General features: G+C 36.0%; 13 protein-coding genes, 5 long non-coding RNA genes and 1 pseudogene across 37 annotated transcripts; 8 read left to right on the top strand and 11 right to left on the bottom strand.

Moving 5' to 3' along the window:
- Positions 1 to 14,669: 14,669 nt before the first annotated feature.
- LOC117221847 (cytochrome P450 6B2-like) lies at positions 14,670 to 23,313 on the bottom strand (annotated as a pseudogene). The gene is made up of 5 exons (XR_013035242.1): positions 21,688 to 23,313; positions 19,819 to 20,166; positions 17,473 to 17,995; positions 17,255 to 17,267; positions 14,670 to 16,271 (listed from the first exon to the last, which is right to left on the bottom strand). The product of XR_013035242.1 is annotated as a cytochrome P450 6B2-like (transcript).
- Positions 23,314 to 33,666: 10,353 nt separating this feature from the next.
- On the bottom strand, positions 33,667 to 48,823 carry LOC143260941 (cytochrome P450 6A1-like). Its single transcript, XM_076527555.1, has 5 exons — positions 45,128 to 48,823; positions 41,008 to 41,533; positions 36,502 to 36,723; positions 34,158 to 34,409; positions 33,667 to 33,918 (listed from the first exon to the last, which is right to left on the bottom strand). The coding sequence occupies exons 1-5, from the start codon at positions 45,461 to 45,463 to the stop codon at positions 33,737 to 33,739; spliced, it is 1,518 nt and encodes a 505-aa protein (XP_076383670.1). The 5' UTR covers positions 45,464 to 48,823; the 3' UTR covers positions 33,667 to 33,736.
- Positions 48,824 to 57,996: 9,173 nt separating this feature from the next.
- LOC117221838 (uncharacterized) lies at positions 57,997 to 61,160 on the top strand. 2 transcript variants are annotated; one of them, XM_076527530.1, is made up of 3 exons: positions 57,997 to 58,219; positions 58,304 to 60,112; positions 60,200 to 61,160. In XM_076527530.1, exons 1-2 carry the CDS (start codon positions 58,145 to 58,147, stop codon positions 59,603 to 59,605), a joined length of 1,377 nt encoding a protein of 458 aa, XP_076383645.1. In that variant the 5' UTR covers positions 57,997 to 58,144; the 3' UTR covers positions 59,606 to 60,112; positions 60,200 to 61,160. The 2 variants fall into 2 exon arrangements, with proteins under 2 accessions (XP_076383645.1, XP_076383644.1); XM_076527529.1 differs by having other exon boundaries at positions 57,998 to 60,112.
- An 18,220-nt stretch (positions 61,161 to 79,380) lies between these two features.
- On the bottom strand, positions 79,381 to 79,787 carry LOC143260944 (uncharacterized). Its single transcript, XR_013035219.1, has 2 exons — positions 79,648 to 79,787; positions 79,381 to 79,570 (listed from the first exon to the last, which is right to left on the bottom strand). It is a non-coding gene; the product is annotated as an uncharacterized LOC143260944 (long non-coding RNA).
- A 31,414-nt stretch (positions 79,788 to 111,201) lies between these two features.
- LOC117218862 (uncharacterized) lies at positions 111,202 to 114,206 on the top strand. Of its 3 annotated transcripts, none has more exons than XM_076527519.1 (3): positions 111,202 to 113,244; positions 113,349 to 113,503; positions 113,563 to 114,206. In XM_076527519.1, exon 1 carries the CDS (start codon positions 111,349 to 111,351, stop codon positions 112,807 to 112,809), a length of 1,461 nt encoding a protein of 486 aa, XP_076383634.1. In that variant the 5' UTR covers positions 111,202 to 111,348; the 3' UTR covers positions 112,810 to 113,244; positions 113,349 to 113,503; positions 113,563 to 114,206. The 3 variants fall into 3 exon arrangements, with proteins under 3 accessions (XP_076383634.1, XP_076383633.1, XP_076383635.1); XM_076527518.1 differs by having other exon boundaries at positions 111,202 to 113,250; XM_076527520.1 differs by having other exon boundaries at positions 111,202 to 113,250; positions 113,320 to 113,503.
- A 16,831-nt stretch (positions 114,207 to 131,037) lies between these two features.
- Positions 131,038 to 153,085, bottom strand: LOC143260938 (uncharacterized). Of its 4 annotated transcripts, none has more exons than XR_013035213.1 (9): positions 152,890 to 153,085; positions 146,412 to 146,531; positions 146,173 to 146,290; positions 143,229 to 143,475; positions 141,327 to 141,425; positions 141,108 to 141,198; positions 140,849 to 140,994; positions 131,242 to 131,343; positions 131,038 to 131,172 (listed from the first exon to the last, which is right to left on the bottom strand). XR_013035213.1 is itself a non-coding variant. In XM_076527550.1 (9 exons), exons 1-9 carry the CDS (start codon positions 153,028 to 153,030, stop codon positions 131,119 to 131,121), a joined length of 1,149 nt encoding a protein of 382 aa, XP_076383665.1. In that variant the 5' UTR covers positions 153,031 to 153,084; the 3' UTR covers positions 131,038 to 131,118. The 4 variants fall into 4 exon arrangements, 2 of the variants coding, with proteins under 2 accessions (XP_076383665.1, XP_076383666.1); XM_076527550.1 differs by having other exon boundaries at positions 131,242 to 131,374; positions 152,890 to 153,084; XR_013035214.1 differs by lacking the exon at positions 140,849 to 140,994 and having other exon boundaries at positions 131,242 to 131,374; positions 141,170 to 141,198.
- Positions 153,086 to 153,352: 267 nt separating this feature from the next.
- On the top strand, positions 153,353 to 168,641 carry LOC143260931 (uncharacterized). 4 transcript variants are annotated; one of them, XR_013035206.1, is made up of 6 exons: positions 153,353 to 154,026; positions 154,128 to 154,315; positions 158,712 to 158,842; positions 159,052 to 159,316; positions 159,394 to 161,913; positions 161,981 to 162,119. It is a non-coding gene; the product is annotated as an uncharacterized LOC143260931 (long non-coding RNA). The 4 variants fall into 4 exon arrangements; XR_013035208.1 differs by lacking the exons at positions 159,394 to 161,913; positions 161,981 to 162,119 and adding an exon at positions 167,161 to 168,641; XR_013035207.1 differs by having other exon boundaries at positions 158,647 to 158,842; positions 159,394 to 162,459.
- Positions 158,853 to 166,961, bottom strand: LOC143260932 (uncharacterized). The gene is made up of 2 exons (XR_013035209.1): positions 165,668 to 166,961; positions 158,853 to 164,695 (listed from the first exon to the last, which is right to left on the bottom strand). It is a non-coding gene; the product is annotated as an uncharacterized LOC143260932 (long non-coding RNA).
- Positions 168,642 to 172,088: 3,447 nt separating the features above from the next.
- Positions 172,089 to 189,324, bottom strand: LOC117217624 (uncharacterized). Of its 3 annotated transcripts, none has more exons than XM_076527573.1 (10): positions 188,926 to 189,324; positions 184,496 to 184,615; positions 184,257 to 184,374; positions 182,036 to 182,282; positions 178,919 to 179,017; positions 178,661 to 178,751; positions 178,397 to 178,542; positions 172,869 to 173,001; positions 172,628 to 172,799; positions 172,089 to 172,506 (listed from the first exon to the last, which is right to left on the bottom strand). In XM_076527573.1, the coding sequence occupies exons 1-9, from the start codon at positions 189,133 to 189,135 to the stop codon at positions 172,746 to 172,748; spliced, it is 1,218 nt and encodes a 405-aa protein (XP_076383688.1). In that variant the 5' UTR covers positions 189,136 to 189,324; the 3' UTR covers positions 172,089 to 172,506; positions 172,628 to 172,745. The 3 variants fall into 3 exon arrangements, with proteins under 3 accessions (XP_076383688.1, XP_076383689.1, XP_076383690.1); XM_076527574.1 differs by having other exon boundaries at positions 178,727 to 178,751; XM_076527575.1 differs by lacking the exons at positions 172,089 to 172,506; positions 172,628 to 172,799 and having other exon boundaries at positions 178,645 to 178,751.
- Positions 188,943 to 189,610, top strand: LOC117217625 (uncharacterized). The gene is made up of 2 exons (XR_004489601.2): positions 188,943 to 189,200; positions 189,316 to 189,610. It is a non-coding gene; the product is annotated as an uncharacterized LOC117217625 (long non-coding RNA).
- A 12,229-nt stretch (positions 189,611 to 201,839) lies between these two features.
- On the top strand, positions 201,840 to 202,301 carry LOC143260969 (uncharacterized). The gene has a single exon (XM_076527606.1). It carries the CDS (start codon positions 201,840 to 201,842, stop codon positions 202,299 to 202,301), a length of 462 nt encoding a protein of 153 aa, XP_076383721.1.
- A 2,531-nt stretch (positions 202,302 to 204,832) lies between these two features.
- On the bottom strand, positions 204,833 to 210,390 carry LOC117217633 (condensin complex subunit 2). Its single transcript, XM_076527605.1, is given in 5 exon segments — positions 204,833 to 205,296; positions 205,299 to 205,461; positions 205,776 to 206,285; positions 206,425 to 206,943; positions 207,049 to 210,390. Coding segments are annotated over 4 exon segments (1,476 nt in total). The 5' UTR covers positions 206,852 to 206,943; positions 207,049 to 210,390; the 3' UTR covers positions 204,833 to 204,920.
- A 542-nt stretch (positions 210,391 to 210,932) lies between these two features.
- LOC117217632 (PI-PLC X domain-containing protein 2) lies at positions 210,933 to 218,506 on the top strand. 3 transcript variants are annotated; one of them, XM_076527577.1, is made up of 3 exons: positions 210,940 to 211,177; positions 211,383 to 211,646; positions 215,209 to 218,506. In XM_076527577.1, exons 2-3 carry the CDS (start codon positions 211,547 to 211,549, stop codon positions 216,057 to 216,059), a joined length of 951 nt encoding a protein of 316 aa, XP_076383692.1. In that variant the 5' UTR covers positions 210,940 to 211,177; positions 211,383 to 211,546; the 3' UTR covers positions 216,060 to 218,506. The 3 variants fall into 3 exon arrangements, with proteins under 3 accessions (XP_076383693.1, XP_076383692.1, XP_076383691.1); XM_076527576.1 differs by having other exon boundaries at positions 210,940 to 211,316; XM_076527578.1 differs by lacking the exon at positions 211,383 to 211,646 and having other exon boundaries at positions 210,933 to 211,177.
- A 529-nt stretch (positions 218,507 to 219,035) lies between these two features.
- On the bottom strand, positions 219,036 to 221,481 carry LOC117217630 (PAT complex subunit CCDC47). The gene is made up of 4 exons (XM_033465374.2): positions 221,323 to 221,481; positions 220,054 to 221,047; positions 219,802 to 219,973; positions 219,036 to 219,730 (listed from the first exon to the last, which is right to left on the bottom strand). Exons 2-4 carry the CDS (start codon positions 221,040 to 221,042, stop codon positions 219,491 to 219,493), a joined length of 1,401 nt encoding a protein of 466 aa, XP_033321265.1. The 5' UTR covers positions 221,043 to 221,047; positions 221,323 to 221,481; the 3' UTR covers positions 219,036 to 219,490.
- A 93-nt stretch (positions 221,482 to 221,574) lies between these two features.
- Positions 221,575 to 225,905, top strand: Klp68D (kinesin-like protein 68D). Its single transcript, XM_033465372.2, has 4 exons — positions 221,575 to 222,074; positions 222,169 to 222,479; positions 222,554 to 222,669; positions 223,489 to 225,905. Exon 4 carries the CDS (start codon positions 223,511 to 223,513, stop codon positions 225,686 to 225,688), a length of 2,178 nt encoding a protein of 725 aa, XP_033321263.1. The 5' UTR covers positions 221,575 to 222,074; positions 222,169 to 222,479; positions 222,554 to 222,669; positions 223,489 to 223,510; the 3' UTR covers positions 225,689 to 225,905.
- A 615-nt stretch (positions 225,906 to 226,520) lies between these two features.
- LOC117217628 (uncharacterized protein CG7065-like) lies at positions 226,521 to 233,464 on the bottom strand. Of its 3 annotated transcripts, none has more exons than XM_076527572.1 (7): positions 233,318 to 233,464; positions 231,826 to 231,935; positions 230,728 to 231,449; positions 230,444 to 230,547; positions 230,250 to 230,358; positions 228,497 to 230,088; positions 226,521 to 228,316 (listed from the first exon to the last, which is right to left on the bottom strand). In XM_076527572.1, exons 2-7 carry the CDS (start codon positions 231,895 to 231,897, stop codon positions 227,358 to 227,360), a joined length of 3,558 nt encoding a protein of 1,185 aa, XP_076383687.1. In that variant the 5' UTR covers positions 231,898 to 231,935; positions 233,318 to 233,464; the 3' UTR covers positions 226,521 to 227,357. The 3 variants fall into 3 exon arrangements, with proteins under 3 accessions (XP_076383687.1, XP_076383686.1, XP_076383685.1); XM_076527571.1 differs by adding an exon at positions 232,723 to 232,740 and having other exon boundaries at positions 226,521 to 230,088; positions 233,318 to 233,452; XM_076527570.1 differs by having other exon boundaries at positions 226,521 to 230,088.
- Positions 233,465 to 236,569: 3,105 nt separating this feature from the next.
- LOC117223221 (uncharacterized protein CG7065) lies at positions 236,570 to 251,624 on the top strand. 4 transcript variants are annotated; one of them, XR_013035239.1, is made up of 7 exons: positions 236,570 to 237,338; positions 238,108 to 238,215; positions 238,582 to 239,303; positions 239,484 to 239,587; positions 239,673 to 239,781; positions 239,943 to 245,251; positions 245,571 to 251,624. XR_013035239.1 is itself a non-coding variant. In XM_076527598.1 (7 exons), the coding sequence occupies exons 2-7, from the start codon at positions 238,144 to 238,146 to the stop codon at positions 242,560 to 242,562; spliced, it is 3,447 nt and encodes a 1,148-aa protein (XP_076383713.1). In that variant the 5' UTR covers positions 236,571 to 237,338; positions 238,108 to 238,143; the 3' UTR covers positions 242,563 to 251,624. The 4 variants fall into 4 exon arrangements, 3 of the variants coding, with proteins under 3 accessions (XP_076383712.1, XP_033331297.2, XP_076383713.1); XM_076527598.1 differs by having other exon boundaries at positions 236,571 to 237,338; positions 239,943 to 241,534; positions 241,715 to 251,624; XM_076527597.1 differs by having other exon boundaries at positions 236,570 to 236,772; positions 239,943 to 251,624.
- Positions 238,290 to 245,415, bottom strand: LOC117223222 (uncharacterized). The gene is made up of 3 exons (XR_013035240.1): positions 245,287 to 245,415; positions 238,973 to 239,069; positions 238,290 to 238,900 (listed from the first exon to the last, which is right to left on the bottom strand). It is a non-coding gene; the product is annotated as an uncharacterized LOC117223222 (long non-coding RNA).
- On the bottom strand, positions 248,488 to 250,383 carry LOC143260968 (uncharacterized). The gene is made up of 3 exons (XM_076527604.1): positions 249,754 to 250,383; positions 248,669 to 249,535; positions 248,488 to 248,559 (listed from the first exon to the last, which is right to left on the bottom strand). Exons 1-3 carry the CDS (start codon positions 250,381 to 250,383, stop codon positions 248,488 to 248,490), a joined length of 1,569 nt encoding a protein of 522 aa, XP_076383719.1.
- Positions 251,625 to 256,346: the final 4,722 nt, after the last annotated feature.

The following is a 256,346-nucleotide window of genomic DNA, read 5'->3' as shown; positions in this document are numbered from 1 at the left end:
ATTCCAATAACATATCGAATAAATTATTCCAATAAAATTTTATTTGATAAATGAATAAATTACTCGATAAAATTTAATTTGAATAACATCTCGAATAAAATTTAATTCGAATAACATCTCGAATAAATTATTCGAATAACATGTCGAAATAATTGTTCGAATAATCTTTGAAGAAGAAGTATTAGTGAAATATATTTGAAGGAAGAAAATTACCAATGTTACGGAAAATATAACAAAATTTTCTCGTGTTTATAAGGTAAATGATATAATTACATTTTTTATAGGCACCTCTTACGAATCTAACATAAAATTTAAATTCTGCTATGTAGAAACATATTATGCATATAGCTGTGGTCTCATTGAAATAACTTAAAGCAAATGGAAAGAAGGTTCTTCTTATCATTCTGGTTTATTTAATAAATTTGCTTTTAATACAACTTTTGGTTCGAACATTTTGTCCGATAATCTATTTGCTTTAGGTCAGTTGATTACAGTAGCAACTGAAAATGAATAAAATTCTTTCCTTCGAAAAATTATACTTTGGCCAGCTTTTGGGCGTTTTTGCACACCAGCGTTCTATTGGGTTTGGCAACTAAGTAATTGCCGATTTGTTCAATGAAATAAAAAATTTTCTTTACTTGGAATGAAGTTTAATCTGTAATGTATTTTCCATTTTGTTCTATGGCCTTTTGCCATCTCTCTGACAACTTTTTCGGCCAAAAACTGAGTTAAGTGAGATTTTACAGCGTCATCATCATTAAAAGTTTTACCACGAAGGGAGTTGTCTGGGATCGAAATAAGTGGTAATCCGATGGCGCGATATCAGAGCTATATGGTGGGTGTAATATCAATTCCCAACCAATATCCATCAATTTTTGCCGAGTGGACAAAGACGTGTGCGGCCTAGCATTGTCCTGGTGGAAAATGACACCTTTACGATTGACCAATTCTGGTCGCTTTTCCTTGACCGCTGCATTCAATTTGTCCAGTTGCCAACATTCACGGATAATAAAAAATAACATAATAATAATAATAATAATAATAATAATAATAATAATAATAATAATAATAATTTTATAATATAACATTTACGGATATCATAAAAATGGGAGTGAGAGACACCTATAACTGAAATCGGCAATTACTTAGTTGCCAACCCAATGCATATGTAAGCGAAACAATGCATACATAAGCGAAACAACGCCAGAGCGGATACATAGGATTAGTAACGACTGGATAGGCATCGCGCAATGTCTCTTAGTGACGTCTGTATATATTGCTTTCAATGTACAGCATTCAAAGGTCGCTCGCGGAAGTACATTTGAATCTCGTATGAGATAAGCGCTATCGGAGTTGAGCAATATCCGAGTAATTTAATCGTTTATTCTCGAGTATTATTCGAATAATCTTTAAAGAGGAAATTAGAAGAAGAGAAATATATATATATTTGTGAAGGAAGAAAATAACCAAAGTTGCGGAAAATGTAACAAAATTTTCACGTGTTACCGTAAATTGTTCCTAGAATGCCAAATTCGGGTTGCTGTGGATTTCCCTGTGCTAGTCATACACCTACGTGATTTATTACTACGTCGATGCTAAGGTTCGATGGAATCGGACAAGCACGTGTTGCGGCATGCGATGTGGTCCGTTTAACTCGAATTCCTAATAGATACAAAATGGTTTGTTTCGGCGTGAGTCAGATAAGTAAATCTGCGGAGCTACAAGGTACTTGACCAATCGCAACGACCGTTGATCCCTCACGCGTAGGCTCGTCCCACCGAATCTCCGTCGAATCGAGGCATGTGACTTCCGAATTTCCGTCGAATCGAGGCATGTGGCCTCAGAATTTCTTTTAAACGTAGGCCCCAATATCATAACTCCAATAATATATTCTTTGGAACGACATACATACCATCTTTGACGCTACCATTAATATTTTTCCAATGCTTTGTTTGTTATAATTACAATTTGTGCAATGAAATAAAATAAGTTACTTGCTACGTGTAATGAATAAACGTGGTCCAAAGCATGTCGTGTTTGACCTCATTTTAATTGGAAGAGTCTGACGAATATATTGAAAAAATTTTCATGTATAAAAAAATAGAAATATAAAAGTTGAGTAATCGTTTTTATTATAGCTTTACAATGTATTCATAGTAATGTACACCGGCATGCTGGCCGCTGTCTTTTGCTCAACTGCCGCAATGTGGACGATCCAACGAGCGGTCGAAGTCCAGTTCCGCATATTAGATCGGCCGCCTCGTGTCAGTAGATCTTGCCACTCATTTGGTCACTCATTATTTCGGCTAACTTTGGTTGTGATGCGGCGTTCCACAGATCTATACATTTATTAATTTCTTTTATGTAAGTATTGTATTTAAATTTTCTATTGTTTTTATGATCTTCGTTACATCAAAGTTATGCACACTGATAAAGAAAAGCTATTTCGTATTAAAAGTGTCTCATATCAACAGTCAGTAGTTTTCAGTTTTGTGTCTTATGTTGTCGGTCTCCTATCTGTCTTATCGCTCCTGTCTTCTCTGCCTTTTTTTTATTTCAGCCTAATTTAGCTTTATCCCTTCTTATCATTCTAACTTTTTTCGTGTACTGTATGTGGTAATGATTATCTGTTTTCGACGGCACATATTTTTCTATCGTTTCCGCGAAAACGAGTGAAAAATATATTGTTGCTGTTTGTATTAAGTGCAAACCGAAGCATGTGGAAGTAAAAGAAGAAATTAACCAAACTTCGAATTTTCGTTCACATGTAAAGAACTGTCATAGTTGTGCCATATTAGAGGAATATATACAGTATATAAATTTTAAAAAATGAGTTCTGGAAAGAATATCGCAAGAAGGTTTTGATACTCACATTACTAGCTATATTCTTCATTCAATGACACCATTGCGAACCGTTGAAGACCTACACTTTCAACAAATATTTGATTACCATAAAATTGCAGGTACGTTTGCTACCGTAAAGATTACTTTCAAATTTTTTTTATTCAATGATTTTTAATTTACCTGACGACTACTTTCCGAGATATTAACAAGAAAAGTTCCGGTACTGTTACATTGAATTCAGCCTAGATGTGTGTGTCCGTGGTAGCGTATACGTCATTATACAACCGCCACTTATTCATTATTTCATTGTTTCTTTATTTTGTATTTTTTTCGTTTTATTTTTGTGGGTGGGCTGAGCACAGAGATGGGCATTATTCGAATAAAAATAAAAATAAATAAAAATTGTATTCGAATAATGCCTAATTCTTTCACCCCTTATTTCGTTTAATTGGCAATAAATCTTTAATTTGTTTCTGATTGTAAAAACGGAATCGGTCGGTTTGAGCTCGCTCTGTTATTATAGATGAAACTTTTTATAGAAATAGAGAATATGCGACGGTTGCGTAATAATGCATACGTTGCCATAGACACACATGTATAGGCTGAATTCACTGGAATATTACTGGTAACTTTTTCTGATATCACGGAAAACTGAGGTTGACTGTTGACCATATATTTATATGTAAAGGAGAAAGTTGCTAAAAACACATAACAAAGAAGTAAAATCAAAATTATTTCATTTGTTGATCTCCCGTTCTAGAATAAGTCAGTGACAAAACCATCTTTTTGACAAATTTATCTAGATTACTTTAAAATAAGGTAAATAATATATACACAGAGTGTTACAATAATTGGAATAATTTATTCGTTCATCGCATAAAATTTTATTTGAATAATTTATTCGTTTATCGAATAAAATTTTATTCAAATAATTTATTCGTTATGTTATTGGAATAAAATTTTATTCGAATAATTTATTCGAGATGTTATTCAAATAATTTATTCGAGATGTTATTCGAATAATTTATTCGAAATGTTATTCGAGATGTTATTCGAATAATTTGTTACAGATGTTATCCGAATAATTTGTTGCATATGTTATTTTAATAAAATTTTATTCGCAGAATTTATTTCAGATGTTATTTTATTAAATCTTATTTGATCTTATTTGAATCTCGTATGAGATAAGCGCTATGAAAATTGGGCAATATCCGTATAAAATTTTATTTTATAACATCTAAAATAAATTCTGCGAATGAAAATTTATTGAATAACATCTGGATAAAATCTATAAACTATTGGATAACATTAACTAATAAATAATATGAATAATATAAACTAATAAATAATAAAAACTATTGGATAAAATTTTATTAAATTTTAGTCGCAGAATTTATTTCAGACGTTATCCAATAAAATTTTATTCGCATAATTTATTTTAGATGTTATCAAATAAAATTTTATACGGATATTGCCCAATTTTCATAGCGCTTATCTCACACGAGATTCAAATGTACTTCCGCGAGCGACCTTTGAATGCTATATATCGAAAGCAACATATTCTCACGTTCCTAACATATTGTATGACGCCAATCCAATCGTCATTAATAATCTATAGATCACTGGCGTGCAAAAACGCCCAAAAGCTGGCCAAACTACAATTTTTGGAAGTAATGAATTTTGTTCATCTGAGTTGTAGAATCATTAAGTTATAGTTCAAACTATTAGGAACAGTAAAATTTACCTTCAAAAATTAATTTGGTGGAGTTGTCAAAAGTTTGTACTACCTCCGATTTCAATGGCCTTGAAATGTGTTACAAAGAGCGATATTCTGAACAAACCACAACGATAAGAAGAATCTTTTTCCTTTTTGTCCACAGTTATATATATAATATGTTTTTACATAGCAGAATTTTTGGTTTTGAGAGATCTCTAAGAGCTGCTTAAACAAATGAAATTACAATATTTAACTTCCAGAAACGAGAAAATTTTGTAACATTTTGTGTAACTTTGGTTATTTTCTTCTTTCAAAAATATGATATTAATATTCTCTCTGCAAAGATTGCTCGAATAATTTTTTCGACATGGTATTCGAATAATTTATTCCAATTAAATTTTATTCGGATAACATATCGAATAAACAAATAAATCATTCGATACAATTTTATTCGTATAACATCTCGAATAAATTATTCCAATAACATCACAAATAAATTATTCCAATAACATTTCGAATAAATTATTCGAATAAAATTTTATTGGAATAATATCTCGAATAAACGATTAAATTACTCTATCAAATTTTATTCGGATAACATCTTGAATAAACTATTCGAATAACATCTCGAATAAAGTATTCAAACAAAATTTTATTTGAACAATTTATTTGTTTATTCGGGATGTTACTCGAATAATTTATTCGAGATTTTATTCGAGTAATTTATACGAGATGATATTCGAATAAAATTTTATGTGAATAATTTATTCGAAATGTTATTCTAGTAGTTTATTGGAGATATTATTCGAATAATTTTTTCGACATGTTATTCGAATAATTTATTCGATATGATATTCGAATTAAATTTTATTCGAGATGTTATTCGTATAAAATTTTATCGAGTAACTTTTTCGTTTATCGAATAAAATTTTATTCGAATAATTTATTCGAGATGTTATTCAAATAGTTTATTCGAGATGTTATTCAAATAGTTTATTCGAGATGTTATTCAAATAGTTTATTCGAGATATTACTCGAATAGTTTATTCGAGATGTTATTCGAATAATTAGTTCCAGATTTTATTCGAATAAAATTTTAATCGCGGAATTTATTTTAGGTGTTATTCGAATAGATTCGGATATTGCCGAACTCTGATAGCGCTTATCTCGTACGAGATTCAAATGTACTTCCGTGAGCGACCTTTGAATGCTATAATAATCTGTATAATAATCTGCCGTGGCGTTGTTTCACCTACATCTGTAGATCGCTGGCGTAGAAAAACGCCCAAAAGTTGGCCATACTACAATTTTTACACTACGAAGCAGAGAATTTTCTTCATCTGAGTTGTAGAATCATTCAGTTATAGTTCAAGCCATAAGGAACAATAAAGGTTGGCTTCAAAAATTAATTTGGCGAAGTTGTCGAAAGTCTACACCACCTCCGATTTCAATGGCCTTGAAATATATTGTAAACGGCGATATGTTGTTCAGACAACTTTTTTCTTTCCCATTTTTGGCCGCTCGGCCTTATTAAGAAAAAAGTGTTGCTATTACTACATTGAATTCTGTATATTTCCATTGTTTGCTGTGCTTGGCAGGGTTAGCCCCCCTCCCCCACCTAACACGGATCTAATCCAAACCTCAGTCTGACATAGCGTTGTTAGACTAACAACCTCCTCGTGGTGCACATTGATTAATGTCAACGTTGATGATATTTTACATTCTGGAGGTGCGTTTTTTGCATAGTTATATACCAGAACTAAATTATTCACCTATTATTATACTCCTTGTTGGTGCGTCATCGTTTTTGAAAGATAGCGGAGGAGCGGTGCCTAACGGCTTACTCACACCGTGCTGCATTATGCATGCATAGCCAGAATTCAATGTGGTACTAGCAACAGTTAATATCTCGAAAATTAAGGCCGAGCAGCTCTAAGTGAAAAAAGGAAAGGGTTGTTCAGAATATCGTCCTTTATAACATATTTCAAGGCCATTTAAATGGGAGGATCACTTCATCCAGAACATATGTTTGTATGTTCTTGTTTCACATGGAAAGTATTTGTGAATATGTCTAAAAGAATATTCCGAAAGTATATCTTGCCTATGTTCGTTCAAAAAAAATAAATTAATGTCTTAAGTGCACGACAACAGGATACCAATATTGTGATAGCAGTTAAGTACTTGGCATTGTTATTATGTATTGACGATTATAACATTATCTTATCATGTACGCGCGTGTTAACATTTAGTGAGTATTATATATGGATGTGTGTGCGTTTGTACGAAGTATGAAAGAGTCGAAATTTATTGAGAGAATATGAACGAGTATGAAAAAAGATCGAGAGTGTGCGAGTGCCATACGACGAAGGTGTGATCTGAATTTGTTATTAGCTCTACATAATTCACTATCGTTTACTCTAATCTATAATTCTCTATCGGGTTATCTCTTTAACGGCCAAATTCATACTGTTTACACCTATATCGCACAGTGTTCCCACTGTTTTTTGCCGCGAACACTAGTGTTAACGCGCGGAACTCTCGTGCCCTTTCTGGGGTTGTAAGGTCCGGATTGAGCCGTTCGAGGACGCGTCGACTCCGGTGCCGCTGATATATTGCCCGCCAAATTAATATTGGGCAATCGGATTCTACTGGTAGAGCGGTGGTTGCGCGTACAATGTACTGGCTCGACTGTTGGAGCTGGAGGTGGTCTCGACTTGCGATGGTCGTCGAAAATAAGAAAATGTATGGTTCGACCGTTGAAACCAGAGTATTATGTCGACTTGCGATAGTCGTCGAATAATACGGGATGATCGTGGGTGCGAGTCGGAAGCGAGAGTGAAAACGAATGAGACCCCAACCAGTGGTGAGAAAAAACAAACAGGCCTGACTCGCGGTGTGCAGGCTCTTTTATCGAGGAGGTTTCCGTGTTCATGACGAATAAGTGCACTGATTGGTCTTGCTGGTCGTTGCATTTGCCCAATCAGTGACTTCTTAATCCTTCGCCAACACCCTCTCGTTTCGCCCTGAGCGTGTCTTGTCTCAGAGAGGGTATGAGGATTTATTGCCGTCATCGACGAAGCGACGGAAATTCCTCCAGATCAACTCCCGGATTTATGATACTTATGGTTATTGAGGAAGACGGCGATGAGGTTCGAACGCCACATGGCTGGCAGATGTAAAAAGTCTTGTTCTAAAAAATAACCTTTTTTCACGTCCGTGTCATAAATCCCGTCGACGGAAACTCCTCGAGGTTTGTTCCTTCGGGACGGAATACCCACTAACAGTTATTAACAAATATATTTTCTCTTTGTTCCTTTCGAAAAATACCACACATTCATACCTTTATTCCTTATTCCTACAATACAATTGTGTACTTGCGGTCGAATCTAACTAAAAACTATATTGTGCAAATAATATTACTCTTGGAGCCTAACTTCTATATATTTAACAATACCTAATAGTGTGGTTAATTAATTTTTAAATAAAAATTGACAAATCGATATCGACATATTAATATTTTTAAATTGAGGAATTATTATTTTAAAATTGTTATGTTGCAATCGAAAAGGCTTCCTTAACCTAATAAAGGAGGGAATTTACGCAATTTTATATGAATTTATTATGTTTTAAATAAAACAGGTGTTTAATTCAGTGCATCCTATATGAGGATTCTTACAGTTGCTGATCACGAATTTTAAATAAATCAAGTTGTTATTGAATTGTAACATACGGAGAATCTTCCCACGAATTTTTTACATTCCTTTCTGAAGGCATACGCCAGGCTGGCGTCAGCCAGCGAGTCAAATACCGCGAGTCTTTATATATATCGCGAGTCAAATACCTCCAAGGGCTACGACGACGAACGTTTCTGGAATCGGACCACATAGGAACACCCCCACTACCATTTTTCCAGAGAAAATCTGGCTATATAAAGGGCCCAAACGCGACCGGGAATCGGGCTAGTTTCGAGTCATTCGTCGACGCGGAAACTCTAGTGAGATCGAGTCTTAATTCTCCTTCGAACAATCTAGTAGGTAGTAGATATCAAATCAGAAGCCCCCGCCGATTCAGTGCGAAAAGCTGAGAGCGCGATAGAATCCGCGAACACCTACATACATTTGTAAAAACCCAAAACGCGCAATAAATTAGCTTTTACCAGTTTTCTTGGTTACAAGTTCAATTATTTCCATTTCCTATTTCGAAGCAGTAGCTGGTATAACGCACAAAGATGTATCTTTACCGCTCGAGATATATCTTTATTTCTCTTTCTTACAAAGTTACGAGGCAGCCCAATACCAATTTCTCCAAATACTATCCTAACCTTAAAGGTAGCCACCCATGCCGAAATAAGCAACGGCTGGTCTACGCACCCTATCCTAACCTTAAAGGTAGCCGCCCGTGCCGAAATAAGCATCGGCTGGTCTACGAACCCCTATCAAAAATCCCAATTGCATGCAACCTCCGGCCACCCAACGTGCCTGGCCCTCGGCTCGTAACAGAATGTTGAATCGTTCGAAAGTATTTATTAGTTCTTTTAACATTTTTATATTTATTTTGTACACTTTACTATTATAAAAGTTTGAATGTTTTTTATGTATGAACATTTCTTTGAAACATCGATGCATCAATTTGATAATTGAACAAATGTTCATAGATAAAAAAAACGTTTATATTCTTATATATACTTACGAACAGAAGTTAAGAAATGTATTACACAGATTCATATTCTTGGTTGTAGCAAACCTTCTTAACATAGGATAAAGATTTGTATTGTGTCAACGAAAATATTAATTTTATCTTCCAATCATTTTAAAATTTTTAATTTTTTTAATGTAAAAAAGACTTTTAATTTTTAACATTGTGACGATAACTCGGGAGGATAGTGCCGGTGTTCTGAAATAGAATATAAACTGAACATTCATATTCAGTTTATGCCGGTGTTTATTGGATAAGAATCGACCCACGTTTGGTGTCAGTCATTTTTCTAAACTATTTATTTTGAAAGTGGCTTAAGTCACTTTACCGTAATGAAAAGTGGTGTTTTTTTAATGTTTATACGAAATTATTTATACTGAGAAAAATATCAGTATCCTGTGATAACAAATACAAGTAAATTTTCTCGAAAGTTAGCATCCATATTTTTAAACGTGTTAAAACGCAAACCCTTAAATATATCGACTTAAAAACAAAGTGACTTATGCCACTTTCAAAATAAACGGCTCATATGTCACTATCGAGATAAAGACCTCGCGGTACACGGCCGAGAGCGTTCCGAAACTGAGCCCCCACCCGCGCCTCGCGAGCTTGCCAAGTTTCGCGAATAGCGACCCGACCTTGTCGCTTATATATTGGCAATGGGATCGGAACCCATGCCCCTATCTAAATGGACGCCTAGGTACCTAACTGTGGGTTTGAATTTAATTGGCCTCGCTTCGATCCGAATGACCGGCGGTCTCTTCTGGAAATCTACTTTCGATACGCGGACTGCTTTTCTTTTTCTATCGGGACGCGATCCTCCCCGTCGGCCTATTTTTTCCCTGTCTACGTACCCATTCTGGAGTACGATCGCTTCTGATTTCGAGTCGGATATCTCTAACTTAGCTGTCCTGCACCAACCTAGGATCTGGTCGACAACGCGTTAACCCTCGATCTCTAGGTCTCTGCAGCTGTTTCCCCCCACGAGGACGATGAGGTCGTCCGCGTATGCTACAAACCTATTCTCAACTGAGGTTTCGAGTAACCTCAGGAGACCGTCATACATCAGGTTCCAGCACGCGGGGCCGAGGACGGAACCTTGCGGGCATCCTCTTGTCGCGCGCTTGGAGATCCTTTCTGTTCCTACCGTGAGACTGACCTTGCGGTCCTCGAAGTAATTGGAGATTACCTCGAAGACGTTGCGCGGACAGTCTCGATTACTAAGACTACCTAACACTAGGGGCCACCAGACGTTGTCGAAGGCTCCGGAAATGTCGAAGAGTAGTGCGATCACATGTCGATGTTCGATCTCATCAACCATGCGGCGCAACTCGACAATTGCATCTTCAGTCGACTTTCCGCGCGTAAACCCGTACTGTCTGCTGGAGATGCGTCCCGTTGCCATCGCCGTCTGCTCTAATCTGCTCTTAAGGAGCTTCTCGAAAGTTTTCCCGATCACGGAGAGGAGACATATTGGTCGGTAGGATTTTGGGTCCTTCTCGTCCTTTCCTTCGCCTTTCAGGAGGATTCTCAGAGAGCCCACCTTCCAGGCGGAGGGGAAGACGCCCCATCGAAGGCACCCATTGAATAATCGCGAGAGTTCCCCGAGGATCGTTTTCGCGGAGGCCTTCAGGACCTGTACCTCGATGAGGTCCGGTCCTGGCACCTTTTTATTTTCGAAGGAACGAATTGCTCCGGCCACCTCCACCAAGGAAAAGGGCGAGGCGTTGGCGGTATTCGGGGCGATTCGCGCCTCTTCCCGGAGAACCCTTTGTGTCGGCGAATCGAGTTCAGGTCGGTCGTCAGGGACGTGGGCTTCCAGAAGCTCGCTGGCGGTTTCCAAAGCACCGGTTGTACTTTTATTGTTGCGCCGGAGTGTGCTTATCACTTTCTCTACACGGAGTTTATTTGCCTGGAGCTTGTATACGATGCCCCAGGGCTCCGTGTTCCCGTTCGATGTCACGAAGTTTTGCCAGCTTTCCCGTTTCGTCCTCTTCACCTTCCTACTGTAGTTCCGCAACGAAGTACGGTATTCCTACAGTTTTTGGAGGCGGGAGGGTCCGTCTATCGTCTTCTGGAAGGCACGCCTCTGCCTGTACACGGCCTTTTTGAGCTTTGTTAGCTCTTTGGTCCACCACGGGTTGGACTTTCTAAATTTTCTCTTCTTAGGCATTGACGCGGTGCAGGCGTCAGTGATGACGGCTGTGAGCGTCTCTGCCATCCTATTTACATCTTCCACCGACTCCAAACTCAGGACTTCGAGCCTCGACCGTGAGTGGTCGGACAGGGCCTCCGAGAACCGCTCCCAATCCGCTCGACGAGTGTCGAACCGAGAGTTCGTTGCTCCCTGATTTCCCGTCGCGGCCCTAGGTACCCGCAGCCGGATGTCGATGGCGTTATGATCGCTAGTCGCCCATTCGCTTCTTATCCTCCATTCCTTAATATAGGGCGTCATGGAGGGGGATGCCAAGGTAACGTCGATGTATGACGATCCTTTTGGCGTCCAGAAGGTGGGTGGTTGACTAGCGTCGTTAGCTACAGTTAGTCTAAACGCGGAAACTAATCTTTCTAACTGCGCTCCCTTCTCGTCTGTGCTATTTGGGCTCCAGAGCGAGGATTGCGCGTTCGCGTCGACAGAAATTATAACTCTCTTCCCCCTCAATGCCAGGAGAACCGTTTCCAAGTGCTTGAGGTGCTTCTCTATCTCGTCTTGGTATTGAAAATAATGAGATACCGCGTAGAAGGAGAAGCCGGGGGTCAGCACTTCCGCGCATGCGCAGTGCGGGTTACTGAGTTGAGAGATGAACGTGACCTCAAAGTGAGGGTTGGGGATGGCGACAGCGGCCCACGGGGAGTGGGTTTTCACCGCCGCCACCCTCACTTCGGTCCCTAATCCGCTTACCCTATAACCTGCGCCTTGCTTACTGGCGTGTGGCTCCTGCAAGAGCAGGACGTCCAGTCGCTTTTGCGCTATTAACTCCCTAACTTCGCCCGTTACTACAGCCGAATGTCGCATGTTCAGCTGTAGTATCCTGATTCCCGTGGCTACATTCGCGGTCGCGGGGTCGCGGTTTCGCGTTGGGGTTGGGGGGACGCGGGGGTTGTTTTTCCTATTTTTCCCTAAATTCGTAGCGTCGCACCTTACGAGGTGGACGCGGACGGCGCGAAGACCGATCCCGTCCAAACGTATACCCGAGTCTAGTCCTTTTGTATTGCCTAGGTCGTTGCCAATGTCCCTCCTGTCCATAGCGGTTAATTCCGCCACAGGGACCCCAGGGACGGGAGTCCCTGTGTCCGAGGCTCTAGCTTTATGTTGTCTTTTAGGCATTATTGATTTGAAAATTTACTGCCCGCCTTCGTCCTTTCCCGTTCGTTCCGTTCTCATGTCCGTTTGAGTAGCCATAGTCATAGTTATAGTCCTAGTTATAGTCCTAGTCATAGTCATACGGGTAGCCAACCCCGTAGGGCTTGCCACATATGGGCCATTCGGTCAAAGACACCGACTCGTGGCCACGCTGTGTGGAGAGGGACTTCCAACAGCACCACCGGTCTTGGTCCTTGACAACCGTATCTATATCCACACCCAACCATTTCCAGCAACGAGAACGCGCTCAAGAACCGCGGCCACCTGGCGGTCACAGCGTGAAGCATAACTCACCGTTAATCTCTACCGAGAAGCACGGTGCTCTAGCGACTGTGGCGCCATTCTACGGTCGGTCTGCAAGTCTGGTTGACAATTTCGGTAATGGGTTTGTGCCAAAAAATAGGGGTGTTTCACGTCAGGAACTTATTCATTACGACATTGTTCTTATCCATCGTATGCACTACATAAAACAATATTGCAGTGTAAATATGTTAAATATAAGCATATGTTATATGCTTCGTTATAATATGCACTTTCAATTCAATAAAACGTATATTTGTTAAAATATCAAATTTTACTCACACAAATTTTAACAATATATAAAGTTTCTTAATATTTTTCCGTAACTGTATACAAGGTGTCACAGTTTTTTCCGACATAACTTTGCCAGCATGTTCTACAAACAATAGCAAGGGGAAAAATGTTATATGAACATATTATCTTAAATGTTTTATTGAGAAGTTATAACTAATTAACAAAATGATAATGAACTGTCGCTTCATGGACACTGCTTTATGACAGTATTATGAATATGTATTTCTGTTTAATTTCTGCTGAACTAATAATGTGAATACGCTGATATGCATTTCATTTATGGTTTTTGTAATGTAAATGCTCCAGCTATTGTATATCACATCGGTCAGTGTTCGTAAGAATTCGTCTAAAACTATGCGACACTGATTCAGTTTATGGTATAAGTCAAGAAAATCAATTTTATAAATTAGTAGCATGTACAGGGTTATCCAAAATAGACTATAGGAAGATGTTTTTAAATAAAAAACAAACTATTTTGAATTTTATTTCTTTTTTATTTAATTATCAAATATCATCTATGACAATTATGTGTAAAAGATATCTGTGAAATGACCACCACGATCATGTTTACAGACATCAATTCGAATATCAAAATTTTTGATGACATTATAGCATATTTACTCGTTTACTTCATCAATTTTCATTTCCCCATATGCGACAATTGTGCTTATTAACGTGGCCATCCAATGTAAAATGAGCATCATCGCTGAAGATGATGTTGCATGAAAACAATGCATGAATCAATTGAACGATGTTCTAACTACTAATCAGCGAAATTTCTGTGTTGCAAATGGTCACGTTCTTTTAATTCTTATATAAATTGAATGTTATAAGCATGCAAATGCAAATCTTTATGCAAAATTCGCCAAAAAATTGCCATAAGAAATGTTCAGTTCTTGAGAACGACGTGGAATTGATGTTGATGGTTCATTAGGAACACTTTCACGAACGGCAGCAAAATTTTCATTCCAACAAGCTTTTTTTGGTCTGTCAGACTTTGATTTACCATGAACAGATCCAGTTTTACCAAAAATTTTTAACCAAATTTCGAATTGTTTACTCAGATGGACGATTATGCATGCCGAAAAAATCAGGTAATTTACGATGGGTATTTTTTATTGAACACTGATTATTAAAATAATTTTGAATAACTTCTTCATCATCATTTTGAATAAACTCTTCAATCGAATACAACTCCATCGTTAAAATTGTCTATCACTGTAGGTTAGAAAAAGAAGTGACAAGAGACTACTAGAAGTTCAAGGTTATCGTATTCAAGGTCATCTAAAAGTCATAATAATAAACATGGATGAATTTATTATTTTACGATGAATTTATTATTTTATTTATTTATTTTTTACAAATAAACGGACAATGAAGAAAATTTCATTTTCATTACTTTGTATTCTTTTATAATTATAGCATCAAAGGATTGCTTAGATTCTTCTGATTAAAATGAATTTTATATTAGATCATATTATATGAGTTATAAATCAGATTAATTTAAATTATTCTCGGATTAATTAACTAACAATTTATAATAATCGGAAGAATCTCAGCTATAGCTTGGTGCTACAATTTCAAAACTAAGGCGAAGACTATTGAAAATAAGATTTTTCTTCCTTGCAAATTTACTGTATCAGTCATGCCAGCCTAATGATATACGTCTGTTTTCTTCCTTTTCACTGCAGTAAATCTATAATTTTAAATAATATAATTTTTGTCTACTGAGATAGCAGGCTTGTGAGAAGAGAGGAGAAGGGTCTTGTACATTTTACCGCGCGCGCGCGCGCGTGCACCGCTATAATAATAGATTGCCTGTTTGTAATTATTATATTAAAGTGTTGCATTATTGCTCTTGTATTTTGTTCCGTCACGTAGAACTTCCCGCAGACCTCTCTCGTAAAGGGTTTATGGCACGGACAAGCGTGGGTCATCTGAGGAGACGGAGACCTTTTTTGGCAGCTGCCGAACATCCGGGCAGTGTCTCCGTCTTTTCTAATGATCGCGACGTGTCGTAAATCCAAAAGGCCCGAAAAAACTCCCGCAATAACACTTGAGATTTTTGAACGCGTCTTGGGAAAGTTAGTCCCAACCGTCGCGGGGATGACATCTCAAGGCCCAGAGGACCTCCCCAACCACGCAATTACGTGTCGCACCCCTCTTCAAGACAAGGCCCGTGCAGGATGGTACGAGAGGGTGGTGACGAAACGTTCGGAGGACGCTGATTGGGAAATCGTAATTTTCGAGAAAACCAATCAGTGCATCCCGGCATGGAGGTGGAGGTTCCTTCAAGAATCTCAAGTGGGGAAAAAGGTATAAAAAACGCGAGCAGTCAGTTGAGTTATTAGTATTATTATTCTTACAGTCGCCTTCAAAAACATATATTCTCGATCCGGAGTCTCACTCGTGCGTCAAACAGTCTCAATCGTTCGGAGACTCACTCGTCGCAACCGGAGACTCATTCGACTCGGGAACTCAATCGCTCATTCATTCAAAATCGATAACCATTAAAAACCGACGCGTCTTCAAACAAGTGAAGCCCGGGCCTTACAACCCCGGTAGGGTTGACGTTCGATCCCCGCGCGTCAAAAAGGCGTCGTAAAAGCACGGCGCTACATATTTTTTACTAATATACCCCCACGAATCGCAGTTGCCGTTAAATTAATTCAATCCAAACTTTTGAATCAACATGGAGTTAGAGATAATGATCAATTTATCAGTAACTAAGAAAATGTAATCGCAATGTTCTAGTAGTTTATCCAAAAATACAACCAAAATTATGTAACAATCTAATATTTACATTATCATGTAATGTATGATCAGTATACGTACCTTTAAAAACTTTGTCCAAATATTTCATTTGTTTTACGTCATCATACTTGAAGGAACCATTGTTTTTTGCACTAAACTCTTTAATTTCTGCACGTAATTTATCTTGCAACTGCGGATTCAGATCCATTTCATAAAGAGCGTGACAGATATTAGTCGACGATGTTTCGAAGCCAGCTGCAAAGAAGAGCATCGCTTGCGTAGTCAGCAAGTTGTCCGTCAATTCTGAAATAGATCATCGGCTATTTAATTGAATTCGAATGAAACTATTCAATCATTTATTATTTATTACTTGGATAAACTTCCGAAGGGGCTCTGCTGTCGTTAAATAAAAATATTTAGAGGGAATGTAGAGATGTGGAAGAGGATACAAAATATAAAATTTTAGATTCAGGAATTTTGTAGCTTCCAAGATTTTAATGAAAACTTTTACTATTACTAGAATGAATCCTATGTGTACCACGCATTCGGGGTGGGATGTATGTCAGCATGACCTCCCTCAATTTTCTAGGCAGCCACTATAATAGGTATACTTGTGAGAAAAGTATTTTTTGCATGAAAAGTAGGGAGCTTAAAATTTTCGAGATATTTAATTTCGTCGATATGAAAATATAAAAATACCAATTTAACTTCTTTATTAGTGCTTGAAATTAATTTTTTTTTCATTTTATAGTGCTTGAAATTAAAACTTTGTAAAGTAATAAGAAATGTATACTCTTATAGGATATCTCTAAAAAAGATGCGAGGAAATGGTAATAGAAAATAATACGAATATGAACGAATGTGTATGGAATAATAATAATTTCCATATTTATAAAATAATGTTTTGATGAGAGTAAATATAGATACAATATAAAAGAATGCTATCAAATGAAGAAATAAAATTTGAATTTTGGTCTAAATTATCAGACGTAATTATCAGATCTTTGTCTTGAAGATTTGTGGAGCTGAAAAGTTTTGTGCTGGATAGCCATGAAATTGCTAGGTTTCTCCTATCGCTATCCCCCCCCCCACGTTAAAGAACGAAATCGTAGATCTTTTATACTGTCGACATCGGTCCAAATATGGCGGCGGAGATGTGCGTATGTAGTCCAGATATCTAGTTCCCGGAATTGTTGCATTCTGTACACGGAATGTGTACTCACACGTAACTCGTCGAAACGTTAAGGGTCACGATAGGGATATTAGAAAAGTCTTCGTAAACATACGCAGCTCTTCGTACTTTAAAAATAATATAAAGCCCGTATCATTTACTTGTAAATCTCATGTTAATTCACATGTAAATCATTCATTTTGTATATTCCTAAACTTTGTGGATTATCTTAAACCTTTTAACATATGATAATCTCACATGGATAATTTTCCTTGCCACTCAAGACATAACCGAGTTTTTTTAAAAGAATATGGCCTATAAATATAGTTCCACGCAAGCACAAATACATAGATGTAACAGTTCTAATGAAAATAAAAATTTACCAATATCCTGTAACTTTTCTGGGTGATTCTTTAACTCTATCAGCATGTTCACGAAATCTGGTCTAATCACATTATTTTCTTGTCTGTACTTGATAGTGTCCAATACTACTTGAATGAAAAATGATGTAAGTTTCGGATGCGGTTGTAGAGACATAACAAAGAAGTATAATTTCGGCAGACTTTCTCGGAATGTAGTCTTTAAGATAGTCCAGAGTGAAGTTGAGGAAACCATCTTTCCCATTTGCCGAAATTCAATATCTTCATCGGATAATGCGTTCATGTTGATCCCACTCTATCGGCTCCCCTTTTTCTTCTAGTTTCTCTAAATATTTCTCTAATTGTTCCGAGCATTCCATTATCAAGTGAAACATTTCCTTGAGTTTTCCAGATGTAAAAACTGGTGAGAGCCTTGTTCGCAGTGGCCGCCATCTCTTTGCTTTTAAACTGAAGATGTTTGGGGATAATGGTTCCACCTATAGCAATGATAATATTGAGATTCTTCACTTTTAATATATGTTGCAAGTACAGTCCTCACGGGACATAAATACATATTTCTGTTTACATTCCTCCTCTTGCCAGCTGCCCCACTGTCGCAGGTGTCGGTAGCTATCGGTAGCTGCGGCAGTTGGGCAGCTAGTAAGAGGGGGAATATAAATACAGAGCTGCTTTCTTGTTGCGTGATGACTACATCTACAGTGTACATGGTTCCTCAAATCCCCTGGAATGGTCAATTACTTCTGGAAGAAAGCATTTTGTAAATAGATGTTCTAGACAATGATGTGGATGTATTAAATTGCATTCTATTTAATGATCAAAGTCACATCAAAGTCAACATGATCCTTTTAAATGGTTGTGAATGAAAATTGTCTGAGTTACGACCTTTGAAAATTGGGTCCCTACAAGTCTCGGAACAGCCGATTATCTCAGAGAAAAAGTACTTTCAAAATCAATGTTTTAGACAAAAATGTTTGAATAGTTTTATCAAATGGTCAACAAAAATTTGGTTAGTTTTATTCAGTAGTCAAGTCCATTTGGCCTTAAATGGGCGAATCGAAGTCGCGACCAGCTTAGTTATATCTTTCTAAAATCGTTGTAAACAATTTCCATCGAAAAATGGTCGTGAACTAAAATTTTTGAAAGGATTTGATGTCAACTATAATAACATAATAAAAATTTAAGCATTTCAAGATTCTTCTGTTTAATAAACATCTCTTCTTAAATAAAAATGTTCAAATGAATTTGAGATATTAATCGAAATAAGATATAAGTTTGTGTGTTAATTGCTGTGTACTGATCATGCAAACCGAATGAGTTACTGTGTCTTACTTATTGTGTCCCATATGTCATTACTGTACTCCAAATACTGTAGACTATATCGAATAATGTGGACCAGATATCTAATAATTTTTGTACGATGTGTTATTCAAATAAATCGTAAATCCTGGGGAACATGCAGTACCGTAGCCTGTTCTTGGATACTATGCATTTTTATCGAGATATAATGGTCACCTGTCCGTATTGGCGAAATTCAATGTAGTAGTAGCTATAGGTTTTTGAAAATAACTCGAAAACTAAGTACGAGCTGCGGTAACAATACATAGGGGAAACTTGTCATCTTGGCAACATATTCAACAATCGTCGAAAATCTGTGAGGAGTAACTTTTCATGCACAATTACTATATAGTCTATATGCAATTACTGTATAGTTTACGTCTACAAGCCATTCTCGCCAACCTTCGGACTCTAATCCGTGCACTGCTTCAGGATTGATAAAGTCGAAAATTGTTAAGTATACCCGTGTCTTTATGACATTGATAAATTTGTTCTTTATTTTATTCCTGGTTTTAGTGAAATTATATTGCGAAAATACCATGTTATATAAAGAATACTTGCACATCTTCCAAACGGCAATGTGACTTATGGGCCAGCTTTAAGAGATTACGAAGGATTTAACAAAGATAACATCAGAGTGACAATTTTTACATAGGAACTCGACATCCAACAATTTCAGATGTGTATTATTTTCATTGTTAACATTTAAATAACTAAGAATCGCTCTCAAAGTTGCAGGTAATTTACCCAGCAATGAAATATCTTGACAACTGACAATATCGTACCAAATGCAATTTCCTTCCGTTTGATATCCAGAAGAAAGTTTCCGAACTATTTAATCTGCCCTTCTAAATTTTCAAGTAAAAAGATAAATTTTTCTAATAGCCCTGTTCTTAATGTCAAATAATTCCAGTGTAATCTTCCATCGAAGGAAATTATTCGTAAATTCATTTATTATGCCTACCTTCTCATTAATAACGATTCCACGGTCATCGAAAACAGAAAAATCTTTGATAAGAACATCCTTAATGAGATCCATGTCACGCACGATAACATTAGGATTTCCTCTTATAAAGATTCCAATAAGGGGCTCATTTTTGTATTTTTCATACAACTGCCTTATATAGACGCCAAGATGTTTTTTTCTGAAGAAAACATCTTTAGTATTCCCAAATACAGGTATCGGATCAGGTCCAGGTACACCTCTACTTTTCCAAAAATCGAAGGATGATGTTAAGTAATAATAGACAGCAACGAACACCAACGCAATGGCGCTGAGTATTTGGAAATAGTCAGCCATGATAGTAGTTTCCTGAAAATAATATTTAAACTTACTAAAACTTATGAAAAATTACTTATAGCATTTACGAATGCTTCCAGGAATAAATAAACATTTCATCATATTTCTACTTAATTTCTACTTAGTTTCTTGACGTTTTATTTGATCAACAATTCACGCTTAAGTTAATGACACATATCTCTATTTTAATGTTTTATTTATTTACATGTAAATATTAATTTGTTACAATTTTAGAAACATTTCCGATTCTCATCCTTATATCTGTTAAATGAACTAATTTATACTCATCTTTATGGGTAAAACTTGTAGAATTTAAAGGATAAAGTGCACAAGAATAAACAAACCAGAAACTATTAACAATTATCATTTAGAAATTTGTTTACAATTGTTTTTAATCTTTAGAAGGTGTAGGCTACAGTTGGTTAAGGGAGCTCAAACTGTGTTTTATCCGATTTGATAAGACGGTTAACGGTTCGTGAACAATTTTAATCTCAATCTTGTCCATGAGAGATCTGGTCATATTTTGTTTGAATTGAAAATAATAAATGAATATTTGAAATAATTAATTTTGGATTGATTTTTTAGTGCTGCTATTTAGAATTGAGGATTCCATTTTAAATAATAGCAATTTCAAATAATTCATTATTTCGTTATATTTTTATTTCAAATGTGTCGATTTAAATAATCCTTCTAAATAATCCAAAAATATTATTTTTTCAAAAATCACTACATCAATTTGCTTTCAGCAATACTCCTCTCGCTACGCCGACGCTAAGATTTATCGAAGTCGGTGAACACATGTGCTGCAGTACATGCCACGGCTCCTTCGATTCGAATTCCCGAAAGACAACTCATAATACAATGACATAGCTTTTTTTAATTTTAACATTTTTTAACTGATTTTTTCTTAACGTACTGCTGATGGTTTCCTGATTAAAATTAGGCCCAACATGATATAGATTGGTCAAATATTTTTAAATAATTATAAACGATTAGCATTTAGCGTTATGGTAAAATAACCGAAGTTTTCCCAGGTGTTCAGGCAAGCATCGCGTCGGCGGACCGCGGATGACCAGGTACGATTTTTTGCCTGATTCTTCGAGACAAATTGACTTTTACTTGTGTAATTGTTTCATTGCTTTATGAATATTGCCGTTGTTACGCCGTAAAAACAATTCGGACAAGAGTGACGAGTCGACTCTTGTCCGCACAGGAAAATGTGAAATCGACGCTGGCTCCCCAGAATCGCAGTTTAATTGTTGCTGGCTCCCCGGAATCACAGTTGAATCGAGGCCCGAATAGCGTCATACATATCTCCTTTCACATTACCTTTCATATCTTTCTATTGTTTTTTTTTATAATTACAATTTGTGTAATGAAATAAAATAAGTTACTTACTATGTATAATGTCTAAACCATGTCGTGTTTCGTATCATTTTAATTGGAAAAATCTGACCAATATATTAAAAAAATTTTCATGTACAAAAAATAAGAAATAAAAAAGATGAGTCATCGTTTTTATTCTAGCCTTACAATGTATTCATAGTAGCGTACACTGGCATGCTGGCCGCTGTCATTCCAGATAGCTTTGTTCGACCTGAGTCTCTCTCTCTCTCTCTCTCTCTCTCTCTCTCTGTCTGTCTTTCTGTCCGCCTCTCCCTCTCCGACTCGAACGCCCGGCTCACACACACTCTCTCACTCACTCTCTCTCTCTCTCCATCTATCCAGTCAATGCCATGACCAGAAGCGCAGTATGTGTATGTACATAGTTGTTATTTTATTGTTATTCGTGCAATAACACATCAACATAACGTCATGAAACTATTATCTAATGATATAAAGAATAGTTTCATTATCCTATTAAGATTTGGTTTATCAATACGAGTAATAGCTAGAAAATTTGCTGTTAGTCAAGGAGTTGTACATAAAATACGAAAAAAATTATTATCTTGTCAAGAGAAGATAGACAAGATACATTACTTCAGAAATTGCAACTACGGTATCAATGACTGTAAAGCTATTAGGAATTTTACAGCAATTGAGAAGAAAAAAACCTGCTCTATCAAAAAAGAATGTCAAGTCTTATCTGAGTTTTACAAGAAAATATTTAAGCTGGAAAACAACCTCTGGCAAAAAGTTTCCGATCATATATACTCTAATATAAAATTTACAAACAATATTCGCATTTTGCAGTTAAAAAATGTTCTTATATGCAGGTAAGAGAAATGGGGGACAGAGATGGGGTCTAAATAAAGTAAATAAGAGAACAACATAATACAATCTTTCATTTATTATCAAAAAAAAACCACAGGAAAAACAAAATGTTATGTGGGAAAAAGTTTGCGATCATTGAGTTACTAATATTTTGTTAGATTATAAAATTAAATATAAATATTATAGTCATTGTCTAGGAAACTAGCCCCTCAGTGACCTAAAAATATTCAGTATTAGTTTTAGGAATTTAAGAGTTTTCATGATATTAATAGAGAACTTCCACTATTGCCACAAAGAATCCTGCGAATACGTTACAGACTTACGATCCTATAGGATCATGTGGGTTTTTCTGTGTCAGATTTGGGGGGTTCAAAGACGACCTTACCATTTCAGTATATCATGCTCAGCATTACCGATAGTTCATACATTTAGGCACGTTAGAAAGAATCGAATATTCTATATATTTCATTTCTACTACGAATGCTGAATATATTATATGGATGTAATAATTGTACGTATTTGGCACGAAGATTTAATAAATGGTGGAAATAGTATTTTTAAAACAGGTACTACAGAAATACGATATAAACTCTTTTTATGAACAATTGAGCTATTACTTCTAATAATTATACAGGGTATTCCATAATTATGATAATAGTCGGAAATGAAAGGTACCTGGAGAGATTTGAAGTGACATTTTCCTTAGTGTAAATAGAATCGGCGGCTTTGTTTACGAGTTACTAACGAAAAACAGTGACTAATGAGAGGCGAGCGCGAGAATTTTGAAAGCGAGCTGCACCTAGCCTTGGCGGAAGGACGCAAATTCAGGCCGCATTCGAGTAGTAGAACAAGTAATGAACAAGTCACATAGTGCGAACTTTCCGAATTTTTTTTACTACGTGACAATGAAATTTTTAATACTGTTCACCCTTATTTTAGAATATTTGAAGAATATTAATTAATTTTTCGGAGCCAAAATAGTACGAGTTTAACGGTGACAGCCGCTTCAATTATTAATTGAGCCGATTAGAGTGAAGATCAAGAATAAGAAATCCCGTCAAAGTCACGTAAAAGTTATTTTCGTTTCAACAATTCCGTATCCAAACAGAATTCAACGAACGATTCGCAAAGCTAATTTAATAATAAATCGCTTTAAAAGACATGAAGGATATATTTGTTTAAGAATTGTGCAGAATATCATTAATAGTAAACTTACCCATTCAGGCGAGGATACATTTGCTGCTTGAAAATGTGACTCATGATACACGATGTCGATGCACTGACTTCACACAATATTCAGTTGATCCCAGTTCGATGACCATACCGAGGAAGGAAGGAACCTCAGGTAGGAACGATATGGTAAACACGGAGTTCTCTCTCTCTCTCTCTCTCTCTCTCTCTCTCTCTCATTTTCGGAACACTGTCGCCAAAGACTGGCCACTTAATAATCCTCTGCTTGATTCATGTTGGTCGAAAGAGTTCACACAGTTCACTTTCACATCACGTTATTCGAACAGAATCCTAAACGCGATTGTTGAAATAAATTATTCGTAAAAACAAAGAACATTATTGCCTGTAGAGAGTGATGTTTTTAATTCGAACATCGAAATGATTGCTGCTATTATTAAAGTTTGTTACATTAATCGACGAATGGAAAAACAATTGAGGGAATTATTGAACAATAAACAATAGATAAACGGTACGAAATATTGGATGTTGTTTTGTTTATACATATATCAGAACCTACATGCACGACTGATACGTTGTTGCATGCGTTCTTATCAATGCAGCATTTAGGACTGTGCTTTTCAATACTGACCAGCCGCTCATAAACAAAGTTGTTCGACTACGTTGCGTTAACAGTCACGTTGATTAATGGTCTTTCCTAATAAACGTAATTTACTTTCGTTAATATCTCATTAACTATGAATCTTAGACTCCATTTGCTGTAATACTTTTTTATTTAGAATTCAACGCTTTATCTGAATTCAGGAAGAAATATTAAGTATTCCACTTAAAAAATTGAAGGCGATCTTTATATCTTGATATAAAACATCATTGATAATATTATATTGATACATAACATAAAACTGATTACAATGATATATGTCCTCCTGGAAGCCATGCAACTTCTATCAGAAACATTTTTTCATACAACAAATATTTTACGAGCTATTTGAGGACGTCACGTTACGAGATTCACCCTGTATAATTATTATATAATAATTATAAAGATAGATGTTCATTTTATCGAATCGAATACTTTTTGCCAATGATGACATCAATCCTACGACAATTGCAATCTCATTTCATTGTATGCTTAATTGCAAGTTTCTTTAAAATTAAGTACAACTCAATAGAATTATGGGGAAATTATATGTCCAATCGTAACCGCTCCTGATTGGTCGAGTCACTCTTGCGGAACGGTCACCGAAGCGTGAAGCGTGACCACGAATATATAAACCAGAAATTTTGTCAAATGGTTCATTCGACGCCTTGTATCTACAATAGCAACATGGAGAACTTCAGGACTTTCCTTGATGTGATCGGAGTGCTCGACCCTACCAAGGCGGATTTTATTTCTGAACTTCCGCCGGAGGTGTCGCAGTTAATCCTACGCATGTTGGATCCTCGGTCTCTGCTTTGCGCTGCTAGAGTGTCAGGTAAGTGGCTGAATGTCTGCAAGGATGATCCTATCCTGAGACGAACCGCGAGATACTATAAACAGCGCATAATGCAGAGACGAAGGGAACGTTTTCCTGCGGCAGCTGTTAAACCAAGGACGACGGTACGGAGGGCAGTTCCAGTTCCTGCACAGGTGAGAGTAGTTGCACCTCATGTACAAGCTCGGCCAGGTTCGAGAAATTCGACGCGTGGTAAATCCATTAGAATGTAATCTTTTGTATTAATAAATTATTTAACCTGACGTGCTTCTTCCAGAAAATAATTATTATTACGTTTTAGTTAAGTAAGTGTAATATAATTCTTAATTTTTTGTTGTATTATGACCAGCTTCTTTAATAGTAGCAATTTTTTCTTAGTTTTAACGTAGTAGAACTTATAATTTGTATCTTGACCAGTTTCTTTAATAGTAACAAGTTTTTCTCTACTTAGTTTTAATATGATGTAACTAAGAATAAAAAATTTAATAAAATAATACATTATATTTGACGATCTCTGCAGCCAATGCGAATAAAGTGCAACTACAGCAGAATTGACAAAACGAAAGTTTATTTATCCGCATTTCATACGTACAGACAGGGTGCCCATGAAAAGTATGTACAAACGGGCACCAGCCAAGATGGCACAAAGATGTTTTTAAGACATTTCAAAGACGTCTGGTGTAGAACATTCGGGAAATCTTATTCTAATTGTTCTGTTGCGACAATCAGAACAATCGGAACTTTTGAAACTTTCGCAATACTCGGAACATTCGGATAACTTTGAAAACATCATACCCTTTCTAGAACTGGACTAAATGACTTGAATTTTGTTTTGATGATAAAGTCAACTGCATAGTCCAATTTATGAAGTGCAATTGCTACTACGCGCTACGAGGATCTAATAGAGAACTTCGGAAGATTTGAATTCTCTTAATCAGTGGTCCATGTGCAGCTGTAACGGCAACATGAATCCTATCCGTGTATTACATCAACCCGTCGCGAGTAATCCACCTAAAAACAAGACAGCACAATTTATATCTCTTCGTATATCTGGTATTTTTACGGGGACGTGTAATCGGCATGCATAACGGCGGACAGGCGATTTACGCTGTGTTTCGCGTTATACAAGGTGTTTGTACATGACGTACGATTTCGAACGCTTCACACGCATACACTACAGACTTTTATGTAAAATAAAAATCTTTTACAAAATGCCTTTTTACAAAATATATTTGTAGATAATTTTATCTTCAATAAATATCATGAAACTAGCAATCACACAGAATTTCGCTAGCAAGGAAAGGTCCCCAGGAATGACGCTCACCTTTTGATGAGATTTGGTACAGCGATAGAGCTAGTAAAGCTGAATCCAATGATACACGGTTTTTGGAACAGACGGCTATCGTATACAGCTCAAGGGATGCGAGGTACTGTGCGGCAAGAGGTGGATGCGCAACGAACATCGCGTTCTGGCATGCCAGATCGAGCCTCCTACATTTTTCTTCTCCACAATAATTTTCGTAGTGTGCTGGTACCGGCAGAAATATGCAGAAAGGTGGGAGGCTCGATCCAATAGAAAATGTTTCGGCAATTCATGAACTTCAAGCTTAGAGCAAAGGAGCTCAACACTATAAAGCAGCTGGTTCGTCAAATTCGATTGATGTGGTGGTCCTCATCTCAAAATTATGCAATTAAATTAGTGGAAAGTATGCCTCGAAGATAAAATGTCATATAAAATTTGTGTGTTTTTCCCTAACTCAATGTCCTAAATACTTTTCGAGATTTCTATTGTACACGCTCTTGTCAAACAGACAAGTGCACATTTTCGCTAACGGCATCGGCCTGTGTCAAGATGTGTTACCAGGTAAAATTTGTAAAATTCTTTAACAGGGTTGCGAACTAGCAGCTACAACAATTTCTAGTTCCTCTGTAAATTTCTCCATTTTAAGATCGCGAGTAAAAACAATTTTTTGGGTGTTCGTGGAGTACGCTGAAAATGCTGGTGAGACAGTCGTAGGTTGTGGGAGGAATGTTCACAAGTGTGAACACCGTCGAATTACTACGTTAGATAAATGTCACAAAATTTTTATTCGCGAGAAATTGTGATCTGCAATGTTAGCGGAGCCGGTCGGCCGTATTCCGCACTGTCTTTGCATTTCCAAATTACTATTACACAGATTAAAATTGATTCGAAGCGATTCATATGTGATCACTACTTGTGAGTTATTCTCAATTCCTAATAGTAATAGTGCCAGTAGTTATTGATGAATATCTCGAAAATTATTCATTTCCGCCAGATATGACAATTACATTTTTGTATTTGTATTTATTTGTATTTATCATGTCAAAACGAATAGAGTGACATATGATATGACCCGAATGCTTGTATAAGTACAAATCTTTGATCACGCAGGCCCATAACATTACAAATTGCATTAAAACATTGGTTGGGTCATTGCCGAAAATATTGGCAGGGGTAATTAAACGTAGAGGTTATCCTACAAAATATTAAAAATCGACTTTATAATTAATAATGTTATTATCTATTAGTTATCACGTTTTAAAAGGTATACGAACACTTTTATGGGACACTGCATATGTATTCGTACCTGATAATTAAGAGATAATTCAAGAAATATTTGTTCTACAAACGATCTACAACGCAAATCAGTATAAGAACCGAAGACTTTGCTGTTGATGTATATTGTTATCAAAATCACTATCTTGCAGTCTCCTGCTCATATTGTAGTTGCAATGCATTTACTATGTGCCGTCAATATTCTCCGAACTACACACAAGCTTCGCATGATCTGTATTATGTATAATGACAGAAAGTATTATTTTTTCGGCTAGCGTTGAAACATGAATCACTGTCAAGTTTATTGACGATTGCAATTAGTAAAATTCTCGTCGATATAAAGTCACTAGTCGACGTAATATCGCTTTAGGAATTTATGTATGCGTATATATATGTACACGTTGTTTGCTTTGCTTTAAACTTCAACTGGTAAGGAATTTGCTTAGAATATACCGTTGAAACAATGTGTTTGGTGCAAACTTGAGCACATTTAAAATAACGTTACTGGAAATGCTATTTTTTAAATATTATTTTTAGTATATTATTTTAACTTACAATTATTTGAAATAATCAATTGAGATAATTGCGAAATTCTCTAAATCTGGTTTATACTGATACACTCATAAGATGATTGCACGACAATAAGAAACAATTTTCTGAAGACTAACTCTCCTCTTCCATCTTCTACGTCATGATTATTAAAATCGTCATGATTATTAAAATGATGTACTTGCGGAAAGAGTTTTCCCCAGAGCAAATAGTTGTACAGATTTTTTAATATAAAATCTTTTTGTCGCATATTATTTCGAGAATTATATCTTTATAAAGAGAGTTTTGCTTAAAACAAATTGATGTAAAAATTTTTATAAATCAGTTCTTTTCGTTGTATATTATTTCTTTAGTCATATTTGAAATAAAGCAATGTCAAAATAATTCATTCTTTGAAATTGTTATTATTTCAAATGGATCGACATGATATTTATTTTTAACTAACATCATTGGAAGTAACGGTAGTTGTTCAGTAGAATGAAGGGCAGAGAGAGAGAGAGAGAGATATCCGACAAATAAAATATTTGATTTCGATTATTCAGAACTATAAAGCATGAAACAAATATTTCATTTTGATAATGTGAAACGTAGAATAAAATAGTCATTTATACATAGATCTTGGTATCTGAGGCTACATCATGAAATTAAATATTTTTTATTTTGATAATCTAAAATCTAAAATAAAATAGTTTTTATTTTAATAACATAAAACATAAGATAGAATACTGGAAATGATTTGTGAAGATAATTAACGTAACGTAAAACGAGAGAACATAAGAAATCATGTTCACAAATGAAATTTATTGTCATCTTTGCAAAGTGCATATTTTATCTGCGTTGATAATGCAGAGGAAAAGTACTTCGTTCGTTTTAGAATAGCAAAGTAATTATATTTTACACTATGATTTAGTAAAATAAAATTATTTTATTTGGTTATAATAAAGTAAATAAATCAAATATTCCGAAGTATATCACAAATATTTTCAGTGTTTATCAAATAACATTTTATTTGAAATATTATCTTATGAATTTGTTACAAGGAATAAAATACTTTATTTTGAAAAGTACAATCTTCTGAGCAAATGAAATATTTTATTTCCAAAAATGCATGCGTGATATAAAATGAAATGAAAAAATAAAATTTTACCCAGCTCTGGTTATAGACTAGTCTTCGTTGCGTTCCAGTTTATAAACGGTATGATGACGAGATTAGTAGTAAAAAACACTTCAAACAGAAATTATTGCTTGAATTCGATATTTAAAAACGGAAAATACCCTTGGAAACGTACACAGAAATCTAATATGCAGGGTACCGTCATGTAGGCAAAGAAATGGAAAACATTTCCAACAATTTTCGAATTAATATTTGATCAAAAAGTAGTATCATTTCAATGTTTATCCCTTAATATTAGGTCTACCGGAAAGTTTGTCCGTTTGAGAAATGAAGGGAAATAATAGATTTTTCATAAATTTAGTAATATTTATATATTGTACAATATAATTTCCGTCGTTACTTATGACCTCTTGCCAGCGTGATGGCAATATGTGAGCAACATTTTTCAAAAATATATGTCTCAAATGAATATGTGGATATCTATTGAAATTTGCAATGACATTATCAGACAGAACTTTTCGGTAGACCTAATATTTTCAGACGTAGGCGTAAGTGAGATGGTATGGAAGCATGCATGATTCTACGAACATCTAACATCAGACATCGCTCAACATTTATTCAAAAAAGAAGATTCGTACGAAAAAATGTTACTCCATATTTTCGATTTACTTTTTCATGTAGATCCACTTCTCTTCCACTTGTATCACCAGTTCGATAACACTCTGTATAACAATACAAATTTTACGTTAATACACGAATAATTTCAAACAGAACTGTGTTAGCTATTTTGATTGCACCATAATCACTGTGAAACCATAGCGTAAAACACTTAACTTGAACACGTGATACGGAAGAAATGAGAAATACTGTAACTAGAGAAGAAAATTACACGTGAAAGCGCGGTGATTGAAGTATTTAGGAGAATCGTAGTTTCCTTGTGGCATCTCTTTTTATTATAGCACCGAAATCAGATAACACCAATCATTGAAATTTGCCGATCATTCTACGTTTCTTTTAAATGTGTAAATTCATCTTCTATCTATTCTTATCTGCTACACGAAAAAAGATACAGTATCAGCTATGCAGTAATGATTACAATTGCTTGTTTTGAGACAATACGCACGATAATCCCTGTTTAAATATTGGATGCGAAAAGGCAGCAATAACCGCTTACAAAGATTACAAAGTTTACAATTGCTTGATTATAGCGCTCAGAGTTGGGCATTTTTTTCAAATAAATTCTTCGAATAAATTATTGGAGTAATCTTTGAAGAGGAAGTATTAATAAGATATATTTGAAGGAAGGAAATAATCAATGTTACGGAAAATATAACAAAATTTTCTCGCGTGTATAAGTTAAATATTGTAATTTCATTTTTAAGCAGTTGTTAGAGATCTCTCAAACATTTAAAATTCCTCTATGTAGAAACATATTATGCATATAACTGTGGTTTTATTGAAATCATTTACAGCGAAAGGGGTGACGGCTCTTCTTATCGTTGTGGTTTATTCAATTAACGTGCTTTAAATACAACTTTTGTTCGAACATTTTATCCGATAATCTATTTACTTTAGGTGAGTTTATTACACTGGCAAATAATAATAAACGTTCTATAGGAACAGAGGAAAGTATCAGAGTGGTTATAAAAATATGTTTCTCATTGATACGTTTTGAAAATCATAATCATTGTTGGTATTAAAATCATAATTATTGCTATTATTTGCATGAAAATGTTCAATTGATGTGGAGGAACGCGAGCCGAAATCGAAAAAAGGATTCAAATGTGTATATTCGCTACTGGCTGATACTGGCGTATCTGAATATTGCCGTTGTTGCGCCGTAAAAATGATTCGAACAAGAGTGACAAGTTGACTCTGGTCCTCACTGGAAAGCGTGGCTTCGATTCCAGCCCTTGTCCTCCGTCGCCATATCTGCAACAGATCCGTTGTGCTATCGGAGCTGAGTTTCGAGGGCCTCAGTGTAAGATCCTAAACAATGTCGTTCTGTCTTCTCTCCGCACGTAGGCTTGTCCTCAGATTGTAGTCGAAACGGCATCTAACTCAGCCGTGGACTCTTCCTACCGTCGTCTAACGTAGGCTCTAATAGCATAACTTCACTGATATTTTCTTTCAAACGACATATTTTTTCTATACTTCTTTAACGTTGCCTTTAATATTTCATATGTTAAGAATCGATTTCTCTAACGAGTTTTTCGCAAATAATAGTATCATTTTAATTGGAAAAATCTGACCAATATATTGAAAACCAGAACGTTCCAGCCGATTATCGCCAGGAAGATCCCTGAAACACCTTTGAAATTTTCTGGCAAGCGCACCAAGGATACAAGGAAACCACGAAAGAAGAAGCAGAGTCGCTATCTCCTTTCACCACAGTAGCAGAATTAATTACTCCTAGGTCAACGATTAGTGTTACGCAGACACAACACGACAGCACGGTGCACACACCGCAATAGGTTACATATATTCAATTTCTATTAAATTTTGGTAATCCTTTGATCGTGCACATGACTCTGAAAAGGATGGATGCATCGTTTACGCGATATTCCATTTAAGGCGGGATTATTAAATTAGCTTAGCGAATCATTCGTTGAATTCTATTCGGACATAGAATTATTTAAATTAAAATATTATTTACATACATTGTTAATCTTCACTGTACACCTTGCATAAAAATTTCATATGGTACACATGAGGTATCATGCAAATCAGAAAATTAAAACAGCTGTCATGGTTAAATTGTTAAATATCACGCTCCACGGTCGAAGCACGTTACACTCGATCGATCGAGCACGTTACACTCGATCGATCGAGCACGTTGTAATTCGTGCCCTCGCCTCTCATTGGTCAGTGTTTTTCGTTAATAACTCATAAACAAAGCCGTGGATTGCATTTTCGCGAAGGAAAAAGTTACTTCAAATGACCTCAGCTACTTCCCATTTTCGGCTGTTAAAGTAATTGTAGAACACCCTGTATACAGATAAAACGGCAATGTTGCCCTCGTCCTGGCAACTCAAAAAGACAAATAAATAGAAAAAAAAGACAAATACAAATCCATCTCTCAAACATAATCAATTACTAGCATAATAATTATGCTAGCTTGAAATTAATGAAAATTAGCTGAAAATTATTTTTCCACAAGGAACGTAATACTTAACCTGACAAAATTAAAATTAACAATTATGAAATTCTATAGTCTGATACAGTTTATCTAGGTATTATTCTATAAACTCAATTGGACCCCAGCTATAGAAGTCAGAATCCAAAAAACTATCCCAGACACTAGATTATTGTACCCACTAATAAACACCAGAAGTTCTACAAAAACAAAAATTAAAAGAACACTATACCTAGTATGTACCAGAACAATTCTCACATACTGATATTAAATCTGGGTCACAGTCTCCAAAACAAAGAAATAAATAAAATAAATCCTTAGAATCATTCTAAACAAAGAGAGGCACATTTGTATCAAAATCTCACAAACAAATCTCCCACAAAAATCTCACAAAGACTTCAATCATACAAAAATCCATACAAAAAATTTTACTACCGACAACATGAAAATCAACTAACACTACTCAATCTAATCAAGTCTCTCCCCTTACCAAGCATATAGGATTTTGAATGTTTTATCTTATAAAATACACAAGATAATAAATTAAATATAAACAAACAACACACATAGAAGTCAATAATTCTCTACCCATCCAAGTTAGATACAGGCTGGAAATTATAAAAACCCAGGTACTGTAACACACAAAACCCAAAAAAAAAATAAAAAAAAGGCTCGGGAGGATTTCGCTGGGAGTCTCCGATTCGTTAGGATCTTGCAACTTAGAATCCCGAGGACACTAGTGCCACCGTTCTCTTCCGAGGATTAGAACAAGGTGTGCGATAGGGCAAAGTGTGCAATCACGGTTGACACACAAAGGATATCTCTCTACCCTTGGTCAAGTCCAGAAGGAGGTCCCCAACGACTGTCTTGGATAAGGCCTTGAATAAGGCCTTGGCTCCTTGTCGGGTTCCGGTGAGCTGAAGGTCCCCGAGTCCCGCGCGGTATATTTGCTGCTAGGAACCGCAAAGACGACGACGATTCAACTATTTTTAATAAAGGAATAACCCAATCCTTCTCGTTCTACTCCTCCGAATTGCCAGCAAACTCGAAGGAGATTAACGTTGACACACGCTGGAACATTTTGATGATAGATTCCGAGTCCGACGCCGGGGACCCATTCTCAACATCGGCAGCATAGGTAAACCTCAACTACTGGCCCAGGAGTCGTTTGTTAAATCATTACTATGAAGCATACTCTCCAAAGACACACGGGTCGCGCGTGGCCTCCGAGAGGAGGTTAGAATAAGAAACGAAAAAAAATCCTTTAATATTTATTTCTTTTAAATGTTTCAATGGCCTTAACATTTTGAACCTTGTTTTAATGTCTTCTATGTCTCAGCACACTGTTTTACTTTACTTATTTTTAAGTATATTCCCCTTTTTGGGCTATATATTATGGAACGTGGATCACATTCATACGGAATCATTGTCCTCTCACAAACGCTGAAGTTGAAATTTTCCAGTGTCTTTATCAAGCCTACTTTCGTTTGATAAGTTCCAAAACGTGCGGCTGCAAGAAATATTACAAATTAAATTGAAATAAACGTGATACAACATTTGTCGAATATTATGCATTGACCACCGATCGAAGTTACAGAAATATACAGGCTGTTGAAAACTTTAATGGCTTATAGTACTCAAGGAGAGTGGTAAAACATTTTCAACACCTTGTATACCTACGGTCTTACAAGAGTGAATATACCCACAAAGCGAATTGAAAGTTTAATCAAATTTTCTTTGTTAAAATACCAATGCAATTTCGTGGTCCATCTCCAAAAGGTAAGAAGCTCATTGGATGTCTCGCTGCAACTGCATCATCGTTAAATCTTTCTGGGTCAAAGACTTCTGGATTTGGATAAATGCTGGGATCGTGATGAAGAGCGTATACCGGAATAGATATTCCTGTACCTTTTGGAATTGTTACTTTCGTATTTCTGAAAGTGTACTCCCTGTTGCATTTTCTCATCAATACAGTTCCTGGTGGATACTTTCGCAGTGTTTCTGTCGATAAGAAGAATATGTTACTTAAAATATTAGATCTATTAAAAACGGGTAAAGTTGTCGAAGGTATAAACCACCACTGATTTCAATGGCATTGAAATATGTTATAAAATACGATATTCTAAACAACTTTTTTCTGTTTCCCTTTGGCGTCGGTCAGCCCTAGTTTGTCTAGAGTGCATAAAGCGGCACTGCATGCGTAAGCCGGCAGCTACCGTCCATCAAAAGAAATATAAAATACGGTCAGCTTTTGTATTAACCAATGTGCACAACGAGGCGATTGTTCGTCGAATTTTGTACATTGTATGTGTGTGTGTACGTGTGTTAAATTTGACTGTATGCTTGTGTGTTGTATTTAATGTGTAATGTATGTCATGTTTCCGGAGTATATTTATAATGATCCACTGGAAGCTTCAGCGATGTTAGCGTAAAAATTGATCTCCAAATTTGGCAATTTCCCCGGAATCCCTGATTAGAGCCACGCAACGCACGGGTGAACCGATTTAATCCGTTCAAGGTGCGCGTAACCCCGAGGAGCAGGCAAACCAGTGACTACGGAGAAGTTGACTTGAGCGCCGTTTTCTCTTCGAGATAAGGTAAAAAAGATGGATCGATTAGCGATCCTTGCGCGTACACTATCTCGCCAGGCAAAACTCTATAAACTCTTCTAGAGGTAGAGGAACCGCGATCTACTTCTATAAGGAGTCTCAAAATTATGTTAGTTCCGAGAAATGAGGGGTTCCAGAGGTCATTTGAAGTAACGCTTTCCTCTGCAAAATTTGTCTCCGCGGCATCGTTAACGAGTACCGTACTCGCCCCTCATTGGTCAGTGTTTTTCGTGAATAACTCGCAAAAAAAGCTGCGGATTGTATTTGCGAAAAGGAAAAAATTACTTCAAATGACCTCAGGAACCGCTCATTTCCATTTTAGGACACCTGTAGAGATCTGTGTATGTTCGTATACGGACGTAACTTACAAGGAGAGGTTTCCAAGCATGACGCTGTTTTTTAATGAGATTTCATACAGTGGTAGAGCTTACAAAACTGAATCTATTGATACCCGGTTTTGGGTGTAGACGGCTTATAGTTCTTGAAATATTTAGTGTTAAAGTTTAATGTTAGAAACAAAACCAGAGAGATAAGCTGGATTCCAGGCCGTGGCACCACGCGGCGTATGGCCTTTCCTTCCACGAACTAGCTCGAACATGGCTAGACAATGTAAGACAATAGATATGACGAATCATAGCGAGATAAATGTATTATGTTGAGCAGTAACGGTCAAGGTTCGATATTTTAAAAGACGCCGCGACTAGCAACAAATTAATGTATAATGAAGAAAATTTCATTTTCAATTATTTGTTGCGTTACTTTTATAATTGTAGCATTAACGGATAAGTCAGATTCTTCTGATTAAAATAAGTCCAAAGACGTTGTAAATCAGTCAACTTAAACTTTGCTCGGAATAATTAATAAGCAATCTGTAATAAATGTGATTCAATTCACATCATGTATGGACTCGTTTAAATCAGACAAATCTTAACTATAACCTGAATGCGCTAGAATTATAAAAGTAAGACGAAGACTACAGAAAATAAAATTTTTCTTTCCTGCACCTTTACTGTGACAGACACAAGGGCGCCTATTTATATACGTTTGTCTCCTTTATTTTCACTATGATCAATCTTCCTCCTTGTCTACTGAGATGCGATGTTTTGTAAAGCTGAAGGTAACTATGGTGGGAGATGAGTGATGGTCGATCTTGTAAATTTAGCCGTACGAATTTCATACTAATTTAACCGTGCACCATTGTAATAAAGATCGCTTGTATATAATCATTATGTTAAATCACTGCATAATTGCTGTCGTATTTTTTACTAATAATTCCTTACATTTCACAGTTGCCGTTAAACTAATGCAAGCAGATGTTAAGGGATTAGGCGGTGAATAATTGTTGCCGGCAATGATCAATATATCATTAATTAAATAAATATATTTGTCAAATTACAGATGGTCGAAATTTTATTCGGAAGTACTGCCGAGATTATCGCACAACTTAATGTTTATATTCTCAATGAATGTATGTGCATACGTACCTTTAAAAACTTTGTCTAAATATTTCATTTCTTTTAAATCATCATGCTGGAAGGAACCATTGTTTTTCTTACTAAGCGCTTTAATTTCTGCACGCAATTTATCTTGCATCTGCGGATTCAGAGCCATTTCATAAAGAGCGTGGCAGATAGTAATCGACGATGTTTCGAAGCCACCTAGGAAGAAGCCGAACGCTTGCGCAGTCAGCAAGTTGTCCGTAATTTCTAAAAACGATCATCGCGTTAGATATTATAGCGGGTATTTAAATGAATTCGAATGAACTCAATTGATCTTTTCTTATTGACTATTCGAATAAACTTCCGAAAGGGCTATGCTGTCGATCACGACGACCCTAGATACACTAAAGTTTTAGTTTCAGGAATTTAGTAGCTTCCAAGATTTTAATAAAAAGATCATACTTATATTCCAATGAATTCCGTGAGAAAGGAATTTTCTTCATAGAAAATGAAGAGCTTGAGATTTTTGAAAACTTCAACATTGTTGGTTGTGAGAAAATATTGTGTCCAAATAGTTCGCTCGAAAAATAAACTAGCTCAACCGGCATCAAATAATTGAAATTTGGGAAGCGTCAATATTGTTTATTCGCTTAACTTGCTCGAAGAATAATAAGCCAAATCAATACCTGTAATTTAATTCTACATACTCTATACTGTAGTCGGGTCCGGTGTACATATTCAGGAAAAGTAACTACGCAAGGAGTGGGGGACAGGCGACACATGCAACGTTATAGACCTAAATTACAGTCGCTGCGCGACATGAGCCTCTGTGGAATCGTAGTTCAGAATTATAAATAAACGCGCCGCGCCACTGTGTGGGACTCCTGGCGCGGCGCATGCGATGCCATTCCACTTCTAGCGTAGTGACTCTTCCTGAATACACTGGTCGGGCCTCTCCAACCTTTTTAATTTATTGTGACTTGGGCTGATTTTGAAATGACGACGGACGCTGCGACAGATGCTTAACATCTGGATAGGTGTCATTCAAAGCGTTAACAACGTCTTTATACTCGGCTTTCAATGTGAAGTATTAAAAAGTTTTAATAAACATCTTGAAAACTACTAAATTCCTAAAAATAAAATTTAATATTTCTGGACCCCATCCCATTCACTACACCCCCGTCTTTCGCTTCGATCGGTTGATGATTCCTTTCGAAAATGCTGCCAACTATTCGAATACTTTTACAATATTGCGGAAATATCAATTGATGTTTATTTTACAGTTCTGTCTGTTTCAAACACTTCATATCTTCACTCAACTTCATGAAATGCTTTTATAAATTGGATGGTATAATTTCGTATATAATTCTGTTCACGTTTTGACTAGTGGAGAACATTACCATTAAGTATCAAGCATCCTGTTTTTTATAATGTTGTTAAGACTGTCAATTAAGGTGCAGAAAAATGCCGTCATTCCACATCTGCGATTCGATGAATACTAAAGTCGAGTGTCTGACTTGAACATTTGGTGTCACAAATAAAATGGCTGCTTGAATTTTTTAATTATTTCGCGAGAAAATAAGTCAGTTGTGTGAATCATAGTTCCTTTTGCAGAATTGATTTTCGTGATGTGTAAAATGTGATGCAAGCAAATCAAGAAAAAACAAACTATTGGGTTGGGAAGAAAGTAATTTCGGTTAGCATCAATAGATAAGATTATGTTTGCATTGTCATTCTTTTGTTATGGTTATAATTTTTTTGTCTTCAGCTTTGGTAAATGACGCTTTTAAGCTACTATAGAAACAAATTCCGTGTAGTTTTGCTCACAACTGATAATTTGCAGTCAATTTTAACGTGAAGTGCAAAAATGGACATTTTCCACACATTTTACATCGTTATTTTCATAAAGGCAATAAAGCGGCCGAGGATTACAAAGACATATGTGAAGTTTATGGCGTCGATTGCTTAACAAAACGCACATATCAGAATTGGTACTGTTGAAATTTTAGCCTCGAACAAAAATTAATCTATAGTTTACTTAGTACTAAGATACTAAGATATCGGTTTACATTTTCGTCGGTTCCGTCAGCGGGCAACGACGGTGATGTAAACTGTATATAATAGATACCGCGATACATCATCACCGGTACCATTAGATATACATCGTGCCCTGACTGTTTGGGCATCCCAGCGTCACGTATACAATGTGAAACGCGACAAATAAACGTCTCTGATTGGTGGATAAGACGAACCCAAAAAGGGTATAAAAGAAGCGTTTTTTCTTACCGGACTCTCAGTAGAGTTTGGTCGCTCGATCGTTTTCGCCCATATACCTTCTCTCAATAAAAGAATAAAATAAAGTCTTTTTAAGAAAAGAATTAGAATCATATTCATTTTTTCATTCCATAATCCCAACAGGTTCAAACGATTTCGTTTTGAAGATTTTTCACTTAAAGATGACCAATGTTCTGGTCGACCTTCTGAAGTTGATGATGAGAAAATCAAAGCCATAATTGAATCGAATCGTCATATAACTGTTCGAGAGATTGCAAGAAAGTAAAATGTATCACGCACAACAATTGAATATCACATAAGATGTTTTGGACTTGTTAAGAAGCTCGATGTATGGATTCCGCATGAATTAAAAGAAATTCACTTAACTCAACGAATTAGTATTTGCGATACGCATTTTAAACGTAATGCAATCGACCCTTTTTTGAAACGAGTTATCATTGCTGGTGAAAAGTGGATCGTTTACAATAACATTAATCGAAAAAAGTCATGATCCAACCAAACGATTAACTTAGATATTTACTGCCAACAACTTATGAAATTGAAGGAAGCAATCTAAGTGAAAAGGTCAGAATTGAAAAATCGCAAAGTAATCGTGTTCCACCATGATAGTGCGAAGCCTCATACATCTTTAGGAACACGTACAAAATTATTGGAGCTTGTTTGAGAAGTGATGTCGCTTCCTCTATATAGCCCCGACCTTGCACCAACGGATTACCATTTATTTCGATATCTACACAACTTTTTAAACATTAAAAATTTCAATAATAGCGATAGCCTCAAATCGCACTTGATTGAGTTTGTTTATTGATAAGGACCAGAAGTTTTATGAGCGCGGAATCATGAAGTTATCAGAAAGATGGCAAAAGTTCATCGAACAGAATGGAAAATACTTAACTGATTAAAGTTCATTTCTTGTACAGCAAAAATTGAGTTTTATTTCATATTGAAATACCGAAATTACTTTCTCGCCAACCTAATATTTTCATATTTTATTTTAAATTTTGAGTGCAGAATCTCGTGACGCTGATTGAAAAGGTTCCGAAAAAGGTTTCGAAATGGTTATGGAGTACTGAAAAAGTTTCATAATAGTTATGGGTTATATGAGTTCTGACTCATATCGGTTTCGGTTTCGATTTCGGTTCTTGAAAGCCGATATTATATCGGTTGTATAATTATTATTTTTTTGTTCTGAATTTCGGTTATACTTGCACGTATTGGCAAAATTCAATATAACGTAAGAGATTGAACATCCTATTTCTGTGTGCTAAACAAAACAGTGCATTGGCCGTAGTCTCATCTTGTCTATAATACAATGTATTTCAAAATCCATACTTTTAATTCTAAAAGATAATACAATGTATTTGTCACGTGAAATAGAATTAGAAACGAAATCCATAACCGAAATTCAGAACCAAAAAATAGCAGTTATAGAACCGATACAATAACGGTTCTGCAGAACTGAACCGAAACTCATATAAGCCAGAACCGATACTTCTTATCACAGTTATGATAACATTTCAGTTTTCCATAACTGTTTCAAGAACCGAAATCGATATCACAACTGTTTTCAACCCCTGTTTTGTACAGATCATTAATACTATGTAATGTAATTTAATTATCCGATGATAACATCTTTTTGTTTGAATTTTCTTTTGAATAATTAAACATTGAATCCTTCATGATACAATAAACCAAGTATATACAGAAATATATACTTACATGGTATGAAATAAAAAATCACGATGTTTCACAGTTCAACTATTAATGCAGTATTATTAAATAACCCTATATATGTCAAAATAACCCTAAGCGTTATCTATTACAACGAAAACAAATATAAATCGAAACAAAGTTTTAGAAATATATTTAAATAATTAGTAAAATTATTACTTATTAAAAATAAGTAGCAGTCCTTTAAAGTAACTTTCAAATGAAACATTTAAAACAGTTGATAGCTGCTGTCAATAAAATTGAACAAAAATTCGGACTGCAAAGGATTAAGAAGTTGATCAATACATGGGACGCATTGCTTGACAGCAATCAATTTAAGTCCAAAATGCGTTCCTTATACAACAACAACTGTTTACATTATATTATTAAATCACTCAACCTTTTGACACGGTAGACTCACATAGATCACTTCCTTTCCTCGTCATGACGTAAACTGAGTTTCTTAAAAAAATTTGGCTTATCCACATAGTTTCACGCAAGCATAGAAGCATATATATAATAGTTATAATGAAAATAAAAACTTACCAACATCTTGTAACTTCTCCGGGTGGTTCTTTAACTCTATCAACATGTTCACGAAATCTGGCCTAATCACGTTATTTTCTTCTCTATACTTGATAGTGTCCGATACAACTCGAATGAAAAATGAAGTAATATACGGATACGGTCGTAAAGACATCATAAAGAAGTATAATTTCGGCAGACTTTCTCGGAATGGAAGCTTTAAGAAATTCTTCAAAGAAGTTGAGAAAGCCATCTTTCCCATTCGCCGAAATTCACTTTCTTCATTCGATAATGCGTTCATGTTAATACCAAAAGCACAGCTACCGATGACGTCAGTCGTGAATCTTGCTGCTACCTCGCGACACTCTATCGGCTCCCCTTTTTCTTCTAGTTTCTCTAAATATTTTTCTAATTGCTCCGAGCATTCCATTATCAAGTGAAACAGTTGCTTAACTTCCCCAAATGTGAAAACTGGCGAGAGTCTTGTTCGCAATGGACGCCATCTCTCTGCTTCTAAATTAAACATATGCTGGGCTAATGGTTCCACCTATAACCGTGGTAATATTAAGATTTTTCATTTTTAAGGTATGCTGCGAGTACTGACAGCAGAGCTGTTCAACAACTTGTCCGTTCGGGCAGCGATTTTCAGCCCAGGACAAATACCGATCGACGGGCTCATGTCCCACTTCTGGGGACCTAGAGGGACCTAGAGGGTTACCGGGGTAACGGTATCCCTTTCTTAGCTCCTCGCGGAACTCCCCACTAGCAACGACACGTTAATTGGCTGAAGACGATGACAGAGATTGACTGTAGGTTACGTCAAGATTGAGGGAAGTAGAGTAAGCATCGGACGATCGGTATGTACCAACAATGCGTGAGGGTGAGAGAGAGACATTTCGCTCTTTCTTTTCCTAAGTCCCCATTCAGCTAACAAGGAGAGGTCCCAAAGGGTGACGCTCACTTTTTGATGATGTTTGGTATAGCGATAGAGCTTGCAAAGCTGAATCCGATGATATCCGGTTTTTGAGGGAGACAGCTTATAGTTTTTGAGATATTTAATGTTAAAGTTGTTAATAAAAGACTAGAAAAATGCTCTGAATTACGACACAAGACACCGTGCGGCAGGAGGTAGGGGTACGCCACACCGTCGCGTCCCATGTAGGTAGGACAGGTCGCGCCTCCCACCTTTCCTCATTCTCTAATATTTCTGTATTGGTACCAGTACCAGCGCACTGGAAGGATTATTATGGAGAGGGTAAAGCTGAGAGCCAGAACGTGCAGCGCGCACCCACCTCTTACCGCACGGTGCCTCGCAAAGTCTTTTTTTTTATTAAGAACTTTAACATTAAATATCTGAAGAACTATAAGCCGTCTGCCCTAAAACCGGGTATTATTGGATTCAGCTTTACAAGCTCTACCACTGTACCAAATTTCATCAAAAAGTTAGCGACACTCCTGAGGATCTCTCCTTGTAAGACACTTGCACATAGCTTTGCCCCGTAGCTTTGGCCTTAGCCCGTATCTTTGACCTTGGCCGCCGCGGAGCCTGTTGAACAACTCTGACTTACAGTAGATAATGCTCCGCAAAAGTTTCGGATCAGTCAATTTCATAACGAAGCATTTTGGAAATAAATATTTTAGACAAACGTGCGGCGACATTAAACATTTTATTTAATGATCTAGGTCGCTACAGAAAAAGTTACTTCAAATGACCGCAGGAACCTCCCTTTTCCCACTTATACAATAATTTTAGGACACCATGTATAAAACAGGTTATATGCCCAGTACAAGGGGTCGACGTACCGTGAAGGGAAGACTACAACGGGAAGTTCGAGAAAGTTTGACAGGAGTGCGTGGCAAAGTGAAAGAAAACTATAAAGCATGAAGCAATGAAAACACTGGAAATTGCCAAAATAAGCTCAGACAAACTGCGACAAATAAAAAAATCAAGTTGTCGATAATGACAGAAGATATAAAGCCAGAAGAAAAATCATGTAGTACATACAAAAAACGCAAATGCGAAGAAAATAATAACGAATCCATATACTTAAAGAGTTGGATACACTTTGAAGCCTAATAACCTTGAAATAACTTTGACTAATTACTGTAATTATATATACAATATATTGTAAACATTAATCAACCGTAAATCTTGACATAACCATTGTTTCAGATAAGTAACATTATCTTTCACACACAATCGAATAAATTACAATGAATTTTTTAAACGTATTGATTAGAGTCACCGAAAGAAGAGAAATTTGTATCAGTGTTTACAATTTATTGTAAACGTGTTTACATAAGTCACTAGTCGAGATTATGTCAAGGTTATATGAATTTTATGAATTTTTGTACTCAAGGTCATGTGAATGTCATAATATTACAGGTCATCGGATCCGTCTTGACCTTGGCGGCGCGCGTGCGCTATCATAGCCATAATAAAAATATATCATTCCATTTAACAAAAAACTTGAATGACCTTGATATCTCAAAAAATATAACCTTGAACAAATTTTTCATCTGTCGCGATATTTGTCCCTGTGAATCAACTAATGTTTTCCTCTAACAATTTTTCCTATCGTAAATAACAAGCGAGATATTTTAGACGCTCGAGTTAGGTGAGACAGCCTGTATACAGGGTTTATTTACGAGTTATTAAGGCAAAACACTGACCAATAAGAGGCGAGCTGCGTTAGCACAAGGCAGCCGAGCCAACGAGCAGTCGGAGCCCAATTCTGCTCATTGGCTCGGCCGTCTCGCGCCAGCTGATCACGCCTCTCATTGGTCACTGTTTTCCGTTAATAACTCTCAAAACAAAGCGGCGGATTGCGTTTGCGCTGAGGAAACGGTTACTTCAAATGACCTCAGGATCGCCTCATTTACCAGTTGCGAGTGACTTTTAAGATACCATGTATACCGTCCTTAACCGTCCTTCCGATATCTCCGTGTCTAAGACAAGGCCTGCTAGATAGCAGTGACCAGAACGAAATGCTCCCTTTCTTTTCCTTCACTCCTCCATTTTTTTAGCACTTCCCACAGTTTAATGATGTGATTTATAGCACAAGAAATGTAATTAGAAATAAGCTGGATGCACGAAAGGAACCACAATCAGTTAAAATGTAACCTACTGCAAGAGTTCTTTAACTACCAATATGACAAAGGTATAGATATAGCAATATTAATAAGTTAGAAAATATGTTGTAAAGATTAAAAAAGTCTAGATAGAGTAATAGATGACGATATGCTAATTGCGAAGATACTGAGATATTCTATCACAAGAATACAAACTCTTCAGAAGTGCATGGGTGTCAACAACTAAAACGGGATAAACAATATATAGAAGAGGAAAGACTAACAGAGAAAGAGTAATAAAAGAAAAATAGAATGTAGAGTACAAGAAAGGAAATACAACAGAAATACCCTAAAAAGAAACATACTATAAAACAAAATAAGTATAGAAAAAACGATGAAAATAACAAAATAAGATGCTTTAGGAACAGAGATGAGCATTCATCTGCTGGTACAAATACAGGAAGCAAATCTGCATATTTAGCGGGAGGAGTAGAAAGGCCAATTTTGAAATGGAAATAGTGGGCTCTGACACAACATTGCGCTTGACAAATAAAACAAAGAACATATACGTACAACATAAAGAAAATAGACTCTACAATGAGAGTGAGCAAAGGCCAGTGAAAGCCATTGTGTATCTGGAGCAACAGTAACACTTAGCCTAGGATCTCGACACCCAACAATTTTAGTCGCATATTCTTTACCTGGTTAACAATGAAAAAAGTAAAAACAACCAACTGAATGTAGAAAGATGCAAGTAATTTACCCAATCGATCAAACATCTTGGCAACTATTACACATCAAATGCAATTGTCTCCTGTGAAATTGATCATGTTTCTTCAAACTTAGAACGCGTCTGATATTCGCAAAAAACTTTGCGAACTATTTTTAACTTGCTCTTCTAAAGTTTCTAGTGAAAAATTAAATTTATCTAATAGTCCCGTAATTAATACTAAATAATTGTAGTATAATCTTGCATCGAAAGAGAATATCCGTAAACGATGAGTAGAAAAGCGGGATATTTGTTTGTAATAATAGTAAAATATAGTATTAATATAATTTTTGTGCCTACCTTCTCATTAAAAACGATTCCACGATCATCGAAAACAGAAAAATCTTTGATTAGGACATCCTTAATGAGATCCATGTCACATACGACAACATTAGGACTTCTTCTTATAAAGATTCCAATAAGGGGCTCATTTTTGTATTTTTCATACAGCCGCCTTAAGAAGACGCCAACTTGTAATCTTCCGAAAAGAATATCTTTAGTATTGCCAAATACAGATATCGGATCAGGCCCAGGTACACCTCTACATATCCAAAAATCGAAAGATGATATTAAGTAATAATAGACAGCAACGAACACCAAAGCAATGCCGCAAAAAAGTTGGAGATAATCAGCCATGATAGATCACTATTTGTAGTTTCCTGGAAATAATATTTCAATTTACTAAAACTCATGAAAAATTACTAATAGCATTTACAAATGCTTGCAGGAATAAACATTTCATTATATTTCTATCTAATTTGTACTTTCTTGACGTTTTTTTTACAAATAATTCACGCTTAGGTTAACGGTATATTTCCTTGTTTCAGTATATGTTTTAAATTTATTTGCATGTAAATGTTAATTCGTTGCAATTTTAGATGCATTATCGATTTGCATCTTTATATATCTGTTAAATGAACTAATTTATATTTGTCTTTATGGATAAAACTTGTAGAATTTAAAGAGTAAACTGTATAACTCGTGACGTTGCAAAATTGCGACGAAACGTCGATTCGCGCGTTTCGCAATTTATCGTCTCGCGACGATTCTTTATGGATTACTATACAACCTATTGTCACAACGATCAAATTCTAATTCAGGCGCGCGCTTGATGCGCTTCGAGCATTTAGGCGACCACTGCGAGCGAGTCGCACGACCGGAGTCAGGAGGCGTAGCCATTGCGTTCTGCATATGGCGTACCGATAATTCCAAGCCTTGTCTTAGACCATATACAGGATATCCCAAATCTATGGTATTTCCAGGAAACGAGGGGTTCCTAAGGTCGTTTGAACTATCTTTTTTCTCAGCGAAAATGCATTTTGCGACTTTGTTTACGAGTTATTAACAAGGAGAAGCGCTACGCACAAGCTTCGAACCGCGTTCGAAACAATGAACAAGTCACGGAGTGCGAACTTTCCGAATTGTTTTTACTATGCAACAGTGATCATTTTAAGAAAAAAGCTATTCATTCTTGTTTTAGAATATCTAAAGAATATTTATTAATTTTTCGGTCCCGAAATAGTAAGTAATTTAACTGTGACAGCCATTTTAATTATTAATTGAATCTTTTACGGTGAAAAGGAACAAAAATCGTGATAAAACTGCGACTTCGCGATCTTTAATTTGTTGTAACTCAGTAACAACGTGAACCGATTTCGATAAAATTTTCAACACGCATATAAATGAACGAGATCTACGAGAGGCATTTTTTAAATTTTCGTTATAGGCTCAGATAAAAGAATTAAAAAACGAGAGATTTTTATTTTTTTACGAATCCAAGTAATAGCAAGATTTAAAAAAAAAAGCATTTCAGTCATCGTCTAATAGACTAGTTCCTCTGTCATTTATAAAAAAATGCGAACCATTTAGTTTAGTTCTCAAAAAGTTATTGCGTTTTAAAAGGTGAGCGAATAATTTTGTGGCCCACTGTATGTACGCATATCTAGGCCCTAATAGTCGTTCTCGCACAATGAATTTCGCTGGACCGTACAGTCTGCTTGACGAAAGTGTATACGACAAAATTCTTCCCGCGATCCATTAAATAGGAAATTCCACCTCAAGTAGGTTGACTGTTTCCCTAAGATGCTTTGTATAAAACTCCTCTTATAAATCAAAAGTGGTTTATAAGAAATAACAAATATTGGCTACTGCAAGATGATAATGAACCAAAACGTCGAAGCTCACATCGTACTGCGTGGAAAGAGGAAAATGTACTTCGTTGTACTCGGCCTTCACAGTCACCGGATGGAAATCCAATAGAAAATGATCGGGCAATCATGAAGTTCAAGCTTACAGGAAAGGAACTCAACACCATGAAGCAGCTGGTTCGTCAAATTTGAATGATATGGAGGTCCTTGTCTCGAGATTATGCGATTGCCTCGAAGATGTCAATTAATTATTGATAACGGCATATCACTAATAAAGCATTTTAGTATACATCATCAAGAATTTGTGTATTTTCTTGCAACCTAACATCCTAAATATTTTTCGAGTTCTATTGTGCATGCTCTTGTATTATTTTTGCTAAATTGCCCATGGCAAGATGTGTCACGAAGTAAAATTTGTAAAATTCTTTAACAGGGTTTTTAGGGGCATGGTTGTGAACTAGCAGCTACAACGATTTTTAGTTCCTTTGCGAATTTTTCCATGTTAAGGTCGCAAGTAGAAATTGTCGGGTGATTTTTGTACGTGCAGCTATGCACTCATCTCAGAAGTGTGTGTGTGTGTGTGTGTGTGTGTGTGTGTGTGTGTGTGTGTGTGTGTGTGTGTGTGTGTAAACACCGTCAAAATACTACATTAGGTAAATGTTACAAAATGTTTATTCACGAGAAATTGTGATCTGCAATGATAGCGGAGCCGGTCAGCCGCATTCCATGCTGTCTTTGCAGTTCGAAGACACAGTTATCGAGGCAGTAGACGAGCAAAATACCTCAACGCATATTTTCACAATTAAGTATTGTCAATAATTGATTAAGTGGTCAGTTTTTGATGACAGTGCTGTGAAAGAGAACTCCGTATTGACCAATACCATTCATACCTGAGGTCGCTCCGATCGTGTCCCTTGCTCGATATTACCAGCAACGCGGGATCAGCTGTACATTGCACGCGGTCTGCGCACCGACATCGTGAATCGTGATCCACATTTTCGAGCAGTAAACACATCCTTAACTAAATGGGTGAGTTTACTATAAATGATATCCTTCACAATTCTTAAACAAATATATCCTTCATGTTCTTTAATACGATTATTTATTATTAAGCTAGCATTGTGAATCGTTCGTTAATTCTGTTTGGATATGGCATTGTCGAAATGAAAATAATTACGAAAAAGGAAAAGTAATAATTTTAAAAGTAATAATTCTTTCTTAAAAGGTTCTTTTTAAAATTTACATTCCTTATTGTCATTTTGAAGTGTGCAGCATAATTATTAAGGAAATTTATTCCAAAAATAAAAACTGATGTATTAATCAAGTACTTTGGTATTAAAATTTTGTAAAATTCAAAAAATGGAGTTAATCACTTTGGCATGTAAACAGTCCATCTACATGTATGAGTAGGAAAAAGATACTCAAAATCCTGTTCCCTATAATGTATTTAAAAATCATCAAAATAAGTAAAAATGGAAAACTAAATAATTATTAAACATTCATTATGCATTATACGTAATTATAAAATACAAAAACGAATAACATGAAGAAAATATATTAATGATAACTACATCTTTCCAAACATTCTTTCATGCTATATGTTAATGAAATTGCGTGAAGAAAAGCAATAAAAATGTATCATATAAGTATGTAAGACATTTAATATTTATTTATTAAGCTTTCAAACCTTATCCAAATTCTGAAGAACCGTAAAACTTTCAAGATCACCAAAATTTTCAAAACTTCGAGGACGATTAAGTCTTTCAAGAATTTTAAGGTTTTGAATCAGATTCGAAGTAATTCGACTCATGTGCCATTTTACAGATTAAAATTGATTCGAAGCGCTTCATATGCGATCACTATTTGTGAGATATTCTCAACTCCTAATAGTAGTAGTACCAGTAGTTATTAAACAATATCACACACACACGAAAATTATTCATTTACGCTAGATATGACAATTACATTTTTGTATTTGTATTCATTTATATTTATCATGTCAAAACGAATATAGTAATATCTGATATGAACCGAAAGCTTGGGGAGTAAGCAAGGAACCTACACATTTCCTTGTCAACGTCAAATCTTCCAAATCTTTGGTCACGCAGGCCGGTAACACTACAAATTGCATTAAATCATTGATTGGGTCATTGCCGAAAATATTGGTAGGGGTAATTAAACAGAGAGTTTATTCTACAAAATATTAAAAATCGACTTTATAAGTAATAATGTTATTATCTATTAGTTATCACGTTTTCAAAGGTGTATGAACACTTTTATGGGACACTGAATATGTATTCGTACCTGATAATTCGGAGATAATTCAAGAAATATTTGTGTGTTCTACAAACGAACTACAATGCAACTCAGTATAGAAATCGAAGACTTTGTTGTTGATGCATATTATTATCAGAATCACTATCTTGCAGTCTTGTAGCATATTGCAGTTGCAATGCATTTACTATCTCCCGTCAATATTCTCTAAACTGCGGTACACACAAGTTTTCGCATGATCCGTATTATGTATAATAACAGAAAGTATTATTTTTTCGGACAGAGTTGATACATGAATCACTGTCAAATTTATTGACAATAGCAATTAGTAAAATTCTCGTCGATATGAAGTTATTAGTCGTCGAAATATCGCGACCATAATGCTTTAGGAATTTATGTATGCGTACATATATGTACATGTTGTTTGCTTTGCCTTAATTGGTAAGGAATTTGCTTATATAATAATATACCGTTGAAATAATGTGTTCGGTACAAACTTGGGCACATTTAAAATAAAGTTACTGAAAATTCTATTTTTTAAATATTATTTTAAATATGTTATTTTAATTTACAATTATTTGAAATAATCAATTGAGATAATTGCGAAATTCTCTGAATCTGGTTTTTATTGATATCCTCATTGACATTCCTGCAAGATAAAAGTACCGGTTTAACTATATAAAATGATTGCTCGATATTAAGAAACAATTTTCTGAAGACTAACACTCCTCTTCTATCTCCCACGTCAGTGGAATGATTATTTTCTTTCCCAACAATATTAGATGAACATAGACAAAAATCTTTTAAAAATTAACTACTTGCGGAAAGAATTTTCCTAAGAGCAAATAGTTGTACAGATTTTTTAATATAAAAAATCTTATTTGGTTTATATCTTTAGAAGAAGATTTTTGCTTAAAGCAATTTTTTAAATCGGATCTTTTCATTGTACATTATTTAAAGGATTATTTCTTTTGTCAAAGAATTAATTATTTTAAATTGTTATTATTTCTAATAGATCGACATTATTTTTATTTTTAACTAACAGCATTGGAAATAATGATAGTTATTCATTAGACTAAAGGCAGCAAGAGAGATATCCGACAAAACGTCAGTCAATATAGTCAAATATACAATATTATAGTTTCTCCCTGATTATTAAAGCTTCTGCTACTTTTTCACAACATCTCGAAATTTTCAAGTTTGTACTAGATAGCGTTAGATGAATAACTCGAAACAACAAAAACAAAATTTTATCATATTTAAATAACAATTTATTTAAAAATGACGTGGTTATTGTTGCACGATAAAGCGTGCAATCATTTTGCATCCGTTCACTGTTAGAATACCGTTGCTTGTATTAGATTGTATTTGTTACTGTAACGAGAAATGTAATTTAAAAAAAATTAATACTCTGTTTATTGTGGATATGAAACCGAACTTACTCAGAATCTTTATGACACACCAATTGCGAATCTTCAGGTGCTGCCACTATTGACTGTCTGCATCAGAACTTGTCATTCAATACACGTATGGTGTTAAGAAAAATAAGTTGCAAAATGAATGTACATGTGTATCAAAATCGACTTTCACAACAATAAAATATTATATATTATTGCAAGCCGAAATGTAAGTTTTCATTAGAAATTCTGTTATACAATGACAACAGAAATTTTACGTTAATTCAAACAAATTTACATCTGAAGGCTTGCAGCGTGAAACACTTGAGCACGTGACACAGAAGAAACAGAAAATATTATAATTGCAGAAGAATATTACAGGCGCAATACTTAAGATCTAGTTTCGTGGGATACAGTAAAGGATGAACGAGAGTAATAGATACCTTATGGCATCCCCATTTATAACACCTGCATTATATATCACCAACTACAGAAAGTTACCAATCATTCTACGTTATTTTTAATTGTGTATATTTATTTTTCTTCTAATCTTATCTCCAACGTGTAAAGAAGAACACAGTACCAGCTAAATATTAAAGATTACAATTGTTTGGCTATAGCGCTTATCCTCGTACAAGATTAAATACGGTGACTCGCATTAATATTCGGACACGATATTGTTAGAAGAATTATTGCGATAAACAAGATTGTGACAAAATTTAACGTCGCAAAGATATTCGGACAGTGAAATATTTTTACAAAGACAACTGGTGGTGGAATGATGTAATATTTTTGGATGAAAGCAAATTTAATCTTTACGGATCCGACAGTCAAAAAATGGTGTGGCGTAAAGTAAATACAGAATTGAACATTTCAAATTGAAGACCGACAGTGAAACACGGTGGTAGGAGTGTAATAGTGTGGGGTCATATCTCTCGTCTGTAGGTATAGGTGAACTAGTTTTTATCGATTGTATTATGAACAAAATGAAGTATTTGGACATTTAAAAAGAAATTTAATTACAAATGCTATAAATATGGGTATACGTACAGTTTTAAGTTTTATCAGGGCAATGAGCCCAAACACAAAGCAAAAATTGTACAGGGATATTTGTTATAGAATTGTCCAAAAGTACTGCATCCTCCTCCTCAACTGTCTGATTTAAATCTTATTGAAAATTTATGGGATCAATTGGACAATTGTTAAATATTATGATAACATGATTAAAAAGATTTTCATTTTATATAAAATTAATGTAATTAATTCACTGTCCGAATATTTTTGCGACATTAAATTTTGTCACAATCTTGTTTATCGCTTATTATACAAAAGAACATGTGCAATAAATAAACAAAATTGATGGTTCTACTTACTTTAAGAAGTACTTTATTATATGAGAAAACAATTGATTCAATAATACTATCATAAACAATAAAAAGGAGCAATCATTCTTCTAACAATATCGTGTCTGAATATTAATGCGAGGCACTGTATGTAGAAATTTAGGTTATACAGCGATTTCTGTTCAACTGTCGCCGGACCCGAATTGTAAAGAATCAGTCCCAAAATCGAAGTTGTGGTACTTCGAGCTTAACAGCTCCCCTTTATATTTGCCAAAACCTCATGAGAGAGAGAGAGAGGGGGAGAGAGAGAGAGAGAGAGAGAGAGAGAAAGAGAGAACGAGAGAAAGAAACTCGGGTCGAACGAAACTACTTGGAAAGGCAGACTATACATTACTATGAATACATCGTAATGCTAGAATAAAAACGATGGCTTAACTTTTTTATTTCTAATTTTTTATACATGAGAATTGTTTAAATATATTGGTCAGATTTTTCCAATTAAAATGATACCAAACACGACATGCATTAGACCATACATACCTATTCATTATATGTAGCAAGTACAGATGCCCACAAAAGTGTTCGTACACCAGAACAAAATTTGTTCAATTCAATTTTATTTAACGTTCTTTTGGAATATGTTTACGTTAAATATGTTTACACTTAAAGAACATTTCTTTACAAAACAGTTTCTTCACAACAGTCTTCAAAACTGTATATAGGAATAAATAAAAACGAACCTTTTCTCTTTAAGCAAATACAGTATATTTATTATATGGTACAAATATCGGGCCACAAAAGTCTTCGTACACTTAATAATAATACGAATTTAAAGACTATTAATACTTCGTAGGATTACCTTTCGCTTGAATTACAGCTTGCAATCGTCGCTGCATTGATTGCACGAAGTTGGGAATTGCTTATACAGTCGATTTATAGTTTTTGAGATACTTAATGTGAAACTTGCTAATAAAAGGCCAGAAAGACGCTCTGGATTACACAGCGGGTCACCGCTCGCAGTCACTGTATTACCATTAATGTACGAACAACTTTTAAAATGCAATAACTTTTTTAGGATTAGACTAAACGACTCGAATTTTTTCGGATGATAGAGAGACTAGTCTGCTAGACCATAACTAGAATGCTTTTTTCTTATTTTTGTTTTTGCTTAGAATGCTTAAAAAATTGCTTAAAAAATAGAAAACTCATGTTTAAATATTCAAACTCGATTTTCTCAGAAACTAAGTTCCAAACAAAAAAAGATATTGTATATATTTTTCATGTTTTTTCATAAGAAATCACCGGGTGGCCGCTTTCAGGTTTCCTTTCAGGGACACCCTATATATTTCTCTATAATTTACGTGAAGCATGAACGAGTCATTTCGACTGCGAGCTACAAGCTCCACTACTGTTACTCCATGCACATCACTACACACGCATGAGCAGCCCCGTGTGGAGCACAGAAGAAACAATGTCATATCGTTTCTCGCGAGTGTGTTTCTCGCGTGAGTGTGAGGGACGTTGAAGATACGTAGTCGGGACGAGCCACGGAGAGCCGCAAAAGTGGGAAAGAGCCAGATTTGTCTCATGGGTAGTACGTAATCGGTCCGATACTGTTACCGTTGATGATATTCAATCAATTCGATACCAAAGTACTCAATAGGAAGTATCGATACTTGTTTGATACCTTACAAAAGTATCGATATCCGTTTGAGACTTCTATGAGAATTTCAGAAAAAAAAATATCCGTTTCACATCTTTCAAGATGTTTCAATTTCTATTTGATATTTCATTAAAACATCAATATTTATTTGATATTAAAAGTTATTAAAACAATAACTTATTGATAGTTAAGCAATTCTAATTCGATACAAATTGTAATCTGAATTATTTGTATAGTTTAAAGATGAAAATGAGAACTTTAGTTTAATATTATTGCTATCATTATTTTAATAATTTTTAATATCTGAGAAATATAAATGTTTCAGTGAATTTTCAAATGGATATTGGACATTTCGAAAGATATGAAACAGATATTGAAATTCTCATAAATTGTCTCGAACGAATATCAGTACCGTTGTAAAGTATCGAACAGGTATCAATACTTTTGTAAAGTATCAAACAGATATCGATACTTTTGATATCTACGTCTTTGATACTATTCGATTCGGTATCAGAATTTGCGGGTATTGGATCGATTTGATATCAATCCCGGGGGGAGGGGGGGGGCTGATGGCTGATTTGTGATATACTTACTTGCAGTTGAACGCAACAATAAATTCACTTTTTTGACATGTACCGATCTTTTCTGTTGTTTGTTTTATTCTCACCTTAATTTTCGCGGTGTCATTGTTTTACAAAAGTTTCCGACCTTATGATTATAATTACTGTCCGGTATATGGTGCTGTCAGGTAATAGGCGAATTCCTCCTACTATTAAAAATTGTTTAGTATATAAAGAATTGTCCAGATTAGTGCAACTTGACTAGATTGTTGTAAATACTAATGTTCACATATATTGCCCCCTAGCCTGACACGCTGTACAATTGCTGTCGTGTGGCACTTTGGGGGCAAAGCAAACCACAAAACTCCTTACACGGACGCGGAGTTAAGACTGGGTCTTCCGTACCCGGCCTAATGACCGATAAGAGAAGGCGTTGGTTTACCCACGTTCGGACCCCTCGTAGGTGTTCCGTCGGGGGGTGGGTACTAAATTTCTTGTGTATGCCAGATCTGGCGAGGAAACATATCTGCGCCACTTTCGCGGTGGCCAGATTTGCAATAAATGTTCACATATATGTTACTAAATTCAACGCCACGATACTAAATTGCTGGCCGTGACTAAATTGTTTCCAAACAATTATCCGTTACGTTTTTAGTGTTTACTAAACAAATGTCATAATTATTTCATGTGTTTTCGTATTATACTAAATAAATTTGACGATAGCATGTGTTTTATCTCTACTCTATTACATAAAATACAATTTGATATTTACTGTTAATTTCATATCATTGCGTGTGGTTGGAAAATTGTTACCAGGAGTAGCATCATAATGTTGATACAAAAAACCCAAGTGGGACATAATATCAGGGATCCTAACCCGAACACGGTACCGCTCTCAGATTTCTAGAGTAATCTACGTAACCGAGTTAACCAATGCGTAGAAGTTTCGTTAACCCGGTTAATTCGCTCTTATAACGGGTTAATGCATCCTAAGAGAATATATATATATATATATATATATATATAAAATTTTATCAGAATATTATTCATTAGAGAATTTGTTCATATCTGTTTATAATCGCATCCATTTTTTAAAATTACTTTAGTTCAAACAATTTATTGTTTGATGTTTACGATATTATAATTGTAAGCAACCTATTATATTAATTTATTTAATGCAACATTCTTTGCGGCAAAGAATAAAACAAGCTATTTTTCACAGCAAGGAATGAAACATGTTATTTTTCACAGCTAATAATGATCCGGGCCAGTTTACGCGGCAAACATGTACCAGTTTTCGCATCGAAAAGCACAATGTTAGACTTCGTCGCTACATACAAAAAAATGCTACCATTCGATGCAAAAATTGAAATGTACTACTGTTCTTATGTATAAAGTCTAATTCGCAATCTTCATAAAAAAACTGAAACGTGTTACTTTTTGTAACGCACGTCGATTTGATAGAATGATGGCTTGAACTTTACAAATTAAAAATAACTTTCTGTTAATCTTATCAGATTTATCTTCATTCATATTAAATGAGAAGTAATGACGAACAGGATATTCCACTGTACATAATATTATATAACAAAACAAAAAAGATTGTAAAATGAAATTATTAATCGTATCAACTAGTTACACAATCTGGCGACTGAAGAATATAAAGCGTGCTTCTTCTGCAACTGAACAAGACAAGACTGTCGACAGCAATAAAACACAAGAAAATTTCCTTCTAAAACAGTTGCAATTTAGAATATAACACGTTTCAACACGTCGATGGACGGCACATTTGTAGAATATTTCAATACAATTCGATGGCAACATTTATCTAATCAAAGTAAAAAAGATTAGTAAACTCAACAATTCTTCTCGTAGTTTTATTCCATAACTGCAACCGATTTCAAGAACGGATTAATCGGGTTACTAACTGTCGCTCTTACAGATTACACAGAACCGAACCCGGTTTATTTTGAAAGTGGCATAAGTCACTTTACCGTAATGAAAAGTGGTGATTTTTTAATGTTTATACGAAATTATTTATACTGAGAAAAATATCAGTATCCTGAGATAACAAATACAAGTAAATCTTCTCGAAAGTTAGCATCCATATTTTTAAACGTGTTAAAACGCAAACCCTTAAATATATCAACTTAAAAACAAAGTGACTTATGCCACTTTCAAAATAAACGGCTCTTATATTTGCCTAATAATACTAATCTACCTGTAGTAGCCGGGTTATTGATTGGATTATGTTACCCGCTCTCTGGACGACTTGGAAGCCACTATCCCGCGGATTACTGTGGGTTACTGTAACCCGCCTTGGTTAACCGGGTTATTCTTAGGGTTGAGTGGCGGTTAAGATCCCTGGATAAGATTGCATCGTTCGGAAAACGATAAATTCAAAATTGCTGAATCTGAATGATGCGTTAAAATAAACTTTTATTCAATTTACGTTTTGACTAAAATTGTATATTACAAGAATCAAATCCGTTGTAATTGATATTTAAGTTGAATCTGTAGTTATCTAAGTGTTACTGCTCGTTAGCCGAACTCGCGGAATCTGCGATGTTAATTTGATTCAAACGGATTAGTCGGCCCGATCTCACTGAATGTGATCATTTCCAAAATGTGACTGAGAATAACGTTGTTTACTAACCGTTCGTACTTTTCGTACTGTCCGAATATGGTTTGAATTCAATGATTAGTATACTAAGATAAATGAGTGGGGATGCTCTCGAAATGTCTACTTATGGCAATCTTATGAAATTTGTCTCTTACTGAATCATGCTTTGTTGCAAATGCATTCAACTACAGCATACTCTCTCCTTCCTACTTTCGCTAATATCTCAGTAACTATGTATCTTAGATACCAGTTTATGTAATACTTTTTTATGTAGAATTCGACGCTTTAGCCGACTTTGAAAAGAAATATTAACAGTTCACCTTCACCCAGAAGGTCATCTACAAAAAATTGAAGGTGACCTTCATATCTTGATAAAAAAGCAAAATAACATAAAACTGATCACAACACTATATAATATCCCCCTGATCATATGCCATACAACTTCTACCTGAAACATTTTTTTGTACAACAAATATTATCTGATGTCGTCATGTTATGAAACTCACCCTGCATAGTATATAGTAATCTTGTAATTAGAGGTCTCAGAAAAGATCGAACGGTTCGGAAAAATTCGAATAGCTCGAAAAAAATCGAACGATTCGGAAGAAATCGAATAGTTCGAAAGAAACCGAATTATGCTGTGAGTTACGGTATTCGTACAAACTAGCATTCTAACGATCACATTAGAATCGCTCATCATAAGGTAAGTATAGGTATTACTGCGGTCGCCCCAAATACTCTCTCTCTCTCTCTCTGCGGTATTTTATAAAAGTAATAAAATCTAACATTTTATAATGTGTAATCTTCTAAAAATGGATCTCATAATTTTTTATATGTTTAATATTGATAATTTATGACATGCAAGTAACAGCAATCGCAGTTTTAATTCATTTATTGACTTTTGATATTCGGAAGCTTATGAAAACGTCAAATCTTATGAAATACTCGTAATGACAGCTGTGAATGCTGATTCGAAAAGCATTTATATTTTGATAATTAATAATAAACTACTCATTTTAGCGTTATTTTTAGATAAAGTAATCATTACTTTGATAAAAAATCGATACGCACTGTCATTATCATCTATCCTTAATTATTTACTAACAAAGTATTTGGCGCTAGTTTTTTGTACGTGTGTACATTACTGCGGTGCTTTACTGAACTGTGTACCTTAACCTGTACGCTGCAGTTCTCGATGGGCCGATGCGAACACGCTTGATTGTAGAGTACTTATACCTAATTTGTAAAGTGCTATAGTGAGAATATCTTGATCTTGGGAACTGTAGCTGTGTGCGTATATTTAAAAGAAAATGGGAAAAGTACAAAGGAAGAAGACAAAGGGAAGAGAACAAAAAATATCAAACGAAATAAAGAAAAGGAAAAATGTAAGGTTATGCTACCCTAAGGAAAACGTGGCGCTAGCCTTGCAAGAAATTCATGGAGGAAGCTCTATTGCACAAATATCTCAGAAATATAATATTCCAGAGTCGACCTTAAGGGCGAAGAAATTAGGACTTTATGCCGACAAAAAACCTGGACCTGCAACTGTTCTGAATACAAAAGAAGAAAAAGATCTCGTCGATTGGATCCTGGAATGTTCTAAAAGAGGTTTTCCAGTAATAAGATCTCAATTAATTGACAGTGTGCAAATGATATGCCAAAACATGAAAAAGAAAAATCAGTTTAGGGATAATAAACCTGGAAGAAGTTGGTACGACTCATTTTTAAAGAGGCATGAGGAAATCGCAGTAATAATGACAGAAAATGTTTCCTTAAATAGAGCTAAGGTATCCGAGCACAGTTTACGAAACTGGTTTCAAAATGTTTCAAACTATTTGAGAGAACAAAATCTATTATCAATAGAAGCTAACAGAATCTTCAGTAGTGATGAAATAGGTCTGGCTTTAAGTCCTAAACCTCCTATTTTGAATGCACCGAAAGAATGCAAAAATGTTTACAACATTGTCAATAATAATGAGAAAGAAAACATCACTGTTTTGGTTACAAGTAATGCTGCTGGTGATCTTGCTCCAACCTTTGTTCTCTTTAATGAAAAATCTTTGCCAAATAATGCTGCAGAAATGACTCCCTCCAATTTTGCATTTGGATTTTCAGACAGTGGCTGCATACATGCTAAAAACTTTTATGAATTCATTACAAATGTTTTTGAACCTTGGTTGACTGAAAAAAGAATAAAGCGTCCAATAATTTTATACATTAATAGTAATTTGTCTCATATGACATTACATTTGAGCAAATTTTGTTCAGAGAATGAAATTGTACTTATTGCATTACATCCAAATACTACAAATCTATTGCAACCTCTAAAAATAGATTTGTCTAAAATATTAAAAGCACAGTGGCAAAAAACGTATAAATTACATTGCAAAGATTCTTTAAGCATTGGTATACGTAAATATCTATTTGCTCCACTGTTAAACAAGACTCTCAATTGCATTAATATTAAAACCATTATGCAAAATGGATTTAAAAAATGTGGACTATACCCTTTTGACGTTGAAGCCATAGATTTTAGTAAGCTTTTTACTCGGATGGAAATAAATTGTTCATCTCATACGCCAGAAAATGGATCTGAAAGTGTGCACAATAATATAAATTCTTTAAAAGTGTTAGAAAGCCTATTAACTATACACCAGTTGCAATCATTTAGATTAAATACCAGTACTATTTGGAAGGGGATGCCAAGAGATGAAAGCCTTTTTGAAATCTGGTACAAATTATCACATCCAGATAAAAATAAAAGTGGTTGATACTGATTCACAGTTGGTTAATGAGCTGATAGAGTTTGATGATGCAACTGTTTCTGAAAATGTAAATATTAACAATAAAAGTGTACTTTAAAGACAACTTCGAAAATACCAGTATGCCTATCAAAAATTATACTAAAATTTTTTAAATCAGTCTGGTATTATATTTTTAGTAGTTGGATACTGCATACTAATTTATTCTTTGATAATTGCAATTGCAATTTTAACATAAAAGAAGATCACTAGTTTAGATGACTTTGGTATCAAAGTATATAGATAATGCAATTGGACGTGAATAATCAATTATTATGAAATTAGATATTAATGAGAATATTCTAAGTGAAGATGTAATAAGCTGTAACAGTTTGTTATCCACACATCATCAATTTAATGGTAAAGATTCAGATTAAGCACTTATTAGTAACAACCACTGAAGAACCTCTGAAAGATGTTACTAGAAACGAAGATAATAATACTGTAGCTATAGATGAATCTTGCAATATAGACGATGTAAGTATTGATTACAAAACTATTTTAATTAGTATTAGCCTAATAGCATAAAAATTAGGATGCAATTAATTTTTCAATCATGTGCAGGTTACAGAAGACTTTAATGCAATACTCCTAGAAGAAAAGTCTAACAGTTCTATGTCTAAAAGTCTAAAAGCATAAAAAAAATAAGTCTTGATAATGAATCGGATGTAATGATAATGAATCAGAATACATAAGTCAGTGCTCGGAACGCAACATTGGGCTCCGCCTCCTAACTACTATCGCAGCGCTTCGTTCCCCGCGTTGCTTCCATGGGCTGCGCGTCTGTGAAAGCAACGCGGGGAGCGAGGCGCTGTGACGGTAGTTAGGAGGTGGAAGCATTCCGAGTACTGACATCTTAATGACCAGTTATAAAAAATAAATTTTTCAGAATATTGCAAATACTTCTGAAATATCAGTAAAATCTGTAAAAGATTTTTTATTTTGGCTTAATAACAACCTTTTAAAAACATAAAACATACAAAGTCTAAAATAAAACCCCCTCTCATTATATCTGGAGGCCAGCGAATCTGGAGCCCAACGAATAATTCAAATAAAAGAGGTAGAAAAAAATAGGAAAGTCAAAGAGATAGCATTGAAAAAACAAAGAAAAATTAAAAATTCAGAAGCAGGAATAACTTCTGAAACGGATAGAACAGCGAGTTATAAGGGAGCAAACAAGAATAAGATATAAGAAAGCAAAATTTTTGAGAACAGATGAAGATCGTCAAGGAGATTGAAAGACTTCAAAAGAAAAAATTGTAGAATTGGATAAAAAAAATAAAATTATAGCAAATGTGATATTAAAATAAAGGAGCAAGAAGAAATAAATACAGAAATTGTATATTTTCAGAACAGGCAAGCAGCATTGTAAGAAACAATTAATTAAAATAATTTTATTTAAATTATTAAAAGATAACTGTTGCCAAATATATATTTTTATGTAAAAAATGATAAGAAGTACCTATTGTATATAATAATATATGAATGAAAATAAATATAAATATATTTTTGTATTGTTATATAATGTATTTTTACGTATTATACCTACCTGATATATTTTTACTGAGTAATACGGGAGGTAGATTAAATTATTGTATTATTCACTTGCACTATTCTACATGCAATAATATTTAGTCTACAGTATTTGACATGCAGTAATCGGAACGTCCACAGTATTTGACACGCAGTAATTGGAGTGTCCGCAGTATTTGGCTCGCAGTAATAGATACATAACAGCAGTAATATATGCATTACATTACGCTTTTTAATGAAATTTGTGTGCTTTTAGAGATTCAATATCTTAAGAAAAATAAATATTCAAGATAAAGAATAATAGGTACAGTTCAAGTTCTCAATTTATTGGCGTAAAAGGTCTTATTTTCTCTGCCAAAGTTCGTCTTCATTGAAAAATCGCATACTTATCCTAATAAATGCGTTTTTTGACGAACTCGAAGCATTTGTTTTTGTAAAATATGACTGTGAGTTAAATATATATAAAGATGAACATACGACAAAGCTAGTACATATTATATTATGCTTCACGATGGATACAATGGACGAGTTATACTCTTTAGGTAATCCGTATTTAAAAATTTTACTTTCATGTCATTTAGTAAGTAAGAAAAGAAGGAAGCAAGTAAATAAAATATTTGCTGCCAGATCAATATTTGACCAATTGCTCGCTTGATAGCTGTCTAAAATCAAATCGATCAATATTAAATCGCCAGTACTGGTATCACCTGGGTTGGTGTATAAGAACTCTAGCTTAGAATTAGCTCTAGCTAGTTTAGTATACTGTGACGAACGTTCGGGGCACTGCTTAGTACTTCCAGTATTCAAAAATCTCACTCCTCTTCCTTTCGTACCCGATGGCCCACAACGATATATGTAGCTAAAAAATCTTCAGAGAAGTCAGAAATTATATAATAAAGTGGTATCAGTTTCTGGTAACTGGGACATGCTACAGTCTTGAAATAAATTCAAGTATTTAATCCTCTCCAATTTATTCAAATCACTAATTGCGCTGTGTCGACAATTATAAACTCTACAGTTTTACAGCCCCTGGAAGATTTTACGATTTTGCTAAAGTTTTGTAAATTGTGGTACGTGGATGTACCTGCCCTTTACAATGTAGGAATTTATAATCTACTTACTCCGATCATTGAAGACACTCTTTCGAACCGTTCGATTCTTTTCAAACCATTTGGTTTCTTTCGAACTGTTCGATTTCCTTCGAACTATAGTAAATTCTCTCTAATAGTCCCTCAGCTTGTAAACAAAAATGGACAATTTTGGAAGAGGAGATACGATTATTCAAGCGTCACGGCAAATATTTATGACAAGCTGAGGAACAATTGGACAGAATTTACTGTTTTCGGTTTCTTCGGAGCTCCTCGGTTATTCGAGTTCTCGGATCAGTTCGGAAAGCGAGTCTCGGTTCGGTTCGAATTTTGAACTACTCGAATATCCGAAATTTCCATCACTTCTAGTTGTAGTGTATTAAAAATAACGTCTGTATAACTTATGATTATTAATAAATGATTTTGTCACAAAGAAGTGGTATTCACTTCATTATTCCTTACGTTACTGTTTGTTTACTAGTGAAAAGGATATTGATTTTATTTAAAGTTATAATGGCATAATTACTATTCTTTCGCTTTATCTTGTTACAATAATGTTACATTTTGTATTTAATTTTTTGATCGACATCACACGAAAGTCCAAGTTTTACAATTGTAAAAAGAGGAACTTGACTCACTTGTCAACTCACTTGTTTACGTAAAGACAAAGAAGACAAAGTAAAAAATGAATAGTGCAAGTAAGATGTGGAAATATAGAGAGATGGAATAATTGTGCAACAAGAACTTTGATTTACACTAACCGGTGGGTGATCCTTGTAGAGTTTGTTATCAAAAAGATGAATCCAAAAGAAAAAATGTTCAGTTTTCGAAAAACGTGAATTTCGGTGTAATAGCACTATTTTCAGAAAAAAAGTGGCATTGCGTAAAAACTAAGTATATTAGAAAGTTCGAACTTATATTGCGTGTGTGTGAAAGGTAGAAGAGAATTTTTCGAACATACTAGTATATTTAGTCTTTAATGTATCCTCTTTCAAGTGGTTCTAAACATCCATCAAAGTCCAAAACGAGTCGTAGCGTACATTTTTTACCCTATAGTTTACGAAAAATTCTTCGTCTAGCATGATTTTATTATACAGCATCGGATTTTATGGACATACGGGTGTTAAAAAAAAACCATTCAATATTTATATTTATAACCATTCAATATTATATTTATATGGATTGTACTGAGTAAAAAAGCTTTAGTAAACATAGGTCGAAAGGTCAACCGTTTCTGAGATATAAACATTTTTGTTTGCTAGCATCATGATTGACTTACTTATGGAGATATTTAAAAAAAAGTCTAGTGTACCCCTCGCCGATAAATGACTTAGAAGAATTACGTAACCGAATCCACCATGCTTGTCAAACAATTCAACAGAAATGTGGAATTTTCGAGAGAGTTCGCGATTCTGTAACAAGAAGATGCAAAGCGTGTGTAGAAGTGGAAGGTGGACACGTGGAAAATCTTCTTTAAACATCGAAAATTCAGTAGTAAGTCAATCATGATATTAGCAAACAAAAATGTTTATATCTCAGAAATGTTTACTAAGGCTTTTTTACTCAGTACAATATATCCTATATACAAATAAATATTGAATGGTCTTTTTTAACACCCTATATATGAAGAGAAAATCGTCTAACTGTCGCATCGAAACAATATTTGATTCAGACAAATCAAGAAAATATCAACTGACGACATATGTACGATGTTTTGTCGCCACGCACCATCCTTCGGTTAGCTTAACCAATTTTTGTATGCATGGTGTTTCATTTTTTCATAGATTTTTCCATAAAGCACCTTTCTCGTCATCACGCTCATTGCTACTTTTGAACAATTTCAATATTTATTGCTCGAACACGAATTTCTTGTCCCTACAAAGATTTTTAAAAGATTTATTTATTTATTTATTTGATCGAATATACAAAACTAGAATTACGAACGTCTCATTGAAGTACTTGTTCACAATAAAATGTTAACTTACTTAAATTAAATTACGTTGATGATCTTGGGAGCCGATTGCCTTCATTTATTGGTAGAGCCAGAAAATAGATCAAGGTAAGATCAGTCTTATAAGTCTCGACTCTGAATAACAAACAGCTACGTATTGGACGTGGGTTAATATTAAATTTTTAAGGCCCAATATAGGAGGACAATCAATGATAGCACGATACACAAAACAATGATATTGTTCATAATTTTGAAAAGAAGTAATATGTCTGGCACAGTTCATCTATTCTTCATAATTGTCATTTTAAGAGTGGTTAGTACAGGTGTATATTGTATATTGAATATTTATAATATTTGTATTTTGTAACTATAACATTTTATTAACTGTTTCGCATTAATAAGAGCATATACATATATTCAGATATGAAACCTAAGGATTAATTTTCAATTGCTTGCTAATTTGTTGTCAAATTGTTGTTAAGTACTTCTTAATTAGTTATTATTTAATTTGCATCAATTGTAAATGAATTATAATTGGTGATAACTTGATTTTTAAACATCGTTATTTAGTTATTGTATTCAGTAGTTAGATTTTCATTAATTTTCTTTATATATATATATATATATATATATATATATATATATATATATATATATATATATATATATATATATATATATAGTACAGGCGATAGAAAAATCGCGCGCGGATTATCTGCATATCGCTACGCCATCGCGATATGAGGTTGAAAATACAGTAGAGACTCCCGTATCCGTACCCCCATTATCCGAATACTTTAACATACGGACGTTCTGTTATCCGCACAACGTTTCATAGTGATGTTTGCATCGCCTTACTGCACTACTTTGAGCGAATGCTAGCGGATGTGTGTGTGTGTGTGTGTGTGTGTGTGCGCGTGTGTGTGTGTGTGCGCGTGTGTGTGTCATCAACTTTCAGTTCAGATTATTGAAAAAAAGTAAACATCCACGTTATTTTAAACATGTCAATATGTTTACCAGGAGGACGAATTTACAAAGATTTATGTTTTCGCCACCTAATGTAACTTCATATTTAAATATTATTTAAATATTATACAGAAAAGATTTGCTTAAAAAACTTCTGTTTACATTTGGCATGAGTGAAGAGGGTGTGATAGAGTAATATAAAAAAATTAATTTAAAAGACTGCTTTTACATGATAGCGAATGCGTGGACCAGCATTAAAAATACAACATTGTAAAGAGCATGGAGAAAACTTTTATTGTATGAAATTGAAGAAATTAACAAACAATACAAAATTTGTGTGACTTAACGGCTAAAGAGATATGGGACCCTTAAATATTGAAAGAAACTATAAATTTTGTTAATTTCTACTTGAATAAATGAAGTTTAATGCAAAAGATGATGATTATTCTATTATCCGAAACTTCTACTATCTGGTCACTTTTGTCTCCCTATTAGTTCGGATACGGGAGTCTCTACTGTATTATAAAAAGGTTTTATTCCATCGACGTGCCCCGCAGAATCGGGAACGAAGTAGGGAGGCCACGATCCCGAAGAACCATGGTAATAGAAGATTTTTATGATTTTATCGGCCCTTTTCAGGGTTACTCCATTTTAACGCTGAATCAAACAATTCGACAACCTCACCTCCCTCCATAGGATACCTCTACGATTTTGGATTATCAATGTTTCGGATTATCAGTGATTAATTAACTGGACTGAGTTTGGTGACAGTGCAGTGAAAGTGAACTTTGTGTTAGCCATATCTGAGGTCACTCTGACACTATTCCTTGAACGCTGCGGTCGTCGGCCTGGAATCAGCTGTACATTGTACGAGGTCAGTGGCACAGATATCGTGACCCACAATTTTGAACAACAAATGCGTCCTCAACTGAATGGGTGAGTTTACTGTTAATGATTCTTTACAATTCTTAGACAAACATATCCTGCATGTTCCTCAACGCGATTATTTATTATTGAATTAGCTTCGCAAATCGACACATGAAGTATTATGCGCATAAGAAAATTTAAACGGCTGGCACGGTTAAAATGCTTATTATTTCGGGTCCGAAAAATTACTAAATATTCTTCAGATATTCTGAAATAAGGATAAACAGGATATTTTTCGTAAAATTATCACTGTCACGTGGTTAAAAAAAATCGGAAAGTTCACGCTCCGTGACTTGTTCATTCACTTCTGTCAAGGTCTGCGGTCGGAGCACGTTGCGCTCAAGTGATCAACCACGCTATAGTTCGAGTGCTCGCCTCTCATTGTTCAGTTTTTCGTTAATAACTCGTAAACAAAGCCGCAGATTGAATTTTCGTTAAGGAAAAAATTACTTTAAATGACCTCAGCTACTCCACATTTCCGTATTGCGAAACATTTTTGGGACACCCTGTGCATACTCGCCTGTATCGTAAACTTTAGGAGTTTTCAAAGTTCTAGCTTTTAAATAATTAAACGACTTTATCTCCGTAAAGTTTAAAACTTTCAGAGAATATTCTCGAAATGTAAGAACCGAAGGGAAATTTGCCTGCAGGGCAAGGAGGGAGGTCCGTGCGTTAGTCTTTGGTGCGCGGCACGGGGAAGAGGGGAGTCGCTGGCGCTCAGTCTTTGTGGTTTTACATCCGGAAGAATCGACGGTGTTACCGGATGTCGTCCTTATCGGCACTTGCGATTTTCTTCGTGAAGTCGTCTTATCGTCCTTGCCGTGATTTCTACACTTGTTTTAATATAATATTATAGAAATTCATGCAACGTGATCTTCAGAGAGAGAGAGAGAGAGAGAGAGAGAGAGAGAGAGAGAGAGAGAGAGAGAGAGAGAGAGAGAGAGAGAGAGAGAGAGAGAGAGAGTTAGAGAGAGAGAGAGAGAGAGAGAGAGAGAGATTTATCGGGCGAAATTTTACATTGTGAATTCTACGACGATGCGAATTATTATATTGTCATGCCACCATTACAATTGTGTACGGGCGAGATTGTTTTGTCTCCATCTGTGAACGTATCATCGTTGCAGACGATTGCAGCGTCGAAGATATTTGAACTCGGTGTTTGTAAATTATCTAGCTCGAGATCAAGAGATTTTAAGTCGACATTGTCGCATTCTTTCTTGCGATGTGCACTGTGCATTTCACAAAATATGTCAGTGCGTTGGTGTACTGTACATTTCGCAAAGATGATGCAAGTTTGTAAAAACGTGCCAAAGTGCTTGATGCATATGTCAGCGTCGATTAGAAATCGTACATCGAGTATTTACAGTGGTGTACGAAATATATAAATACTGTGAAGAACGAATTGTCCGTGAGTGTAAAATCAAGTTTAGTGTTGATTACACTGTCTTGCAAAATCAAACTTTTTTTCTGATTTCTTATAGCCACTATGAAATTCTTGTAAAGTTTCACTCCCCAAACAAGAATCCAAAAACCGAATTGCTCCATCACCCACAGTTTTCGAAAAAAACGAACTTTTGTAAAAACCCACAATTTTCGACGAAAATGAGGTATTGCATGAAAAGTAAAAACGTTAGATAGTTCTAATCGGTCTCGAAAGATAGAGGAGAGTTTCCCGAATATAATGGCATGCAATTTGTTAATTGTTTTTGGTTCTAAATAACTATAAATTAATGTCAAGTTTTAAAAAAGTGTCGACGTGCGCAGTTTCTGCGCAATATTTTTGTACTTTTACGAAAAGTTGTTTGTTCTGCACAAAAGCTCTATCCAGAATCGGATTCTGTAGACATTTTTGAAAAAGAAACGGCTCTGTAAAAGTGTCGGAACGATATACATTTCGAGCAGGCCGAGAAAATATTCATCGGTAACGCGTGCACGACGTTTTTCCGCCATGTGCTGTGCTCCTCGCTTCAACTGAAGCTATACGTAATCAACACCGATGGAGGGATCCAATGGAGCATCCACTTTGTGTAAATAATATTTGAATATTTTATTACTAGTTTCATACCTCTATTGTTTAAAAACATGTTTCAAGAAGTATAACATTTTTTAAATTATTATTTATTTACATATTCTATATTCATATATTTCTGTGGATACTAATAACCAAACTCTGATGTATTTCGCGACGAAAAGTCATACCAGAGTATTTGCAGTGGGTAACGAAAGGGATCAACAATGCATTCTAATTGTACTAATTTCTTCAGATGCATTAACAAATTAATATAAATTATATTTATACATCCCCATAAAGTGGATTCGGTCATACAAGTTGCAATAAAAAAATATATACTATAAACAAATCATAAAATCGTGTAAAATAGAGATATAAAATGGCATTGATCATAAATCATCACGATGCTGGACCGTGGTCGTCTCAAAAGAAGTTGATAACGACGCTTCGCGATAAGGAACGATACGATCTCCATTATCGATATCTTCAGCAATGTTTGAAAAACAATTTGAAATTGAAAAAAAATCCAGCGTATTCTAGAGTTTGAGCAATCACGCTGTGTGTGTGTGGCTGTGCGACTACATCGATGTAAATACAAGATTACGCGTCAACGTGACAATGATTTCTCGAAGAATCCGTTCAAACGCGGTTTTCGGAAAGATAGCGGAGAACGTAATATTGCTTTCGCGATGGAGCGGTCGACATGGTGTAGAGCGTCTAATAGCTCAACCAAATTTTCACAACTGTATCGTATTCTCCGAGGATTTTGTCGCGATTCAATTGAAACATTTTTCAATTAAATATTATAAGCCGATACGATACTGGCAATTATGACGAAAACAACGTGTACGGTGTTCCGATCGCCAACAACAAAGTACTAGAATTGATAAAGGACAAAAAAGGCGGTAAAATTATGACATGAGAAAATTATGACAATTATGATAGAGTTCGTGAATCTCCGCGCGAAAATATACGGGGCACTCGGACATAGGGCAAAGTCGAGATTAAAAAGATAACAGAAATTAGAATGAACGTTATAGCTAGATGCATAAGTTTCGACGACTACTTGAGATGTCTTTACGATCATGTGGAAAAGTCGGTTGGCAATAAATTAATAACGTCTGTACATCATTTGGTATATTCGGTATCGCAGATGAAACTAGAATCGAGTCCGTAGGACCATAAACGTTACATTTTCAGTAATTTGGTCGTCACCCTTTCTTGAGGACATTACGATATCGCGGAGGAAATGTAATTACGTATGCAGTCTCGCCAATTTAATCAGACGATGCAGAAGTAAATAATCATGGGAAATCATTTATGCCGATGTAATCTTCTTCATCGTCAACTTTACGCACAACTTCAGAATCATCAACTGCGCCCCTATACACACATTAAATTTTTTTTTCTTCGTTTGTTCGTCTGATTGATACTGTTGAGTTTACATCGATTCTACTGTTTTTTATTTCAGATCACGCACATGTACGTATGTTAGAATTTGCGGAAACGGAAGTGAATGCGAGTGAAGATGCAACTTTCACATCTGCCAAAAGGTTCAGTCATCTTTGAGTTATCAACGGTGTTGGTGATTCGCTGACGGGATATATTTCTGCAGCATATGAGAAAAATTATACTGTTACTCGCGTTTGCTATCTTTTTCACAAATTCTGACATAGGCAGATATGCATGATTTCAATGAAAAAAAAAATAGTTCGATGACTATAGAAAAAAAAGAGTATAATCGATGTAAACTCGAGAGTATTAATCGCACGATCAACAAAAAAAAGAGGAATTTAATGTGTTTGTATAGGGACGCAGTTGATGGTTCTGAAGTTGTGCATGATGCTGATGATTACATTAGCAATAAATGATCTTCCCATGATTATTTACTTCCACGATATTGTAATACATCCAAGGAAGAGTGTGTGTACCATTAATGGGAATATATGTCAAAAAGATTACGTTTACATGCATGTATTTTTTTTCGATGTATCCAATCCCAACAATTTTACATACATTTTACTTCCTTTTCAACGCAATACCTTTTCCACTAAATAATATGTAAATGTAATTGTATGTGCGCGATGTTTCCAAATGGAATTAAGTTTAATGAAGTCGCTGGTTGCCTTTACGTACACTTTAATAATATTACAGCTATGGTCTTAGCGATGCGTTATCTGCGTTCTTAGAGTTTTATACGTTCTAGGAGTTCTGGTGGTTCTAACGATTCTGTGTAACGTTCTAGATGCCTTTTCGCTTGTCGCCTCGGTTTTTTTGTTGATTGGTGTATGGTGGGTTTTGGTGGAGGAAATGAAGCGTTTTTGATTGGAGATGGGTGTGTCGGAAGGAACTTGAGGAGTGGGAAACTGTTCGAAAGTTCGGGTTGTAAATTTTCCGTTTTGGGAAATATGGAATTTATGAGTTGTGTCGTCGGGTCGAAGGGCACCTTCGCTTGGGTGCATTTTCTAGTGTCGCAGGTATATCGCTTAATTGCTCAAGGGATGGCCAGGGACGCTTGACCTTCGGTGTTGTCGCCGCAACAGTAATGTAATGTAATGTAATGTAATATTTAATGTAAATGTAATGTAATGTAATATTTAATGTAAATGTAATGTAATGTAATATTTAATGTAAATGTAATGTAATGTAATGTAATATTTAATGTAAATGTAATGTAATGTAATGTAATATTTAATGTAAATGTAATGTAATGTAATGTAAAGGTTATGTCAAGGTTATGTATATATATATATATATATATATATATATATATATATATATATACATTATATTTATAATAATAATAATATTAAAATATAATATTTAGGTTGACCAATTCGGTGTGAATTTAGCAGGAGCAGCGATCTTGACGTTGTTGTACACGGTAGATAAGAATGATTACACGAAAAAAATGGTACGATGTTTTCGATTATTGCAGTCCTCATTGATCTAACGATATCTTCTGCTCAACGAGAAGAATTTCCAATTGTTGTTCTTCAGCGTACGGTTTAATCGTTCGACTATAGTCGCTTTCATAGCGCTGAACGTGGAATAGTGGTTGATGTTGCGTTTCCTCAGATATTCCTGAAAATTTTTATTGTCAAATTCTTTCCTCATATCGGTTTACACATTGTTCGGAATTCGGCCATCCTTTTTTAACGCATACATCGTTGGCACTTTTACTTTTCAGAGGAAGTGCCCAGGCATATGTATTTACTAAATGCTTCGGTTATCGTAAGAATATATCCTCGATTATCTCTTGCGTATGGTTGAACTTCGATGATATCGGCTTGCCGCTTCTCACCGGTCATGATTATGATTAGTAATTAGCACGCCCAACTGGTCTCGACTTATCAGTTTACGGTCGTTCGAGACGATGATACACTGATTACTACTTGTCGTCTTCTCTCTCTCTCTCTCTCTCTCTTTTCAGCTGCGGTCACTAGCGCACATATTTCTCTCGCCTTATCAGTTTGTGATTGCTTCTTCGTTTAACTGCTTGTCTTTTCTTCTGCTGTTCTTCTCTTCAACTGCTACTGCTACGGTCACCAAGTCCCTGAAGCGAAGTTTCATACGATGATAAAGTTCTTCGAAAGCAGTGCGCACGCTTTCTTGTTGCTGTTTCTCGATACGTTTTATTTACGTATACACTTTGGTGAATTTCTCTAATAAAATGTTATCAAGTTGTTCGAATTTCGCAACTATGTTTCCTTCTCCAGTCAATTCGAGTAATTTCTGGTCTATACTGTTTTTAAGCCCTTCGAATCTCTCATCCAATTTCTTTCCTGTCTCATAACCACCTGTTGCAAACATATTCTGTATATCGTCCACGATTTTTTCAAGGCATGCCAACTTTCCTCGATTCAATTTATCAGTGTTCACGGTTTCCTTCAAATCGTCGATTTGATTAAATGCGCGGTCTTCAAGATTTTGAAACTTTCTCGGCAAACTACTGCCAACATTGTGCTCCACAGTTGCAAGTTCGTGTTCAATTTGTCCAACGAATTTCACAATAGCGTTCAATTTTTCCCGATACACGGTGCCTACAGTTTTTATTATTTCGATCAATCTTTCCTCAAACTCGACAAATCTCCGAAGCAGATTTTCATCGGCACTTTTGTTATTTTGTTCAATGCGCGTTTCAAAATGTTCCTTCAGATTCTCGTGATTCGGTTCACCGTTCGTCACGAATCCTTATTGATGATCAATGAATCGATCGCATCGTCAATGTAACGTTTTGTCGTCGAATCGCTGGCGTAAACCGGATTTGCCAAATATCGAATAATTCGGGATTTTGCGTCGAAAAATGTATCGTTAATCGTAATTATCGCCTTGTCCTTGATAAGATTATTCACATACTTCTTCGTTGCAATGTCGTTGGTGTCAATACGAATTTTTAAATTTTCCATAGGTAGACCCCATGCATTCAACTCGTCATTCTTACCCGATACGCGTAAACTGTACTTCCTCTTATCATATTTACTAGATCAAACATTAATCCCTTGAAGTGCTTCGCGCCAGAGTTGTCCTTTTGACCCGAAATTTGATGTTTCGCATCGATATTCGAGGCAATCTCTCGAATAACTCGCTTTATCAGGTTGCTGCTGTCCGTTTCATTAGGTAGAATGGTTTCCCACAGCAATTACCAACAAAATGATGCAATTCATGCAAAAGCACGAAATTTATTTGAAAAATTGCAACGCTCTAGCGTGACCATTTCTTCGTACATTCCTCGGCAACTTCTTCATTTTGCTTTGAAAGTTTCCCTCGAAGTTTTTTAGTCGACTACCGATAGTGCTGTTGAAGTCATCTCTCATTTTCTGTTTTAAGATATCAACCTTTTACGTTAATATCGAAAATAAGACGTCAATTTTCGCATTAATTTCATCGTTATCCGAATCAATTGATTTAATCTTCTAATCATTCTTGTTTCGAGTATTGTACAAGGTGTCCCAAAATTATAATATTTCCGAGAAATGAGGGATTCCTGAAGTTATTTGAAGCAACTTTTTTCTCAGCAAAAATGCAATCCGTAGCTTCATTTATAAGTTATTAGCTAAAAACACTGACCAATGAGAAGCGAGCTCGCCTAGCGCTAGGCAGCCGAGCCAATCAGCGGAACTGAGTTCCGGCCGCTCGTTGGCTCTGCCGCTTCGGTCTAGCCGAGCTCGCATCTCATTGGTCACTCTTTTTAATAACTCGTTAACGACGCCCCGGAGAAAAATTTTGTAAAGGAAAAAGTTACTTCAAATGAACTCAGGAGCCCCTCATTTCCCGGAAGCACCATAGTTTTGGAACACCCTGTATATTGTTACGGCGACTTGTCCAAATCAAGTCGCTGTAATGTGAAACTGCCCTGTTGTGAACAACTCCTTAAAGAATAATAGAAGATAGAGGTTGCCACGGAGGAGTGTTACCAACGGACAATCGAAGAGTCGAGATCGGACCGTCGAACGATCAACATCCCATTTCTGAAAGATCTGAATTGTATTTGTATCGAATTGTGTTATAGTTAATATTCTTTATTGTAAATAAAATGCCGCGAAGCAAGAGAAATGGTGTAATTCGCAACAATATTATATTTTAGCCAGGGCTTTATTCCTCCACGTTTCACTAGACTGTTCCACATCTTTCGCCAACTTTTCGTTAGCCGTTATTTTAGCCACGAGTTCAAACTTCCACTTTGCACTGGTCTCTCCGGCATCTTTCGCTAGCTTCTCGTTAGCCGTTATTTTTCTATGAAGTTCATCGTAGCCTCTCTTTGAAATGCCGTCAACGTACGTTTTTGTGACAGCATCGTCTTTATCCTCAAGTTTCTCGACACGTCGGACCAGTTGTTTTCGCGCATTAAAGTAATTATAGTCCTGACAAATCGCCGTACGCCGCAAAGTATTATCGATGTTCGATCTAATGGCTGCACCGACCTTTTCCATCGGATACAACTCCGTTGAGAAGCAAATCACGTAGTCCCACATGCATGCATAAAGCGACAACGTTACAGTATCGTGGCCTTTCATCGAAATATGATCGACGTACAATTAATTTGGTGGCTGCGTCATCATTTGCCGTAGGATTCGCGACATGACCGATCTAATCTGCTCGCGCATCATACAATTTACCGATCAAGCATATCGCATTGTATCGAGCAAAGCTTTCGTCTCGAACTTGTTCGATTGATGCGATGTGCCAAATTTATTCGTAGACTTTTTTCTCGTTTCTCGACCTAATTTTTTTTACTTTTTTATCAACGACTCGAGTCGCTCTTGTTGTTCTTCGATCTGCTGTATTTGCCGATATATGTCGTCGAGTCTCAAATCGATATTTTGAAATCTCGCGACCCAATTTTCCTCTGCGTATATCGTTTGATTGGTTCCGCAGCAATTCCAACGAATACTTATTTTATCGAACCATCTGTGGCAAACCATTGAACATCTCATTCGTTACTAATGTAACGAGTGTACTCGTGCAATTTAATTTACGATCAATTAATAATTAATCCAGCTTCGCGAAGAGAGAGAGAGAGAGAGAGAGAGAGAGAGAGAGAGAGAGAGAGTTCTTCGATTACACTTTCCGACACGATTTTTGGGTTTCTATAGCCACTATGAAATTCTTGTAGAGCTTCACTCCCTGAACAAGAATCCGAAAACCGAATTGCTCCATCACCCTCAGTTTTTTAAATAAACGAACTTTTGTACAAACCCAAAATTTTCGACAAAAATGAGGTATTGCATGAAAAGTACAAACGCTAGAAAGTTCTAATCTGTCTGAAAAGATAGAGGAGAGTTTCCCGAATATAGTGGCATGCAATTGATTAATTGTTTTTGGTCCTAAATAGCAATAAATTGACGTCAAAGTTTAAAAAAGTGTCGACGTGTGCAGTTTCTCCGCAATATTTTTGTATTTTTACGAAAAGTTCTTTGTTCGGCACGAAAACTCTACCCAGGATCGGATTCTGTAGACATTTCTGAAGAAGATACGGCCTGATAGAAGTGTCAGAACAATGTACATTTTGAGTAGGTCGAGAAAATGTTCGTCGGCAACATGTACACGACGTTTTGCCGCCATGTGCTTCGCTACTCGCTTCTCTCTATCCGACAGGGCCGAAGCTACGCGTAATCAACACCGATGGCGGGATCCAATGGGGTACCCACTTTTCGTAAATAATATTTGAATTTTTATTAGTACTTCAATGTTCTGCTTTTTTTTACATATTTCTGTGGATAATAATCACCAAACTGTGATATATTTCACGAAAAAAACCACACCAGAGTATTTGGAGTTGGTAACGAAAGTATATTCTAACACTAGTATAATTTTGACTTCTACGCCATATAATTAAATAAATATTTAAATATATATTTAACGATATGTTTCAAGAAGTTTAACGTTTTGAAAATGATTATTTATTCATGATCGTATTATCGTTATAATTGAAATGATAACTGTGTACATGATATACTTGTAATTCGGACAAATTCAGAATAAAATGAATAGTTTTTGTTCATTATTTTTCTTTTATTATTTCTCCATTTTTAATTTATGATTCACAGTTTGGCGATTATTATCCATAAAAATATGTAAAAGAAGAAGTAATAAAATAATTAATTGAAGTAATAAAAAAAATTGCATGCCCCACACGCTAAGTGGGTGCCTCATTGGATCCCTCCATCGGTGTTGATTACCCATAGCCTCGGCCCTGTCAGACAGAGAGAAGCGAGCAGCGATGCACATGGCGGCAAAACATCGTGTACATGTTGCCGACGAACATTTTCTCGACCTACTCAAAATGTACATCGTTCCGACACTTCTATCGGGCCGTCTCTTCTTCAGAAATGTCTACAGAATCCGATCCTGGGTAGAGTTTTCGTGCTGAACAAAGAACTTTTCGTAAAAACACAAAAATATTGCGGAAAAACTGCGCACTTCGACACTTTTTTAAACTTTGACATCAATTTGTTGCTATTTCGGACCAAAAACAATTAATAAATTGCATGTGACTATATTCGGGAAACTCTCCTCTATCTTTTGAGACTGATTAGAACTTTCTAGCGTTTGTACTTTTCATGCAATACCTCATTTTTGTCGAAAATTTTGGGTTTTTACAAAAGTTCGTTTATTTAAAAAACTGAGGGTGATGGAGCAATTCGATTTTCGGATTCTTGTTCAGAGAGTGAGGCTCTACAAGAATTTCATAGTGGCTATAGGAACCCAGAAAAAAAGTTTGATTTTTTCGGACAGTGTTATCGACGTTATTTCGTTGTCGTGGCCGGTGTGTCCAGCACAGATGAATGTCGAAGCCGGTCAAGCATCTGCCCGAGAGATTACGTCCACGTTGGTCAAATAGACGAAGTAACTCACATCCTCCCTCACGGATGAGAATAGTTTACTCAAATATATTCGTATTTCTGCTGACGTAGCGACTTCAAGTACACATACACATTTGCGAATCGCAGTTCATTCGATAAGTTCATTCATTTCCAGTAAGCTGACCATAACGTTCGTTTTACCACATCATGATGGACCGCTTATCACGTATCGTACGGTGCCGCGTAGCAATGACTCGTATTTCCGAATCATTTCGTCGTGGTCATCGAACGTGCGGCCCGTCGGAATCCGGATATTCGTGGATTGCCGTACAAAACATATGCTCCCTCTGCTTTGTTATGCTAAAATTTCTTCTCAACCGTTGAACTGTGAAACCAACTCTCAACTGTGAACCGTTACAGACAAGTAAAAAGTAGGTTTGCTTACAGATGAACCGCATTATCAGATAAATTACCATGTAGCAGTTTATCGACCTTGTTATGCGATCCCGTAACTTATGCGTACAAAATGTTTACCACATGCTGGTAAAGGGTTCTTAAAACAGCTCTGTAAACACGTTGTCAATCGAATTACATACAGTCGGTGTGGGAAGTATTCGTACAGCAGTACAAAGTGAAACTTTATATATATATATATGTATGTAATAATATATAATATATAAGTAATATATATATATAATATTATATATAAAATTATATATAATATATAATTCCACAATTATTTTAACAGCCGAAAATGAGGGGTAGCTGAAGTCATTTGAAGTAACTTTTTTCCTTTGCGAAAATGTAATCTGCGACTTTGTTTACGAGTGATTAACGAAAAACACTGACCAATAAGAGGTGACGGCGCGAAGTTCGAGAGCCCGCAGCACGAGGCTTTGACAGAAAGTCGGGACGGACTCGAACCGCGTTCGAAGTATGTACAGCTGATCTTTCACTGCACTGTCATCAAACACTGATCACGTAATTAATCACTGATAATCCGAAACTCTTGTGAATATTACGAAAGATGATGACTGAGACGCGTTCACGGATAATAATATGCAGAGACGTAAACTACGGCCGACCCGCCTGTCACCGACGGTACCCTGCGCTCTTAGAACGTAATTTAAAAAAAAAATTTAAAAAAAATTCAATCAGTGTTTGGTGACAGTGCAGTGAAAGATCAACTGTGCATTGTACGAGGTCAGTGCCCTTCGACATCGTGAGCCACAATTCCAGCCAGCAAATGCATCCTCAATTAAATGGGTGAGATACTTATTGATAATATTTTTCATATTTCTCTTGTGGCGGCTACCTCCAGACCTGCCAGCAGAGGGGGCTCCTCCTCCCGCTAGTAGCCGATCCACCTCGATCCCTATATATACGGAGACTTCGTCCTTTCCTACCCCCACGTCTAAGGCAAGGGCCCGCTAGGATAGTGTGGCGGTTTGCTTGGTATTATGTTCTCTTAAATTGGATTCTCTGAGAACTGGGAACGATGGCTTCTCGGTAATAAAGGAAACAGTTAATTTGGTTTAACTTGTAACGTGATTTATTCAACTTTATGCGTACGTCCTTAGACTGCTTGTACGTCTTGCTATTAGACTGTGCGTCTACTCTCTTGGGAGGTAGCTATTAGACTGATGGGGAGCCCAGTGGTTCGCCTAGCAACAGCTAGTTACAAAGTTGCAGGTGGCGCTGTGTGCCGCTTGCAGGTGCGCACGCCACAATAGCCTTACTCTAGAGTCCTCTAGCGGGCCCCGGACGAAACGTCTCCCCACTCCACTCACGACACACACACACACACACTCGAACAGCCGCCAAACTCTAATAAACAGCTTTGCAAATCATTCGTTGAATTCTGTACACCTTGCACAAAAATTTCATACGGTACACATGAGGTGTCATGCACACCAGAAAATTAAAACGGCTGTCACGGTTAAACTACATACTATTTCGGGTCCGAAAAATTAGTAAATATTCTTCAGACGTTCTAAAGTGAAGGTGAACAGCGTTTTTCTTAAAAATATCACTGTTACGTAGTAAAAAAAATCCGGAAAGTTCACGCTTCGTGACTTGTTCAATACTTCGAACGCGGCTCGAGTCCCCATCCCGACCTTCTGTCAAAGCCTCGTGCTGCGGGCTCTCGAACTTCGCGCCGTCACCTCTTATTGGTCAGTGTTTTTCGTTAATAACTCGTAAACAAAGTCGCAGATTGCATTTTAGCAAAGGAAAAAAGTTACTACTTCAAATGACCTCAGCTACCCCTCATTTTCGGCTGTTAAAATAATTGTGGAACACCTTGTATGCGTGTGAAGCGTTTTCCTAGTTTTTTCTGGGATATATTTAAATTGTACATCATGTATAAACACCTTGCATAATGCGAAACACAGTATAAATCGTCTGTCCGCTGTAATGCATGCAAATTACACGTCCCCGTAAAAATACAAGATATGTGGAGAGATACAAATTAATATCAACTCGTGTTGAAAGTTCCGAATGTTCCGAATGTTCCAAAAGTTTCAAGATTGTCGCAACGGAAAAATCAGAATAAGACTTCCCGAATGTTTTACACCAGACGTCTTTGAGACCTCTTAAAGATATCTTTGTGCCATCTTGGTTGGTGTCCGCTCGTACATACTTTTCAAGGACACCCTGTCTGTAGGTATGAAATGCGGATAAATATAGAAATCTGCTGTAGTTGTACTTTACTCACATTGGTTGCAAAGATCGTCAAATATAATGTATTATTCTATTAAGTGTTATTTTTAGTTACATCATATTAAAACTAATTAGAGAAAAACTTGTTACTATTAAAGAAACTGGTCAAGATACAAATTATTAGTTCTACTACGTTGAAACTAAGAAAAAATTGCTACTATTAAAGAAGCTGGTCAAAATACATAAAGAAATGAAAATACTTAACTAAAACATAATAATAATTATTTGCTGGAAGAAGCACGTCAGGTTAAATAATTTATTAATACAAATACATTACATTCTAATGGATTTGCCACGCCGCGAATTTCTTGAACCTGGCCGAGCTTGTACATGAGGTGCAACTACTCTCACCTGTGCAGGAACTGGAACTGCCCTCCGTACCGTCGTCCTTGGTTCTTCAACAGCTGCCGCAGGAAAACGTTCTCGTCGTCTCTGCATTATGCGCTGTTTATAGTGTCTCGCGGTTCGTCTCAGGATAGGATCATCCTTGCAGACATTCAGCCACTTACCTGACACTCTAGCAGCGCAAAGCAGAGACCGAGGATCCAACATGCGTAGGATTAACTGCGACACCTCCGGCGGAAGTGCAGAAATAAAATCCGCTTTGGTAGGGTCGAGCACTCCGATCGCATCAAGGAAAGTCCTGAAGTTCTCCATGTTGCTATTGTAGATACAAGGCGTCGAATGAACCATTTGACAAAATTTGTGGTTTATATATTCGTGGTCACGCTTCACGCTTCGGTGACCGTTCCGCAAGAGTGACTCGACCAATCAGGAGCGGTTACGATTGAACATATAATTTCCTCATAATTCTATTGAGTTGTACTTAATGTTCCGTCCCGAAGGAACAAACCTCGAGGAGTTTCCGTCGACGGGATTTATGACACGGACGTGACAAAGGTTATTTTTGAGAACAAGACTTTTTACATCTGCCAGCCATGTGGCGTTCGAACCTCATCGCCGTCTTCCTCAATAACCATAAGTGTCATAAATCCGGGATTTTCGAAGGGTCATCTCGAGTGCCTACCGCTGTACCCGAGGCCACCGTGAGTTGACCTGGAGGAATTTCCGTCGCTTCGTCGATGACGGCAATAAATCCTCATACCCTCTCTGGGATAAGACACGCTCAGGGCGTAACGAGAGGGTGTTGGTGAAGGATTAAGAAGTCACTGATTGGGCAAATGCAACGACCAGCAAGACCAATCAGTGCACTTATTCGTCATGAACACGGAAACCTCCTCGATAAAAGAGCCTGCACATCACGAGTCAGGCCTGTTTTTTCTCACCACCGGTTGGGGTCTTATTCGTTTTCACTCTCGCTTCCGACTCGCACCCAGGATCATCCCGTATTACTCGACGACCATCGCAAGACCACCTCCAGCTCCAACAGTCGAGCCAGTACATTGTACGCGCAACCACCGTTCTACCAGTGGAATCCGATTGCTTGGGCAATTAATATTGGTATTAATTTGGCGGGCAATGTATCAGCGGCACCGGAGTCAACGCGTCCTCGAACGGCTTAATCCGGGCCTTACAACCCCAGAAAGGGCACGAGAGTTCCGCGCGTTAACATCAGTGTTCGCGGCAAAAAAACACTTAATTTAAAAGAAACTTGCATTCAGGCATAGTGTGAAATAAGAATGCAATTGTCGTAGGGTTGATGTCACCATTGGCAAAAAGTATTCGATTCGATAGAACGGACGTTTATCTTTATAATTATTATAATTATACTGTGCTTAATAACTATATATACAAATACAATGTTAATATAAAATTTAGTTTTAATGGTTTTTGATGTATGAATAAAACATTCAATATTTCGTACCGTTTGCTTTATTCTTCAATAATTCTCTCAATTCTGTTCTAGATTCGGATCCAACCTACAGGCATTCAACCATTTTGCTATGATACTCCTGCCGGGAGTTCGAAAATTAAATCTACCTTTGCGAGCTGTAGCAAGTCCAATCATGCGAAGGGAAGGCCTGAGAGACATCCCATGTTGCCGCTGTTGTTTCAGGATTTCGAATGATTTGCTGTTAATTCTTGAATTCGAGTCTGGACAAGTTGTCGTCGTACTTGGACAAGAGCGACTTGCGTATCATGAGGAGCCAATTCAATCGTCTTTCGAACGATGATTTTCATCTTCTAACCAGGAAAGGTGTTTTCCCATACGACTATGTAACGACCTATGACAAATTAAGCGACACTTGTTTACCACCGCGCGAAGCATTTTATAATCAGTTATGCGACAGCGAGATATCCGACGTCGACTATTGTCACGCGAACGAAGTTTGGTCACGTTTCGGTATACAAACGTTAGGACAGTACAGCGACTTGCACTTGAAATTGGATGTGTTGTTGTTGGCCGACGTGTTTGAAAATTTTCGCGAAAAGTCGCTCGAGAATTATAAACTCGATCCAGCGCACTATTATACGTTGCCCGGTTTCGCGTGGGACGCGATGCTAAAATTGACGAAGATCGAGTTGGAATTGTTCACCGACGTTGACATGCTTTTGTTCGTGGAGCGGGGAATACGAGGTGGGTTGAGTCAATGTTCGCATCGTTACGCGCGCGCGAATAACAAGTATATGTCGACGTACGATTCGACCGAACCGTCCAGCTATCTGATGTATTTCGATGTTAATAATTTGTATGGCTGGGCCATGTCGCAGCCTTTGCCGCACAGGGGTTTTCAATGGGTTGATGATACGAGTACATTTCATCAGTCCCGTCGGGTACATTTTAGAGGTCGACTTAGAGTATCCTCAGGAAATTCATGATGCTCACGCGGATCTTCCATTTTGCCCGATTCACGAGGTTGGGGCGTTGCAAAAGAAACTGTTTGACAACGCTTAGCGATAAGAATCGTTACGTTCTCCATTATCGATACCTCCAGCAATGTTTGAGGTATAATTTAAAATTCAAGAAAATTCACATCGGATACTGAAGTTTGAACAATCATGTTGGTTACGCCGTTACATAGATTTAAATACGAGGTTGCGCGCCAATGCAAACAATGACTTCTCGAAGAATCTGTTCAAACTGATGAACAATGCAGTGTTTGGAAAAACGATGGAGAACGTTCGAAATCACGTGAACGTAAAGTTGCTCTCGCGATGGAGAGGTCGACACGGTGCAGAACGTTTAATAGCTCGACCAAATTTTCATAGCTGTACCGTATTCTCCGAGGATTTTGTTGCGATTCAAATGAAACAGCTTTCCATTAAATTATATAAACCTATTTACGTAGGCATGTCAGTGTTGGACATATCAAAATTACATTTGTATGATTTTCATTATGGCTACATGCTTCCAAATTTTCAAGAAAGATGCAGGATTTTGTACACGGACACGGACACGGACAGTTTAATTTATCAGATTATTTGCGACGACGCGTACGAGATGATAAAAGTATTAGGATTAATGAAGGACGAGAACGGGGGCAAAATCATGACAGAGTTTGTGGATCTTCGCTCGAAAATGTATGCTATTCGGGTACAGGACAAAGACGATGTAAAAAAGATTAAAGGAATTATTAAGACTAACGTGACGATTAAAAATATAAATTTCGACGACTATTTAGCATGCCCTTACGATCATCTAGAAAAATCAGTTCGCGTTAAATCGATAATGTCTATACAACATCAAGTGTATTGTGTGATAAGCGATACATTTTAAACAATTCGATCGAAACCCTTCCTTGGGGGCATTATAAAATCGCGAAAGGGGGGGGGGAGTGAGAAAAAAATAAAAGCGGTTATATAATTTCATCGATGTTTCGAATCCCATGTTGCGCGCGTGTTCACTTTTATTTGTAAGCGGAAAAGGGGCGTATACGCTCCTTGAATTGTTATCTTACGTGTAAGAAGGGGGAAAAATGGTAGAAGGAATTGTATATAATTGCTTTGACATTGCGTACAGCGAGTAGCGCGTTCTACAGATTACTTTATTGCACAGAGTTGTCCTTCAGTATTATAATATTCGCAATGTCAAATCCAACCAATAATTTTCTACATAAAAATGGATCTCACAACGATAGCAAAAATTACGGGTAAGTAAAGAAAGTTTGAAGAGAATAAAAAGTTCCTTTTATGAAAGAAGAAGAAAATACTGTATGTTATTGCTTTCTATAGATACTCCACTTCGATGAAACGGACGTTTTAGCAGTCGCAACCCCAGTCGCAGCAGAAGCAGTTGCAATGTACGAATCTTGGGTAGAAGATACTCCATAGCCGGCAATTATTTCAAGTTCCTTGAAATTTGTGTACGCGTGGATGAAAATTTGCGCGTCGAGTTCGTCTTGGGGGACAATCGTGGAACAGAGATTTCCTTTTCAATGACTACGTGGAAACTGCTGGTGAAAACTAGAGATTATATTCACAGTTACCTCGACGCGGACAAGAAGGAAAAACAAATTGATGAGACTTTATCGTTACAAATTGTTAATTTTAATGGAATGAGTCTAATCAAGTTGTTTGATTCTCAAGCATCGATTTATGTTACGAAAGAGACGATGGATAATTTGTAGAAATTAGAGTTATGTATGGATCATATGTATTCATGGTTATTAGAAAATATTCCAGAAATTCAGGATAGATTCGCGAAGCTCGTTGACATTGTAAAATACGCCAATAACGAGCAGAATTATGCGACCGCAATTTTTACAAACGAATTGTTCGAACGAAATTGCCTGATCGATTGCGAATTGTTAGCTTTACGGTTAGATCTAATCGTATCGAAAGCGAATCGTTGAAATTGTATACGTGCGAAATTGTATACGGGAATTAATTAGTATTAATGTAAAAAACATTTATGTATTTTTTCATGTTTATTGGAGAAAAAAATAAAACATTACATTATATAATTAAAGTACAGATGATTTCTTTATCCAAGAGTTATGTGACTAATCCAGCCCCAACCATTTTACATATATTTCATTTCCTTTTCGGCGCAATACTTTTTCTACCAAATACACGTCGGTATATTTGGTAGCGCGTATCTCGTATTCGTAAAATCCTCCGGCGATAGGTTTGTTCTACATATCAACCAAAAGGTATGTGACGGGGTTCGTTCGTTTCACTGTCGCGATCTTAAATACTTCCGTTGACCAGTTCGGCGTATATCCTTTGTCGAATACGGTTTTGAACTTGCTGATGCACATATAGTCGCCAACTTTGAATTTCGCAGGACCGGCGATCTTGACGTTACTGTACACGGTAGATAAAAGATGCTTCTCATTTTTATGATTCACGTTTGCAGGTCGTATACGAATGGTGCGATGTTTTTCATTATTGTAGTCCTTGATCAACGTGGGAAGCTCGTCGATCCAACGATATTTTCCGCTCAATAAGAAAAATTTCCACATGTTGTTCTTCAATGTACGATCGAATCGTTCGACTATGGACGCTTTCATAGTGCTGAATGTGGAATAGTGGTTGATGTTACGTTTTCTCAGATATTCTTGAAAATCTTTATTGTAGAATTCTTTCCCCATATCGGTTTGCAAATTGTTCGGTATTCGACCATCTTTTTTCAACACCGACGCGAAAGTTTTGCACACATCGTCAGCATTTTGCTTTTCAAAGGAACCGCCCAGGCATACTTGCTGAATGTATCGATTATCGTAAGAATATATCGATGTCCTCGATTCTCTCTTGCGTACGGTTGAACTTCAACGATATCAGCTTGCCAGAGATCGTCGAGTCCTCGCGTAATCACTCGCCTCCGCCAGGAGGAAACGTCTCGCCGGAGCATGCAGTTCATTCACCAAGTTCACTTTGTCGCCGCTCATGATTTCACCTTATCAGTCTGCGGTCGCTTGAAATTAAGATCTATAAGCTAATTTAATTATCCTTGCGTTCTCGGAGTCTTTTCGACCGCTGTCGCGTCCTCTTTTGCGTTATCTATGGGCTTTTTCAGCTATTGACGCTTTTTCCGTTGTCGGAATCTCTTCTGTGGTTGCTGCTACCGCTAGAGTCAACAAGTCTCTGAAACGAAGTTTCATACGAGAATCCAATTCCTCGAAAGCGATGCGCACACTTTGTTGCTGCTGTTCTTCGATACGTCGCATTTTTGTCCGTATATTTCGGTAAATTTCTCTAATAAAGATTTATGTAACTGTTCGAATTTCGCGACTATGTTTCCCTCTCCAGCCAGCTCGAGTAATCTCTCGTGCATAGCAGTATTAAGCCTTTCGAACCTCTCATCCAATTCCTTGCCAGTTTCAAAACCGCCTACTGTAAATTTATTTTGCAGTTCGTCTACGAGTAATTCAAGTTGCGCCAACTTTCCCTGATTCGCTTTGCCAGTGCTCGTAATTTCCTCCAAGATGTGGATTTTATTTAATATGTGATTTTCAAGGTTATCAATCTTTTTCGGCCAGTTGCTGTTAACTTTGTGTTCCACACTTGCAAGTTTGTGCTCGATGTTGCCAGCAAATTTCACAACGGCATTCAATTTTTCTCGATCCACGATACCCTCAGCTTTCATTGTTTCGAACAACTTATCCTCGAGCTCGACGAATCTTTGACGTAGCTTTTCATTGATACTTTTATTATTCTGCTCGATGCACGTCTCAACATATTTCTTCAGATTCTCGTGATTGGATTCGTCGTTTGTTACGAATTTTTGGAGAGTTTCGACCGCGCGTTTCATCGAGTGAACATCGTCGATAGTTTCATACAGGTCGTACGTAAATGTTTTTTTTCAACGAATCGATCGCGTCGTCAACGTAACTTTTTGTTGCCGAGTCGCTGGCGAAAACCGGAGTTGCCAAATATCGAATAATTCGAGATTTTGCATCGAACAATTCGTTGTCACTGTTCAAAATTACCGCCCTCTCGTTGATAACGTTGTCGACATACTTCCTTGTTGCAGTGTCGTTGGTGTTAATAGGAACTTTTATACTTTCTATAGGTAGGTCCAATATGCATCGAACTCGTCATTCTCGACCGATACGTGTAGAACGTATTTTCTTATCGTATTTATCAGATCGAACATAAATCTACTGAAATACTTCGTGTTGATTGAATTGTCCTTGTGATGTTCGTGTTTCGTGTCTATATTCGCGACGATGTCTTGAATAGCCTGCTTTAGCGACTCACGAGACGATGATTTTTTGCTGCTGCTGTTACGCATCAAAAGTTGTTGCTGCTGCTCCAATTTCTCTCGACAATCGATGTTATACCACCGTAATCACCAGCAAAAATGATGCAATCGTCGCAAAAGCATGTTATTTATAGAACTTTGAGGTATTCCTCGGCAACTAATTTCTTCATTTTACCACGAAAACTTTCCTCAAAGATTTTTAGTTGGTTACCGATAGAGCTGTCCATTTCATCTTTCATATTCTGTTTTAACGCTTCAACCTTTTGCTCCAATACCGAAAATAGATTATCAATTTTCACATTAATTTCATCGTTATCTGAATCAATTGATTTAATTTTCTGATCACTGCCGTATTGAAAATTATATATTTTAGCCAGCACTTTACTCCTCCATTTTTCATTAGTCTGCTCCATATCTTTCGTTAGTTTCTCGTTAGCCGTTATTTTATCCACGAGTTCGGACTTGCATTTCTCGCTAGCCTGTTTGGCGTCCTTCGCCAACTTTTCGTTAGCCGTTATTTTACCCACGAGTTCGGACTTGCATTTCTCGCTAGCCTGTTTGGCATCCTTCGCCAACTTTTCGTTAGCTGTTATTTTATCCATGAATTCGGACTTGTATTTTACACCAGCCTGTTCGACATACTTCGTCATTTTTTCGTTAGCTGTTATTTTTCTACGAAGCTCGTCGTAGCCTCTTTTCGATACATCGTCAACGTACGATCTAGTGGTCGCATCATCGTTTTGAAGCGGTTCCGCCAAATGTTTGATCCTCTTGTTTCGAGCCGTGTACGATTCCGTTGAGAAGCACATCACATTATTCTGCATGTACTCGTGAAGCGATGACGTTACAGTATCATCACCTATCTTTAAAACGCGATCGACGTACAGTTTGGTGGCCGTGTCATCGTTCGTCGTAGGATTTGCGACACGAGCGATCTTAGCGCCTCGCGCATCGTACAAATTGCCGATCGAGCATATGGCATTGTTGTGTACATAATTTTTACATATCGAATAAAAAGTTGAAATATCTGCCAATATTTTCGACTCGGACGTACTCTGTTTATACAACGTACCAAATTTATTAATAGACATTTTTTTCGTTTCTCGGTTCAGTTGTTTTCTTCTCCTTCTCCTTCTTCTTCTTCTTCTTTAACACCAACAACTCGAGTAGATCTTGCTGTTGCTTGATCTGTTGTATTTGTCGGCAAACGTCGTCGAGTCTGAACTCAATATTTTTAAATCTGTCCTCCCAATTTTCGTCTACGGACAACGTTTGGTTGGTTTCGCAACAATTCCAACGGATACTCATTTTATCGAACCATTTGATAAATTTACCGACGGGCATTTCATTCGTCGCTAACGTAATAAATATTCGAGCAATTTAATTTATAATCAATCCAGCTTCGCAAAGTTCTTCGATTATGGATGTTATTTCATTGTCGTGATTGGTATGGCCAGCATTTTTCGATGCCATCAGCAATTTCAAACAATCTACCAGCTCATTTGGGTCATCCAAATGCACATAATCGACCGGATTGTTGGTTACACTCATCATCGTCGTTGGAATATTTATACCCTTTCCACGTAACGCCGAGAACATTGGTTTATTTCCCATTACACTGGCCGACACGATTTTTGGGTTTCTATAGCCACTATGAAATTCTTGTAGAGCTTCACTCTCTGAACAAGAATCCGAAAACCGAATTGCTCCATCACCCTCAGTTTTTTAAATAAACGAACTTTTGTACAAACCCAAAATTTTCGACAAAAATGAGGTATTGCATGAAAAGTACAAACGCTAGAAAGTTCTAATCTGTCTGAAAAGATAGAGGAGAGTTTCCCGAATATAGTGGCATGCAATTGATTAATTGTTTTTGGTCCTAAATAGCAATAAATTGATGTCAAAGTTTAAAAAAGTGTCGACGTGAGCAGTTTCTGCGCAATGTTTTTGTATTTGTACGAAAAGTTTTTTGTTCTGCACGAAAACTCTACCCAGGATCGGTTCTGTAGACATTTTTGAAGAAGGAATGGCCCGGTAAAAGTGTCGGAACGATGTACATTTCGAGTGGATCGACAAAATGTTCGTCGGCAACATGTGCACGACGTTTTGCCGCCATGTCCTTCGCTGCTCGCTTCTCTCTGTCCGGCAGGGCCGAAGCTATGCGTAATCAACACCGATGGAGGGATCCAATGGGGCACCCACTTCTCGTAAATAATATTTGAATTTTTTTTAGTATTTCAATGTTCTGTGAATAATAATCACCAAACTGTGAAAAACCTTTCGCGAAAAAAATCACACCAGAGTATTTGCAGTGGGTAACGAAAGTATTCGAACACTAGTATAATTTTGACTTCTACCATGTTTTTACACTGTACACGAACACTATTGACACTATAAATTAATTAATAAACAATTTACACTACACACTGACACTATAAATTATGTATTACACGAATATACGAATGAAGTGAGCATGTACTGGTTTATTAATTTGTATATACACGGCGTGCAGAGATATGACTTGCTAACAATTCGGAAGAAGTCAGGAGATTTTCTAATTTAGTCGCGTATTTATACGTCTCCGAAAAAGGCGTTGCCTTTTCCGAAGATTCGTAGGAGGATACTTTTCCATAAATCTCCGCCCTGTTTCACCGGGGAAAAAGGACACATCTTGCAATTTTTCCTTAATGCTAATTTTTGGGGATTTTCCGAGGCCGCGCTAACGCCAAGTAGTCCCGTAGCAGTAAGCGGCTGGCGACGTTTTCATTAACGAAATTTGCCGTACACGTGAAAGTAGTAAAGAAATAAAGTCATTTCCGGCCTTGCAAACATCGGGGAAGATTTTTCTCGCTTGACCCTTAAAATGGTTATTACGGTCAACGACCGTGAGCCGCTACAACCGGCATATTAGAATGCAAAAGAGAATCATAAATTAAAAGGTACGAAAAACATGATAGAAGTCAAAATTATACTAGTATTCGAATATACTTTCGTTACCCACTGCAAATACTCTGGTGTGATTTTTTTCGCGGAAGGTTCTTCACAGTTTGGTGATTATTATGCACAGAAATATGTAAAAAAAAAACAGAACATTGAAATACTAAAAAAAATTCAAATATTATTTACGAAAAGTGGGTGCCCCATGGGATCCCTCCATCGGTGTTGATTACGCATAGCTTCGGCCCTGCCGGACAGAGAGAAGCGAGCAGCGAAGGACATGGCGGCAAAACGTCGTGCACATGTTGCCGACGAACATTTTCTCGATCCACTCGAAATGTACATCGTTCCGACACTTTTACCGTGCCGTTCCTTCTTCAGGAATGTCTACAGAATCCGATCCTGGGTAGAGTTTTTGTGCTGAACAAAAAACTTTTCGTAAAAATACAAAAATATTGCGCAGAAACTGCTCACGTCGACACCTTTTTAAACTTTGACATTAATTTATTGCTATTTAGGATCAAAAACAATTAATAAATTGCATGCCACTACATTCGGGAAACTCTCCTCTATCTTTTAACACCAATTAGAACCTTCTAACGTTAATACTTTTCATGCAGTACCTCATTTTTGTCGAAAATTTTGAGTTTTTACAAAAGTTCGTTTATTTAAAAAACTGATGGTGATGGAGTGTAGCGGCCAGTCGGCGCGCATAAGAAAAGATTTGTTTCTTGTGCAAACGACTAGCATATTTATGACTCTCCTTCGAAAAGGCTATCTTTGAGTAAGCTGTTTCCTGTCCGGATGGCAATAAGCCAGTAGAGTTTCCTTTTTATCTGATTCTCGATAGTCAACGAGACCGTCATAAATAAGCGGGAATTCCGAAGGGCACGAAAAACGGACCCGAAGTCCGAGCGCAACAGCCCTGAGGAAAACCCAGGCCGTTACATCATAAAAAAACGCACCCACTCCGATCACCACGCGGTCCCAAAACAGGACGCGCTCAGGGCGTAAGGGACAACGCGGTGAGAAGGAGATGGACAACGCTGATTGGGAAAACCCATTCGCGGGTCAACCAATCAGGGGGTGTCCAGAGCCCTTGCCGGAGGCAAACAGGATAATATAAAAAGAGCAGCAGTGAGACGCTCGCCCTCATACCTCTCATACCTCTTATACCTCTCATACCTCTCATACCTCTCATACCTCTCATACCTCTGATACATCTCATACCTCTCATACCTCTAATACTCCTCATACCTCTCTTGCTACGACGTCACACTACCCGAAAGTGATTCTACGCAACTTATCAAATAAAGTTAGTAATTACACCGCACGCACCAGTTATTTACAAGAACAGAACTCATAACTAAAGGAGCAATTCGGTTTTCGGATTCTTGTTCAGGAAGTGAAGCTCTACAAGAATTTCATAGTGGCTATAGAAACCCAGAAAAAAAGTTTGATTTTGTCGGACAGTGTTATCTGATTACCACGTCGGTACGCATGCGTAGCGATGAGAATGTTTCTATAAATTTCTTTATCGTTCTCGGTGTACAGGTTCTCGTTGGGTATTCTTTTAAATATCAATTCGTAGAGACCTGGAGTTCCTCTGTACCTAATTTTATTAATAACAATATCATCGTTGCTTTCCACATCGAACGCAACATTTCCAAGCATCAGTTTGTTATTATGAAAATACACTCCGTACACATTGTCCTGACTTTTCGGCGACCCGCTAAAGAAATTTCTCAAGTATTCGCTCGCTAAAGGTCCAAGATTACTGAACAAATGCTCGTATTCGTCGCGATGCTTTTCAGGACTTCTCAAAATATTTCGCACCGATGATTCCAACGATGTTGCAGCCGTTGGAAATGATTCGAAAGCTACCTCCTTCTCCTGATGCATTGAAGGTGTTGGTTCGAGCACCATATTGCTGTCCGCATCGTCGTCGTCGTCGACGTTGTTGTCGTCAACGTCAACATAGTCGACGTCATCGCTGACACCGATGGGGGAATATACTTTATTCTTCTTCTTTTTCAAATGCATCCTTGGAGTTAATGCCGCTTCATCGTGTTTCCTCTTTTTCTTAATAAATTCTCTCCCCACTTTCTTCCTCACAGAGAACAGCGGCTGCTGCTGTGTTTGCAAATCCAACGGTCGATCAGCACTTGATGTATTATCTTTCGCTTCCGTAGTTGTATTTTGAACCAGCTGTTTCAACGGTTCCACGATCGGACGTAAATTCGTCTCAATGTTGGACTGTACATCCATTTTCCCAACTTTCAAGGCTAAACTCTTGTTACGTATGACGTCACTGGTCTTAGCTATTTCCTTAGCGATGGCAGCTCGCAGGTTTTTCTTTGACGGACGCATATCGAGTGGGAGCACGATGTGACACCGACACCTCTTACCGTCCAAATGAGTCGGATCACAGCACGACGAATTCGTTAAATCCGCGTCTGTAACGTCCTCGGTTCACAGGGCTGTCTTTGTCGATTACAAGGAATTCATACTTGTTTCGCCAACACCTTGAACAAATTCCGTTGAAACTTTCGAACGACATATCGGTATTCACATGATCCTGATGAACGTGTCGCAGATTCATAGCATCTTGATTGAATAGAATCAATAGATTGGCATTGTCGCGAATCAAATGTTTGGGTATTCTCGCATACGATTGCGACAGATAGATAGATAAACAATCGACGTGCGAATGTCTGCCGATCGCGAAATATTCTCTCATAACGTCCTGTTCGTCGCAGGCAACGTCGTCGAAGATAAATATCGAGTTCGGTCCAGCATCCGCCGGAGGGATCTCGTCCGCGTTGTCCGAATAGGTAAAATAACCTACGTCCTTGCTCACGTACGAGAACAAGTTGTTCAAGTATTGATATTTTGGCTGACGTAACGATTTCGAATACACGTACACATTTGCGAATCGCAGTCCATTCGGACTTTCCAACAGGCTAATCATGACGTTCGTTTTACCACATCCTGACGGACCGCTTATCACGCATCGTATAGTACTCGGTAGCAATGACCCATGCTTCCGAATTATCTCATCATGGTTGTCGAACGTGCGGCAGGTCGGAACCTGGATATTCAAGGACTGCCGTACGAAACGCATGCTCTCTCTCGACTGTTTTTGTTATGCTAAATTTTCTTCTCGAACGATAACGTATTTATACGAGAACTCAAGCATCATAGATATCAGTCTTCTCGTATTCTAATGATAGAGCACATCTCCATGTAACTAACGCACGTACATTTTTTGTTCATCATCGATCAAAAACCTTTAACATAACAGCTTCATATACTGTGTTACAGACTGGTATAAACAACCTCATATACCGCTACAGACTGGTATAAACAGTTCTGTATACCGCTACAGACTGGTAAGAAACAGCTTTGTATACTGCTACAAAACTGGTATAAACAACTCTATATACAGCTACGAACTGGTATAAACAGCTTTGTATACCGCTACAAACTGTTATAAACAACTCTGTATACTGCTACAAACTGGTATAAATAGCTTTGTATACCGCTACAAACTGGTATAAACAACTCTGTATACTGCTACAAACTGGTATAAATAGCTTTTGTATACCGCTAAAGACTGGTATAAACAGCTCTGTATACCGCTACAGACCGGTAAAGAGACATTCCCTGACAAGATTAGGTATGGGTCAGATAAGGACCCACTCTTCCGTGTAAAAGCTTCCTATACGTGGAGGGAAGACTCAGTCTACCGGGAGGATCGGCCAACGACACGGTAGCTCTAGACAACAATGCGGTGACGTTTATGTTCGACGAGATACGTTACGAACTGAACGGAGTGGAAATCGATCAGTCCAGAAATCCCGGTACAACGACGACCTTGAAGAATTACATCAGTCTGAACATTACGAAGAACAACGCGCTGTCCAACGCAGGCTGGATGTACAGAAACGATGATCAACAGAGGGAAAATGTCATCGCAACGCCTACGAATTTGCTAAATTTCAACTTTTGCGTGCCTATGAACACATTGCTAGGCTGCTGCGAAGATTACAAACGCGTTGTAATAAATGCTCGGCACGAATTGATTTTGATTCGCGCGCGCAACGACTCTAACGCGCTACGAAGCTGGTCCGACAATGCGAAACCTGTCCTGAATTTGCATAAAATTCAATAGAGAATGCCGCACGTCGCTTTGGACGAAATACACAAGTTGTCGATGCTGCATATTCTTGAGAGCGAAAGATCGATCAGCATGAGTTTCCGTTCGTGGGAACTGTACGAATATCCGATGTTGCAAACAACTACGAAGCATACGTGGGCGATAAAAACGGCTCCGCAAATGGAAAAACCGCGATACGTGATATTACAAACCGAAAGGAAAAACGATTTAAAGAAAAACGCTACCCAATTCGATTCCTGCTTCTTATCCAATATTCGACTTTACTTGAACTCGGAAATGTATCCCTACGACGATTTGAACATCGATTTCGAAAAGGATAAATACACGTTGCTCTACGATATGTATGCGAAATTTCAAGAGTCCTATTATGGAAACGACGGCGATGTGTTGCTGAATACAATCGACTTTCTAATGTATGGACCGTTCGTCGTCATCGATTGCTCGCGATAAAACGAAGCGCTGAAAAATGCAACCATCGACGTGCGAATTGAATTCGAATGTCGAAAGGATGTCCTACCTTCGACGGCTGCATACTGCTTGATTATACACGACTGCATCGTGGAGTACAACCCGTTGACGAGCATTGTTAGAAAAATTATATAGATATGAAAAAAATACTATTGTAAACTAATATAATTTTGAAAAATATATATGTCCTATCATAAAAAATGCTCTCTCTCTCTTTCACTCCCCCCCTGAACAAACCGCTAACCGAGTAGCTAATTAAATCAATATAAAATAACTATAATTTTTAAAGAAGGTTTGGAAAGGATTGTGGGTATTTAAAAAAAAATGTATATTAATACATGTTTCCTAAATACTTTTTATTAAAATTTTAATATATGGCCAGCATCAATGTTTTTATACAAAAAAATATGAAAAACTTTTTTATAAAAGTAATCTTCTTCTTCTTCCTCTTCTTTCGCCGACGCGTCGTTGATGGCAATCGCAAGCCTCCTCCTCCTCCTCCTCCTCCTCCTCCTCCTCCTCCTCCTCCTCCTCCTCCTCTTCAGGATGACGCTCTTAAAAAAATAATCATTATTAAAAATAAATTTTAATTTTTTAAATAACAATTATTATACACACCTCTTCTCATCCATCGTATCAGCACCGATCGACACGCTGTTATAATTTTTTCCCCGAGGACATAACCTCGACCAAAAAAAGATTCGCACAGGCTTACGTTTTCTCTCTCTCTCTCTCTTTCTGCAAAAAGGCACCATAGAAATGAAAAATAATTGTAAAAAATAAAAAATAAAAAAATTACCTTGCAGGTACCATTTGCGAAAGATTCGCACCTCGCTGAGGAGTGCACACAGGCTTACGTTTTTCGCTCTCTTTCTGCAAAAAAGGCACCATAGAAATGAAAAGTAATTGTAAAAAATAAAAAATAAAAGAATAAAAAATAAAAAATAAAAAATAAAAAATAAAAAATAAAAGATAAAAAATAAAAAATTAAAAATTAAAAAATTACCTTGCAGGTACCATTTGCGAAAGATTCGCACCTCGCTGAGGAGTGCACGCAAGCTTACGTTTTCTCTCTCTCTTTCTGCAAAAAAGGCACCATAGAAATTAAAAATAATTGTAAAAAATAAAAAATAAGAAATAAAAAAAATTACCTTGCAGGTATCATTTGCGAAAGATTCGCACCTCGCTGAGGAGTGCACACAGGCTTACGTTTTTCGCTCTCTTTCTGCAAAAAAGCCACCATAGAAATGAAAAATAATTGTAAAAAATGAAAAATAAAAAATAAAAAAATAAAAAATTACCTTGCAGGTACCATTTGCGAAAGATTCGCACTTCACTGAGGGCACAGTGGTATTGTGGTGCCTTCCGCTTCGATGTTGAATTAAACGTCCAACAATGAAGCTTGCATGGTGGGTCTATTGGCCCATTCTTCGGGTCCGCGATTAAAGATTCGAATTTAGGGCAACCAAAAGATTCTAAATTTACATGCCGTACGCCAATTTCGCGCAATAAATCCCTCTCAATATGACCCCCCTTATACGCGATTACGGGATCCTTGAAACCGCGAATAAAAAGTTTAACTAACATTCCAATATGTTTTTGTTTATAATTATCTTGTCCGGAAAAATTTTTGAATAGAATCCCGTGTATAAAACTCGAGACATACCATGCAGATTTCCTGTCAGCATCGCTCAAATCGCTGTATTGGACGTCTAATTCAAACTCGTAGCGGGCAGCGTAGCCTGTGTGCACGTTCACGATTGCCATTTCTTTACAAACAAAATTTGTATGGATATTAAATCCATCCATATCGATGATGAAATCAACTTTTGACATGTTTAAAATATTTTCAGTAGAAGGTGCGTGCTCACTTTTCACAACAACGATTTGATTTGCTCCGCATTATGCTTCGTCTATTTATTAACATGCACACATGCACTTCTCTCACATCGTTATAATACATCTCCCTCTCCAAAAAACGATAAAGCAGAAAAAATACATCTCTCTCCATCCATATCGTTGCAAGAGAGAGAAACTGCTGCAAAAGAGAATGCGGTGCAAGAGAAAAAAACTGCTACAACGCATACCTCTCTCTCGCTCTCTACAATATTATACCGAGATAAGAAACCTTACTTTAATAAATCTTAATGAGACCAAAATTCTACGGATAAAACATCCGCGAGTTTCTCCGGATACAAAACCACAAACTTCTATAAATGCGTCGCACCTAACACTTCCTCAACGCGCGAAAAAATCCACATCGTTTGCAAGAGAGAGAACAACCGCTGCATCCCCTCTCTCGCTCTCTGCAATATTATACCGAGATAAAAACATTACTTTAACAAATCTTAATGAGACCAAAATTCCCCGGGTAAAGCATCCGCGAGCCTCTCCGGATACAAAACTACAAACTTCTATAAATGCGTCGCGCCTAGCACTTCCCCAACGCGCGAAAAAGTCCACATCGTTTGCAAGAGAGAGAGAGAGAACAACCACTGCAATGCATCCATCTCTCTCGCTCTCTACAATATTATTTCAAAATCCCCGATATCGCTTCGCAAGATAAGCAACTTCCGGGTAAGGCATCCGAGAGCCTCACCGGATGCAAAACCGCAAAACTCCTTATCGGTGACTTCCCCCCCTCCACACGACGAGTGCCGCTCACGATGACGCTTCCTTCTCTTTACCCCTCCCCCCGTCTCAGCCTTCCCCTCGCCCTTGATTGCAGAAACATACTTATATATCTACTAGCATCGTGTATATGAAATATAATAATTTTAAGAAATGTGTTTGTTCTCAAAATGTCCAAATCGTCAGCACCTGAAATTTCATTATTCAAAAAGCTTCCAAGCGCCTGGCCCACAGTTAATAAATCTAATTATCGACCATGTATAAAGGATGTTTATGTTTATGAAAAGCTTCAGGATATAAAATTAATATTGGATTTCTGTTTACGTACGGTCAATCCTTGGTGGAAAATTAACAAAAGGAAATTCCTTCCATATCCCTGGAGTTTTTTACCATACCAAATTGATGGGCAAAGCGATTTATGTGTCAAAAATATATTTATTTCGGGAAGAATTTTTGTTACGTAATGTAGAAATTGTAGGAACTAAGGATACGTGCTTATTTATAGCTAACGTACAGGGCGTCCAAAAATTATCGTATTTCCGAGAAATGAGGGGTTCCTGAGGTAATTTTTTCCTTAGCGAAAATGCAATCCGCGATTTTGTTTACGAGTTATTAACAAAAATACAGTGACCCCGGTGAGCGCGGGAACTGGAAGAGCGAGCTGCACGCGGCTTTGGCAGAAGGGTACGACGGATTCGGGCCGCGTTCGAAGTAATGAACAAGTCACGGAGCGTGAAATTTCCGAATTGTTTTTACTGCGCAGCAGTGATATTTTTAAGAATAACGCTGTTCACCTTTATTTTAGAACGTCTAAAGAATATTTACTAATTTTTCGAAGTCGAAATAGTAAGTAGTTTAATCGTGACAGCCGTTTTAATTATTAATTGAGCCGATTATAATGAAGATTAACAATAAGAAATTCCATCAAACTCACGCAAAATATCTTTTTGTTTCAATAATTCCGTATCTAAACAGAATTCAATGAATGTTTCACAAAGCTTATTTCCTTACAGTACCGGCGCGGCGGTTAGGCTTTCACGCGAAGCTTCATGTTTGGGTCCTTATGTATACAAACATTTTGAACTAAAATTTTGTTGTTATTATCATCATTATTATTATTACTATTATTATTACTGTAACGCGATGTGTTCGGGGTACAACGGAAGGACACAGGGTGGAATTGCACTAGATTTTATTCGGAGATGTATATAAAATGACGCGCGGTGCGGATGGATACGAGATGGAGCGCGGCGGAATAGTTAAACGTGTAGAGGCTCGGCGCAATGCTCAGACGAGAAGGATTTTCAGTTTCTTGCCGCTGTTATTTATATTATGTCCCCCAAAAAGGCCACGCCTTTTTGGGAGACTCGCTGTCTTCTTTTCCCCCGCTTAGTTTGGCGGGGGAGGCAGCCATCGTCGAACCCTCACTGTAGGGGCGCGCTGGCCGTTCGGCCGGGTAGCGGTACGCGGCCGGCGACTTTCTCCGCGACTAGGCCTGCAGTGCATGTGGCAGTGATAAAAAAAAAAGAGACAAAAGAATTTCCGGGTCTTGCAAACGTCAAGGACGTTTCCTCTCTGTCGAACCCTTGACATCTGCAAGCGGACAGTTTTATGGTTATTACGGTCGCCGACCGTGTGCCGCTACATTACTATTATCTTACTGTACTTTTTTTAAATAAACGGCTGACAACATCAAGTGTCAAACGGTCAAATCCGACATCGAGCTCTGGGTCCGAAAAAACCCGGATGTGGTACGGCAACCGTTAAACAAAAAAGGTGTGTCGAAAATAAGAGGTGATACAAAGGAGTGAAGTGTAATGTCTCAAGAAATTGGTCCATGAAAATAACTTGTATGTTAGGCTTGTGCCTTTGTCACATTTTTGGTTGAGTAATGTTGAAAAGGAAACTTTAGCCTCGGACACAAAAATTAATCTATAGTTTACTTAGGACTAAGATTCGAAAATATCATTACATTTCCGACGGTTCCGTCAGCGCGCACCGATGGTGATGTAAACTGTATATTATAGATACCGCGATATATCATCGCCGGTGTCATTAGAGCACATCGTGCTCTGGCTGTTAGTAATCCCAGTATCGCGTATACAATATAAAACGCGATGAATGACCGTCTTGGCTTGGTAGAGAAGACCACACCAAAAAGGGTATATAAGCAGACGATTTTCAGTCGCCGGTCTCTTAGTTGAATTTAGTCGCTCAATCATTTCGTACATATATACCTTCTCTCAAATAAAAGTAAAAATAAAACTTTTAAGAAAAAGAATTAATATCATATTCATTTGAGAAATAATCCAAGCCATAATCCCAAGAAGTAATCATTCGCAATATTAAATCGATTTTATGTAGTTTAAGTTAATAAGTGAAACAAGAGTCCAATGTAAAATTGTAACAAGGATAATAACTAGTTACTTTCGGTTTGCAAATGTGTGTAATAAGTAAATAATAAAATCTCTCTGTTCAATGGAATAGATACAATTCATTGTGGTACTGTATGCCACCGAAGTCGCAAAAAATAATATTATCTATATTAATATAATAATTAATTTGGCTGGTTTATACACGCCGTGTTACGAAGGTTTCTCTATGGTAATTCCTAATGTTTATACTTTGTTAACGATAATTTTTAATTGCAGATTTAAGAAGTTTCTGTTTCAGATGTTAACTTCATCTTTTTCATATTTTACTGTTCTTTATTCGATCATCCAGTAAAGTATTTCAAAATGCTGGTTGTAAACGTAGTCATAATGAATGACAGAATCTGTAAGATATAGTAAACACGTGATCTTAGAAATGACACGTCGTTATTTTAATTTATGAAACCACTGGCATGTAACCTGAAATTTTGTTCATAAATACATTTTTGAAATCTCTTCATCAAATGCTCATTAATCATCCTTCTTTTTTACATTTTCTTACAATTTATTTTATTGTGAAATGTGATCTTCCAACCATATTTGCAATTTCGCTTAACGATTTTTGTTTCTTAAATAAATTAATAATCATTTCCTGCTTTTCAATAGTTGTTTCTCTTTGTTTTTAATTACGACTGATATTTCCAAACTACTAAGGCATTCTACGGTTAGTATTCAGTATTCAGATGTTTCAGTTTGCCATTTGTTCCAATAATAGAGCATTTACGTAACTTATCCCGTGTAACGTACGGAGGATCTTTTCACGAATTTTTTATATTCCTTTCTGAAGGCATACGCCAGGCTGGCGCCAGCCAGCCGGAGGTTCATTTATTGTATATCGCGAGTCGAGTACCTCCAAGGGGGTACGACGACGAACGTTTCTGGAATCGGACCACATAGGAACACCCCCACTACCATTTTTCCAGAGAAAACATGGCTATATAAAGGGCCCAAACGCAACCAGAAAGTGGGCTAGTTTCGAGTCAATCGTCGACGTGGAAACTCTAGCGAGATCGAGTCTTAATTCTCTTTCGAGCAAACAATCGAGTAGGTAGTAGATACTAGATTAGAAGCCCCCGTCGATTCAGTGCGATAAACTGAGAGCGCGATAGAGTCCACGAACACTTATTCAGATACATTTGTAGGAAAACCAAAACTTGTAATAAACTAGCTTTTACCAGTTACTTTGGTTACAAAATTCAATTATTTCCACTTCCTACTTCGAAGCAGTAGTTGGTACAACCCACAGAGATATATCTTTACTGCTCGAGGTATATCCTCAACTTTTTTTTGCAAAAAGTTACGAGGCAGTGTAACTCCAATTTCCCCAAACCCTATCCTGATCTTAAGGTAGCCACCCGTGCCGAAATAAGCATTGGCTGGTCTACGCACCCTATCCTTACCTTTAAGATAGCCACCCGTGCCGAAATAAGCATCGGCTGGTCTACGCACCCTATCCTAACTTTAACGGTAGCCACCCATGCCGAAATAAGCATTGGCTGGTCTACGAATCTCCCTTAATAAAATCCCAATTGCATCCAACCTCCGGCCACGCAAAGCTATCTGGCCCTCGGCTCGTAACACACCAATTAGAACTGATGATCTCTCAACAGATGCTTTATTAGTTAATCGTGGTAGCAGTTTCCTATCCTAGTGAATAGTTATATTTTTCGATGAAACTTCATGGAATGCTTCACGTAATTTTGTTGTTCTTTCATCTTGCAATGTTCTTTCATCTAAATTAATTCGATTAATCTAATTCGATGCGAACTGCATCTCGATCACTTATCTTAGTTTTGTCTACTTGTTGAGTCGCTCTTGACTTTTTCGTTTGACTAGGTCGCGCTTCATACAAACAATCAAGCTCACCTACGATCTTCGAGTATGAAGTGTGTAATTTTTCTGTATCACTTCTCACTCAAACGTTTGCTGTTACTAAAAATGATCAAGTATGACATCCTTTATGATAGTAAAATGACTTTTCCGGGAGTAAAGGGGAGGGGTGCCTGTCAAGATTTCTAAAACAATGCGTTCATACCTCAGGTAGTCGACACAGGTAACAGTATGGATCAGACGCTGCAGTACAGAGAGAGAGCTTAATGATAAGCAAATTTTAAAAATATGCTGTACATGTGGGAAGCAATACATCGATGATCTTAACACATACTCATCCGGTAATTTTTTGCACCGCTATTCTCAAAATGCCGGCATTTTTTGACACTATCTGGAGAAATGATATGGTCTGTATAAAAACAACGTAACTTGTTAAAAATTATATATTTTTCAGTGAAATTTTGGAAAATGATATAAAACAAATTTGTCTTTATATATAAATTTTTAATTTTTTTTTCGCTCTCTGAAGTTAAAAAAAAATTAAATCCACAAAAAAGTTGAAATGAATTACTGAAAACACAAAGTTATTATTCTTTTTTTAAATATTTCTTCAGCGTTATGCGACGCAACCGAAGCTAAAATCAGTCCTTTATTGGAATTATCTCGTGTTTGGTAAAAATTAGAATTTAATTTATTTAGAATTAAAAGAACAAGAATCCATTATTTTCTGTAATATAGAAATGACGAATCTCTGCTCTGCTGGCCGAAGGTTAAGACGTCAATGCTATGAGAGGTAAGCGAACAATAATTTACAATTATATATTTTGGAGCTATTTACCGGTCCTAATCCTCAAAATTCCCTAAAAAACACGCACCCCTAATAAAACAATTCTCCACACATCTGGACACCTCGACCCGCACGGGACTTTCCCAACTTTCTCCCTTCCTACGAAAGTCCATCTATTCCTTTCTTCTCTTCCAGTATAAAAGAGACAAACGCGCAACTCCAAAAGCTCAGTCTGTTCTAAGTTCCTAGTCCTACGACGTCACGCTAGTCGCGCCCGCGCTCATCGATAGCAATTCAATAAACTGCATTAATAATAGCCTTAGTCACGCGCTCCGATTCGCTAACCTTTCCTTTAGTGCTAAACACTCCTTATCTCTCCTAAACACAGAGCTAAAATTATAATGAAATATTTTCAAAAAAATAATATTTACTTGCTACAGTGGCCATAAAGCCCAGACCTGAATCCGATAGAATATCTGTGGGATCATTTGAAAGAAATGTGCCAAAAAGTGAAAGAAAAAAGAAATATATTTTTATAAACGCGTAGAAATCGGAATGGGAAAATAGAAGCGCAGACATCATTAAAAAATTAATTTGCAGTATGCCAAATCGCTTTAATTCGCAATGCTATGACAGTATACAAAATATGCATTTTTCATATATTTTTGTTTAACTAAGAAAATAAAGATCAATTACTGTTTTGTTTATTTTTTAAGAGAATAAAAAAATACGTATCTGAATTATTTATCATCATTGTTGAATATATCTTACTATTCTACCTCCATACACTGATCGTTAACTTACTTTTCAAGGCAACCGTATATAACAATAAATCGTGCAAAAAGAAACAATTCCTGCTGTATAATGTGACATAATTGCATTAGAACCTCACTAGTCGCAGTTTCGATACCGGTACGTGATAACTGTCGAAGGCAGTTCTTAATTACAGGAAACACGTGGGACAAGGTACATACTATGTTGTTTTACATAGTATCATCAGTAGCATATAATGGAGATGAGTGATTCCGTACAGTTGATTGATCGCCTCGATAATTCCAGGAATTTGGACACTTGCAGCTTTCATGTGCTTTCGTGTAACTATCGAGGTTCTACCACGCAACAAATGAAATTCCTTCGAAACAGAAATCCCAATAATGTTCAATTTATGAAATGATTAGTTTACTCTCCTGACGACACAAAAATAAATTAATTATTTTTAAATTACAGATCTTCACGCAAAATAAAAATTGTTCATATCAATTGCATGAAAAACAGATCAGATGGTTCCGTTTTCTAATAAATCTAATAAGATAAAACTAATACATTGACATTCATAAATACTTTTAATTTGCCTGCTGCTTTAAATTTGCTGCTACACATTTTGCCATATTTTTTTGGCATTAAAATTCGCGCAGTAGTTATTACTTAGTTTTTACACACAGATATACCAAAAAAATGCCAGAGATTTTAACAGCAAATCATTCGAAATCCTGAATCAACAGCGGCAACATGGGATGTCTCTCAGGCCTTCCCTTCGCATGATTGGACTTGCTACAGCAGAACGTTTCGTTGGAGAAGGTATTGAGGAGCTGAGAGTGACTGTTCGAAGGAATCTACCTAATCGCACGCGGATGCAAAAAATTGCGGCTCACGCTAGGATCAATGCCGAGGTGATATTTCGACGAATTCCTGGAAGTCTTTCAAATCATACTGACAATAGGAATGGGGTGAAGAAGACTTGCAAGCAGACGCAGCAAATCTATTATAATGGAGTGCAATAGAAAATTATGTTTTGATAAGCTTGAGATAGCAAGCTTATTATTTAGTTCTAATAAGTAGGCTGCAAATCTTTATGTAAACTTTCATGAATTTTTATATAAAAATCGAAAGTGTGTGAGGCAAAATTTCTGATGTCAACTACAAAATGCTTTCTGGTCAACGTAAGACAATATAATACAAAAATATTATGAATTAATCTTTGAATTATTACAGAAAGATAATGAATCAATTTTTGTTATGCACGTTTACTTGCATTTTATAAACGTGCATATACCATAAATGCGTGAAGATCAGTCCAGTAGTAGTAGAAAATCGGAATTTGCTACTCCGTAATGTGGAGTGGTACTTTAACCAATTTTATTTTGATTTGCTGGAGACAGCTTCAATTTATTCAATTTATTGTATAAAAGGAAGAATATTTCAAGTTTATTGTAGAATCTTGTATAAAATTAGGACACGCATTCCAAAATACCAATTATACTTTAGAAAATAATGTTACGGAAAAGTTTAATTTGTCGAGCTTGCAGCAACAAGCTTTTGTATTACTTTTCATATTATTGTTATAGAAGTTTGTATAAAATGCAAAACCTTCATTCTGTAATACGCTACGAAGCATTTACTTTATATTAACAATCTACTTAACCAAAAATGGCTTTTCAAGCTTGAAGAAATAATTTCGTGTCAGTTCTATATGTATATCCTACAGTGTTGAAATAATTTCTATAGTTATACACCCAAATATAATAATAAATTTGTATAGCTACATATCACAGTCCCAGTACACGTCTCCCGTTCGTATATAACCGTGATATAAAAACTTCCGAAACTCCATTCGTAGAACATAACTTACGGAGAGTAGTTATCACTGTTCGGAGTGTAGTGGAAAATGTTGAATTTCGCGCAGGTGTGAAAAATTGTACTACATATGAGATTCGAAGCCAAGGCAGTGTCTCCGACAATTCCTAGAAATCTGTCAAAACGGATTTAGGATAGCATAAGCCCCTTAATAGTAATACGTAGAAAATGCATCAGAATGTTGGACTACTCTTCGGAGAAAATATTCAAGCAGAATCCTAAACGCGATTATTGGAATAAATTATTATTAAAAACGAAGAACAGGGTAATATTTTCAATGCGAACATAGAAATTATTACTGTCATTATAAAAGTTTGTTACATTGATCGACGAATGGGAACAGAATTGAGAGAGTTATTGAAGAATAAAGCAAACGGTACGAAATATTGAATGTTTTATTCATACAACAAAAACCATTAAAACTAAATTTTATATTAACATTGTATTTGCATATATAGTTATTAAGCACAGTATAATTATAATAATTATAAAGATAAACGTCCGTTCTATCGAATCGAATACTTTTTGCCAATGGTGACATCAACCCTACGACAATTGCATTCTTATTTCACAGTATGCCTGAATGCAAGTTTCTTTTAAATTAAGTGTTTTTTTGCCGCGAACACTGATGTTAACGCGCGGAACTCTCGTGCCCTTTCTGGGGTTGTAAGGCCCGGATTAAGCCGTTCGAGGACGCGTTGACTCCGGTGCCGCTGATACATTGCCCGCCAAATTAATACCAATATTAATTGCCCAAGCAATCGGATTCCACTGGTAGAACGGTGGTTGCGCGTACAATGTACTGGCTCGACTGTTGGAGCTGGAGGTGGTCTTGCGATGGTCGTCGAGTAATACGGGATGATCGTGGGTGCGAGTCGGAAGCGAGAGTGAAAACGAATAAGACCCCAACCGGTGGTGAGAAAAAACAGGCCTGACTCGTGATGTGCAGGCTCTTTTATCGAGGAGGTTTTCGTGTTCATGACGAATAAGTGCACTGATTGGTCTTGCTGGTCGTTGCATTTGCACAATCAGTGACTTCTTAATCCTTCACCAACACCCTCTCGTTACGCCCTGAGCGTGTCTTATCCCAGAGAGGGTATGAGGATTTATTGCCGTCATCGACGAAGCGACGGAAATTCCTCCAGGTCAACTCACGGTGGCCTCGGGTACAGCGGTAGGCACTCGAGATGACCCTTCGAAAATCCCGGATTTATGACACTTATGGTTATTGAGGAAGACGGCGATGAGGTTCGAACGCCACATGGCTGGCAGATGTAAAAAGTCTTGTTCTCAAAAATAACCTTTGTCACGTCCGTGTCATAAATCCCGTCGACGGAAACTCCTCGAGGTTTGTTCCTTCGGGACGGAACATTAAGTACAACTCAATAGAATTATGAGGAAATTATACGTTCAATCGTAACCGCTCCTGATTGGTCGAGTCACTCTTGCGGAACGGTCACCGAAGCGTGAAGCGTGACCACGAATATATAAACCACAAATTTTGTCAAATGGTTCATTCGACGCCTTGTATCTACAATAGCAACATGGAGAACTTCAGGACTTTCCTTGATGTGATCGGAGTGCTCGACCCTACCAAGGCAGATTTTATTTCTGCACTTCCACCGGAGGTGTCGCAGTTAATCCTACGCATGTTGGATCCTCGGTCTCTGCTTTGCGCTGCTAGAGTGTCAAGTAAGTGGCTGAATGTCTGCAAGGATGATCCTATCCTGAGACGAACCGCGAGACACTATAAACAGCGCATAATGCAGAGACGACGAGAACGTTTTCCTGCGGCAGCTGTTGAAGAACCAAGGACGACGGTACGGAGGGCAGTTCCAGTTCCTGCACAGGTGAGAGTAGTTGCACCTCATGCACAAGCTCGGCCAGGTTCAAGAAATTCGCGGCGTGGCAAATCCATTAGAATGTAATGTATTTGTATTAATAAATTATTTAACCTGACGTGCTTCTTCCAGCAAATAATTATTATTATGTTTTAGTTAAGTATTTTCATTTCTTTATGTATTTTGACCAGCTTCTTTAATAGTAGCAATTTTTTCTTAGTTTCAACGTAGTAGAACTAATAATTTGTATCTTGACCAGTTTCTTTAATAGTAACAAGTTTTTCTCTAATTAGTTTTAATATGATGTAACTAAAAATAACACTTAATAGAATAATACATTATATTTGACGATCCTTGCAGCCGATGCGAGCAAAGTACAACTATAACAGATTTCTATATTTATCCGCATTTCATACCTACAGACAGGGTGTCCATAGAAAGTATGTACGAGCGGACACCAACCAAGATGGCACAAAGGTGTCTTTAAGAGGTCTCAAAGATGTCTGGTGTAAAACATTCGGGAAGTCTTATTTTGATTTTTCCGTTGCGACAATCTTGAAGCTTTTGGAACATTCGGAACTTTCGGAACTTTCAACACGAGTTGATATTAATTTGTATCTCTCCACATATCTTGTATTTTTACGGGGACGTGTAATTTGCATGCATTACAGCGGACAGACGATTTATACTGTGTTTCGCATTATGCAAGGTGTTTATACATGATGTACAATTTAAATATATCCCAGAAAAAACTAGGAAAACGCTTCACACGCATACAAGGTGTTCCACAATTATTTTAACAGCCGAAAATGAGGGGTAGCTGAGGTCATTTGAAGTAGTAACTTTTTTCCTTTGCTAAAATGCAATCTGCGACTTTGTTTACGAGTTATTAACGAAAAACACTGACCAATAAGAGGTGACGGCGCGAAGTTCGAGAGCCCGCAGCACGAGGCTTTGACAGAAGGACTCGAGCCGCGTTCGAAGTATTGAACAAGTCACGAAGCGTGAACTTTCCGGATTTTTTTTACTACGTAACAGTGATATTTTTAAGAAAAACGCTGTTCACCTTTACTTTAGAACGTCTGAAGAATATTTACTAATTTTTCGGACCCGAAATAGTATGTAGTTTAACCGTGACAGCCGTTTAAATTTTCTGGTGTGCATGACACCTCATGTGTACCGTATGAAATTTTTGTGCAAGGTGTACAGAATTCAACGAATGATTTGCAAAGCTGTTTATTAGAGAAATATGAAAAATATTATCAATAAGTAACTCACCCATTTAATTGAGGATGCATTTGCTGGCTGGAATTGTGACTCACGATGTCGAACGGCACTGCCCTCGTACAATGTACAGCTGATCTTTCACTGCACTGTCACCAAACAATGATTGAATTTTTAAAAAATTTTTTTTTTAAATTTCGTTCTAAGAGCGCAGAGTACCGTCGGTGACAGGCGGGTCGGCCGTAGTTTACGTCTCTGCATATTATTATCCGTGAACGCGTCTCAGTCATCTTTCGTAATATTCACAAGAGTTTCGGATTATCAGTGATTAATTACGTGATCAGTGTTTGATGACAGTGCAGTGAAAGATCAGCTGTACATACTTCCAACGCGGTTCGAGTCCGTCCCGACTTTCTGTCAAAGCCTCGTGCTGCGGGCTCTCGAACTTCGCGCCGTCACCCCTTTTTGTTTGGTCAGTGTTTTTCGTTAATCACTCGTAAACAAAGTCGCAGATTGCATTTTCGCAAAGGAAAAAAGTTACTTCAAATGACCTCAGCTACCCCTCATTTTCGGATGTTAAAATAATTATGGAACACCCTGTAGACTGCAGATTTTTATGCAAAACAAAAATCTTTTATAAAATGTCTTTTTACAAAATATCTTTGTTGATAACTTTATCCTTTTCTCATTTTCAGTTTCGTGCGTCCAATTTTATCATAAATATCACGAAACTAGCAATTGGAATTTGAAACGATCGTCAATGCCTAACAAATTCGTGCGAATTGAACTAATTAAAAAGAAACGTCATTCGTGTTGCAGTAAAAGTGAAGACGCTATCAATTAGGATCTACGGATACATCGAGGGATCGAAGCTAATTATAAAAACGGTCGTATTTAGCGTGATCCATAGAATATTTTAGCCAACAGTTTGCCGACCGAACGATTCTTTCCCAGTGTTACTAACCCGAACACCGTGAATGGTTGATGCTTGGACGACGAGAGATACGGATTTATGGCAGCTCGGTAGTCGGTGACACATGTGTGCTCGGACCGGCGCCGGAATTTATTTTATTAGGCAATTCTGATAAATACGATGGATTATATTAATTATATTAATTATATTATATAAATACGTATTATCCCGATCTCTGAACGACTTGGGAACTGTTATCCCATGGGTTCCTGTGGGGCTTATTGCAGCCTGCCTTGGTTATTATTGGTGATTAAGATCCCTGGGTAAGATTGTATCATGAGGAGAACGATAAATTCAAAATTGTTGAATCTAAATGATGGGTTAGAATAAGCTGTTATTCAATTTACGTTTTGGCTAAAATTGTTTATTACAAGAATCAAATCCGTTGTAATTGATATTTAAGTTGAATTTGTAATTACCTAAGTGTTACTGCTCGTTCGATGTCACACTGACAACAAGGAGGTTCGCAGTAATTGACGATTTTACCGAAAGTGGAATATTATCCAAACTTGCGGAATCTGCGATGTTAATTTGATTCAAACGAATTAATCGGTCCGATCTCACTGATAGTAATCATTTTCAAAATGTGACTCAGAATAACGTTGTTTACCGAGTATTTTTACTTTTCGTACTGTCCGAAGATGGTTTGAATTCAAGGATTAGTATATTAAGATAAAGGAGTGGGAATGCTCTCGAAATGGCTACATATGGCAATCTTATGAAACTTGTCTCTTACTGAATCATCCTTTGTTGTCAATATATTTAACTACAGCATACTCTCTCTTTCCACCATAGTCAATGGGGCCACCACAGGTCGTGTTCTATGTTTAAAAAACAGATTTAGAAGAATTGTAAAACGTACGAAAAAATTCTTTATACGTTAGAAATACAAACGAGATCTTAAGAAGCCAAATAGCATAAAGATTTGAAAAAGGTGAGAACGAGGGCAACAGAGCAAAGGAGAAGCGTAGAAGAAAGAAAAGAATATTCAAGCAGAAATGGATTGAGGCAGGAAGGGATGAATTACCTCAAAAGAGAAAAGATAGATATGAAAAAGAAACTTAGAGAATTAGTGTAAAGGTGCGTCGTGTGAGCACCTGATAACGTTACTCCGCGATATGAACTATCTATCGGGTCGTAAGGCCGATTACGCTGCGCGACGGAATAGGACGATATCGTTGTCCGTTTAATTAAAAATGAACAACTGTTTTAATAAATAGATCGTGGTTTATTGTACAAGGATGATCGATTAGCAGAACGATGGACCGGAGTAACTAATAACCGCGACTTGAGAATATGGACCACGAGACTGAACGAAACGTAGATCAGAGTGACGAGCGACCGCGACGTTGAACGATATGGACAACGAGGTTAAGCAAGAATAAAACGTAGTGAGCTGGTCAAAAATTTCTTGTTCTTATATACTTCTCGCCGAGAGAAAACTTGAAGACCATTGGTCAGCAGCGAGGTGGAAAGGGAACTTAGAAGTCCATATCGCACAACAACGCAGGTGGCGGGAAAAAACCGAGAATGTGGACGACACAGCACAATGGGGTGACCCTATCATCAAAATAAAGACGGATGCAGATGGTGTGCCTGACGGTGTTTCCAAATTTCCGTTTATGGTTGCTTCAACAGCGGACTTGGTGTGATTGTGACTACGCACCTTAATTTAGTTTATTGATGGGGTCTCGCTGTCCCCTGAAAGTACTAACGGAAAACCGTTTGCCAAAAAAAATAAAATTCCGTTGCAAGACGGAACAATTAGCCATAGAAAAAACAGTTACGGAAACGACAAAGGCAAATAGAGCAATCTACGTACAACGAGAAACATCTACGACTGTTTTCCAATACAGATCGGTCACTTGTAAACAAAGTGACTATGTTGTGTTAACAGTCTCGTTGATTAATGGTCTCTCCTAATAAACAAGGCTTACACACACACACACACACACACACACACACACACACACACACACACACACACACACACACTTTCGCTAATATCTCAGTAACTATGTATCTTAGATTCCAGTTTGTATAATACTTTTTTATGTAGAATTTAACGCTTTAGCCGAATTCGGGAATAAATATTTTAACTATTTAATTTAAAGAATTGAAGGTGACCTCCACGTCTTGATAAAAAAGCAAAATAACATTAAACAGATTACAAGCTTGGAAGCCATGCAACTTCTATTTGAAACATTTTTTCATACAACAAATATTTTATGAGTTATCTGATGTCGCCACGTTACGAGACTCACCCTGTATAGTATACAGTAATCTTGTAGTTAGAGGTGATGGAATTTTCGGAAAAAGCGAACCGAACATAGTTCGGTTGAATGATCTAACCAATCCAAGAATTCTATTGAATCGAGCAGCTCGGAAAAAATCAGACAGTTAAAAATAGGTCGGAAAGAATCGAACGATCCGGAAGAATTCGAATAGTTTGAAAGAAACCAAACGGTTCGAAAAAGATCGAATAAATCGGAAAAAACCGAATTAGGCTGTAGTTACAGTGGATGCGAATTCGTACGAACTAGCGTTCTGATGAGCAATGATTATAGGATAAGTGTGGGTATTATTGCCGACACCCCAAATACTGCGGTATACTATAAAAGTAATAAAATCTAACATTTTATAATGTGTAATCTTCTAAAAATGAATCTCATAACTTTTTATACGTTTAATATTGATAACTTATGACGTACAAGAAACAGCAATCGCAGTTTTAATTTATTTATTGACTTTTGATATTCGGAAGCTTATGAAAACGTCGAATCTTATGAAATACTCGTAATGGCAGTTGTGAAAGCTGATTCGAAAGGCATTTATATTTTGGTAATTAATAATAAACTACTCATTTTAGCGTTATTTTTAGATAAAGAAATCATTACTTTAATAAAAACACACATACACTTAATGACACACTATCATTATCATCTATCCTCAAATATTACATATATACTAATACAGTATTTGGTACATAGCTTTTTTGTATGTGTGTACATTACTGCGGTGCTTTACTGTACCTTAACCTATACAGTGCAGTTCTCGATAAGCCGGCGCGACACAATTGATTGTAAAGTACCTAATTTGTAAAATGCTACAGTGAGAATATCTCGATCCTAAGAATTGTAGCTGTGTGTGTATGTTTAAAGGAAAATGGGAAAAGTACAAAGGAAGAAGACAAAGGGAAGAGAACAAATAATATCAAATGAAATAAAGAAAAGAAAAAATGTAAGGTTATGCTACCCTAAGGAAAACGTGACGTTAGCCTTGCAAGAAATTCGTGGAGGAGACTCTATTGCAGAAGTATCTCGGAAATATAAAATTCCAGAGTCGACCTTAAGGGCGAAGAAATTAGGACTTTATGCCGATAAAAAACCTGGACCTGCAACTGTTCTGAATGCAAAAGAAGAAAAAGATCTCGTCGATTGGATTCTGGAATGTTCTAAAAGAGGTTTTCCAATAACAAAATCTCAATTAATTGACAGTGTGCAAATGATATGCCAAAGCATGAAAAAGAAAAGTCAGTTTAGGGATAATAAACCTGGAAGAAGTTGGTACGACTCATTTTTAAAGAGGCATGAGGAAATCGCAGTGAGAATGTCAGAAAATGTTTCCTTAAATAGAGCTAAGGTATCCGAGCACAGTTTACGAAACTGGTTTCAAGATGTTTCAAACTATTTGAGAGAACAAAATCTATTATCAATAGAAGCTAATAGAATCTTCAGTAGTGATGAAATTGGTCTGGCTTTAAGTCCTAAACCTCCTGCTGTGCATGAACCGAAAGGATGCACAAATGTTTACAACATTGTCGATAATAATGAGAAAGAAAACATCACTGTTTTGGTTACAAGTAATGCTGCTGGTGATCTTGCTCCAACCTTTGTTCTCTTCAATGGAAAATCTTTGCCAAATAATGCTGCAGAAATGACTCCCTCCAATTTTGCATTTGGATTTTCAGACAGTGGCTGTATGCATGCTAAAAACTTTTATGAATTCATTACAAATGTTTTTGAACCTTGGTTGACTGAAAAAAGAATAAAGCGTCCAATAATTTTATACATTAATAGTCATTTGTCTCATATGACATTACATTTGAGCAAATTTTGTTCAGAGAATGAAATTGTGCTTATTGCATTACATCCAAATGCTACACATATATTGCAACCTCTAAAAGTAGCTTTGTTTAAAACATTAAAATTACAATGGCAAAGAACTTATAAATTACACTGCAAAGATTCTTTAAGCATTGGTATACGTAAATATTTATTTGCTCCACTGTTAAACAAGACTCTCAATTGCATTAATATTAAAACCATTATGCAAAACGGATTTAAAAAATGTGGACTATACCCTTTTGACGTTGAAGCCATAGATTTTAGTAAGCTTTTTACTCGAATGGAAATAAATTGTTCATCTCATACACCAGAAAATAGATCTGAAAATATGCCTAATAATATAAATTCTTTAAAAGTGTTAGAAAGCCTATTAACTATACACCAGTTGCAATCATTTAGATTAAATACCAGTACTATTTGGAAGGGGATGCCAAGAGATGAAAGCCTTTTCAAAATCTGGTACAAATTATCTCATCCAGATAAAAATAAGAGTGGTTGATACCGATTCGCAGTTGGTTAATAAGCTGGTAGAGTTTGATGATGCAACTGTTTCTGAAAAATTAACAATAAATGTGTACTCTAAAGACAACTTCGAAAATACCAGTATGCCTATCAAAAATTATCCTACAATTTTTTAAATTAGTCTGGTATTATATTTTTAGTTGTTAGGTACTGTATACTAATTTATTCTGTGATAATTGCAATTGCAATTTTAACATAGAATAAGATGACTGGTGTAGATGAATTTTATATCAAAGGATATAGATAATGCAAATGGACATGAATAATAAGCTGCAACATTTTGTAATCCGCACATCGTCAATTTAGTGGTAAAGATTCAGATAAGCACTTAATAGTAACAAGCACTGACAAACCTCTGAAAGATATTACTATAAACGAAGATAATACTGTAGCTAGAGATAAATCTTCAAATGTGAGTGTGAGTATTAATTATAAAACTATTTCAATTGGTGAATTTTTTACTTATGCCTAATAGCATAAAAATTAGGATTCAATTAATTTTTCAATCATGCGCAGGTTACAGAAGTCTTTAATACTGTGGCGGCTACCTCCAGACTCGCCAGTTCGTATACATATCAGTATACAAACTTCCTCTGCTTTTCTGACATCCCATTGGCTGTAAGCTAGTGGAAGCAATGCGGAGAGCGAAGCGCTGCGACGGTAGTTTGGAGGTGGGTGCATTCCAAGTACTGACATTTTAATGACTAGTTATTAAAAATAAATTTTTCAGAATATTACAAATACTTCTGAAACATCAGTAAAATCCGTAAAAGATTCTTTATTTTGACCTGATAACAACCTCTTAAACACAAATTACAAAGCCTAAAATAAAATCCCCCCTGGTTGTATCTGGTGACTAACGAATAATTCAAATGATGGAGGAAGAAAAAAATAAGAAAGCCAAAGAAGTAGTATTGAAAAAACAAATAAAAATTAAAAAGAAAGAAAAATAAAAAGTTCAGAAACAAGAATAACGTCTGAAACAGATAGAACAGTGAGTTATAAGGGAGCAAGCAGGAATAAGAAAAGAGAAAGATAAATTTTTAAGAGAGCAGATGTAGATCGACAAGGAGATTGAAAGACTTACACAAAGCAAAAAGAAAAAATGATAGAATTGGAGCAGAAGAATAAAATCGTAGAAAATGTATTATTAAAAAAAAGGAACAAGAAGAAAGAAATAACAAAATTGAATATTTTTAGAACAGGTAAGTAGTATTGGAAAAAACAATTAATCAAAATAATTTTATTTAAATTGTTATAAGGTAACAGTTGCCAAATTCATATTTTTATGTTAAAATGATGAAAAAGTATCTATTGCATATAATGTTATGTGTATGAATATAAATATAAATATATTTTTGTATTGTTATATAATGTATTTTTACGTATTACACCTACCTAATATATTTTTACTGAGTAATACAGTAGGTAGATTAAATTACTATATTATTCATTTGCACTAATTCTACTGTCCGACACGATTTTTTATTTTCTAGAGCCACTATGAAATTCTTGTAGAGCTTCACTCCCCGATCAAAGATCCGAAAACCGAATTGCTCCATCACCCTCAATTTTCGAAAAAAAACGAGCTTTTGTAAAAACCCAAAATTTTCAACAAAAATGAGGTATTGCATGAAAAGTAAAAACGTTAGAAAGTTCTAATCGGTCTCAAAAGATAGAGGAGAGTTTCTCGAATAAAGTGGCATGCAATTTGTTAATTGTTTTTGGTCCTAAATAGCAATAAAATAATGTCAAAATTTAAAAAATTGTCGACGTGCGCAGTTTCTGCGCAATATTTTTGTACTTTTACGAAAAGTTGTTTGTTCCGCACAAAAGCTCTATCCAGGATCGGATTCTGTAGACATTTTTGAAAAAGAAACGGCTCTGTAAAAGTGTCGGAACGATATACATTTCGAGTAGATCGAGAATATGTTCGACGACAACATGTACACGACGTTTTGCCGCCATATCCTTCGCGGGGGACCCACTTTTCGTAAATAATATTTGAATTTTGTTTAGTACTTCAATGTTCCGTATTTTTTTACATATTTCTGTGGATAATAATCACCAAACTGTGATATATTTCACAAGAAAAATCACTCCAGAGTATTTGCAGTGGGTAACGAAAGTATTCTAACACTAGCATAATTTTGATTTCTACGCCATATAATTAAATAAATATTTAAATATATATTTAACAACATGTTTCAAGAAGTTTAACGTTTTGAAAATGATTATTTATTCATGATCGTATTATCGCTACAATTTAAATGATAACTGTCTACTTATAATTCGAACAAATTCAGAATAAAATGAATATTTTTTGTTCATTATTTTTCTTTTATTATTTCTCCATTTTTAATTTATGATTCAGAGTTTGATGATTATTATCCATGAAAATATGTAAAAGAAGACAGCACATTGAAGTACTAAAAAAAATGGCACGCCCCATAGGCTAAGTGGGTGCCCCATTGTATCCCTCCATCGGTGTTGATTACCCATAGCTTCGGCCCTGTCGGACAGGAAGTAGCGAGCAGCGAAGCACATGGCGGCAAAACATCGTGTACATGTTGTCGACGAACATTTTCTCGACCTACTCAAAATGTACATCGTTCTGACACTTCTATCGGGCCGTTTCTTCTTCAGAAATGTCTACAGAATCCGATCCTGGGTAAAATTTTCGTGCTGAACAAAGAACTTTTCGTAAAAATACAAAAATATTGCGGAGAAACTGCGCACGTCAACACTTTTTTAAACTTTGACATCAATTTATTGCTATTTAAAACCAAAAACAATTAATAAATTGCATACCACTATATTCGAGAAACTCTCCTCTGTCTTTTGAGACTAATTAGAACTTTCTAACGATTTACTTTTCATGCAATACCTCATTTTTGTCGAAAATTTTGAGGTTTTACAAAAGCTCGTTTTTTTTTCGAAAACTGGAATCGAAAATTCGGTTTTCGGATTCTTGTTCGGGGAGTGAAGCTCTACAAGAATTTCATAGTGTCTATAGGAAATCAGGAAAAAAGTTTGATTTTGTTGGACAGTGTTCTTAGTCTACAGTATTTAGCACGCAGTAATCGGAACGTCCGCAGTATTTGGCTCGCAGTAATAGATACATAACCACAGTAATATATGGACACGTACGGTTTCTTTACAATACGCTTTTTAATGAAATTTGTGCTTTTAGAGATTGAATATTTTGAGAAAAGTTGATATTCAAGTTAAAGAATGATAGGTACAGCTCATGTTCTCAATTTATTGGCGTAAAACATCTTATTTTCTCTGCCAAAGTTTTTGCCTTCATTAAAAAAAACCATACATTTACCCTAATAGATGCGTTCTCTGACGAATTTGAAGCATTTGTTTATGTAGAAGGCCTCGACCAGATTCGTATGAATATGACTGTGAGTTGAACATATATAACAACGGACCGGCATATGATAGTTGCGATTATTGATTCAGGTTCGCCCATTAATTTGATTCGAAGAAGTTCTTTGCCATGATATTTTTATTTTGAGCGATCGGTGAATAGTATGTTTTATGGTGTGAACTATTCTCCTGTCGATATCGTAGAAGCGTTTGCGGCGGAAATCTGTGTCAATCATGCGCGTATACCGATTACATTTTTCATGATACCGGATACGACGATGTCATATTTTGCTTTGTTGGAAATGATTTCATTCGATCTCCAGTAGTTGAAATATCATTGAGAAGTTTTGCGGAGATCAAAGCCAAGAAAAATAGACGTCGAGAAACGGAAACGTTCTTTGAGCAGGTTTTTCAAACTGAATATATTAAAAACCCAACCTCCGTGAGTCATCAACTGAACGTAGATCCCAAATTAGATATTGTTGCAGCTAGAAAATTAAAAGAAATTTATTTTGACAGCAGTGTTCACTCTGACAATAATGAACAACACCTGTGCTCTATAGAGGCCATTATTTCTTTTGAAATTTGAAATTCGGATAATCCTCGATAATTGTTAAGAAGGGGTATTATTAGGCCCAGCAGTCCTCTTTATGCTAGACCGTTTGTTTTGATTAGGAAAAAGAACGGTGAAATTCGCCTGTTCATCGACTATCGGAAAATAAATAAACACAGTTCGAGATAATTTTCCAGTTCCGCTAATGGATAATTGTTTGGATCAGCTGAGAGACAAGAAATATTTTACGAAATTGGATTTAAAAAAATCGATTTCACCATATTAAGGTGGCAGAATCATCTATGAAATATACGACTTTTATAACACCACTAGGTCATAACATACCACGAGTATGTTAAAATGCCGTTTGCGACTCGTATTTTTCAAAGATATTTAAGTGAAATTTTTAATGATTTACTTAGGCAAAATAAACTTTTACTTTATTTGGATGATTTTTTGGTGGTTACGCATACGATCGACGAACACTTAAACATTTTGTGGGAAATATTTCAATCAGTCAGATTACAAAATTTCAATTAGCCATCAATTATTTATTTAGGATACTCAATATCTGATAACGGTATTATGCCAGTGAAAGAGAATGTATTGGGTTGGCAATTAAGTAATTGCCGATTTGTTCAATGAAATACAAAATTTTTCTTTACTTGGAATGAAGTTTAATCTTTAATGTATTTTCCATTTTGTTCGATGACCTTTTGCCATCTCTCTGACAATTTGAAAATTCCACGCTCGTAGAAAGTCTGATCCTTTTCGGCCAAAAACTGAAAGTGAGATTTCACAGCGTCATCATTATTAAAAGTTTTACCACAAAGGGAGTTGTCCAGGGATCGAAATAAGTAGTAATCCGATGGCGCGAGATCAGGACTATATGGTGAGTGTAACATTAATTCCCAACCAATATCCATCAATTTTTGCCGAGTGGACAAAGACGTGTGCGGCCTAGCATTGTCCTAGTGGAAAATGACACCTTTACGATTGACCAATTCTGATCGCTTTTCCTTGATCGCTGCATTCAATTTGTCCAGTTGCTAACATTCACGGATAATAAAAAATAACATAATAATAATAATAATTTTATAATATAACATTTAGGGATATCGGCAATTACTTAGTTGTCAACCCAATAGTATCTGTCGATGATTAACCGGTGCCAAGAAACACGAAGGAAGTACAACGCTTTGTAGGTTTAGCGAGTTATTTTCGTCGATTTATAAAGGATTTCTCGCTTATCGTGAGCCCTCTTTATGGTTTGCTACGAAAAAATGCTGTTTTTCGTTTTGTGTCAGAGGAAAACCAAGCGTTTGTTACTTTGAAGCAACGCCTAATAAATGATCCCGTTATTCTCCAAACACAATTAAACGATGTTTTTCAACCGGTATTCTACTTTAGTAAAAGAACGACTGCTCAAGGGGGGGGGGGGAATATCATATTTTTGAACTTGAATGTTTGGCAGTGGTTTACACGATCAAAAGATTTCACATTTATTTATCAGGCATTCCACTTAAAATGATTACAGACTGTGACAGTTTCAGATTAACTCTCAGTAAGCAGAACATTAATCCACGAATATCCCATTGGGTACAATGGACACAATGGTTTTATAAAATTATGATTATATCATTGAACATCGCAGTGGAAGTAAAATGGAGCATGTTGATGCACTGAGTTGATACAATGCGATATTAATATTGGAATCTAATACTTTAGAAGAAACGCTATCAATTAAACAATATCAAGACCATACGATTCATGGATTAAGAAATAGATTGGAAACAAGCGAAAAAAAGTCTATGAATTAAGAGACGGTTTAGTTTATATGAGAAAATTAATAATAAATGTCGGATTGAGTAAATCGCGTCAGAAGTTTTCATTTTAGTTTTGTCAATATATAACTATGCTTGAATTGTTAACTAAGTGGCTCATAATGAAATTTATTGACCCCTTAAAGGGTTCAGCATAAATTTGTAATACACACTAATGCCATTTTGAAAATAAACTAACATATTTTAACAGTTCTATGGGCCTTTATTCCATAAATCGAGGAAAACGGAGTAATTAAATAATGAATTTGACAAGAAATATTTGTATACTGTATATTTCTAAAAAATCATACATTTTACATTATTTGAGGTGTTTGAGAAAAATAGAAAATATTACTTTTAACAAGTTTTACCACTTTGAATATTTAATCTTTTATTATGGTTCATTACTTTCTTTAAACATTCTGTCTAACCATTGGCAGCTTTCATTATCTAAATATTTGTATAAGTCGCGAACATCTTTTTCTTTCGCTGTTTTTACTCGTGAAAAATCCACGAAATAAAGTTCAATGTTTTTAAGCTGTTGTACACCGTACCAATTTTTCCATAAATTGAACGTTGTAGATGTACCAGAATATGATGTCCGTTCCTACATGCCTTAAAATGGCTTAAATAGTGTTATTAGTAACACTATTTTCTAAACTCGCGAGTATGTAAAATAACAATTCATTATTATTAATTTTCTATGTATACATATACTGATTTCCGGAAACACGGTAGAAGATTAACCCTTTCGCTACTACGGGCCACTATAGTGGCCCTCCATAAGATGTCACTGAGGTACTACAGGCCACTATAGTGGCCTTTCGTATGATGCCACTGAGGTACTACGGGCCACTATAGTGGCCTTTCATAAGATGCCACTGAGGTACTATGGGCCACTATAGTGGCCTTCCATAAGATGCATTATATTGCATAATGTTATTTCCTCTCATACTGTAAATTAAAGAGCGCATGCTAAGACGTTATAAATACCCTGGAATACCCTTTATTTATAAATACCCTTTGGAGAGAAATTTTTTCATACGAAAACATTCAAGCAGCTTGGGTTCTCCGCCGCGGTACTCCCGCTGACGATCGGCGTCGCGTAGCGTGCAGTGATGTCGCGGCGCTCCGTTCAGCGGAAGTACCGCGGTGGAGAACCCGCCCGTAGCGAAAGGGTTAAACAATATATTAGTAATTGTTTGAAATGTATTGAATTTTCGCCAATTAGTGGTAAACAGGAGGGGTTTTTGCATAGCTTACCTAAGGGTAATCTACCATTTCATTCTACCATTTCTCCCTGGAGAAATTGGGAAAAGGTTTTAGATACAGTTTGGTGGTAGTGCATGAGTTTACCAAATTCGTTAGACTGTATGCTTGTAAATCGACGAAATCTGAAGAAGTGATTCGAAATTTGACAGACTACTTTAGAGCGTATAGTAAACCAAAACAGCTGTTTTAAATTTATTCAAGGAGTTTTAGTATAGTTAACCAAAACGGTTATTTTATATTTATTCAAGGAGCTTTTTTAGCAAGTAATGAGATAGAGCAGATATTAATCGCAGAAGGTATTGCACGAGCGAATGGTCAGGTTAATGTCGTTAACAACACTGTTTGTCGGTCAACTGGAAAGTACCCGCCCCAATTATTGTTTGGTATAAATCAAAAAGGAACGGTATCGGATAATTTGCGTTAAGTGTATTAAATAATAACACAAGAAACTTATCGATTAAACGTCGGGAAGTGGCTGAGAAAATTTTAAAAACTCGGCAAGAGAATGAACGCGTGGGTAGGTGATTATGTAGTGATTCTCAACACGGATACCATATCAGGCATAAATAAAAAACTGTTACCTAAATTTAAGGACCCGTATAAAATTAAAAAGATATTAGACAGGGACACATTATTGCGTTCTTTACACGGGAGTGTAAGTTGGCCCAGACCAAATGAAACATTAGGTCAGGTAGGTGACGAAAAACTGAAACGGTACCGCGTAGTGAATAAGTTGAGTTTGTGTGTGTTTGTATGCATGATTGTTTGCATTGCGTGTTTTTTTTATTATTATTTTCTATTCACGTTTTATATGTTTTGTATAATGCGAATCGTAATTTCTTTTTTTGAAGCGGAAAATTGGGATTCTTTGGTGAACCGAGGACGATCAGGATTGGCCGAACTGTAGAATGCGTTGCGTCGAGTCAACTGTGAGATGCGAACGATGAGGAGATTATTTTATACATTGCGATGTTTGTTCGTTTATATAAAGGCAATCCGATGTTGTAAACAGTTCACACTGAGCCTTTAGCAAATAAACATATTATAACTTTGTTCCATATTATAACTTCGTATCCACTCTAGACAATCTTTGCAACCTGTTGATTACTTCTTCGTCCATAAAACCAATTCTCTTTACATTTTTTTACAGCTTTATCAGCTTTATCATAATTTACCATAATTCCCCTTAATTGACGCTCAGATTGTGCACAAAAATGAGCAATTAAGAAAGAGGAAGTACGATTATTCGAGCCTTGCAACTCGTTCTTATAATTGTTGGCAACCGATAATTATAAAAACGAACCGCAAGGATCGAATAATCGTATTTCTTCTTCCCAAATTTTCCATTTTCGTATGCAACCTCAGCATCAATTAGGGAGAATTTACTGTAGTCAGATTTCAAATCGAAAGAGTAGATAACGCGACGCACCGGGACTCTCGTTCACTAGAGATAGGCGAAGCTCCGAAAAATTCAAGGTGAGACGAAACGAGAATTTCATTTGCGATCGAGACGAGGTCTCGAAAGTTCTTTGTTCAGAAAAATATCGAGAATCTCGTAACTATAGAGAATCTCGGACGTATGGGTTTTTTCACGAATACATCAAGCATCCCGGTCCCGAATAGATTGAGATTCTCAAAAATCTTAAGAACTTGAATAAAAAAGAAAACAAATTTTATTTGTTTTTATAAACAAATCGAAACCAACTTTACTTGTTTATAAACAAATCGCAACAAATTATAAACAAATAAATAAAATAGACAAATGAACAAGTAAACAAATAAACACGTAAACGAGTAAGCGAATAAGCAAATAAACAAAGAATATTAAATTCAGTAAAACCAAAACATTACAATCACTTTATATTTGATTTCATAAAGAAATTTTTAGTATGTTTACAAGAATTTGCCTTTCTATATAATGAATTTAACATTAAAATTTGTCAGAGTATTGTTTCATAATCATTCACTTGGAATTTGAATGTTTATTGTATTTTTTAGAATATAAATATTGTGTAAGCAAGAAATTACTCAGAAAAAAATGATCACAGAATAACTTATAACACGAAATAGCAGAGTTTTACTCTATTTTTATTAAATTTATTTATTCCATAAAAAATTATAGCTGGAAAAGCTTCAGAGGAGTCAGAAATTATATAAATAAATGGTATCAGTTACTGGTAACTGGGACATGCTACAGTCTTGAAATAAATTTAAATATTTAATTACAGCCCCTGGAAGAGAGAGAGAGAGAGAGAGAGAGAGATTTTACGATTCTGCTAAAGCTTTGTAAATTGTAGTATGATGTACCTAACCTTTACAATGTAGAAATTTATAATCTACTTACTCGGATCATTCAAGACACTTGGCTTGATCACTACAAAATGCTCGAAATAGATATAGGTATATTCAACCTATTCGTTTTTTTCCGAGCCGTTCGGTTTCGTTCGAACTGTTCGATTTCCTTCGAATTCTAGTAAATTCTCTACAATAGTCCCTCAACTTATAAACAAAAATCGACAATTTTGGAAGAGGAAATACGATTTGACGAAAGTTGTTGACTATAAAAACGAGCCTCAAGGCTCGATTAATCGTATCTCCTCTTCCCAAATTGTCCATTTGTGTTTCCAAACTGTGGGACAATTGGAGGGAATTCTTTATTAAATTACAAATACAATTTCATGATCCATCTCCAAAAGGTTAGTAGTTTATTGGATGTCTTGCCGCAACTGCATCATCATTAAATCTTTCTGGATGAAAGATTTCTGGATTTGGATAAATGCTGGAATCCTGATGAAGCGTGTATATCGGAACAAATATTCCTATATCTTTAGGAATTGTTACTTTCGTATTAGTGAAGGTGTACTCCCTGTTGCATTTTCTCTTCAACAAAGTTCCTGGTGGATACTTTCTCATTGTTTCTGTCGACAAAAAGAATATGTGACTTAAAATTATCACACGCAATTTCGTCACAGTCGATAAAATATGGAAGACTGTAAAAACTCCGTTACCAGAACGCGAGAGTTAAATACATGCACAAGTTAGAACTGTTACTTATATGAGATAATTTATATTTTGTGATAAATAATAAAATACCGAAATAATTGATTATAACTTATCAATATATTTTCAAGTAGTAGACTTTCTACAACTCATACACGGTCCACGACAAAAAGATGGCACACTTTAAAAGTAAGAGATCTTTATTTATTTAATATTACAATCGAGGTTTTGTTTTTATAGGAACTTACAAACACCTCTATAAATATACACAAATGAAATAGAATTACATTCCGGCAGACCAAACAATTTAATTTGAAAAAAAAAAGAATTTTTATGGGAACATGGTGCGACAAAATGATAGAATATTTAAATTAAAAGAATATTTTAATTATTATTATTATTAGAATATTAGAATGTTTAAATTATGTACAACAATAAATCAACGAATGATATTTAATGCTGAATATTTTGTGGCTCTAATTGCTCCCACTCATCTTTTCATTCGGCAATGTTTTGAAATTATCTGTCATTTGCACATACAGCTTTTTTAAGATTTCCACAACAATTTTCAAAGATATAACTTTGCTAACCAATGCAACACGCGATTTTTTTCTCGAGAAAAGTACTTTTTACTCCATTCGTAGTGTACGCTGCGGCATTATGCTACTGAAAAATATCTCCCTGAAAGTATTTATAAACAGGTACCAGGCGATTCCTCATGAAAAGGGATTTTTTGCGAGGGATTTTATTTGCTGGACGAATAGACTTCGAGCAAATCACATGCAATTAACCGCTTCCCTCTTTAAAATTAATCTAGTTCCCGACACAAAATGTCAGTGTGGATGCCTAATGTAGGAATGCCTAATGTAGGTATATCTTAATAAATAAACTGTGTAACATGGGCTTCTGGCCGCCCTACACAATGGATTTTTTTTAATAAACCATACACTACTCCTTTGATGTGTGTGGCAGCCGATGACGATGACTGATGACGACGGACGCCGCACCATCCGCGGCGAGCTGGAGACGCGGGGACACGAACGGCGGCTGACCTGCGGTCGCCAAGGATCTTTGTCCGGCATGTGTTCGGACAGTTGAACTACGGACGACTAGGCCTGGGTAAAAGGTTCATTCGAACGTCGACTCTCGAGCGGTAACGAATAAACGGATAACCAATGTGTATTCATAAATTTGTAAAACACCAGTTCGTATCTCTAAGTAATTTGTACCGAGTATGTACATACTTTGTCATGTATGGTCTAGAATATACACAAATGATGATTAGCAACTTAACAGTAACTGTTTCGCACTTATCCGGCTCGAGGGACCAGAATGTGTCGCGTATCCGGCTCGAAGGACCAAAAATGTGTGTGCGAAGCGAGTCGAGCTTTTTCGACCCGCGATTGCGTTCGCTCGTTAGCGAATTTATGCCGCGGATGAGGATTCTACGGAATACCTCATGATCTGGCTTTAAGTATCAATGTTACGGTTGATACTGAGCCGAATTGCAATCTCCCACTGTTCCGTCGGTGGTGGCGTAGGGCGCTGAACACAGGCAGAAAGGCGGGTAGGATACGGCTTGCCGGGTCCTATTCTGCTGATTCCTTAAGTGCTAGGCGTTGTAGAATAGCGACTACACGATCCCGAAGCGCTAGCCGACCAGTGCTGGAGATGCGGTGTCTCCGAACATGGTAGTAGCGTAGCTACGACAGGTCCTACCTACCAGTCGGCCTTCTAAATACTGGTACCTCGGGTGTCGGCGTGCCCACGAGGTTCCGGCCATCTGGCTCGGGATACCTCGAGTCGGCAGTGGGTAGGTCCATCGAGGGGGCAGTGGTAAATGGCTAAAGCTGGCCAGAGGCTCCCTCCCTTCCTTTCCTTACCTCTTCCCTCCCTCCTTGTTCTGTCCCTCCCTCAAGTTGTTGGGGGCCTCGACGGGTGAGCTGCGGTATTCAGCTCGGGAACCGACCTGCTGAGCCGGTAGAGCATAGAAAGGGCTCGGCACCACCAGTTGTCTGCTGACGAGAGTCCGTGTCCTCGTAGTAACTGGTAGCTCCTGCATGGCTTGGCATGCGGGAGCGCGCTTATTGAGCGTATCTCAATTCCGCGCCCATGGGGGCCGTGTGGATAAGCCTTTGGGCAGGTGCTGCACGTTAAATCACTCGAGACTTCTTCTGTTCCGTCGGTGGTTACTGCCCGATCGGCCGCGTCGTGGTCGTGAAGATTGACGAAGTGCCCGAATGAGTCTGTCCGATTGACTCCGGATGAACGACTCGAACGATTCGAACGACTCCGTGTGAACTCGAGAGAGTGTCCGATTCACTGACTGCCCGAATGCACGACCCCGTATCACCGACTGTAATGTACTCGAGAGCTAGAGCTAGAGCGAGAGAGAGAGCCAGTGCCCCGACTGGTCGCGTTGTTTTATACAGGTTACCCCCACTTGAGATTCCTGAAGGAACCTCCACCTCCACACCGGGATGCACTGATTGGTTTTTCTCGAATATTACGATTTTCCAATCAGTGTCCTTTAAACGTTTTGTCGCCACCCTCTCGTATCGTCCTACACGGGCCTCGTCTAGGAGAGGGGGTTGTCGCGTAGTTGCGTGGTCGGGAGGTCCCCTGGGGCCTGAGATATCGTCCTAACGACGGTTGGGTCTAAACTTTCCCAAGACCAGTTAAAATTCTCAAGTTTTATGACGGGGTTGTTTTCCGGGCCTTTCGGGTCTACGACGCGTCGCGGTCATTAAAAAGACGGAAGACACTGCACAGATGTTCGGCAGATGGAAAAAAGGTTTCCGTCTCTTTAGATTGTCCGCGCCATAAACCTTCGCGAAAGCGGTCTACGGGAGATCCTACGGAACGGAACAGTAAAGAAGATACTCTCAAAAGTGTTCCATTTCATTATTTGTTTTGAAAGCTGCGAGCAATATAAACCAGATGTTTGGGGAGAATACTGTTAACGATCGAAAAGTGCAGCGTTGGTTTGAACATTTTCGTTCTGGTGATCTTCCCTACAAAATGAACCGCGTGGAAGACCCAAAACGTCTGTGAAAAATGATGCTCTGGAAGCATTAGTGGAAACGAATGTGACTGGAGTAATTCACTACTAATTCCTTCGAACTGGGGAAACAATTACGGCCGAAAAGTGCTGTCAGTATATTGATGAAATGCATGAAAAATTGAAAATTATACGGCCGTCGCTTGCTAATCGGCATGGCCCAATATTTCTCCACGAGTACAAAACAATTGCGAAGTTAAATGAATTAAAATATGACATTTTTCAGTATCCAGCTTATTCGTCGGATCTTTCGCTAATCGACTTTCATTTCTTTAAACATTTAAAACAGTTTTTACGGGCTAAACAGTATGAAAACGAAGACAGTCTGAACAATTCCATATCAGAGTTTATTGATTCTAAAGATTAGAATTTCCTTAAGACAGGCATCTATGCATTAAAATCTCGTTGGGAAAAGTATATCGAAGCAGATGGAGCATATTTTGATTAAATAAACAGCTTTTGAAAAAAGATATGCAGTTTTATATATTCACTTAAAAATCCAATATTTCATACGCCTTAGAGCCGTCTGCTTTCTGACAATAAAGTAATCTCTACCCTTCCGAGTACTGCACATCTCAACGGCAGCATGTTTTCGATTTATAGCAGGCTCGCCAGCTAGGACCTCTTCAGTCACCCGCGGCACTGCGCGCTGCGTCACTTTTTTTACTTCCCTTTCCATCTCGTTCCTAGCCAATCAGTTTCTAGTTCCCTGTCTTCGAAGAGTATAAAAACCCGAAACCTATTCGCCTCGTATCAGTCTGCATCAGTCTGCTTCAAATCTATCTCTGAATCGCAGTCAGTCTTAGTCTGCTTCAGTCAGTTCTAGTCGACTCCAGCTTACGCTAGTCTTCTAATCAACCATCTATCGGAGTCTTTCAACCTTAAACCATTGAGTTCTGTTTACTTTATAGTGCTCCAAATTCAGTCTTCAAGGTTAAAACTCGTCAGAAAAACAGCTGTTTCTCTTTAATTAGACGAACAGCGATACCAATCAGTTCCGTCGTTTAGCGTCATCGGCCTTACAACCCAAAAGATTTTTTAAATCGCGGTACAGTAATGTCTCTCTAATTGACGCCCAGATTGGCCACAAAAATGGACAATTTAGGAAGAGGAGATACGATTATTCGATCCTTGCAGTTCATTTTTATAGTCACGAATTGTCATCAATTATAAAAACGCGCTGCAAGACTCGAATAATCGTATCTCCTCTTCACAAATTCTCCATTTTTGTGCACTATCTGAGCGTCAGTTAGGAAGACATTACTGTATTTCGGGTTTAGTATCGGGTGCAGTCGCGACAAACCCTACAATTTGGATAAACTTCTGAAAGGGCTCTACTGTCATCCAAAATGAAAAGAGGGAATATAGGGAAGGAGAAGAGGACACGGAATATAAAATTTTAATTTTAGGAATTTAGTAACTTCCAAGATTTTAATGAAAAACTTTTACTTCTATTACAACGTACGTCCGTGGCGGCGTCCATGTTAAGTAGGGGCCCACCACTTCTCCCGGCGGCTACTTTGCAGTTATACTTACGAGACAGGTAATTTCTTTATAGAAAAAAAAAAATCTTGAGATTTCTGAGATCTTTAATGTTGTCGAATGTGAAGTATACAGGGTGTCCCACAATTATTTTAACAGCCGAAAATGAGGGGTAGCTGAGGTCATTTGAAGTAACTTTTTCCTTTGCGAAAATGCAATCCGCGGCTTTGTTTACGAGTTATTAACGAAAAACACTGGCCAATGAGAGGTGATGGTGCGAGAGAGAGGGTCCGCGAGAGAGTCCGCAGCACGAGGCTTTGACAGAAGGTCGGGACGGACACGAGCCGCAATCGAAGTATTGAACAAGTCACAAGGCGAGAACTTTACGGATTTTTTTTACTACATAACAGTGATATTTTTAAGAAAAACGCTGTTCACCTTTACTTTAGAACGTCTGAAGAATATTTACTAATTTTTCGGACCCGAAATAATATGAAGTTTAACCGTGACAGCTGTTTTAATTTTCTGGTGTGCATGACACCTCGTGTGTACCATATGAAATTTTTATGCAAGGTGTACAGTGAAGATTAACGAATGATTTGCAAAGCTGATTTAATAATAAATAAGGGACGTAAAGGATTTGTTTATTAGAGAGATATGAAAAATATTATCAGTAAGAAACTCACCCATTTAGTTGAGGATGCATTTGCTGGCTGAAATTCATGATGTCGAAGGGCACTGACCTTGTACAACGTACAGCTGATCTTTCACTGCACTGTCACTAAACACTGATCACTTAATTGATCACTGATAATCCGAATCACTTGTGGATATTTAAGAAAGATCACTGAGACTCGTTCGCGGATAATCGTTTATTCGACGCGTTCGTTCGGAAGTCGACATTTCACTGCCAAAAAATCGAGGCCTCGACCGTGGGCCCTTGTCGTTCGTCTTTCGGCCGTCCGAGGAAATAACACCCGATACTATTTTCTTCGAAGCGCAGGGTAACGCCAAATGAAATAAACAAGATATGCCGAGACGTAAACTGTGTCCGACCCGCTGTCACCCTGCGCTCTTAGAACGTAATTAATGGCCGTGCGAAGAAAATGGTATCGAGTGTCATTTCCTCGGACGGCCGAAGAACAACAAGGACCCACAGTCAAGGCCTGAATTTTTCGGCAGTGAAACGTCGACTTCTGAACGAACGCGTCGAATAAACGATTATCCGCGAACGAGTCTCAGTGATCTTTCTTAAATATCCACAAGTGATTCGGATTATCAGTGATTAAATAACTGATCAGTGTTTGGTGACAGTGCAGTGTAAGTGAACTTCGCAAATAACCATACCAGAGGTTCCACCGACAGTATCCCTCGAATGTTGCGGTCATCGACCTGGGATCAGCTGTTCGTTGTACGAGGTCAGTACGTACGAGTCAGCAAATGCATCCTCAACTAAATGGGTGAGTTTCTTATCGATAATATTTTTCATATTTCTCTAAAAAACAAATCCTTTACGTACCTTAAGGCGATTATTTATTATTAAATCAGCTTTGCGAATCATTCGTTGAATTCTGTTCGTACACGGAATTATTTAAATTAAAATATCATTTACGAACTTTGTTAATCTTCACTGTACACCTTGCATAAAAATTTCATACGGTACACATAAGGTGTCATGCACACCAGAAAATTAAAACGACTGTCACGGTTAAACTACATATTATTTCGAGTCCGAAAAATCAGTGAATATTCTTCAGACGTTCTAAAGTAAAGGTGAACAGCGTTTTTCTTAAAAATATCACTGTTATGTAGTTAAAAAAATCCGGAAAGTTCTCGCTTCGTGACTTGTTCAATACTTCGATCGCGGCTCGAGTCCGTCCCGACCCGACCTTCTGTCAAAGCCTCGTGCTGCGGACTCTCTCGCGGACCCTCTCTCTCGCACCGTCACCTCTCATTGGCCAGTGTTTTTCGTTAATAACTCGTAAACAAAGCCGCGGATTGCATTTTCGCAAAGGAAAAAGTTACTTCAAATGACCTCAGCTACCCCTCATTTTCGGCTGTTAAAATAATTGTGGGACACCCTGTATAATATGCAAGATATATGTGAGCCTCATAAATGAGAGATTAAAGAAGAACATCAGAGGGGAAGTTGGAAGAGGAACAATTTGGTTTCAGAGATGGCAGAGAAACAATAGACGCAATACAGTAGTGTCTCTCTTCCCGGCGTAACTTCAGTATACCATTACTGTCACCGAGATACAGTAATGTCTTCCTAACTGACGCTCAGATTGTCCACAAAACTGGACAATTTGGGAAGAGGAGATACGATTATTCGAGTCTTGCGGTTTGTTTCTATAGTTACGAATTGTCAACAACTATAAAAACGAGCTGTAAGGCTCGAATAATCGTATCTCCTCTTCCCAAATTGTCCATTTTTGTGGACAATCTGAACGTCAATTGGAGGGAATTTACTGTACACTGCCGTTGTTACATTGTACGCCGTAAAAACGATTCGAACAAGAGCGACGAGTTGACCTTTGTCCTCACAGGAAGATGTGGCTTCGGTTCCAGCCCTTGTCCTTCGTTGCCACATTTGCAACCCATCCGTTGCGCTATCGCCGCTGAGTTTCGAGGACCTCGTATCTAAACAGTGTCGTTTTTTCTCGACGTTTGACCATCCTTACTCCAAGATCTCTTAAAATTCCAGTTTTGATGGAAAATGCACAGTAAACTGTTCCTTCACACTCTCCGTCAAACACGTAGGCTCGTCGAATATCCGTCGAATGAAGGCATCTCTTCTCCAAATGGCGTCAAATTAAGCCATGTCTTCCCCTACTGTCGTCGAATGTAGACTCGAATAGCATAATTTCACTGACATTTTCTTTCGAACAACATACATACCTTCTTTGACGTTGTTTTTAATATCTCATATGTTTAAGAATCGGTTTTTCTAATGCTTTTTTCGCAAATAAAATAAGTTGCTTGCTACGTATAATGAATAAGTATGGTTCAATGTATGTCGTGTTTGCATGTCGCATTTTTAGTTGGAAAAATCTGACCAATATGTAAAAACAATTTCATATATAAAAAATTAGAAATAAGAAAGTTAAGTAATCATTTTTATTCAAGCGCACCGGCATGCTGGCCGCTGTCTTTCCAGGTAATTTCGTCATACCTATTTTTCGTTTTATCTTTCTTTTTCACGAGGTATCGGCAACCATAAAGACGAGCCGCGAGACTCGCAGAATGGCGGCTTCGATTCTTAAACTTGTCGGTTACAATTCTGACCCGACGACAGTTAGGGAGAAATTACTATATGTGTAATGAAATACACTACCTATCTTGTTGAGTAGATCTTAACAAGATTTCGAAAAATTAAACTGTGCTATATATGGTATTGAAAACAATTCGATTCATGTGATGCGATTAGATATTTTATTATAATATTAGATACTATGTGTATTATGCACCAGAAATGCTTTTAAGACTGTAGGAGTTTAGCGAGATGCGTGCACGGTGCGTGCAATAAATGTAAATCGCAAAATTTACAAGAAAATGCGTTTGATGAAAAGATTTTAAAAGTGTATTCAAGAACAAAATTACAGGTCTACGTACCAGTGGTTTCATAAATTAACGACGTTTCAATTTTAAGATCACGTGTTTATAATATTTTACAGTTTTTGTCATTTATTATAATTATAGCCAGCATTTTGAAATATTTTACTGGATGGTCGAATAAAGAACAGTAAAATATGAAAAAGATGAACTTAACATCTGAAACAGAAACTTCTTAAATCTGTAACTAAAAATTACCGTTAACAAAGTATAAACATCACGAATTACCATAGAAAAACCCTCGTAACACGGTATGTATAAACCAGCCAAATCAAACTGTATCACCTCCGTAGATCTCATTAATATAAATAATATTGTTTTTTGCGACCTCTGTGGAATACGGTACCACAATGAGTTGTATCTATTCCATTGAACAGAGACATTTTATTATTTACTTATGACATACATTTTCAAACCGAAACTAACTAGTTATTATCCTTGTTACAATTCTACGTTGAACTCTTGTTTCACCTATTAACTTAAACTATATAAAACCGATTTAAAATTGCGGATCATTACTCAATCAAAAGCGTAACATACAATTTATTTTCATGGACCGATTTCTTAAGACTCTATACTTCTCTTCTTTATTATCACTTTTGATTTTGATACACTTTTTTCGTTTAACCCTCGCCGTACCACATCGGGATTTTTTCGGACCCAGAGTCGAGGCCAGACTTGATCGTTTGACACTTGATGTTGTCAGTTGTTTGTTTAAAAAAAAAAGTACGGTAAAATAATAGTAATAATAATAGTAACAATAATAAAAATAATAATAGTAATAATAATAATGATGATAATGTTTGTATACATAAGGAAACAAACATGAAGCTTCGCGTGAAAGCCTAACCGCCACCGCGCCGGTACTGTGAGGGAATTAGCTTTGTGAAACGTTCGTTGAATTCTGTTTGGATATGGAATTATTGAAACAAAAATATTTTTTGCGTGAGTTTGACGGGATTTCTTATATCCATCCGAACGACGTTGGCAAGCTTCGTGAAAACGTTTAAATTTCTCATGAAAATAAAACGTATTCCATGAAATATTACATGAATGAAACATAAATATAAAATACATATTTGGAAAGTAAAAAATAGTTGATATAATAACATTTAAACAATATTTTTTAAATCGAAAATAACAATGAAAATTTATTGAAATTTATTATTTAACAAATGCAAAAAATATTTAATTGTCAGTAGCTAAAAATTACTATTTTTTAATTATTTTTCGTGAAAATTTCATTGGAATATCTCTAAAATTGTTCAAAAGTTATAACAAATGATCACTGAATTCTCCAAACCGCATCACCGTGTGACGTGACAATTTTGTAACCTCACAAATGATATTATTAGAGACATGGCTAGAAGAGAAAGGATGGAATGAGAGAGGAAGGAAATTACCGAAAGAGTATGAATGGAGGATGCAATATACGGAAAGTGATAATTGAAAAGAAACAGCCGAAGAGGGAATGTTGGTGGAGCTAAAGAAGAATTTAATGGAAGGAAAAGAAGGAGACAGTGAAGGGATAGAAAGAATAATAATAGAAAGAATTAGGATGAAAAGCGAGAAATGGAATATAATTGGAGTATATGTAAATAGAGATACGCAAGGGAAAATGAAAGAATTAAAGGAGTGTGAGATAAGAGTATGGGGGAAAGATTGTTAATCGGGGGGAGGGAAGGAGGGAAAATAGAGAGAGAAAGGGAAGATGGGGAAAGGAAAAGAAAGTCGAAAAACAAGATAATGAACAGAGAAGGGAAGATCTTATTAGAAGAGATGAGGGAAATGGGACTAGAAATAATGAATAGGTGTATAAAAGAAGATGAGAGAGAATTCGCGTTTTTGCAGGAACTGTGCGACTAAGATTTCCGTCGTGTAATGCAGTAATTTCTCCTAGAAATGTTCAGCGGTCGGAATTGAAACCGGCAGATCTGAGAATCCCAAGTCGTGATTCTTCGAGGCTCGTTTTTATAAAAACTCGGAGCAGTCGGTAAAAAAGGCAGCGACCAGCATGCTGGTGTAGATTAATGTGACTTTTTTTTATTTCTAATTTTTTGCCATGATTCGAAGGTAATTCAAAGGACACATGCCACGATTCGAAGGTAATTCGGAGGCCACATGCCACTATTCGACCGTAACGTATCTAGTACCACGTATAGCTTTGCATGGTCGATTGCATTACGTATAAAATGCGTATCGCAAATACTGATTCGTTGTATTAAGTGAATTTCTTTCAATTCATGTGTGGAATCCAAAAACATCGAGCTTCTTAACAAATCCAAGACATCTTATGTAATATTCAATTGTTGTGAGTGATACATTTAACCTTTTTGCAATCTCTCGTACAGTTATATGACGATTCGATTCAATTATGGCTTTGATTTTGTCATCATCAACTTCAGAAGGTCGACCAGAACATTGGTCATCTTTAAGTGAAAAATCTTCAGAACGAAATTTTTTGAACCAATTCTGCACGTGCGTTCTATTAAGCAATCGACGCCATAAATTTCATATATCTTTTTCTGAGCCTCGACCGCTTTCTTGCCTTTATGAAAATAAAAAAGTAAAATGTGTCGAAAATGTTTATTTTGCACACTGTATTAAAATCGACAGCAAACTATCAGTTGTAAACAAAACTACATTGAATTTGTTTCTATAGTAACCTAAACGTGTTAACTACTAAAACTGAAGATAAAAAAATTATAACCTCAACAAAAGAATGACAATGCAAACATAACGCTATCTATTTGTGAAAACCGAAATTACTTTCTTGCGAACCCAATAGGTTAGAAAACTGCCAACCTAGTCCTTCCACGTCAAATCGATCACTTTTTTCCCTCGATGTCTGGGATTTTGTTCAAACTGAAGTATGATATAGTCCACGTGATATTAGGAGGGGTTTAAGTCACCATTTTGCTAAATGGCACCGAAGTTTACGATTTTCGCTCATTTTTGAGAAAATGTATTGTACTTAGTAATTTTGTATCTCGCAAACAATTTATCGTACCGGATGTACTGTTTTCAGTTTTTCTTGGGATACTTGGGATACTTTTCTAATTAAATTTTGATCTGATTGAAAACTTGTTTCTACAATGTCGAAAATTGTGAACAAATTCTTATTTTCTAAATGCGGTCTCGAGATTGCGTTTTTAAAAATTCGAATAAAATAATGTCGTATTCTTTAGATTTTACACTATAAATACACTTACTTACAAAAGTTAAGAAACAACGTAATCGTTTGATACATTTCGGTATATTCTCTATCTTCTGAGATACATAGGTTGGAACTAAAAATAGCATAATAAGATAACATCCCATACATCAATAATCAATGAGTTTTTTCTCAAACGTACTTGTAGAAGAGCCATAATTAAATTGAATTGAAGAAATAAGACAAAAGCTGCGCGACATAAGTTAAGAAACATATATCGCTTAAGTTATATAATCACTTTTAATGAAAAACAGCGATGTGTCAATGTCTGTAGTTTTCATAACAGTCTAATAAGACATTGGCTGACTTTTGGATTTGAGGACTGCATTGCATCTGCGTGGCATAGATTCAATTAATCGAACACAAAACTCAGTCGGTATTTCTGACCATATTTTCGTGATATAATATGAATGTACCGAAATGTATCAAACAATTACATTGTTTCTTAACTTTTGTCAGTAAGTGTATATGTTTTCCACAGAATACTGCGACGCATATTCATTCTTACAGTATCGGTGGTTGGGCGCTTCTGGTGCAGACGGACCCATGACCTTGTGTACACGAACATTACGAACTAAAATTTTGTTATTATCACCATTATTGTTACTACAATTCTAGGGATCAGAACCCACAAGAACAACGTGTACGTCGATTGGGAAATTAGGAGGATTTCGTAGCTGTGTGACCTAGTCGCTACCAAGTACATACCTACCAAGCGGAGGTCCCAAATCAGCTGTCTCTTGTTTTTCCCAATATCATACAATTGGTCTCACAAGTGGGATAGAGGGAACACCGTTTTCTATAGATGGCGCCACGTGTGACGTGATGATTGACAAAAATTCGGAGGTCCCGAGTTCGATTCCCGTGTGCAGTTCCTTGTTTTTTTCCCAAGATCCTCCACTATTATTATTACTTTCATCTTACCGTGTTTATTTACGTAGTAATTATATTTGCTACGTTTGTTTCTGTATTTGTTGTCGTTGCACTAACATAAATAAACGGTAGACGGCATCAAGAGTAAAATGGTCAAAGCAGCCTTCGAAATTTGGGTCCGAAAAAACCAGGACGTGGTGTACGACGGGGGTTAATACTTTCGTTCTACGTAATACCAGTCTGGCGTCGCGTGCAACCATATTTGTAAAATACTTTGCGAAGTTTTTGAAGGAGTTCACTGTGTGTGTGACATTAGAAATATCTTAAGAATTGTAATTGTATAATTATTTTCATAAATAATATTGTATAGTGCATTCAATGAAGTTTAAGATTTATTAGTTAAGGATTGAAGAGTTATCCTCAAAATTCCTTAATGTTTGACATGTTATTGTTTACAAATATGAGACTTTTGAAAGATGTTATTCCGATTTTAAACCAAAATAGGTAATTCCAAAAAAGCACTAAAAGAGAACGCATAAAAAATGATAGTTCAACACATGTTAAAGAAGAAACTATCCTAAATGATGAAAATGATTGTTGAAGAAAAAAAATTGTATGACCAATGTGTGAAAAAAAACGGACAAATCAATTTCCTGCAAAAGCCAAACTGGTGTCATATTAAGAACGCATTCTTCAAATCTGTGAATTTCCATACTTTTAGTTCTTCCTGTATTACGAAGAAGCGGAATTCTTTCCTGTGTTTGCCGGCAGATTGTAAAAGAATGCACATTTTATTTTTTAGAAGTGTATCTACTTTTAATAAAAGTGTTTTTAATCGAAACCGTACCAGCACCGGTATTTTCGTAGAAATATCAGTCAGGGATCGATATCGTCGTAAAAGTATCAGTCAAGTATTTATATTTTAGTATAAATATTGAAGAGATATTGATTCTGTTTAATAACTGCGTCTGATGCAATTCAGTATTGGAACGAAATTTGTCAACTGCTATCTATAAGTATCGATGCGGTATCAGTCTCAACACTAGTTACGCGCGAGGACTCCCGTCCACTAACCCACTCTTGACCAACGACATTTTTTTTACAAAAGTCATAGTTATCAGTATTAACGTATTCGTTCGCTTAGTATCCACGATGAAGCGTCATTGCTCAATGGAAACTACGGGAAGGTGGTGGATTTCTTCCATCAGTGAGGGCGGGAGAAAAGATGACAAGGATAGAATCTGTTAAATGATGGAGTTAATGAAATGGCCGAAACTATTACATTGCGTTGAACACAGTGCCCTCTATACGACTGGTGACTGTGAAATTTGTCAACTGTGTTCTTAGTCTTCATTGAAGTAATATATGTTGATGGTGATTCGATCATATCGAAATCCATCATAGCGGGGCGCGCGATCCATTTACCTTGCGATTCACAGTAGGAAGGAAATGAGATTCGGTGGCCAAAAAGCAATTTTTCGATGTTTTCGAAAAAGTAAAATCATTTGCCTAATCGAAAGTGGTATGAATCAATTATATAAAAAAAGCAAGATAACACATTTTTTTGTTTTATTTTCTTTTTTAATAATTAAACTCTGAATCTTTTACGATAGAATAAATCAAGCATATACAGAAATATGCATTTGTAGCTACGAGAATCATCTACAGTTATGTATATGGTATGAAATAAAAGAATCACGATGTTTTTGAATTACTGTTGATGTAGTAATTTTGTCAATATATTTATTTTTGTCAGATAATATATAGATTTAATCGTATTAGCACCACGCGATGCGATCAAAAACAAAATGTGACTTTACTGGAATAAATTATTTAAAAATAAGTTTAATTGACTTCACAAACACACACACGCACACACACAAAATATGGTATTTATATAACAGTTATAAAAATAGAGATCACATATAAGTTTTTATTTAACATGTTCCCAAAAAATACCAGGGCCAGTGTAAATGATTTTGTTCCTAGAATAGCCGAAAAGTGTGGAGTTTTACACGAAGCCGTACCGAAATTATTTAGTATTACTCCAGCTGAAATTTACAACCAAATTAAAAGTAAATACAAACCTTCATACTACAAGATCTTCCAAAAATGTCTTGTAATCCGGAAATGGGGGGTTCCTTAGGTCATTCGAAGTAACCTTTCCCTTAGCGAAAATGCAATCCGTGGTTTTGTTTACGAGTTATTAACTAATAAATACTGACCAATAAGAGGCGAGATCAACCGTTTCGCGCCAGCCGAACCAATGAGCGGAACTGGGCTTCGTGCGCTCGTTGCCTGGCCCCCTTGCGCCAACCGAATCAGCCCTACATTATTCACTGTTTTTCGTTATTAACTCGTAAACAAAGCAGCGGATTGCATTTTCGCTAAGGAAAAAGTTACTTCAAAGGACCTCAGGAAATCTCCACTTCCGGATTATGAGACATTTTTGGGACACACTGTATAATACAAAACTGTTTTTGAAGAAGAATTCCGGCTTGCTAGGAAGAACATTTTCTGTGTAAATTCTAAATGAAGGACGACCAAAAAAATTGTATGAAAAGAATTCGGATAGGTCAAAAAGTTGAAAAAAAGTGAAATAAATTAGAAATTATCGATATTATTATTATATTGGAAATACATCGAAGATATGATTTCATATTTTTACCGACAAATTAAATATAGCTTCCCTCCTCAGGAAGCATTAGTAATTTTTCTTAATTTAGGTTTATCTAAGGCAAAATATAAGAAATTAAATCAACATTTAAGCAAAAAACGAATCAAAGAATGTGCTCGCATTTTACAGTGTAATTACAGAAACGAGAATGGATTAATTAGAGAAAAGAAAATAAAGAAAAAATAAATATTACTTTATCCTCATTCGTTCAATAGTAACAGTTAAGTCATTCCACGCCATATCGATGGTCGCTGAATCGGGTTGCTGAATCGGTTACTGCACCGCAGTGGGGCGCACTGTGTCTCCAATATGATATGGTATAATAAACTCCAAGATACACGATACTATTTTTTTCGAAGTTTACAGAACGCGATCTCGAATTGGTATTTAAAAAATAAAATTTGTTTGTAATTTATATAATATAATAAATATAATATATAATATAAATGTAATATTATATTTATATATATTATATTTATATATTTATATAATATATATAAATAAATATATATATATAATTAAATAATTTATATAATATAAAGATTATATTATATAAAAATATAAAAAATAATATAATAAAGAATTTGTTTTTATCGTTGTAAAAACAATTTTTCAATCATATCAAAATTTATTTAGAAAGGTGGCTCCTTCCCAAGTGAAACTAGAAATATTACATCTCGATACGATCAATAGTTTTCGAGATCAAATTTATTAGGGCGAAAATCGTAAAAGTAATTGGACTCCCCGTTCAAAAGGTTTACGAAAAGGGTGTAACAACGTCTTGAAATTAATACGTATAGGGTACTTACGTATAGGATAAGGTCGTTATTAGTTACGTATAGGGTAAAGTTGCCTAATATTTGATCCATTTTTTACATCATTATTTTCAATTACAAACACTTTTATTGAAAGTAGATACACTTTTTAAAAAGTAGTGCTTTTTTATATAATTGATTCATTAGTGGTAAACATACCACTTTCGATTAGGCAAATGGTTTTACTTTTTCGAAAACATCGAAAAATTGCTTTTTGACCACCGAATCTCATTTCCTTCCTACTGTGAATCGCAAGGTAAATGGATCGCGCGCTCCGCTATGATGGATTTCGATATGATCGAATCACCATCAACATATATTACTTCAATGAAGACTAAGAACACAGTTGACAAATTTCACAGCCACCAGTCGTATAGAGGGCACTGTGTTCAACGCAATGTAATAGTTTCGGCCATTTCATTAACTCCGTCATTTAACAGATTCTATCCTTGTCATCTTTTCTCCCGCCCTCACTGATGGAAGAAATCCACCACCTTCCCGTAGTTTCCATTGAGCAATGACGCTTCATCGTGGATACTAAGCGAACGAATACGTTAATACTGATAACTATGACTTTTGTAAAAAAAATGTCGTTGGTCAAGAGTGGGTTAGTGGACGGGAGTCCTCGCGCGTAACTAGTGTTGAGACTGATACCGCATCGATACTTATAGATAGCAGTTGACAAATTTCGTTCCAATACTGAATTGCATCAGACGCAGTTATTAAACAGAATCAATATCTCTTCAATATTTATACTAAAATATAAATACTTGACTGATACTTTTACGACGATATCGATCCCTGACTGATATTTCTACGAAAATACCGGTGCTGGTACGGTTTCGATTAAAAACACTTTTATTAAAAGTAGATACACTTCTAAAAAGTAAAATATGCATTCTTTTACAATCTACCGGTAAACACAGGAAAGAATTCCGCTTCTTCGTAATAAAGCAAAAACTAAAAGTATGGAAATTCACAGATTTGAAGAATGCGTTCTTAATATGACACCAGTTTGGCTTTTGCAGGAAATTGATTTGTCTGTCTTTTTTCACACATTGGTCATACAATTTTTTTTCTTCAACAATACAGTCTTCGTGGGGCCATCTGCAACCCTTTATACATTGAACGCATTGTTCACAATGTACATCTAAAGAGTACAGGCTCGTGCAAAACAAATATTCTGCGTCATAATTTTCTGCACAATCATTTTCATCATTTAGGATAGTTTCTTCTTTAACATGTGTTGAACTATCATTTTCTATGCGTTCTCTTTTAGTGCTTTTTTGGAATTACCTATTTTGGTTTAAAATCGGAATAACATCTTTCAAAAGTCTCATATTTGGAAACAATAACATGTCAAACATTAAGGAATTTTGAGGATAACTCTTCAATCCTTAACTAATAAATCTTAAACTTCATTGAATGCACTATACAATATTATTTATGAAAATAATTATACAATTACAATTCTTAAGATATTTCTAATATCACACACACACACACACACAGTGAACTCCTTCAAAAACTTCGCAAAGTATTTTACAAATATGGTTGCACGCGACGTCAGACTGATCTGAACACCAAAACAGAGAAAACAATGATAGATACTAGACAATACACAAGAAAGAAGTATTGATACGACACTCGGGACCAGTGCAGTCACGAAAAGTCATTACGCAAGAAGTGGGGTGGCTACGCATGTGCAGCGAGATCTGCGCAGCGGCGTGGGAGGTAGCGCCTCTGTCTGATCGTAGTTCAAAACTGTAATGTTCGTCTGGTGGACCTCCACTCCGCTGTGCGAGTCTCTCGCGCATGCGTAGCCTATTCCCACTTTCTGCTTAGTGACTTTCCGTGACTGCTTTACTCGGGGCATCTGTAAAGGAAACAATCTATCATATTAGGAAAAGTTCTCTTATTAAGCAACTTTACCCTAATGTCTATTCCTAATCTATGATTGATACAACTGTAACATTTATGTATAATGTACACTCAAAATCTGTGCAAGGCGTCTGATGATTGTCGAACAACGTCCACAAGTTGCTGAATAGTTGTATAAAATATAATACACTATTTATTAATAGAAATGCAATTGATGCTACTCGTCTCACAATCAACGAGGTACTGGCTTGCGTACGTTGTTTAACAACACAGATCATTTAAATCACAGATTATGAGCATACATCACACACAGCTACCACAAAATATATCTTACGTTTATAGTTTAAAAAATTGATAACAAAAGCGTAAACTTACATTCTATGAAAAATGTAATCACCAGAATCTCTCAGTCTCTGTCCACAATAATTATCTAAGAACATCATCCCAAAGTGCAATATAACAAAACTTGAAGAAAAAAAAAGATTTACTAGATCTGCTTTATCCTTAATCGCTAGAAGCAACTGTCAAATATAAAGCAATAAACTGTTTCATTACGTTCCATTCGACAAAAATTACAAGAAGATTATCGTGATAGATTCCCGAGTTGTTCTTACTAACTTCTAATAATGCTTACACGGAATAAATTGACAGCAAATGAGAGGATAACTGCTATGATAGTCACTAAATAGGACTTACTCACGCTGTCCGCAATACTTTTGGTCAGCCTGCGTTCACAAATTCACAGCATTTCAGTATATTGGTCATTGATAAATCCAGTAGAAGTAAAAGACGTAATAAAAGTATAAAGAAATATATGTCAATATTATTGTAATATCTAAGTAATGTTACTAACTCAAGAGCACGTTGATGGGCGGTCACCGCAGGTATTATGTTTATTGGTAGCGATGTAACTGAAGTTATCGCATCGTTAACAGCGACATCTAAACGGTAACTGAAAAAATATGAATATATTGACACTGCTGAAATGTGTGTGTGTGTGTGTGTGATTACCATAATCAAATCATTATCATAGTAAAGTGTTACAAACTATTTTCTTAGAATGTATAATATAATGGAACTATAGACACTATTCTGTTTACAAATCAAATGATAAAGACCTTATACCGTAAGGGGGCTAATTATTTGATGATAGTCTTCGACAAATTGAATGCTACTTTATCAAATGTTCAAAATAGTTACGGGCGATTCTACTTGATTCTCTTTTTATTGAATCGATTATTTTACCGATTATTTTGAGAGACGATTCTCGATTCCCTTTTAATGCAGGATCGAATCGTCGCTTGTTTCTTCATGTTCCTCCATTCACTATCCACCAGTCCACGATTTACTACGTCTTTTACTCTACTTCCGACTGCTTAACTCCTTCCGGACTACCACCGCGTATACGCGTCCGACAAAACCAACGATAGAATTTGTCATACATGATATCCCTACTATTAACCCTTTGTACTCCGCTGTCCCCTCTCGTGGGACATCGTAATTCTAGCATAACACTCGAATGTCCCCTCTCGTGGGATATTAAAGTTTATTAGTGATTACGGGGAATTGAGTTATTTCAGCGCAACTTTTTGAGACGTGCATGTTTCCCTGAAGTTTTCTCTTGAAATGGCACAAGCAACCAAATCAAAATACAGTAAAATTACTAAGAGATATATACAAGAAATGTCAGCGAGTTTTGACGAGAACATGAGAGGCGTGCTCACGACGGTCCGAGCACTTCTAAGACGCCACTTGAAAAGAGCGATAAGGCAAGTTTGTAGAAGAAATATCGGTATGCGAACATAGCATGCACTGTATAGTGAGATTTATAATCATAAAATCTGGAGGAAAAGATTTTCAAAGTTGAACTCAGTCTGGTTTGAAGCGTCGAACGGTATAGATAGATCTAACGAGTGAGAAAATCGGAAAAGTGATTCTTCTCTTGGTAAATAAATTGTTTGGTAAAAGTTTTTTTGGTAAATATCATCTTGTGAGTTAGTAATATCAAATAGAAATTTTCAACCTATGTATTTATTCATATTTTTTATTAGAACAATGGCAAAACGTTCAAACACGAATGAGTCTCATGACACAAGTAGTAGTGAAGATGAGCTCCAGATAGACGTTTATACAGATATGTTAGAAATGTTACACAGAAATGTTACTACAGATATGTAGAAGGTTTTCTTCTACAGTTAGTCTATCGTTTTGATAGCAGTGATAGTTAGTGATATCGTCCAAGCAACAAGGCGACGAGAGAAAGAGTTCGCATAGATAGCGATTACAACAACAAAACAAAATTATAAAACAAACAATAACAAAATTATAAAAAATAAAATATTGATTTTTTTGCAAATTTCTGGGTTTCAGCCAAATTCATATAAGTCCAATATCATTATAACATGTTAGTTCCAAAGCCATACTAAATAATACGAGGGTCTGTAAATGCCCGTTTCTGCCAAAAAGTGGCGCTGAGTAGCTGGTAGCCAACGTCCAGAATGGTTCGGAGTGCTAAGGGTTAACCCCACGCCGAAACTATCACCGTCCCTGCGCATACATAACCTTGCATAGTGACTTTTCGTGACTGCACTGGTGTATTCGCCACAAATTAACCAGTAGGCTGTGTTGTACGAATTAGTATTGTAGACTGTCCAGAACGTAAAGGAATAGCTTTGGACAAGGAAATAATCCGAAGGACACGCATGGAAGAAATATTGAATCAACGAACAGTTTGGAAAAATCGTTTCAGAGATACCTGGTGACTTCAAGCAGGCCACATAAATAGGAAACATTGACACCGATTGCCGCCTCTGTAACTGCCATCGATATGACACCCATCGCGGTTACGAATATCAGAAGGAAACAAACTAAATCAGTTTGCTTGCCTCCCTGATCGTAAAAGAATCCAAACATGCGTAGACAATACAGCTGACGGTTTAAATGCAGTATTGTAGGAATTCCTATTACCAGAAGTGTGAAACCTGCTGTTACACACGATGCAACTAGAATATAAAATAGTGCAAGGTTAGTTAATGCAATAATTTGTTGCTCGAAATCGTTTGGATGGTGTAACGATGTTAACAATAGCTATTGTGTACAATAGCTGTGTTATAGAAAGTAAAAATGAGTTTCCGCGTTCCAAACACTTACAAGGAAAGGACCCCAATCGTCCGACTTCGATTTCGAGAGGTCTTTGTAAGGTGATAGTATGTTAGTCCCTAATGACATGTGTAAAATATTAGGTGTAGATACTCGGTAATTTTGAAGATACAAACAATTGAAATTACGAACCTTGAAAATGTACGATGAATATAGATGAAAATTATCGAAGTTGCGGTGGCTAAATGAATAAAGTATTTGGCTGGTAAATTCAGGTCCCGGGATCGATTCCCGTTTGGTAATATACAGGGTGTCCAAAAATGTATCGCAATCCGGAAATGGCGGGTTCCTCGGATCATTCGAAGCAACTTCTTCCTTTACAAAAATTTTCTCCGAGGCACCGTTAACGTGTTATTAACGAAAAACAATGACCAATGAGCGGCGAGCTCGGTTAGCGCGAGGCGACCGAGCCAATGAGCGGAACTAGGCTTCGTGCGCTGGTTGGCTGGGCCGCCTCGCATCAGCTGTAATCGATTCTTATTGGTCACTGTTTTTCGTTAATAACTCGTTAACGATGCCTCGGAAAAAATTTTTGTAAAGGAAAAAGTTGCTTCGAATGACCCGAGAAACCTGCCACTTTCGAATTGCGAGACATTTTTGGGACACCCTATATATATTTATTTATATATTTACTTATTGTAAAATTTTATTGCAGTCGCGCGGTATACATGATACTGGATGCTAGTTGCCATATAAGTAAAAGCACAAATAATGAGAGAAATATAAATGATAACAATAAATGTATCTTATTTAATATTTAAAGTAATGGTTTACAAAAAATACAATTAATATAGTGCTGAAAGTTTCTTATAACGTAGCCTTGTAACACAGCACGATTTCAAAACCATCGCGATCTTCCCAAATGATTTTATTGCATTAGACTGCATGCACTTATTCATCCACCCATTACAAGCACCTATTTATTCGAAAATACTACAATATGCATGGTATGCCTCTAAATTGACTACCACACGACAGATATTCTTTAATGTGAATTAAGTGACTTTCCTGGATGAAATAAAAAAGAAATAGTGTTAATGCAACAGACAGGCATTTATTATATGTATACTCATGGTGTCAGATCTTTGTGTTTTAACTGTATGTGTGATAATCATCATCCAGCGTGATGTACGCCGCGATTGTAATAAACTTTTACAATAAAAAATATCTTGGATTTACCAACCAGACACTCTACTCGTTTCGCCAACATAACTTCGACACTTTGGTAGATTTTGAAGGTTCGTAAATTTATTGTTTATATCTTTGAATTCCCTTATCTTTAAAATTAATATTTTACACATATCATTAGGGACTTGTATGTACACTATCAACTTGTAAAGACCCACTAAAATCATAGTCTGTTCAAGTATAATCAAGGGAGGGACTACTGTGCACATCCATCTTTTGGATCATGTATGTCAAGCTCCGAGGACGTTTTATCTACATATGGCATAATTACTTTCGAAGAACGAAGAAAACGATGAGATGAATGATTCTTTGTCATTTATAGCGATTTCGTTAAAATGCGTATAAGACATTTAAATCCGAAATACTAATAGAAGAGACAAAAATGGAAATAGTACACGATATTTCAAGACCGCAGTTTTTTAAATCATTGTCAACGTGATTGTATGAATATGTGGTATGGATGCGCAAAACAAAGAAACTACGTGAGAATGACAGAGAAAGAGAAAGCGAATGTGGACTGCGTTTATACAGGTTGTCCAAAAATGTCTCGCAATCCAGAAATGAGGGGTTCCTAAGGTCATTTGAAGTAACTTTTTCCTTAGCGACAATGCAATCCGCGGTTTTGTTTACGAGTTATTAACGAAAAACAGTGACCAATGAGAGGCGAGATTCAGCTGGCGCAAGGCAGCCGAGCTAATGAGCGGAACTAGGCTTCTACCGCTCGTTGACTCGGCTTCCTTGCGCCAGTCAAGTTCGCTTCTCATTGGTCATTGTTTTTCGTTAATAACTCGCAAACGAAGCCGCGGACTGCATTATCACTAAGGAAAAAGTTAGTCCAAATGACTTCCGAAACCCGTCGTTTCCCGGAAATAACACAATTTTAGGATACCCTGTATAAACTCCGAATATTGAAGCGTAATAATTTTAAGCAATAGCTTAATAGCAACATAGTGTTTGTTTAATTCTCCCTAATTGACACTTAGATTGTGCACAAAGATTTGAAAAGAAGAGTTGTTGTTTTTATAGTTGTTGACAGTCGATAATTATAAAAACGAACCACAAGGCTCGAATAATCGTATCTCCTCTTCTCAAATTGTTCATTTTTATGTACAATCTGAGTAATAATTAAGGAGAATTTACTGTATACGTCTTTATTTTACTATTATCGATTCTACACATATAATGAAATATTTTTTCATTCCTTATATAATTCTCTCTCTCTCTCTCTCTCTCTCTCTCTCTCTCTCTCTCTCTCTCTCTCTCTCTCTCTCTCTCTCTCTCTCTCTCTCTATGTATATATTATTTCATTCCTTATATATCCTATATATAATCTATGTATCGAATACTTTTACCTAGATATGCAATGATTATACGTCGCGTAGCGACTATGTGTTTTGTGTATATGCCCAGCTCAACAGAATTTGTCGTTTCTCTGCAAATGCTCCCAACATTATCGAACGCAAGTTTCAACTGCAATCGTATAAAAAGACAATGTTACAATCATGGATATTGTGCTTAACGGATACAATAATTACGTTAACGTTCTTCATTTGATGCAACAAAAACTGGAATGACATGTTTTCGTACTTACTACTGGAAAGTTGGAGAGAAAACTAACATATCGTTGAAAATACAAGAACAATGGGCAGGAGTACGACAATAACAAAAGTATATTGCTCAGTGACTTTTCGACCCTTCTTATGGTCGATATCTGAAAAATATTTTATTTGTTTCTAAAAGTTTGAAGCATTAGGGGGAATAACAGTTTTCACAGATAAATTCAGATACTTCGATATTTAGTATGAAAACAGATTAAATACCTAAATCATTATTGTCTTAAAAGAAATTACTATTTATATAATTGTATTAAAAGAAAATATATATATTGTAATTGCGATTATATATAAACGTGTGCGATCAATACTACATATAAATGTGTAGATCAAAGTAGTTTTCACTGACATTGACTTTTGTCTCTCAATTTATTTTTTCTCGGTAATGAATTAACAACACCTACATCCACCATTGCTATCTCAGTGAACAGTGGATCTCTACACAAATCTACTGTGAGCCATTGACATTTATCTTTATGCAAACATTTAATATCGTTTGAATTTCAAAATTGAAAGAATTATAAATTACCTTTTCAATTAATCGATATTATTTAAGATATTGTTTAAACCTTCCGAATTGTAAGAAATGCAATATCAAAAATATTACAAAGATTAATCAATAACGTAAATAAACATTTGTTAGCGTCTCTAGGACAAAAGTGGCATTCTTTTCAAATTTTTAATGTTTTTTATGAAATCCTTGACTATTGTTAACAGACATACAGTAGGTCAAAAATGTTTTCGTACACCTCTTGAAACGGAATAACTTTTTTATAATTGGACCAAGCGATCCAAATTTTAAGATATTAAAAGGATTAGTTTACTAGACGGTGGCTAAAACATTGTTTTCAAAAATTACAATTGGTTGGTTGTTAAAAAAAAAAAATTAAAACAACATGTTTTTCAACTTTATTATCCGAGCTTATAACAAATATTTCAAAAATGCATTTTGATGATCTCAGTAACTTATGCGCATACTGAAAATTTCATCGAAATCGGTTAGTTGATATGAACTACGGACAATTAAAAATTGCAAAAATCGCAGTATTTTACAACTTTTGACCGATAACTGCAAGAAATCTCAAGATTTTGTAATGTGTAAATGTTTGTAGTTCATAACAATGTTAACCGATGAAATTTTCAGTATGCATATAAGTCACCGAGATCTCTTTGAAACACATCTTTTGAATTTTCTTTATTAGCTCACATAAAAAGTTGTCATTTTTTAGTATTTTAATCATCCTATCTAATTGCAATTTTTTAAAACAATTTTTAGTCATTGTTTAGATCGCTGAATCCAGTTATAAAAAAAGTTATTTCGTTTTAAAAAGTGTACCAAACCTTTTTGATTCACTGTAGGTGTTTGAAAGACTTAGTTCCGATGTAATGTTGACGCCTATTGCCGATCGCTCTATATCTTATTCAAATCTTATCAGAAATTGTTGAAAAGAACGTATGTAATAGATATTATTCATCGTTTCAGTATAAATCTGCTAAATGCACCCTGATGAAATACTTATAGTCAAATGGTTAAAAACAAGTAGGAACAAATATTTTGCCTGCATGCCCATATACATACGTATATGTATGTATATAGCAAGTTGAATATTGAAATTTCTATGAGAGGTATTTTTCTGAAAAGCATTGGACACATATATTTGTCTTATCGGCCGCCATGGATGTTGAATAGCTAAAAACAGCCTATATAATTTGAGAATAGAAAATTCATTTAATTTAAATTCTGATCATCGATGAGAAGTCATGGTTTGCAAAAAGTGTGATGATTACACACACTAATCAAGTCATATTCAGTCATGTTCACTATTCCTCTCACGAAGGAATAAGACACACGAAATCTTCGTCGACAAGGTTTATGACGCGGATATGACGGAAGTGCTTTTTTGAGATTAGGATCTTTTTCACAATTGATTGGTGTCCAACTCACATATACGTTTACCTCAATAGCCATGTCGTGTCATAAACCCGGTACAATAAATTCTCTCCAATTGTCCCTCAGCTTGTAAACAAAAATGGACAATTTGGAAAGAAGAGATACGATTATTTTTATATATCATCGTTTTTATAGTCGCCGATTGTCAACATCTATAAAAACGAGCCGCGAGGTTTCCAAATTGTCCATCTTTGATTATGAATGCTGAGGAACAATTGGAGAGAATTTACTGTATTTCCGAAGTGTCATCTGAAATCGAGCGCGTAACGGCATCCGAAACTACCAAGAATTGACCTTGAAGGATTCCCGTGACGTTGTCGAAAGCCGCGGAGACTGCGCGGCCATGCGAGTAACAGTTCCACTCTCTCCAAGATAAGGCCCGCTTGGGAAGGGAGCAGAACACAACGGAAGAGTTGTGGACCATACGTAAAGAAGGAGCTGACTGGGAAAATGCAATGTTCGGCGAAAACCAATCAGCGCACTTCTCCTGCATGGAAATGGAAGCCCTTGACGGGGTTGTCAGGAATTGCCTCGATTGTCATCTGACTCCATCCAAGACGTAACGGATGAACAATTGAGCAAAGTAGGGGTGGATAGCAGCAGTATTGCCAGGAATGCTCGCACGTTTGTCATTGATCGTGTTACGTTGGTCGACTACGCTGCCATCTACTATGTTCAATAGTTCATCCGTGAGGTCACGAATGGAGGCATATGACATTTGGGTGAACCCCTGGCAATTCGAACTTCCACTCGACAAACATCTGTTCCACGATAGAAAAATGTTGTAAGCGTAGCGACTGCTCCAACAAACTGGATCAGATTGCCTAAAATTAGTTTGGTAGGCAATATTTCGGCGACATGGGAATCAACGTATTCGTGACCGGCTTTATTGGGACCTCACAACCCCAGATTTTAAGCCTTTATAGGCCGCGCGATTTTTCCTGGATTAAACTGCTATTTTACATATAAACAAAATTATAATTAAATTATACCGTGTAAATCAGCAATCAATTGTTAGATAAACTTTACAAATATTTAAATTTAAATGCTGAAAGTATTCGTAACATGAAATAAAAATACGTGTACCCAACGGAAGATTAAAGACATCGAAGTAAATTATGATTTCGCGCACACGTTCCCAGTCGAATCGAAAATAATTAGTGGTTTGTATAACCGATACTGATACCAATTGGCACGTGGTCAGTGTATTCAGGAAAAGTCGCTACGTAAGAAATGGAGTGGCGACGACGGTGCAAGAAGTCCCGCACAACGGCGCGGCGCGATGCTGCAGATATACTCCGCGACAAAATGATAGGACAACCCCCGATTTTTCGAGTTTTCCAAAATCTGTGATGTATTTAAATATTCTATACATGAGCCGTTTATTTTGAAAGTGGCATAAGTCACTTTGTTTTTAAGTCGATATATTTAAGGGTTTGCGTTTTAACACGTTTAAAAATATGGATGCTAACTTTCGAGAAGATTTACTTGTATTTGTTATCTCAGGATACTGATATTTTTCTCAGTATAAATCATTTCGTATAAACATTAAAAAATCACCACTTTTCATTACGGTAAAGTGACTTAAGCCACTTTCAAAATAAATAGTTTAGAAAAATGACTGACATATATTAATTTTGTCCGACGTATTTTACTGAAGTGATATTTTGAAAGGACAGTGATTTACTAAAATTGTTGAATAAATTACATATATAATAATAATTTATACCATGAACATGTTTAATATAAAGGTTTGATTTAAGTATTTTTTATTTTAATATTCATAAAGTACAAAAATAATTAGTACATTTTGAAACATAAGTATAAGTAATTTATATGAAAATACATCAGTTCAATTTAATTTTCATCATCAATAGGAGTGATTAAGTCCTCGGAAATCGTGTTTTGTTTCAAATTTTTTAAATAACTGTGGTATGTTGGGGGTATATAATTAAGCAAGTCCATCATGTCTTTGTATTTTGCTGAAGAAACAGGACGAGATCCAGCGTATAACGGATCCATTTCTATTTGTGAATAACGCCTAGGTCTTCCTCTTTTTGGTGACAAATCCAAAGTTAGAAATTCATCTTTTTCATTTAAAGTTAGTTTATAAAACATTTTATAGGGAATATCATGGTAAAATCGTATCCATTGAATTTTTAGCCAATTAACTTCGTTTTGGTCTGTATTTACTTTTCTTCATGAAACAGATTTTTCCAATGATTGTGTTGAAATAAAATCTTTTTCCTCCATGTTGTGTACTGTGAAGGATTTTTTGCGGCAGGCGGCTATCACGCTATAGTGTAGCCGCCACACATCACTATAATATAATTTACAAAACTGCACTATTCTTTCGCACTTATAAAAATAAGTCCAGTGATCACAACTTTTTTAAAAATACTGAAAATAATTCAAAACAATACTTCACACACACTTATCACACGTTTCTATTTCTTTTACACTAAGCCCCGCAATTAATTTCCTGAGTACAGCGACTTACGCCACTTTCAAAATCAACATGTTTGTTATAACGTTAATTAGCAAAACTTCTCTCGAACAAATCTCAATAGTTCTCAACTTATTGATTGCAAATTTTTTTAAAATGGAAAGATACCGTTCAATTCTAATTAGTGTTACCATTAACTCGATTTTTTTGAAAAAGTGACTTATGCCACTTTCAAAATAAACGGCTCACATATGTACGTAATGTGCCTTTCTGAGTTACTTGTGAAAAAGCGGCCACTGTTTATATCGTTTTTCAGGAAATATATCTGTATAAGCGCGACAAAATAATAGGACATGTAATATTTATGTTAGTATCTTAACAGCAGTCGAAACGGGTGTTTCTAACATTGCTGTTGTGTGCTTTAATACGTTCGGCTAAATAGCTTAATTAAATAGCTTGGTTAAGTGCTTTCCTCTTTGATCAATAATTACTAAATTATTGTTATAAAAACCATAAATATGGGACGAGTTATCCGATTACATGAAACCAAAATAAAAATGATTTTGAATTAGGAGAAAGGAGGCATAACTTTATCTAAAATATAGTGCGCGGAAGCCGACATGTAATTAGAAATTTATTTAAAAAACCCTAGTAGTTGTGCACACGCGCGCGCGTGTGTGTGTGTGTGTGTGTGTGTGTGTGTGTGTGTGTGTGTGTGTGTTTGTGTGTGGAAAAATAGAAAGTGTGGATTACGTAAAACTCATCAATGGCGCAATAAGGATACGGTGAACAATTTGTGTTTCAACAGAATAATGTCAACTGGCAAAATTGTAAAAAAATTATTTTTATGGAGACGATACCAAAGTTCTACAATGGCCGGCAAGGTCGCCAGATTTAAATATTATTGAAAATGTATAGGGCTGTTTAATCCGTTATGTATATCAAGATGGGAAGCAATTTCATTCTTCGGAAGAGCTAAAAATTACAATTGAGGGAAGTTGAAGTTCCATTCCAAGAAAATTCATAAAAAATGTGTATAAAAATTTATGTATGACATTATTACAAGTCGTAGAAGAAAAAAGAAAAACGTACACACTACGAAAGTTCAAATAAAACAACGTTTTTCAATTGAATTTTCATTTCTTATCAACATGTTCTATCATTTTGTGGCGCACGTTTTTCACATAAACAGATATATTTTCTGAGAAACGATGCAAACAATGGCCTCTTCCTCACAAGTTACTCATAATGCCACATCGCGCTTACGTACATATGTACAAAATACTTAAACAGATTCTGAAAAACTCGAAAAGTCGGGGGGTGACCTATCATTTTGTCGCGGAGTGTATTTGCAGCGTAGCGCCGCACCGCTGTGCGGGACTTCTTGCACATGCATCGCCACCCTACTCCTTGCGTAGCGACTTTTCCCGAATACACTGACCATGTGCCGTTTAGTATCAGTGTCGGTGATACAAATTACTAGTTATTATTTTCGATTCGACTGGAAACGAGTGCAAAATCGTAATTTACCTTGATTTCTCTAATCATCAGTCAGGTGGAAGTCACGCTATCATCCAACTTTGCAATCGATGTTCATGGGATATCGAATAATACACACACTATACATATAAAGAGGTGCGTAGCTTTAATTGATTGTATCTCTGAAACAAGGGCCTTCCCTTGGTAGCGTAATCGCAACGTCAATTCACAGTAACTATATTGTAAAGTATGCATTCGTCATGTGTATAATTATTTGAAACACCATTGAATACAAAATTGTGTTCAATAATTAACAACGCTGTTATTCAGCAGCTGTTATTCATTCAAAATTATTATTATATAATATTCAAAATTATTTATTTATATATTATTTATTTATATATATAATTATTTATATATTACAATCTGTCGAAGCATCGATAAAACACGTTGTTAAAATTTTATCACGATATATTTGATAAACATTCAAAATACATACTTTATGTCACATTTTCACAGTTCGTTACTCTTCTAATTGAATGGCGTCGTCTCTTCTATGTATAAATATGCTGTAAATTACCTGGATCACTAAAAGGCTCAACGATAGTATAGTAAAACTAATTCTTTGAATCTTTGCTCCTAATGACTGGTCGTAAGGCGAGAGTGCAGTCACGTTTAACAGAGAAGTATAAAGACCGTAGTTCTTTCGAAAGTCGTCCATCTTTGCCAGTATCAACGAATGTCTGCACGCACTGTTTGTGGAACAGTTCTACTTCACCTTGGTGTCATAACTTATTCACTCTATCCTGTTTCCGGCGCACGTTTATGTGGCAATTTTCCGCAAGTTGCGAGATGTTAGAAAATTGCTTCGGCTATCTAGAAATGTTTTATTAGTATTTCCCTCTATTATGCTTTCTCACCTTTTAGACGCTTCGATCAATATAATCATTCTCACTGTAGCGATGTTTTATTAATTAAAATAGATAAGGCTTCTACGGTAGAGAGTTTGGCCTCGTATGCAGCTACAGCTGTTACATTTTGCACGTACAGACGATGACACCGCTGTGCAAAAAGGCCGTCGAACTGTTCGCAAATGTCGATCAATATAGTCTTCCTCCGTTATTCTTACTGCAATATGCTCATACGTTATTCTTACTGCATTATATTCAGGAATAAATTATGTGGTTCTAATACTAATTAGGGTGCAAACTTACATACGGGAGTATGCTTGGATTGCATTATAGCAAATCCTGAAATAAAAGACAGAAAACTTTGGAGGCAGAGAATACTTTGGAGCGCGAAGGGTTAATGACATGACGTTGCAATTCGTACGACGTCGGAGGAAACTGCGAATGGAGTAGATCGGACCGTCCTTTCGCAACCAGCGCGAGCACGCCACAGGCACGAGAACATTCCCTGAAGAATATTCGGTATAATTGCGTATTTCTAATTCGTATTCCGCGGACCGAGCCGCGGAGATTTCAAGGATGATCCAAGTACTCACCCGGGCCCTCGGAAGGGCACCCCGCGGCCGCAACTGGATTGGGACCGTATTCTAATTTGCTAGCTACCCTAAAGTATCATGTGCGCCGATGGAGGACCAGGATCACTTTACACACGTATCAACATACCTAGGGACGACCAGGACCATAGCTCACTGAACACCGAAGTTTCGAGGAACATCCAAAGAAGAAGCCAAAGAAGAGCTCCGTTATGCGTGAGTAGTGTGGAGGCGCCCTGAGAGGATGTCGAGGACATCCCGGTCGCCGCGAGCGACTGTAATTGGGCAAGTAAGGATATAAGTATATAATCTTTAAGGAAGGATTACTGTCGAGCGAACTATTACTGCGAGCGCATCCCGCGAAGTCAAGTGCGATTAGATCAAAGAAAAATCTATAGTACCGGTGTGCCTTGCGAATTGGGGAGAGACCGACCGAGCAAAACAGGAGGAGGACTCTGCGTATTTTGTGGCCAAGGCGGGGGACGAGGTGGAGGAAAGCGTGGCGGTGAGTCCTATTCAATGATATTTCGTCGATTTTTGCGAAGTGGCTCGGAGAGGCGCGAGTAACGGATTAGATTCCGAATAGCTCAGGCTTTCGCGGGCGTGGAGGAGCGTCCCGCCTCCCGCTTCCGTCCATTTCCACGCGGAAACGTTTAACTAGGTTTGACATCATTTCCGTCGCTCTCGAAAGATTTCCAATGGGATTCTCGCATTGTATTTTGCGATCTTCAATGAATCTCGAATTTTATAATTAACGCGAAGTGTGCACTTTGCACGTCGGTAGTCTTCGATGTTCGAACTCGCGTCTTTCAACGCCACTTTGTGATTGTCTTGTATGTACACTTTTTTAAGAGCTACATAACAACCGTTTCATCGTATTATATGAAAAACATAAAAATGAGTGTTGAATATTAAGTTATCTACATATTTAGAAATTTTGCTATTATTACAAATAAAAATACAATTTGAGGTAGTCAGACATCAAATTATAATTCTTAGTAATTGAATTCAGTATGGTAAATTCTAAAACAATGGTCAACGCAGAGACCTACATTACAATTGTTGCATTCGTATCTAGACCCGCGTCTTTTGTCGTTTGCACTGCAAACAACGCACCTTCTATTTCGGGTTTTTCCAACTGGTAGATAGGTGAAGGAAAATGTCGCTCTATTAACAGATCGTCGCGCGAACGCCGATTATAGTCGACACCCGTATACGCAGGTCGTCTTGCGGCCACCGATTATAGTCGGCACCCGTAACGAAAGGGTTAATTCCTGAAGCATCGGCGAATGCGTGCCGACCTTCCCTCAGCCGTTACCGTGCTCTCTTGTATTTTGCGATATCGCGTGCGAACACGTTACAATTGCGTCTCGTACCGCTATCTGCGTTTTAGCGACTATCATCTCGTGACAAAATCTATCATAACGCATTACCGTATCGTTACTGAAAAAGAATTCAGACAAAACGCGAGTAACAATCCCTCGCAAGAATTGTAAGGAGCGCGGACTCTCGGGTGCAATCTCATGATTGCCCGCTTTGTAGCATTGACCCGATTAAAGATTAATCTAGAGCCTATTCTCGAGTCGCAGTTAATTCCGCGAGTCCGTGTTAATTCTCGCGTGGACCGGTTTCCGACACCCTGCCAAGAAATATTTAGCGTTTCATGAGACACCCATTTGAGTGCCTGGCACTCGGCGTTGTATCGTGCTCCTCATCGGATTCCCAGAAATCCCGCTTTGCGTCGGGTGGACCACGTACGTAGGGCCGTGCGTGATCTAGCCTAAGGATCTTAAAATCCGGAAGCTGCCTCTGACCGCGTTTATAGTACTCGCGAAATAGGGCGACGTCACAATGAATAATGCTAATGAATAGACAACACTCGAACGGTAGAGAGTTCGGCGATACCATATTACTACCTACCGCTATGCAAGCGACTATACACTAGGATGGTCCTTAGCTATAAAAGTAAAAAATGGTTTCCAAGTATTTTTTAGCTTATCCCATTAAATTGTGCTACATAGTGAAGAAATAATGTGTACAAAATTTCGGAGCGATTGGACAACGGGAAACCGTGCCACACTGGAGTCAAAGTTTTGACATTTTTATTATTTACATCATTTTAATATAAATGTGTTCCACTGTTTTAGAGGCAGTAAAAAATATTGTTTAATGAAGATATAATGTGTTACATGTACATAATAATATCATCTAAATTTAATTTCTAATTATACGTTATAATAAAACTAATTGAAACATCTTATAAAATATTACATATTGTTCAATATACAGCCTTCATTAAGGTTGATTTGTGGAAAATAAATTGCAAATTATTTTCATTTTACCTTAATAAACAATTATATTCGGTGATAAACTTCAAGTCTCGTTCTGCACTGTCATTATCTACATTTAAATTCCTTATTAATTCCAACGCACTTTTAAACGCTTCATAGCTTTCTCAAACGGTAGGGTCTTTTTGTAAAAAATTAGTATTTACAGTGGACGAAATTTGTATAGAGACACTAATATTTTTTAATAAAAAATATTAAGTATTGTGTTAATAAAATTCATAGTCGGTGAGATATATGAGGAAGTGGTCAGAAATAGAAAAATATCTTAACAAACAAAAAATATCTTCATTTTTTGTATAAATAATAAATAATAATAAAAAAGGTGACTATACAGCGAAATTTTCATAGGGATGGTGAACTAAAATATTATAAAGAACAAAAATATTGTAATATTAATATTTAATATTTCCACCTTTATGTACAATTATGTCAAATATTCTATTTTTCATACTCCAAACCAATCTTTGCAATATTGCAGTATCAATTTTGTTCCATTCTTGTCTTACAACATTTTCTAGCTCTTTAGCATTGTTGTATTGTTTATTATTTTTATATACTTTTCTTAACAAGATTCCCCATAGATTCTCCATCGGGTTTAAGTCAGGCAAACGTGCCGGTCATGTCAAAAGTGACACATATTTTTGCCTAAACCACTCTTTTGTTTTCATTGCACTCTGGTTGAAAAATAACACTTTCATTATGATTTTCTTCTATAAATGGGATTAAATTATCTTCTAACAAACCAATATATTTATCTGCGTTTATTATAGCAAAAATTTTGCAAATTAGAGTTTTTGCAGAGAAACCCATATCATCAAACTTTCTCGCCCAAATGTTCTGCTCATAACTATTGATCTTTCTATGCATAGATCGTGCCAATAATATTTAAAGCCATCAGGTCCATCCAGGTTAAACTTTTTTCATCCGAAAAAAATGACATTTTTCCACTCCTCATCCCAGGTCATATGATTTCGTGCAAAAGTTAACCTTTCGATTTTGTGGTTGTTTGTAAGAGGAGGTTTTAGTTGTTTTTTTTGTCCATATTAGTCGTTTATCTTTTTGTAATATTTGTTGCACACGTCGTTCAGTTACTGGCAATTCTAAAACTTTTGTTACTTCACTTGCGGTTTTATTCCCATTTTTTTATTTCTCTGAGAATTCTTGAATGATCACGCGGTGTGAGTTTATTATTATCGCCTGAATGGTTTTTATTCTAATTTTTATTTAACTTCACGAAATTGTGTATGACATTAATCGACCTATTGAGTTTGATAGCTATTTCTCGAAGAGAAAGCTTTGCATCACGATATGCCTCTATTTTTATCTGCCCCTCTTTACTGAGAACTTTTCCTCGTGGCATTCTAATAAAAATGAAATTATTTGAAATTATTTATAAAAGAGGATGTTATAGATACACTCAATGCTTACTTTCTCTGAGCTGTAAACGATGGTACTTGTCTGAATACTGAAATACAACTAAGTAAATGTTGATGTCCCAATACAAATCTCGCACCAAACTTGAAAGGAATTACATATTGTGTTTATGTTTACATCCTGGAAACTCGCGAGTATGGTTACATTATGGCTTCGCAGTAACAGCATTGTAATGCAGATGAGATTTCCGACTTACAAATTTCGTCCACTGTATGCAAAATCTGGAAAAGAAATTGTGACTTCGCGATGATATGAAACTTTCTATGACAACATTAATATAATATAATTCTTTTCCATGACAGGCTCTAGCCGATTAAGATGGTCACAATTGCCCTGAGAGGTTTTTTTAATGACCGATATTACCGTTTGATAGCTGACTAAGAAGAAAACTCATCTGTGCAAAATTTCAACCCTGTAACACTTGTTCGTGAAGGTAGTTACAGTGTAAATTAGATTTATGCGCTTTTCCGCCCATTTGCCCCCTTTGGTGACTTTTTAAAATTTAAAAAAAAATGTAGCTTATTTCGGACATCAAGCCGCATATAGAATTTTGTCAGATTTTTTGGTTACAAGCTGTGGTTATCAAAAATGAAAACCAAGAAAAAATCGGAAAATTGATGATATCTCGAAAACAAAAATACTATGCTACCCTAAAATTAATTCCCTAATAATGTACTATCACAAGCAGTGCGCTCAATTTTTCTCAGATTTAACGTAAAACTGCGACATCGTAAAAACAAATGAAAATGTTTGTCAACGTTTTTTGCTGTGAGGAAGAAAGTTACTACTCGTTAGGTTTGCCGCAAATATAGATTAAGTAATTTAAAAAAAATGTTATTATATTGAAACAAGCAATTTTTCAACCTAGAAAATGCGATTTAAGAGAAAGAAAAAATTATGATATATACCTAAATATTCATGCATGTTTCCACATTGTTGAATGGCGGAGTGGATAAGGAGACACTACGCTGAGATTCGTATCCCACCCTTTCTGTATCACTTCTCACTCTCCTTTTGAACCCCGCTCTACGAAATACACATTTTAAATTTTCAGCAAGAACTCAACCAGAAATGCTTGCCCTTACTAAAAATAATCAAGTATGATTTCCTTTACAATAGTAAAATGACTTTTCCGAGTGAGAAAATGGGAGGGATGCCTGCCAAGATTCCTAAAACAATGCATTCATACCTCAGGTAGTCGATACGGGTAACGGTATGGATCAGGCGCTGCGGTACAGAGGAAACTAATGGTAAGCAAAATTTAAAGATATGATGTATTATGTTATATATTATAGGAAGCAATACATCGACGTTCTTAATATATATTTAAAAAATTGTATTCTTGTTTAAAATAGTAGTCCCATATGGTGACATCAACCCTACGATAATGGCATTCTCATTTCACAGTATGCGTGAATGCAAGGTTATATTTTTAAAAATTTTAAATTAATATGTGCAGTCGCGCGTAACCGCTCCTGATTGGTCGAGTCACCGAAGCGTGAAGCGTGACCACGACTATATATACCACAAATTCTGACAAATGGTTCATTCGACGTCTTGTATCTACATCAGCAACATGGAAAACTTCAGAACTTTCCTTGATGTGATTGGAGTGCTCGACCCTACCAAGGTGGATTTTATTTCTGAACTTCCGCCGGAGGTGTCGCAGTTAATCCTACGCATGTTGGATCCTCGGTCTCTGCTTTGCGCTGCTAGAGTGTCAGGTAAGTGGCTGAATGTCTGCAAGGATGATCCTATCCTGAGACGAACCGCGAGACACTATAAACAGCGCATAATGCAGAGACGACGAGAACGTTTTCCTGCGGCAGCTGTTGAAGAACCAAGGACGACGGTACGGAGGGCAGTTCCAGTTCCTGCACAGGTGAGAGTAGTTGCACCTCATGTACAAGCTCGGCCAGGTTCGAGAAATTCGACGCGTGGCAGATCCATTAGAATGTAATTTTTTGTATTAATAAATTATTTAACTTGACGTGCTTCTTCCAGCAAATAATTATTATTATGCTTTAGTTAAGTATGTGTAATATAACTTCTAATTTTTTTATGTATCTTGACCAGCTTCTTTAATAGTAGCAATATTTTCTTAGTTTTAACATAGTACGACTAATAGGTTGTATCTTGACCAGCTTCTTTAATAGTAGCAAATTTTTCTCTAATTAGTTTTAATATGAAATAACTAAGAATAAGTTAATAGAATAATACATTATATTTGACGATCTTTGCAGCCAATGCGAGTAAAGTACAACTATAGCAGATTTCTGTGTTGACAAAATGAAAGTTCATTTATCCGCATCTCATACGTATAGACATATGCATAAGCGGACACCAGGCAAGATGGCACAAAGATGTCTTTAAGACGTCTTAAAGATGTCTGGTGTAGAACATTGGGCAAGTCTTATTCTGATTGTTCTGTTGCGACAATCAGAACAATCGGAAATTTTGAAACTTTCAGAGAAGTTGTCCGAACATTAATAACAGTCACTGTATCACCATCAATGGTCGGACAACTTTTAAAACACAATAACTTCTTTAGAACTGGACTAAATGACTCGAATTTTGTTTGGATGATTGCGGGACCAGTCTACTAGACCATTACTAGAATACTTTTTGTAATTTTGCTATTGCTTGGAACGACAAAAAAGAATAAAAAAACTTATGTTTAAATATTCAAACTCGATCTTCCCGGGAAGTATATTTATATATAACAATATTTTTTATATTTTTTTCATGTTTTCACAAGAAATCACCTGGTGTCTGCTTGTACATATCCTTCAGGGAGTTTACATTTTATATCATGAGGAAGTTCAAAGGACCATTTTTCAATCCATTCTGAACGAATTTTTTGTGCAACAAAGACGAAAATAATTCTGGTAGGTTAAAATTCATTTAAATGCAAGAGAATCAACTGCATGAAAGTCCAATTTATGAAATACAATTGCTTCTACGCGGGCTATAAGAAGTGAATAGAGAGATCTTTGCAAGATTTGTATTCTCTTAATACGTGGATCCGCCAGCAGCTGTCACGGCAATACGAGTCCTATCCGCGTATTACGTCAACTCCTTGCGATTAATCCACCGAAATACAAGACAGCACAATTTGTATCTCTTCGTATATCTCGTATTTTTACGGTGATGTGTAATTGGCATGCATTCCGGCGGACAGGCGATGTATGCTGTGTTTCGCGTTATACAAGAAGTTTATACATGATGTATGATTTAGATGTATCCTAGAAAAAAGTAGGAGAACGCTTCACATACATACATTGCAGACTTTTATGCAAAATAAAAATATTGTTGCGAACCACTCCGTTTCTCTCACGTAGCGGCATTTTATTTACAATAAAGAATATAAAATATAATACAATTCAATTCAATTATGTTACAATTTGAAACGTTGATCGTTCGACGGTCCGATCTCGACTCCTCGATTGTCTGTTGGTAACACTCTTCCGTGGCAACCCCTATTTTCCACTATTTTTTAAGGAGTTGCTCACAACCAGACAGTTTCATATTACAGCGGCTTGATTTGGACAAGTCGCCGTAACAATATTATAAATATCACGAAACTAGCAATCAGAATTTGAAACGGTCGTCAACGCCTAACAAGTTCACGCGAAATGAACTAATTAAAAGGAAACATCGTTCGTTGCAGTAGAAGTGAAGACGTTACCGATTAGGATCTACGGATACATCGAGTGATCGAAGTCGATTATAAAAATGATCGTACCTGGCGTGATCCGTACAATATTTTAGCCGCCAGTTTGCCAACTGAACGATTCTTTCCCAGTGTTATTAACCCGATCACCGTGAATGATTGATGCTTGGACGACGAGAAGTACGGATTTATGGCAGCTCGATAGTCAGTGAAACGTGTGTGTCCGGACCGGCGCTGGAATTTATTTTAATAGGCAATTCTGATAAATATTTTCGAGCCACGATGAATTGATATACACATGGAAAACCGTCCGTGTCTATCTAACTATCGATTCCTCTCAGAATACAGACTCGCGCGGGATGTAACTCCGTCATTGCGCCGATCCGTATGGCTATATAATCGAAAATTAATTACCAGGAATTCACGTGCTCCACTAGATCAGTGATCCACGTTTAAAATTCCCCAAATGCTGCGATTCATGCGCGAAATCGTGATCCACGTAGATAGTAAGCACGATTGTGTAGTACGCGCCTCCATTTACCGATCTTACAGAGGCTTTACTTTTAATTAGAATTGTTATTAATAGTTGATAATCCTTTGCAGACAAGAATTCATCAGAATACCGGAAAAGCGATGATGTCAGGTCATGTACGTATCGGATGTTTATTAGTATTAGACCTAATCAACCGAAAATATCCACTTAATCTTTTTGAAGGTCCAGCGCAGATTCCAGCAAAATTTCTTGTACTCGACACACCATTATAACAATTAATTGTTAAACCTGCATAAAGAATTGTGTCAACCGTATACAATCGTAGTGGCTAACGTGTTGAATCGATGAAGGGTCGTTTTACTGTTCTGCTCACGCGGACCGAGATTTATAATGCTTCAAAAAAGCACATACAGCTTTTTCGTAACAACTTCATGTAAAGAAATGGCACGTTGAGGCAATCCGGGTTTCCCGAGGCACAGTGCACGTGAAAATGATATACTTGTTTAGGAACGTTAATGGGAAAATAATTCCATATAACAATCAACAAAATCCATTTATATTGTATATTGAATATTTTTAATATTTGTATTTTGTAACTATATAATTTTTTATTAACTGTTTCGCATTAATAAGAGCATATATATTTAGATATGAAACCTAAGCATTAATTTTCAATTGCTCGCTAATTTGTTGTCAAATTGTTTCTACGTACTTCTTAATTAGTTATTATTTAATTTGCATCAATTGTAAATGAGTTATTATTGGTGATAAATTGATTTTTAAACATCGTTAAATAGTTATTGTATTCAATAGTTACATTTTCATTCATTTTCTTTATATATAGAATATGAATTTTATACAGTCGGTCAAATTAATGAAGACACCCAAATTGGGACACCTTATAAAATGGAATAATTTTATTAAAACTTAACTAAACGGATTTGAATTTGTTTAGATGATCTAAAGAATCTAAAAACAATCATCTAAAACAATTCAAGTCGTTTAGTTCAGTTATAAAAAAAGTTATTCCGTTTTAAAAGATGTCCCAGTTTTAACCCTCGCGTTCCAGTAACGGGGTTTCTAGAGATCTTCCCATTTCATCGACAATGACGAACCTTCGTAAGGTGATAGTGAAATAGGGGCGTGGGTCTCGATATCGAGTAGCCGCAAGCATTACTAGTGAAATGTCGATGTGGGTCGCGAAAAATTCCGTTATCGTTCAGCGGTAACTATTTTTCCATCAAGGATACACTATCTGGATGGATCATTTTTACAATTGTCCACATTTAGCTAAGATACTGAAAACAAATGGCACAGATTGACACATTTATCTATCAGGATTTTCCACTTAGTAAACATCATAATCTCATTTTTTGTATTATGTGCTGATTTATTAGGACCGATTTGTTGAGAACTAAAATTATTAGATTTAACAGATTGTTCGCCAACATTAGATGAAGCACATTTATTCAAATACTCAAAAGGTTTGCTGGTTACTTTATTACTAGAATCAAAAATGAAATTACATCTACGAGACGATGAATTTACGGTACTATTAAAATCTCTAAATGGAAATGGTTTCACGATCTTTCTTTGTGTACTTCTTCTTGAATTGTGAGAACTTCAAATTGTGATGTCTTCGAATCCCATGGGGACTTCGAAAATCTCATGGCCTATTCTAAGTCTTCCCTCGAACGAAATCAGTATTCTTGCCTCACTTTATCATCATTCGTTATGTTCATAATCAGCAAATTTTATCATTATATTAAACAATTACCTCTGACACTTACAGTAACTTGTACCGATTATCATATTTAGAAATCTTCTCATTCATTTCTTCTTATCAAAATCTGTTACAACAATTCGAAATTTAATTATACTTCTACAAATTAAAAATTATTTTACCTTTATTTTATATAGGCACAATCACGTGTCCAACGCCGAGGAGAAAAAATTCGAAAAACAATTGAAGTTCGCGGCGGAAGCCAGGAGCGGCTACCACTCTAAAGTCTCATTTCCACTGACTTAGCTCTCGCCGACTGGGTATGTCGCGTTGCTTTAACGACGCAGTGGTAGCTTGGATTTCGGCTTGAATCGATTTTGAACGGCATGGAAAGCCGAACGTTGGTATTCTTCAATGGGTTACCACCCCTTGCGTTATCGAAGAAGTCCGGTACAATATAAAAGTCCCGAACAATAAAAAGAATCCAACAATAGATATCTTTTTTATATAAATGTTTAACTTATATCCTTAACTTAGAGTCGCTTTAAGCTACTTAATATGTCTAGAAAAAAATGTAAGAGAATAATTATAATTTAATATTTGGATATCAGGTTTGTACATAGCTTCAATAGGAACTAGTTAATATTGCACTATGTACATACATACTTCTATAGTAATATAAAAATAGTCGGTAAAAAAAAGTCATTACTGTATGATAGTTTCATTCTTATTCACTAATACTTAATATTACTTACAAACTAAAAATATGTTTACACTATTATACATGGTGCCCCTTACAGTGACTTTTATTACATACTTTTGGGATCGTGTATGTTTTAGCTCTTTTATCTATTATATGGTTTTCTCCTTTTGAGCTTTGTTATAATGGTGTTTTGGTATGCTAACCACCAGTACTTTTTTATTATCAAGTCTCTGGAAATCTGAGAGGTAATATAATAATCTCTGGAGGTTTTGATGATAAAATTATCAGTTCTGTCAATGTTAGCACTATTATACATAATGTTCTGTTATTATGATAATGTTTGTATTATTCTTGTAGTATTCGCAGTTGGATGAAGGTTTAGGTACGCTCTTAGACCTTTACGCTCTAATACCTTATACCTTTCAATTAGTTGTCCCTATATTAAATTAATATTGACTATTTTTCACGAACGGTTTTCACGATGTCTAATAACAATAAATACGTTTTGTCTCTGCAAGAAAAAGGAACATAAGATTTACGCAGCTTCCAAAGATTCGATCGCGGAACCTTCGTAATACTACGTCATGAACCATCTCACTTCGTCGTTGCAATTTATATGGTAAGACATAGAGGGTGTCCCAAAAATTACTCAAAATTGGGAAATGAGGGGTTCCTGAGATTATTTGAAGTTACTTTTTCGATAGCGCAAATGCAATCCGCAGCTTTGCTTAGGAGTTATTAACGAAAAATAGTGACCAATGAGAGACGAACTCGGCTGGCGCAAGGCGGCCGAGCCAACAAGCGGACGAATCCTAGTTCCGCTCACTGCCTCGTGCCAGCATTGGCCTCGCCTCTCGCCTCTCATTGGTCACGGTTTTTTGCTAATAACTCGTAAACGATGCCGCAGATTGCATTTTCGCTGAGAAAAAAATTACTTCAAATAACTTCAGGAACCCCTCATTTCCTGATTTTGAGTATAATTTAGACACTCTGTATACATTCGCAGTATACAGAGTGTCCCAGGTTTTAATGTTCAAACTTTGTCAGTATATTCTATGACACAAAGTAAGAAAAAAATGTTATGTAAACATAGGTCATATAGAGCTTTATTAAGAAGTTATAACAAAAATTCAGAATAGGAATAGTAATCAACTAAAAAAAAAAAATAAAAAATAAAAAAAAATCTTCGATCGATGTCAATCATGTATTGTCAACAACGGTTATTAATACACATTTCGAAATGTATTAATAAACACAGCTTACATAAACACACGGCATGTGCTGATCTATTCAAGCCAATGCTCGCAGTAACAGCAAGTTGATTACTATTCTCTATATGACCTATGTTTACATAACATTTTTTTCTTACTTTGTGCCATAGAATACACTAACAAAGTTTGAACATTAAAACCTGGGACACCCTGTATAAGAAGATAACTAACTTTAATTGACATTATCTTTAAAATTATTAAATAATTCTTACTATTGAAGCTTTTATCCTCTTCTTTATCCCAACGTTTTGCAAGCATTGCAGCTAGCTTCATCAGGTGGTCAAAGTCACACTGATAGTGGTTTGTGCCCGGTGATGCTCTGCTTAATATAGAGGTGTCTATTCACGTTCTGGTTTAATTGAGTTTAATTTAAACCGTTTGGCGTTTAATTTACGTTGGCGACCTATTGATGATGTTAGAGTATTTCATTATCTCCAACGTTTCCCTGTATTTCCTGTGAAAGTATGCTTTCATTCTAATTATGACGGACATTAACTTCGTTGAAAAGGATATTGTGTCCTGTTGTCCTTTGATGTTCTGCAACAACTGATCGAATGCATCCCAAACTGGCGTATCGTTCATGTTTCTTTAAGTCGTATGTTCACGCTCCTTCCAGTTTCGCCGATGGCAACTTTGCCGCATGAGCCTGATATTTTGTAAATGCCTGCTGATGTTAGCGTAGATGGTGTAGATGATTCTTATATTGTGGTTTTTGGGTATTCTGCCTATAAGGTTGATTGTGTCCCGTATGCATGGTAAAAAAAATGATATTGCGGGTATCGTCACTGTTGGTTATGTTCTGCCTATTCTTGGGGTGTCTGATTTTATTGATTGTGCGATCTACTTTTCTGTTAGAGAAACCATTTTACTGTTCGATATATGAGCCGTTTATTTTGAAAGTGGCATAAGTCACTTTACCGTAATGAAAAGTGGTGATTTTTTAATGTTTATACGAAATGATTTATACTGAGAAAAATATCAGTATCCTGAGGTAACAAATACAAGTAAATCTTCTCGAAAGTTAGCATCCATATTTTTAAACGTGTTAAAACACAAACCCTTAAATATATCGACTTAAAAACGAAGTGACTTATGCCACTTTCAAAATAAACGGCTCATATGAGAGAGCTGTTGACTGAGGTTTTCAGAGACGGATGGTGGTGGGAGGAAGCGAGTAAGTATTTGTTTATGTGTGTTGATTTATGGAATATCTGATGTCCCAGGAACCTGTCAAATTTTCGTGTACTAATACGTCGAGAAAGAATTGATAACGATAAGAAAATCACTGGGTGGCTCTGAATATAGGGTACAGGTGCATTTTTTAATTTAACACCCACTGCATCCTTGTTGAAAAATGTATTAAGCGAAGCCAATCGATTCGTCGGATTAATGTCTTTATTGCATGTCAAAAGCTTAATTTCATCAGAAAATTCCTCTAATTGAGCTAATTTAATGAGTGCCTGTTCTGACCTACTAAGCTCCTTAGTTGTTAAATATTGATACCCGACTGTAAGAACCTTGCTATTAATACATGCCTTGCAGTTCTCAAGTCGATATTTGAACCGATTAATGAAACGAAAACAATAAACTATGATTCGACGTAATTGCGAATAGCTGGAGTATTTTGAAAAAATGTCAAAACTATCCGAAATGCTTTTACTTGCAAATGTGTGACACGTAATCGGTATTTGCCTTGCTTTTTCAGGTACATCATGAAGAGTAATGTCTGTCCTGGGCCACTGATTAATTTCTTCAGTTAACCATCCTGGACCAAACCACCATGAGTTATTAGATCATGAGTTATTAAATCACTAGGGCTAGAACTGCGGGATTTTGTTCCGACCCAACATGATTCCAATTTTCAGCATGCGTCATTTGTTGAATCTCGGAAGTGCGATCCGCTAGAAAAGTTTTCCATCTTGATGATGGACTTTGAATCCATGCTTAGGTTATCATGGAATCGGACCAATAATATTCGTCATCAAATTGTGCGTGAAGTGCTAGTTTGACCTTGCCGACTAGTCGTGCAAGAAGCAGTGCTGCACAAAGCTCGAGACGTGGCAACGATATTGCCTTTAATTAAAACCATCTGTTATTTTGTAACAAAGATTTCTAAGGTTTTAATATTGTCCTACAAGACTCTACGCGGTGTTTTTAATAAATTGATTTTCTGTAATTCTATGTGTGTAACCTGTACCATCGTGTGTGTAGGGTTTGGGATAAGGTTTCATCCCACCGTACCAGCAGTTGCCATAATTGTTGCATTATCAGTTTTGCACGCACAATGACGGGCCCTATCACAAGCCTAAAGGGTACAAAATTTGTACGATCTGGGACAGAATAGCACGTTCAGTCACCGAAGACTTTGGTTGGAATTTTGAGGTATGTTTGAGTTCGTCACAGTGTGTATCGACCATAGCAATCCTAACGTTTCGGGTCTTCGTCTATCGTGTGAAACTCTACTTCCTGGTGTGTGGTCAGTTAATGTTGGTAAAGCGTTATGATTATTTCTAGCCCATTTCCTTAAAGAGAAACCTGCTTGACCTAAAATATTTGTTAATTCCTTCCGTATATGTCGCGCTTCTGTAACAGTTACACAACCCGTAAGCAAATCGTCCACGTAAAAGCCATGAATAACTACATGAGCAGTAGTAGGAAGTTTCTTTATGTGGTCTTGTCCTATTTAAATCAATGTACGCGTTGCTAAATATGGAGCCGATGTTGTGCCATAAGTGACAGTATTTAACTCAAACGTCCTTATAAGAAGTTCTGAGCTAGAGCGCCAAAGAATTTGTTGGAATGTTCTATCCTCTTTGCGAACTCGTATTTTCCGATACATTTTCTCGGTATCGGCTGATAAAACATTGTTATGTTTCCAAAATCTAATCAAAATTGAGAACAGATCGCTCTAGACTATTGGACCGACAAGTTGTGCTTCGTTTAAAGATACTTCTGATGAAGTTTTTTCGGATCCATCAAATACTACTCGTAGTTTTGTGGTTGTGCTTGCCTTCTTAAAGACTGCATGATGTGGCAGATAATGATCTAATTCTGTAATGTCGATTGGTTCAATCACACGTGACCTAGCCTTTCTTATGCTAGCATGAATTGTCAATACTGATCAAGAAGCGATGGGTAAACTTACGTTCCATTGATAGTAACCGTTTTTCAGCCTGATCTCTAGAGGTCCCTAATCCTTCGAGTTTATATAATATAATATAATATAATATAATATAATATAATATAATATAATATAATAATATTATAATAATATATATATTATTATAATAATGATAATATATAATCCTAATAATAATAATAATATATAATAGTTGATTATTATTATAATAATATATAATCCTTCGACCATATCAGGAATTATATGTTTTTTGCAGCGTCTTTCACATGCACCATTAAGATCAACTACATGCTCCGGTTGGACTGAAATGTTATCTTCAATTTCCCAAAAGTTAGTGATAGCGCGATCCAAATTATCTTGCGTAAATGTATGGAATGTTCGAATATTGATTTTTGGACTATCACGAGGTCAGTTTAAATTTCCACCTAGTTTCCAACCGAGACGGGTTTTCTGCCATACTAAGCCAGCATTTGCTTCGTATTGCCCTGCGCACAGCAATTGCCAGAACAGTGAAGAAACGATTAACAGATCAATTCGTTTCGATTCGTTGAAATGAGGATCTGCCAATGTAATTCTTGTTGGAATTGAACATTAGTTCTATCGAATGGTATGTTACGTATGTTATTAGTTATATTTTGGATAACTAAGCAAGACAAATTCGACCGAAAATTACCAGATCGCGAATGAACATGCGTCTGTGTCCGTGATTTCATCGGGTTTACAACCTTTCCTAAACCATCGACCATGCCATTTACACTTATTCGCGAAAGGTTTAATTTATCGCAAAGGTTTTCTGAGATGATTTGTGATTGTCAGCCAACGTCCAAAAGAACGTAAAATTCATGCTTGTTCCTATGCTGATCTTCAATGTGAACTAATGCTGTTGAAAGTACTGTATAATTCATGGTTGTTCCTTGCGAATTAGAGGGTTAATTTTAGAGGGTTCTTTCACGCTACACGTCGAAACCGTAGGTGATGCTGCATTATCGCGATGAAGTAGCGTCTTATGTTTCCCTCAGCATTTCTTGCAAGTTCCACGAGTGCAAGTTTTAGAACTATGATCCGTTAATGGGCAGTTGAAACAACAGTGCGGACGCTTAATGATCTTGTATATTTTAGCGTGAGGCATCGATCTCAATTCTTTACATTGATACAACATGTTTTCACCCTTGCAAAATAGGCATTGATTTGGTATACTAACATGAGATGACACAATGGGTTGGCTTCTGATTTTAGCCTTGTGTGAATCCGTGCCGACACTCAAAGAGGGCAACACGGTAACCGGTTCGGTTCGCTCAAACAATCGCGACCGTTGTTCTAGAGTTCCTATAAAATCACAGAATTTTAGAAGAGCTTGCAATTGTACGGAATGCTTTCCCTACTCGATACGTGACGCGGTGTCTAACTTTTGGACAATAAAATAACAAGAAAAAGATCTCAAGTTTTTACTGATGCTGCGAGGGCACTGAGTGCAAGAATATGTTTACACTATCAATGAATTCGCGAAGTGCAGTACCTGACGGTTTTTTAATCGGAGCTAACTCGATAAGAGCATCCGTATGATGGATGACTAGTGCTTCTGAAACCTCGTACCGACTCTTTAAACTATGCCGGGCAAATCTATAATTCGCCTCGGAGATACCCAATGATTCGGTCATGCGTGCCGCCGAGCTTCTCAAAGCAGAAGTCAAATAATGAAATGTTTGAATGTCGTTTAGACTGTCGTTTGTATGAATTAATGATTCGAAAGTATCTCAAAAATGCAATCATTTGTCAAAGTTTCCATCGAAGGTGGCAAAGTTATTGTAGGCAATCGGGGAATCACTTGATCGGAAACAAGAGTTGCTGGTGAATCCGTTCCTATAGTCGGTCTAATGGAACCGCGAAGATTTCGTATGTATTTATCGAGCGTCGCCATGGTATTGAAATACGTGGTTTCGAAGGTTTGCCGTTCGTTAAGCTGAATCTCCTCTTGATCTGTGCCAATGTTTCTGTTTCGATGTTCGTCTACATCGTATCGAATTTTGCGTACAAAATTTCATTGATTGCTAATCGCCTTTCAAGGCCAATTACATCCGTCTCGGTATCCGCGAGCTCAACGAAATTTTTAAAGATTGTTAATCTCGCCTTAACTGATCCACGTATCGTGATGAATGTTTTTAACTGAGTCCACATTGCGTATGGACGCAAGCAATAAATCGAAAGAGGACTCACGGATCGGTGATGCTTCGATGATCAGCGGACGACATTGATCTCGTAAAGCTCCGTCTGCTGCTGTGATACAACTGTTGTCGTGTCCAGCAATGGATGCTAGCCTAGAAGTTGCTAGAGCGTTGAGATCCTCTGGAGTAGTCGAAATCCCAACATCTGATAAGGTTCAGGAACTAGAAGCTGATCAAGGTGGCCACTGGATAATCCAGAATGCAGCAGCCAGTTGCGGTACAATGTAACGATGATCAGGTCAGTGTGGCGTGCAGTCAACAGCACTTGAAAGATGATGTTTCACCTAGATGTGAATCTGTTCTCAACCAGGAATATCAAACTTCTTCTCCCGGTTGGTGAGATCTGAATGCAGTGACTACTGTACAACAATGAGCGTTTCTCCAACAGTGATGTAGATCCAATGATGTTTCTAATCCAGCTCGAAGGTCCAATGGTTGGGCTTGTGGTTCATCCTAAGATCTTTCAAGCTTCGTTAACCTTTTAGGCACGATGCGCCACTATAGTGGCTTCCGCGGATATCATCTTTCAGAACGACACGCCACTATAGTGGCTTTCGCGGATGTCATCTCTCTGGACGACGCGCCACTATAGTGGCTTGCTCTAGTAGCTCACTCGCTCATCGTTTGAACCAAATAATCGTCTTCATATGCATTGTTTCACACTTCTTTTGTCTTCACATCGATTTACAACAGTTTACAGGGTGTCCCAAAAATGTCTCGCAATCCGGAAATGACGGGATCCTCGGATCATTCGAGGCAACTTCTTCCTTTACAAAAATTTTCTCCGAGGCACCGTTAACGAGTTATTAACGAAAAACAGTGACCAATAAGAATCGAGTACGGCTGACGCGAGGCGGCCCAGCCAACCAGCGCGCGAAGCCCAGTTCCCCTCATTGGCACGGTCGCCTCGCGCCAGCCGAGCTCGCCTCTCATTGGTCACTGTTTTTCGTTAATAACTCGTTAACGGTGCCTCGGAGAAAATTTTTGTAAAGGAAAAAGTTGCTTCAAATGGCCTGAGGAACCCGCCACTTTCGGATTGCGAAACATTTTTGGGACACCCTGTATATACAGTATCAGACTCTGTACAGTACACATCAGACTCTGCCGTCCAGAGAAATAGCCTCGCGCAGAATTCAGCCATACCTAAAAGGTTAAGTTTACATGTAGTGTGCTGTCAAGGTGATGGTGCGTTGCACGTGATGTACTGCCAAAATGCACGTGATGTGCTGCCAAAATTCACGTGGTGTACGGTTGAAAGAAGTTTGAACAGAGTTGTTGCATTTACTAAGATTTATTTCGTTCCTTCTGTAAAATACAAATTTGTCGCCTCAAATATTAGTTTCCGAATCTCAGGAACAACCAATCAGGTACAAGGATGAATGTGATTCGTGCGCTGCTGCCACAGTTTTCGCATATATGGAGGGTGGTCAGGAGGTTCATGACCGCGAAAAAACCCTGGTCATGGTACGATGCGGAGAGCAACCGCATGAGCGTGTCCTCTTTTTATGGTGGTAATTGGTACGGGTCGCGCAGTCACAGGTTGCTTAAGTAATAGTAATTTCGCCTTTTCGTAATAGAACAATTTCGTTCTTTCGAACCTTATTCCTGAATATGGAAAGAAGCCGAAACAGAGATGACCAGCCTTGTAATAAAACTGAACAAAACCAGTGTCGACGATCTCAGGTTAACTCTGTGTAACATACATCAAGAATGGTTTTAAGATTCTAGAAGTTTAGCAATGTGCGTGCACGATGCGTTCCGTGAAGAGATTTTAAAAGTATATTCATGATCAAAATTTCAAGTCTACGTACCAGTGATTTCGTAAATTAAAATGATGACATTGAAATTTTAAGATCACGTGTTTACTACTTTTTTTACAGGTTTTATCCTTTATTATGACTACGTCTATAGCCAGCGTTTTGAAATATTTTACTGGGTGGTCGAATAAAGTACAGTAAAATATGAAAAAGATGAACTTAACATCTGAAACAGAAACTTCTTAAATTTGGAGCTAAAAACTACCGTTCACAAAATACAAACATTACGAATTACCATAGAGAAACCTTCGTAACACGGTGTATATAAACCAGCTAGATCAAACTCTATGATGTCCGTAGATTTCATTAATATAAATAATATTATTTTTTGCGATCTCGGTGGTATACAGTACCACAATGAATTGTATCTATTCAATTGAACAAAGACATTTTATTATTACACATATACGTACTACACACATTTTCAAAAAAGTAACTTGTTATTTTCCTTGTTACAATTTTACGTTGAACTCTTGTTTAACCTATTAACATAAACTCCATTCAACTGACTTAATATTGCGAATAATTATTTAACTAAAAATGTGACACAGAGACAAATCTAACATACCATTTATTTTCATGTGAACCGATATCTTGAGGCTCTACAGTTTACTCCCTTTTATCAGCTCTGATTTTCGATACGCCTTTTTTCGTTTAATATATGAGACTGTTTGGTGTTACCAGCGCTTTATAACTATGGTAGATGTCCCAGTTTCCGTGTTTGTCCCAATTTCCGTATCCCCGGATTAAAAACGTATATAAAAAGAAAAGTTTTATATACGGGGTGCCTGTTTTTACAAGTCATTGGTTTCGTCTTGATAATTATGTTATAGATTGTTAAAATATATTAATAATATAGATTGTGATAGAATTAATATAGGTTGTTAAAATAAATTATGTTATATGTTATAGATTGATATTATGTCAATTTATATATAAGACTTTTCTTTTTCTACATGTTTTTAAACCGGGGGTATGAAAATTAAGATAGGCATCAAGACTGGGACATCTACCTTAGTGTGATTTTGTGCGTCAGTTGAGTCGAATGATTACCGAATGATCGAACGAATTGGTGTATCAATTCATATATCAACTGGTGCCAGTAAATATTAATAGAAATTGTACCGCAACCAGCAATGTTAAGGCAGGATTTCTTACAGTGGCGGCCATATACAGGGTGCCTCAAAATTATGGTATTTCCGGGAAATATGGGGTTCCTGAGACCATTTGAAGTAACTTTTTCCTTTACAAAAATGTTCTCCGAGGCATCGTTAACGAGTTATTAACGAAAAACACTGACCTATGAGACGCGAGCTCGGCTAGCGCGAGGCAGCGCAGCCAACGAGCGCGCGAAGCCCAGTTCTGTTCATTGGCTCGGCCGCCCGGCGCCAACTGATGTCGCCTCTCATTGGTCACTGTTTTTCGTTAATAACTCGCAAACGAAGCCGCGGATCGCATTTTCGCTGCGGAAAAAGTTGCTTCAAATGGCCTCATGTACCCTTTAGTTCCCGAAAATAAAATAATTTTGGGACACCCTGTATAATGCTTACGTACACTTTATATTTAAATCTTGAGGCTTCGTGTTTTTCATTGAAGCAACCTGCAGCGACTGTTTATATATCATTTCTAAAAAATAGGTACCCTAATGTGTACACCAGGATTAGTGTTTTTATTTATTCCAAAACAATGCAGCAGTTTATAAACACATTCAATTATCTCTAGTATGCTAAATTTTGGATTGCTGTGAATTTTGCTTGTGAATTTTTCAAATAATCCTACGCCTATGTGATGATTTGCTACGTCGTTGCTAAGGGTCGACGGTCAAGCGTATGATGCGGCACGCGACGCAGCTCCTTTTTTGCGATACATAAAGGAATATCAGAAAATTCGAAAGCAAACATTAATATAAAGACTGTGCAATGAAGGTTAAATGAGTTTCAACTAAATGGGCATGTTGCTAGGGGAAAGCCTTTCATATCTGAAAGGAATCGCCGAGCCAGGATTTAATTCGGGAAAGAATACGTTAACTGGATGCCACAATTATAATAAACGGTTATCTTTATCGATGAATCTAACAAGGAGAGGTGATAGAGTTTGTAAAGCTGAATTCAATGATACGCACTGGATAATGATAGAAATATGTAATCCTATTTAAAAAAAGAAAACATCGATAGCCTTGAAATCTCGAAAAATAATTCTCCTTAATAATTCTGTGCTGGTACCAATACCGGACATATTATGGAGTGGGGAGAGGTGGAAGGTTCGATATGGCCCCCCTGCCAGAACACCCCCCCCCCTCCCGCCTCTTGCCACGCGGTGCCACGCGCCGTAATCCGGGGCGTCTTTCTGCCTTATATTAACAACCTTAACACAGAAACTGTAAGCCGTCTGCCCCTACAATCGGGTATCATTGGATTCAGCTTCACAAGCTCTATCACTGTATCAAATCTCATAAAAAAATAAGCGTCTGCCCTGGAAACCTTCCCTTGTTGGGGTTAATAGGAAGGGTTCATTTCTGCTAATAAGAAAAACGAGTTTACCCTACTTTTTCGTGGGCGTTAGAATGTGGTTTGGTGGGGATCGATCCTACACTTTGTTCAGCGGACTTCTTCTAAATAAGGTCCATGAATTAACATTTTGCATATGCGAGTTGCTAAAAGTCACCTCGAATTGTGTTTCAAGCAATTTGATAATGCGGTAAAACGTCTATTCCAGAACGACTATACATATAGTAGTTGCTCTTTACCTAATTCAATTTTTGTTTAGCTTTCATCCAATTACATCCACTTTCTATACGATTAACGAGCATACTTTTAACCCTTAGCACTCCGAACCATTCTGGACGTTGGCTACCAGCTACTCTTCGGCAGAAACGGGCATTTACAGACCCTCGTATTATTTAGTATGGTTTTGCAACTACCTAACATATTATAATGATATTGGACTTATATGAATTTGGCTGAAACCCAGAAATTTGCAAAAAAATCAATATTTTATTTTTTATAATTTTGTTATTGTTTGTTTTATAATTTTGTTTTGTTGTTGTAATCGTTATCTATGCGAACTCTTTCTCTCGTCGCCTTGTTGAATATGAATAAATACATAGGTTGGAAATTTCTAATTGTTATTACTAACTCACAAGATGATATTTACCAAAAAAACTTTTATCATACAATTTATTTATCAAGGGAAGAATCAGTTTTCCGATTTTCTCACTCGTTAGATCTATCTACACCGCTCAACGCTTCAAACCAGACTGAGTTCAGCTTTGAAAATCTTTTCCTCCAGATTTTATGATTATAAATCTCACTATACAGTGCATGCTATGTTCGCATACCGATCTTTCTTCTACAAACTTGCCTTATCGCTCTTTTCAAGTGGCGTCTTTGAAGTGCTCGGACCGTCGTGAGCACGCCTCTCATGTTCTCGTCAAAACTCGCTGATATTTCTTGCATATATCTCTTAGTAATTTTACTATATTTTGATTTGATTGCTTGTGCCATTTCAAGAGAAAACTTCAGGGAAACATGCATGTCTCAAAAAGTTGCGCTGAAATAACTCAATTCCCCGTAATCACTAATAAACTTTAATGTCCCACGAGAGGGGACATCGTAATTCTAGTAGATCACTCGAATGTCCCACGAGAGGGTACAGCGGAGTGCAAAGGGTTAATTATAAATTCAAGGGGCGATAAGGGGATAAACATAATTTAACTCCTTGAAATAGGTTTTCTTTTAAATCCTTATTTTTTTCGATTTCGTTTTTGCTTCGATTAGAGTTATAAGCCGCGTCACGATGAATACTGCAGAAATATGCTTAGTAGACTCTATAGAAAATGTCTGAAGAAGATTTTTTTGCATCGGTTCGCATCTGCAGAAGTTATAACGATTTATTTTTAGCCAATTCGTGAAAGATCACTGGGTCGAACCAAACACTTTCGCGTCAGATTACTCTCCGCACTGATTTATTTAGCCCGATATTGTGCGAGGGCTTAAAATTATCAAGAATATGTTCTTACAAAAGTTGTTTGGTAAAGAGGGGGCGTTAGATGATATAAACAATATTCCTACAGGTATAGTGGTGGGGGAGATATTGAAGTCAAATTAATATTTTTAAATGGGACTCTGTATTTTTTTATCCATAATATAACAGCATTAGTTGAGACAAATACAATGACCTACAACATGATATTCCGTGTAGTAAAATGAAATGCATGCGTTTTAGTCCGTTCTAAAAACTCATTATACGATATAACTATAAACTGAATATCTATTTTTACATAAATACTATAAAATATGTGAAAAACAAGGATAAAAATTTGATTAATTAATTAATTAAACAAATTTTAATAATTTATAAACATAATTTTTCATCGTATTAAAAAATAATACCATAATCAGATTCTATAACCCAGAGAACTCCTAAAACTGTTACGCTTATAATGAAAGATATAAACAGAGAAAAATTACAGAGAAAGAACTATGATCAATTTCGCTATCTTGATACAGTTACGTTAAAGAACTGCCAACAATCGTCGACGAACCCAAAACATTTATGAAGCAGGAAATTGAACAATATATTTTTGCATAAACAACACGAAAGTTTCTAAACAAGATCTCACGAATTTTTCATTTATGAGATATCATAAGAATTATGAATATTATTCTTTTCCTCCGTTTCTGATAGAAACCAAACACCACAGAAAGCCCGTCGATTTGCACGTTTAGTGATCAGACCCTAAATAAATATTTATATGTAGTCGCTTCAATCACATATTTTTCAACGAAAAAATTAATACATTCATACCTCATATTTCTCGAATACGAGATAAATTATCCAAAAAGTTTCAAAGGAATCGCTCTATAGCTTTTGAAACAAAATTGCAAAAATGACTTTCCTTAAATACATATTCCAAATCGGAATCCCTTTATAAATGGCTTACGAAAGTGCTAAGTGTGACAACATCTTTAAATTGTAATAATTACGTATAATGTCTACTCATAATCTATGATTGATACATTTGTAACAATCATGTATAATGTACACCCCTCTCCAAAAGTATTAGGACACTTACAGGAAGTTAAATAAATATGAAAACCCGATTCAAAATTCTTATGATTGTTTTAATTTAATTCGATGTTAATTACGTTAAACTGTAACAAGTACATATACATATTTTAAGTTGTTATAAAAATAACGTCGATTTACTAAACGAAAATTACACGTTCTTTTCGTCGATATATCCATCGCGTTTTTTGATTCCTTCTTGGACTAACTTACTTACTAATAAAAATTAGTTTTCCTAGTACTTTTGATACCCTTCGGCTCCATGCATTTTGTAATATTTTCCACAAATTAAGAAAACATAAAATGAACTCTAGATACGATTTTAGCGAACATCATGCAATAAATGAGTAAACTAATTGCATAACTAACAAACACTGTAACTTATGTATATAATATATATAACTTATATATATTATATTATATAATATAATATATAAAATAATAAGTTATATAAGTTATACAAATATATAGTTATAGTTATAGTTATATAAGTACATAAATTATAGTTATATGTATATATGTATAACTATAACTTATGTGCTATATGTATTTTTGACAATATGATCGCATATTGCAGACTATCTGTTATATTGCAGGGGTATACATTCATAATCTATGATTGTTACTGAGGCATCTACTATAAAATGTATCTTACGTTTACAATAGAAAAATTTGATAACAAAAACGTAGACTTACGTTCTATGAAAAATCTCATTACCAGTGTCTCTCAGTCTCTGTCCGGAATGATTATTTAAGAACATGTTTATAAAATGTAGTGCAACAAAACTCGCAGAAAAAAAAACATTCTCCGCATCTGTCATATCCTTTATTGCTAGAAGCAACTGTCACATATAAAAAAAAGACACAAACTGTTTCATTGCATTTCTGTTGACAAGAATTACAAAAATTCATCGCGATAGCTTCTCGAGTTGTTTTCTACTCACATCTAACAATGCTTACACGGTATAAATTGACAGCAAATGAGACGATAACTGCTATGATAGCCACTAAATACGACTTACTCACTCTGTTCGTAACAGTTTTGGTCATTCTGCGTTCACGAATTCACAGCGTTCCAGTGTGTTGGTCATCGATGAATCCAGTACAAGTAAGTGACGCAAGTAAAAGTAACGCAAGTAACAAGTAAGTAAAAGACGCAATAAAAGTATAATAAAATGTATATCAATACTACTATAACGTCTAAGTAAAGTTACTAACTGAAGAGCACGCTGATGGGCGGCCACAGCTGGTCGTATGTTTATTTGTGACATCGTAGCTGAGTTTATCATATCGTTAACAGCGATGTCTAATCGGTAACTGAAAAAATATAAATATATTAACATTATTGAAATCACAATATTATTGACATCACAATAATAATAGTAAAGTATTATAAGCTATTTGCTTAGAATGAAGAATATAAGTATATCCTCCATTCTATCTATAAATCAAATAATTACACTGTGAAAGGTCTAATTAACTTATGATAGTTCTCGACAAATTAGATAATATTTACTTAAACCATTTTCTTTTTTTTTTTTCTTTTTTTTTTTACTGTGCATGGTTATACAGTTAATGCCACTTTATTAAATGTTCAAACTGAAGTGATTGAACTTTTAAATATTCTCTTCATTTGAACAGCGTCACGTTTTGCGGTAATTAATGAGTATTTCCACTCTGTAGAAATACTAGTTCTAGCAGGCTTTTTTAAAATATACGGATACACTAGCAAGTAACGTGCGACAATATTTAGGAGAGCAACTTGTAGATATGTACTGTGCCTGCGAAGAATTTCTCAAGGTCTCGCGTTTAGGTACAATTAAGGGCCTCTTGGTCCCTTCTTAAGGTACACCACCATCAGTTTTAGACGAATTTTATGGTGTAAAAGGATCACAAAAACGACGCTTATCGGTCCCTGTATTCCTCAGTGCATGAAAATCATGAGCACGGGACATTGAATCCGCGAAACAGTACATATTTAAATAATTGTAAAACCTTAATTATTTTGGTAATATACTATACTGTAGTATTAGTATATCGAGTCTAATTAACCTATCCAGTTAGATCCCCTTCGATTCCAGTAGCTAAGGTAGATATCCCAATTTCCATGCCTGTCCCAATTTCCGTGCCTCCGGATTAAAAACGTATAGAAAAATAAAAGATTTTTAGAAACTTTTAGAAAAGAAAAATAAAGGTAAATTTATATATAAATTGATAACCTACTTCTTTATTATAATGAGGAATCTAAGTAGTATGTCGTGTCAAAAATCGTAAGAAACGCTTACTGAAGATTTTCATATAAATTAACTATTAATGTGATTTACATCATACAAAACATTACATTACATTATGTCGTAAGAGGGTTTCATTTAGTACTAACAACGATTTAAAAAAAACACTAATCATGCATATTTTTATGCTTTTAATATAAATCCAGAAATAGGATTAGATTTTTGAACATGACCGTATTTCAGTGCTCTCTTGTATTAGACCGCGTAATCAAACTTCACCTCTCTTTATGAAAACAATATTATGAGAAAAGGAAATCAGATCAGCAAAGTTATTACAAGAAGCACGGTAACTGCGGGAGATACAGATATAAGGTGGGAATAGGGAGCCCAAAAGTATGAACGGACACAGAAATACGAGGCTAGCAAATATATATTTGAAATATTTATATATATGTCCTTTCTGTGCCGTTCTACATATGTAGAAATATATACATATATGTAGAAAGGCACAGAAATTCGGGACATGGAATTATATGCAGAGCTGCTGGAAGGACACGGAATCGTGGGCAGAAACACCTTTTTTTATTTATTTCATTAAAAACATTATTAAATTACGCATTTCTATCATGCAAAAAATATGTTTAAAATCAAGAATGTCTGAAAAATCGAGATATATTTTTAATGTATCAAATGTAAATTATAGCATCTAATGACAGTTTCAGCAAAGCAAAAATTGGCTTAAAGGCATGGAAATTGGGACCTTCTACCTTAATACCATCCAGAACGATACACTTTTGCCGCTCGAATTATTATAAAGTTACCGAGGAAAAACCCTTAATTTCCATCCCTTTACCCCACGAAACGACTTTTACCCCCCAACTGTTACGACCCTCGGCTCGTAACAGTTTACATTGCAACTGTTCCAAATGATCTCAACTTGCTGGCCGCAATCTCAGAGTCGCTTTTGCAAAGAATATCACAAGTTAGTTGCTAGCGTATTCGCCACAAATTAACCAGTAGGCAGTGTTGTATAGATTTGTGTTATCTGGGGTGTCTCAAAAATGTCTCGTATTCCGAAAATGAGAGATTTCTGAGGTTATTTGAAGTAACTTTTTCCTTAGCGAAAATGCAATCCGCTGTTTTGTTTATGAGTTATTAACGAAAAACACTGACCAATAAGAGACGAGCTCGGCTGGCGCGAGGCAGCCCATCCAACATGCTTCGTGCAGCCAATGGGCTTCGTGCGCTCGTTGACTGGACTGCCTCGCGCTGCCTGGGCTACTTGTCTCTTATTGGTCAGTATTTTTCGTTAATAACTCATAAACAAAACCGCGGATTGCATTTTCGCTAAGGAGAAAGTTATTAGGTCTACCGGAAAGTTCTGTCCGATAGTGTCACTTCAAGTTTCAATCCATATGCACATGTTGATTTGAGACATATATGACAATCTCTCTTTATCATTGCATTTACACACATGTACTCTCCTAAATAAACTGAAACAAAGATGTCTCATGTCATTATTAAGTGAGACGCGATCGTGAAAACATGGCTACCGATGATAATGCCAGACCACATGCTGCTTTGGCGACTCGTCAAAAATTCGCAGTGCTAGGCTGGGAAATTCTGTCACATCCACCATACTCCCCAGACCTAGCATCCTCCGATTATCACTTGTTTCTCTCTTTGCAAAACTTTTTACAGGAAAAAAAATTCAAAACTGAAGCTGATGTCAACCAAGCACTAGTTGAGTTCTTCGCCTCTAAAAATAAATCATTTTTTAAAAATGGCATTTACAAGTTGCCATCACGCTGGCAAGAAGTCATAAGTAACGATGGAAAGTATATTCTACAATAAATATTATTGAATGCATGAAAATTGTGTTATATTTCAATTCAAAAACGGACAGAACTTTCCGGTAGACCTAATACTTCAAATGACCGCGGAAACCTCCCTCCCCCATTCCCGGATTGGGGAACATTTTTGGGACACCCTGTAAAAAATGTCCGGAACGGAAAGAAATATTTTTGGACAAAAAAATTTTCTAAAATATACGCACGAAGGAAATAGAAAATCAACGAAAACATTTGGAAAGTTCATTTCATACCTGGTGACTTCGAGCAGACCGCATAAATAAGAAACATTGACACCGATTGCCGCCTCTGTACCTGCTATCGACATGACACCCATTGCGTTTACCAATATCAGAAGAAGACAAACGATATCGGTTTGCTGACCTCCCTGATTGTAAAAGAATCCAAACATGCGTAGATAATACAGCTGAAGATTTGAACGCAATATTGTAGGGATTCCTATTACCAGAAGTGTGAAGCATGCTGTTATACACGACGTAGCTAGAATACAAAATAGTGCAAGGTTAGTATTATTGTTGTTCCAAATAGCTTGGATGATGTAACAATGTTCCTGAAAGCTAATACAGAAAATTCTTCCTAATTGACGCTCAGCTTACACACAAAAATAGACAATTTGGATAGAGGAGATACGATTATTCGTGCTCTGTGGCTCGTTTTTATAGTTACCGATTGTCAACAACTATAAAAACAAGTCGCAAGGCTGGAATAATCGTACCTCCTCTTCCCAAATTGTCCACTTTTGTTTCCAAACTAAGCGTCAGTTGGGGATAATTTATTTTATACACAAAATTGAAAGTTGTGTACAATAGCTGTATTACAGAAAGTAAAAAGAAAACATTTACTCGAAGCACTTAGCTCCCGCATAGTTTGTTCAAGTAAAATTAAGAGAGGTCTACTGCGCGCATCCATATTCTGGATCACGTGTGCTAGGCCTCGTTGAGGACGTTTTTAACCACATACGGGATAATTACTTCCAAAGTAATCTTCACTTGCGAGAAGAATTAACCCTTAGCACTCCGAATCATTCTGGACGTTGGCTACCAGCTACTCAGCGCCACTTTTCGGTAGAAACGGGCATTTACAGACCCTCGTATTATTTAGTATGGTTTTGGAACTAACTAACATATTATAATGATATTGGACTTATATAAATTGGCTGAAATCGAGAAATTTGCAAAAAAATCAATATTTTATTTTTTATAATTTTGTTTTGTTGTTGTAATCGCTATCTATGCGAACTCTTTCTCTCGTCGCCTTGTTGCTTGGACGATATCACTATCACTGTTATCAAAACGATAGACTAACTGTAGAAGAAAATCTTCTCAAGAGAAAACTTCAGGGAAACATGCATGTCTCAAAAAGTTGCGCTGAAATAACTCAATTCCCCGTAATCACTAATAAACTTTAATGTCCCACGAGAGGGGACATCCGAGTGATATGCTAGAATTACGATGTCCCACGAGAGGGGACAGCGGAATGCAAAGGGTTTATAGTGAGAGGGACATTGTACGACGAGTGGATTCTTTGACATTTAACCCTTTGCGAACGGGGACGGTTAGAATCCAACCATGCCATAAGGCCGACCTGCTGTCGCGATCAGTGTAACTAAGTCCAGAAATGCTATATTGTCATCGCCTGCAATAATGGAATAGTCGATGTATTAGTAGATTAGGTGGGTAGTCTCCCAATCTCCTCGCGAGGCCACCCTCTGCGCCTACACCAGTTTGCGGGACGTCGAGAATGACGTAGCCGAGTCTCCCACTCTGCCAGTGGGTCAGTTCGTAGCACTTCGTTATCCCCTCCGTTACAAAAGGCGCTGAAATCGCACTGGACCTAACAACACTGCTCGCTAGATCGAATCTTAACCGAGCTGTGTATGGGAATCTAAGATAATTTCGAGACAGCACCGATTGAAAAAAATGTATTCCATATTAGTGGGAGCAATTGGAGTCAGAAACTATTAAAAGACTTTATAAATCTTTTCCAAAAAGAATGATGGTTGTTATTAAATGTCAAGGAGAATTTAGAAAATATTAAGCATTAAATATCATTCGTTGATTTATTGTTATACATGATACGCGTAGTTAAACGTGTTATCATTTTGTCGCACTATATTTCCATAAAAATTCATTTTTTTTCAAATAAAATTATAATCAAATATTTTTTTCATTTCTTATATGAGCCGTTTATTTTGAAAGTGGCATAAGTCACTTTACCGTAATGAAAAGTGGTGATTTTTTAATGTTTATACGAAATTATTTATACTGAGAAAAATATCAGTATCCTGAGATAACAAATACAAGTAAATCTTCTCGAAAGTTAGCATCCATATTTTTAAACGTGTTAAAACGCAAACCCTTAAATATATCGACTTAAAAACAAAGCGACTTACGCCACTTTCAAAATAAACGGCTCATATATTTGATATCGATCTATATATTGAATGCCTTTTACCTAGATATGCAACGATTATGCGTCGCGTATCGATTATATGCTTCATGAATAGGTCCAGTTCAACAGAATTTTTCGCCTGTCTGCAAATCTTTCCGATATTACCGAAAATAACTTTTAACTGCAACCGTATAAAAAAGCAATGTTACGATCATGGAAATTGTGCTTAACGGATAGAATAATTACGTTAACGTCTTTCATTTGATGCAACAAAAACGAGAAGGTCGTATTTCCGAACTTACTAGTGGAAAGATGGACAGAAAATAGATATATCGTTGAATGTACAAGAGCAATGGGCAGGTGTACGACATCGTCAAAAGTATATTGTACAGTGACACCTCCACCGTCCTTATCGACGATATCTGAAAAATATTTTATTTGTTTTTAAAAGTTTGAAGCACCGGAGGAAATAACAATTTTCTCACGGGTCAATTCAGATCGTTCGATTTCTGGAATGAAAGTAAGTCAAATACCTAAATTGTCATTGTCCTAACAGAAACTATTCGTGAGAGAATTAACTTTCAACATTTTTTCTTTGTATAATGTGTGCTGTCTAATTATTCCTACATGAAATAGTTTTTTCTTGTCTCTCAATTTATTCTCTCTCAATAATCAATTAATAGCACCGTCTTACAAGAAGAGGTCCCCAAGGTTGACGCTCACTTTTTCATGAGATTTTGTAGAGTGGTAGAGCTTGAAAAGCTGAATCCAATGATATCCAGTTTTAGGGGCACACGACTTATAGTTTTTGAGATATTTAATGTTAAAGTTGTTAATAAAAGGCCAGAAAGACGCGCTGAATTACGGCGCATGGCACCGTGCGATGCCCCCCAACCGCCACCCCCCAACATGGTATCATTGAATTCAACTTTACAAGTTCTGTCACTGTACCAAATCTTATCAGAAAGTGAGCGTCAACGTTAGGGGCCTCTCCTTGTTAGTGAACAATAATGGATCTCTACACAAATCTATTGTGATCCATACACATTTAACTTTTTGCAAACATTCAATATCATTTAGACTTCCAAATTAAAAGAATTATAGATTAGCTTATCAATTAGTCGATATTATTAAAAATATTATTCAAACCTTCCGAGCTATAAGAGATACAATACAAACAATATTATAAAGATTAATCATTAATGTAATGTTTTATGTTTTATATTAAACCTTCGACTACTGTTGACGATGTTCGACGCGGAGAAGTCCTCTTTATCGCGAAAGTATTAATAGAAAGTATTAATAAAATTGTTCTTCAATTACATTGCATAATAACTAAACTGCACAGCTTTATGCAAAATAAAAATTATCTTTAATAATTCTAACGAGAAGGAGTTAGATAGAAATTTCTTTCTTTCTTTTAATAATTTAAATGAGTTGAAAATAAAGTTAAACTTTTTCTTGGAGGTTTCTATATTTTTTTTTGACTTTCCAGTATACATTCCAATGGATTTTGTCGAAAAAAGTCCAAAAATCGAAGTCCTGAATCTGGGATTGTAATTAAAATAAGTCCTAAATTCATTTGTTAAAAAGTTATGCTGTGATGAGATGTAGTTTTAACATTGACATAACCCCCAAGGAAAAGTTTAGCCCTTCCGGGACAAAATCCATTGGAAAGTCGAAAAAATAGAAATCCCCAAGGATAAGTTTAGCTCAAAAAAAAGATATGCAGATGTCCTTAAATTCTTTCAATGTTTTCATCGTATCAAATTTTAATTACCCATTTTTGTTATACATGCATAAAATTCGCAGTCTAATAATAACAAAACTAATAACAACGAAGAATGTAACAATGAAGATAACAATAAAATATAAAATTAACAGTAGCCGATCAGTACCAGCTTTTGTGGGCAGCATCAGTGTGATTCTTAGCATCGACGTAGCGATAATCACATAGGCTTAGGACTAGCACAGAGAAATTCACAACAACCCGAAATTTGGCATTCTAAGGAAAATTTACTGTGTCAGTCCCGAAAAATAGAAGCACAGATTCGTTAAATATTACAGAATCTGGATCAGATAGGAAAACTATTAGCAAATGTAAATGAAACGCAAGAAAAGGAGCATAAGATATTGACGAATGTCAAATTTGTAAAACAACATTCACAAAGCAATGAAGACTGACATCGGTGAAAGATCTGTAGTAAATGGGTAAATGAAACAAGTACCCTAAACTTTTGTTGCTTATTATGCTATTATAATTTTTAAGATTCTTTTTAAGATCATTTTTAAGATATTTTTTTTTTATTCAGAAATTCGTGTTAATTTTCATTATTCAAAGTTTCTTTTTATTAAAAGGTTTATTTATTGTCATAAAATGCTAAAAACTGATATTAACCAAAGATGTGAAGTAGGATTTATGTAATTTAAGATCATTATAAAAAGCAATACTTATAAGATTAATACCGAGATTACTTTATTTTGTTATCATGAATATGCTTGTCCCATTCAATACAACCAATTGATGAATTAGAAAAAATGCACTTTCAAGAAAAATTAAAAGCAAAATAAGTAGACGTAGGTGGAACTCACTGACACTATACACCTTTGTAGTAAAAGAATTGATCTTTCGAACGTTTCAAACTAGAATCTTGTCTGTAACATCCGTCTTAATAACATCCGTCCCTTTGGTGATAGTTCTCCCCTATTACACCGCTAATTGCAATTTAAACGATCGCACCGAAATTGGTAGCAATCCACCATGTTTGACCGCTAATTCGCGTGACCAATCCCAAACAACGGCTATAGGCGTCTGGAAGATTTAGTTCTGACGAACTATTAACACCTATAGGTCATCGCCAAATCTTATCAGAAATTATCGAAGAGAACGTATATGGTTTCAACGATTTCATTATAAATTTGCAAAATGCATGCTGATAAAGCCAAAGGATTAAAAACGGATAAAAAGAAATATTTTATATTATTACTAGTTGCGAGCTGGATGTAAAGTGGCGACCTTGTGCTTAACATCGCTTGAAGATGTTAAGACTTGAACTTTTTTAAAACTCGACAAAAGGACTTAAATTTATTCCTAAATGGCATAAGGATTAGCCTATTAGACAGTAATTATAATATTTCTTTTTAATTTTGCTATAGCTTGGAATAACAAAAAAATAAAAAAACTCACGTTTTTCAACTTCTTTATCTGAATATATAACGAAAATTTAAAAAGTCCGTTTTATAGATCTCGGTAACTTGTGTGCATGGTGAAAATTTAATCGAAATCGGATGACCTTGATATGATACAATTAAAGATCGCGAAGATCGCTGTTTCGTCACGATTTTCTACAGTAATCTGCGTTAACCAATATCGATAAAATTTTCAACATGCATCTACGTTACCGAGATCTACAAAATGCATTTTTAAAATTTTCGTCATAAGCTTAGATAGAAAAGTTGAAAAACATGAGTTTCTCATTTTTCTTTCTTATTTCAAGTAATAGCAAAATTTAAAAAATATATATTATAGTTATTATAGTCTCTAATTATATATGTAGTCTCTTATTATAGTCTTCCTGTCATCTATATATTATAGTTATTATAGTCTCTTATTATAGTCTTCCTGTCATCTATATATTATAGTTATTATAGTCTCTTATTATAGTCTTCCTGTCATCTAAAAAGATTCCAAGTCATTTAGTCTAGCCTTTAAAAAGTTGAACTGTTTAACGTAGCAACTTGAATATTGTTATGAGAGGTAGTTCTCTGAAAAACATTTGATACGTATGTTTTTTTATCGGTCATCATCAATGTCGAAAACGTGAAGTTGGGAATAAAGACTGCATTTAATTCAGATTCAGATACAGATTCGGATTTGGATTCAAATTCGGATTGATTCGAATCATCGACGATAGATGAATTTTTGCAAAAGATGTAATGATTTCATATACTAGCCAAGTCATATTCAGTGGCTAGATTGTAAAAGTACACGTTCAATAAAGCTTTGACCAATAAAGCTGCTATCTTATTTATGATTGAGACAGATTCTCAACGAAATGATTTCGCTGAAGCTTAGATAAGAGACACGTTATTAAAGTTTTGTCACAATACATTTTATAAACATTCAAAATACTTTAAATCATTTTTCACTCTATACAGGGTGTCCCAGGTTTTAATGTTCAAACTTTGTCAGTATATTCTATGGCACAAAGTATGAAAAAAATGTTATGTAAACATAGGTCATATAGAGCTTTATTAAGAAGTTATAACAAAAATTCAGAGTAGGAATAGTAATCAACTAAAAAAAAAATAAAAAATAAAAAGAAATCTTCGATCGATGTCAATCATGCATTGTTAACAACGGTTATTAATACATTTCGAAATGTATTAATAAACACAGTTTACATAAACACACGGCATGTGCTGATCTATTCAAGCCAATGCTCGCAGTAACAGCAAGTTGATTACTATTCCTATTCTGAATTTTTGTTATAACTTCTTAATAAAGCTCTATATGACCTATGTTTACATAACATTTTTTTCTTACTTTGTGCCATAGAATACACTAACAAAGTTTGAACTTTAAAACCTGGGACACCCTGTATATTTTCCTTCTAAATAAAAGCATCGCGTCTCCTCTATGTATAAACATGATGTTATCTCGGTTGAGGTAAACATGATTGATCTTCAAGTTAAAAATGAAAATATTCACTGTAATACGAGTCGTTATTACCTGAATCACTACAAGGCTGAATGATAGTATAATGAAACTTATTCTTTGAATCTTTGCTCCTAAGGTATGGTCGTAAGGCCAGAGTGCAGTCATACTTAACAAAGACGAATAAAGACCGTAGTTCTTTCGGAAGCCGTCCATCATTGCCAGTGTCAACGAAATGTCTGCACGCATTGTTTGAAGAACAGTTCCACTACACCTTGGTGTCATAATTTATTCACTCTATCCTGTTTCCGGCGTACGTTTATGTTTCAATTTACCTCAAATTATGAGAGGTTAGAAAATTACTATCGCTGTCCAGAAATGTTTTATTAATATTTCCTCCTATTAAGTCTTCAGACTCTTCGATCAATATAGTCATTCTAGTTTGATGTTTGATGTTTATAATAGATAATGATTCTACCCGGGGGGTAGAAAGTCTGGTTACACACTACAGCTGCTACATTTTCCATGTACAGTCGAGGATACCATTGTGCAAGAAGATCGTAGAACTGTTCGCTAATGTCGGCAAGATCCAACAGTTGCGCCAGAAACCATTGCAGAAACTTTGGGAGCAGATGTTTCAACGAGAACAACAACTAGGAAATTACACGAAGTTGGACTATTATAGCATGCTGCAAGGTTAGGTGTAAGTGATTTATTGATCAAATTAATATAAAATACGAAAAAATGTATAAATATGACATTTCTTTTTCTATTCACTGTTTAACCCGGGATTACCTACGTAGGATGCTCATGGACTCCCAATGAAAACAAATACTATTTACTCGTTAAAATATACAAACAAGGGCCTAGTCGATTAAGATGGTCAAAATTGCCCTCAAAGGTTATTTAATGAGTATTATACCCCGTTCGAGTTATTACTTACCCAAGGTTTTTTTTTGCACATTACGCAATGTGCACATCACAATTTCTTCTTTCTCTTAAATCGCATTTTCTAGATTAAAAAATTGCTTGTTTCAATGTAATAACGTTTTTAAAATTACTTAATCCACACTTGCGGTATATACACCCAACAAGTAGTAACTTTCTTCCTCACAACAAAAACGTATTTCGGATCGTATTTCGTAAATCGAATTTCATTCTTTCTTTTTACAATGGCCTAATCGAATGAAAAATCTGAGAAAAATTGAGCACACTGCTTGTGATAGTTTAGACATTATTAGGGAATTAATTTCAGGGTGGCATAGTATTTTTGTTTTCGAGATATCTTCAATCTTCCGATCTTTTTTTATTTCCCATTTTTGATAACTACAGTTTGCAACCGAAAAATCTGAAAAAATTCTATAATATGCGGCTTGATGTTCGAAATAAGCTACATTTTTTTCAAAATTTTAAGAAGTTGCCGAAGGGGGGAAATGAGCGGAAAAGCACCCAAATCTAATTTACCCTGTAACTACCCTCACGGACAAATTACAAGGATGAAACTTTTCACGGATGAGTTTTTCTTGGTCATCTATCGAACTATGATGAGTATATAATGCTCATTAAAAAAACCTCTAAGGCCAATCTTGACCATCTCAATCGGCTAGGCCCTTTGATCGCAATTGCAAATAATGTATGAAGCTGAAGCTATGGTTATACTGATCGCGGTATGTGAATATAGGCAACTGCTTGCAACTGCTTATTTTTCGTATGCGTCCAAACAATCAAACTTGCATCCGCCTTCGATTCTACGTTGACAGTCGTCCTACTTAGGCACCACCTTATATGCATAAGTGTAACTAACCTTGTCACATTTTTTACTCTATATTATCGATATTGCCAAAAAAGGTATTACTGATACGGGCTCGAACTTTTCGACCTTATATCAGTATATTTTTCGCTGTCTAATGGTACCATTCGAAAGCAGAAGGTTCAGTGCAGTATGTGAATGTCACAGTTTCAACACCAGAAAACTCATCCCATGGCATAAAAATGCTTTGATTTCATAGCTTCCATACCAAAAATTTTGTGCTTACTTTCTGAGACTTACATTACCAAATATCTATATAATTCTCATTAATTCTGATATTCACGCACTGCACTGAACATTCCCCTTTCGAATGATAACATTAAATAGCGAAATATATTCGGGATATAAGTTTACAGATATATTTTCGCCTTACTTTGTCGATAACCTTTATTGTACACTTAATAAATATACATACTACTTATTATAATAACGCACGCGACTTACATCGAGCGGTATGCGGCATCGACTCGTGCAGTTACGTGACAACTGTAATGTCGCCGGAATCTAGATCACCGTCATCTTAATAATCCCCATCGCTAGTGATCGGATCGATACCGATACCATTGATGATATTCAATCAATTCGATATCAAAGTACTCAATAAAAAGTATCAATATCTGTTTGATACCTCACAAAAGTGTCGATACCTGTTTAATACCTTTATATAAGGTAACGAAACAAAACAAAAGACTTATAACATTATAACGGGAAGAAACAAAACTGTATTCAGTTAGACTTAGAAAATTATTTAAAAGAACCACTTTTAACCGAAAAGTAAATACATTGATCCATTAGAAAGATAATGTAAAAAAGACAGCATCATGTCTGAGTTTGCCAGGAAATATTTTTGTATAATTGCAACTTCGGTGGCAGACAGAATGCGTGTTCTCTGAAATTGGATAATTGATTTGTAAATATAGAAATAGTAAATACTAAAAGACAATACAGTTAATAAAATATTATCTTTTAGTAATTTAGTAATATCTAATTTATACAGGGTGTTCCAAAAATGTCTCGCATTACAGAAATTGGGAGTAGCTGAGATCATTCTAAGTAATTTTTTCCTTTGCGAAAATGCAATCCGCGGCTTTGTTTACGAGTTATTAACGAAAAACATTGACCAATGAGAGGCGAGGGCGCGAATTATAACATGGTCGATCGATAGAGTGCAACGTGCTTCGACCGTGGAGCGTGATAGAAGAAGAGGGGCTCCGTACTGCGTTCGAATCAACGTGTGAACTTCCGAATTTTTTTTTTTTTACTACGTGAGAGTGATAATTTTAAGAAAAACGCTATTCATCCTTATTTCAGAATGTCTACAGAATATTTTCTAATTTTTCGAACCCGGAATAATAAGTAATTTAACCGTGACAAACGTTTTAATTTTCTGGTGTGCATGACACCTCGTGTGTACCATATGAAATTTTTAAGCAAGGCGTACAGTGAAGATTAACAAAGTACGTAAATGATATTTTAATTTAAATAATTCCGTGTCCGAACAGAATTCAACAAACGATTTGCAAAGCTGATTTAGTAACAAATAATCGCGTTAAAGGACGTAAAGAATTTGTTTGTTAGAGAAATATGAAGAGTGTTATCAATAAGAAACTCGCCCATTTAGTTGTAAATCCACTTCATGCACAGAAATGTGTGCGGGGGAGGATAGTGCATTGACCTCGTACAATGTATGATAAACTGCACAGCTGATCTGTATCCGACGATGACGAACATTTCGTCTCTGTTAATTTAACGTGCGGCCACGCGGCCCTCATGGGCATGGGATTGGGATACGTCCAATCAGCGCGTTCCCGCTAATGCGGGAACTACCGATACACTCCCAGGCTGCAGGGACTAAAGAGCAGATAACCGGTGGTGCCGAACGACTTTCCACGCTCTACCGTCTCTGTAGGACGGTGCGCGAGCTGAACGATGCGCAGCTTACCCGCCGAGACCCTGGAAAAAGGGGCCTCTGACCAGCATTTGGCCTTACCACTGCCCTCGCGATGGTCCTACCCATGACCGGGCCGAGGCACTCCTCGGGGGCTCCCGGTCCCCGCGGTACCAGTCAAGATCACTGGTTGGATCTTTCGTAGCGTTAACTACTACCAGTTTGGAAGCCTACACTTCCGGTACTGGTGAACCAGCACTTCGAGTGCGTGGATTGGGCGAACCGTATCCAGCCGACGTTTCAGCCTGTAAGGGTATCCCCCTGCGCCTCTGGACACCAGGCTTTACGCGACATTCGTTCTTTCACTCACTCTCACTCTTCTTCTCTCAAACACATTCTTCGCCAATACACTAAAACATTCATATGTTGCCTGATCCTCCAGCACAGTCTTTACATCCACACTCCCATCATCACACACTTTCACACCACAATCATTCAGATTACGGAGATCATCATACCATTCACACTCAACTAAAACATGCTTCCAATCTTCATGTGCTCTACCACATCCACACATCCTAGTTTCGCACAACCCACGCTTGCATAAAAAGTCATTCATACTTCCATGCCCAGTTATCAAGAAACACACATATAAACTAGGTTCAAACTTAATCGTCTTCCATGCAAATCGAACATTCGTAATTTATTCATACATCACTCGCCCTTCTTCACGCTCATGCCATCTACGCTGCCATACCTCTATCATTCTCTCATTTATAAATCTCTCTCTTTCTTGTTCCTCCACCCCAGCCATTTCCTCATCATTCACAATCTCATTTTCACCAACACTCACACCATGCTTCCATCGCCAAATCATGCCTCTTCTTCTACATTCCAGGTCCCGGGGGGGGGGGGGGGGCCATCCATCGAAACAGTTCTGCACACATTCAGACAAGCATACAAAACCACTCGCTGACATCTATTCATAATATCTCTAGCATACTGAAATTTCATACTGTCGCACCAAACACTACCTCCATACATCACACACGCTTCAAACAAACCTCTATAAATTACACGCATACCCTTCTTTCTCATTCCCCATTCTCGCCTCATCACTCTACTCATTTGTCCAACCACTCCAATTATTTTGTCTTACAAACTTTTCAAATGCACTTTAAATTGCATTCTCTCACTCATCTAAATACCTAAATATTTCACACATTCAACTCTTTTCATACCTTTATCTTTCATACGTACATTCAGGCTTCTAGTCATTGCCAGATTTCCCTTCATCATCAACATCACACTCTTAGATTCAGAAACACTCACTCCTACTTTTTCTCCCCATTGACACACAATTCTCATCCATTCAGTTCCCTTTTTCTTCAGTTCCACTCGATTACGCCCTTCAATCATTAAAAACAAATCATCTGCATATGCAACACATTTACATCCTAACGCACTCAGATCCAAAAGCAAGTCGTTCATCATTGAGTTCCAAATAAACGGCCCTGCTATGGATCCTTGCGGACAGCCACGTACTACACGCTTCCATACTATATCATTTATTCCAGTCATACAAACCATTCGGTCCCTGAAATAATCTTTCCACAAACCAGTCTCATTACATTCAATCTCACTCAATTTCTCAATCACCCTACACTATTCCAAATTATCAAACGCTCCTTTAAAGTCTACAAATATCCCTAATACATACTTACATTCACTCTGAGATACATACTCCTTAACTTTCAGCCATGCAGTCTCTGTTGACTTACCTCTCGTAAATCCCTGCTGCACGTCACACATTCTTCTATTCATCTTTCGTTCTATACTCCTGACCATCATTTTCTCTAGGGGATCTTCCCCAGAACTGATAATAAACAAATCGGCCTATAAGACCCTGGATCAGATTTAACTTTTTCAGGAGACTTTAACAAAATAATCGCACGTGCTTTCTTCCATTCACTCGGACAGGTATTCGTCCTCAAACATACATCATACATACTCTTCAAATATTCCGGTATCGCTCGTCCTACATTTCTCATCATTTCAGCACTCACACCATCCATTCCTGGCGCCTTACCCAACCTCATTTCCCTAATTGCTTCTTTCAGTTCGTACCATTCAAAACTCTTATCATTTACTCCATTAACTCCATTTACATTACCATTCACTTCCTCATTTATTACTTCATTTCCGTCATTCAGTTCATCATTTACATCATTCATCTCCGAAGCCGGGAACAAGCGATCCAATATCACATTCGCACTTTCATTCCATGTTTTCGTCATTCTTCCATTCACATTCATCGTATTTAAACATTCACCACGATATTTTCATCTACATACTCTGTAAGCAGGACCCCATGGGTCCTCATTACTCTATTTACTCACAAATTTCTTCCAGTAATCCTCTTTCACTCTACACATCTCTTTCTTATATTCACTCAAACTTCTTTTATACTCTAGTGCTCTTTCACACACATTTTCCCCTTCTCCGCCTAGCATTCTGCATTTTCTTCCGTTTGTTCCGTACATTCTTCTTCATTTTCTCTAACTCTCTTGTCCACCATGCAATCTTTCTCTTATTCAGTCTCTTACATACTTTCAAACACTTATCACTCACATCTTGGATCAAACGTACCATTCCAGCCGCTAACTCATCCGCACTTTTATCATTTTGCATATCAAGCTCACTCGCTACCGCACTATGTCTTAGTTCATCCATATACTCATCCCAATCAACATTCTTACAAAACCATCTTTTCTCAACATTCAAAATTTCCACACACTCCTTATCCAATATCATACTAACACTTATAACATTATGGTCACTTATTCCCCACTCACACTCTATTTTCCATTCAAACTGACATCCAACACAGGAATAATTCACAATTGTTACATCAATATCACTCTGTCCATTCGCGGACCAGAGAACGTATACCATTCACTCTGCTCATTTAACACCTGCATACCATTCACAATAATCCATTCTTCTAATTCACGACCACGCATGTAATTTTCTCTCGAGCGGCCACCTCCCTTACTGTACCATAAGGGAGATACCGCATTCGCATCCATACCAAAAATAACCCTCCTACCACGCAACATTCACACACTTTATCCATGTATCTAAGATATTCCTCAATATCCCGGCCAAACCTACAACATACAACTCACCAAAGTCTCCTTTCAACCACACACACACACACACACGCCATACTCATTTGTACACTCACTCATACATACCGCCTCTATACGCACATCATTCACCACAACAGCTGCTCCCGTTCGCTCGCTTTCATGCACAAATACTTTCATACAGCCTGGTAATCCTTTCATACTCCCATCCACAGCCACATACGGCTCCTGTAACATCGCTACACTTACACTCTTCTCATTCATAACCACTCCCAGGTTACACATAACCGTATACGCCCGCTGACAATTACACTGAATCATATTTAACATACACTTAGTCATTACTATATAATTTTCATTCGCTCTCTCTGAACTATACGTTTATATTCCGGGCATTCTTCAGACATAACCGAATGATCACATCTGTTACCTTTCAATCTACAATTTCCGCATACAAATTCATCTCTCACACAATTAATTCTTACGTGTTCTTTCTGACGACATTTTTGACAGAGATTCTCTTTTTCCTTGTATTCCTTCGCAACATGGCCAAAGTCGCTACACTTAAAACATCTCAACACACTCACATATTCTTTGAATTTACAAGACTTCCATCTAATGTAAACTCTTCCTTCATTAATTAGTTTATTCAGCATTCTCACATTCATTTCAACAATTACATTCTTCATTGACAAACAATTACATTACTTCTCCTACTCACTATTCGCACTCGTTCATTAAACTCATTTTCACTCACACATTCCTTCAAATTCTTTTCATACAATTCATTCATAAATTCTTTCTCATTCATCTCATTCGGCACATCAAAAACAATTATTTTTGGTCCAATTTTCCTTGGTATTTCTACTTTTAGACCAACCTCATTGAATTTTTCACAATCTTTTATTCTATTTAATTAATTCAAACTAGCTGTTTCAATCGCTAGTCCACCACTCCTTATCTTTCTTACAGCTCTCACTCGCACATTCAAATCCTTACTCACTTCATTTGTCACTTTCTCTTTTACTTGTTCACTAGTCATTGTCACCTTATCGTCTGTTGGCTTAACAATGACAGCATATTTTCTATCTTTCTTTTCATCCACTCTACTTACTCCTCCACTTCGCATTCTACTAACATCCACACCCGTTCCAACACCCACACTCATTCCAGCAACACTCGCATACGTTTTACTCAGACTGGCAGGCATACCCACACGTTTCTCACATCATTCTCACATATTAATCTCATCGTGCATTCCTCATACTCACACCTTTTGACACACGATTTGTTTCATTGTTTAATGTTTAATAAAAAAAGGTGCGAAAGTGTGTGTTTACACACTTCCGCACTCTTTCACCAATCTTTCTCATACACAACATATCATTACCCTCTACTTCCGTCATGCTTATGTCCATTTCTCGCACATTTGCATCTCCACTCACACTAATATTCGATCTAACACTTCTATCATCTTCTTCCGACGCATTCGTATCATCTATCTTTCTTCTTTTTAGACTACTACTTCTGCTACTCTGCCTAACAGAACTCCTACTTCGCTCCCTACTACTTCCAGCGATCGAGCCGTGAGTCTTCGACTCGTCGTTCCCCCCCTTCCTTAATAATATCCTTTAAGGATATAGGTCGCTCGCGTTTAGAATCCATGTTCAATCCCACGAGCGTGGCGGATGAACTGTCCACCTGGGCGGAGCCCCCTGCACCCAAGTAAGGCTAAATACAACTGGATTGCGCCGGATGTCCAGAGGTTGGCCGCTAGCGACCAAGGTCAGCGCACCCGCTGACCACGTACTAATGCCATCGACCAGTGCATACCCCATCACCGCGTACCTCTGCTTAGGGTTAGGGATTTTTTAGACAGGTTATCATCCTCGCGGCCCGGCTGGTTAAGGCAAGACCCCTGGACCTGTAAAACATGACCACAGACTTACGGTATGCTAGAGCTCGGGCACCTTGGGTTCGCTGAGCCCATACCACAACTGGCTCTCACCAGCTGCAGCCACTGAGGGGGACTGTGACGAACAGAAGGATGTCTCCGGGCATTGATCACTTATCAATAATATTAATAGACAAACTTTCCGGTTTGATATGTATGGCCCTGAAAAGAGTCGATTTTTTTATGCACAGTTTAAAGATGAAAATGGGAATTTTAATTTAATATTATTAATATTATTATTTTAATAATTTTTAATATCAGAGAAATATAAATATTTCGGTGAATTTTCAAATCGATATTGAACATTTCGAAAGATATAAAACGGGTATTGAAATTCTCATAGTTTGTCTCAAATGAGTATCGAAATCAACATTAAACCTTCATCGGAGAAACTTGCGTAGAAATCGGAGGAGCAACGTTCAAGCAGACGTCATGTAGCCCACACATGCACATCCCAGACCGCTTCCTCTAGGGCCTCTTCCCCGGCACGAGGTCGATGGTGGGAAAATCCAACCGTACCCGTGACATCTTCCTGATCCTTCTCCGCGATGTTATTACGCGACGAGACTACCCTTCGGATTGGACAGCATGACGCCCCACCAATCGACGCATCCTGGGACTAGAGGTTACATGGAAGGAGCGGCGACTCTGATTTTCTGTTTCCCGAAAGCACATTCTCTCTCTTTTTGAAAAGTTTAAGAAATACAATACGAATCTTCGACCAATTTTTGTTTAATCAGTTACATATCATTTCCTATTTTTATCTCCTTCCCATCACCGTCACGCTCAGGAATTCGATACTTTAGTATTTTAAGACGTTTTGAATCTATCAAAATTTAAACCAGTCGCAACATCTGTAAACAAATTGCAGAATCTCGGAACCAATAAGAACATAACATTGTAGACAAGCAGATGCGACCAGCAGACAAGATAGCTTCGGCACGACCGCGTGGCATTGGAATGGGCGATTCTGAATTCTGAATCCATTTTCTGAAGAATAGGTTTTTTCAAGCGACTTTCAATTCTTTTGAATTTCGTGAATGGTCGATTTTGAAACGATACAATCTTTTTAGTTACGAATCGATCTTCGATTCAAAGTCGTCATAATGCCATTAATTATTGTAAAATAGATCGTACATCGCCGGACCATTTACAACATCTACTCTTTCTAAAGAGTATTTCTAATTTCCTCGGAAAAGTTTAAAGTTTCGGGTATTTATTCTTAAATGAAATGTTTCCGTAAAAATCATAAAAATCGGTAAGATGTATTCTATTCTGCACAATTTCAACATTTCAGTATCGGGAAAGGGTTTATGTAAAAAATTGAAGCAAAAAACGATTGCAAACGGAATGCGCAACAAAAATTAGTGCATATCGTAATACGTGGTTTCAACGTGCCCATATAAATATTCAAAGAATTTACCGATTTATAGCATATCAAATAATGTTTGGCGATAGTGATGCGACCGTGTTAAGGAGAAAAGGAAAGGGGAAGACGTTTCGTCCGGGGCCCGCTAGAGGACTCATCAGTAAGGCTATCCTAGCGGGCCCTTGCCTTAGACGTTGGGATGTTGGTAGGAAAGACGAAGTCTGTATATATACAAATTGAGGCGGATCAGTTACTTGCGGGAAGAGGAGCCATATGCTGGCGGGTCTGGAGGTAGCCGCCACATACCCCCCTGCCAGTGGATAACGATATCTAGATGGTCCTTTCCATGCTTGATGTTAGATTCCAGGAGGACGATCGCCTTCGTTGGCCCACTCGATGACGATGTGCTGCATTTCTACTGAAGCTGCCTGAACTTTTATCTGTTGCGACTCGTTCATTTTTGCTGTACCTTATAGGCATCGACGCGGTCGTAAGGAGGAGCCTTCATTGCTCTACTCGACCTGACACGCGTTTTGATGCTGAGGCTTTCATGAGGCAGTGTGTCATCCTTGTCGTGAGCGCGTTGCTCCGCCGGTTGTGAACTCGTTGCTCGTACAGTCGTCGTGGCGAGGCAGTGAGTCGCCTTTTACCAGAATCGAGCCGTAGATGCTGCGGTCCTAGCATGGCCTTTCTGTAAAGTGACGCGTTGTCCTCGTGATGTCCACCGATCTGTTGACATCGTCGTAGGTCCAGGATCTCGTGAAAATCCAGGGTGCCAAGCGTCTCCGCAGATAGGAGAGGGATTACGTAGTCTCGACTTATTTAAATCCTCCTGGCGTTGGTCCTGTGCCTGTTGTGTGTCTCTCTCGGTTGTCGTGTCGTCTCCAGGTAATGCTGTAGGTCGATCAGAAGGTTGCGTTGTTGTGTTCGTCGCTGGGGTCACCAATTTGGCGGTGGTGATGCGGCGATGTTTGGAAGAAAAGGAGAGGGGAAGACGTTTCGTCCGGGGCCCGCTAGAGGACTCATCAGTAAGGCTATCCTAGCGGGCCCTTGCCTTAGACATTGGGATGTTGGTAGGAAAGACGAAGTCTGTATATATACAAATTGAGGCGGATCGGTTATTTGCGGGAAGAGGAGCCATTTGCTGGCGGGTCTGGAGGTAGCCGCCACATACCCCCCTGCCAGTGGATAACGATATCTAGATGGTCCTTTCCATGCTTGATGTTAGATTCCAGGAGGACGATCGCCTTCGTTGGCCCACTCGATGACGATGTGCTGCATTTCTACTGAAGCTGCCTGAACTTTTATCTGTTGCGACTCGTTCATTTTTGCTGTACCTTATAGGCATCGACGCGGTCGTAAGGAGGAGCCTTCATTGCTCTACTCGAGCTAACACGCGTTTTGATACTGAGGCTTTCATGAGGAAGTGTGTCATCCTTGTCGTGAGCGCGTTGCTCCGCCGGTTGTGAACTCGTTGCTCGTGCAGTCGTCGTGGCGAGGCAGTGAGTCGCCTTTTACCAGAATCGAGCCGTAGATGCTGCGGTCCTAGCATGGCCTTTCTGTAAAGTGACGCGTTGTCCTCGTGATGTCCACCGATCTGTTGACATCGTCGTAGGTCCAGGATCTCGTGAAAATCCAGGGTGCCAAGCGTCTCCGCAGATAGGAGAGGGATTACGTAGTCTCGACTTATTTAAATCCTCCTGGCGTTGGTCCTGTGCCTGTTGTGTGTCTCTCTCGGTTGTCGTGTCGTCTCCAGGTAATGCTGTAGGTCGATCAGAAGGTTGCGTTGTTGTGTTCGTCGTCGGGGTCACCAATTTGGCGGTGGTGATGCGGCGATGTTTGGAAGAAAAGGAGAGGGGAAGACGTTTCGTCCGGGGCCCGCTAGAGGACTCATCAGTAAGGCTATCCTAGCGGGCCCTTGCCTTAGACGTAGGGATGTCGGTAGGAAGTATATGTACAAATTGAGGCGGATCGGTTATTTGCGGGAAGAGGAGCTGGCGGGTCTGGAGGTAGCCGCCACAAATGCTTCGACCACCGCGTCAGCATTTTAATAGAAGTGAATTAAACATAACGCAACAAACGGCAGTTGAGTGGACCGCTTACACTTCTTCCCTCTCTATCGAGTCGCCCAGCCCTGTTATCCGCAGGTCACCGCGTTTCACAAGCTGGGCGACTCTGACCCCCATTCCTTCAAAAGGAAACCCGAGTCGTTCGCCTGGGTCCACAGGTCCCATTGCATGTCGTGCCCATAATATCGGCGTAGGACATTTTACAACCCTTACCCAATTTTCGACCCTTCGGGGCCGTCCCCGATCCTGCCACCGTTGCAGCAATCCACTTCTGTTTCTGGACCGCGATATTCTTACTCAGTGTCCAGACGCTGCGTTTCAGATCTAGCTTCTGAGGCTTTTCAATCCTCGCTCCTCCTTCCCTTCCGCCGCCAGCAGAGCCATTGAGTTTACGACAACGGCACAAGGGCTATGATGTCCCGCAGGACTCCGTACTTGAACCTATTATGTGGAATATCCAGTATGATGACCTCCTGAAAATTTCTCTGTTTAAGAATATAATGATACTTGGCTTCGCTGATGATGTGACTCTGGTGGCCTCGGCCCTGGACCCCGAGACCTTGAAAGTCGTCACTGCTACAGCTGTGGAAGTCATCGGAAAGTGGTATAAGTAAAACCAGCTAGAAAAACCAGACCACAAAACGGAGATACTTGTGTTCTCCAGTAGGAGGCCGCCTCGGGGATTCAGGGTTATATTTGGCAGTCGTAAACTTCGACCACCAATGAAGTGTCAAATATCTTAGACTAAACATGGGAGGCAATCGGGTGTTCTTTGGACACCTTACACAAGCAACCACGAAGGCAATGAAAATAGCTGAGACACTACCGAACATCGGCGGCGGAACTTACCTGCCGCATTTACTATACTATCGAGTGGTGGAATTCGCCCTGATGTATGCAGCGCCCATACTAAGCCCAGAGGCGGGAAAGTACAAGAACGATAGGAAGTTAAACACAGAAGACTGCTTTAATGAGCGTCTCAATTGCGTCTTGATAGCAATACTACCACTACCTCTACCGGCGGAGAAGAGAGTGAGGTTATTTAAACGACAAGATACGATCGACAAATTGGTCTCCGGGATGAAGACCCAGGAGCGGAACAACGCCATCGATAAGTGGCAGGAAAACTGGGAAAGGTCTAGCTTGGGAGGCTGGATCTACCGGTTCATTCCTAAAATCAAAAACTGGATGGAATACCCCCTCCTATCCTAGACTATTTCACGACTGAGATACTGACCTGGTACGGGTGTTTTTCAAATTATCTGAAAAAAATGATCTTGACGTGTGCTGCATGGGAGGAGCCCAGACTAGACTGCGTCGAGGAAGTAGGACCATTTGGACTAGACAACATCATAGAAATCTTAGAAAGCTAGGATAAAATAACGGCGTTAAAAAGGTTTTTTCTAAACAATTCTCAAGGAGAAGGCGAGAATAAAGAATGAGGAAGAAAAGAGAAAGGGTACGTATCGCCGTAACAATAGGAGACAAAAAACAATATGGTCAGACACACGGGCAGCTATGATCCTGAAGTAGCTAGTGACGGTAAAGTGGGTATACCTGGATATGGTCAACCGGGAAGTCCCACACTACCGGCCGAAATACCATCCATGGCCGGCATACGTAATGTATTCCCCTCATAGAAAAGAATATAAAAAAAGAAAAGAATATAGCCATTATCTGAGAAAAATTCTGGGTTTACGTGCTCGTTTTGTAATAAAAGAATTCATGATAGCAAGAAAAAAACATACAAGAAACAACAAATCAAAAAAGGTAAGGAGGAAAGAAAATATAAAGATTATAATAATTGGACTTACCTATCTTTTTAGTTCTTCCTCGATCACCAGCTGAAATATTAAATAATTATAATTACATCGTAATACTAGTAATTAAATGAATGAATGTTTATGGATATGGTCAACCGGGAAGTCCCACACTACCGGCCGAAATACCATCCATGGCCGGCATACGTAATGTATTCCCCTCATAGAAAAGAATATAAAAAAAGAAAAGAATATAGCCATTATCTGAGAAAAATTCTGGGTTTACGTGCTCGTTTTGTAATAAAAGAATTCATGATAGCAAGAAAAAAACATACAAGAAACAACAAATCAAAAAAGGTAAGGAGGAAAGAAAATATAAAGATTATAATAATTGGACTTACCTATCTTTTTAGTTCTTCCTCGATCACCAGCTGAAATATTAAATAATTATAATTACATCGTAATACTAGTAATTAAATGAATGAATGTTTATCATATTGTCATTCCATATGAAATCGGATACTTTGGAAGTAACACTTCCAATATTAGTGAAATTTGAATATATGACGCGATAGTTTGTTAATTTTTAAGCTTATTAAAGTGCGTTATTGCCTTTCTTTTAAATTACATTATAATTGATGAATTAGTAAAGGAATAAGAATGAGTATGACAGTGATTACACTGTTCCCAAATACCACAAGGACATCCGTGGTATTTATGTACATCCGTGAGGAACATTTTGTATGTTCTGAGAACATGCTAATGACGGTCCATATGTCCCATATACAGTAGCTCACGAAAGTATTCGAACACCTTTTAAAAAGCAATAATGAATGACTCAATTTTGTTTTTTTAGATGATCCACGAGACAATAACTGAAATGCTTTCTCTTAATTTCGCTCTTATTTGAAATGACAAAAAAAGTAAAAAAACTCTCGTTCTTTAACTTTTTTATCTGAGCCTGTAACAAAAATTTAAAAGATCCATTTCGTATATCCCGGTAACTCGCATGCTGAAAATTTTATCGAAATTATGAGCTCAAATAAAAAAGTTAAAGAACGAGATTTTTTTACTTTTTTTGTCATTCCAAGTAAGAGCAAAATTAAGAAAATGCATTTCAGTTATTGTCTGGTAGATTAGTCCCACTATCTTCTAAAAAACAAAATTGAGTCATTTAGTACAGTTTGAAAAAAGTTATATGTTAATTATTCTTTAGTAATTTATAATCACTTAGCATTTGTTTTCTTAGATAACTTATAAAATCATTTTACTTGTCATGAAATTTGTATAAAATTGAAATCGAGATAAAGTTTTACTATAATTTCTAGTGGGTAAATTGTTTAGAGAACCAAAATCTAATCTGATCTCTGATAGGAATTTTGGATTGTTATGCATTTGTAAATTTAAATACTTGTAACCTAATTACCAATATTTGAGAATAAACTCGTGTAAAACAATGCATAATTTAAAAATATATAATTAGATAAAGATACTAGGTATAAAACATAAAATTTGTAATTTTAATGTATAATATTTGCAATAATCTAATAATTTACTGTAATATCCGATTTCTAAATAAAATCTATATTGATGACATATTGATCGTGCATAAGTGACACAATGTTTCACTTTTGTTTAAAACTTAAGTTTTGTCATGACATCTACGTTTAGATGGAATTTTATTAGGATTTTTAAGACCTAAAATGGTTAAAGAAGTATTCACTGTTATATTTTAACACTGTAGTTTTGATTTTCTTAAGTCAATTATTTTAAGTATAACTCGTTAGTGTAATAAGAAAATAAATATTTACAAGCTTATTCTTTTCTCTGTTAACGATTTTTAACTATGTTAATATACTGCATATATTATATGGAACTAATATTTCACGTAAATAGAGATACAATTATACATAAATTAATACACTTTGCAATAATACTGCACTGGTATAAAATATGATAAGCATTATAAATATACAATTTGCCTTTACAAAAGAAATATGATTTTATCTTTCTCATTATTTATAATACGCTTTCTGTACAAGCATTTAAAACATTCTGTAAAGCATTTCTTTCAATCTTGTTTTACAAGGAGATCAGTCATGTCAAGCGAAGAAGATATTTGCAATGTTTTTTCATTTGCTAAACGTAAAAGAGATACAAAAGAGATTAGGAAACTTAATGATTCTGCATTATTTTTTGTTAATAATATGGGTAACTTTTTGTAAATTTTGACGAAACTTTTAGTACCAATCATATCATTTGAATTCTGCAGATTTTTATTTGCATTTGCTATCACATCTTGGTTGTTACTATCTTGAAATAAACATTTCCAAATAGCATGTTTCAATTGTTTCATATCAATTTTCTTTGCACGTACACAGTGTGCGATGGTTGTTTTATATGTTATATATAGTTTAGGCATAGTAACTAAATTACTACCAGTTAAAGGCTGTGTAAATAACACGCATTCGTTTGTAAATACAGCATCACATGAATGGCATTATTTTCTTCAGGTCCTCTATATTCATCAAAATTCGTCCGAGGACAGTAATTTGATGTATTATTATCATAATCATATTCATCAGAGACATTAGTAGTGTTTAAGAGGGTTTAAATATTGTTGCCTGAAGATACAATTTATTAGCACATGCAATATCATAATGTTGATCTGGAGGTAATGTTAATATTTATTCATTCCATTCCATTTTAGGCGTTCTAGTATGCATTATAGATCGTTCACTTTGTAAACATTTAGCTACCATGCTTTCTGTTGCTTCTACACCGTAACTCAATTCTGGTTCATTTTTCCTCTTATCTGGTACTTGATGACATTTTTGGATTATATTACTGTTACTGATATTTTTCTTTGAGGCAGCAAGTGTCCAATGAGATAGGCCTGTCTAATGTATATTTAAATTTTGTCAAATAAAAGAATATTTCGAAGGCTTAGATTGTACAATGCTGGCTAGAACTTCACAGAAATCTATAATATTTTCTACTTGATCAGGTAATTGAACACACTTGTTAACATTTTCTTCTTGCATATCTGTAACATCAAAATTATTCATAACAGTACATGATTTGTCATTATTTTGTGGTAATGATACATCTAAATCAAACTGAAATGTATTTTCATTCATTTTATCTAGTTGCACCTCCACTGTTTCGTCACTTGCATCAAAACTTTGAAAATTAAAATAAAACATAGGAGGACAAAGTTGCATTTGTGAAATATCGTTTATTGTTGGAGTACTATCTACTACATCATTATCTTGTATTTGTTTACGCTCTACTGTATCCATTAAAATATCATCGTATGGGTGAAAATAAAACCTAGACTCTACATGGTTAGGTAATGTAGCTTGGGAAAGCATATCAGTAGTTTGCAAATCTGATTCCACACTTGTTAAAGGAGGTTTCTCAGTTTCAACAGAAAGTTGTTAAACTTTCCACTGTTATAAGTATGTGTAGTTTCATTCTCTTCATTGTTTTCTCTTTCGTTTGGACTCGACTATTTTCATTTCCTTCTTCAGTATCCATTGGTTCTGCATTATTATCTCTTACATTTTAATTGTTTCTTCCTTGGTTTTCTATTCCACTAATCAACTTAAGTATATCCACATATACACCATCAACACAAAATGCATAAATTTTAGTGCTTACATCTAAAGAAACACTGGCCATTTGTAAATTGAACATGTTTGCATCTTGCTTTTTGATCAAGTACGTCATAAAGTCAATCATTTCCAAGCTGAATGCATTTATGGGATTGATTTTATTTTCTGTACTAAGTTTTGTACATTGAGATATAAGCACTTCCATTTGAGCACTTGGTATATTACCCAATGCACTAAGACCTACAGAGCTTCTTCTATTATTAGCATTTGCAGCAGGTAATGTTATTGATGTACTGCTAAAATCATGGTGACGAGTCAACCATTCTGCTTCATCATCATTTTCTACTATGAGACAAATGTTTTTTGCAACATACTCGATTTCCATCTCAATAGTGATGAAGATGAAGTTGAATGTACAACAGCATCTATTAATTTGTTTGTAATACCTTCAAGTATTGCAAGTTTTCGTTACTATTACTGAAAAAAAGACAAAATATTGCTAATATAGTTAAAATCTAAGTTAGATTTCTTTAAGATTTGTAAGTGATTTTATAAAGTTTTAACAGCAAACTTTGTACGTACCTTAAGTTGTAGTCTGTACATGAATATGTTTTTCCATTACATGTGATATATCACAAAGATCATAAATTTATAAAAAATAATTTCACAAGCACCTTTATCAAAACTAATTATGTAATCTTTAAGATGTGTATACATATGTGTATAGCACATAACCTTGATAATAAGCACATCTTAATATTTTCATCAAAAAAATATCATGAATGTTTAGAGCCTATTTGATTAAATTTGAATAATTTTACGATACACATTGTAGGCATTACTTATAACACACTTGTGTGAAAGTTTTTCCAACTTCGTGTAACGCTATAATTAATTTGAAAGAAATTTATAAGAAAGCTTCTGATATATTTCTGATATAACAATTATATGACAATTTATGGAATTTTTATAATTTAACTCTATTTTTTACATGTATATTACAACAAAATTAGTGGGAAAGAAAGGATTACAGAGATTAACTGTGTCCTCAAAAACATCAAATTTAAATATGTTTACATTTCAAGAGATCAATTGTATAATTGTATGTATTAATTGTATAATTACATGTCGTCGTAAGCATTGTTTCTATCTATTCTATGTATTTTGTATTGTTTGTCTAAAATTGTATAATAAAACTGTAAAGTCCAACAACCTTTAACAATACTTACGACGACATGTAATTATACAATTAATATATTATAAAATTGGTCTCTTAAAATATCCATGCCGTGTACTATCAAAATTAAATTAAACATCCAAAATTAAAATCCTGAGGACATCCATAGAGCATTCTAAATGGACGTAAGACATAGTACATACTTAAGACGTAAACTGGACATAAAACGGACATTTTTTGGACGTCTGATGATAGCTGGAATGACATTGAAGTAAGAAATAAAAATTATTGTTTGTTAACCATATTTTTTACAATTGTTTTAAAAATTTGAAGAGAAATTAAAATATAGTTCTTCTTTGTAGACAATCTTTAAAAAAACGTACATTTTTTAATTACTTCTATGGAAATTGACCGCAGCTATATGTAACTTACCATGTAATTGTGTTGTTATTAGTCAGTACATATCTCAGAAATGATAAGTACTCAGAAGAAAAAGGGGAGAAGAAGTTTTATTGATTTTGTAACCAATATAAGCACATGTCTCGAAAAATATTAAAAACACGAACTGTTGATATATTATTATATTGATTGCAAAAAGAGTAGAACTTATCCTTCTTTCCCTTTCTTCCATACTCATCATTTACGAGATATACAGTGGTGTGGTTAATAACTTCACAACCATGAAGAGACACATATAACCACAGTTAAGAGATCATGCTCAGTCAAAAATCTTTAAAAAAATCAGTTTTTGGGTTTTAATTGTTTGTGAAAGTATTACATTTCGAAAATATTCTCTGAAAGTATTATTGTAATCGGATGAAGCTTGAGTACTAGGATATTTTCAGTTTGATATGTAATTTAGTTTATTAGACTGAAAAAAAACTGAAGCAAAGGGCCTACCCAATTAAGATGGTCAAAATTGCGCTTAGAAGTTTTTTTATGAGTATTATACCGTTTAATAGCTGACCAATAAAAACTCATTTGTGCAAAATTTCAACCCTGTCACTTGTCTGTGAGTTGCAGAGTAAATTAGATTTGGCTGCTTTTTCACCTATTCAACCCCTTCGGTTACTTCTTAAAATTTTGGAAAAAAGTATGGCTTATTTCGAACATCATGCCGCATATTATAGAATTTTTTCAGATTTTTTGATTGTAAGCTGCGGTTATCAAAAATGGACAACCAAAAAAAATGGAAAATTGAAGATATCTTGAAAACAAAAATACTATGCCACCCAGATATTAATTCCCTGATAAGGTACTATCACAAGCAGTGCGCTTAATTTTTCTTAGATTTTTCGTAGAACTGCGTCATTGTTAAAGAAAATGAAAACCGAATTTGTCGATTTTTGCTGTGAGGAAGAAAGTTACGACTTGTTTTGTTTACTGTAAGTATAGATTAAGTAATTTAAAATGTTATTAGATTGAAACAAGCAATTTTTTAACCTAGAAAATGCGATTTAAAAGTAAAAGAAAATTGTGATGTTCACATTATGATATAATAGCTAAAATATTCATGCATGTTTCAACATCGTCGGCTGACGGAGTGGATAAGGTGGCCGTCTACGGTAACACTACGCTATAGGATTTGAATATCCCATTGAAATCACAGCTTTTTTCCATGAAGCATATTTTCAAATTAAAAAAATAAAATTAGTAATAAAAAGTCTGTGTTTTCAAATAAAAGAACATTGGCAGAAAATCGTTCTAAACATTTTGAGAAAAAAATTCCCAAGAAACACCATCTTTTTAAACTCCTAATTGAGCATGACCTCTTAATTTTCACAGAATTGATTTCAAACTGTACCTTCTTTAAAGTAAAGGGTAAAACTATATTTTTATTTCTTTCCAATGCAAAGATTGAAAAGATTCCAAAAACAGCTGTTATATAACTATTATTTTTTGGTTATAAGTGCATGTATTGGCAAAATTCAATGTAGTGTACGAGATTGTACAGCCTTAAATTTCTGTACGATAGATAAAACAGTACATTGGCTGTAGTCGCAGCTCGTCAATAATGCGAAGTATTTCAGAATCCATATTTTGAATCCCCAAAGGAAATACAATGTATTTGTTACGTGAAATAGAATTAGAACTGAAACAAAGAACTAAAAAATAACTGTTATAGAACCAATATGATAATGGTTCTGAAGAACCAAAACCGATACACCTTATAATAGTTATAAGAACATTTCAGTTCTTCATAACTATTTCAGGAACCAAAACTAATATCATAACTATTTTCAACCTCTACTCCAATGTCATTACTGTAGGCATCATGAAACATTCTCATTCCTTTATTAATTCAATAATTATCATTTATTTCAAACAAATTAGAATTACATTTCAAATAGCTGTAGAATCAAAAATTTTCAAAATTTTTGTAAATCCTTCGAGTCATGTTTATATATTGCTAATTTAAATTTCAATAACATCCGAAGTGTTATTTCAAAAAGTGTCAGATTTTATAATCCTCACCCACGTAATAACTTACACTCCTAAGTTTGTTAACAAATGTTGAAGAATCACTATGTGTACACAATGTCTAAATTATTTATTCAAACATACATATTAAATTAACATCATATGTATTTTAAAGTTCACCTCACGTTTATTAATGCAACATATAAGGATATTAAAATGAGACTAATATTTATATAAAACAATTACTGGATTTTACAAAGAAGTAATTATTTCAATTTTTGAACACTTCAATTTGTTTACTTTAAATAATTTTACTCACCTCCTATAGATGAACATAAAACTACACGCACTAAATTCAACACAGAATATGACAGCTGAAGTATAGTACCGGGTGTTCTACTCCTGCACTCTTTTCCTGTCTTAGCAATGAATCGTCAGCCAATCAGAGCAAAGAAAATTTCTATATCAAGCCTCGCTGTGACCTGAAAATGTGCAGGAGTAGATCCATTACTGTAAGTAATGTCTACCAGTATTTATTATTCTATAGAGTAGACTTCCCAGCATCCTGACTGTTCGTAGAATTTCCACTCAAGGTCAGTGTGTCCATTGGTGTCTAGTATGTCCAATGGTGTCAAGGATTTTGTCCGAAATCTGCTCCAAGTGGCGGAGAGGAGACCTCACAAATGGGATTGGACGATTCCAATAGATTGTTCATGGAAATCCATTGGCATCATTCAATCTCATTTGTGATGGATAATTCTTCCACTTCTACTTTCGTGGAAGAAAGTCGTAAAGCGGTCAGGATGCTGGGAGGTCTGCTATAGAGAGGTGTTTTCATAAGCTAAAGTTCGTTTCTCTACCGTTGTGTGTGTGATGGCGCTGAGATAGGAAATCTTCAAATCTACATCATTGCTTCTGAAGCCCCAATTTTGGGTGACAAAATAATGCACTGGATATCCAGTTTACTCCACCCTGGTCTACTCTGTAGTCGTGATGAAGATAGAGATTGAGATTTTGCTAAAAAAAATCTCAATAACATAATAATCGACTATGGGGCTCCACGTGTACAGCATATAAACCAGTATAAACAAAGAGGAAATATACAATGCACAGGTAAAACATGAAATAATCTGAACGGAAGTTTCAACATGAATCATCAGCGACCCACTACGCCAGATCATGTTCACAGTCCCACTCTTACAACTTCTCGATTGAAGGAAATAGGGTCGTTTTATGATCATGTGGCCATGAGGTTAGATTCTCTGTCCCGAACCTACATTATATGTAGTGTACCACCACCCTTGTTCCCTATGCGTAGAAGGTGCAATATAATTGTTATGAGATCACGGTGAGAACGTTGATTTAGAAAAGCGTTATAAAGGATGGAGGTAACCAGTACGCCAGTCATTCAATGTATGTAACGCATACCTCATCAGTGCATCGATTAAAATCATAGAATACAAAAGTGGTTTCTCATACGCAATGGACAAACAAACAGATTCGAACAAAGAACTAGAATATTGGATGACACAACTTCCGGCAGCTATAAAAAATGTATCTATAATACAATTGGCAATACCCGGTATGTTTAAATACTTTAAATGTTTAAATCATTTTCTCAATTACACATGGCGAAGTACATAGAAAAATTAGTATGTGACTCTTTAAGTTCACTGAAAGGTATTTTACTCAAATTAATACTTTCCCTGTTCTTCATTATCATGTACATGTTATTTTCAATTTTGTTTTAATTTGTAATATACATATTTTGTTTTTCATATCTCTTCTCTACTTTATTCTATTAAAAATCGAAAATGTTCCACTTAATTTCATCTCGTATAATTGAAAATATCGTGTGCTGCACTCTAATAATAAAAGCTTCTTTGCTACATTTATAATAAGACCTACACAAAACATATCATTTCTATTTCTACTTTGCAAAACAGTACAGTCAATCAGGAAAGTGTTTGTGCGCCTTTTAAAACGCAATAACTTATTTTTTTTTTAATTTTGCTATTATTTGGAATGACAAAAGAAAATGAAAACATTGTGTTTTTTAACTTTTTTTTTATCTACCTTCCGTAGATCTCGATAACTGATATGATATGATTGATATAATCTTGATTGAGCCGTTGATAATTAAAGACCGCGAAGATCGCAATCTTTGATACTATTGACCAATAACTACGGGAAATTTGCAATTTTTTAAACCTTCCATCGATCGTAGCGAGTCTGTGCATTAACCAATTCCGATGACACCTTCAACATGCATATAAGTTGCTGAGATCTACAAAACGCATTTTTTAAATTTTCGTTATAGACCCAGATAAAAAAGTTGAAAAACACGAGTTTTTTCTATTTGTTGTGATTCCAAATAATAACAAAATTAAAGAAAAAGTATTCTAGTCATTGTCTCATAGGCTCGTACTTCTGTCTTCTAAAAAAATTCAATTCATTTCGTGCTGTTTTAAAAATGTTATTGTGTTTAGAAAGATGTACAAACACTTTCGTGACTGACTGTGCGTTTTTGGACAATACCAACCAGGTTAACTTCGTATCTAATAATGCTTTAATTTTCTTGCATAATAATCTGATTTTTAAAGATTTAACCTGCTTAAACAAACAATTATACAAACTGATTACACCTTACAAAACATTCTGCTTTACATTGTCATTTAGTTAAAAATTGAAGTTCTACTTCCCAAAGAGGCTTGCCGCCTATTAAAATTAAATTTGAAGGATGTACAGGAGAGTGGAGCTAATTAAAATATTAGCTTCTAGAAATTAGTATATATTTCCTAAAATATTCCCATTAAGAGCAGCGTATACAGAGTCACTTTGAATGACGCCTATTCAGATGTTACTAACCGTTACTAACGATGCATCTTCATTGATCTTCGCTGTGGTGATGCGACGCGTGTTATCTCAAGTTCAACGGTAGATAAAGTAGGAGCGGCACCGACTTTAATATCAATAAGGTGCCATTTTCAAATTTTCTAGTAAGTGCAATTGGTCTAAGTTAATTTATTTTTCGAGTGAATGAAGCGATCGATTCACTCCAACAGTTGTCACATTTAAGAATATTAAATATTTTTGAAATCCCTAAGATTAAGCTTTCTATTTTTTGTAAGATTTTTTTCAGAAATTCAACAATCATAATGATCGCAGAGAAAAATGTAGAGCCCCTGCTGACCTATACGCTACTATAGACGCGCAGATATATGCAGCATTCACTGTAGTGGTAACTTAGGTTTTTAAATAATATCTTGATAACTACCAAATTTCCGAAGCTAATTCATATTTGGAATCCTCCTGAACTCCTAAATGTTATCTTAATCGGCGATAGTTCTCCTTCGGAAGTTTATTCTAATTTAATTATTCTTGATTTATGTCAATTAATTAAGAATCATGTTCTTCTTATTTGTTGATAGCAAGAAAGTTTTTCAGAAATGTATATTGTAACATGAGACAGAGGAAGTATTTATTTTTCTTTAATATTAGTAAAAGGAAATCACACTACGACTGTTATAAAACAACATTGGAACAGTACAATTATAGGTGATAATGCCTAGTTTGTATCACTTTTAAGTTGAAGTAATATGTATAATTTTTGGTGTGTCCATATTTTACATATTCTAGTTTACTATATTATGTGTTTTCTATAATTTTAACTTTATTATACTATATAAAATAATACATCATAAAAATACATTTTTCAAATATTTTGTAGAAAGAGAAACTAATAAAAAAAATGCACAAAAAATTTTCAACTGTCACTTTGGAATAGAGTTATCAAATCTTTTTATATTGTTAAAATGGATCAATTCAAGGACCAATTCAAGTAAATTAAGCAGTAAAGAATTAAAAATCAACAAAAGTATAATATGACTATTCTATAATTGTATAATACGGCTATTATATAATCTAATCAAGAAAAAATTTTACATTTTATCTAATCATTAAATATGTATTAAAAACTTAGTTTGTAAAAAAGAATTAACAAATCATAAATAAAAAGAAGAAATCTAAAAGTGAAGTCATAAAAAATTGCAGTAGCGGTAAAAAATAAATTAAAATAAAATATTACGTCAAAATTATGTGAAAAGCTAATTTAATTTATTTGAATTAGATTGTACGTTATTAGTTGCAAAAACCTAAATTTAAATCGAAGATTTTGTACTTATCTCCGTATGTATAATAAACAAATACCTTTATTGCATGTATATGAAAAGTTTTTGTTAAAATTTCATTTAACAAGAATAAATTTTCTAAGAAACTTTTATTTTCAACAGGAGCATAATGGGGTATATATTATTTATCAATGGATTGTTATTGTGAACATTATACGCTATTACAAAGTGCAAAATTTCTAATTCATATATAAAATGAATTAGAAAACATTCAATACATAAAAAATTGAAATTGAGAAGGCTCTCTTAGAAAAATGGAATAAGATGAGACTGAATTTGTAAAGAAGATAATTCAGTTGATTGTAAATAGATTGAAAAAAATTGTTGTTGATTGTGCTATGATATGTATCATTCTACAAACTGTAAAAGAAATGTGTATTTGTTTTCATTACTTCTTGTACCATTTTTTGTATTATTACATCACATTGTATACATAGAATGAACTATAATAAGTGTATGAAATCTAAATTTTGAGAAATGGATATTATTATACAAAGTCTTTCTAGTAACTACCTCATATTATCATAATGGTACTGTGCCAATATAATTCATACATCTTTTTAATAATTTTATATGAAATGTAGATTGAAAATACTAATATTTTTTACCAATTTTATAAATAATATTAATTAAAATTATTTTATAGATGTATTTATATTTAAGCACTATTTTGTAATATTGTAGCTGCTGATGTTATTGTTATAATTTTGGTCATACCGTTCAACACTACATGTAGAAAGGAGTGCTTAGAAGAATGAAGATATAAAAACAAATCTTGGTGTCTTAATATTAATAAAACAAGCTTAAATATAAAAATTTCTATTTTACTAAATCGGTTTCATTACCTTTTTAAACTGTAGATCCTTGTAACAAAAAAACAGTACAAAAATTTAGAACTATATTGTTCTATAATTTTAATTTAGTTAGTGTGTAATAATCAATAACTTATAACAGGTTCTCATAATACGATGACTTATACTATAAATCGTCGCAATGACGTAGGGCCGGATGCACCAAACTACGTTAGAGCCCTCGGCCGCTACTGCTCACTCGTTTCAAAACCCATTATTTTTAATTGGTCTATTACGCAACACGACAATATCAAGGATCAGCTCAATGGAGGAATCCGATACTTAGATTTTCGTGTTGCAACAAAACCAACGAATGGAGATATTTATTTCGTGCATGGCTTATATGGATCAACAATATACCAACCATTACAAGAAATAACGGAATGGCTATCTTCCCACAAGAATGAAATTCTAATCATAGATTTTCAACACTTCTATTCGTTCTCAGAAGTAAATCATCGCCATCTTGTTGACACAATTCTCCATGTGTTTCAAAGAAAGTTGTGTCCACTTGCTTCTAGCTTTGATCACATAACACTTAATTGGCTTAATTCAGAAAGGTATCAAGTAATTGTTATTTATAGAAATAGTTTTGCGCAAAACTATTCAAACTTGTGGCCCAGTGGATTATGGAAAACACCTTGGCCTAACACTGTTCGTGTTAGTGAACTTGTAGATTTTTTAAATCTTGAACTTGAAGCGAGATCATTCCAAATTGCTTTCATATCACAATGTATTTTAACTCCAGACATTCAATATGTATTAAAGCATTTATGTGGTACGTTACAGAGGAATTTGGTAGCTTCGTGTCAAAAAACGATTTTATCTTGGATAAGTCAGAAGCGACCTGGCCGAGGTGGATTAAATATTGTTATTGCTGATTTTGTATCAGATAATAATTTTATATTCTGTAAGACAGTTATTGAAAACAATAGAAAGTTTTCTCATTTATAGTACTCTATGTACAGTAGTTTGTACCTAAATGTATAGTGTACAAAGTAATTGGAATAAGTTTTGATATGTTTTTGGATATGTGTACATTATATTCCTGTAAATTTCTCTTGTTGCTCTTTCATTTACTCCATTGCTTTTTGCCATTCATCCACTCCTAGTGTCCATCTTTTCATATTCTCGACTTTCCTATTTTTTTCTCGTACCTCACAGAATATTCACATGTTTTGGAATTGAGCTTTCCCTTAACACTTTCACAACCGCTGACACCACTGTGGTGTCATGGGCAGGCCAGTCGTTGTATGCCGGTGACACTCATGTGGGGTCATTGGTAGACCAGTCGTTATTTGCCGGTGACACTCACGTGGTACCATTGATAGGCCAGTCGCTATTTGCCGGTGACTCCCACGTGGTACCAGTGGCAAGCCATTTGCAAAACTTTTCTTAATAATATGCGGTTGTGAAAGTGTTAATATTTCCTCCACCTTTTCTCCTAGCCTGTTGCCTCTTTCCATTTTCTTTAACCATTCCAACATTTTTTCGTTGATTTTTCCATACATTCTCTTTAATCTTTTTATCTCTCCAGTATGCTTCCTGCTTCCTCTCCTTATATTATGAACAATACGTAGAAATCTTTATTTTCACCCACTTTTCCTGAATATTCTGTTGCGTTTAAAATAAATGTATAATCTTCTTGTACCTCTTTTTGTTAATTTCTTCCAAGCATTTTCTTTCTTTCCGGCCATTTGTTGAATTTTAGTTTGTCTTGTAGTTTTTACTTCGCGGTAGTTTTTTACTTTCTCGTTTTTCCCCTGCTTTAAATATTAAGCAAATTATTGCCTTACTCCATTCTTTCGCTAAACTTTTCTTTCTCCAAATACTATTTAGTATCTTGGTTCACTTCTTACGCAGAAGAAACTTACTCCCAGAAAAATTCAGTAATTAGTCCGTCTGCATTTTATTTCTTCTCTAGTCTCATCTCCTCCATACTAAACTCCTCTTCTCATTCTGAAGTCCTCGTTTCATCTTTTCTTAGCGAGATTACTCTCCCTTCCTCTACTTCCTCGTTAGATCTCGCTCCTGTTTTTTCCTTTTCCTTCCTATGAGCAACTCCGTGACGTGCTGCACCCACTGATTTTCCTTTATGTTCAGTCCTCTCCTTTTCCTTGCTCTAAAACTGTTCAATTCTTTCCATAAAGAAACCATATCGTTACTACCCAGTTAGCCAAGCCAGCTTCGACAAAATACATATTGTGTAATGTTTGCGAACAAATTGATGCCAATTTGATACTAAGACTCTGCTGAAAGCGCGGTTCGGTTCCTATTTGATATAAATTTGGCACCAAAGTTTGATGTTGCCAAATGCATACTAAACCTAGGCGAAATCTGGTAACGATAGCTAAAAAAGGCAAGGGTTAGGTCATGCATTTTGAAACCACAGTAGATGGAATATGTGGGGTTTATCAAACTGGGCCTCTGTTTTGAAGATATTTAAGATTTCTTTTTTTTTTACCTGTTCGCGCGCGTACTATTACAGTTATGTAAACGGTGCCAACAAGAAAATGTAGATGAAGTGGTAGAGTGTTGGACTCATACTCTTGCGGACTCTGTTTCGACTCCCCGAATATTGTACAAATTTTTGTCTTCTTTTTCATCTTTGTTATCGATATTTTTACATTCGAAATAAATTTTTGTATAATCTTATTCGAATTCTAACGTTTTAAGCTTTTTGCAATACATATTTCGATAATAATACCCGAGTTTAAAATTAGACGATACCAAATTCATACCAAATAAGAACCGTACACTGCTTTAAGTAGAGACTGGCACCAAATTGACATCAATTTGCATTTGCACGCAAGATACAATACCAAACTTTGCACGAAATTTGGTTGAAACAGACTTTCCTAACTGGTAAGTGAAACTCCATTATAAATGAATTATTGTACAATAGATACGAATAAGATACATATACATACATGAATACAATATACATATTGTTTTTACATTATATTGCATTTAAGAGATGCAATACTCAAATTTTGTTTTTTAAGTCGAATTATGACAGTTTTGTTAAATTATTTGATACAGCATTTGAAGACAAATTCAACAAATTATTAAAATAATATAAAACATCTAATATATATATTAGCTAGATAAATTTATCTTTAAATATTAAAAAAAAACGAAATGAGAAGTGAAATTCGAATGTCGCATCTCTTAAATTCATAATGTAACAAAATCCAGTTCCGCAAAAATTTATGGTCCTCCGTGTCACATAATTTTTATACGAAATTTATTTTGTACCTACAACATATTAAACGACATTGATTTATTTAAACTTAATTACAGAAATACTGTACCATAAAAATTATTTTACGATAAGGAAGAATGTTTTTATAGAACTATTATAAAGATAATAATAAATGTCCGCATATTTATTTACAGAACGATCATTTTATTTTCAGTTCTTCCTGTAGTTCCTTTACGATCATAGTATCTATACGTTTAAATAGTCTCAAATTGTAGCGTTCGTTTGCATTTTTTTAACATAAAAGTGATGATAAATTAATTATTTTTATATGCAAAGTCGTCAGTGTTGCATTGATGATACATGTTTGCAAATAAATAGATGTATAATGTTTAAAAATAAATATGTAAGTAAATACAAATCTATATATATAATGCTGCATTTATACAAAAGTTAGTATGTTTTGATATTCGAAAATTTTTGCATACGCTTCGTAATATATTTCGTATCAACATTTTAATTTTTCATATTTAAATCTGTTATTTTAAGTATAAATATAAGTATTTAAATAAAATTAACGTAGAAATATAATCTACAATATTTAGAAGTCGATTAATAAAGTCCAACAAATCTGTATAAAAAATTAATTAGTTTTTTTAGTTACAATTTAAAAATGAAATACAATATAAAAGGAAGGGTTTTGAAAATTAACTATGCAACAAATAAGATTGTTATGGTTTGAGAGCAATAATTATATATTATTTTTATAACATATTGTAATTTTTGTGGAATCGACTCTATGTCACATTTCATGATCATACATTCAAGTCACGACATAAATTATCGGAAAAGTTAAAAAATATATTACAAAATAAATATTTAACATTATTGATATATTATTAACAAGAAAAACGAAGTAAAATCATATATGAGAAATTAAGAAAAATGTAAATTGATTTTAATTCACCACAGTGAATATTAAGTATATCATACTTACCTATACATTATCTTTATTTTGGAAAACTTGATTAAGAAATGATCAATGAACCCTGAGTGACGCCGAAAAAAGGTGGATATAGTTGAAATATAGTTTTACTAAATGAATGAATGGGCAGTTCAATCGAGTATCTCATGACTCTTAAATAAAGGCTTTAACAATGTCTTCATAATTAACTGGATTTGGTCATAATGCTTTAACTTTAAGCTGTTTCATTCTAGGTGCTCTCTTTTTAGCAAGTCTTCGTTGTTCTTTCTCTTCCCACCTTCTTTGCTTGTCTGGATCTTCTTCTTGAAGAATACGTTCTTTTTCAGCTCTACGACGTTCTTCTCTCCGCTGCGCTGCGGCTTCCGCTCTAGCAGCATGAGTTGTTTTTAAAAATGCTTCCTCTACTTTCAGTCTATTTTTGTCTGCTTTGCTTTTAGACTAGAAATAATAATACAATACAGAATAACATATTAAAATAGATGTACACTTAAAAAAGAAATATTATAAACCTCTTTAGATAGTTTGAAACGACGTAATTTGTCTAACAAATAGAAGGTTAATTGTAACAGCATTTTCAATTTTTCTTGGCCTTCTACATTGGTAGTACGACCTTTCATACTTATATTTAATCCCACCAGTAAAACTCTCTTTACTTCAGGCATTGTTAATTGAGTTGTATCTCTAAAATTAGAAACATGTTATTATAGATATAATAAAAGAAATTAAAAAGTTCGAAGTTACTATGCATTTTGTACTCTTACTCTTGTTGTTTGGGGCCACTAAATTGGTCACTGATGTGTACATAATCAATATATTGCGCATACTTTGTAAATGCTTGTAAAACTCTTGTATCTAAAATAGCTGATACTGCTTCATTAATTTCAGACATTACGTAAAATCCTGATGGAAGACCAAATTTTTCTCCTGGTCGCTTTTCTGGACAATACACACTAATATCAGCCATATCACGTACTAAATGCATTGCAGTACGTTTTGTAGCTATTGCTAATACAAAATTATCTGTTTCATCTTTTGCTAATTCTATACGTATAAGTGCTTGATCATTTTGAGGTCGTACAAGTTGTGCCAACACTGCAACTAAATCTTGCCTTTTAATTAGTTTTAATTCAATAAGCATAGAATCACATCCAATTCTTCCTGAACAATATAAACTGTAATGTGATTGACTTTCTTTTACTAAACCATTTTCAGATGCATCTTCATTGGATCGTCCTGTGTCTCCGACAAGAGAAAAATTATCGAGTAAAAGTTGTTTGTGTTCCACCAGCCACATTTCTGCTATACGTGCATTTTTCGATCGACCTGCTAGATAATTAATAAAATATACCAGCAATCCGATAATCATTAATATTTCTAAATAGAAACTATCCCATCGTGTTCGTAAATGTAATGGTATTTTGGTAATTGTTAATGTTGATGGTTCATTGATTTTTGAGCCTGTGTTTCCACCAGCAGCATCTACTCCTTCAAACTCTTCTTCATCGAAGTGATCAAATTCGTTATCACTATCAACTATTAATACATCATCTTCATCAAAATCTTGATTAATATTTGATTCTTTAACATGTTCTACTACACGATCGTTAATTGACTGTGTTGGTTTTTCTTCTTCGAAGTCTTCAAATTCTGCGAATTCATTATCTTCAGGAAGTTCTTCATGGAAATGTGCTGTGACCCATATATTCGTTGCCACCAAGACGATATGAATTACTACTAACCACAATCTCATTTTGTCTGAAACAAAATAACAACAAATAATTAGTTTGCCACAATGATAACAATTTAAAATCTAAAAATTAACATATGTATCTATAATTTATAATAAAGCAATCAACACAATTTCATTACTTCATTTAATAGGACCAGTGTATAAATATCATTATTTAATCTTGCATGAAAACTATTTTCAACTCATGTTAAGTAAAATATCGAACACTCTTAAGAAGTTTTTATTTCTTTAATTTATATATTAAATGTCTATTTTTATTGGTTTACTGTCTTATACTAACATTATGGTAAATTTAGATGAAATACTTCCACTTTTTCGACATTGATTTCAGTTATCAATTAAACAGAACAGTCTTTCCAATAAATAATACTGTTACAACACTCTTTCGAGGTGACTTGCATAGTATGAAAGTAGCCACGGGTTAAACGTCATTTCCTCCGACAAAAGTTTAGTTTTCTAAATAAGAAAGATAAAATTTATAATATCCAAGTCAGTCTTGTTACAAGTTAATTTATAATTTTTAAAATATGCTATATGAAGAGATTATTGATGATTAAAATATTTCTTAACGAAATAGTAACGTATACAACTTCATTCACATAAATACATTTTAAATTAAAATACAAGCTGTTTGACATAATTCCAATCCAAACATACTATACGTGTATAAAAAGATATAACTAGGTATTAAAAAGTAAATAAATAATAAGAAAACTTTATTTTGACGTATATTTATTTCTAACATACGTTTGATTAAAAAATACAGGAGTACTTCCTGTCAATGGTGATTGCTACGCAAACTCGGTAACACCATGCGAAGGTTTTTGTATTACGTTATGAACAATGATAGATAGTGCCGACCATTCAAATGCTATTATATTTAATACTGCAGTTCAAACTTATAAATGAATATTTGTACGGAAACAATTATTTTTATAATATAATTTGACTACTATCAGTCTTTGATTTTCAAAATGAGTTCAAAGAAACTATCTATATACATAAAAAGTATACATGCATTAATAATATATGGTAAGATTAAAAACAAGTTGAATAAATAATTTTAAATTTACATATAAAATTTTAATTTTATAAGACTTTACTCAACATATACGCTTTTTCTTAGAGATTTTAGAATTCTGAAAACGAACACGAAGAAAAGGAATTAATGACATCTCGTCGATAAAGTAAATTTCTTACTACACAATGTCGCAGAAGGACTTCAGCCTGACCATCTTACCTAGAGATATTTCGTGATTAAGCGAGAGATCGATTCAGTATGTCCGTAGAAACGAGTGAGAGGTATTTATTGCGCAGGCTTGACCATAATGGCTTTATTCTGTCAAAACATGATGCGGTCTTTGCAACGTTCTGTCACAATCGCATACCGTTCTGGTGACTCGATCAAGCATTGAGTCCTGATTATCGCAAGGATTTGTGGGTACCCTCAAAATAGTATCATTCGAATAAGTGGATATAGAAAGGGTGGGTGTTGACAGTGCAAATTCTAGGAAGCTAACAATGGATCAATACCGTGCGGAGGAGGGTAATATGCAGATACAATGAAAAATCGTTGTTCTTTTCTTATAACTCCTTTTGTACTGTGTGTGCCTGTTAACTTGAGAAGGTAAGTTAATCATAAAAAATGAAATACATATATCATGCTTAAAATATGCAGCAAGTAATATTTGGTTAAGGTTTCTCTATTCAATTTTAGTTTCTTTTTACGTGAAAATTGAAAGAGCTCGTAACTAAAAGCGTATAAAGTAAAAAGTAAAGAGACAGTTAAGTTTGTCACAATAAAATAAGATATCTTAAATTAAATTCTAGGATTATTCTCTTTCATTTTTTTTTTTATTCAATTTCATTTCTTTCATGTTAAGATGGGAATTGTTAAAAAAATGTTGGTTTATTGAAAGAATTTCTTCTTTTTAACCAATACATATTGTCCAAGTTATTCATTTGATGATCACGGAAAAATATTATACTAATTTCGATATTTTGTCCCTACATATTACAATTGATAATCAGTAACTTCAATCTTAAAGAAAGAGTTAAAATATTTTCTATTAAGAGAGTTTAAAGAAACAAAAATTCTAAAACGTAATATACATGTTATTTCTGACCTTAAAAAAAAGACACTTAGAAAATAGAGACATAAGAAAATAATTCCTTAAGTTGTCAATTTAATTTTTTACTTCAAATTTCTCTGATGACAGAGACACATGCATTATCATATAGGCTATAAACAATTGACGACCGCAGTCGACAAGTAATAGAATTTTAACTTATTGAAATAATTTTTAATCTGTACAGATTGGACTTTTTCAGATTTCGAGTTACAGAAGTAAAGTGACATACAAGACATATGACAAATATTTGTAGAGGCTTTTAAAATTTGTTATTGCTGTCCGAATGTTGCGTTAAAATTTCGTTCGTTTTTCAGGTGAATTGAATCAATCGCCAACATGGAGAAATCAGACAATCAATTGAAAACCTGGAAAAGGAAGAATATGAAGTCAACCTCATCGTCGGAAGTGATGACCCAATGTGTCCAGGTTGTCGTAAGATGTCGACCTATGGACGAAAGAGAAGTCGCTCGTGGATACAAACGTGTAGTTGACGTGTTTCCAGCGAGAGGGGTGGTCGAGATTCGTCACCCGCGGGATGATCCATCCAGTGATAATGTAAAAGTCTTCACGTTCGACGCAGTTTACGACTGGAATTCCAGCCAACAAGATTTATATGAAGAAACGGTCAGACCATTAGTGTCTTCCGTACTCGATGGTTTTAACGGTACGATTTTCGCTTACGGACAAACTGGTACCGGGAAGACTTATACCATGGAAGGTCTTAAGGGCGATTACGATAGACGGGGTGTAATTCCACGTTCATTCGAGCACATCTTCAATCACATAGGCAGATCTGAAAATATGCAGTACTTGGTGCGTGCGAGCTATTTAGAGATTTATCAAGAGGAGATACGAGATCTATTGCAGTCCGACCAGAGCCTTCGATTCGAATTAAAGGAAAAACCAGATACTGGCGTGTTCGTGAAAGATCTTTCAACATCGGTATGTAAAAACGCTGCGGAGATACAACAGCTGATGAACATCGGTAACCAGAACAGGACTATAGGTGCGACAAATATGAATGAGCACAGTTCTCGATCGCACGCAATATTTCTAATTACCATTGAGATGGGATCTATCGATGACACCGGCGGGATCCGGGTGGGTCGTTTAAATTTAGTAGATCTAGCCGGCAGTGAAAGGCAGAGTAAAACTGGTGCATGCGGCGAACGGCTAAAGGAAGCAAGTAAAATTAACCTAAGCTTATCGGCCCTAGGAAATGTAATCTCTGCTTTAGTGGACGGAAAAACTACGCATGTACCGTACAGAGATTCAAAGCTAACGCGATTACTTCAGGATTCGCTAGGTGGAAATTCTAAAACTATCATGGTTGCAAATATTGGTCCTGCTAGTTATAATTACGATGAAACTCTAACAACGTTACGATATGCGAATCGCGCAAAGAACATCAAAAACAAACCAAGAATAAACGAAGATCCAAAAGACGCTCTCTTGAGACAATATCAAGAAGAAATTGGACGTTTGAAGGAGAAATTAGCACAGAAAGGTATGGTACCGAGACGAAAGAAAAAGTCGAAAAAAAAGAAAGAAGATGAGACTGCAGACTCGGAATCTGAAGCAGAAGATAGTCGAAGTGAAGATAATAAGATTGGAACTGACAAGAAGCTTATCGCCGAACAGTTAAAAGCAGAGAAACAAGAAACTGAAACTCTTATAATGAGAATTAAAGACTTAGAGAGCAAGATGTTGTGTGGAGGTAAGAACATAATCGATCATACAAATGAACAACAAAGAGCATTAGAACAGAAATCAGCTGAGATTGCTGAGAGAAAGAAACGAGAAGTTGAAATGCGACAAAAACTTGAAGACGAAGAGCTGACAATGTTAGGAGTGAAGGAAACGTACACGAATCTGCAACAGGAAGTGGATGTAAAGTCTAGGAAGCTAAGGAAATGTTTCACAAAGTTACAAGTTTTGAAACAAGAACTTGAAGATGTTACCAACGATTTTAATAGAGATAGAAGGGATTTGGAACAAACACAACATGAGCTGATGAAAGAGCTGAAGCTGAAGTATCTTATAATAGAAAACTTTATTCCTGAGGAAGAAAAGAATAAAATCCTATCAAGAATACATCTCGATGAAGAGGAAGACTGCTGGATAGTGAAGGATCCAGAACCGTCCAGTATAAATACGATAAAGAGGCCTACATCCATTCCAGGTGCACGAAGACCGGTTTCTGAATACGCGCGTATCGCCCTAGCTATGGGAAGAGGTTGCCGCTACGCAGGGGAGAGCATATTAAATTTAGATCTTGATATGCCCGCGAGAACGACAATGGATTATCAAGGGCCGGCCATTGCACCCACTATTCAAGCCGTTCTTGAGGAAGCACTTCGCGACGAAGGCGACATCGACGTAGACGCTTCTAATGCGAAACTTAGATCTAAACCACGATTACAATCTGCAAAAATACGACCTAAGAGCGTTGGGAAGATCCAACAAATTCCGCCACCTGTTTACCCAAAGACGAGGGGTCTCGTGCCGAAGTAGAAAATTGTAACGCGTTCTTCTGAGTCTGTAAAGTGAATTGTATATATTGCGAAAGCTACACTTTGGGTGGTATTCTATTAATTTATATAGATTGTCGTGATGGTACGCGTGTATTGATAAGCCCAAAACAGTTGGAGTCTTTATAATTCTCTAGTCAATGTGCACTGTGAAGCCACGAGGTATTACTGCATTAATAAAGTATACGAAGTAAATATGATTAAGATTCAAAATTTCATTACTTTTGGTCGATTGTGCAAGCACACAATAATTTAGTTTACAAACAAGTACCAATAATTTGACGTAATACATACACTTAGATTATTAGACCTGCTGCTACTACAACATACAACATAAACAATTACAACAAGTTTGTTCTTGAAACATTTATACATTCCCAAATATTTCCATTTGAACCTTCATAATACTATATGTGCAATTTAATTATCTATTAATTTAGAAATATAATCAAAGATACAAATACACAGTTCAAGAAGTTGTTGAGTAACTTAATTATTATGTAGCTTCCAGGTCAAATAATCAAGGGTAATTTAAAAAACAAGCAGAAGTAGTATCCTATTAATTTAAATTGCTACGTGTTTTTAAAGGCTGGCAGTTGTATATCTAACTTTATGCTATTCGTTAAAGTGAAAATTGTGAAATGTAGGGTAAAGTGATTTGTTTACGTATTTTTGTATACAACTAAGTTTATTATTAGTTTAATTATATTTATATTTTTATTATTATTGAATATTAAGAACAAGTTCCTTGGTGTGTTTATAGTTTCTCTGAAATATGAAAAACTTGTACGCTTAAAAGTATTTACAAACAAAGGTTATTCTTTACTTATTTAATACACTCTTACAACGTGTTTTTTAATTGAAAAATTACATGTAATTGTTCTTGCTATAATGTATATATATACATATTATGAATATATATATGAATATATTTATGTATTCATAAATATATAAATATATACTTCTTTCAACATTAAAAGTGCTTGTAAAAATAATATTCGATACTTTCGACTCCTTTGACGCTTTATCACACACATCTGAACCTGCTAAATTATAAAGATGATAAACGTATTATCAATTAAGAAAATTGAATAAAACATAGCATTACAAAATCGTAATGAGAGTAAAGTTGTTCTTTTCAAGTACATTCTTTTCTCTGTTTTTACTTACTTTAATCCTGTTCACATCGATCGCCTCAACACTTCATTCCGTAAATCCACGTTCACTTCACGCGTTTATGATATACTTACAACATATTGCGATATTTTTAAGAGATTTAAGTTTTGTCCTCTCGTATATCTCATGTACGAGACATGTGGACGTTTTAAAACGATATGAAAATAAACTTTTTATGTATAAAGAGGGACAGCAAATGTTAAATCTTAAATTCGTCAGAAATTTCTCCGTACTAAAATTGTTCGTGAATTTTTAAATATATTTACGAAACGTATTCATTTTGGTTAAAAATTGATGAAGACTTTGCTCATTATTATCTTAATAATCCTTGAACTAGTAACGTTAACTTTTCCTGGAAACTTACGCAATGTTCAAGGAGAAAAGTACAATTGTAAATAGTTCAGTAACAATTGTAAATAGATTCAGTCACAATAAAACTTCGATACATTTTTATGAACGATTGCTAGATAGTCACTTTAATAGAAACGTTGTTGTTGCACGTAATTTCCGTATTGTTGTTGCGGTTGCTGCTGAGGGTAATTAGAAGAATGACCCGCAGGAAGTCCACCATAGGGTGATCCGCCATAGTTTTGTTGATTTGGATATTGATTTGACGCTATAGGTGGACCACTGTATTGACCCTGATTGCTTACGCCACCATATCCTTGATAATTGTAACCATTGTCCACATAATTCTGATTACTGCCGTAAACTTGCTGATGAGGATAACTTTGAAATTGTTGATTGGGTATGTTAGGATAACTGAGGGGAGGTGCTTGTGGACGGGGACACGATTGTTGAGTATTCTGAACGTATCCTTGATTGTAAAAGTTTGATAGCGGGGCCGTTGACGTGTTAGGAATTTGATCTAATGGCTTCGATGCGTTTTGTTCAACATTTTCATTCGCAAGCGGCAAGTGCGTCTTCGGCACATACTTATTTGGAAGGTCTCCCATTATATGAGCGATTAATCGTTTGGTCTCGTTTAGTATTGCATTTGGATCGTTTGTTTTTGTTAATTCCTTTGGCCTTACTGGAGACCGTGATCTTGAATGCGATCGAGATCGTGTCCAAGATCTTGGTGAATTTGACACAGATTTTGAAAATTCTCGTGACTTTTTCTTTGCCTTCTCATTTTCGCTAACATTCTTATCTGCTGCTTTATAAATATCTTCAAATGTATAATCATCGTCATCATCTGATAAATCCAATTTCGCCTTTTGCTTGTCTTCGTTGTCATTCTTAGTTTGTTCTTCCTCGTCATCATTTGCAAACATGTCTATTTTAGGCTTCCACTTATCTTCCTCTTCAACAGGATTTTGAGTTCCTTTTCGCACAGAAAATGGCGAAATACTTCTACCCGATTTAATACTGGTTTCCGTATTCTCTGGTGTTGGAGATTTTATTTTTGGCATCGATGACATGGACGTAGAACCTAAATTAACAAACCCTCTTAATTTTTCTACTCGAACAGGATCTGTTGCTTCTAACTTCTTTAAGAAATTAATCAGTCCATGTTGTTCTTGAGTGGATAAGTCTTTAAAATTTTGTAAAAGTGATTTCAAGTCTGCGTCTGACAAACTTTCCATTTTAGAAGTTTGATGATCGACCGTACCTGCTGTTGTTAACGTCGCAGAAACAGATGCAGCTTGAGAAATAGAAGTATTGCTTTTAGCCAATCCTTTTACGAAGTCAGCCGTTGTTACTGGTTTATCGGAATTTTTGGATGCTTCAGCCATTCCAACAACAGCGTTAATCAGAGTTTCTAGTTCTTCTTGAGATACATTTGATCTACCTTGAGCTACCAAAGCAGCTGCTATTTGTCGAGCTATGGCTACTTTATCTACAGTACCAACACCAGGTACACTAACTGGTTCGGATTTAATCGTAGGTGTAATTACCTCCACCGACCTAGGATATACAGTTCTTTGGATATAATTTGTCGATTTTGCAGTCTCCATTTCTTTCTTTTTCTTCTTCTCTTCTTCCATTTTCTTTTTATTCTCTGCCGCTTTATGTAACAACTGTGCGATATTTTGGATTGCCGTTTTCGTTGGTGTTATAGCCATTTTCTCTATCATTCCGGCAAACAATTGACCTTTAAGTTTTTCTTTAACAGTTTCGAAAAGCACGCTCACTTCTTCGTCGTAGAGTAATTCTTCGGCAGAGTTCGGTTTTGCTTTTTCTGCGGCTAATGCTTTTGAAAGAAGAGATACTATCTTCGGTCCAAGAGAACCCAATTGACCTTCTAGAGCTGTAAGTAATCTCAATAAGCCGACTACTTCTAAATCTTCAGTTAATATGTCATCTGGTATAGGACTTGGAGACTTTTCTTTTACTGGGTAAGGAGTTGCGTAGTGTATTGACCTTGAACGTGTAACACCACGAGGGTAGTAATTACTTCTGTACATATTTCCTCTTCCTCGCATATACGACGAATATGCGTAATCGCGTTCTCTCATATCATGATGATCGTAATAGTCCGTTTTAATTGTTTTTGTACCGACATATTCTACTTCATCATCGCTCTCTATACGATGACGATTTCTCTTTGGTGGAGATCTGTCACGTCTGTTCGATGGTATCCATTTTTCTGGTGGCTTGTCTTCTGGCAACTCCAATCGCTTCCTAATTTCTTCTTTCCTTTGTTGCAGCTGTTCGTTATGGATCTCGCGCATTCGTTTGTTCCAAAATTCTATCCATTCTGGTTTGAAGTCATGTTTACTAGGATCTTTTCCCTCTGCTTGCAACTCTTTGTACCGTCGATTCCAGAACTTTTTCCATTCATCGGGGTAAGATGGATGCTTTTCTGGGTTCTTCTCGTGAAATTTTAATGCACGATCAAGTGTCTCTTCAGCACGTCTAATTTGTTCACGATATTTGTCCCACTTATCGCGTTCTCTGAGTGGTTCTGGTGAACGCGAACGAGATCGCGAACGTGTACCAGAACGAGTTCGATCTCGTGAATAACGCGATTTAGTACGATACCTTCCACTTTTGTCTATTGAATTAGCTTTTCGGTTACGAACGGGAGATCGCGATCTTGAACGTGATGGTGATGGGCTACTTGATATACTTGACAGGGACGAAAGAGACTTCGTTTCATCAGAGGGCCGTTTTGGAGACTTTCTCACATTTTCTTCTTCCTTATCTAAAGGCTTGCGAATATTTAATTTATCTCTTGTGAAAATGCGAATCTTGAATCCCCTAAAAAAATATGAAACATAACCTTAATTGAAATTATGTTAGACTAAGAAACAACCATTAATTTATCATACTGAAATTGTAATTGAAATCAGAATACTTGATAAACTTTCAATTACTAAAAAAATCTTTGAAAAAGTTGAATTAATTAAACGTTAACTTACGATTTTGTAGTATCAGATTTTGAATCGGTTTTCTTTGGTGGAGACTTTTCATGCTTCTTGTCTTCACTTTTATGTTTATCATCCAACTTCTCATCAGCAGGTTGAGAATCTTAATATAAAATAATCGTTATATGATAGAACAACAGTCGAGTAGAAGTGTCCTGCTTCAACGATATAAGATTTTATATACTCACCTTTTTTTATACCACTATTACCAGCTACTTCAGCCATCTTTTCTTCAAAGTTTGTTACCCATCGCACATCGTAAACATCCATAAATGTTAATTCTGGTGTTTCCCTGCATGTAGGAAACAGCCATTGATTTGTACGAAACGTAAATTAATAACGAAAACGATTGACGCGCACCTTGTCTAATAACACCCATTGACTTTTGTAAAACATGTGAATTGAAATTCTCAATTCATAACAGTGCTCTACTATATAAAGCTTAATATAATCAAAACAAATTACAACTTACCTAAAGTGATAATCCTGATAGACTCTCTTGATGTACTGCATTTTATTTTTTTCAAATTGATTCTTATCTACCAATTGTGGTTGCAATCTTCCAAATCGTTCTTCAATCTTCTTAGCCACTAACACCGATATTTCATTAGCTCCGCGTTTATAATTAGGAGTACGCGGGAGTTCCGTAATAGCACGCGAAATTGTAGGAAAATGTCTATTTAGATACGTTATTCTATGATTATAGCTGGTAATATGAGCCATAACAGTACGAGGGTCACCCCTTTTGTCACATAAAACACATGTATAACTGGGTTCGCAAGAATCCCTATCAACCAGTTCAAGTAGATATTCAAGGCCCACAAGAGGAGAACTTCTATGGCGATCTAAACTCATCTGAATCGTTGTTGTTCTAGTTATTTGGTCTTCCATACCAGGTGGTACTGGTTCTCCAGGTGCCAAACCATCGCCAATAGCTGCCGACTGTGTCGGTGGTGCTGTTTTCACAATATCTGATCGTTTGGACCATAACAAAACTGGATATGGCCATTCATCTAATTTCATTTTATGACGATTACACATATTATGATTCAGTAACTTGTGAGCTCCGAACAGAGCTATGTTACATATATGACACCATATATCACCGTCTTCTGTTTCAGAGTACACAGGTCTAAGCGTGCCATCTTCAGCAGTGACACTGCTTCTCATTAAACGTTTTCGATCATATTCTTCCTGTGGAATACAAATACTTTGTCAAGTGTACAAGTAATTGCTATTTTAATAATATGCATATTGTGGAACATGAACGCATCATATATTGGAAATCAATAAAACATTAGATAACATTTTATAAAAAAAAATTTCTATATTCGTCACAAAGAATATGGAACTATAGAAAGCGTAAATTATTTAAACAATATATCAAATTTCTGCTTGTACTATATAATTAATAGTAAGTTATTTATATAAATGGAATAATTTTGTTATATATAAATTATTATATTAAATAAATGAATATTACAATATGTACAAAGTTCTAATCTGTAAGTTTCCTAAAACTTTAATTACAAATATAATGTTATCGTACATGTGTTTCAATGTGCATTACCTTCTCCTTGCCTGCTTCCGATAGGTGGGAAGGATTACGACCTTCTATATCAAGATCGTCAAAATTCTGCATAACTGATCCAGGTCTGTGAAAAATTCTCACAGTGATTTCTGAAAATATAAAATTGTTGTAAATTTTAAAAAAGACACAATGCGGCATTAGGGTAGGCGTAATATAGAAATTAGTGAATGTAAATACAGAAAGAAAGTAATGATATATGTATTTGTATATATATATAAATATATATAGCGATATGTTATCATTGTATAACAAGTGTTACGTTAACAAAATGATTTCAATAATATAACTATAAAGAGCATGAGATTATTAATTAGACATTAAAAATAAATATTAATTTATAAGCCGACCCTGCAGCAGCAATTGTATGTACACTTGCTCCAAAATTTTGTTTAACAAAGCTTATTATATTACAACTACAAATTTTATTAAAGTATACTTACCAGTTTAAAATTATACATGCTATTATATTTAAAGAGTTTGTGTATACATATATAACAATGTCTACATCTGTCATATCCATCAAAATATTAAAACTTTTTATTAAACAGAAATATAAATTTACGTTTGAATAACAACAGTTGTGCATTTATGATATGCAATGTAAAATATTGCTGAAAAAATGCTATCGATATGTGAAAATTCAGTATTTTAACAAATATTCTGAATGAAATTTCATAACATGTTTGATAAAATAACTGAATTCTTATGTAAATACTTACACATTCAGGAAATTCTAGACGTATGCATTAGCTTATGAGATAAATATGTCCTAAGACCATTAACTGATAATTATTTCTACTTCTTTAATTTAAGAACTGCTTATAACTAATATTGATAGGTTTGCTGGAGTACAACAGTCGATCCCCAGCTACTTACCGATAGAAAGGAAATTTCCTATATCCGATAACGTTTCCAGGATGCACAAATACCACAGAACATTAAACATAGTGCACTATATAAAGACACTAATATCACGCAAAGTTAAGAATTAGAATAACTTTGCAATTTATGTTTAAAAGAGAAAAAATATAGCCGTATACCGTGAAAGAAAAACATGTTTGCTTTGAACTGACACACCTAACATAGGTACTATATTAGAACTCTGACGCAGGAGAATGAATAAGACATATAAATGATGTGTGTCGGGTTTATTAAGCGGTGCTTACTTAAATAAATTATACTGCGAACAGAACAACAAAATCATAGTAGCATTTACAGAAAGACCTGCAATACGCGCAACCAAAAGGTTATACGATTGTTTGTAGACTGCAGGAATTGTATAATATATGCAGTATAAACCGTTCTCACGCGCATCATCAGTTTTTAACAACCAAACGATGCTAGCCAAATGGCCATCCATTGGTTTCTGATTAATTTTTCCAGTTTTATAAATGTCTTTTATTCTTTCGAATCACGTTAAGCCTAAATCGTAACCTTTGAAAGTAAAATATAAAGGGTAGTGTTAACTTACCAAGTTACCAGTATGCGATGTAAACCACTCAGCAAATTCCACGGTGAATATTTCTGATTCCTTAATTTTGTTTTCAACAAAATCTTTCGGTAGCCATATCGAAAGAGAAATATTCAACTGCAGATCTGCGCATGACTGACCTGCATGGTCACACTTGGTAATTCGTTGGCCGTAGGAAATGTTCTTACCGATATGTTTTGTTTCCGGGTCATAAAAACAAAAATAAATTTACAATTACATAAGTAAATCACGTCTGAAGTGCATATGATGTGATCATAGAAGGTCAAAAAGTAAACTCAAATATCAATTTACACATCATAACTTTATCTTTTACATCATAACTTTATTTTTATAAATAGTCGATTGAAGAAGGACAACTTCAATTAGTTTGTAAAAATTTATTCATTGATTTATACATATAAATTACAATATTGCAAAATCAGGATACTTGCACACGCTTTGTTAAAGACTGTCTAGAGGGAGGAAGTATAGATAATAAAACTTAAAAGAACAAAGTAAAATAAAAATTATAATATAACAGGTTAAATATGTACAAAAATATGTTGAAAAAAGTGTTTCAATGTTTCAACCAACGTCAAATAAAATATTGCTCGATATAACCCGTAAACATAAACAATCGACGATCTTACCTTCAGTGGCAATGTTCTAGTCACTAGAGCCTCGTAACGCCTCACGCAGTTTCAGCGATAGATACGCTTTAAAAAATAATAATTTTTTTTCAGCGATGTAATGGGAAGTGATCTTTGTATGTATAATGATTGAATTGAATGAAGTATAATGATTAATATAAGGCAAGGGCCCTTACTGATAAGTCCCCTAACGAGTCCCGGGGACGAAACATCTTCCTTTCTTTTAAGATATCCTTCGTCAATTATGGAAAACTTACACGATTCAATATATTTCGTTGAACATACATTTTTTCATAAATTATAAACAATGTTTCTCAGTCTAAGATATATTCACAGTATATAAGCAAATATTATTTAATTAAAAAAAATAAATCGGGAAGATAACATGAAGTACATACATAGGTTCTTCAGAGTATCGATACAAAGAGCAAGCATGCTTTTTTAGGAAAAATAGAATTTATAAAATGTTGATCTTTAAATGCTGTTTCTAATCACAATTACAAATACATTTTATTAATTTTATCGTTTTCTAAAGCGACGATAAACTTAAAATACATTTTCTGTATAGAAAATTAGATAGCTTGGATTTTCCGAGATATTTAATGTTGTGAAATGTGAGAATCGTTAAAATGGCTCATTCAAATGCGGTGCTAGATAAAATATTAATTGAAACGAAAAATAGAAATATTTCCAGATATTATTTTTCTGAACTGTTTTACATTGTTTAACTTAAAAAATTAATAGGAACATCATTTGAAATATTTATTTAATTTTACATGTATTTGCAATATGTATTTTAATTATTTTATTGACGAACATATTAATGTGAGAATACTATTTCAAACGTTCATCTAATGGAAATATTATTAAATAAATATATAATAGATATTAGATGAAAATTATGAATTATTTAAATTGATATACATGTTTTGAAAAACTTATTTTGATTGAAGATAAAAATATGTACATTTTTTCTCTACAGTTTTCTAATTATTTCCTTTCTGTAATAGTTATTCTTGAGATGTAATACTTGAGATAGCCCGCTGTTGCAAGTTTAAGAACATGAAATATTTATTGAAATATTTGGTGGTGGCTAACGTGACTGTGTTTGGGAATAAAGGAGAGGGAGACGTTTCGTCCGGAACCTGCTATCAGTAAGGCTATCCCTACCGGGCCCTTGCCTTAGACGTGGGATGCGGAAGGACGGACGAACTCTGTATACATATTACATATACATGCAATATTTTATCTAGCACCGCATTCGGACGAGCCATTTTAACGATTCTCACATTTGACAATTTTAAATATCTCGGAAAATCCAAGCCCTCTAATTTTCTATACAGGAAATACCTCCCTTCTAAGTTTATTCATCATAATGGTCGCCAAGAAAAATGGAAGGACCATATCCATGCTGGCACACATGTCCTTTGATAAAAAAATCATTTGCCCATATCGAAGTTTATCGTATGTATCTTGCTTCCTAACTGCACGTCGCTTTAGAAAACGATAAAATTAATAAAATGTATTAGTAATTGTGATTAGAAACAGCATTTAAAGATCAACATTTTATAAATTCTATTTTTCCTAAAAAAACATGCTTGCTCTTTGTATCGATACTCTGAAGAACCTATGTATGTGCTTCATGTTATCTTCCCGATTTATTTTTTTCAATTAAATAATATTTGCTTATACTGTGAATATATCTTGGACTGAGAAGCATTGTTTATAATTTATAAAAAAATGTATGTCCAACGGAATATATTGAATCGTGTAGGTTTTCCATAATTGACGAAGGATATCTTTTGAGTTCTACCTAGTTCAGCATTTTTTAAATTTCCACTTTGGCGGTTGCTGAACGTGACGGTGTAGGGAGAAAAGGAAAGGAAGACGTTTCATCCGGAACCCGTTAGTGGACGTATCAGTAAGGCTATCCTAACGGGCCCTTGCCTTATATTAATCATTATACTTCATTCAATTCGATCATTATACATACAAAGATCACTTCCCATAACATCCCTGAAAAGAAATTATTATTGTTTAAAGCGTATCTATCGCTGAAACTGCGTGAGGCGTTACGAGGCTCTAGTGACTAGAACATTGCCACTGAAGGTAAGATCGTCGACTGTTTATGTTTACGGGTTATATCAGCAATATTTTATTTGATGTTGGTTGAAACATTGAAATAATTTTTTCAACATATTTTGTACATATTTAACCTGTTATATTATAATTTTTATTTTATTTTGTTCTTTTAAGTTTTATTATCTATACTTCCTTCCTCTATAGACAGTCTTTAACAAAGCGTGTACACGTATCCTGCTTTTGCAACATTGTTATTTATATATATATATATAAGTCAGTGAATAAATTTTTACAAACTAATTGAATTTGTCCTTCTTCAATCGACTATTTATAAAAATAATATAGTAAAACTTTAACGTTTTAAAATTGTAAAATGTAAAAGATAAAGTTATGATGTGTAAATTGATATTTGAGTTTACTTTTTGACCTTCTATGATCACGTGTCACATGTTCTTCAAATTTGATTTACTTATGTAATTCTAAATATATTTTTGTTTTTATGACCCTGAAACGAAACATCGATAAGAACATTTCCTACGGTCAACAAATTATCAACTGTGACCATACAGGTCACATCTGGTCAGATCACACAGGTCAGATCTGCAGTTGAATATTTCTCTTTCGATATGGCTACCGAAAGATTTTGTCGAAAATAAAATTAAGAAATCAGAAATATTCACCGTAGAATTTGCTGAGAGGTTTATATCGCATACTTGTAGCTTGGTAAGTTAACACTACCCTTTATATTTTAGTTTCGAAGGTTACGATTTAGCCTTAACGTGATTCGAAATAATAAAAGATTTATAAAACTGGAAAGATTAATCAGAAACCAATGGATGGCCATTTGGCTAGCAACGCTTGGTTGTTAAAAACTGACGATGCGCGTGAGAACGGTTTATAATGCATATATTATACAATTCCTACAGATTACAAACAACCGTATAACCTTCTGTAAAAGCTACTATAATTTTGTTCTGTTCGCAGTATAATTTATTTAAGTAAGCACCGCTTAATAAACCCGACACACATCATTTATATGTCTTATTCATTCTCCTGCGTCAGAGTTCTAATATAGTACCTATGTTAGGTGTGTCAGTTCAAAACAAAACATGTTTTTCTTTCATGGTATATGGCTATATTTTTTCTCTTTTAAACATAAATTGCAAAGTTATTCTAATTCTTAACTTTGCGTGATATTAGTGTCTTTATATAGTGCACTATGTTTAATGTTCTGTGGTATTTGTGCATCCTGGAAACGTTATCGGATATAGGAAATTTCCTTTCTATCGGTAAGTAGCTGGGATCGACTGTTGTACTCCAGCAAGCCTATCAATATTAGTTATAAGCAGTTCTTAAATTAAAGAAGTAGAAATAATTATCATTTAATAGTCTTAGGACATATTTATCTCATAAGTTAATGCATACCTCTAGAATTTCCAGAATGTGTAAGTATTTACATAAGAATTCAGTTATTTTATCAAACATGTTATGAAATTTCATTCAGAATATTTGTTAAAATACTGAATTTTCACATATCGATAGCATTTTTTCAGCAATATTCTACATTGCATATCATAAATGCACAACTGTTGTTATTCAAACGTAAATTTATATTTCTGTTTAATAAAAACTTTCAATATTTTGATGGATATGTCAAATGTATATATATGTATACACAAACTCTTTAAATATAATAGCATGTATAATTTTAAACTGGTAAGTATACTTTAATAAAATTTGTAATTGTAATATAATAAGCTTTGTTAAACAAAACTTGGAGCAAGTGTACATACAATTGCTGCTGCAGGGTCGGCTTATAAATTAATATTTATTTTTAATGTCTAATTAATAATCTTGTATAATTAATTAATAATTAATATTAATAATCTAATAATAACACTTGTTGTTATACAATGATAACATATCGCTGTATATATTTATATATATATAAATACATATCATTACTTTCTGTATTTACATTCACTAATTTCTACATTACGTCTACCCTAATGACACATTGTGCCTTTTTTAAAATTTACAACAATTTTATATTTTCAGAAATCACTGAGAATTTTTCACAGACCTGGATCGGTTATGCAGAATTTTGATGATCTTGATATAGAAGGATGTAATCCTTCCCACCTAACGGAAGCAGGCAAGGAGAAGGTAATGCACATTGAAACACATGTAGGATAACGATTAACAAATTTGAGGAAACTTACAGATTAGAACTTACTACATATTGTAATATTCATTTATTTAATATAATAATTTATATATAACAAACTTATTTCATTTATATAAATAATTTACTATTAATCATATAGTACAAGCAGAATTTTGATATATTGTTTAAATAATTTACGCTTTCTATAGTTCCATATTCTTTGTGACGAATATAGAAATTTTTTTTATAAAATGTTATCTAATGTTTTATTGATTTCCAATATACGATGTGTTCATGTTCTGCAATATGAATATTATTAAAATAGCAATTACTTGTACACTTGACAAAGTATTTGTATTCCACAGAAAGAATATGATCGAAAACGTTTAATGAGAAGCAGTGTCACTGCTGAAGGTGGCACGCTTAGGCCTGTGTATTCTGAAACAGAAGGTGGTGATATATGGTGTCATATATGTAACATAGCCCTGTTCGGAGCTCACAAGTTACTGAATCATAATATGAGTAATCGTCATAAAATGAAATTAGATGAATGGCCATATCCAGTTTTGTTATGGTCCAAACGATCAGATATTGTGAAAACAGCACCACCGACACAGTTGGCAGCTATTGGCGATGGTTTGGCACCTGGAGAACCAGTACCACCTGGTATGGAAGACCAAGTAACTAGAACAACAACGATTCAGATGAGTTTAGATTGCCATAGAAGTTCTCCTCTTGTGGGCCTTGAATACCTACTTGAACTGGTTGATAGGGATTCTTGCGAACCCGGTTATACATGTGTTTTATGTGATAAAAGGGGTGACCCTCGTACTGTTATGGCTCATATTACCAGCTATAATCATAGAATAACGTATCTAAATCGACATTTTCCTACAATTTCGCGTGCTATTACGGAACTCCCGCATACTCCTAATTATAAACGCGGAGCTAATGAAATATCGGTGTTAGTGGCTAAGAAGATTGAAGAACGATTTGGAAGATTGCAACCACAATTGGTAGATAAGAATCAATTTGAAAAAAATAAAATGCAGTACATCAAGAGAGTCTATCAGGATTATCACTTTAGGTAAGTTGTAATTTGTTTTGATTAAATTAAGCTTTATATAGTAGAGCACTGTTATGAATTGAGAATTTCAATTCACATGTTTTACAAAAGTCAATGGGTGTTATTAGACAAGGTGCGCGTCAATCGTTTTCGTTATTAATTTACGTTTCGTACAAGTCAATGGCTGTTTCCTACATGCAGGGAAACACCAGAATTAACATTTATGGATGTTTACGATGTGCGATGGGTAACAAACTTTGAAGAAAAGATGGCTGAAGTAGCTGGTAAGAGTGGTATAAAAAAAGGTAAGTATATAAAATCTTATATCGTTGAAGCAGGAAACTTCTACTCCACTGTTGTTCTATGATATAACGACTATTTTATATTAAGATTCTCAACCTGCTGATGAGAAGTCGGATGATAAACATAAAAGTGAAGACAAGAAGCATGAAAAGTCTCCACCAAAGAAAACCGATTCAAAATCTGATACTACAAAATCGTAAGTTAACGTTTAATTAATTCAACTTTTTCAAAGATTTTTTTAGTAATTGAAAGTTTATCAAGTATTCTGATTTCAATTACAATTTCAGTATGATAAATTAATGGTTGTTTCTTAGTCTAACATAATTTCAATTAAGGTTATGTTTCATATTTTTTTAGGGGATTCAAGATTCGCATTTTCACAAGAGATAAATTAAATATTCGCAAGCCTTTAGATAAGGAAGAAGAAAATGTGAGAAAGTCTCCAAAACGGCCCTCTGATGAAACGAAGTCTCTTTCGTCCCTTTCAAGTATATCAAGTAGCCCATCACCATCACGTTCAAGATCGCGATCTCCCGTTCGTAACCGAAAAGCTAATTCAATAGACAAAAGCGGAAGGTATCGTACTAAATCGCGTTATTCGCGAGATCGAACTCGTTCTGGTACACGTTCGCGATCTCGTTCGCGTTCACCAGAACCACTCAGAGAACGCGATAAGTGGGATAAATATCGTGAACAAATTAGACGTGCTGAAGAGACACTTGATCGTGCATTAAAATTTCACGAGAAGAACCCAGAAAAGCATCCATCTTACCCCGATGAATGGAAAAAGTTCTGGAACCGACGGTACAAAGAGTTGCAAGCAGCGGGAAAAGATCCTAGTAAGCATGACTTCAAACCAGAATGGATAGAATTTTGGAACAAACGAATGCGCGAGATCCATAACGAACAGCTGCAACAAAGGAAAGAAGAAATTAAGAAGCGATTGGAGTTGCCAGAAGACAAGCCACCAGAAAAATGGATACCATCGAACAGACGTGACAGATCTCCACCAAAGAGAAATCGTCATCGTATAGAGAGCGATGATGAAGTAGAATATGTCGGTACAAAAACAATTAAACCGGACTATTACGATCATCATGATATGAGAGAACGCGATTACGCATATTTGTCGTATATGCGAGGAAGAGGAAATATGTACAGAAGTAATTACTACTCTCGTGGTGTTACACGTTCAAGATCACTACACTATGCAACTCCTTACCCAGTGAAAGGGAAGTCTCCAAGTCCTATACCGGATGTCATATTAACTGAAGATTTAGAAGTAGTAGGCTTATTGAGATTGCTTACAGCACTAGAAGGTCAATTGGGTTCTCTTGGACCGAAGATAGTATCTCTTCTTTCAAAAGCATTAGCCGCAGAAAAAGCAAAACCGAACTCTGCCGAAGAATTACTCTACGACGAAGAAGTGAGCGTGCTTTTCGAAACTGTTAAAGAAAAACTTAAAGGTCAATTGTTTGCCGGAATGATAGAGAAAATGGCTATAACACCAACGAAAACGGCAATCCAAAATATCGCACAGTTGTTACATAAAGCGGCAGAGAATAAAAAGAAAATGGAAGAAGAGAAGAAGAAAAAGAAAGAAATGGAGACTGCAAAATCGACAAATTATATCCAAAGAACTGTATATCCTAGGTCGGTGGAGGTAATTACACCTACGATTAAATCCGAACCAGTTAGTGTACCTGGTGTTGGTACTATAGATAAAGTAGCCATAGCTCGACAAATAGCAGCTGCTCTGGTAGCTCAAGGTAAATCAAATGTATCGCAAGAAGAACTGGAAACTCTGACTAATGCTGTTGTTGGAATGGCTGAAGCGTCCAAAAATTCCGATAAACCAGTAACAACGGCTGACTTCGTAAAAGGATTGGCTAAAAGCAATACTTCTGTTTCTCAAACTACATCTGTTTCTGCGACGTTAACAACAGCAGGTACGGTTGATCATCAAACTTTTAAAATGGAAAGTTTGTCAGACGCGGATTTGAAATCTCTTTTACAAAATTTTAAAGACCTATCCACTCAAGAACAACATGGACTGATTAATTTCTTAAAGAAGTTAGAAGCAACAGATCCTGTTCGAGTAGAAAAATTAAGAGGGTTTGTTTATTTAGGTACTGTGTCCATGTCATCGATGCCAAAAATAAAATCTCCAATACCAGAGAATACGGAAACCAGTATTAAATTGGGCAGAAGTATTTCGCCATTTTCTGTGCTGAAGGGAAATCAAAATCCTGTTGAAGAGGAAGATAAGTGGAAGCCTAAAATAGACATGTTTGCAAATGATGACGAGGAAGAACAAACTAAGAATGACAACGAAGACAAGCAAAAGGCGAAATTGGATTTATCAGATGACGACGATGATTATACATTTGAAGATATTTATAAAGCAGCAGATAAGAATGTTAGCGAAAATGAGAAGGTGAAGAAAAAGTCACGAGAATTTTCAAAATCTGTGTCAAATTCACCAAGATCCTGGACACGATCTCGATCGCGTTCAAGATCAAGGTCTCCAGTAAGGCCAAAGGAATTAACAAAAACAAACGATCCAAATGCAATACTAAACGAGACTAAACGATTAATCGCTCATATAATGGGAGATCTTCCAAATAAGTATGTGCCAAAGACGCACTTGCCGCTTGCGAATGGGAATGTTGAACAAGACGCATCGAAGCCGTTAGATCAAATTCTTAACACGACAATGGCCCCGCTATTAAACTTTTACAATCAAGGATACGTTCAGAATACTCAACAATCGTATCTCCGTCCACAAGCACCTCCCCTCAGTTATCCTAACATACCCAATCAACAATTTCAAAGTTATCCAGATCAGCAAGTTTACAACAGTAATCAGAATTATGTGGACAATGGTTACAATTATCAAGGATATGGTGGTGTAAGCAATCAGGGTCAATACAGTGTATCACCCATAGCGTCAAATCAATATCCAAATCAACACTAGGCAAAATTTGCTTAAATGAGACAAGTGACTATTAATGTATAAAATTATTGGACGTTTTATTCTTTTTTCAGTGAACTAAGATTCAAAAACATTTGTAATGAATTCATAAAAATTTTTAGCATGCATGCAGCCACTGTCTGAAAATCCAAATGTAAAATTGGAGAGAGTTATTTCTGCAGCATTATTTGACAAAGATTTTTCATTAAAGAGAACAACGGTTGGGGCAAGATCACCAGTAGCATTACTTGTAACCAAAACAGTGATGTTTTCTTTCTCATTATTATTAATAATGTTATAAACATTTTTGCATTCTTTCGGTGCATTCAAAATAGGAGGTTTAGGATTAAAGCCAGACCTGTCTCATCACTATTGAAGATTCTGTTAGCTTTTATTAATAATAGATTTTGTTCTCTCAAATAGTCTGAAACATTTTGAAACCAGTATCGTAAACTGTGCTCGGATACCTTAGCTCTATTTAGGGAAACATTTTCTGACATTATTACTGTGATTTCCTCATGCCTCTTTAAAAATGAGTTGTTCCAACATCTTTCAGGTTTATTATCCCTAAACTGACTTTTCTTTTTCATACTTTGGCATATCAGTTGCACATTATCAATTAATTGAGATTTTGTTACTGAAATATCTCTTTTAGAACATTCCAGAATCCAATCGGCGAAATCTTTTTTTTTTTGCATTCAAAATAGCTGCTGGTCCAGACTTTTCATCGGCATAAAGTCCTAATTTCTTCGCCCTTAAGGTCGTTTCTGGAATTTTATATTTCCGAGATACTTCTGCAATAGAGTCTCCTCCACGAATTTCTTGCAAGGGTAACGTCACGTTTACCTTAGGGTAGCAGTAGTTGTCTTTATATCGTTTGATATTTTTTGACCTCTTCTCTTTGTACTTTTTCCATTTTCTTTTAAACATATACACACATTTACAATTCTTAGGATCGAGATATTCTCACTGTAGCATTTTACAAATTAGGTATATATAGGTACTTTACGATCAAGCCTGTTACACCGGCTCATCGAGAACTGCACTGTATAGGTTAAGGTGCAGTAAAGCATCGCAGTAATGTACAAAAAAGCTATGTACCAAATACTGTATTAGTATATATGTAATATTTGAGGATAGATGACAATGATTGGGTGTCATTAAGTGTGTGTGTGTTTTTATTAAAGTAATGATTTCTTTATCTAAAAATAATGCTAAAATGAATAGTTTATTATTAATTACCAAAATATAAATGCCTTTGGAATCAGCGTTCACAGCTGTCATTACGAGTATTTCATAATATTCGACGTTCTCATAAGCTTCAGAATATCAAAAGTCAATAAATAAATTAAAACTGCGATTTCTGTTACTTGTACGTCATAAATTATCAATATTAAACATATAAAAAATTATGAGATCCATTTTTAGAAGATTAGATATTATAAAATGTTAGATTTTATTACTTTTATAGTATACCACAGTATTTGAGGTGTCGGCAGTAATCCCCACACTTATCCTATAATCATTGCTATTCACGTTCGTACGATGAACGATTCTAACGTGTTCATCAGAACGCTAGTTCGTACGAATCCGCATCCTCTGTAACCGCAGCCTAATTCGGTTTTTTTCCGATCTATTCGATCTTTTTCGAACCGTTCGGTTTCTTTCGATCTATTCGATCTTTTTCGAACCGTTCGGTTTCTTTCGAACTATTCGATTTCTTCCGAATCGTTCGATTCTTTCCGAGCTATTCGAATTTTTTTTAACTGTTTGATTTTTTCCGAGCTGCTCGATTCAATAGAATTCTTGGATTGGTTAGATCATTCAATCCAACTATGTTCGCTTTTTCCGAAAATTCCATCACCTCTAACTACAAGATTACTGTAAACTATACAGGGTGAGTCTCGTTACATGGCGACATTAGATAACTCATAGAATATTTGTTGTATGAAAAAATGTTTTGCTTCTAAGCTTGTAATCTGTTTTATGTTATTTTGCTTTTTTATCAAGATGTGAAGGTCACCTTCAATTTTTTAAAAAATGAAATAGTTAATATTTATTCCCGAATTCGGCTAAAACGTTGAATTCTACATAAAAAAGTATTATACAAAATGGAATCTAAGATACATAGTTACTGAGATATTAGCGAAAGTAAGCCTTGTTTATTAGGAAAGACCATTAACCAACGAGACTGTTAACACAATTTAGTCACTTCGTTTATCTATTGGAAAACAGTCATAGATGCTTCTCGTTGTACGTAGATTGCTCTGTTTGCCTTTGTCGTTTCCGTAACTATTTTTCTATGGCTAATTCTCTAAGTTTCTTTTCCACATCTATTTTTTCCCTTCCCAGGTTATTCATTCCTTCCTGCCTCAATCCATTTCTGCCTGAATATCCTTTTTCTTCTTCTACGCTTCTCCTTTGCCCTTCTTCTTTTTTCATTTCTTCGAAGCATCCTTTAACAACTTTTCTTTTATCTGTTGCCCTCGTTCTCATCTTTTTCAAATCTTTATGCTATTTGGCTTCTTAAGATCTCGCTTGTACTTCTAACGTATAAAGATTTTTCTCGTACGTTTTACAATTTTTCTAAATCTGTTTTTTAAGCATAGAATACGACCTTTGGCGGCCCCATTGACTATGGTGGAAAGAGAGAGTATGCTGCAGTTAAATGCGTTGGCAACGACGCAATTCAGTAAGAGACTTATTTTGACTGACTTTGGGACTTACTAAAGGTTTTGTGGCGGCTAACTCCAGACTCGCTAACAGATGGTTCCTCTTCCCGCAAGTAACCGATCCGCCTCAATTTGTATATGTACAGACTTCTTCCTTCCTACCGCATCCCACGTCTAAGGCAAGGGCCCGTTAGGATAGCCTTACTGATGAGTCCTCTAGCGGGTCCTGGACGAAACGTCTCCCCCTCTCCTTTTCTCCTTGAACAGTCACATCAATCACCGCCAAATTGGTGACCCCGACGACGTATACAACAACGCAGCCTTCTGATTGACCTGCAGCACTACCTGGAGACGCCAGAAGGATTTAAATAGACCGAGACTACGTAATCCCTCTGCTAGTGTGGCTATCGCTGTCGATCTGCGGAGACGCTTGGCACCCTGGATTTTTGCGAGATCCTGGACCTACGACGACGTCAACAGATCGGCGGACATCACGAGGACAACGCGTCACGTTACAGATAGGCCATGCTAGGACAGCAGCATCTACGGCTCGATTCTGGTAAAAGGCGACTCACTGCCTCGCCACGACGACTACACGAAAAACGAGCTCACAACCGTCCGAGCAATGCGCTCACGACAAGGATGACACACTGACTCATGAAAGCCTCAGCATCAAAATGCGTGTCAGGTCGAGTAGAGCAATGAAGGCTCCTCCTTACGACCGCGTCGATGCCTATAAGGTACAGCAAAAATGAATGAGTCGCAACAGATAAAAGTTCAGGCAGCTTCAGTAGAAATGCAGCACATCGTCATCGAGTGGGCCAACGAAGGCGATCGTCCTCCTGGAATCTAACATCAAGCATGGAAAGGACCATCTAGATATCGTTATCCACTGGCAGGGGGGTATGTGGCGGCTACCTTCAGACCAGCCAACAGATGGCTCCTATATACAGACTTCTGTGGCGGATTGTGTGGTGTTTGGTTCTCTTAAGCTGGTTCTCTGAGAACAGGGATCGATGGCGCTTCGGTAATAAGGAGACACGTGGTTTCGCCTAACTTGTAGCTTGCTTTATTTCTCCTTATGTGTACGTCTATACGCGTGGGAGGCTGATCTTAGACTGAGAGAGAGACTAGTGGTTTAGGTAGCAACGTCTAGTAACTAAATTGTAGGTGGCGCTGTGTGCCGCTTGTACGGGCGTACGCCACAACCACTCTCCCCCGAGATATAAAACTATATACAATAACAAAATATATATGTGAATTCGGTAACATAACAATAATAATTATACAGTAAATGTGACTTTTTTGGGTCCTTGATACGTTCGTAATTGTGAACTGGTTGGTTTTTCTTGGATTTTTTCCAAGAATGCTGGTTTTAATCGATCCGTGGTTAAATTAGTGTGTCTTCCTTTGTAATCCACCTTGAAAATTCGGTCTGTTACCCTTTCTATGATTGCAAAAGGCCCTTCGTATGGGGGTTCTAATGGTTTCCTGGCTGCGTCAACTCGTACGAAGACGTGTGTGCATTCAGATAAAGATTTGTGAATGAAGCATCTTGGTTTGATATGGTGTGCTGTTGGTACTGGTCGGACTTTCCTAATATGTTCTCTGAATTTTTCTATGAAGATTTGTGGGTTGCTTTGTGGTTCTTCTTCTAGGAAGAATTCTCCTGGAAGACGTAGAGCTGTTCCGTACAGCATCTCTGCTGCTGTAGCTTTTATATCTTCCTTGAAACTTGTCCAGAGTCCTAGTAATACTGTGGGTAAAATTTTTACCCAGTCTGGATCATTGTTGCATGCTATTGCCGTCTTTAGTGATCGGTGCCATCTTTCTATTATTCCGTTTGCTGCTGGGTGGTATGATGTAGTTCTTGTTCTTGAACATCCAACCAGTTGCGTGAGGGCTTGGAATAGCTGAGACACGAATTGTGTACCCTGATCAGTAGTTATCGTCAAAGGTGAGCCGAATCTGGATATCCAAGTTGTATATAGGGCGGTTACTACTGTGTCCGCCGTGGCATCTTTGATTGGTGAAGCTTCTGGCCACCTAGTAAACCTATCGATCATCGTAAGGCAATAGGAATACCCTTGCGCCTTTGGGAGTGGCCCTATAATGTCTATGTGGACGTGATCAAAGCGTCCCTTTGGTATGTCTATTTTGTTTGGGGCATTCTTGGTATGCCGTTGTATTTTATTTTTTTGGCAAGTGATACACGTCCTGGTCAGTTCTTTGATTTGGGCATTCATTTTCGGCCATACGAAATTCTTCGCGATTGTCTTTTGTGTGGTCCTACCACTGGGGTGCGCTAGGCTGTGAGTCGCGGTGAAGATTTTCCTTCTTAGCGTCTCTGGTACGTATGGGCGTATATTGTTTTCAGACATATCGCAATATATGTATTTGTCTGTGTTGTCCACTGTGATTTTGTGTAGCCTAAACGGAGAAGTGGTATCTTGTAGGATGATCTGGAGTTCCTCATCTATTGCTTGTTCTCTGATGAGTTCGTCTGTTGAAACAAGAATGGGCATTTCCACTTCTTCAATTCTTGAGAGCGCGTCTGCAACTTGGTTGTTGTGTCCTGATATGTACGTAATTTGGGTTGTGAATTGGCCGATGTATTCCAAATGTCTCTGTTGTCTAGGTGAAGCTTTCTCTGCGTTTTGTATAAAAGCTTGAGTGAGTGGTTTGTGGTCAGTTTGTATCGTGAGGTCTCTTCCTTCTACCAGGTGTCTGAAAAACTTTAAACTTTTGTAGATTGCTAATAGTTCCCTGTCGTAAACACTATACCGAAGTTGTGCTTTTTCTAGCTTCCTTGAGAAAAAGCCTAAAGGGTGCCAGTTGTTCTTATGGTTCTGTTCTAGTACAGCTCCGATTGCTTGATCTGATGCGTCAGTTGTTAATCGGAGTTGCGCATCTTCGCTTGGGAACTGCAATAGGGATGATTTTGCTAACTGTTCTTTACTTTCTATGAACGCTGCTTCAGCTTCCGGTGTCCATTTGACTGGCCTCTTGTCTTTCTTCTTGGTACCCACCAGTAATGCGTTTAGTGGAATGTGCGTTTTTGCAGCTCCGGCAATGAATCTACGGTAAAAATTTAGAATTCCCAGATACCTTCTTAGCTCCATTATTGTACCTGGTTTTGGATATTCTTGGACGGTCTTGACGCGGGTGGGTAATGGTGCGATTCCCTTACTGCTGACTTCGTAATCTAAATAGGTTACTGACTCCTGACCAAAAACGCATTTCTCAACGTTGATTGTTAATCCGTGTTGCTGTAGTCGTTCAAATATAATGCGTAGATGTCTATAGTGTTCTTCCAATGTGTTTGATGCTACCAGAATGTCATCGATGTAGCAATGGCAGAATGACAAGCCCCTTAGCACTGTATCCATGAATCTTTGGAACGATTGTGCGGCATTGCACAATCCGAATGGCATCACCGTGAATTCGAACAGTCCGAACGGTGTGATGACTGCAGTTTTACATCTGTCTTCGGGTGTCATTTGTATCTGGTGGTATGCTCGGGCGAGATCTAGTGTTGTATAAATCTTGGTGTTGGTGAGATGGTGCGCTATGTCGTGTATATGTGGTAGTGGATAACGGTCTGGTTGAGTCATGTTATTTAATCTGCGATAGTCACCGCAAGGTCTCCACTCACCAGTCTTTTTCCTTACCATGTGTAAGGGACTAGCCCATTGGCTGCTAGAGGGTTGACAAATACCGTGTCGCATCATATCTTCGAATTCTGCCTTAGCAGCTTTTAATCTGTCTGGAGGAAGACGACGTGCCCGTTCTGCAATTGGTGTACCTTTGGTGGTGATATGGTGTTGTACGCCATGTTTTTGGTACGCTTTGGAGTTCTGTCTGGTGATTGAACTAAATTCTTTTAGCAGTGTTGAAAAACTGTTAGTCTTACCTATTGTAGTCACTGTTGGTTGAGTCGAATTTGTGACTTTTCCAACTGAAAATAGGTGCGTTTGACTATCAATCAGTCGTTTATTTTTTATGTTCACCAGGAGGCTATAGTGTCCTAGAAAATCTGCTCCTAGGATGGCTTTGGATGTATCCGCGACGATGAATCTCCATGAGAACTGTGTCCGAAGACCCAAGTTCACAAAGAGCAGCTGTTCACCATACGTGTTTATGGGTGTTCCATTTGCTGCGTACAGTTTAAAATCGTCGTCTATTCTTCTTTTGCTGTGCGGAGACCTTGGTATGACTGATACGTCGGCTCCTGTATCTACCAAAAATCTCACGCCTGTTTGTTTGTCGCTTATGATTAGGCGGTTTTGTACGTTAGTACCATCCTGCAACGCCTCAATACGGGACAGTGGGTTTAGTTTCCCTGACTCTTCCTTTTATCGCGTCCTTTCCATTGGCAGGGTTGTTTGCATTTCCACGAGTTCTCGCCGAACTTCCCGTGGAAATAGCATATTCCGTCGTCTCTAGTTCGACTCCTTGACTTCGAACTATATCTTCGGAATTTGTTGCGTTCCGGTCATCGTCCTCTGTGGGTGTCGCGGACCAATGCTTCGAGTTGAGCTATTCGCTTGGTAAGCTCAGCTATTTCCGAGCTTGGACCGGGGTCACGTGGTCGGGCTTCCTCCTTAACGTGGGGCGCAACGGCCGCTAGCTCGTATTGCGACGATCTTTCGATCGTCTTGTCGGCGAGCAGAGCTAATTTTTCCGTTGAGACTCCTTCGACCACGGACAGGACCTCTTGTACTCGGGAGGGTAGCCGTTGCAGCCATAGCGTGCATAGGACGCTATCGGAAACATTTTTACCTGCGAGGAGCGTCATTTCTCGCAGTAGTTCGGATGGTCTTTTGTTCTGTAGATCTATTCCCGACAGCAGCTGCCTCAATTGCGTCTCTTCGGACGCTGCTAAACGCGAGATGAGGGCCTCTTTTATCTGAATATATGAGTCGTCCGACGGAGGTGCAGCTATAACGTCGGCGACCACTTTCATTGATGCGGTATCTAGGTGCCTGATTACCGCAGCGCATTTTACCGCGTCTGCTTTCACAGTATAGGCCGCGAATTCACGTTCGAGCATGGCGAACCATAGCTTTGGTTCTTCCCGCCAAAAGTTAGGAAGCTTCGCGTTCCTAAACTCACTCGCCGCGATTTCCATTTTCCCTTGTTCGTTGGCCATCTTAATTTTCCGGGTTTCGGCACCAATTAATATGTGGCGGATTGTGTGGTGTTTGGTTCTCTTAAGCTGGTTCTCTGAGAACAGGAATCGATGGCGCTTCGGTAATAAGGAGACACGTGGTTTCGCCTAACTTGTAGCGTGCTTTATTTCTCCTTATGTGTACGTCTATACGCGTGGGAGGCTGATCTTAGACTGAGGAAGAGACTAGTGGTTTAGGTAGCAACGTCTAGTAATTAAATTGTAGGTGGCGCTGTGTGCCGCTTGTACGGGCATACGCCACAATAGCCTTACTGATGAGTCCTCTAGCGGGTCCCGGACGAAACGTCTTCCCCTCTCCTTTTTCTCCCAAACATCGTCACATCAACCGCCAAAGCTTCATAGTAAGAAGCATTTAGTATTCTCGGATTTGCGCTGTGATATTGCTACGGTCCTGTAATTTATCGACTTTCTCGCTACGCCGATGCTAAGATTTATCGAAGTCGTTGAACACATGTGCTGCAGTACATGCCGCGGCTCCTTCGACTCGAATTCCCGAAAGATAACTCATAATACAATGACATAGTTTTTTTTAATTTTAACATTTTAAAACTGATTTTTTCTTAACGTACTGCTGATGGTTTCCTGATTAAAATTACGCCCAACATGATATAGATTGGTCAAATATTTTAAAATAATTATCAACGATTAGCATTTATCGTTATGGTAAAATAACCGAAGTTTTCCCGCGGGCTCAGGCAAGCATCGCGTCGGCGGACCGCGGATGACAAGGTGCAACTTTTTACCTGATTCTTTACCACTTTGCTATAGGCTATTGTCTCATGTTTTCGTGGAATTTTGCTGTATATAGTCATCGAGACAAATTGACTTTTACTTTTGTAATTGTTTCATTGCTTTATGAATATTCCCGTCGTTACGCCGTAAAAACGATTCGGACAAGAGTGACGAGTCGACTCTTGTTCGCACAGGAAAACGTGGAATCGTCGCTGGCTCCCCGGAATCACAGTCGAATCGAGGCCCGAATAGCAACATACATATCTCCTTTGACATTATCTTTCATACTTTTCTATTGCTTTTTTTATAATTACAATTTGTGTAATGAAATAAAATAAGTTACTTGCTACGTATAATGAGTAAACCATGTCGTGTTTCGTATCATTTTAATTGGGAAAATCTGACGAATATATTAAACAAATTTTCATGTACAAAAAATAAGAAATAAAAAAGGTGAGTCATCGTTTTTATTCTAGTCTCTCTCTCTCTCTCTCTCTCTCTCTCTCTCTCTCTCTCTCTCTTTCTCTCTGTCCCTCTGTCCGTCTCTCCCTCTCCGCCTCCTCACCTCCTCTCACAATCTCCCTCTGTCCCTCCGTCCCTCTGTTCGGTCAATGCCATGACCAGAAGCGCAGTATGTACATAGTTGTTATTTTATCGTTGTTCGTGCAATAACACATCAACATATTATCTAATAATATAAAGAATAGTATCATTATCCAATTAAGATTTGGTTTATCATCACGAGTAATAGCTAAAAAATTTGCTGTTGATCGAGGAGTTGTACATAAAATACGAAAACGATTATTATCTTGTCAAGAGAAGATTGACAAGATACATTACTTCAGAAATTGCAACTATGGTATCAATGACTGCAATGCTATTAGGAAGGGATGGTTGAAAGAAAATTACTAAGTGGACAGCTCGAAGAGCATTAAAAGAAGCCAATTTTATAGCAATTGAGAAGAAAAAAACCTGCTCTATCAAAAAAGAATGTTAAGGCTTGTCTGAGTTTTGCAAGAAAATATTTAAGCTGGAAGACAACCTCTGGCAAAAAGTTTCCGATCATATACTCCAATATAAAATTTACAAACAATATTCGCATTTTAGAGTTATAAAATGTTCTTATATGCAGGTAAGAGAAATGGAGGACGTAGATGGGGTCTAAATAAAGTAAATAAGAACAATATAACACAACCTTTCATTTATTATCAAAAAAAATCACAGGATAAACAAAATGTTATGTGGAAGAAAGTTTCCGATCATTGAGTTACTAATATTTTGTTACATTACCACGTGCTCGTATGACACTTTTAAGGCGTTGGGGCATTGGGTCTGCTAAGTTTTTACAGTTCCTAGGCGCAATGAAATTTCTTTCCACGACAGTTTTACCGCATGTCGAAGTTCCTCTTTAGTTTTTGGTTTTTTCTGGTGAATCAATTTTTTGAATTTTGCCCACATGTTCTCGAATGGATTCAAATTGGAACTGTCAATCGAATTTCATAGGATGATGTTGGAAATTGCGAAATGAACTTCTTTTACCGCGTTATGTGAAGCATACAATGAAATTTGATGGTAGCACCCACAATTATGGTGTGGGTGCATTACGGTGTACGATTAGGTTAATTGAATAAAAGGTACGATGAACCAGTATACATTTACTAGAAACAATTGAAAATATGCCGGTACCAAAGTGTGATATTGTATTCCAACATGACAACGCATCTGGGATTAGCTGCATACTCAACCATTTCAAACCATGGAATAGCCTGCTCAAAGTTCAGATATAAACCTGATTGAAAATGTCTGAGCATACTTATAAATGAATTTGTGGCAAAGAGTGCAAGAACAATGGTATTCTATTACAAGTTTTATGGACAAAATATTAAGTGTGCCAAAAACTGAAATGTTTACTGAAAATTAGTAACGGTATAAAATCAACTGCACGAAAAAAATTGTACGAAGCGAAAGAATAATGATATCAAAATTGCTAAATTTGTTTTGAAAAGTCAAAGGATAGTAGATAATACTAAGTATTTTGTTTCTTTTGTATTCTACATGCAAATTTTGAAAAAAAATTATTTTGTTAAAATGTCGTATGTGTTTTCAGTTTGTTCCTTACTACACACCCGTGGATACTACGTTGATTCCAATAAAGGAATGTGTTATATTTAATAATTTCTTCCTGGTGTCAAAATAGAAAGTAATGCCAATAATATCACCTATAAACGACTTGGTTTTTAGCCGATAGAAAAAGAAGAAAAATTTTAATTTCGTTCGTGTAATGAGACAGTGGGATAGAAATTACTCGTACACCTGTTAAAACGGAATAACTTTTTTATAAGTAGGCCAAGCGGTATAAATTTTTAGCGGATGTTAAAGTGATTAGTTTACTAGATAATGGTTAAAAAATTATTTTAAAAAATTGCAATATGCTAGCATAATAAAAGAATTAAAAAATGCTGTTTTTTCAACATTTTTATGTGAGCCCATAACGAAAATTTAAAAAATGCATTTTGTAGATCTCGGTAACTTATACGCATGCGGAAATTTTCATCGAAATTGGTTAATACAGAGTCAAGTTACAAGAGTTGAAAGATTTTTAAAACTGCAGATTTCTGAAAGTCATTGATCGGATGAATCGAAAATCGAGACAAAACTGCAATTCTCGCGATCTTTCTATGAAATTTTCACTGTGCATATAACTTACCGAATTCTACAAAACGCATTTTTTAAATTTTCGTTATAGACTCAGATAAAAAAGTTAAAAAGTACAAGTTTTTATTTTTTTGTCATTCCAAGTAATAGCAAAATTTAAAAAAATATAGTCATCGTCTAGGAAACTAGCCCCTCAGTGATCTAAAAATATTCAAATCATTTGGACTAATTTTAAAAAAGTTATTCTGCAGTCAATATATTTTCCGCGACGAGTGTATGTACAGAGCGAAAAGAAATTCGATGCATCTACGATCATGAGATGTGTCCCGGATCTCGATATTTACGGTCATATTTTCCTAACCTTGCATTTCGTTCCCTTGAAAAAAAATATCTGCTACTACTATAATGAGTAAACTACATTCATACATTTACGGCAAAATTGAGTAGCTGAAATATTAAACAGCGAAGACATAAGAGGAATGTAATAACATTATTACACTATTCCCAACTTATCAAAATAATTAAAGGAAATAATTAATTTTTATTTCGTTTCTGTTTCTTACAATCGTCTTAGAAAATTTTTGTTGTATAAAGGTCCATGAGGCATTAACTTCGCAAATAACCTTGACGTTTGACAAACGACCTATACAACGGGTGACTTGTTAAGAAGGTATTTTCTGTAAATGTCTTCGAAATATTTAATACTGTTAAATATGAGAATCGTCGTAGTTACTCGCTTCGGTTGTTCCAAAAAAAGATAAATATCCAAAAGGAATTTGCTGTCATCCTAGACGAAAGGAGGAGGTATAAGGTTAGTTTTAAGAAATTAAGAGTTTTCATGATATTAATAGAGAACTTCCATTATTACCACAACGAATCCTGCGAATACCTTACAGACCTAGGATCCTGTGGGATCATGTGGATTTTTCTGTGTCAGATTTGGAGGGTTCAAAGACGACCTTACCATTTCAGTGACATGCTCAGCATTACCGATAGTTCACACATTTAGACACGTTAGAAAGAATCGAATATCCTATATATTTCATTTCTACTACGAATGCTGAATATTATCTGGAGGCAATAATTGTACATATTCGGCGCGAAGATTTAAATGGTGGAAATAGTATTTTTAAAACATGTACTACAGATATACGATATAAAGCGTAACTTTTTTTATGGACAATTGAGCTATTACTTCTAATAATTATGCAGGGTGTTACATAATTATGTTAACAGTCGGATTATGGAGGGTACCTGGGGACATTTGAAGTAATATTTTCCTTTTCGCAAATACAATCCGCGGTTTTGTTTACGGGTTATTAACGAAAAACAGTGACCAATGAGAGGCGAGCGCCCGAATTTCGAGAACGAACTGCATGTGGCTTTGGCGGAAGGGCGCAAATTCGGGCCGCATGAACAAGTCACAAAGCGTGAACTTTCCGAACTTTTTTACTAAGTGACAGTGAAATTTTTAATGCTGTTCACTCTTATTTTAGAGTGTCTGATGAATATTTATTAATTTTTCGGAACCGAAATAGTAAGAGTTTGACTGCGACAGCTGTTTTAATCATTAATTCAGTCGATTAGAGTGAAGATCAAGAATAAGAAATCCCGCCAAAGTCACGTAAAAGTTATTTTCGTTTCAACAATTCTGTATCCAAACAGAATTCAACGAACGATTCGTAAAGCTAATTTAATAATAAATTGCTTTAAAAGACATGAAGGATATATTTGTTTAAGAATTGTGCAGAATATCATTAATAGTAAACTTACCCATTCAGGTGAGGATACATTTGCTGCTTGAAAATGTGACTCATGATACACGATGTCGATGCACTGACTTCACATAATGTTCAGTTGATCCCAGTTCGACGACCATACCGAGGAAGGAAGGAGCCTCAGGTAGGAACGATATGGTAAACACGGAGTTCTCTCTCTCATTTTCGGAACACTGTCGCCAAAGACTGGCCACTTAATAATCCACTTAATAATCCTCTGCTTGATTCATGTTGGTCGAAGGAGTTCACACAGTTCACTTTCATATCATGTTATTCGAGCAGAATCCTAAACGCGATTGTTAAAATAAATTATTCTTAAAAACAAAAAACATTATTGCCTGTACAGAGTGACATTTTTAATTCGAGCATCGAAATGATTGCTGCTACTATTAAAGTTTGTTACGTTAATCGACGAATGGAAAAACAATTGAGAGAATTATTGAACAATAAACAATAGATAAACGGTACGAAATATTGGTTGTTGTTTTGTTTATATATCAGAAACTACATCATGTAATTTCTTTATTTCGTATCTTATGAAAATACATTGAATTTTATATTAACATATTGTCTTTATATACATATATTAGCAGCCCCTTACGATCAATACAATTATGCAATCTTATTATTAGAGAAGGCAACATTTTCAAGAGTTTCTGCTGATATTGCATAACGTGCACGACTGATACGTTGTTGCATGCGTTGTTATCAATGCAGCATTTAGGACTGTGCTTTCCAATACTGACCAGCCGCTCATAA

The sequence above is a fragment of the Megalopta genalis genome, unplaced genomic scaffold (assembly GCF_051020955.1).
Source record: "Megalopta genalis isolate 19385.01 unplaced genomic scaffold, iyMegGena1_principal scaffold0026, whole genome shotgun sequence".
Lineage (NCBI taxonomy): Eukaryota > Metazoa > Arthropoda > Insecta > Hymenoptera > Halictidae > Megalopta > Megalopta genalis.
Note: the sequence above shows the minus strand (reverse complement) of the source record. Positions and strands in the feature narration are given on the sequence as shown.

Bases quoted from the DNA above. Each gene is read 5' to 3' on its own strand.
- LOC143260941 (XM_076527555.1), bottom strand. From the start codon at position 45,463: ATGGCTGATTATCTCCAACTTTTTTGCGGCATTGCTTTGGTGTTCGTT. The intron at 41,534-45,127 runs GTAGGCACAAAA...CCACGGTTATAG, and splicing joins GAATCGTTTTTAATGAGAAG to GTGGAACCATTAGCCCAGCA. The intron at 36,724-41,007 runs GTAAGTTTTTAT...GATCGTTTTTAG, and splicing joins GGAGAAGTTACAAGATGTTG to AAATTACGGACAACTTGCTG.
- LOC117221838 (XM_076527529.1), top strand. From the start codon at position 58,145: ATGGGAAAAGTACAAAGGAAGAAGACAAAGGGAAGAGAACAAAAAATA.
- LOC117218862 (XM_076527519.1), top strand. From the start codon at position 111,349: ATGGGAAAAGTACAAAGGAAGAAGACAAAGGGAAGAGAACAAATAATA.
- LOC143260938 (XM_076527550.1), bottom strand. From the start codon at position 153,030: ATGGACGACTTTCGAAAGAACTACGGTCTTTATACTTCTCTGTTAAAC. The intron at 141,199-141,326 runs GTTAGTAACATT...TTGTGAACGCAG, and splicing joins GCCCATCAACGTGCTCTTGA to GCTGACCAAAAGTATTGCGG. The intron at 131,173-131,241 runs GTAATTCGTGAT...TTTCTGTTTCAG, and splicing joins GTTACGAGGGTTTTTCTATG to ATGTTAAGTTCATCTTTTTC.
- LOC117217624 (XM_076527573.1), bottom strand. From the start codon at position 189,135: ATGACACCAAGGTGTAGTGGAACTGTTCTTCAAACAATGCGTGCAGAC. The intron at 179,018-182,035 runs GTATGAAATGAA...ATATTTTTTCAG, and splicing joins GGTCTGCTCGAAGTCACCAG to TTACCGATTAGACATCGCTG. The intron at 178,543-178,660 runs GTAAGCATTGTT...TATATGTGACAG, and splicing joins TTGCTGTCAATTTATACCGT to TTGCTTCTAGCAATAAAGGA.
- LOC143260969 (XM_076527606.1), top strand. From the start codon at position 201,840: ATGGGAGGCAATCGGGTGTTCTTTGGACACCTTACACAAGCAACCACG.
- LOC117217632 (XM_076527577.1), top strand. From the start codon at position 211,547: ATGGACAAACAAACAGATTCGAACAAAGAACTAGAATATTGGATGACA. The intron at 211,647-215,208 runs GTATGTTTAAAT...AACTTATAACAG, and splicing joins AATACAATTGGCAATACCCG to GTTCTCATAATACGATGACT.
- LOC117217630 (XM_033465374.2), bottom strand. From the start codon at position 221,042: ATGAGATTGTGGTTAGTAGTAATTCATATCGTCTTGGTGGCAACGAAT. The intron at 219,974-220,053 runs GTAAGAGTACAA...TTCTAATTTTAG, and splicing joins AGTGGCCCCAAACAACAAGA to AGATACAACTCAATTAACAA. The intron at 219,731-219,801 runs GTTTATAATATT...TATTATTTCTAG, and splicing joins GTTTCAAACTATCTAAAGAG to TCTAAAAGCAAAGCAGACAA.
- Klp68D (XM_033465372.2), top strand. From the start codon at position 223,511: ATGGAGAAATCAGACAATCAATTGAAAACCTGGAAAAGGAAGAATATG.
- LOC117217628 (XM_076527570.1), bottom strand. From the start codon at position 231,897: ATGCAGAATTTTGACGATCTTGATATAGAAGGTCGTAATCCTTCCCAC. The intron at 231,450-231,825 runs GTAATGCACATT...TGTATTCCACAG, and splicing joins CGGAAGCAGGCAAGGAGAAG to GAAGAATATGATCGAAAACG. The intron at 230,548-230,727 runs GTAAGTTGTAAT...TCCTACATGCAG, and splicing joins TATCAGGATTATCACTTTAG to GGAAACACCAGAATTAACAT.
- LOC117223221 (XM_076527597.1), top strand. From the start codon at position 238,144: ATGCAGAATTTTGATGATCTTGATATAGAAGGATGTAATCCTTCCCAC. The intron at 239,588-239,672 runs GTAAGTATATAA...TTTTATATTAAG, and splicing joins TAAGAGTGGTATAAAAAAAG to ATTCTCAACCTGCTGATGAG. The intron at 239,782-239,942 runs GTAAGTTAACGT...ATATTTTTTTAG, and splicing joins AAATCTGATACTACAAAATC to GGGATTCAAGATTCGCATTT.
- LOC143260968 (XM_076527604.1), bottom strand. From the start codon at position 250,383: ATGGCCAACGAACAAGGGAAAATGGAAATCGCGGCGAGTGAGTTTAGG. The intron at 249,536-249,753 runs GTCCGCGACACC...GAGGCGTTGCAG, and splicing joins TAGCTCAACTCGAAGCATTG to GATGGTACTAACGTACAAAA. The intron at 248,560-248,668 runs GTGATGCCATTC...ACATTCTGGTAG, and splicing joins TCGGACTGTTCGAATTCACG to CATCAAACACATTGGAAGAA.